Raw genomic sequence first — 288,358 nt, 5'->3', positions numbered from 1 at the left:
TTATTATACTTCTTTTTATTTTTATTCTTCCACACAAAAGTTTGGCGCGCTACTCCTCCTGGACCGTTTGTCACACACCCCTGAATGAGGTGTCAAAACGTGCGGCCTATTCGGGAATCGTGTGCTATGACTTTTATAAGCGATCGGGGGTGCGGTGGTCGCCCCAGGGGCGAAAAAGTCGACGAAAAATCCCATAGACTTAACATTGCGTCAAACTTTGACGAGTCATAGCTCAGAGCGAGGATTTCGTAGAAATGTGAAATTTACCACATTTGAAGAGGCTGGCAGGCTCTGTAAGAACATACCTCACAATGGGGTAAAAGTTGCAACCCTGGGGGGCAGGAGCGGCCCAAAGTTTCCCATTGACTTAACATGGTGTAGGACGGCCCATGTAAAGCATGCGTTTTTCCTACTATGGTAAATTGCATAGGGATTTTGTAATGAACATAGCTCTGGTGTCACAGTGTCATAGAGACAAGGGGGCGGGCTCATTTTACTCAGACGACCAATCAGTCTCTCAGGATCATTGTGAAGCTATCAAGCCACGCCCCTAGCAACCATTGTCGAGCAGCTTAGCAACCAAAATTCACAGACTCATAGCTCAGAGCAAGGATTTCGCAGAAACGTGTAATTTGGCACATTTAAAGAGACTGGCAGGCTCTGTAAGAACATACCACACAATGGGGTAAAAGTTGCACCCCTGGGGGGCAGGAGGGGCCCAAAGTTGCCCCAATGAAGTACTATGGTGTAGGACAGCCCATGAAATGGGCTGTCCTACACCATAGTAAGCGATATTCTATTGAACATAACTCTGGATCACATTTGAAGAGGGTGGTAGGCTCTGTAACAACATACCACACAATGGGGTAAAAGTTGCACCCCTGGGGGGCAGGACCGGCCCAAAGTTGCCCCATTCACGTACTATGGTGTAGGACAGCCCATGAAATGGGCTGTCCTACACCATAGAAACCGCATTTGTATTGAACATAACTCTGGATCACAGTGTCATAGAGACAAGGGGGCGGGCTCATTTTACTCAGATGACCAATCAGTCTCTCAGGATCACTGTGAAGCTATCAAGCCACGCCCTAGCAACCATTTAGAGCACCTTAGCAACAAAATCCATAGACTTCCATTGAAAGACATCAAATGGATATCTCTGGATAGAAGTGTCATAGAAACATGAGGGTTGGCTCGTTTGACTCGGGGCAGAAAACAGCCAATCCCCAATCACCTCAACACATCCTAGCCCCTCCCTAGCAACCATTGTCGAGCACCTTAGCAACCAAAATCCAAAGAGGGATATCTTCCATTCTGAATGTCACAGAGACGTGGGAGTTGGTTTATATCATTCATACTGACAAGCAGCCTTTGGAGTTTCATGATTGGCAGCTGTCAAGCCACTCCCTAGCAACAAAAGAGAGTACCCTAGCAACCATTTTACAAGACCTATATCTCTGCATCAAAACATCGTATAGAGATGGGGGTTGGTTTATACATTCACACTGACTTTGGAGCTTCATGATTGGCAAATGCCAAGACACTCCCTAGCAACCAAACAGATTACCCTAGCAACCGTTTTGCATGGCGTATATCTCTGCATCAGAACATCGTATAGAGATGGGGGTTGGCTCTTTTGACTCATGCTAGCAAACAGGACTTGCTACATGCTACACATGCTAGCAGTGAATAGCTACATGCTAATATTGATTAGCTAAGTGCTAAATCATGCCAATAAAATGCTACAAACACCATAGTAACCATCTGTGACAACTTCCAACCACCTAGTAACACCATAGCAACTACCCAGAATACCATAGCAACTGCCTAGCAACCACCCAGAACACCCTAGCAACCGCCTAGCAACCACCTAGCAACCGCCTAGCAACCGCCTAGCAACCATCCAGAACACCCTAGCAACCGCCTAGCAACCACCCAGAACACCCTAGCAACCGCCTAGCAACCACCCAGAACACCCTAGCAACCACCTAGCAACCGCCTAGCAACCACCCAGAACACCCTAGCAACCGCCTAGCAACCACCTAGCAACCACCCAGAACACCCTAGCAACCGCCTAGCAACCACCCAGAACACCCTAGCAACCGCCTAACAACCACCCAGAACACCCTAGCAACCGCCTAGCAACCACCTAGCAACCGCCTAGCAACCACCCAGAACACCCTAGCAACCACCTAGCAACCACCCAAAACACCCTAGCAACCGCCTAGCAACCACCCAGAACACCCTAGCAACCGGGTCGTGTTTTTTGCCACTGCAAGCACCATTCACATTTTCTTCTGGAAATGTACGTTCTAGTTAATGGTGCTTGCCTATAGGCAAAGCAACATTAGTGTTATTGCTCATACTTATTATTATTTTACTTCTTTTTATTCCGCCGCTTTTTTGACGCGCTACTCCTCCCGCAGCTTTTGTCACAGACCCCTGAATGAGGTGTCAAAACGTGCGGCCTATTCGGGAATGGTGTGCTATGACTTTTATAAGCGATCGGGGGTGCGGTGGTCGCCCCAGGGGCGAAAAAGTCGACGAAAAAACGCATAGACTTAACATTACGTCAAACTTTGACGAGTCATAGCTCAGAGTTGGGATTTCGTAGAAATGTGAAATTTACCACATTTGGAGAGGCTGGCAGGCTCTGTAAGAACATACCTCACAATGGGGTAAAAGTTGCACCCCTGGGGGGCAGGAGCGGCCCAAACTTTTCCTATTGACTTAACATGGTGTAGGACGTCCCATGAAATGGAGAGAGAGAGAGAGAGTAAGCGATTTTGTATTGAACATAACTCTGGATCACAGTGTCATAGAGACAAGGGGGCGGGCTCATTTTACTCAGACGACCAATCAGTCTCTCCGGATCATTGTGAAGCTATCAGGCCACGCACCTAGCAACCATTTAGAGCACCTTAGCAACAAGTTCCATAGACTTCCATTGAAAGAGATCAAATGGATATCTCTGGATAGAAGAGTCATAGAAACATCAGGGTGGTCTCGTTTGACTCGGGGCAGCAAACAGCCAATCATGAATCACATCAACACTTCCTAGCCCCTCCCTAGCAACCATTGTCGAGCACCTTAGCAACCAAAATTCACAGACTCATAGCTCAGAGCAAGGATGTCGCAGAAACGTGTAATTTGGCACATTTAAAGAGACTGGCAGGCTCTGTAAGAACATACCACACAATGGGGTAAAAGTTGCACCCCTGGGGGGCAGGAGGGGCCCAAAGTTGCCCCAATGAAGTACTATGGTGTAGGACAGCCCATGAAATGGGCTGTCCTACACCATAGTAAGCGATATTCTACTGAACATAACTCTGGATCACATTTGAAGAGGCTGGTAGGCTCTGTAACAACATACCACACAATGGGGTAAAAGTTGCACCCCTGGGGGGCAGGACCGGCCCAAAGTTGCCCCATTCACGTACTATGGTGTAGGACAGCCCATGAAATGGGCTGTCCTACACCATAGAAACCGCATTTGTATTGAACATAACTCTGGATCACAGTGTCATAGAGACAAGGGGGCGGGCTCATTTTACTCAGACGACCAATCAGTCTCTCAGGATCATTGTGAAGCTTTCAAGACACGCCCTAGCAACCATTTAAAGCTCCTTAACAACAAGCTACATAGACTTCCATTGAAAGACATCAAAGGGATATCTCAGGATATAAGTGTCATAGAAACATGAGGGTGGGCTCGTTTGACTCGGGGCAGCAAACAGCCAATCCTCAATCACCTCAACACATCCTAGCCCCTCCCTAGCAACCATTGTCGAGCACCTTAGCAACCAAAATCCAAAGAGGGATATCTTCCATTCTGAATGTCACAGAGACGTGGGAGTTGGTGTATATCATTCATACTGACAAGCAGCCTTTGGAGTTGATTGGCAGCTGCAGAGCCACTCCCTAGCAACAAAACAGAGTACCCTAGCAACCATTTTGCAAGACCTATATCTCTGCATCAAAACATCGTATAGAGATGGGGGTTGGTTTATACATTCACACTGACTTTGGAGCTTCATGATTGGCAGCTGCCAAGCCACTCCTTAGCAACCAAACAGATTACCCTAGCAACCATTTTGCAAGGTGTATATCTCTGCATCAGAACATCGTATAGAGATGGGGGTTGGCTCTTTTGACTCATGCTAGCAAACAGGACTTGCTACATGCTACACATGCTAGCAGTGAATAGCTACATGCTAATTTTGATTAGCTAAGTGCTAAATCATGCCAAGAAAATGCTACAAACTCCATAGTAACCATCTGTGACAACTACCAACCACCTAGTAACACCATAGCAACTACCCAGAATACCCTAGCAACCGCCTAGCAACCACCCAGAATACCCTAGCAACCGGCTAGCAACCACCTAGCAACCACCTAGCAACCACCCAGAACAACCTAGCAACCGCCTAGCAACCACCCAGAACACCCTAGCAACTGCCTAGCAACCACCTAGCAACCACCTAGCAACCACCCAGAACACCCTAGCAACCGCCTAGCAACCGCCTAGCAACCACCCAGAACACCCTAGCAACCACCTAGCAACCACCCAGAACACCCTAGCAACCGCCTAGCAACCACCCAGAACACCCTAGCAACCACCTAGCAACCACCCAGAACACCCTAGCAACCACCTAGCAACCACCCAGAACACCCTAGCAACCGCCTAGCAACCACCCAGAACACCCTAGCAACCGCCTAGCAACCAGCCAGAACACCCTAGCAACCGCCTAGCAACCACCCAGAACACCCTAGCAACCACCTAGCAACCACCCAGAACACCCTAGCAACCACCTTGCAACCGCCTAGCAACCACTTAGGACACCCTAGCAACCGCCTAGCAACCACCCAATACACCCTAGCATCTTCATAGCAAACTCCAAGAACACCCTAGCAACCGGGTCGTGTTTTTTGCCACTGCAAGCACCATTCACATTTTCTTCTGGAAATGTACATTCTAGTTAATGGTGCTTGCTTTAGCAAGGCATCATTATTGTTATCCGTCATACTTATTATTCTTCCTACTTCTTATTCCGCCGTTTTTTTGACGCGCTACTTCTCCCGCAGTTTTTGTCACAGACCCATGAATGAGGTGTCAAATCGTGCGGCCTATTCGGGAATGGTGTGCTATGACTTTTACAAGCGATCGGGGGTGCGGTGTTCGCCCCAGGGGCGAAAAAGTCGCCGAAAAATCCCATAGACTTAACATTACGTCAAACTTTGACGCCTCATAGCTCAGAGCGAGGATTTCGTAGAAATGTGAAATTTACCACATTTGGAGAGACTGGCAGGCTCTTTAAGAATATACCTCACAATGGGGAAAAAGTTGCACCCCTGGGGGGCAGGAGCGCCCGAAAGTTTCCCATTGACTTAACATGGTGTAGGACGGCCCATGAAATGGAGAGAGAGAGAGAGTAAGCGATTTTGTATTGACCATAACTCTGGATCACAGTGTCATAGAGACAAGGGGGCGGGCTCATTTTACTCAGACGACCAATCAGTCTCTCAGGGTCATTGTGAAGCTATCAGGCCACGCCCCTAGCAACCATTTAGAGCACCTTAGCAACAAGTTCCATAGACTTCCATTGAAAGAGATCAAATGGATATCTCTGGATAGAAGAGTCATAGAAACATGAGGGTGGTCTCGTTTGACTCGGGGCAGCAAACAGCCAATCATGAATCACATCAACACTTCCTAGCCCCTCCCTAGCAACCATTGTCGAGCACCTTAGCAACCAAAATTCACAGACTCGTAGCTCAGAGCAAGGATGTCGCAGAAACGTGTAATTTGGCACATTTAAAGAGACTGGCAGGCTCTGTAAGAACATACCACACAATGGGGTAAAAGTTGCACCCCTGGGGGGCAGGAGGGGCCCAAAGTTGCCCCAATGAAGTACTATGGTGTAGGACAGCCCATGAAATGGGCTGTCCTACACCATAGTAAGCGATATTCTATTGAACATAACTCTGGATCACATTTGAAGAGGCTGGTAGGCTCTGTAACAACATACCACACAATGGGGTAAAAGTTGCACCCCTGGGGGGCAGGAGGGGCCCAAAGTTGCCCCAATGAAGTACTATGGTGTAGGACAGCCCATGAAATGGGCTGTCCTACACCATAGTAAGTGATATTCTATTGAACATAATTCTGGATCACAATTGAAGAGGCTGGTAGGCTCTGTAACAACATACCACACAATGGGGTAAAATTTGCACCCCTGGGGGGCAGGACCGGCCCAAAGTTGCCCCATTCACGTACTATGGTGTAGGACAGCCCATGAAATGGGCTGTCCTACACCATAGAAACCGCATTTGTATTGAACATAACTCTGGATCACAGTGTCATAGAGACATGGGGGCGGGCTCATTTTACTCAGACGACCAATCAGTCTCTCAGGATCACTGTGAAGCTATCAAGCCATGCCCTAGCAACCATTTAGAGCACCTTAGCAACAAAATCCATAGACTTCCATTGAAAGACATCAAATGGATATCTCTGGATAGTAGTGTCATAGAAACATGAGGGTTGGCTCGTTTGACTCGGGGCAGAAAACAGCCAATCCCAAATCACCTCAACACATCCTAGCCCCTCCCTAGCAACCATTGTCGAGCACCTTAGCAACCAAAATCCAAAGAGGGATATCTTCCATTCTGAATGTCACAGAGACGTGGGAGTTGGTTTATATCATTCATACTGACAAGCAGCCTTTGGAGTTTCATGATTGGCGCTGCCAAGCCACTCCCTAGCAACAAAAGAGAGTACCCTAGCAACCATTTTGCAAGACCTATATCTCTGCATCAAAACATTGTATAGAGATGGGGGTTGGTTTATACATTCACACTGACTTTGGAGCTTCATGATTGGCAGCTGCCAAGCCACTCCCTAGCAACCAAACAGATTACCCTAGCAACCGTTTTGCAAGGCGTATATCTCTGCATCAGAACATCGTATAGAGATGGGGGTTGGCTCTTTTGACTCATGCTAGCAAACAGGACTTGCTACATGCTACACATGCTAGCAGTGAATAGCTACATGCTAATTTTGATTAGCTAAGTGCTAAATCATGCCAAGAAAATGCTACAAACACCATAGTAACCATCTGTGACAACTACCAACCACCTAGTAACAACATAGCAACTACCCAGAATACCCTAGCAACTGCGTAGCAACGGCCTAGCAACCACAAAAATACCCTGGCAACTGCCTAGCAACGCCCTAGTAACCACCCAGAACACCCTAGCAACTGCCTAGCAACCGCCTAGCGACCACCCAGAACACCCTAGCAACCGCCTAGCAACCACCCAGAACACCCTAGCAACCGCCTAGCAACCACCCAGAACACCCTAGCAACCACCTAGCAACTGCTTAGCAACCATCCAGAACACCCTAGCAACCGCCTAGAAACCACCTAGAACACCCTAGCAACCGCCTAGCAACCACCCAATACACCCTAGCAACCACCCAGAACACCTTAGCATCTTCATAGCAAACTCCAAGAACACCCTAGCAACCGGGTCGTGTTTTTTGCCACTGCAAGCACCATTCACATTTTCTTCTGGAAATGTACGTTCTAGTTAATGGTGCTTGCCATAGGCAAAGCAACATTAGTGTTATTGCTCATACTTATTAATGGTGCTTGCCATAGGCAAAGCAACATTAGTGTTATTGCTCATACTTATTATTAATGGTGCTTGCCTATAGGCAAAGCAACATTAGTGTTATCTTGCATACTTATTATTTTTATTCTTCCACACAAAGTTTGGCGCGTAACTCGCCCCGCACCGTTTGTCACAGACCCCTGGGTGAGGTGTCAAATCGACCGGCTCATTGAGGAGAGGTGTGCTATATCTTTTCTAAGCGATCGGGTGTACGATGTTCGCACAGCGGACGAAAAAGCGGCCAAAAAAGTCCCATTGACTTAACATTGCGGAATTTTCAGAAATTCAAATCCCAACTGTCATTTTTCACACACACAGACACAAAGGGCCTGACACCCCTGCATGTCTCCCCCTCTCTCTCCCTCAGAGGATTTATATTATCCAGCAGCCAATAAGTAATGGCCTAAAATCTTCATAGCCACACCATAGCAACCAGTTACAGCACCCTAGCAACCATAGGCTATAGGCACGAGGCCGCAGGCCTCGTGCACTCATTATAATGCACTCGTTTAATAGAGATTTTAAATACTCTATAAAAACTCACTCATAGGCACGAGGCCTGCGGCCTCGTGCCTTACCTTAGCCCTAACCCCATAGTAACCATCTGTGGTGCCCTAGCAACCACCCAGAACACCCTACCAACTGCTTAGCAACCGCCTAGCAACTACCCAGAAAACCCTAGCAACCACCTAGCAACCGCCTAGCAACCACCCAGAACACCCTAGCAACCACCTAGCAACCAATGTGTATGTGGCGCAGTTACAGCACCCTAGCAACCATAGGCTATAGGCACGAGGCCGCAGGCCTCGTGCACTCATTATAATGCACTCGTTTAATAGAGATTTTAAATACTCTATAAAAACTCACTCATAGGAGAGTCCGGGCCCCCGAGGGTGTGTGTGTGTGTGTGTGTCAGACACTAGCGCAGCGTGACGTCATATATGATCTCTATTAAACGAGTGCATTATAATGAGTCATATATGACGTCATATATGACTCATTATAATGCACTCGTTTAATAGAGATTTTAAATACTCTGCGGCCGAGTGCCTAACCTTAGCCCTAACCCCATAGTAACCATCTGTGAAAACTACCAACCACCTAGTAACACCATAGCAACCACCAAAAATACCTTAGCAACCGCCTGAACACCCTAGCAACCGCCTAGAAATGTCCTAGCAATCACCCAAATACCCTAACAACCACCTACCCTAATAGCCACTCCATAGCAACCAGTTACAGCACCGGCCTCGTGCACTCATTATAATGCACTCGTTTAATAGAGATTTTAAATACTCTGCGGCAGAGTGCCTAACCTTAGCCCTAACCCCATAGTAACATCTGTGAAAACTACCAACCACCTAGTAACACCATAGCAACCACCAAAAATACCTTAGCAACCGCCCTGAACACCCTAGCAACCGCCTAGAAATGTACTAGCAATCACCCAAATACCCTAACAACCACCCAGAAAACCTTAACAATTGCCTAGAAACCACCCGGAACACCCTAGCAACCACCCAAAATACCTTAGAACTCCCTAGTAACCACCCAAAATACCTTAGAACTCCCTAGCAACACCATAGCAACCACCCAAAACACCTTAGAACACCCTAGCAACCACCCATAACACCCTAACAACCACCCAAAATACCTCATAACTCCCTAGCAACACCATAGCAACCACTCAAAATACCTTGGAACTCCCTAGCAACACCCTAGCAACCACTCAAAATACCTTAGAACTCCCTAGCAACACCATAGCAACCACCCAAAACACCTTAGAACACCCTAGGAACCACACATAACACCCTAGCAACCACCCAAAATACCTTAGAACTCCCTAGCAACACCATAGCAACCACCCAAAATACCTAAGAACTCCCTAGCAACACCATAGCAACCATCCATAACACCCTAGCAACCACCCAGAACACCATAGTAACCACCCAGAACACCCTAGCAACCGCCTAGCAACACCCTAGCAACCACCCAGAACACCCTAGCAACCACCTGAACAACATGAATAAGCCATATCTCAGCAGCAGAACATCGTACAGACATGGTTGTTTGCTCGTATGCAATCATGTACCACACTCTAGCAACCGGGTCGTGTTTTTTGCCACTGCAAGCACCATTCACATTTTCTTCTGGAAATGTACGTTCTAGTTCTTTTTATTCTTCCACACAAAAGTTTGGCGCGCTACTCCTCCTGGACCGTTTGTCACACACCCCTGAATGAGGTGTCAAAACGTGCGGCCTATTCGGGAATCGTGTGCTATGACTTTTATAAGCGATCGGGGGTGCGGTGGTCGCCCCAGGGGCGAAAAAGTCGACGAAAAATCCCATAGACTTAACATTGCGTCAAACTTTGACGAGTCATAGGTCAGAGCGAGGATTTCGTAGAAATGTGAAATTTACCACATTTGAAGAGGTTGGCAGGCTCTGTAAGAACATACCTCACAATTGGGTAAAAGTTGCACCCCTGGGGGGCAGGACCGGCCCAAAGTTTCCCATTGACTTACTATGGTGAAGGACGGCCCATGTAATGCATGCGTTTTTAATGCATGCGTTTTTCCTACTATGGTAAATTGCATAGGGATTTTGTATTGAACATAGCTCTGGATCACAGTGTCATAGAGACAAGGGGGCGGGCTCATTTTACTCAGAAGACCAATCAGCATCTCAGGATCACTGTGAAGCTATCAAGCCACGCCCTAGCAACCATTGTCGAGCAGCTTAGCAACCAAAATTCACAGACTCATAGCTCAGACCAAGGATGTCGCAGAAACGTGTAATTTGGCACATTTAAAGAGACTGGCAGGCTCTGTAAGAACATACCACACAATGGGGTAAAAGTTGCACCCCTGGGGGGCAGGAGGGGCCCAAAGTTGCCCCAATGAAGTACTATGGTGTAGGACAGCCCATGAAATGGGCTGTCCTACACCATAGTAAGCGATATTCTATTGAACATAACTCTGGATCACATTTGAAGAGGCTGATAGGCTCTGTAAGAACATACCACACAATGGGGTAAAAGTTGCACCCCCCCGGGGGGCAGGAGGGGCCCAAAGTTGCCCCAATGAAGTACTATGGTGTAGGACAGCCCATTCATGGGCTGTCCTACACCATAGAAACCGCATTTGTATTGAACATAACTCTGGATCACAGTGTCATAGAGACAAGGGGGCGGCCTCATTTTACTCAGACGACCAATCAGTCTCTCAGGATCGTTGTGAAGCTTTCAAGCCACGCCCTAGCAACCATTTAGAGCTCCTTAGCAACAAGCTCCATAGACTTCCATTGAAAGACATCAAAGGGATATCTCAGGATATAAGTGTCATAGAAACATGAGGGTGGGCTTGTTTGACTCGGGGCAGCAAACAGCCAATCCCCAATCACCTCAACACATTCTAGCCCCTCCCTAGCAACCATTGTTGAGCACCTTAGCAACCAAAATCCAAAGAGGGATATCTTAAATTCTGAATGTCACAGAGACGTGGGAGTTGGTTTATATCATTCATACTGACAAGCAGCCTTTTGGAGTTTCATGATTGGCGCTGCCAAGCCACTTCCTAGCAACAAAACAGAGTACCCTAGCAACCATTTTGCAAGACCTATATTTCTGCATCAAAACATCGTATAGAGATGGGGGTTGGTTTATACATTCACAGTGACTTTGGAGCTTCATGATTGGCAGCTGCCAAGCCACTCCCTAGCAACCAAACAGATTACCCTAGCAACCGTTTTGCAAGGCGTATATCTCTGCATCAGAACATCGTATAGAGATGGGGGTTGGCTCTTTTGACTCATGCTAGCAAACAGGACTTGCTACATGCTACACATGCTAGCAGTGAATAGCTACATGCTAATATTGATTAGCTAAGTGCTAAATCATGCCAAAAAAATGCTACAAACACCATAGTAACCATCTGTGACAACTGCCAACCACCTAGCAACTCCCTAGCAACCACCCAGAACACCCTGGCAACCGCATAGCAACCACCCAGAATACCCTAGCAACCACCTAGCAACGCCCTAGCAACCACCCAGAACACCCTACCAACTGCCTAGCAACCACCCAGAACACCCTAGCAACCACCTAGCAACCACCCAGAACACCCTAGCAACCACCCGAACAACATGAATAAGCCATATCTCAGCAGCAGAACATCGTACAGACATGGTTGTTGGCTCGTATGCAATCATGTACCGCACCCTAGCAACCGAGTGTCGAGTTTTGCCACTGCAAGCACCATTCACATTTTCTTCTGGAAATGTACGTTCTAGTATTGTAATTACTATTCACCTAGACAAAACTTTGGCACGCTACTCCTCCCGCACCGTTTGTCACAGACCCATGAGTGAGGCGTCAAATCAACCGGCTCATTGAGGAGAGGTGTGCTATGACGTTTCTAAGCAATCGGGTGTACGATGTTCGTCCGTCGGGCGAAAAATCAGCTGGAAAATGTCCCATAGACTTAACATTGGCACAAATATTGTGAGATCATATCTTTGGATCAGAAGGTCATAGAAACTTGGGGTTGGGCTCTATTAACCCGGCCTATTAAGCAGCCAATAAGTAGTGACATAATAACTTCATAGCCGCGCCCTAGCAACCACTTAGGGCACCCTAGCAACCATAAAACAACATTTACAAGCCATATTTCAGCTCCAGAAAATAGTAGAAACATGGAGTTCGGCTTCTTTGACTCAGACTGTCAACTAGTCTTTAAATATCATCCCATAAACTGTATAAACACACCATAGCAACCATATAGAGTACCCTAGTAACCATACAAACACATGAATAAGTCATATCTCATCACCAGAACATCGTACAGGCACAATCATGTGCAACCGGGTCGTGTTTTTTGCCACGGCAAGCACCATTCACATTTTCTTCTGGAAATGTACATTCTAGTTAATGGTGCTTGCCTATAGGCAAAGCAACATTAGTGTTATTGCTCATACTTATTAATGGTGCTTGCCTATAGGCAAAGCAACATTAGTGTTATTGCTCATACTTATTATTATTATTCTTCTTCTTCCACTTTTTTTTCGTCTCGCTACTCCTCCCGCAGTTTTTGTCACAGACCCATGAATGAGGTGTCAAAACGTGCGGCCTATTTGGGAATGGTGTGCTATGACTTTTATAAGCGATCGGGCGTACGATGTTCGCCCGCCGGGCGAAATAGCAGCGAAAAAAAACGCATAGACTTACATTGCGAAAAGCACGTAACGCCCCATAGCTCAGAGCGAGGATTTCGTAGAAATGTGAAATTTACGACATTTGTAGAGGCTGGCAGGCTCTTTAAGAATATACCTCACAAAGGGGTAAAAGTTGCACCCCTGGGGGGCAGGAGCGGCCCAAAGTTTTCCCATTCATTGTCTATGGCATAGGACGGCCCATGAAATGGGCCGTCCTACACCATAGTAAGCGATTTTGTATTGAACATAACTCTGGATCACAGTGTCATAGAGACAAGGGGGCGGGCTCATTTTACTCAGACGACCAATCAGTCTCTCAGGATCATTGTGAAGCTATCAGGCCACGCCCCTAGCAACCATTTAGAGCACCTTAGCAACAAGTTCCATAGACTTCCATTGAAAGAGATCAAATGGATATCTCTGGATAGAAGTGTCATAGAAACATGAGGGTGGGCTCGTTTGACTCGGGGCAGCAAACAGCCAATCGTGAATCACATCAACACTTCCTAGCCCCTCCCTAGCAACCATTGTCGAGCACCTTAGCCACCAAAATTCACAGACTCATAGCTCAGAGCAAGGATGTCGCAGAAACGTGTAATTTGGCACATTTAAAGAGACTGGCAGGCTCTGTAAGAACATACCACACAATGGGGTAAAAGATGCACCCCTGGGGGGCAGGAGGGGCCCAAAGTTGCCCCAATGAAGTACTATGGTGTAGGACAGCCCATGAAATGGGCTGTCCTACACCATAGTAAGCGATATTCTATTGAACATAACTCTGGATCACATTTGAAGAGGCTGGTAGGCTCTGTAACAACATACCACACAATGGGGTAAAAGTTGCACCCCTGGGGGGCAGGAGGGGCTCAAAGTTGCCCCAATGAAGTACTATGGTGTAGGACAGCCCATGAAATGGGCTGTCCTACACCATAGTAAGCGACATTCTACTGAACATAACTCTGGATCACATTTGAAGAGGCTGGTTGGCTCTGTAACAACATACCACACAATGGGGTAAAAGTTGCACCCCTGGGGGGCAGGACCGGCCCAAAGTTGCCCCATTCACGTACTATGGTGTAGGACAGCCCATGAAATGGGCTGTCCTACACCATAGAAACCGCATTTGTATTGAACATAACTCTGGATCACAGTGTCATAGAGACAAGGGGGCGGGCTCATTTTACTCAGACGACCAATCAGTCTCTCAGGATCATTGTGAAGCTTTCAAGACACGCCCTAGCAACCATTTAAAGCTCCTTAACAACAAGCTCCATAGACTTCCATTGAAAGACATCAAAGGGATATCTCAGGATATAAGTGTCATAGAAACATGAGGGTGGGCTCGTTTGACTCGGGGCAGCAAACAACCAATCCCCAATCACCTCAACACATCCTAGCCCCTCCCTAGCAACCATTATCGATCACCTTAGCAACCAAAATCCAAAGAGGGATATCTTCCGTTCTGAATGTCACAGAGACGTGGGAGTTGGTGTATATCATTCATACTGACAAGCAGTCTTTGGAGTTTCATGATTGGCAGCTGCAGAGCCACTCCCTAGCAACAAAACAGAGTACCCTAGCAACCATTTTGCAAGACCTATATCTCTGCATCAAAACATCGTATAGAGATGGGGGTTGGTTTATACATTCACACTGACTTTGGAGCTTCATGATTGGCAGCTGCCAAGCCACTCCCTAGCAACCAAACAGATTACCCTAGCAACCATTTTGCAAGGTGTATGTCTCTGCATCAGAACATCATATAGAGATGGGGGTTGGCTCTTTTGACTCATGCTAGCAAACAGGACTTGCTACATGCTACACATGCTAGCAGTGAATAGCTACATGCTAATTTTGATTAGCTAAGTGCTAAATCATGCCAAGAAAATGCTACAAACTCCATAGTAACCATCTGTGACAACTACCAACCACCTAGTAACACCATAGCAACTACCCAGAATACCCTAGCAACCGCCTAGCAACCACCCAGAACACCCTAGCAACCGCCTAGCAACCACCTAGCAACCGCCTAGCAACCACCCAGAACACCCTAGCAACCGCCTAGCAACCACCCAGAACACCCTAGCAACCGCCTAGCAACCACATAGCAACCACCCAGAACACCCTAGCAACCGCCTAGCAACCACCCAGAACACCCTAGCAACCGCCTAACAACCACCCAGAACACCCTAGCAACCACCTAGCAATCGCCTAGCAACCACCCAGAACACCCTAGCAACCACCTAGCAACCACCCAGAACACCCTAGCAACCGCCTAGCGACCACCTAGAACACCCTAGCAACAACCTAGCAACCAGCCAGAACACCCTAGCAACCACCTAGCAACCGCCTAGCAACCACCCAGAACACCCTAGCAACCACCTAGCAACCGCCTAGCAACCACCCAGAACACTCTAGCAACCACCTAGCAACCGCCTAGCAACCACCTAGAACACCCTAGCAACCGTCTAGCAACCACCCAATACACCCTAGCATCTTCATAGCAAACTCCAAGAACACCCTAGCAACCGGGTCGTGTTTTTTGCCACTGCAAGCACCATTCACATTTTCTTCTGGAAATGTACGTTCTAGTTCTTCTTCTTCTTCTTCCACTTTTTTTTCGTCTCGCTACTCCTCCCGCAGTTTTTGTCACAGACCCATGAATGAGGTGTCAAAACGTGCGGCCTATTTGGGAATGGTGTGCTATGACTTTTATAAGCGATCCGGCGTACGATGTTCGCCCGACGGGCGAAATAGCAGCGAAAAAAAACGCATTGACTTACATTGAAAAAAACGTAAAACGCCTCATAGCTCAGAGCGAGGATTTCGTAGAAATGTGAAATTTACGACATTTGTAGAGGCTGGCAGGCTCTTTAAGAATATACCTCACAAAGGGGTAAAAGTTGCACCCCTGGGGGGCAGGAGCGGCCCAAAGTTTTCCCATTCATTGTCTATGGCATAGGACGGCCCATGAAATGGGCCGTCCTACACCATAGTAAGCGATTTTGTATTGAACATAACTCTGGATCACAGTGTCATAGAGACAAGGGGGCGGGCTCATTTTACTCAGACGACCAATCAGTCTCTCAGGATCATTGTGAAGCTATCAGGCCACGCCCCTAGCAACCATTTAGAGCACCTTAGCAACAAGTTCCATAGACTTCCATTGAAAGAGATCAAATGGATATCTCTGGATAGAAGAGTCATAGAAACATGAGGGTGGGCTCGTTTGACTCGGGGCAGCAAACAGCCAATCGTGAATCACATCAACACTTCCTAGCCCCTCCCTAGCAACCATTGTCGAGCACCTTAGCAACCAAAATTCACAGACTCATAGCTCAGAGCAAGGATGTCGCAGAAACGTGTAATTTGGCACATTTAAAGAGACTGGCAGGCTCTGTAAGAACATACCACACAATGGGGTAAAAGTTGCACCCCTGGGGGGCAGGAGGGGCCCAAAGTTGCCCCAATGAAGTACTATGGTGTAGGACAGCCCATGAAATGGGCTGTCCTACACCATAGTAAGCGATATTCTATTGAACATAACTCTGGATCACATTTGAAGAGGCTGGTAGGCTCTGCAACAACATACCACACAATGGGGTAAAAGTTGCACCCCTGGGGGGCAGGAGGGGCCCAAAGTTGCCCCATTCACGTACTATGGTGTAGGACAGCCCATGAAATGGGCTGTCCTACACCATAGAAACCGCATTTGTATTGAACATAACTCTGGATCACAGTGTCATAGAGACAAGGGGGCGGGCTCATTTTACTCAGACGACCAATCAGTCTCGCAGGATCATTGTGAAGCTTTCAAGCCACGCCCTAGCAACCATTTAGAGCTCCTTAGCAACAAGCTCCATAGACTTCCATTGAAAGACATCAAAGGGATATCTCAGGATAGAAGTGTCATAGAAACATGAGGGTGGGCTCGTTTGACTCGGGGCAGCAAACAGCCAATCCCCAATCACCTCAACACATCCTAGCCCCTCCCTAGCAACCATTGTCGAGTACCTTAGCAACCAAAATCCAAAGAGGGATATCTTCCATTCTGAATGTCATGGAGACGTAGGAGTTGGTTTATATCATTCACACTGACAAACAGCCTTTGGAGTTTCATGATTGGCAGCTGCCAAGCCACTCCCTAACAACAAAACAGAGTACCCTAGCAACCATTTTGCAAGACCTATATCTCTGCATCAAAACATTGTATAGAGATGGGGGTTGGTTTATACATTCACACTGACTTTGGAGCTTCATGATTGGCAGCTGCCAAGCCACTCCCTAGCAACCAAACAGATTACCCTAGCAACCGTTTTGCAAGACCAATATCTCTGCATCAAAACATCGTACAGAGATGGGGGTTGGCTCTTTTGACTCATGCTAGCAAACAGGACTTGCTACATGCTACACATGCTAGCAGTGAATAGCTACATGCTAATTTTGATTAGCTAAGTGCTAAATCATGCCAATAAAATGCTACAAACACCATAGTAACCATCTGTGACAACTACCAACCACCTAGTAACACCATAGCAACTACCCAGAATACCCTAGCAACTGCCTAGCAACGCCCTAGCAACCACACAAATATCATAGCAACTGCCTAGCAACGCCCTAGCAACCACCCAGAATACCCTAGCAACCACCCAGAACACCCTAGCAACCGCCTAGCAACCACCCAGAACACCCTAGCAACCACCTAGCAACCGCCTGGCAACCACCCAGAACACCCTAGCAACCGCCTAGCAACCACCCAGAACACCCTAGCAACCGCCTAGCAACCGCCTAGCAACCACCCAAAACACCCTAGCAACTGCCTAGCAACCACCCAGAACTCCCTAGCAACCACCCAGAACACCCTAGCAACCACCCGAACAACATGAATAAGCCATATCTCAGCAGCAGAACATCGTACAGACATGGTTGTTGGCTCGTATGCAATCATGTACCACACTCTAGCAACCGAGTGTCGAGTTTTGCCACTGCAAGCACCATTCACATTTTCTTCTGGAAATGTACGTTCTAGTTAATGGTGCTTGCCTATAGGCAAAGCAACATTAGTGTTATTGCTCATACTTATTATTATTCTTCTTCTTCTTCTTCCACTTTTTTTTCGTCTCGCTACTCCTCCCGCAGTTTTTGTCACAGACCCATGAATGAGGTGTCAAAACGTGCGGCCTATTTGGGAATGGTGTGCTATGACTTTTATAAGCGATCGGGCGTACGATGTTCGCCCGCCGGGCGAAATAGCGGCGAAAAAAAACGCATAGACTTACATTGAAAAAAACGTAAAACGCCTCATAGCTCAGAGCGAGGATTTCGTAGAAATGTGAAATTTACGACATTTGAAGAGGCTGGCAGGCTCTTTAAGAATATACCTCACAATGGGGTAAAAGTTGCACCCCTGGGGGGCAGGAGCGGCCCAAAGTTTTCCCATTCATTGTCTATGGGATAGGACGGCCCATGAAATGGGCCGTCCTACACCATAGTAAGCGATTTTGTATTGAACACAACTCTGGATCACAGTGTCATAGAGACAAGGGGGCGGGCTCATTTTACTCAGACGACCAATCAGTCTCTCCGGATCATTGTGAAGCTATCAGGCCACGCCCCTAGCAACCATTTAGAGCACCTTAGCAACAAGTTCCATAGACTTCCATTGAAAGAGATCAAATGGATATCTCTGGATAGAAGAGTCATAGAAACATGAGTGTGGTCTCGTTTGACTCGGGGCAGCAAACAGCCAATCATGAATCACATCAACACTTCCTAGCCCCTCCCTAGCAACCATTGTTGAGCACCTTAGCAACCAAAATTCACAGACTCGTAGCTCAGAGCAAGGATGTCGCAGAAACGTGTAATTTGGCACATTTAAAGAGACTGGCAGGCTCTGTAAGAACATACCACACAATGGGGTAAAAGTTGCACCCCTGGGGGGCAGGAGGGGCCCAAAGTTGCCCCAATGAAGTACTATGGTGTAGGACAGCCCATTTCATGGGCTGTCCTACACCATAGTAAGCGATATTCTATTGAACATAACTCTGGATCACATTTGAAGAGGCTGGTAGGCTCTGTAACAACATACCACATAATGGGGTAAAAGTTGCACCCCTGGGGGGCAGGACCGGCCCAAAGTTGCCCCATTCACGTACTATGGTGTAGGACAGCCCATGAAATGGGCTGTCCTACACCATAGAAACCGCATTTGTATTGAACATAACTCTGGATCACAGTGTCATAGAGACAAGGGGGCGGGTTCATTTTACTCAGACGACCAATTAGTCTCTCAGGATAATTGTGAAGCTTTCAAGCCACGCCCTAGCAACCATTTAGAGCTCCTTAGCAACAAGCTCCATAGACTTCCATTGAAAGACATCAAAGGGATATCTCAGGATATAAGTGTCATAGAAACATGAGGGTGGGCTCGTTTGACTCGGGGCAGCAAACAGCCAATCCCCAATCACCTCAACACATCCTAGCCCCTCCCTAGCAACCATTGTCGAGCACCTTAGCAACCAAAATCCAAAGAGGGATATCTTCCATTCTGAATGTCACAGAGACGTGGGAGTTGGTTTATATCATTCATACTGACTAGCAGCCTTTGGAGTTTCATGATTGGCAGCTGCCAAGCCACTCCCTAGCAACAAAAGAGAGTACCCTAGCAACCATTTTGCAAGACCTATATCTCTGCATCAAAACATCGTATAGAGATGGGGGTTGGTTTATACATTCACACTGACTTTGGAGCTTCATGATTGGCAAATGCCAAGACACTCCTTAGCAACCAAACAGATTACCCTAGCAACCGTTTTGCAAGGCGTATATCTCTGCATCAGAACATCGTATAGAGATGGGGGTTGGCTCTTTTGACTCATGCTAGCAAACAGGACTTGCTACATGCTACACATGCTAGCAGTGAATAGCTACATGCTAATATTGATTAGCTAAGTGCTAAATCATGCCAATAAAATGCTACAAACACCATAGTAACCATCTGTGACAACTACCAACCACCTAGTAACACCATAGCAACTACCCAGAATACCCTAGCAACTGCCTAGCAACCACCCAGAACACCCTAGCAACCACCCAGAACACCCTAGCAACCGCCTAGCAACCACCTAGCAACCGCCTAGCAACCACCCAGAACACCCTAGCAACCGCCTAGCAACCACCTAGCAACCGCCTAGCAACCGCCCAGAACACCCTAGCAACCGCCTAGCAACCACCCAGAACACCCTAGCAACCGCCTAGCAACCACCTAGCAACCACCCAGAACACCCTAGCAACCGCCTAGCAACCACCCAGAACACCCTAGCAACCGCCTAGCAACCACCTAGCAACCACCCAGAACACCCTAGCAACCGTCTAGCAACCACCCAGAACACCCTAGCAACCGCCTAGCAACCACCTAGCAACCACCCAGAACACCCTAGCAACCGCCTAGCAACCACCCAGAACACCCTAGCAACCGCCTAGCAACCACCCAGAACTCCCTAGCAACCGCCTAGCAACCACCCATAACACCCTAGCAACCACCCATAACACCCTAGCAACCGCCTAGCAACACCCTAGCAACCACATAGCAACCAACCAGAACATCCTAGCAACTGCCTAGCAACCACCCAGAACACCCTAGCAACCACCCAGAACACCCTAGCAACCACCCGAACAACATGAATAAGCCATATCTCAGCAGCAGAACATCGTACAGACATGGTTGTTGGCTCGTATGCAATCATGTACCACACTCTAGCAACCGAGTGTCGAGTTTTGCCACTGCAAGCACCATTCACATTTTCTTCTGGAAATGTACGTTCTAGTTATTATTCTTCTTCTTCTTCTTCTTCCACTTTTTTTTCGTCTCGCTACTCCTCCCGCAGTTTTTGTCACAGACCCATGAATGAGGTGTCAAAACGTGCGGCCTATTTGGGAATGGTGTGCTATGACCTTTATAAGCGATCGGGCGTACGATGTTCGCCCCACGGGCGAAATAGCGGCGAAAAAAAACGCATAGACTTACATTGAAAAAAACGTAAAACGCCTCATAGCTCAGAGCGAGGATTTCGTAGAAATGTGAAATTTACGACATTTGAAGAGGCTGGCAGGCTCTTTAAGAATATACCTCACAATGGGGTAAAAGTTGCACCCCTGGGGGGCAGGAGCGCCCCAAAGTTTTCCCATTCATTGTCTATGGCATAGGACGGCCCATGAAATGGGCCGTCCTACACCATAGTAAGCGATTTTGTATTGAACATAACTCTGGATCACAGTGTCATAGAGACAAGGGGGCGGGCTCATTTTACTCAGACGACCAATCAGTCTCTCAGGATCATTGTGAAGCTATCAGACCACGCCCCTAGCAACCATTTAGAGCACCTTAGCAACAAGTTCCATAGACTTCCATTGAAAGAGATCAAAGGGATATATCTGGATAGAAGAGTCATAGAAACATGAGGGTGGTCTCGTTTGACTCGGGGCAGCAAACAGCCAATCATGAATCACATCAACACTTCCTAGCCCCTCCCTAGCAACCATTGTCGAGCACCTTAGCAACCAAAATTCACAGACTCATAGCTCAGAGCAAGGATGTCGCAGAAACGTGTAATTTGGCACATTTAAAGAGACTGGCAGGCTCTGAAAGAACATACCACACAATGGGGTAAAAGTTGCACCCCTGGGGGGCAGGAGGGGCCCAAAGTTGCCCCAATGAAGTACTATGGTGTAGGACAGCCCATGAAATGGGCTGTCCTACACCATAGTAAGCGATATTCTATTGAACATAACTCTGGATCACATTTGAAGAGGCTGGTAGGCTCTGTAACAACATACCACACAATGGGGTAAAAGTTGCACCCCTGGGGGGCAGGAGGGGCCCAAAATTGCCCCAATGAAGTACTATGGTGTAGGACAGCCCATGAAATGGGCTGTCCTACACCATAGAAACCGCATTTGTATTGAACATAACTCTGGATCACAGTGTCATAGAGACAAGGGAGCGGGCTCATTTTACTCAGACGACCAATCAGTCTCTCAGGATCATTGTGAAGCTTTCAAGCCACGCCCTAGCAACCATTTAGAGCTCATTAGCAACAAGCTCCATAGACTTCCATTGAAAGACATCAAAGGGATATCTCAGGATATAAGTGTCATAGAAACATGAGGGTGGGCTCGTTTGACTCGGGGCAGCAAACAGCCAATCCCCAATCACCTCAACACATTCTAGCCACTCCCTAGCAACCATTGTCGAGCACCTTAGCAACCAAAATCCAAAGAGGGATATCTTAAATTCTGAATGTCACAGAGACGTGGGAGTTGGTTTATATCATTCATACTGACAAGCAGCCTTTGGAGTTTCATGATTGGCGCTGCCAAGCCACTCCCTAGCAACAAAAGAGAGTACCCTAGCAACCATTTTGCAAGACCTATATCTCTGCATCAAAACATCGTATAGTGATGGGGGTTGGTTTATACATTCACACTGACTTTGGAGCTTCATGATTGGCAGCTGCCAAGCCACTCCCTAGCAACCAAACAGATTACCCTAGCAACCGTTTTGCAAGGCGTATATCTCTGCATCAGAACATCGTATAGAGATGGGGGTTGGCTCTTTTGACTCATGCTAGCAAACAGGACTTGCTACATGCTACACATGCTAGCAGTGAATAGCTACATGCTAATATTGATTAGCTAAGTGCTAAATCATGCCAAAAAAATGCTACAAACACCATAGTAACCATCTGTGACAACTGCCAACCACCTAGCAACTCCCTAGCAACCACCCAGAACACCCTGGCAACCGCATAGCAACCACCCAGAATACCCTAGCAACCACCTAGCAACGCCCTAGCAACCACCCAGAACACCCTACCAACTGCCTAGCAACCACCCAGAACACCCTAGCAACCACCTAGCAACCACCCAGAACACCCTAGCAACCACCCGAACAACATGAATAAGCCATATCTCAGCAGCAGAACATCGTACAGACATGGTTGTTGGCTCGTATGCAATCATGTACCGCACCCTAGCAACCGAGTGTCGAGTTTTGCCACTGCAAGCACCATTCACATTTTCTTCTGGAAATGTACGTTCTAGTATTGTAATTACTATTCACCTAGACAAAACTTTGGCACGCTACTCCTCCCGCACCGTTTGTCACAGACCCATGAGTGAGGCGTCAAATCAACCGGCTCATTGAGGAGAGGTGTGCTATGACGTTTCTAAGCAATCGGGTGTACGATGTTCGTCCGTCGGGCGAAAAATCAGCTGGAAAATGTCCCATAGACTTAACATTGGCACAAATATTGTGAGATCATATCTTTGGATCAGAAGGTCATAGAAACTTGGGGTTGGGCTCTATTAACCCGGCCTATTAAGCAGCCAATAAGTAGTGACATAATAACTTCATAGCCGCGCCCTAGCAACCACTTAGGGCACCCTAGCAACCATAAAACAACATTTACAAGCCATATTTCAGCTCCAGAAAATAGTAGAAACATGGAGTTCGGCTTCTTTGACTCAGACTGTCAACTAGTCTTTAAATATCATCCCATAAACTGTATAAACACACCATAGCAACCATATAGAGTACCCTAGTAACCATACAAACACATGAATAAGTCATATCTCATCACCAGAACATCGTACAGGCACAATCATGTGCAACCGGGTCGTGTTTTTTGCCACGGCAAGCACCATTCACATTTTCTTCTGGAAATGTACATTCTAGTTAATGGTGCTTGCCTATAGGCAAAGCAACATTAGTGTTATTGCTCATACTTATTAATGGTGCTTGCCTATAGGCAAAGCAACATTAGTGTTATTGCTCATACTTATTATTATTATTCTTCTTCTTCCACTTTTTTTTCGTCTCGCTACTCCTCCCGCAGTTTTTGTCACAGACCCATGAATGAGGTGTCAAAACGTGCGGCCTATTTGGGAATGGTGTGCTATGACTTTTATAAGCGATCGGGCGTACGATGTTCGCCCGCCGGGCGAAATAGCAGCGAAAAAAAACGCATAGACTTACATTGCGAAAAGCACGTAACGCCCCATAGCTCAGAGCGAGGATTTCGTAGAAATGTGAAATTTACGACATTTGTAGAGGCTGGCAGGCTCTTTAAGAATATACCTCACAAAGGGGTAAAAGTTGCACCCCTGGGGGGCAGGAGCGGCCCAAAGTTTTCCCATTCATTGTCTATGGCATAGGACGGCCCATGAAATGGGCCGTCCTACACCATAGTAAGCGATTTTGTATTGAACATAACTCTGGATCACAGTGTCATAGAGACAAGGGGGCGGGCTCATTTTACTCAGACGACCAATCAGTCTCTCAGGATCATTGTGAAGCTATCAGGCCACGCCCCTAGCAACCATTTAGAGCACCTTAGCAACAAGTTCCATAGACTTCCATTGAAAGAGATCAAATGGATATCTCTGGATAGAAGTGTCATAGAAACATGAGGGTGGGCTCGTTTGACTCGGGGCAGCAAACAGCCAATCGTGAATCACATCAACACTTCCTAGCCCCTCCCTAGCAACCATTGTCGAGCACCTTAGCCACCAAAATTCACAGACTCATAGCTCAGAGCAAGGATGTCGCAGAAACGTGTAATTTGGCACATTTAAAGAGACTGGCAGGCTCTGTAAGAACATACCACACAATGGGGTAAAAGATGCACCCCTGGGGGGCAGGAGGGGCCCAAAGTTGCCCCAATGAAGTACTATGGTGTAGGACAGCCCATGAAATGGGCTGTCCTACACCATAGTAAGCGATATTCTATTGAACATAACTCTGGATCACATTTGAAGAGGCTGGTAGGCTCTGTAACAACATACCACACAATGGGGTAAAAGTTGCACCCCTGGGGGGCAGGAGGGGCTCAAAGTTGCCCCAATGAAGTACTATGGTGTAGGACAGCCCATGAAATGGGCTGTCCTACACCATAGTAAGCGACATTCTACTGAACATAACTCTGGATCACATTTGAAGAGGCTGGTTGGCTCTGTAACAACATACCACACAATGGGGTAAAAGTTGCACCCCTGGGGGGCAGGACCGGCCCAAAGTTGCCCCATTCACGTACTATGGTGTAGGACAGCCCATGAAATGGGCTGTCCTACACCATAGAAACCGCATTTGTATTGAACATAACTCTGGATCACAGTGTCATAGAGACAAGGGGGCGGGCTCATTTTACTCAGACGACCAATCAGTCTCTCAGGATCATTGTGAAGCTTTCAAGACACGCCCTAGCAACCATTTAAAGCTCCTTAACAACAAGCTCCATAGACTTCCATTGAAAGACATCAAAGGGATATCTCAGGATATAAGTGTCATAGAAACATGAGGGTGGGCTCGTTTGACTCGGGGCAGCAAACAACCAATCCCCAATCACCTCAACACATCCTAGCCCCTCCCTAGCAACCATTATCGATCACCTTAGCAACCAAAATCCAAAGAGGGATATCTTCCGTTCTGAATGTCACAGAGACGTGGGAGTTGGTGTATATCATTCATACTGACAAGCAGTCTTTGGAGTTTCATGATTGGCAGCTGCAGAGCCACTCCCTAGCAACAAAACAGAGTACCCTAGCAACCATTTTGCAAGACCTATATCTCTGCATCAAAACATCGTATAGAGATGGGGGTTGGTTTATACATTCACACTGACTTTGGAGCTTCATGATTGGCAGCTGCCAAGCCACTCCCTAGCAACCAAACAGATTACCCTAGCAACCATTTTGCAAGGTGTATGTCTCTGCATCAGAACATCATATAGAGATGGGGGTTGGCTCTTTTGACTCATGCTAGCAAACAGGACTTGCTACATGCTACACATGCTAGCAGTGAATAGCTACATGCTAATTTTGATTAGCTAAGTGCTAAATCATGCCAAGAAAATGCTACAAACTCCATAGTAACCATCTGTGACAACTACCAACCACCTAGTAACACCATAGCAACTACCCAGAATACCCTAGCAACCGCCTAGCAACCACCCAGAACACCCTAGCAACCGCCTAGCAACCACCTAGCAACCGCCTAGCAACCACCCAGAACACCCTAGCAACCGCCTAGCAACCACCCAGAACACCCTAGCAACCGCCTAGCAACCACATAGCAACCACCCAGAACACCCTAGCAACCGCCTAGCAACCACCCAGAACACCCTAGCAACCGCCTAACAACCACCCAGAACACCCTAGCAACCACCTAGCAATCGCCTAGCAACCACCCAGAACACCCTAGCAACCACCTAGCAACCACCCAGAACACCCTAGCAACCGCCTAGCGACCACCTAGAACACCCTAGCAACAACCTAGCAACCAGCCAGAACACCCTAGCAACCACCTAGCAACCGCCTAGCAACCACCCAGAACACCCTAGCAACCACCTAGCAACCGCCTAGCAACCACCCAGAACACTCTAGCAACCACCTAGCAACCGCCTAGCAACCACCTAGAACACCCTAGCAACCGTCTAGCAACCACCCAATACACCCTAGCATCTTCATAGCAAACTCCAAGAACACCCTAGCAACCGGGTCGTGTTTTTTGCCACTGCAAGCACCATTCACATTTTCTTCTGGAAATGTACGTTCTAGTTCTTCTTCTTCTTCTTCCACTTTTTTTTCGTCTCGCTACTCCTCCCGCAGTTTTTGTCACAGACCCATGAATGAGGTGTCAAAACGTGCGGCCTATTTGGGAATGGTGTGCTATGACTTTTATAAGCGATCCGGCGTACGATGTTCGCCCGACGGGCGAAATAGCAGCGAAAAAAAACGCATTGACTTACATTGAAAAAAACGTAAAACGCCTCATAGCTCAGAGCGAGGATTTCGTAGAAATGTGAAATTTACGACATTTGTAGAGGCTGGCAGGCTCTTTAAGAATATACCTCACAAAGGGGTAAAAGTTGCACCCCTGGGGGGCAGGAGCGGCCCAAAGTTTTCCCATTCATTGTCTATGGCATAGGACGGCCCATGAAATGGGCCGTCCTACACCATAGTAAGCGATTTTGTATTGAACATAACTCTGGATCACAGTGTCATAGAGACAAGGGGGCGGGCTCATTTTACTCAGACGACCAATCAGTCTCTCAGGATCATTGTGAAGCTATCAGGCCACGCCCCTAGCAACCATTTAGAGCACCTTAGCAACAAGTTCCATAGACTTCCATTGAAAGAGATCAAATGGATATCTCTGGATAGAAGAGTCATAGAAACATGAGGGTGGGCTCGTTTGACTCGGGGCAGCAAACAGCCAATCGTGAATCACATCAACACTTCCTAGCCCCTCCCTAGCAACCATTGTCGAGCACCTTAGCAACCAAAATTCACAGACTCATAGCTCAGAGCAAGGATGTCGCAGAAACGTGTAATTTGGCACATTTAAAGAGACTGGCAGGCTCTGTAAGAACATACCACACAATGGGGTAAAAGTTGCACCCCTGGGGGGCAGGAGGGGCCCAAAGTTGCCCCAATGAAGTACTATGGTGTAGGACAGCCCATGAAATGGGCTGTCCTACACCATAGTAAGCGATATTCTATTGAACATAACTCTGGATCACATTTGAAGAGGCTGGTAGGCTCTGCAACAACATACCACACAATGGGGTAAAAGTTGCACCCCTGGGGGGCAGGAGGGGCCCAAAGTTGCCCCATTCACGTACTATGGTGTAGGACAGCCCATGAAATGGGCTGTCCTACACCATAGAAACCGCATTTGTATTGAACATAACTCTGGATCACAGTGTCATAGAGACAAGGGGGCGGGCTCATTTTACTCAGACGACCAATCAGTCTCGCAGGATCATTGTGAAGCTTTCAAGCCACGCCCTAGCAACCATTTAGAGCTCCTTAGCAACAAGCTCCATAGACTTCCATTGAAAGACATCAAAGGGATATCTCAGGATAGAAGTGTCATAGAAACATGAGGGTGGGCTCGTTTGACTCGGGGCAGCAAACAGCCAATCCCCAATCACCTCAACACATCCTAGCCCCTCCCTAGCAACCATTGTCGAGTACCTTAGCAACCAAAATCCAAAGAGGGATATCTTCCATTCTGAATGTCATGGAGACGTAGGAGTTGGTTTATATCATTCACACTGACAAACAGCCTTTGGAGTTTCATGATTGGCAGCTGCCAAGCCACTCCCTAACAACAAAACAGAGTACCCTAGCAACCATTTTGCAAGACCTATATCTCTGCATCAAAACATTGTATAGAGATGGGGGTTGGTTTATACATTCACACTGACTTTGGAGCTTCATGATTGGCAGCTGCCAAGCCACTCCCTAGCAACCAAACAGATTACCCTAGCAACCGTTTTGCAAGACCAATATCTCTGCATCAAAACATCGTACAGAGATGGGGGTTGGCTCTTTTGACTCATGCTAGCAAACAGGACTTGCTACATGCTACACATGCTAGCAGTGAATAGCTACATGCTAATTTTGATTAGCTAAGTGCTAAATCATGCCAATAAAATGCTACAAACACCATAGTAACCATCTGTGACAACTACCAACCACCTAGTAACACCATAGCAACTACCCAGAATACCCTAGCAACTGCCTAGCAACGCCCTAGCAACCACACAAATATCATAGCAACTGCCTAGCAACGCCCTAGCAACCACCCAGAATACCCTAGCAACCACCCAGAACACCCTAGCAACCGCCTAGCAACCACCCAGAACACCCTAGCAACCACCTAGCAACCGCCTGGCAACCACCCAGAACACCCTAGCAACCGCCTAGCAACCACCCAGAACACCCTAGCAACCGCCTAGCAACCGCCTAGCAACCACCCAAAACACCCTAGCAACTGCCTAGCAACCACCCAGAACTCCCTAGCAACCACCCAGAACACCCTAGCAACCACCCGAACAACATGAATAAGCCATATCTCAGCAGCAGAACATCGTACAGACATGGTTGTTGGCTCGTATGCAATCATGTACCACACTCTAGCAACCGAGTGTCGAGTTTTGCCACTGCAAGCACCATTCACATTTTCTTCTGGAAATGTACGTTCTAGTTATTATTCTTCTTCTTCTTCTTCTTCCACTTTTTTTTCGTCTCGCTACTCCTCCCGCAGTTTTTGTCACAGACCCATGAATGAGGTGTCAAAACGTGCGGCCTATTTGGGAATGGTGTGCTATGACCTTTATAAGCGATCGGGCGTACGATGTTCGCCCCACGGGCGAAATAGCGGCGAAAAAAAACGCATAGACTTACATTGAAAAAAACGTAAAACGCCTCATAGCTCAGAGCGAGGATTTCGTAGAAATGTGAAATTTACGACATTTGAAGAGGCTGGCAGGCTCTTTAAGAATATACCTCACAATGGGGTAAAAGTTGCACCCCTGGGGGGCAGGAGCGCCCCAAAGTTTTCCCATTCATTGTCTATGGCATAGGACGGCCCATGAAATGGGCCGTCCTACACCATAGTAAGCGATTTTGTATTGAACATAACTCTGGATCACAGTGTCATAGAGACAAGGGGGCGGGCTCATTTTACTCAGACGACCAATCAGTCTCTCAGGATCATTGTGAAGCTATCAGACCACGCCCCTAGCAACCATTTAGAGCACCTTAGCAACAAGTTCCATAGACTTCCATTGAAAGAGATCAAAGGGATATATCTGGATAGAAGAGTCATAGAAACATGAGGGTGGTCTCGTTTGACTCGGGGCAGCAAACAGCCAATCATGAATCACATCAACACTTCCTAGCCCCTCCCTAGCAACCATTGTCGAGCACCTTAGCAACCAAAATTCACAGACTCATAGCTCAGAGCAAGGATGTCGCAGAAACGTGTAATTTGGCACATTTAAAGAGACTGGCAGGCTCTGAAAGAACATACCACACAATGGGGTAAAAGTTGCACCCCTGGGGGGCAGGAGGGGCCCAAAGTTGCCCCAATGAAGTACTATGGTGTAGGACAGCCCATGAAATGGGCTGTCCTACACCATAGTAAGCGATATTCTATTGAACATAACTCTGGATCACATTTGAAGAGGCTGGTAGGCTCTGTAACAACATACCACACAATGGGGTAAAAGTTGCACCCCTGGGGGGCAGGAGGGGCCCAAAATTGCCCCAATGAAGTACTATGGTGTAGGACAGCCCATGAAATGGGCTGTCCTACACCATAGAAACCGCATTTGTATTGAACATAACTCTGGATCACAGTGTCATAGAGACAAGGGAGCGGGCTCATTTTACTCAGACGACCAATCAGTCTCTCAGGATCATTGTGAAGCTTTCAAGCCACGCCCTAGCAACCATTTAGAGCTCATTAGCAACAAGCTCCATAGACTTCCATTGAAAGACATCAAAGGGATATCTCAGGATATAAGTGTCATAGAAACATGAGGGTGGGCTCGTTTGACTCGGGGCAGCAAACAGCCAATCCCCAATCACCTCAACACATTCTAGCCACTCCCTAGCAACCATTGTCGAGCACCTTAGCAACCAAAATCCAAAGAGGGATATCTTAAATTCTGAATGTCACAGAGACGTGGGAGTTGGTTTATATCATTCATACTGACAAGCAGCCTTTGGAGTTTCATGATTGGCGCTGCCAAGCCACTCCCTAGCAACAAAAGAGAGTACCCTAGCAACCATTTTGCAAGACCTATATCTCTGCATCAAAACATCGTATAGTGATGGGGGTTGGTTTATACATTCACACTGACTTTGGAGCTTCATGATTGGCAGCTGCCAAGCCACTCCCTAGCAACCAAACAGATTACCCTAGCAACCGTTTTGCAAGGCGTATATCTCTGCATCAGAACATCGTATAGAGATGGGGTTTGGCTCTTTTGACTCATGCTAGCAAACAGGACTTGCTACATGCTACACATGCTAGCAGTGAATAGCTACATGCTAATTTTGATTAGCTAAGTGCTAAATCATGCCAAGAAGATGCTACAAACACCATAGTAAACATCTGTGACAACTACCAACCACCTAGTAACACCATAGCAACTACCCAGAATACCCTAGCAACTGCCTAGCAACGCCCTAGCAACCACAAAAATACCCTAGCAACTGCCTAGCAACACCCTAGTAACCACCCAGAACACCCTAGCAACCACCCAGAACACCCTAGCAACGACCCAAAACACCCTAGAAACCACCTAGCAACCACCCAGAACACCCTAGCAACCGCCTAGCAACCACCCAGAACACCCTAGCAACCGCCTAGCAACCACCCAGATCACCCTAGCAACCGCCTAGCAACCACCCAGAACACCCTAGCAACCGCCTAGCAACCACCCAGAACACCCTAGCAACCGCCTAGCAACCACCCAATACACCCTAGCAACCGCCTAGCAACCACTCAGAACACCCTAGCAACCGCCTAGCAACCACCTAGCAACCACCCAGAACACCCTAGCAACCACCCAGAACACCCTAGCAACCACCCAGAACACCTTAGCATCTTCATAGCAAACTCCAAGAACACCCTAGCAACCGGGTCGTGTTTTTTGCCACTGCAAGCACCATTCACATTTTCTTCTGGAAATGTACGTTCTAGTTCTTATTTTTATTCTTCCACACAAAAGTTTGGCGCGCTACTCCTCCTGGACCGTTTGTCACACACCCCTGAATGAGGTGTCAAAACGTGCGGCCTATTCGGGAATCGTGTGCTATTACTTTTATAAGCGATCGGGGGTGCGGTGGTCGCCCCAGGGGCGAAAAAGTCGACGAAAAATCCCATAGACTTAACATTGCGTCAAACTTTGACGAGTCATAGCTCAGAGCGAGGATTTCGTAGAAATGTGAAATTTACCACATTTGAAGAGGCTGGCAGGCTCTGTAAGAACATACCTCACAATGGGGTAAAAGTTGCACCCCTGGGGGGCAGGAGCGGCCCAAAGTTTCCCATTGACTTAACATGGTGTAGGACGGCCCATGTAAAGCATGCGTTTTTCCTACTATGGTAAATTGCATAGGGATTTTGTATTGAACATAGCTCTGGATCACAGTGTCATAGAGACAAGGGGGCGGGCTCATTTTACTCAGAAGACCAATCAGCATCTCAGGATCATTGTGAAGCTATCAAGCCACGCCCCTAGCAACCATTGTCGAGCAGCTTAGCAACCAAAATTCACAGACTCATAGCTCAGAGCAAGGATTTCGCAGAAACGTGTAATTTGGCACATTTAAAGAGACTGGCAGGCTCTGTAAGAACATACCACACAATGGGGTAAAAGTTGCACACCTGGGGGGCAGGAGGGGCCCAAAGTTGCCCCAATGAAGTACTATGGTGTAGGACAGCCCATGAAATGGGCTGTCCTACACCATAGTAAGCGATATTCTATTGAACATAACTCTGGATCACATTTGAAGAGGCTGGTAGGCTCTGTAACAACATACCACACAATGGGGTAAAAGTTGCACCCCTGGGGGGCAGGACCGGCCCAAAGTTGCCCCATTCACGTACTATGGTGTAGGACAGCCCATGAAATGGGCTGTCCTACACCATAGAAACCGCATTTGTATTGAACATAACTCTGGATCACAGTGTCATAGAGACAAGGGGGCGGGCTCATTTTACTCAGACGACCAATCAGTCTCTCAGGATCACTGTGAAGCTATCAAGCCACGCCCTAGCAACCATTTAGAGCACCTTAGCAACAAAATCCATAGACTTCCATTGAAAGACATCAAATGGATATCTCTGGATAGAAGTGTCATAGAAACATGAGGGTTGGCTCGTTTGACTCGGGGCAGAAAACAGCCAATCCCGAATCACCTCAACACTTCCTAGCCCCTCCCTAGCAACCATTGTCGAGTACCTTAGCAACCAAAATCCAGACAGGGATATCTTCCATTCTGAATGTCACAGAGGCATGGGAGTTGGTTTATATCATTCATACTGACAAGCAGCCTTTGGAGTTTCATGATTGGCAGCTGCCAAGCCACTCCCTAGCAACAAAAGAGAGTACCCTAGCAACCATTTTGCAAGACCTATATCTCTGCATCAAAACATCGTATAGAGATGGGGGTTGGATTATACATTCACACTGACTTTGGAGCTTCATGATTGGCAGCTGCCAAGCCACTCCCTAGCAACCAAACAGATTACCCTAGCAACCGTTTTGCAAGGCGTATATCTCTGCATCAGAACATCGTATAGAGATGGGGGTTGGCTCTTTTGACTCATGCTAGCAAACAGGACTTGCTACATGCTACACATGCTAGCAGTGAATAGCTACATGCTAATATTGACTAGCTAAGTGCTAAATCATGCCAATAAAATGCTACAAACACCATAGTAACCATCTGTGACAACTTCCAACCACCTAGTAACACCATAGCAACTACCCAGAATACCATAGCAACTGCCTAGCAACCACCCAGAACACCCTAGCAACCGCCTAGCAACCACCTAGCAACCGCCTAGCAACCATCCAGAACACCCTAGCAACCGCCTAGCAACCACCTAGCAACCGCCTAGCAACCACCCAGAACACCCTAGCAACCGCCTAGCAACCACCTAGCAACCACCCAGAACACCCTAGCAACCGCCTAGCAACCACCCAGAACACCCTAGCAACCGCCTAACAACCACCCAGAACACCCTAGCAACCACCTAGCAACCACCTAGCAACCGCCTTGCAACCACCCAAAACACCCTAGCAACCGCCTAGCAACCACCCAGAACACCCTAGCAACCGGGTCGTGTTTTTTGCCACTGCAAGCACCATTCACATTTTCTTCTGGAAATGTACGTTCTAGTTATTAATGGTGCTTGCCTATGGCAAAGCAACATTAGTGTTATTGCTCATACTTATTATTTTACTTCTTTTTATTCCGCCGCTTTTTTGACGCGCTACTCCTCCCGCAGTTTTTGTCACAGACCCATGAATGAGGTGTCAAAACGTGCGGCCTATTCGGGAATGGTGTGCTATGACTTTTATAAGCGATCGGGGGTGCGGTGTTCGCCCCAGGGGCGAAAAAGTCGACGAAAAATCCCATAGACTTAACATTACGTCAAACTTTGACGAGTCATAGCTCAGGGCGAGGATTTCGTAGAAATGTGAAATTTACCACATTTGGAGAGGCTGGCAGGCTCTGTAAGAACATACCTCACAATGGGGTAAAAGTTGCACCCCTGGGGGGCAGGAGCGGCCCAAACTTTTCGTATTGACTTAACATGGTGTAGGACGGCCCATGAAATGGAGAGAGAGAGAGAAAGCGATTTTGTATTGAACATAACTCTGGTTCACTGTGTCATAGAGACAAGGGGACGGGCTCATTTTACTCAGACGACCAATCAGTCTCTCAGGATCATTGTGAAGCTATCAGGCCACGCCCCTAGCAACCATTTAGAGCACCTTAGCAACAAGTTCCATAGACTTCCATTGAAAGAGATCAAAGGGATATCTTTGGATAGAAGAGTCATAGAAACATGAGGGTGGTCTCGTTTGACTCGGGTCAGCAAACAGCCAATCATGAATCACATCAACACTTCCTATCCCCTCCCTAGCAACCATTGTCGAGCAGCTTAGCAACCAAAATTCACAGACTCATAGCTCAGAGCAAGGATGTCGCAGAAACGTGTAATTTGGCACATTTAAAGAGACTGGCAGGCTCTGTAAGAACATACCACACAATGGGGTAAAAGTTGCACCCCTGGGGGGCAGGAGGGGCCCAAAGTTGCCCCAATGAAGTACTATGGTGTAGGACAGCCCTCATGGGCTGTCCTACACCATAGTAAGCGATATTCTATTGAACATAACTCTGGATCACATTTGGAGAGGCTGGTAGGCTCTGTAACAACATACCACACAATGGGGTAAAAGTTGCACCCCTGGGGGGCAGGACCGGCCCAAAGTTGCCCCATTCACGTTCTATGGTGTAGGACAGCCCATGAAATGGGCTGTCCTACACCATAGAAACCGCATTTGTATTGAACATAACTCTGGATCACAGTGTCATAGAGACAAGGGGGCGGGCTCATTTTACTCAGACGACCAATCAGTCTCTCAGGATCATTGTGAAGCTATCAGGCCACGCCCCTAGCAACCATTTAGAGCTCCTTAGCAACAAACTCCATAGACTTCCATTGAAAGACATCAAATGGATATCTCTAGATAGAAGTGTCATAGAAACACGAGGGTTGGCTCGTTTGACTCGGGGCAGCAAACAGCCAATCCCGAATCACCTCAACACTTCCTAGCCCCTCCCTAGCAACCATTGTCGAGTACCTTAGCAACCAAAATCCAGACAGGGATATCATCCATTCTGAATGTCACAGAGGCATGGGAGTTGGTTTATATCATTCATACTGACAAGCAGCCTTTGGAGTTTCATGATTGGCAGCTGCCAAGCCACTCCCTAGCAACAAAACAGAGTACCCTAGCAACCATTTTGCAAGACCTATATCTCTGCATCAAAACATCGTATAGAGATGGGGGTTGGTTTATACATTCACACTGACTTTGGAGCTTCATGATTGGAAAATGCCAAGACACTCCCTAGCAACCAAACAGATTACCCTAGCAACCGTTTTGCAAGGCGTATATCTCTGCATCAGAACATCGTATAGAGATGGGGGTTGGCTCTTTTGACTCATGCTAGCAAACAGGACTTGCTACATGCTACACATGCTAGCAGTGAATAGATACATGCTAATTTTGATTAGCTAAGTGCTAAATCATGCCAAGAAAATGCTACAAACTCCATAGTAACCATCTGTGACAACTACCAACCACCTAGTAACACCATAGCAACTACCCAGAATACCCTAGCAACTGCCTAGCAACGCACTAGCAACCACCCAGAACACCCTAGCAACTTCCTAGCAACACCCTAACAACCACCCAGAATACCCTAGCAACCGACTAGCAACCACCCAGAACACCCTAGCAACCGTGTAGCAACCGCCTAGCAACCACCCAGAACACCCTAGCAACTGCCTAGTAACCACCCAGAACACCCTAGCAACCACCTAGCAACCACCCAGAACTCCCTAGCAACCACCCATAACACCCTAGCAACTGCCTAGCAACCACCCAGAACACCCTAGCAACCGCCTAGCAACCACCCAGAACACCCTAGCAACTGCCTAGCAACCACCCAGAACTCCCTAGCAACCGCCTAGCAACCACCCATAACACCCTAGCAACCACCCATAACACCCTAGCAACCGCTTAGCAACCACCCAGAACACCCTAGCAACCGCCTAGCAACCACCCAGAACACCCTAGCAACCGCCTAGCAACCGCCTAGCAACCACCCAGAACACCCAAGCAACCGCCTAGCAACCACCCAGAACTCCCTAGCAACCGCCTAGCAACCACCCATAACACCCTAGCAACCACCCAGAACACCCTAGCAACCGCCTAGCAACCGCCTAGCAACACCCTAGCAACCGCCTAGCAACACCCTAGCAACCACCCAGAACACCCTAGCAACCACCCAGAACACCTTAGCATCTTCATAGCAAACTCCAAGAACACCCTAGCAACCGGGTCGTGTTTTTTGCCACTGCAAGCACCATTCACATTTTCTTCTGGAAATGTACGTTCTAGTTATTATTCTTCTTCTTCCACTTTTTTTTCGTCTCGCTACTCCTCCCGCAGTTTTTGTCACAGACCCATGAATGAGGTGTCAAAACGTGCGGCCTATTTGGGAATGGTGTGCTATGACTTTTATAAGCGATCGGGCGTACGATGTTCGCCCGCCGGGCGAAATAGCAGCGAAAAAAAACGCATAGACTTACATTGCGAAAAGCACGTAACGCCCCATAGCTCAGAGCGAGGATTTCGTAGAAATGTGAAATTTACGACATTTGTAGAGGCTGGCAGGCTCTTTAAGAATATACCTCACAAAGGGGTAAAAGTTGCACCCCTGGGGGGCAGGAGCGGCCCAAAGTTTTCCCATTCATTGTCTATGGCATAGGACGGCCCATGAAATGGGCCGTCCTACACCATAGTAAGCGATTTTGTATTGAACATAACTCTGGATCACAGTGTCATAGAGACAAGGGGGCGGGCTCATTTTACTCAGACGACCAATCAGTCTCTCAGGATCATTGTGAAGCTATCAGGCCACGCCCCTAGCAACCATTTAGAGCACCTTAGCAACAAGTTCCATAGACTTCCATTGAAAGAGATCAAATGGATATCTCTGGATAGAAGTGTCATAGAAACATGAGGGTGGGCTCGTTTGACTCGGGGCAGCAAACAGCCAATCGTGAATCACATCAACACTTCCTAGCCCCTCCCTAGCAACCATTGTCGAGCACCTTAGCCACCAAAATTCACAGACTCATAGCTCAGAGCAAGGATGTCGCAGAAACGTGTAATTTGGCACATTTAAAGAGACTGGCAGGCTCTGTAAGAACATACCACACAATGGGGTAAAAGATGCACCCCTGGGGGGCAGGAGGGGCCCAAAGTTGCCCCAATGAAGTACTATGGTGTAGGACAGCCCATGAAATGGGCTGTCCTACACCATAGTAAGCGATATTCTATTGAACATAACTCTGGATCACATTTGAAGAGGCTGGTAGGCTCTGTAACAACATACCACACAATGGGGTAAAAGTTGCACCCCTGGGGGGCAGGAGGGGCTCAAAGTTGCCCCAATGAAGTACTATGGTGTAGGACAGCCCATGAAATGGGCTGTCCTACACCATAGTAAGCGACATTCTACTGAACATAACTCTGGATCACATTTGAAGAGGCTGGTTGGCTCTGTAACAACATACCACACAATGGGGTAAAAGTTGCACCCCTGGGGGGCAGGACCGGCCCAAAGTTGCCCCATTCACGTACTATGGTGTAGGACAGCCCATGAAATGGGCTGTCCTACACCATAGAAACCGCATTTGTATTGAACATAACTCTGGATCACAGTGTCATAGAGACAAGGGGGCGGGCTCATTTTACTCAGACGACCAATCAGTCTCTCAGGATCATTGTGAAGCTTTCAAGACACGCCCTAGCAACCATTTAAAGCTCCTTAACAACAAGCTCCATAGACTTCCATTGAAAGACATCAAAGGGATATCTCAGGATATAAGTGTCATAGAAACATGAGGGTGGGCTCGTTTGACTCGGGGCAGCAAACAACCAATCCCCAATCACCTCAACACATCCTAGCCCCTCCCTAGCAACCATTATCGATCACCTTAGCAACCAAAATCCAAAGAGGGATATCTTCCGTTCTGAATGTCACAGAGACGTGGGAGTTGGTGTATATCATTCATACTGACAAGCAGTCTTTGGAGTTTCATGATTGGCAGCTGCAGAGCCACTCCCTAGCAACAAAACAGAGTACCCTAGCAACCATTTTGCAAGACCTATATCTCTGCATCAAAACATCGTATAGAGATGGGGGTTGGTTTATACATTCACACTGACTTTGGAGCTTCATGATTGGCAGCTGCCAAGCCACTCCCTAGCAACCAAACAGATTACCCTAGCAACCATTTTGCAAGGTGTATGTCTCTGCATCAGAACATCATATAGAGATGGGGGTTGGCTCTTTTGACTCATGCTAGCAAACAGGACTTGCTACATGCTACACATGCTAGCAGTGAATAGCTACATGCTAATTTTGATTAGCTAAGTGCTAAATCATGCCAAGAAAATGCTACAAACTCCATAGTAACCATCTGTGACAACTACCAACCACCTAGTAACACCATAGCAACTACCCAGAATACCCTAGCAACCGCCTAGCAACCACCCAGAACACCCTAGCAACCGCCTAGCAACCACCTAGCAACCGCCTAGCAACCACCCAGAACACCCTAGCAACCGCCTAGCAACCACCCAGAACACCCTAGCAACCGCCTAGCAACCACATAGCAACCACCCAGAACACCCTAGCAACCGCCTAGCAACCACCCAGAACACCCTAGCAACCGCCTAACAACCACCCAGAACACCCTAGCAACCACCTAGCAATCGCCTAGCAACCACCCAGAACACCCTAGCAACCACCTAGCAACCACCCAGAACACCCTAGCAACCGCCTAGCGACCACCTAGAACACCCTAGCAACAACCTAGCAACCAGCCAGAACACCCTAGCAACCACCTAGCAACCGCCTAGCAACCACCCAGAACACCCTAGCAACCACCTAGCAACCGCCTAGCAACCACCCAGAACACTCTAGCAACCACCTAGCAACCGCCTAGCAACCACCTAGAACACCCTAGCAACCGTCTAGCAACCACCCAATACACCCTAGCATCTTCATAGCAAACTCCAAGAACACCCTAGCAACCGGGTCGTGTTTTTTGCCACTGCAAGCACCATTCACATTTTCTTCTGGAAATGTACGTTCTAGTTCTTCTTCTTCTTCTTCCACTTTTTTTTCGTCTCGCTACTCCTCCCGCAGTTTTTGTCACAGACCCATGAATGAGGTGTCAAAACGTGCGGCCTATTTGGGAATGGTGTGCTATGACTTTTATAAGCGATCCGGCGTACGATGTTCGCCCGACGGGCGAAATAGCAGCGAAAAAAAACGCATTGACTTACATTGAAAAAAACGTAAAACGCCTCATAGCTCAGAGCGAGGATTTCGTAGAAATGTGAAATTTACGACATTTGTAGAGGCTGGCAGGCTCTTTAAGAATATACCTCACAAAGGGGTAAAAGTTGCACCCCTGGGGGGCAGGAGCGGCCCAAAGTTTTCCCATTCATTGTCTATGGCATAGGACGGCCCATGAAATGGGCCGTCCTACACCATAGTAAGCGATTTTGTATTGAACATAACTCTGGATCACAGTGTCATAGAGACAAGGGGGCGGGCTCATTTTACTCAGACGACCAATCAGTCTCTCAGGATCATTGTGAAGCTATCAGGCCACGCCCCTAGCAACCATTTAGAGCACCTTAGCAACAAGTTCCATAGACTTCCATTGAAAGAGATCAAATGGATATCTCTGGATAGAAGAGTCATAGAAACATGAGGGTGGGCTCGTTTGACTCGGGGCAGCAAACAGCCAATCGTGAATCACATCAACACTTCCTAGCCCCTCCCTAGCAACCATTGTCGAGCACCTTAGCAACCAAAATTCACAGACTCATAGCTCAGAGCAAGGATGTCGCAGAAACGTGTAATTTGGCACATTTAAAGAGACTGGCAGGCTCTGTAAGAACATACCACACAATGGGGTAAAAGTTGCACCCCTGGGGGGCAGGAGGGGCCCAAAGTTGCCCCAATGAAGTACTATGGTGTAGGACAGCCCATGAAATGGGCTGTCCTACACCATAGTAAGCGATATTCTATTGAACATAACTCTGGATCACATTTGAAGAGGCTGGTAGGCTCTGCAACAACATACCACACAATGGGGTAAAAGTTGCACCCCTGGGGGGCAGGAGGGGCCCAAAGTTGCCCCATTCACGTACTATGGTGTAGGACAGCCCATGAAATGGGCTGTCCTACACCATAGAAACCGCATTTGTATTGAACATAACTCTGGATCACAGTGTCATAGAGACAAGGGGGCGGGCTCATTTTACTCAGACGACCAATCAGTCTCGCAGGATCATTGTGAAGCTTTCAAGCCACGCCCTAGCAACCATTTAGAGCTCCTTAGCAACAAGCTCCATAGACTTCCATTGAAAGACATCAAAGGGATATCTCAGGATAGAAGTGTCATAGAAACATGAGGGTGGGCTCGTTTGACTCGGGGCAGCAAACAGCCAATCCCCAATCACCTCAACACATCCTAGCCCCTCCCTAGCAACCATTGTCGAGTACCTTAGCAACCAAAATCCAAAGAGGGATATCTTCCATTCTGAATGTCATGGAGACGTAGGAGTTGGTTTATATCATTCACACTGACAAACAGCCTTTGGAGTTTCATGATTGGCAGCTGCCAAGCCACTCCCTAACAACAAAACAGAGTACCCTAGCAACCATTTTGCAAGACCTATATCTCTGCATCAAAACATTGTATAGAGATGGGGGTTGGTTTATACATTCACACTGACTTTGGAGCTTCATGATTGGCAGCTGCCAAGCCACTCCCTAGCAACCAAACAGATTACCCTAGCAACCGTTTTGCAAGACCAATATCTCTGCATCAAAACATCGTACAGAGATGGGGGTTGGCTCTTTTGACTCATGCTAGCAAACAGGACTTGCTACATGCTACACATGCTAGCAGTGAATAGCTACATGCTAATTTTGATTAGCTAAGTGCTAAATCATGCCAATAAAATGCTACAAACACCATAGTAACCATCTGTGACAACTACCAACCACCTAGTAACACCATAGCAACTACCCAGAATACCCTAGCAACTGCCTAGCAACGCCCTAGCAACCACACAAATATCATAGCAACTGCCTAGCAACGCCCTAGCAACCACCCAGAATACCCTAGCAACCACCCAGAACACCCTAGCAACCGCCTAGCAACCACCCAGAACACCCTAGCAACCACCTAGCAACCGCCTGGCAACCACCCAGAACACCCTAGCAACCGCCTAGCAACCACCCAGAACACCCTAGCAACCGCCTAGCAACCGCCTAGCAACCACCCAAAACACCCTAGCAACTGCCTAGCAACCACCCAGAACTCCCTAGCAACCACCCAGAACACCCTAGCAACCACCCGAACAACATGAATAAGCCATATCTCAGCAGCAGAACATCGTACAGACATGGTTGTTGGCTCGTATGCAATCATGTACCACACTCTAGCAACCGAGTGTCGAGTTTTGCCACTGCAAGCACCATTCACATTTTCTTCTGGAAATGTACGTTCTAGTTATTATTCTTCTTCTTCTTCTTCTTCCACTTTTTTTTCGTCTCGCTACTCCTCCCGCAGTTTTTGTCACAGACCCATGAATGAGGTGTCAAAACGTGCGGCCTATTTGGGAATGGTGTGCTATGACCTTTATAAGCGATCGGGCGTACGATGTTCGCCCCACGGGCGAAATAGCGGCGAAAAAAAACGCATAGACTTACATTGAAAAAAACGTAAAACGCCTCATAGCTCAGAGCGAGGATTTCGTAGAAATGTGAAATTTACGACATTTGAAGAGGCTGGCAGGCTCTTTAAGAATATACCTCACAATGGGGTAAAAGTTGCACCCCTGGGGGGCAGGAGCGCCCCAAAGTTTTCCCATTCATTGTCTATGGCATAGGACGGCCCATGAAATGGGCCGTCCTACACCATAGTAAGCGATTTTGTATTGAACATAACTCTGGATCACAGTGTCATAGAGACAAGGGGGCGGGCTCATTTTACTCAGACGACCAATCAGTCTCTCAGGATCATTGTGAAGCTATCAGACCACGCCCCTAGCAACCATTTAGAGCACCTTAGCAACAAGTTCCATAGACTTCCATTGAAAGAGATCAAAGGGATATATCTGGATAGAAGAGTCATAGAAACATGAGGGTGGTCTCGTTTGACTCGGGGCAGCAAACAGCCAATCATGAATCACATCAACACTTCCTAGCCCCTCCCTAGCAACCATTGTCGAGCACCTTAGCAACCAAAATTCACAGACTCATAGCTCAGAGCAAGGATGTCGCAGAAACGTGTAATTTGGCACATTTAAAGAGACTGGCAGGCTCTGAAAGAACATACCACACAATGGGGTAAAAGTTGCACCCCTGGGGGGCAGGAGGGGCCCAAAGTTGCCCCAATGAAGTACTATGGTGTAGGACAGCCCATGAAATGGGCTGTCCTACACCATAGTAAGCGATATTCTATTGAACATAACTCTGGATCACATTTGAAGAGGCTGGTAGGCTCTGTAACAACATACCACACAATGGGGTAAAAGTTGCACCCCTGGGGGGCAGGAGGGGCCCAAAATTGCCCCAATGAAGTACTATGGTGTAGGACAGCCCATGAAATGGGCTGTCCTACACCATAGAAACCGCATTTGTATTGAACATAACTCTGGATCACAGTGTCATAGAGACAAGGGAGCGGGCTCATTTTACTCAGACGACCAATCAGTCTCTCAGGATCATTGTGAAGCTTTCAAGCCACGCCCTAGCAACCATTTAGAGCTCATTAGCAACAAGCTCCATAGACTTCCATTGAAAGACATCAAAGGGATATCTCAGGATATAAGTGTCATAGAAACATGAGGGTGGGCTCGTTTGACTCGGGGCAGCAAACAGCCAATCCCCAATCACCTCAACACATTCTAGCCACTCCCTAGCAACCATTGTCGAGCACCTTAGCAACCAAAATCCAAAGAGGGATATCTTAAATTCTGAATGTCACAGAGACGTGGGAGTTGGTTTATATCATTCATACTGACAAGCAGCCTTTGGAGTTTCATGATTGGCGCTGCCAAGCCACTCCCTAGCAACAAAAGAGAGTACCCTAGCAACCATTTTGCAAGACCTATATCTCTGCATCAAAACATCGTATAGTGATGGGGGTTGGTTTATACATTCACACTGACTTTGGAGCTTCATGATTGGCAGCTGCCAAGCCACTCCCTAGCAACCAAACAGATTACCCTAGCAACCGTTTTGCAAGGCGTATATCTCTGCATCAGAACATCGTATAGAGATGGGGTTTGGCTCTTTTGACTCATGCTAGCAAACAGGACTTGCTACATGCTACACATGCTAGCAGTGAATAGCTACATGCTAATTTTGATTAGCTAAGTGCTAAATCATGCCAAGAAGATGCTACAAACACCATAGTAAACATCTGTGACAACTACCAACCACCTAGTAACACCATAGCAACTACCCAGAATACCCTAGCAACTGCCTAGCAACGCCCTAGCAACCACAAAAATACCCTAGCAACTGCCTAGCAACACCCTAGTAACCACCCAGAACACCCTAGCAACCACCCAGAACACCCTAGCAACGACCCAAAACACCCTAGAAACCACCTAGCAACCACCCAGAACACCCTAGCAACCGCCTAGCAACCACCCAGAACACCCTAGCAACCGCCTAGCAACCACCCAGATCACCCTAGCAACCGCCTAGCAACCACCCAGAACACCCTAGCAACCGCCTAGCAACCACCCAGAACACCCTAGCAACCGCCTAGCAACCACCCAATACACCCTAGCAACCGCCTAGCAACCACTCAGAACACCCTAGCAACCGCCTAGCAACCACCTAGCAACCACCCAGAACACCCTAGCAACCACCCAGAACACCCTAGCAACCACCCAGAACACCTTAGCATCTTCATAGCAAACTCCAAGAACACCCTAGCAACCGGGTCGTGTTTTTTGCCACTGCAAGCACCATTCACATTTTCTTCTGGAAATGTACGTTCTAGTTCTTATTTTTATTCTTCCACACAAAAGTTTGGCGCGCTACTCCTCCTGGACCGTTTGTCACACACCCCTGAATGAGGTGTCAAAACGTGCGGCCTATTCGGGAATCGTGTGCTATTACTTTTATAAGCGATCGGGGGTGCGGTGGTCGCCCCAGGGGCGAAAAAGTCGACGAAAAATCCCATAGACTTAACATTGCGTCAAACTTTGACGAGTCATAGCTCAGAGCGAGGATTTCGTAGAAATGTGAAATTTACCACATTTGAAGAGGCTGGCAGGCTCTGTAAGAACATACCTCACAATGGGGTAAAAGTTGCACCCCTGGGGGGCAGGAGCGGCCCAAAGTTTCCCATTGACTTAACATGGTGTAGGACGGCCCATGTAAAGCATGCGTTTTTCCTACTATGGTAAATTGCATAGGGATTTTGTATTGAACATAGCTCTGGATCACAGTGTCATAGAGACAAGGGGGCGGGCTCATTTTACTCAGAAGACCAATCAGCATCTCAGGATCATTGTGAAGCTATCAAGCCACGCCCCTAGCAACCATTGTCGAGCAGCTTAGCAACCAAAATTCACAGACTCATAGCTCAGAGCAAGGATTTCGCAGAAACGTGTAATTTGGCACATTTAAAGAGACTGGCAGGCTCTGTAAGAACATACCACACAATGGGGTAAAAGTTGCACACCTGGGGGGCAGGAGGGGCCCAAAGTTGCCCCAATGAAGTACTATGGTGTAGGACAGCCCATGAAATGGGCTGTCCTACACCATAGTAAGCGATATTCTATTGAACATAACTCTGGATCACATTTGAAGAGGCTGGTAGGCTCTGTAACAACATACCACACAATGGGGTAAAAGTTGCACCCCTGGGGGGCAGGACCGGCCCAAAGTTGCCCCATTCACGTACTATGGTGTAGGACAGCCCATGAAATGGGCTGTCCTACACCATAGAAACCGCATTTGTATTGAACATAACTCTGGATCACAGTGTCATAGAGACAAGGGGGCGGGCTCATTTTACTCAGACGACCAATCAGTCTCTCAGGATCACTGTGAAGCTATCAAGCCACGCCCTAGCAACCATTTAGAGCACCTTAGCAACAAAATCCATAGACTTCCATTGAAAGACATCAAATGGATATCTCTGGATAGAAGTGTCATAGAAACATGAGGGTTGGCTCGTTTGACTCGGGGCAGAAAACAGCCAATCCCGAATCACCTCAACACTTCCTAGCCCCTCCCTAGCAACCATTGTCGAGTACCTTAGCAACCAAAATCCAGACAGGGATATCTTCCATTCTGAATGTCACAGAGGCATGGGAGTTGGTTTATATCATTCATACTGACAAGCAGCCTTTGGAGTTTCATGATTGGCAGCTGCCAAGCCACTCCCTAGCAACAAAAGAGAGTACCCTAGCAACCATTTTGCAAGACCTATATCTCTGCATCAAAACATCGTATAGAGATGGGGGTTGGATTATACATTCACACTGACTTTGGAGCTTCATGATTGGCAGCTGCCAAGCCACTCCCTAGCAACCAAACAGATTACCCTAGCAACCGTTTTGCAAGGCGTATATCTCTGCATCAGAACATCGTATAGAGATGGGGGTTGGCTCTTTTGACTCATGCTAGCAAACAGGACTTGCTACATGCTACACATGCTAGCAGTGAATAGCTACATGCTAATATTGACTAGCTAAGTGCTAAATCATGCCAATAAAATGCTACAAACACCATAGTAACCATCTGTGACAACTTCCAACCACCTAGTAACACCATAGCAACTACCCAGAATACCATAGCAACTGCCTAGCAACCACCCAGAACACCCTAGCAACCGCCTAGCAACCACCTAGCAACCGCCTAGCAACCATCCAGAACACCCTAGCAACCGCCTAGCAACCACCTAGCAACCGCCTAGCAACCACCCAGAACACCCTAGCAACCGCCTAGCAACCACCTAGCAACCACCCAGAACACCCTAGCAACCGCCTAGCAACCACCCAGAACACCCTAGCAACCGCCTAACAACCACCCAGAACACCCTAGCAACCACCTAGCAACCACCTAGCAACCGCCTTGCAACCACCCAAAACACCCTAGCAACCGCCTAGCAACCACCCAGAACACCCTAGCAACCGGGTCGTGTTTTTTGCCACTGCAAGCACCATTCACATTTTCTTCTGGAAATGTACGTTCTAGTTAATGGTGCTTGCCTATGGCAAAGCAACATTAGTGTTATTGCTCATACTTATTATTTTACTTCTTTTTATTCCGCCGCTTTTTTGACGCGCTACTCCTCCCGCAGTTTTTGTCACAGACCCATGAATGAGGTGTCAAAACGTGCGGCCTATTCGGGAATGGTGTGCTATGACTTTTATAAGCGATCGGGGGTGCGGTGTTCGCCCCAGGGGCGAAAAAGTCGACGAAAAATCCCATAGACTTAACATTACGTCAAACTTTGACGAGTCATAGCTCAGGGCGAGGATTTCGTAGAAATGTGAAATTTACCACATTTGGAGAGGCTGGCAGGCTCTGTAAGAACATACCTCACAATGGGGTAAAAGTTGCACCCCTGGGGGGCAGGAGCGGCCCAAACTTTTCGTATTGACTTAACATGGTGTAGGACGGCCCATGAAATGGAGAGAGAGAGAGAAAGCGATTTTGTATTGAACATAACTCTGGTTCACTGTGTCATAGAGACAAGGGGACGGGCTCATTTTACTCAGACGACCAATCAGTCTCTCAGGATCATTGTGAAGCTATCAGGCCACGCCCCTAGCAACCATTTAGAGCACCTTAGCAACAAGTTCCATAGACTTCCATTGAAAGAGATCAAAGGGATATCTTTGGATAGAAGAGTCATAGAAACATGAGGGTGGTCTCGTTTGACTCGGGTCAGCAAACAGCCAATCATGAATCACATCAACACTTCCTATCCCCTCCCTAGCAACCATTGTCGAGCAGCTTAGCAACCAAAATTCACAGACTCATAGCTCAGAGCAAGGATGTCGCAGAAACGTGTAATTTGGCACATTTAAAGAGACTGGCAGGCTCTGTAAGAACATACCACACAATGGGGTAAAAGTTGCACCCCTGGGGGGCAGGAGGGGCCCAAAGTTGCCCCAATGAAGTACTATGGTGTAGGACAGCCCTCATGGGCTGTCCTACACCATAGTAAGCGATATTCTATTGAACATAACTCTGGATCACATTTGGAGAGGCTGGTAGGCTCTGTAACAACATACCACACAATGGGGTAAAAGTTGCACCCCTGGGGGGCAGGACCGGCCCAAAGTTGCCCCATTCACGTTCTATGGTGTAGGACAGCCCATGAAATGGGCTGTCCTACACCATAGAAACCGCATTTGTATTGAACATAACTCTGGATCACAGTGTCATAGAGACAAGGGGGCGGGCTCATTTTACTCAGACGACCAATCAGTCTCTCAGGATCATTGTGAAGCTATCAGGCCACGCCCCTAGCAACCATTTAGAGCTCCTTAGCAACAAACTCCATAGACTTCCATTGAAAGACATCAAATGGATATCTCTAGATAGAAGTGTCATAGAAACACGAGGGTTGGCTCGTTTGACTCGGGGCAGCAAACAGCCAATCCCGAATCACCTCAACACTTCCTAGCCCCTCCCTAGCAACCATTGTCGAGTACCTTAGCAACCAAAATCCAGACAGGGATATCATCCATTCTGAATGTCACAGAGGCATGGGAGTTGGTTTATATCATTCATACTGACAAGCAGCCTTTGGAGTTTCATGATTGGCAGCTGCCAAGCCACTCCCTAGCAACAAAACAGAGTACCCTAGCAACCATTTTGCAAGACCTATATCTCTGCATCAAAACATCGTATAGAGATGGGGGTTGGTTTATACATTCACACTGACTTTGGAGCTTCATGATTGGAAAATGCCAAGACACTCCCTAGCAACCAAACAGATTACCCTAGCAACCGTTTTGCAAGGCGTATATCTCTGCATCAGAACATCGTATAGAGATGGGGGTTGGCTCTTTTGACTCATGCTAGCAAACAGGACTTGCTACATGCTACACATGCTAGCAGTGAATAGATACATGCTAATTTTGATTAGCTAAGTGCTAAATCATGCCAAGAAAATGCTACAAACTCCATAGTAACCATCTGTGACAACTACCAACCACCTAGTAACACCATAGCAACTACCCAGAATACCCTAGCAACTGCCTAGCAACGCACTAGCAACCACCCAGAACACCCTAGCAACTTCCTAGCAACACCCTAACAACCACCCAGAATACCCTAGCAACCGACTAGCAACCACCCAGAACACCCTAGCAACCGTGTAGCAACCGCCTAGCAACCACCCAGAACACCCTAGCAACTGCCTAGTAACCACCCAGAACACCCTAGCAACCACCTAGCAACCACCCAGAACTCCCTAGCAACCACCCATAACACCCTAGCAACTGCCTAGCAACCACCCAGAACACCCTAGCAACCGCCTAGCAACCACCCAGAACACCCTAGCAACTGCCTAGCAACCACCCAGAACTCCCTAGCAACCGCCTAGCAACCACCCATAACACCCTAGCAACCACCCATAACACCCTAGCAACCGCTTAGCAACCACCCAGAACACCCTAGCAACCGCCTAGCAACCACCCAGAACACCCTAGCAACCGCCTAGCAACCGCCTAGCAACCACCCAGAACACCCAAGCAACCGCCTAGCAACCACCCAGAACTCCCTAGCAACCGCCTAGCAACCACCCATAACACCCTAGCAACCACCCAGAACACCCTAGCAACCGCCTAGCAACCGCCTAGCAACACCCTAGCAACCGCCTAGCAACACCCTAGCAACCACCCAGAACACCCTAGCAACCACCCAGAACACCTTAGCATCTTCATAGCAAACTCCAAGAACACCCTAGCAACCGGGTCGTGTTTTTTGCCACTGCAAGCACCATTCACATTTTCTTCTGGAAATGTACGTTCTAGTTACTGGTGCTTGCTTTAGCAAGGCAACAGTATTGTTATTGCTCATACTTATTATTCTTCTTCTTCTTTTTATTCTGGACAAAGTTTGGCGCGAAACTCGCCCCGCACCGTTTGTCACAGACCCCTGAGTGAGGTGTCAAAACGACCGGCTCATTGAGGAGAGGTGTGCTATATCTTTTCTAAGCGATCGGGTGTACGATGTTCGCACAGCGGACGAAAAAGCGGCCAAAAAAGTCCCATTGACTTAACATTGCGGAATTTTCAGAAATTCAAATCCCAACTGTCATTTTTCACACACACAGACACAAAGGGCCTGACACCCCTGCATGTCTCCCCCTCTCTCTCCCTCAGAGGATTTATATTATCCAGCAGCCAATAAGTAATGGCCTAAAATCTTCATAGCCACACCATAGCAACCAGTTACAGCACCCTAGCAACCATAGGCTATAGGCACGAGGCCGCAGGCCTCGTGCACTCATTATAATGCACTCGTTTAATAGAGATTTTAAATACTCTATAAAAACTCACTCATAGGCACGAGGCCGCAGGCCTCGTGCACTCATTATAATGCACTCGTTTAATAGAGATTTTAAACACCCATAACACCCTAGCAACCACCCAAAATACCTCAGAACTCCCTAGCAACACCATAGCAACCACCCAAAATACCTTAGAACTCCCTAGCAACACCCTAGCAACCACCCAAAATACCTTAGAACTCCATAGCAACACCATAGCAACCACCCAACACCTTAGAACACTCTATGAACCACACATAACACCCTAACAACCACCCAAAATACCTCAGAACTCCCTAGCAACACCATAGCAACCACCCAAAATACCTTAGAACTCCGTAGCAACACCATAGCAACCACCCAAAATACCTAAGAACTCCCTAGCAACACCATAGCAACCATCCATAACACCCTAGCAACCACCCAGTACACCATAGTAACCACCCAGAATACCCTAGCAACCACCTAGCAACGCCCTAGCAACCACCCAGAACACCCTAGCAACTGCCTAGCAACCACCCAGAACACCCTAGCAACCACCTAGCAACCACCCAGAACACCCTAGCAACCAACCGAACAACATGAATAAGCCATATCTCAGCAGCAGAACATCGTACAGACATGGTTGTTGGCTCGTATGCAATCATGTACCACACTCTAGCAACCGAGTGTCGAGTTTTGCCACTGCAAGCACCATTCACATTTTCTTCTGGAAATGTACGTTCTAGTTATTTTTATTCTTCCACACAAAGTTTGGCGCGTAACTCGCCCCGCACCGTTTGTCACAGACCCCTGGGTGAGGTGTCAAATCGACCGGCTCATTGAGGAGAGGTGTGCTATATCTTTTCTAAGCGATCGGGTGTACGATGTTCGCACAGCGGACGAAAAAGCGGCCAAAAAAGTCCCATTGACTTAACATTGCGGAATTTTCAGAAATTCAAATCCCAACTGTCATTTTTCACACACACAGACACAAAGGGCCTGACACCCCTGCATGTCTCCCCCTCTCTCTCCCTCAGAGGATTTATATTATCCAGCAGCCAATAAGTAATGGCCTAAAATCTTCATAGCCACACCATAGCAACCAGTTACAGCACCCTAGCAACCATAGGCTATAGGCACGAGGCCGCAGGCCTCGTGCACTCATTATAATGCACTCGTTTAATAACACAACCACTCAAAATACCTTAGAACTCCCTAGCAACACCCTAGGACTCATTATAATGCACTTGTTTAATAGAGATTTTAAATACTCTATGAAAACTCACTCATAGGCACGAGGCCGCAGGCCTCGTGCCTAACCTTAGCCCTAATCCCATAGTAACCATCTGTGACAACTACCAACCACCTAGTAACACCATAGCAACCACCAAAAATACCTTAGCAACCGCCCTGAACACCCTAGCAACCGCATAGAAATGTCCTAGCAATCACCCAAATACCCTAACAACCACCCAGAAAACCTTAGCAATTGCCTGAAACCACCCGGAACACCCTAGCAACCACCCAAAATACCATATAACTCCCTAGCAACACCCTAGCAACCACCCAAAATACCTTAGAACTCCCTAGCAACACCATAGCAACCACCCAAAACACCTTAGAACACCCTAGCAACCACCCAAAATACCTCAGAACTCCCTAGCAACCACCCAGAACACCCTAGCAACTGCCTAGAAACCACCCAGAACACTCTAGCAACTGCACAGCAACCACCCAAAATACCTAAGAACTCCCTAGCAACACCATAGCAACCACCCATAACACCCTAGCAACCACCCAAATACCCTAGCAACCACCCAGAAAACCATAGCAACCACCCAGAACACCCTAGCAACCGCCTAGCAACCACCCAGAACACCCTAGCAACCACCTGAACAACATGAATAAGCCATATCTCAGCAGCAGAACATCGTACAGACATGGTTGTTGGCTCGTATGCAATCATGTACCACACTCTAGCAACCGAGTGGTGAGTTTTGCCACTGCAAGCACCATTCACATTTTCTTCTGGAAATGTACGTTCTAGTTTAAATTAATTTAATATTTTGTGATTTCAGACAGTCTTTAGAAATTTAGAATTTTGTAAATGTCAAAATTATATCTTTAAATACTTTTAATTGATATCTTAAATTTGACAATCTTTGTAAACTATTTAACTATAGCGCTATAGTAGGCGCCTACTTAGAAAAAACTGCTCATATTTTTATTTACAGAATCAATAACCCTCCTAATAAAATGAGGTGTGATGCTAAATTGACACATATCTCTAAACTTCCGTAACTTTGATGAGTTTCCAAGCGGCAGCAAAATAAAAGTCCCTCTTCAGGCAATTTGGGCAATAATTTGACAAGAACACTTATCGGACAATTAAGAGATATAGGCAGATATATCGGTAGACCACTGAATTATATACATATGTTAATAATTCACTAACATATTACAGTGTGCATCATGGGATTATTGTCATCTGATACTTCTACCGTGGTAACGTTACCCCTACAGTACTTTTTAGTCAGTGTCTGAAACCAGTGAGCTAGTTTGAGGCCAATACACTCACCCACTATTCTCCTTTCTTTGAGACATCCACAGGGATCTGGCACATTCTCCAAGTTGGATTTGTTTCTCTTGTTGAGGTTGGACAGAATGTCGGTTAAAATGTCTAACGACACCAATCCAAATCTCAGGTTTCTCTGTTCCTTTGTGGGCGAGGAAAACATAGTACTAGTTGGCGCCATTTGTTCGTAAATATAATCTTTTTTTAAGACACGCAATAAAAAACACCGATTTCCACCAGGTGGCGCGCTTTAACTCAGAAAGCCAGATTTGTCATAATTGATATATTAATATACCAAAATATAATTATTTAAACCTATAATTTTGAGACTTTATTACAGGCACACGAATATAAATATCTTTGAAATAGAAGTTACTTCTATACTCTTTGGTAGCGTTGAGAAAAGTATCATGATCCACGTGACAACGCCATCAACCTGTTGTTTAAAGTGGCCTGGACAACGTTTTCTTCTTATTAAATATACAGGCCCAAATACAATATGCAAGAATCCAATAGATGTATCAAGACTACATTCACTAAAGTAGCCTAATTAATACGTATTATGACTACGTGGTTTACAAAAAAAGGATCGAGATGAATCAAAAAAATATTTAAATACATTTAATTATTTAAATGAAGTTATTGTAAAATACAGTGACTAAATAAAAAAAAATGCTAAAAACAATAATAGTAATTAAAAAAAGAGGCTTAAAAAACTAGTTGATGTGTGATCTAGTTGTTCCAAAATATGTAAACTGAACTGGCATCAAATTCTCACACAACATCATGCTATCAAACCTGGCTGTCGAGAAAATTATTCTTTGAATTAAATTAATGTTTGTTTTTTCTGACCATTACTTTAAGCATTTAGATAAAAAAAAAAGAAGAAAAAGCACAAGCAAACATCTAACGTTATTTATGCAATTATATGCCTCTGAGTTGCATTAAACAAGTGAAGCTTGAAAGAACAACGTCCCATCAGTCCTCACTTCATACTTCATCCACAGACGCCTTGTTTTTGGTGCGGGACGGGGCATTTTTACTGTCTGATAACGGTTTCTTGTTGTCCCCTAATCAGGACCCGAAATAGATAAATATTTAGTCTGCTCTTTAAAACAAAGAAAATAAGCAATATGGGGAGAATAATGTATGCAAAAACAGTGAGAAACTCTGTATATTCATGCACTGTGCACAAAATAAAAAAAAATCAATTCTGATTTGAGGCTTCTGACATAAACCGAGATATATAAAATATGAAAACGCTCTCCCTCCTTTAGAGGACTTAGTAGCCTACTACCAGAAGGCCAGAGTTTTGTGATCTTATGCTACGTTTACACGTGGCTGGTTATTTTCATAAACTTCTTAACTAAAATTTTCGTAAAATTCTCTAGCACTTAACACTATAAATCTTTGTAAAACTGGCGTGAAGACAAGGAGAATCACTGATGCCACCTCTAGGCCTACTACCTTTGCTGAAGCTTTTGAGGAGCTCTTTAATTATCCTGAATTTGCTTCACCAGAACTGAACCCGGATGAACTACTTGATAAATTTGATTCTATCTGCAGTACTATTTTAGATGATATAGCGCCACTGAGAATAAAACACCAAAAATCCCAACGCATTCTCATCCCAAGGCGTCATATACTGACGCTTTTGACATATCGTCTACATCCAACGCACATGGCACCCTTTAGCGTCAATATGAGACGCAGATAGATATGGGCCAGAAGGCGCCTCCTAGCGGTCTAACCCTAACCCCAGACCTAAACCCAACCATAACCGAACAAAGCTCTGTGCGTGCCATATTGACGCTAAAGGGTGCCATGTGCATTGGATGTAGACGAAATGCCCTGGGTTAATAATACTACTCGAACCCTGAGACAGATATGCAGAAGGCCCGAGAGGAAATGGAAAAAAGACAAAATACAGATCTCTTATGAGATGCTTAAAGACTCTCTTTTTAAATATCAAAAAGAGTTGAAAGTGGCCAAAGCAAATTATTTCTCTACCCTTATAGATAAGAACCATAATAACCCAAGAGTTCTTTTTAATATTATCAATACTGTTACAAATCCAGTTGTGTCCATCTACCCGAATGAGTCAGTAGCTATGTGTGAACGGATCTGTAAGTTTTTCACAGACAAGATAGCTGGAATTAGAAATAATACACAATTGACCACTGGTAACCCTGCAGGTCAGTTAAATTACACCGGCAGACTCAGTAAATTTACACCAATCACTATGACTTTTTTAAATGACACGGTGAAGCAGCTAAAACCTACAGGATCACCACTAAACACTATCCCAGCACGACTATTGAAAAAAGTGTTCAATGTAGTGAGTACGACACTCCTACACTTTGTAAATAAATGCCTTGAGCTGGGAGTTGTCCCTGAGCGTTTAAAACATGCGTCAGTGCAACCCATACTAAAGAGGCCAAATTTAGACTCATCTAATCTATCAAATTTTAGACCTATTTCACATCTCCCATTTTTAATAACATTTTTAGATAAAGTAGTTCTATGTCAACTTGAAACTTTTTTGAACGAAAACAAAATTTTTGATACAGTATATTTCAATCTGGTTTTAAAAAATTTCACTCGACAGAAACGGCGCTTGTTAAAGTGCTCAATGACATTTTTCTGGCTACTGATTCTGGAGATTCGGTAGTATTGATACTCTTGGATTTAAGTGCTGCATTTGACACGGTTGACCACAATGTCCTACTATATCGCTTAGAACACATAGTGGGCATTAGAGGCCCAGTCTTACATTGGTTCCAGTCTTATCTTACAAAAAGGAGTTTTTCAGTTAACATTAGTAACTACCGATATACATCAGTAAAGTTAACATGTGGAATTCCTCAAGGCTCCACATTGGCTCCGATGTTGTTTTCTCTATACATGCTTCCTTTGAGTACATCCATTCAGTACATCCATTTTCACAAAATATGACCTGAGTTATCATTGCTATGCAGACGACACACAAATATATTTTCCTCTTAATCATGGAAAGAATCTAGAAGAGATGGCTGATTGCCTTGAGGATGTGAAAGAATGGATGTCGTTTGAAGTTTGAATGAGGAAAAGACTGAGGTTATAGTGTTTACACCTTCCAGTCTATATGATACAACAAATATGAATCTTGGTACCTTGACACCATATGTGAAGCCATATGTCAAAAACCTGGGAGTGGTACTGGACAGTGCCCTGAAGCTGGATAGACAGGTCAATCAAGTGGTAAAATCAAGCTTCTACCAGCTACGAACCCTGGTAAAACTAAAGTCTATACTCTCAGTCTTTAACTTCGAAAAAGTTATACATGCTTTTATCTCTACAAGGCTGGACTATTGTAATTCGCTCTATGTGGGGATCAGTGAATCATCCATTAACCGCCTTCAATTAGTCCAGAATGCCGCTGCAAGAGTACTGACAGGAACTCGGAAACGAGATCATATAACTCCTGTCCTTAAGGCACTACACTGGCTGCCAGTGCACCATAGAATCACTTTCAAAGTGTTATTATTAGTTTTTAAGTCATTAAATGGGATGGCTCCATCATACCTCACGGACCTATTGACTGTTCACCAACCATCAAGAGCTCTTAGGTCTGCGAACCTAGGCCTTCTGGTGGTTCCGAGAACAAAACTTAAGACCAGAGGAGACAGGGCTTTTTCTAGTGCCGCTCCTAGACTCTGGAACAGCCTCCTCCTGAAATCAGAGCTGCACCAACCCTGTGCATCTTTAAAGTGAGGTTAAAGACATTTTTATTTGATCTGTCGTATGTAAATTGAAATGTTGAAACAATTGTCCTGTTGTTGTTTTATTTTTTATTTTATTCTTTGTACAGTAATTTGGTCAACGGAAGTTGTTTTTATTTGTGCTTTATAAATAAATTGAAATTGAAATAAACGGACATTTCACCCTCTCCGTTTTCAGAAAAGTGTTCGTTTACACGAACCCGTGTATATGCCGTCAAGAGCATGCCAAACCTATTGGTGGCAGTGTAACGAGAAGCTCAAGCCCACGTTAGCCAATCAGAATCCCGAAAATATAGGTCGCACTTTTGACGCAGTGCAAGTTCTGTCGCATACTGTGACGTCGACTGCCTAAAACTCAGTTTTTCTCAGTTTACATGCAAACGTGCAAACGGAGTTTACCAAAATCTCCACTCTGGCCGGAGTTTTAAAAAAGAATCGTTTTCAGAGGAGAATTCTCCGTTTGCGTGTAAACGAGGGGCACAACCGAAGGGAAATGTCTCAGTTTTTCAAAATAACCATGAACGTGTAAACGGGGCCTTATTGTCACGATATATAAATCCTTTGACTCTTTCTTGTCTCATGTTCTGTTGTTGAATGTGTGTGTGTACTGAACGTGTGGGCGTGCCGGCTCATTAGCACTCATCAGCAATCAAGCTCATCACTCCCGTCACCAGCTGCTGCTCATCTCATCACCCATATATGCTCACCACTTTCTCATCTCCTTTGTCAGATCGTTGTTTGTGGTGTCCTGGTAGTGTTCCAGTCTACGTCTCGAGTCATGTGCCTTCCTTGTTCCTTGTTCCTTTTTCCTGTAGATTTATTCTGGATTATTCTCTTCACTGGATTCATCTCACCGCACTGCTCCACTTCCACTCACCGGGTTCATCTGGCCAATGGGGTCCCTGCGCCGCTAGCCTGTCTGTTCTGGACTTTGACCTCCCTTATAACATATATATACCATAAAGAGCTTTTTACTTGCATCTTGCTTCCTCTTCTCATTCGTTACACTTATAGAGCGTGATTGATTGTAGGGTGATAGAAGATCGGTTAAATACAGGATCAAATCCATTTAGGGCCTTAAAGCTCACCAATACTTTAATTAATATACAGAATTTAATAGGTAACCAGTGTAGAGATGAAGAAATTGGTGTTATATGATCATATTTTCTTGACCTGGTAAGAACTCTAGCAGCTGCAGTGATGATCCAGGACAACCAGCTAGTAATGCATTACAGTAATCCAGACTAGAGGTTATGAATGCAAGAATTAACTTTCCTGCATCAGAAACAGAGAGCATGTTCCGTAGCTTAGCAATGTTTCTAAGGTAGAGGAAGGTTGTTTTTGTAACACATGAAGAGCATAATCTGCCTTAAAATGATTGCATCACAAGTGTACAAAGCAGCCAGAGCCGGAAGGATGAGGAAGCCTGGTGGAGCCGACAGGTCGACGGACCGAGGTGGAGTGACGGGATCAGCGGCTAGATGTGGAACCAGGGGATCAACTTGCCTTGGCGACGCTGAAAACCTGAAGACATGAGGCAAGTTCACACAACATAGTGGCGTAAGAGGAGAAGTCGAGGGGCTGAAGGGAACCAGCGGAGGCGGGGCTGATGGACTGATTTTGGAAGAGTAGCTGGGAGAGGGATGTGTGCATAAGACTGACATGACACCTTCATAATCAGGACATGACACATGTCATAAATATGAAGGAGGTTTTATGCATGTTTTGTTTATGACAACTGTCACTAAGTGTAATTCGCTCAATTATGAAATTTTTAATGCAAATATGACATTGTTTGAAATGTCTTTATGACAACTTGACATAAAACAATACATCATAACCTGTCAGTGTCTTTGTCATGACAACTTGACATTACCAGGACAACACAACCTGTCATAAATATGTCATAAACATGACATAGCAGATTAATTATCAAACTTAAGAAACCACTTAGCTTTATGGGTTAACCTTTCATTAAATTGTCATGTGGTTGGTTTTGACATTGACTGTCATGAGGCCATTATAACTGTGTCATGAATATTTTTCTTGACCTCAACTACAGTGGTACAAATTGAGTTTGTCATTAAAATGTTATAATAGCCTCATGACAGCCAATGTCAAAACCATGACTTTGGAAAACCAAAAGTTTTCATGACAAAGACACTGACAGGTTATGATGTATTGTTTTATGTCAAGGTGTCATAAATACATCTCAAACAATGTCATATTTGCATTAAAAATGTCATAATTGAGCGAATGACACGTAATGCAGTTTACTAATGTTAACAAATGGAACTTGATTGTAAAGGGTTCCAGATACTAGAACAAATGAGGGAACTGGTGAGGTCATTAATAAGACACAGGTGAACAGGTGAATGTAATGTCTAAATAAACAGACTCGAGATGGAAAGTGTCACACACACACACACACACACACACACACACACACACACACACACACACACACACACACACACACACACACACACACACACACACGCATGCATACACACACACTTTTGTGCTGCCACAACACTGTTTAACTGTGAAAATAGTGTGTGTCTTGTAAAATACACTTGAGTTTCCTGCTGAGCAATTTTTTTTGGCAATTGTTAGTGCTCCTCCTCTGTTGATTTTTGAAACGGGACATTTGATGCCCTTATTTAGTGTAAACTCTACCGAGTAGTCCAGCCTATATGCTGTAATACTTCCTTATTATTCAATTCAGTTATGTACATAATGGTATTTTGGGGGCAGCAGTGGCTCAGTGGTTCATGTAGATTGTCTACAAACCGGAAGGTTGGTGGTTCAATCCCCGGTTCCACTTGACCAAGTGTCGAGGTGTCCATGAGCAAGACACCTAACCCCAGCTGCTCCCGACGAGCTGGATGGCGCATTGTATGGCTGACACTGCCGTCGGTGTATGAATGAGTGAATGTGAGGCAACTTGTAAAGCGCTTTGGTGGCCATTGGGTCTGTAAAAGCGCTATATAAATGCAGTCAATTTACCATATCACGTGTCATGTCCTGATTATGAAGGTGTCATGTCAGTCTTATGCACACCCCTTCAAGTAAAGTGTTGCCAAAGTGGCCATTGTTAGTTCATGTCACGTAATGCAGTTTACTAATGTTAACAAATGGAACCTGATTGTAAAGGGTTCCAGATACTAGAACAAATGAGGGAACTGGTGAGATCATTAATAGGACACAGGTGAACAGGTGAATGTAATGTCTAAATAAACAGACTGGAGATGGAAAGTATTACACACACACACACACGCGCACGCACGCACGCACGCACGCACGCACGCACGCACGCACACACACACACACATATACACTTTTGTGCTGCCACAACACTGTTTAACTGTGAAAATAGTGTGTGTCTTGTAAAATACACTTGAGTTTCCTGCTGAGCAATTTTTTTTGGTAATTGTTAGTGCTCCTCCTCTATTGATTTTTGAAATGGGACATTTGATCCCCTTATTTAGTGTAAACTCTACCGAGTAGTCCAGCCTATATGCTGTAATACTTCCTTATTATTCAATTCAGTTATGTACATAATGGTATTATATCAGATAGGCTACATAGATGTCAGTAGTGAAAGAAGAGTAGGCTATAGGTGTTGTCAGAAACAGCTGTGAACAACATAAGGCAAGGTATGCAAGGGTTTTTCAGATATTAGTTGACTTAATTTGCTTCAAAAATATAACTTTTTATAGGATTTTCAGATGTATTGCTATGTATTCTATATAATGTGTAATGATTTCTACATGTATTTTTCTCCACAGCTCCACTCCAACTGAATCTGCTTTCATTACAATGGAGTATCTGAAGTATCTGATGCTGATATTTCTCATCAGTAAGTTTTTATTGATATTTAAAACACGTCTGAAAGATTTTAGTTATTATTTATATTTCTTTGTAGAAATGAATGCAAATCATTTATTAATTCCTACAATGGAAATACAACAACAGGTTTTTAGAAAGGGCAACAAAGAAAACAACCATTATATATATATATAGCCTATATGTGTGTGTGTGTGTGTGTGTGTGTGTGTGTGTGTGTGTGTGTGTGTGTGTGTGTGTGCGTGTGCGTGTTTGTGTTTTTGTGTTTTTCTTTTTTCTTTATTCTTACACATGATAGCCTAAAGTTTCTAAACTTCTAAACAGATACACAAGAAATTATTTTTAGAAGTTTTAAATAAAACAATGATTATTACGTTTTACAAGCTGTTATTTCCGTCTTTCTACTTCAACATTTCATGTTTAATTCAGTGTGTTACTTGCCATTTCTTTATAATTGTTTGTGCAAATAAGGAACTCCCGCACACTATCGGTAGGCCTTGCAAATTAAAATAAAAAAACTTTTTATTAGTATAACGTTTCGGTCTCAAGACCTTCATCGGGTACAAATATTCAAACTCATCCCATTTCAATCAAACACATGACCAATCAACAACGCTCCATCTGTAACCTCTTAAACTCATTTAGAATACATAATTAACAACTCGTCATCATAAACAGTTACAAACTATAATTGAAAATAATAATATCAAAGTTCGGAGAGAAAAAAACAATTATAACATATCACATTAAATAGTGCTTCATCATTCCCCTATTATTGCACTGAGCACAATTCCCACAACGATAATTGCCATTCTGTATAGGACTAAGCAAACTTTGAGATGGACGAGGACTAACACTCTGAAAACGAGCATGTACCAGGCAATCTTTTAAATTCCTAGCGCGTTTATATATAATCAAAGGAGGATGCTGAAAAATTTCGCTCAACTCCGGATCAGAAGACAACAAATGCCAATGTTTTTTAGTTGTTAAAAAAGAAGACAAAAAAGTGAGAAAGTATTCTTTTACTTGTATTATGACTCATTCACCTAAGTCTTACACGATACAATCTATTTTTAAAAAACATTGGTATTTGTTGTCTTCTGATCCGGAGTTTTTCAGGAGTTTCAGAGTTTTACATTTTTAAGCATCCTCCTTTGATTGTATAAACGCGCTAGGAATTTAAAAGATTGCCTGGTACATGCTTGTTTTCAGAGTGTTAGTCCTCGTCCATCTCAAAGTTTGCTTAGTCCTATACAGAATGGCAATTATCGTTGTGGGAATTGTGCTCAGTGCAATAATACATTAAAAACAATTCTGTCATCCAAGAACAGGTAAAAAATATACAATCAAACATGTGTGTTTCATGTTGTTGATCCGTTGTCCTTGTAGTTTAGGTTATGGGGGGGAAAACGTCACGTCAATTGAAACAAAGAATTAGTGAACATAAGAGTTCTATCAGAAGAAAAGATGTAAATTATCCAGTTGCGGCACATTTTCTAACTTCGAATCATGATGTTTCCTCTTTACGCTTTTGTGGGATTGAAAAAGTGAGTGTGCCACCTATACTAGAGGAACGACATTGAGTTGCTGTTGCTCCTACAGAGACGTGAACTTTTTTGGATTTTCACCCTTCAGACTTTATTCCCTAGGCCTATGGGTATGAATGATGAAGCACTATAATTATTATTAGTATTATTATTTTTCTTTTTTCTCCGAACTTTGATATTATTATTTTCAATTATAGTTTGTAACTGTTTATGATGACGTGTTGTTAATTATGTATTCTCAATGAGTTTACAGGGTTACAGATGGAGCGTTGTTGATTGGTCATGTGTTTATTTTAAATGGGATGAGTTTGAATATTTGTATATGCCTGATGAAGGTAGTGAGACCGAAACGCTACTAACAAGTTTTTTTTATTTTAATTTGCAAACTACCGATAGCGTGCGGGAGTTCCTTATTTGCAGATTTGTCGACCTACCTAATTGGTCTTCTTTTCCTACGCACCTATCACAGGTGACGATGGTGTTTGTTAATTTTATAATTGTTTGCGAAATTGACAATTGTTAAGAAACTGCTCAGAGACAAGAAGGTGAGATCCAAATGTAGCTTTATTATATGGGGCAATCCAGACACGTAATCCAAAGAACAGGCAAGAGGTCAAAGCACAGGTAGGCAGTCCAAACAAAGAAACAAAGAAACAAAACAGGCAGGGGTCAGAGAGTAATTCACGGAACAGGCAAGAAATCCAAAAAACCAAGAGACATGAAAGCCTATAGGTCATCTGGTTGTAGGCTACAGTTCATGGGTTGTCTTCAATTGGTATCACTTTATTTTAAGGGTCCATAATAATGCGGTAGTTAGGCATTAACACGCCAGTAGTAAATAATTAACTGAACATAAAGTAAAGGAATATTAGACATTATTTATGCAGTATCAACGCACTAAAAATGGCCTTTACTGTATTACTGGTAACTTATTCTGGTGAATAAACTTGAACCCTACTCACTAATTAAACATAATGATTCATATTATGCAGTTTCCTTAATAGAAATAACACACAGAACTAAACTCACAGAAATAAAACATTTTGTAAGTCACTTACTACAAAAAAATGTTTAAGTTGGGGTAACACTTTATGTCGATAGTCCACTTTAGACATGACAGCCTAAAGTTTCTAAATGTCTAACTTTGCCCAGCAGTTCTTGGCAGTATAAGCAGATGGAGGTGATAAAACTGTGGTCACACTCATAGAGCCGGTTCCTCCAGCCGACATTAAGTCAGGCTTCTACAGCCCCTACTTTGTTGGCCTATTACTGTGTATTTAAATCACACCCTGCGTGTCCATACTACCCATCCATATGTACCATTCGTTCAAAGATGATGCAACGAACTCATCCAAGTTGTTATATTCCTTTTTCATTCTTGTTTATTTTGTACTTCAAAGCAAGAACAACCTTTTAACTTTATATAACAACAAAATATGGAACGGCGTTCAAAAAACTGTATCGCTCTGTCATCCACAACACGGATATGACGTCTTAATCCCCTCATCAGTTAGCAAGGACATAACAAAATCATAAATAATTATAGTATAAACATTCTTAATCTTTGGAAAAAAAAATACAAGTACAATGAGTAATAATCTAACAACACTTCAATATTATCAAATTTGCACAATGTATATTATGGCTCTAACAATGTGAGATTAAAATAAGTGTGTCCCAAAGAATAGTATGTTGAAAAGAGTTTGCCAGAAGTCCCCGGATGTCCTATATCCGGTGGATTTTCGAAGTGTGGATCCATGCCCAAGCGTGCTAGCCTGGCAAGCCAGACTTACATCAAGATGTTTAGTCTGGCAACTCTCCATGGACGCGGCTTAATCCGAGGGGCGGGATAAACGGTTGTCTCTCAAAATCCCTCTGCACGCAATAGGATAGCGCTACAACCAATCAGAGCAACGAAGAAGGTGAGAAGGTTCCGTATCCAGTCGGCAAAACTCCGAACACTTCTTCCTTTTTTTTAAATGACTTAAGTGCCGTTCTTTGCTCTTTTCTTAAAGAAAAACTTAACTCCAAGTCTTCCAGAGTCGCGGCCAAAGCCGATTCGAAAGACCGCTGTTCTCCACTCGCAGCCGCCATTCTTTGTTTTCAAGTGGCAGCCGTCGCAACTCTGTCGTCATATGTTAAGCCCGCCCCCGCCTACTCTATACACGACGTGATTGGCCTGACCCAATTTAGGTTTTTGCTGCTAGGTCTATGGAGAGTTGCTAGACTGCCCTGGCTGCAAAATACATCTAGATTTCTAGGCTACAAGCGTGCCACACGAGTCCTGAAAAGTGAAGCAGGAAAGGAAAGGCTGTGGGTTACAACCAATTCTAGATCTGTGTGTCTTGAATCAGGCCCTTCTCAAGCTTCTGTTCAAGATGCTAACTCAGAGATGCTGAGTTCTCCCTCGACACAGATCGTTACGCTTTGCGTTCGAGGGACGGATATATCAGTACATGGTCCTCCCCTTCGGGCTGTCCCTGTCGCCCTGTGTTTTTACGAAGGTCACGGAGGCCGCCCTTGCCCCTCTAAGGGAGGTGGGTTTTCGCATCCTCAACTATCTTGACAACTGGCTCATTCTGGCCCACTCGCAAGATCAGTTGTGTGAACACAGGGACCTGGTGCTCAGGCACCTCAGCCACCTGGTGCTTCGGGTCAACTGGGAAAAGAGCAAACTCTCCCCCATGCAGAGTATCTCTTTTCTCGGTATGGACTCAACAGCACGTCTCACAAACGAGCGTGCCCAGTCCGTGCTGGACAGCGGTTCCACAGAAACTGTTTCAGAGGCTCCGGGGGCATGGCATCCACAGCCGCGTTCACACATTTACATTTACATTTAGTCATTTAGCAGACGCCTTTATCCAAAGCGACTTAAAACTTATAGGACTACAGCAAGCGAGTTATCGTGAAGAGGCAAAAATAATAAGTTCTGGCATTGCTCAGAGTAGCATAAGCCAAAACAAGGGAGGATTAAAGAGAAGGGTTTTAAAAATATATATGTATTTTTTTTTTTTATGTCAAGTGCTCACGGAAGAGATGAGTTTTCAGTTGTCTTTTGAATGAAGCACACCCCTTGGACTGTTTCATGTGAGACGCTGGTTACACAGCCGAGTCCCGAGATGGGCATGGCAGATGATGGCACCGTGACATATTCCAGGTCATGATCACACTGGTTTGTCGCTGAGCTTTCAGCCCATGGTCAGACCTTGCTTTTCTAAAATGACAAACCATCTTTGGAAAAAAATATTTGAAGTGCAATTTAATTGTTTAGTCTGTCTCACATTCAATTCAAATTTATTTGTATAGCGCTTTTCACAATACATATTGTTTCAAAGCAGCTTTACAGAAAATGCATTTCAGAAATGTACATAGAAAAATACAGTTAGTTAATCATGTATTAATTTAGGCCATAACATATCGCCGGCGTTGGGTCGTCTCTTCACAGGCGTTGGGTCGTCTCTTCACAGGCGTTGGGGCACCTGAAGTCTCCATGAGAGGCTGGATACATAACTGGAGCTGACGAACTCTATTTGAGTTATCTCGGGACACCATTACAACAAAAAAGGCATGATGGGAAATAATTAGCGTAGCTGCTGTTTATAATATGAATGCATTTGATCTGATTTAACTGTATAAAAGGTATGAGATGCATTATGTGAATGCTTGGCTAAAGAGATGCGTCTTTAATCTAGTTTTAAACTGGGAGAGCGAGTCTGAGCCTCGCACAGTATCAGGAAGGCTATTCCAGAGATTAGGAGCTAGATGTGAAAACGCCCTCCCTCCTTTAGTGGACTTAGATATCCTAGGCACGACCAGAAGCCTCGAATTTAGCGATCTTAAAGAGCGCGATGGATTGTAGGGCGATAGAAGATCCCTTAAATACACAGGAGCTAGACCATTTAGGGCTTTATAGGTCAGTAGCAACACTTTTGTAATTGATACAGAACTTAATAGGTAACCAGTGTAGAGATGATAAAATTGGTGTTATATGATCATATTTTCATGACCTAGTAAGAACTCTAGCAGCTGCATTTTGGACTAACTGTAGCTTGTTTACTGAGGATGCAGGACAAGAGAGGGCGGGGTTTATGACCTATACTGCATCCAGCCACCTGGGGGGCGATCGAAACACTTTGGCTTCACTTTTCAGGACTCGTGTACCACACTTGGGCATGGATCCACACTTCGAAAATCCACCGAAATTAGTATTACTTCTGGCATACTCTTTTCAACATACTATGCTTTGGGACACATATTTTTTAATCTCACATATACTGTTTAGGATGGATAGTATGGACATTGAGATGCAGGGTGGTTTTTAAATACACAGTAATAGGCAAATAAGACACACTTTGGAAAAATCACTGAACTAATCAACAAGAAAAACTACAAAGGACTACAAAACATGGCACAGAACAGGAAATCACAAAGTTTTTTTTTTTTTTTTTGGATCATGTTTTTTATTTTTTTTATTGTTATTATGCTTCAACAACACAAACAAACAAAGAAAATCACAAAAGTCCACACAAGTTAGGGGGGAGCAATCGTACTCGGGTTGGGAACAGGCAATCGAACCAAGCGTGAAAGAGCCCTAAGGCTGGGATCATGACCTGGTGGTGGAGCCTTGCATTAAATTTAGCTGAATCCCTTTACTAGTGAACAATTTAGCCGCAGCTGGATTCATAGGATATGATTATCAGCGTATTCATGCCCAGTCAATTGGAGTATCTATAGATTGGAGTACCACCAGTAGGCTATCTAAAATACTGAAATGAGCAGAGATTCTGCAACAGCTAGATTGTAAACCACAAAGTTATTAACCTTGAACATACTCACAGTGTGTTTGACTTTTATTTAACTACTTCTGTCCTTTTACATTTTAGATGACACGAGAAAAGCTATACAAGGTAACAATGTGTTTAAAGTATAAAAAATATAAAAGATTTTGTGAATTATTTACAGTTCTCATTATTCCCTTCAGCACAACACTGTGGGGTTTCCTCACTGAACACTCGTATTGTGGGAGGTGAGGATGCGCCTGCGGGGAACTGGCCTTGGCAGGTCAGTCTACACTCTTATGGCTATTTCTCCTGTGGAGGGTCCCTCATCAGCCACGAATGGGTGCTCACTGCGGCTCACTGTTTTTACTTCTCGTAAGAACACAACATAGATGTATAAATCAAATAATGTGTGATTTAATGTGAAAGTGCATTTGTTAGAGATAATTGTTTTCCACATTCAGATCCCCAGACAGTAACTGGACTGTTTACCTGGGTAGACAAAGCCAAAACATTTCAGTCTCTAACCCAAACGAGGTGAGTCGAGGAGTCCAATCCATCATTACACATCCAGACTATGACCCTTCACAGTCGACCAATGACATCGCCTTGCTGAGATTGAGTGAGCCAGTGAACTTTACCAGCTACATCAGCCCAATATGCCTGGCTGCTAATGACAGTGTCTTTCACAACGGCACCACCTGCTGGTCCACTGGATGGGGAGAAACCGGATTTGTAGGTAATGATAATAATTTTGACACATTGGACTACATGTAATCTGGATTATGTAACCAACCTAAAGCTTAGGATTTCTCTTACCCGAGTAAAAAAAAAAGTACTAGATAATTGGAAGAACAACGATGAACCAAACGATTCAACAATGTCAGAACAAACCCCCTTGCCAAACTCCAGATTTTAGGAGTTTGCGTCTCCAGACGCAATACTGGCAAAATAAAACAAAACACAGGTTTACATAAATATTACAGTATCACTTGTTAAATCAATTCAATCAAGTTAAATATCCTTTACGTTTTATTAATCCATTAACATTTTCCTTTACCATGTTATTGTTCCCTTCAAACTCTTCTGTGTTGATTTAAAAATGTTTTGCTCTTTTCCTTAATCATCTTAATGATTCTAAAGTAAATATAAATAGTCTGGAATTACTTTCAACATTTCTATATTGGAATTAATTCACATCATAAGAAATTGGTTAATTCTTTATTTGACAGTGTCCTTGTTACACATATTAGTTAGTAATAACTGAAAATGATGCAAAACTACATGCAACTGTCACGTATAGATGACAAGGAAGAGCCCCGAAAAGAGGAAATGATCACAAATCAAGCACAGCGTCAGTTCAGACAGGCCACGCCACTCACAAACTACCCCGCCAGGCGGCAGCACTTTGCGGACAAAGCTGAATCGCAACTACACTCCACCTGCAGGTTACCCACTTACACTTGGCCACCCCACCATCGAGGGTAGTGAGAGCGGAGAAAGCGCCAGAGCGGTTTTGGGCAGAAAAGGTGCCTTCCACGATTTTGTAACCTTCTCATGCACTTTTGGGAAGAGAGGCACTGGGGTTCAGTGATGTGTGAAGATATTGTCCAGCTTAAAGTTTCTGGACACGGTGGAGGATTCCACTCGAGCCCGACGCTCTCAGCGGCCCAGGAAAGTATGGCCTTCAGCTCTGGTTTAGGCCCCATCCACACTACTGCGTTTTCGTTTAGAAACGGAGACCTTTTGCTACGTTTGCACCTCCCGTCCAGACTACAACGGAAAAAACGAAGACCTAAAACGGAGAAGTTTAAAAACGCTCCGACCCCGTTTTGCGTTTTGAATCTCCGGAGGGCGTTTTAGTGAAGACGGTCAAAACGGAGGACTTTACAAACGATGCTCGTGCAGAGGCTCACGCTCGGCTCTATGATTGGGTGTCATCAGTCATGGCGTATCCTTCCCTGATTCACATGACCCGTCCCCGGGAAGAAAACATACAAAAACAGCCTGGACTACGTAACGTTAGTGACTGCAACATGGATAACGAATTACAAGAGTTACTGATGTTGATGTCTTTGCTAGCAGCTGTTGTGCAAGTAAATTCTGCAATTTACAACGCTACAACTGCCTACATGCGCCTGTTTACACCGGCACGCGCATGCCCAGTGTTGGTGAATGGTCACGTGATCCGCGTTTTCAGTCGTTTTAATGTGGACGGAGATCAGTTCTAATACGCAGCTAAAACGCTGGTGTGGACGGAGATCGTATTCGATTTAATTCTCCGTTTCTATACTAAAACGCAGTAGTGTGGATGAGGCCTTAGACTCGAACAACGCTACTCTCCTCGAAGGGGGATGCGCAGCCGAATCTTCATCCCCAGAGAACTATAGCCCACTCTCCAATGGGAATAGCAGAGAGGACTCCACCCTTTTTCGAGGTACTCATGTCTCGACTGCAGCATCGCGATGGTCATCTTTCCGCTGTGGGTGCATGACTCATCTACAAACGCCACCTCAGTGTGCTTCCGGCCCAGACACGTGAGGCAGTGATCGCGACTGTCTGACGGAGACAGGAAACAACCGCCTCCAGAAACACACGTGTTGAATTACATCTTTAGAAAGACGTAACGTCACACCCATGTTTACTCTTTCGGTTTGGGAAACAAGCTCTTTAGTTTTGAGGCGCACAGGGGAACAATCGCTGCACAACATCCAAGACCGTTGTGAAGCCTGCTGCGCTCAGGAATGATCTTTCATAAGCTGCAGTGACTGCAGAGGAAGGCTCTCTTTATCTGCGATCTTCGCTGATGCACCGTCACACCAACACTGCTGCTGAGCTGCTTCCAGGTTTGTAGACACTCATGGTTGCAGAGCAGAATCTGGTATGAAACGCTCAGCGCCGAAGCAAAAGCTGAACTGAGCGAGCGCACCGCGCTTCCTTATATACCCACTTCAGGGGTGGAAATCGCGATGCAAATCTCGCTCGCCAATGGGGCATGTTGGTGGTATCCTACATAAATCGCCAGGGCGGCCTCAGGTCCCTGACTCTGTACAGGCTAACCAGACGCCTCCTGATATGGGCTCGCAGCAACCTGCTCTCGCTGAAAGCAGCGCACGTGCCAGGGCTCCTGAACGTAGAACCAGACAGACTGTCCAGGAACCACGTTCTGATAGGGGAATGGTCCTTGCACCCACAGACAGTACGGCTGCTGTGGAAGAAATTCGGCAGAGATAGACCTGTTCGCATCTCAGGACAACGCTCACTGTCCAGAATTTTTCTTTTCCCCCTGTCTCCCTCCTGACGCAGGTGGTAGAACGGATCAGGGAAGAAGGATGTTCAGTGCTGCTTGTAGCGCCACTCTGGACGAGCCAGCCTTGGTTCCCAGTTGTGATGCAGTTAGCAAACACCGCCCCGTGGCCAGTGCCTCTGAGGAGGGATCTCCTTTCTCAAGCCAACGGCTCGATCTGGCATCCTCACCCAGAGCTGTGGTCCCTTCATGTGTGGGCCATCAACGGGTACCCGCTGACCTCCCACAGGGAGTGTTAAACACGATCACGCAGGCCAGAGCTCCATCTACGCGACGTCTCTACGCCTCTGGTCGGTGTTTTCTGGCTGGTGCACAGCTCATGGTGTGTCACCTCCGGATTGCGGAGTGACAGAGGTTCTCACCTTCCTGCAGGAGCTGCTGGATAAGGGGAGGTCCCCTTCCACGCTCAAAGTCTATGTGGCGGCCATAGCAGTGTTCTCTGCGACAGCGCTAGGCCAGTCTATAGGAAGGAACGATTTAGTCATTCGGTTCCTTAGAGGAGCTGAGAGACTGAATCCTCCCAGACCTCCCACAGTCCCCATATGGGACCTTTCTACGGTACTGGAAGCCATGAAAGGTCATCCTTTTGAGCCTTTGCAGGAGATTGATCTTAAGCACCTGTCGTTCAAGACGGTGTTTCTTCTGGCTCTCGTTTCAGTGAAGTGCATAGGGGACTTACACGCACTCTCAGTGAGTGCAACGTGCATGGAATTTGGGCCTAATGACTTTAGGGTTATACTCAAACCTAAGCACGGTTATGTTCCTAAATCCCTAAATACACCGTTTAGGGCACAGGTCATTTCCCTGTCTGCCCTACCGGTCACTGGAGGAAATGAGGATGAAAGCTTCCTCTGCCCAGTCAGGGCATTAAGAGCTTATGTGTCTCGCTCGTCTGCCTTCAGACAGACGGAACAGCTCTTTGTTTCTTTCAGCGGGCGTTCTAAGGGACTAGCCACTTCGAAACAGAGCCTATCCAGGTGGATTGTCGACGCAATAGCGCTAGCTTACACAGCCAAGGGCGTGCAGTGCCCATTGGGTGTCAGAAGCATGGCTTCATCGTGGGCCTGGTCAAGTGGGATTGCCTTGCAAGATATCTGTATGGCGGCAGGCTGGGCTTCCCCGTCTACATTTATAAGGTTTTACAACCTGGAGGTTCCCGCACTACAAGCCAGGTTACTGTCGGTCTAGTACGGCCAAATCATTAAACTGACACTGTCAGTCTTGTGTTATATGGCTATTGTGAATAGCAGGGCTGCTCTAAGCTGCCATATAAGGAAGATAGTGGCTAAAACCCTCTTCTTCCGGTATTCCCTGTGAATCCCATGGTGTGCACTGTATGAACCCCGGGCGGTCGCCCTTTGGGTCTATGTTGTCAGATCCCAGCACGCACAGCGTTTTACATTAGGTTCCCCTAGCGTAGTTCTACGCAGTACGAGAGTATCTCTCGTAAGAGAACGTACTCGGTCACTAACGTAACCTCGGTTCTCTCTAGAGAGAGGAACAAGTACTGCGTATCCTGCCGTGCATGCACGCGCTCTGGTTGCTTCACTGTAAAAAATCAGAGATATGAGCCCGCGAGCGGCATTTTACAGACCTAGGCCACACCCGTTTCGGCTGGACGTGACGCAGAGGGCGCGAACCGCTCTCATTGGGTATGACGTCACTCTAGGTCTCGCTCGATAGGCTCAAGCAGTTGCCTGCAGTCCAGCCAATAGGCGCGCGAGCTGTCTCACCCATGCCTGTATGCTGTGGCAACGCGTTTTACATTAATACAAAATTAAGGATAATTTTCTTGGCTTTAGTATTCTCGTGGAAAAGGATTTTCCCCTAGCGTAGTTCTACGCAGTACTCGTTCCTCTCTATAGAGAGAACCGAGGTTACGTTAGTAACCGAGTACGTTTTGTGTACTCCGCTGTGTAACGTTATGTTCCATGATAATGAAAGGGAGAGAGAGAGAGTTTATGGATAAGACTTAATACGCACTTCTTATACTGTGTTTATTCTTACAGTGATTTTCTGCAGTAAAACTAATGCTTCATCTTTTGTGTGATGTACAATAAACTTAATTTAACTCATCAGTATATTTTTCTCATCATTCAGACGGGGTCTACTACAGCAGGCTATTTATAGTGGAGCAGATGGCATATAAGTTATAAACGTAATTAAAATAAACATAGGCTACCTGTTCTATCTCTATTCAGCATATATTCTCTAGCTCTGTGGGCATTATTGTCCGACTCGAACACCGTTACTGTGAGTTTCTGTTTTGATAATATTATCATCTTTCTGTGAGATGAGTATGGGATGAAAATAGTATATAAATGATTAACTCATGCATTAATCTGTTTGCCTCTATAAAGTAGGCTATGCTTTAATAATAAGGCCTATATTGTGTACTAAGATCACTTCAATATCATTCAAATCCATTAAGCGTCTTAAATGGGGAAGAACGCTTGATTACACTGCCGTTGTCGGTTTTAGCAGAATACTGCCATCTAGTGGTAGCAGGTTTTCTCAGACAGCTGTGTGTAGATCGTGCCAGGCGAAACCGGCGAAATGAAAGTCTCAAAATCCAAATGAATCAAACAGGATCGACTCAGAAACGAGTCAATGAATGCACGCGTGTCACCTCATCCACAAATGCACATTATACTTGTTGCATGCACACATTCTGACCTACATTAATACAAAATTGAGGTTTTGTATTAACAACTATGTCTCTATTTGTACAAAATGCTGCACATTCTTGTGATTCTGGATTTTGCACACACAAGTTGTATTGTATTGGTTTAAATGTAGCAACGCACAATTGTTAATTTTTTTAAATAGAAGGGTAGTTGTGCACACATTAATAATTAGCACCAGGACTATTCATGTGTAGTTGTTTGTGTGTGTGTTGTGAAATGCTTAAAAACAGCGAAAAGAAAGTCTCAAAATCCAAATGAATCAAATGAGATCGACTCAGAAAAGACGTCAATGAATGCACGCGTGTCATCTGATCCACACATGCACATCTTCTTTTTTGCATGCGCAGATTATGATACACTAATACAAAAGAAAACATTTGTATTCACAAAAATGTCTGCATTTGTACAAATTGCTACACTGTGGAGTGCAGTAAGTGAGGAGACAAGAGACGGAGATGCGTCGAGTCAACTTTACTATCCACTTCAATATATACTATCACCAGTACAGCGAGTGATATCAAAACCAAAACACAACGTCAAAACCGGAACTCGTCATCATTTTAACCTCCCCTTCCTTAAAGGTACAGTCCCTGGTGAATGTCTCTTTCAGACTTCCTTGTGGGTCACTACACAGGCCCCCCCAGAATTCACCCATAATAACAGGGCCAGGCCGAACATGTACCCCAAATAGAACATGTGACACTACGCATTAGTGCAAAACAGAACAGTCCAGCACATAACAGTCCCTCCAACAAAGTCAACGTACAGGGGGGCGGTCTGGGCGGCCATACCGGCTGCGCCTAACAGCAGAGGGGCCAAGGGCAAGGGGCGGGGCAGGGGCAGGGGGCGAGGTTGCCGCAGGGGGCGAGGTTGCCGCAGGTGGGCGCCCTCGCCGCGGGGGAAGGGCCAGCTGAAGCGGTTCGCCAATATCCACATGAGCAGGCTTGAGACGGTCAATAGCTACCCGCTCAGGCCTGCCCCCCATATCCACAACAAAGTTCTTAGACCCCCCCACCAGGACACGGAAGGGCCCATCGTATGGGGGCTGCAGCGGTGTCCGGTGGCCATCGTGGCGGATGAAAACATACTTGGCCGATGGTAAATCCTTGGGCACGTAGGACCGGGGAAGGCCATGGTGAGACGTTGGAATAGGAACAAAGGCGTCCGCAATGTCCGGAGACGCAGCCCGATGTGAGGCAACTGACCACGGGGCCGTGGCATCTGGAAGAAACTCCCCCGGGACACGCAGAGGCTGGCCATACACCAGCTCGGCCGATGAGGCCTGAAGATCTTCCTTGGGGGCGGAGCGAAGGCCAAGCATAACCCATGGGAGGCGGTCAGCCCAGTCGCTGCCCGTAAGGCTGGCCCTGAGTGCGGCCTTCATGTCACGATGAAACCACTCGCACAATCCGTTGCTCTGTGGGTTATAGGCTGTGGTACGATGAACCTTCACCCCAAGGACCTCGGCGAACGCAGACCAAAGCTCCGATGTGAACTGTGGACCCCGGTCCGAAGAGAGGTCGGACGGTGTGCCGAAACGGGCCACCCAAGCCATAATGAACGCCCGGGCCACTTCCGCTGATGTAGTGGAGGACAGGGGAACTACTTCTGGCCACCTGGTGGTCCTGTCCACCATGGTGAGGAGGTAGGTGTAACCACGGGAGGGGGGAAGTGGGCCCACCAGGTCCACATTCACATGATCAAAACGTCTCTCTGGCACTTTGAAGGGTGCCAAAGGAGCCTTGGTATGACAAGTCACCTTTGCGCGCTGGCACGCCACACAGGCCGCAGCCCAGGCCATGACGTCCCTCCGCAGGCCCGGCCAGACGAACTTGGCCCCCACCAGCTTGGTAGAGGCCTTCACCCCCGGGTGGGAAAGACCATGGATGGCATCAAAAACTTTATGCCTCCAGGCAGCAGGTACCATGGGGCGAGGTTGCCCAGTGGAGACGTCGCAGAGGAGTGTAGCGTTGGCCGTGTCAAACAAACATCACATCTTCCATGAGCAGCGCCGTGGGGGCCGTCCTGTAGGCTTGCACCTCAGAGTCCGCCATTTGATCCACAGCCATAGCCGCATAGTCGAGGCCCAAGTGGACGGAACCAGCGACCGCCCGGGAGAGGCAGTCGGCGACGAATTTGTCCTTGCCAGCCACGTGCTGAATGTCAGTGGTAAACTCGGAGATGGCCGAGAGCTGATGCTGCTGTCGACCAGACCATGGCTCCGTAGACTTGGCCATAGCAAACGTCAGCGGCTTGTGGTCAATGAAAGCCGTGAACCGCCGACCCTCCAACAGGAAACGGAAATGACGTGTGGCGAGGAAAAGACCCAGGAGCTCCCTGTCGAAGGCGCTGTACTTCCTCTCATTGTCCCGGAGCTTCCTGCTGAAAAAGGCCAGCGGCTGCCAGGCTCCGCTCACCCACTGCTCACACACAGCCCCCACGGCGTAATCAGAGGCGTCCGTAGTAAGAGCAACTGGGGCGGTCGGAGACGGGTGCGCCAGCAGAGCAGAGTTGGCCAGCGCAGTTTTGGCAGCATCAAACGCATCAGTCATCTCTGGGGACCAATCCAACACGTCCGCCGGTCTCCTACCCCGCAAGGCGTAATACAATAGACGCATGAGCTGGGCCGCACGGGGGAGGAAACGGTTGTAGAAGTTCACCATGCCCAGGAACTCCTGCAGAGACTTCACAGTGCGTGGGCGTGGAAAACTGGCGACGGCCTCCACCTTGGCAGGGAGGGGAACTGCCCCCTGTGGGGTGACGTGGTGGCCGAGGAAAGTGATGGATGACCAGCCAAACTCGCACTTGGCATGGGTTGATGATGAGGCTATGCTCACTGAGCCGGCCGAACAGCTGCCGGAGATGCGGTGGTCGTCTACGGACGCGCTGGCCACGAGAATGTCGTCCAAGTAAACAAACATGAACGGCATATCTCGCAGCACCGAGTCCATGAGACGCTGAAACATCTGCGCTGCCCCCTTGAGGCCGAAAGGCATCCGTAGGAATTCGAAAAGGCCAAAGGGTCTGATGACTGCTGTTTTGGGGACATCCTGCGGGTGGACAGGCACCTTGTGGTAACCGCGCACCAGGTCCACCTTTGAGAAAATGGTGGCGCCGGCTAGGTGGGCGGAGAAGTCCTGGATGTGCGGCACTGGGTACCGGTCGGGTGTGGTGGCGTCGTTCAGGCGACGGAAATCTCCACAGGGACGCCATCCGCCATCAGCCTTGGTCACCATGTGCAGGGGTGAAGCCCACGGGCTGTTGGAGCGGCGCACGATGCCGAGGTGCTCCATGGTGGCGAACTCCTCCCTGGCGATAGCGAGCTTGGCAGAGTCGAGGCGCCGGGCTCGTGCGTAGACTGGGGGGCCCACCGTGGTGATGTAGTGCTCCACGCCATGCTTAGCCACCGCCGATGAAAACGTGGGCGTGGTGATGTCAGGGAACTCAGCAAGTAGGCGTTGATACAGGTCCCCGTTGGCCAGCGTGTTTGACAGACAAAGCGCCCCTGTCCCTCCCAGTGTGCAGGGGTACGAAGCAAAAGAGAGGGCGTCGATCAGGCGGCAGTTTGTAACATCCACCAACAGCCTATAAGCGCAGAGAAAATCCGCCCCCAGGAGCGACGTAGACACAGCAGCCATGACGAAGTCCCAGCCGAAACGCCGCCCGCCGAAACACACTTCCACATGCCTCGTGCCATAGGTACGAATGGGCGTGCCGTTAGCGGCGTCCATTGGGGGGCCGTGCCCGCCAGCCATGGTGTCAGTGATGAACAACAGCTTGCAGTCACGGCCAGCGCCCATAGCTGCTAATGAGCGCCGGCCCTGGCTTTTCCCTGGGCTCCAAAACTGCAAGGCTGACGACACTGCTTGGCTTTGGCCCCAAACCTGGAATGGTAATAACACCACCCGTCCTCACGCTGTCGGCGGGCCGTCACAGCAGCTGCAGTGTCTGGGTCGTCCTCCGAGGGTGGAACAGACGTGCGCTGGGTGGGCAGCAGTGCATGGACAAACTGCTGTCGGTTGGTGAGGAAAATCCTGTCTGCCTCCACAGCCAGTGCTCGGTAGTCTCTGGAGGAAGGGAGGGGGGAACTAGCCAGTGCGGTGCGCACGGGTGCTGGAAGCTGCCGCAGGAATATGTGGGCGAAAAGGAATGAGGGATCCGCCGCACCCAGCACCGCCAGCATCCTCTCCATTAACTCGGACGGCTTGCTGTCGCCCAGGCCGCTCAGGGACAGCAGGCGGTCTGCCTTCTCCAGTTCTGACAGTTCAAAGAGGCTCAATAGGAACGTTTTAAGCGCGTCGTACTTGCCGTCAGCTGGAGGAGCCTCTAACAGCGCCTTAGCCCTGGCCGTTGTCGAGGCATCTAAGGCCGCTACCACGTGGAAATACTTTGTAACGTCCTGTGTTATTCCTCTCAGCTGGAATTGTGCCTCGATGTGCTGAAACCACGGCCGTGGATTGTGCTGCCAAAAGTCCGGTAACTTGATGGTGGCTGCGTAGATAGCGCAGACATTAACCGCGGCCGCAGCGTTTTCACCACCGTCGTTGTGAGACATAATTCAGCCGTGTTCAACTCGCGTCGGGGGTCACCAAATGTGGAGTGCAGTAAGTGAGGAGACAAAAGACGGAGATGCGTCGAGTCAACTTTACTATCCACTTCAATATAAACTATCACCAGTACTGCGAGTGATATCAAAACCAAAACACAACGTCAAAACCGGAACTCGTCATCATTTTAACCTCCCCTTCCTTAAAGGTACAGTCCCTGGTGAATGTCTCTTTCAGACTTCCTTGTGGGTCACTACAACACATTCATTAAATTTTTAATTTTGCACACGCAAGTTGAAAGCCATGGATAAAACATATTTGCAACATGTATCAAGTTCATTGATAATTGTGCTTGCATGAGTTAATCCTACTATTTTCATAGATAAGATTGTCCTGGCTCTGAGGGCGCTGGTTAGGCTCCGCCCCCTGTGCGTGGAACCGCATCTCATTAACTTTTAAATGAGACGCACTAAAACGGAGCGTTTTTCTCAGCCCCCCAAAAATGACAATTTAAACATGCTGTAAAAAAAAAATCTGTGGGGTATTTTGAGCTAAACCTTCACATACACACTCTGGGGACATCAGAGACTTATTTTACATCTTATGAAAAGGGGCATAATAGGTGCCCTTTAAGATTTATCTCAGATTTGTTCATCAGTTTCCTATACCATTACTATTCCCTTTTCCATTGCATTGCTGACTCATCAGCTTATAAACACAAAAGTTCACATGAATATGACTAATTTTGACTAATTTCATAGACTGAAGTAACTCCAATTGACAAACTGTAGTCACACATTGTATGCATTTCATATGCAAGAGACAACGGTCACATTTTGTTAACAGAAATATAAAGTCAGCCCTTCCTGAATGACATTTGTGACATTATTTTTCATGGAAGTTGTTTTCTGTTATCCATGGAATTAAAAGTTCTTAAATATATTTTAATGGCAAGATAATTAAATTAACATTTATTTTAATCGTATTATTATTATTTTTAAATCTGTACTGCAAGTGTATCATACAGTGATCCATATTTTCACCAGAATGTCTTAAAAGCCTGTTTCTTGATATGACAATTAGGTGATGGAACTCTGCAGGAGGTGAAGGTAAATGTGGTGGGGAATAAGGAGTGTGACTGCAGGTTTCAAGACGTTACATTTTGGGACATAACAATCACTCCGACAATGATCTGTGCTGGAGGAGAGACGGGCAGAGGAACATGTTATGTACGTTACAACAGTTCCCACAGCATTGTTGAATTCATGATTGTGATTTATTGTGAAACTTTTCAAGGGGTTTTCTTTAACATGCACAGCTATGAAGCAGATCCAGCATGACCATATTGTACTTTAATATCACTTAATATTGTCCCTGAAATCAGTGCTTCGCACACCTGTCCTGAGGTGCAGTTGTGTCTCGATGTCGCTGCCCACAAGGCTATGGCTCTGACAGGAGTACTCTAGTCAGAATACTAAGGGGTGATTCTCTTATATGATATAAATACATATGATATATACATTTGCGTATCATTTAAAGAGACATGCACCGAAACGGGTCGTTGTGAACAGAGCTGTTTTTGAGGAGGTAAAAATGGTGTTGTTTTACACAACCATTGAGGAATATTAACAACAGTATGTTACAAACTTTACATGAAGACCCTAAAGAATCATACCAACTTTTGGAAAATGGGCATCCGATGGGTGGTCTCATATTTGTCTCCTCTGAAGGTTCAGAAGAGATCTCAACAGCATCACACACTGTGCTCAGATGTTTCTCCTTAGCTAGAGACTCTGGAGCTCTCATATTTTAGTCTCATATATAAATGCACATTTCTTGATATTAAGCCTAAAATGTGTTTAATGTCACTATTAGTAAGGATAGTATGACCTCTGTATAATATCAGTTTTTAAATGCAAGATATTTAAAGTGTCCCTAAAGTATACTTGCAATAGTTCCACTTTAGCACAATCAAATCTACTTAAGTAGTTGGACTTCTATTAAAATCTAGCCACTATTTATAAATAACTTAAGTACAAAATGAGTTGTTCCAATTTAGTATACCAAAAGTACAATTGCAGTGTATTTATATTAAGTACATAATGTAAATATATCTATAGTATGTATACTTAGCATAAAATAAATGTATTTCAAATACATTTTTAATATATTTATTTTTCACTTAAAAGGCACTAAATGAAGTAAAAAAAAAAGTAAAAAAAAAACATTCATAAATTCAGAGCCTATATTAATAGTGAAATGGTGTAGAATTACTCTTAGTTGCTGACATACAATAGACCTGTACAGTTTATGCGGATAGGGAACTTCATTTGTTTTTGGAAACAGAAATGTACCCGATGCTTTTATCAAAACTGACTAACAGAAGTTACTACAGGAACAATAACCCTGAGCTTGCTTTCTTTCCTGAAAGACACTTTGAATGTCTTATGACTCAATCCTTTAACAATTTTATTATTAATATATATTATATGGTAGAATTGCAAAATCTGAGCACAGAATGTGATGTGGTTGAGATCTCTTCTAAAACTTTAAAGGAGACACGTGTGAGAAGCAGGAGTCTCAAGCTAAAGTCTCCATTTCATGTTAAAGTAACCTCATTTCTGTCTGAGGAACAGTTGAGATATTAAAGAGATCTCTCTTTTTTTTCTCCTCCGGGAAGCTTTCTTCAGACAACATATATGTTTAATATAGCTCATGTGGTATCTTTCAAATTAATATGTTATACGAATTCAAGTTCCTCTCATTTTTTTAGGGAGATTCTGGTGGTCCATTACAGTGTAAGCAGGATTCTGTATGGATCTTAGCTGGTATCACTAATTTTGGGATTCCTTGCGGCACTGGAATTACACCCGACGGTTATGCTAGAGTATCCGTATTCCAAAACTGGATCTTGGAAAATATTAATGGACCAGACATTGGATTTGTGACTTTTAAATCTGATGGTGAAGATAAGGACAGCAGCTTTCTGTGCAATGGAGAAGAGATGGGTAAGTGTGAAAACAGGGAACAAAACGGGTTCTATAGGTAAAGCCGTGGACACACTTTATGACTGTAAGGCTGATTATGAATGTAATTTGATACTTTCAAGATTTCAGAGTCAGTTGTGTTCAGTCGGTGTTCACAGTCGTGTTTAAAATCTGCTCCAGTCATTGGAAACTGTTATGTCCGACTGGGAATCAAACCCGGGTCTCCTGCATAGCAGGTGTTTTGACTCAGAATGCAGAGACAGAGGCAATAACTCTGTTCAAGGGCTTTACTTGAAAAGTGGGGCAAAAGTATCCAGCAAGGAACAGGCAAAAACAAAAGTAACAATCCAGGCAAAGGTCAAAGTCCACAATATCAGTCAGAATCAGTGAATAATCCAGAAGCAGGAGGCAAACTCGTATTCCAAGAAACAGGCAGGTACAGGTCAGTAACAAGCACCAATAACAGGAAAAAATACTCTGAGAATAACTCACGGACAGGTTTAGTCAACAGGACTGCACCAACGTCAACTCAAGACTGAGAAAAAAAACTCAAGACGACAGGGGTATTAAATAGGCACCTTAACAAGGTTCAGGTGAAACTAACAAATCAATAATGAGAACATGTGACAGGCATGAAACAAAAAAGGAACACTGAGGACCTCACAACCATAGACATCCATATAAGGCTAGATGTCTTACGGCGGAGTTTCGAACGGCATCACCGGCGGCCATCTTGTCACAGGGAAGCTTTCTGGCGAGCTCTGGTATCTGAAGTAAGGTGAGTGATCAGCACAAACACAAATCCTCTTATCTCGCTGAAATCTTGACGGATTTACAAACGGTTTGGTTTCTTACAAACGTTATTAACATGGCTATAATTCAATATGTATCAGTGTCATAACTACATCTCTGACGTTTATAACAAACCAAACCGTTTGAAAATCCGGTTATTTAAATAGTACATGCACCATTAAAACACAATGTCACAAGTGAGTGAGCCCCCTGTGGCAAGATGGCCGCCGTTTGCGGACGTCAACCTCCATTGGCCAGCAGCGCGGACGAGACATCTAGCCTTAATTATATGATAACTATGCTCACAACAGTCACATAATTCATGACAGGAAACATTCTGTAAGTGTGTTCAGTTCAGTCTTAGAATGTTTCAACTAGTCGTTAAGTGTGTCCCCGGCTTTAGTGGAAGTATAGCTAGCATGAAATAAAATCAACAATATTTTTTACAGCATTTATTAAACTCGGGAAGTGTTTATTTTACATATATGTTTGTAATATTAAAAGTTGTGTGGATTAAAGTGAAAGTTTACCCAAAATTGTGTAGTAAGCAGTAACAGATCGAAATTTCAGCCACTTCATGTCATTTTTAAGTGTATGTTTATATATATATATATATATATAGTTTCAGGCCTGTTCTACCCAATTGGAAATGGAGACATAAAGAATCCCTCTCAAGATGATGGAAGCTCTCCAATAGTATTCTTGGACAAACCCTTTGTATACTTTGGACGTGTTTATCGACAGACCTATGTAAGCACATTCTCTTTATAAATTGTGTGTACAGTATGTATGTGTGTATGTACATTGCATTCAGAAGGTATTCAAAATTCCATAACACACAATGACAAAGCAAAAAACAGATTTGCGATGATAAATGTATTAAAAAGAACGCTGAAATACTACACTGACATAAGTATTCAGAGCATTACCTCAGTTGAAGCACCTCTGACAGCCGTTACAGCCTCAAGTCATTTTTGGGTGTAACGCAACAAGCTTTGCTCACCTGGATTTGAGGATTTTCTGCAATTATTTTCTGCAGATTGATGTGTTTACATTTTTTAAAGCATTCATTTATTCCTCAAAAGGCATTGACATTTTCAATATTAGACAATTAAAATCATAATTTTGAAATAATCTTTTGAATTGATTGTTTAATTGTCTCAATAACAATAATCATAAAAACAATAAAACTTTTTTCAGCTTTTACAGAAATGACATAATAAATTGTACATGTAAGAATTCTCATTCTTACATGGTCTTTTCGTATCATTTATATTTATTTATAATGTTATATCTTTTTTGTAATTATTAATTTATTTAATTATTTTAAAAACTTTAGTTTTAAACTGCATTTTATACATTTTATAAAATTGCAAACTTCATATTAAATGAATCCGAAATAAAACAGATCATACAGGATCCATTTGTTGAAAGAAATCTACTCGGTTACTAACGAAACCTCAGTTTCCTGAGATAGGGCACGAGTATTGCATAGCTATACGCAGTGGGGAAACTCCCTTTCCTCGATTTACTGAAGCTTATGTGTAAAATGCATTTGCACATTGAGCATCTGACTGCTCATAGGCTGTGCTGCCGAAACTGCACATCCAATGGCGTGGGCGTGGCCTTAGCCTATAATAGCGCCGCAAATTCACCATTATAGCAGGTTTAACGACTGAAGCGACAACTGTCCAGGTTATCATGGTGCGGTCGGTTACGCAATACTAGTTCCCTATCTCAGATAGTAACCGAATAGTTCCCTTTCGAACGGTCACTTCGAATTGCATAGCTATACGCAGTGGGGACGCCCTGTAAAACGCTGCACCATAGATAACTGATATATATATATATATATATATATATATATATATATATATATATATATATATATATAAATAACAGACCAGGCACCGTCAGGTCTAGAATAATATATATGTGTCAGTAATACTACTGACGTAATATACCCAATAACCTCGACACCGTCGGTATATAGTATGGGGATTTATAACCAGCCAGAGCGGGTTATATAAATATATGAATGTGATTGTGCACAGTAGTATTAGACAAGACCAGACACCGTCAGGCCTTAGTTATACCGAAAACACCTTCGCCTGAAGAGAAGGCACTTCCATATAAAACTTCATAAATGTGGAAGGGGAGGACCAGCCGGCCGCATCACAAATATCTTGAATGGGAAAACCCGACGACCAAGCCCATGATGAAGCCATGCCTCTGGTCGAATGGGCCTTAATACCTATGGGGCAGACCTGACCCACTGAGGGGTATAAGCCATAGAAATGGCATCCACTATCCATCTAGACAGTCTTTGCTTAGTAACCTGATCACCTTTGAATCGGCCACCAAAACAGACAAAAAGCTGTTCTGAGTGTCTGAAAGATGCAGAACGCTCCAGATAGATTCTCAGTGCTCTGACAGGGCAGAGAAGATTGACCTCCCCATCCTCGGCAGAAGGGGGAAGGGCCAATAATGTAATAACCTGAGCTCTGAACGGCGTTGAGAGCACTTTGGGTACATAACCATGCCTGGGCTTGAGTGTGACTTTGGAGTCACCTATTCCAAACTCAGATTTATAATCAACGCAGATCCCCCACTCGCTTGTTGATAGATGCCAATGCCAACAGGAGAGCAGTCTTTAGCGAGAGAGGTTTAAGGTCAACCGATTGGAGCGGTTCAAAGGGCGGACCCTTTAGAGCCCCCATGGCCGTGGATAGTTCCCAGGGAGGCACCGAAGGAGGTCAGAAACCGAACCACCAGTTCATTTCTTCCTAGTGACTGGCCAGCTACCAGAGCGTGATGCGCTGCAATGGCTGCCACATACACTTTGAGCGTGGACAGGGAACGGCCCGCGTCCAACAGCTCCTGTAGGAAGGAGAGCACCACAGGTACCTCACATGACTCTGGGTCACAACGACTTTTCAAGCACCAGCTGGAAAAATCTGACCATTTTAAAGCATACAGGCGCCGAGTAGACGGGGCCCTAGCCTCAGAGATAGTGCTTAAGACCTTCTCAGGAAGGTCCCTGGGTACCCATTTAGGGGCCATACATGGAGGGCTCATAAGTCGGGTCGGGGATGCCATATTGTCCCGTTCACCTGAGAGAGAAGGTTTCTCCGCATTGGAACAGGCCACGTGACTGTGTCTGATAGCTGAACCAGCTTCGGATGCCACGGTCTGGATTTCCAGAAAGGGGCACCAGAAGGACTGGGCATCCACTCTCCCTGACCCGTTTGATGACTTGTGGAATCATCGAAACCGGGGGAAAAGCATAAAGAGGGCTGTTGGGCAAGGGATGGGCTAATGCTTCCCTGCTTTTCGAGAAGAACACCGTGCAATGAGTGTTGTTTCATGAGGCAAAAAGGTCGACTTCGGCCTCTCCGAACACACTCCATATCAGACTGACCGTCTGTGGGTCCAGGGACCACTCGCCAAGCAGAGTGTTGCCCCGTGAGAGCATATCCGCACCCATATTCAGAGTACTGCTGATGCTGCTGCCATGAGACCGAGAAGTTTCTGAAATTTCCTGAGGGGTGCGTGCACGCGAGCCGCGCTGTCATCGTCACCGAGTCTGTGCCCAGAAAGACAACGCTCTGACTGGGGATCAGTTTGCTCTTGGTTGATTGATATTGATTGTGAGACCCAGGCATTGTAAATGGCCAAAAATCAAATGCCTGTGCGCTAGAAGCTCGGTTCTCGACTGTGCTAGCACCAGCCAATCGTCGAGATAATTTAGAACGCGCACTCCCTGATAGCCAATGACAGACCGAACGGCGGAACGATGTATTGATAAGCCTTAATCTCAAGAATGGCCTGTGACGAGGGTCTATCTGAATATGAAAGTGTGCATCTTTCAGATCCATTGTGACAAAGCAATCCCCAGGGCGAACTTGCGCGAGGATATGTTTGATAGTTAAAGGAACACTCCGACTTTTTGGGACTTTAGCCTATTCACCTTATCCCCCACAGTTAGATAAGTCCATACATACCTTTTTCATCTCTGTGCGTGCTATAAGTCTGTTTGACGCACCCACCGCTAGCCTAGCTTAGCACAAAGACTAGATGTAAATGGTTGCAGCTAGCATACTAATCCAAATAAGTGACAAAATAAAACAAACATTTTCCTATTTACATGTTGTGATTTGTATAGTCACAGAGTGTAAAAAAAAAAAGTCACATGAGACACAGACATATTTTAACCGTATAAATACTGGGAACTATATTCTCTGAAGGCGAAGCACTGCTACTTGGGCGGAGTGATAACCGCAGCACCTGAGACGCGCCGTTGTTTCTTCTGACAACAAAACCAACGTGACTATACGTGACCTCTAGCTCCGCTCAAGTGTTACTGGGACGACAGAGCGCGTTCGAGGCAACAATACTAACATTACAGGGGATACATGGAGCCCGTAAACAACTGCAATAGTAGTTACCACCCTATTCATATAATAGTGTCACTAACGTTACATTAGATCTAAGTTAGCTAATGGCACTGTTACAGTAACGTTAGGCTAAACATTTAAAAATATAACGGAACACTTACCGCAGCCGCTCCACTTTGTCCTGTAAGTTATGTGATATCGATGGGATGGCCGTATCCTTCAGCACACGTTTCATGGTCCTTGTGGCAAATTCCATTTTTTGAAAATAGTCGTCCTCAGTGAAATGTACCGAGCAAACATAATGTCCCTTGATAATCTCATTAGGTGTGTTTTGATCAATATCCAGAGCAAGTAGCCATTTCTTCATCCGGTCAGCGTTTTTAGTTGGAATTCTATGAAACATCATGGTATTACCTGGTCTCCCCTGTTTATTGTCACAGCTCTTTACAATACAGCGAAAATCCACGATTGTAAACTACGCTTTTACTATTTATAAATTGCTGACTCTGTAACCCAAACTCTGAACGAACTCTCTGCTCCTCACCGGCGCGTCTCAGGTGCTGCGGTTATCAATCCGCCCAAGTAGCAGTGCTTCGCCTTCAGAGAATTTGCCTTCTGTGTCTCATGTGACTTTGTTTTCGTACACTCTGTGACTATACAAATCACAACATGTAAATAGGAAAATGTTTGCGTTATTTTGTCACTTATTTGGATTAGTATGCTAGCTGCAACCATTTACATCCAGTCTTTGTGCTAAGCTAGGCTAGCAGTGGGTGCGTCAAACAGACTTATAGCACGCACGGAGATGAAAAAGGTATGTATGGACTTATCTAACTCTGGGGGATAAGGTGAATAGGCTAAAGTCCCAAAAAGTCGGAGTGTTCCTTTAACATTTTGAAGGGCCGTCTCATGAGAGCCTTGTTCAAATGTCTTAAATCTAGAATGGGTCTGAGACCGCCGTCTTTTTTCGGAATTAGAAAATAGCGGCTGTAGAAACTCGAGTGCTTTAGCGCCGGGGGGATTATCTCTATCGCCCCTTTTGCTAATAAATTCAGCACTTCGACTCGAAACACATGACCCGCACTGCTTCTCACCGAAGTCTCGACTACCACCTGAAACTTCAGGGGTCTGCAAGCGAATTGGAGCGATTTTCCTTGCTTTATAGTGTTTATGACCCAACTCGACACATCGGGGATGGCTTGCCAGGCCAGCACCCGTGTGGCTAGGGTTCGACACACTGATTGGGATGGGTCACCTAACATATGGGGACCTAATACCCTTAAATTGTGATTTGTGCACATACTGAGTTTTGGACTGACTGTACCAGCTTCCGCCTGGGGGGAAGTCAGTGTTACAACAGGGAAGGGGCCACCTGGTGCAGGGGGACCGTAAACCCGTGAGTTGTGATTGTGAAACATACTCTTTTTGTGCTTTATTTGGGTCACTGTGAAAACGGCGTTTGTTTGTAGAGACGCGCTCACTGTTGCGGACCTGTTTACAATAATAAAATCCCCAGCCGCCTGAACTGAACAGGGAGCTGTGGGAAGTTTTGAGGTCTTTTTGAGGGTGGTCCGGCTAGCGTGAGACACGAGCCCTCTCTCTTTACCTTTGCCGCTAGGATGACTTCGGCGGCACCGCATCGAGCACGGCGCTGGGATGCGGGGCCTGGCGCCGGGGCGTTGGGAAGCGGTTCGCAGAACGCGGCTGGCGTCAGCCACAGGGCGGGGCTGAGAGACCTGCTTCGTCGGCTTGGCTTTCTGCGTCGAAGACGGTGCTGGCTTGGGTCTGCTGGACGCTGAGCTCTAGCGCTTTGGCAAGAAGTGTCGCATGGCCTGGTACGCCTTCTGTGCTTCAGTGTACCTTTCTGAGAAACCCGTCAGAGGTGGCGCTCGAGCACGACCAAGCTTGCCTTGGTAGCATGCAAGGCTAAGTCCGTGGCGCTTCGGAGATCGTGGAAGGCCTCAGGGTCCGGGCCAGCTTCGTCCATGGATTGGACGAGTTTGGCCTGGTAGACCTACAGCACGGACATCGGGTGCAGGGCCGACGCAGCCTGACCGGCGGGGGAATACGCGTGTCCGGCGAGGGCTGAAGTGGTTCGGCAGGGTTTGTTCGGATGAACAGCTCTAGCTCGCCAACTAACCTGTGTTTGGGCACAGATGAGCGGCCACTGCCTTTTCAAGGGGCGGCAACAACTCATAGCCCTTTTCCCGCCGCGCCGTCCACGGAGGAGAGCGTTGTGGAAACCGATGAACCCACACGTGCTGAGTAAGGTGCGCGCCACGCCTTGGTCAGCTCCTCAGCTCCCCGGCTTGTGTCGAGGGGCCAGTTGGCGCCCCGGGAGAAACCAGCCATCCAGCCGGCTTTGAGGGGGCTCCTCGGGCGAGGACCACTCGACCTCAAGGTCCACGACGGCCTTGGTTAGGATCCGAAGCATTTCGGCATCGTAGTTGGTCGTGGTCGCTGACACGCTGCTCTCTGCCTGGGAAGCCATGATGGGGTCGAGAGAGCCCGGCCATTCGATCGAAAGGCTGCCGTCGTGTTCACCGGATCCGCCGAAGGAGATGAGGCCCGCCACGTGGGTGGGGGGGGAGGGGGACACTGATTTCCCGCGAACAGGACCGGTGATGGTGATTGCTCTGGCGACAATGAAGCACGTGGGGATGTGGCCGGCGTGCGTTCACTGATGTCCATGCTTTCCGGGTGCCTTTGGCTGAGGCGCTTCTTTTTTCTCGGCTGAAGTAGTGCCGGAAAAAGAAGCGCAGGTGACGCGGCGCCGCCGTCTCGGGAGAGAGCTAGCCGAGTCCGCAGCACGGAGATGGGTATGCCCTCGCAGGCCACACATCCGCCGGTCGAGAGTGCATTCTCTGAGTGGTGAGGTCACAGGCATGATATGCAGCTCGCGTGTTCGTAGGCCTCGTGCAGCTTGCCTCTGCACGTGGCACAGGATGAGCGAGGCATTTGGAACAATGCCTCGCACAATGTTAAGACCGTTAGATATTAAAAAGGATATCGTGTCGTCGCCGGATAGCCACAGGTGAGACGGCGTCAGGAGAAAACGGCTGAAAGGCGTAATCTGCTGAAGATGCTGCTTGCTCAGGCTGAAAGGGCTTGTCCGACGGCGAAGTTCAGTAAACACAGTCAGAGACGTGGAGTTGTCGCTGAAGGAGTTATATCTGCTATAATGGCGAATTTGTGGGGCTATTATAGGCTAAGGCCAAGCCCCGTCCACGCCATTGGATCCGGCAGCACAGCCTATGAGCAGTCAGACGCTCAATGTGCTAGCTGTGCAGCTGCAAATGCGTTTTACATAAGCTTCAGTAAATCGAGGAAAGGGAGTTTCCCCACTGCGTATAGCTACGCAATACGAAGTGACCGTTCGAAAGGAAACAACTTTAGCTTTTTGTTACATTATAACAAATATACATTATAAATGCTAAACAAGTGTAGCGATTAGCTGCATATAAAAGACTATACATATAATATATTTCAACAACATTATATGACTAAAATCCACATTATTGCGATCAGAAGTTAATACAACACTCGATGGTGGTTTAAAGTGAGTTTTGAGTGAAAGTGTAATATTAATCTTTTAAATTGTGTTATGTAGCTTGATGCTAATTTTAGCTCTAATGCATCAGCATCAGGAACTATTCTATTCCATAAACTAATTTGTTAAACAAATTCACACACGGTCCCAAGAATATGTTTTTTTGTTTTGTTTTGTTTTGTTTTTCTAGAAAGACTTTTACATTTTTAACCCAACATTTGGGTTTTTCCATATTTTACCCAAAATTGGGTTGAAACAACCCAGCATTTTTTAGGCGGATTATTGTATAGTGGGATGAAAGTTGTGTTTATCTCTTTTATCCCAAATCTCTTTTATAATATTATTTTATCTCTGTTTCAGGTTAATAACAACGGGCATTTGACATTCAATAAGCCTCTTTCAGAGCCGGTATCCAATTATTCACTGTCGCAAGCCAACAGAGACATCATTGCTCCACTGTGGACAAATATGGACAACACTGTCACTGGAAACATCTCCTATCGTCAGGTCACCAGAGGCGGACTCTTACTAGCAGCCTCAAACAACATAAACCAGTATTTTCCCAGTCTGAACTTCACTGCCTCATGGCTGCTCATTGCCACTTGGGATAAAGTACCATATTTTAACAATTCACGATCGGTAAGCCAGCCTATATGTTAATGGTAAAAGTATTTTTGTGTTCCAAGCACTATTCAAATTATTTGGGGTATATCGATTTAATTCCAATATATTATACGTTGGATGTCGCAGTTCTGATACTTTGATCATGATTCCTTGTGTTTTCTTTCTGGATTCATGGTTCTTTGGGTTTTATTGATTTTTTTTTAAAACTCCTCTCGCCATTGTTTTTTGATTTTCACCAACGTTACACGTTTACCATTGCTTGGCAAAATTTCTCAGGCAAAATCAGAAACAGAAAGCTGATTGGTTTGAAAATTGCTTCTGTGTGAGCAGTGAACTCAATAAACAATGAACATTTTTGCCAACAAATTTCACTGAAACGTTGCTTCAATATTTGGGTAAAAGCAATAGGAAAGATTATGTATATCAAAGCACAAAATAAAAAAAAAAGATTAAAAAAATGTTTTAAGGCACTGCAGAATTAATCGAGAATAAAAACGGCATGACTCTCTGTCTATTAGCCATAAGGATAATTTTCTTTTTCTGTAACAGAGTTCATCTTTTCAAGTTGTTTTGGTCTCTGGTGGCTCTCTGTCTTTTGTCATGATGAACTACGGGAATATCTCCTCTACGGATCAACAGTTTCAGGTTAGAAAGAATTAGATCTCTAAACTCTGGCACTAAGATAATATTGGAGAACTTTGCGCCATAAAGCTTTTTTGATGATGATTATGATGATAGATTTTTCTACTCAGGCTGGCTATGGCACAATAGACTCAAAAAATTATTCCTCAATCCCTGTGCCTGATGAAAATAAGCTGTCCAACTCCAGCAATGTCAATGTCCTGGGACGCTGGGCATTCCGTGTTGATGGTGGACCTGAAGAGGGTAATCCTCTGACTCTGTGCAATGACTTTTTTTGAAAGTCAAATCAGATCAATTAAAACTTACAAAAGAAGTAGAAAATCTTCATAACAAGTGTAATAAGTATGAATTTAAAGCTGCTCTAAGCTGTTGGAAAACCATGCATAAAATGTCCCTGATACATTTAGTAAAATTTTAATTTAGGGATTTTTGCAGTTGGCATTTGTTAAAACACTCAACCATTATAAACACTAAATCATTTACAATGTAATATTAGGATGTTCGTTTTTCAAATGGCAGGAATTTTTTACCCGTATGGAGATGAGGATACAAAGAACCCTGCTGAGTATTTTGGAAGTTCTCCACTGATCACTCTAGAGCAGCCATTTGTCTACTTTGGACTTGTTTATAATCAACTATACGTAAGCAGCATTGTCACATTCACAACATTGTACACTATCTTAGTTTTATTGAAACAACACGAGTAGCTTTATATTACACATTAAGAATGTTACTTGAAAGTCCAGATGACTGAGCTTTTGGTCTCATAACAGGTGAATAACAAGGGGCACTTGACTTTTGAAGAACCGTTTTACCAGTGGTATCAGTATGATTTTCCTGCATACTCGACTAGAGACATCATCGCTCCGCTGTGGACAGACATTGACATTACACGCAAAGGAAACATCTCTTACCGACAAGTAACTGATGGTCATCTCTTGAATCGGGCCTCTAGAGACATAAACCAATATTACCCCAACTTGAACTTCTCTGCCTCGTGGGTTTTCATTGCAACGTGGGATAAAGTACCGTACTATGGATACAGGCGGACAGTAAGTCTCTTTTTAGCTAGATTGAAATAATATGAGAGCAGTTTCTTGCACAAAAATGTGTGATAAGGAAACAGAATCCCATGTTCTCTGTATTTATGTAGTAATTCTCTTTATTTTCAGGAGTCGACCTTTCAAGTGGTTTTGGTGTCTGGCAAAAACATGTCATTCACACTCATGAATTATGATGATATCACCTCCACCTATGCTGCAGAGGTAAAGCAGTGTGGAAAATGTGCTAATAGTTTATGATCTTTAGCTGTGTGAAATGTTTTGGATTTAATGGATTTATTTTCTGTGTTTTCTTCATTAACAGTCTGGATACGACACAATTTGCTCTACCAATTTCTTCTCAATTCCTGTTCCTGACATCACAAACCTGCCGTACACAAGCAATGTCAACGTCACGGGTAGATGGGTATTTCGTGTCAACAATTCATCAGAAAAAAATGGTAAAGATATGTCTTAATGAAATGTGCCATTCATCTCAGTTTCAGATGTCTAATTTTATAATTGGTGTCTCAAAACATGCATTTGTATGTTTCTTTAAAATCCTCAAGAGACAGGTCAGCAGGGTGAAACCAAAGGCGTTCTCAGAAATGCAGTATGACACTAGGCAAGACTTCGCAATGAGTGGGCTTATGGGCAGAGTTTACAGGGGTAATGGGAAACCGGTGTCAGTAATCAGAAAAGGGAGGAAGTGCCCTCTGGGGAAAATCAAGGGCACTCTAGCTGGTAGATGTAACATTTACATTGACAATTTGGTTTATATAGTAAAATAAGTGATACCTTTGTTTTTGGTGAAAACATTATGCAACCATATCTATAGCAGAATGTACATTCAAACTGGCACGTGTGCCCTCAGATTTTTGAATGCAACTTCCTAAACAACAAATTATATTTTTACCTTTAATAATTGTAATGATTATTGTTGGTGAAATATATCAGTGCTGAAAACTTTCCCCCATATATTAAGATTTGCTGTTTTGAATCTTTTTAATTGACATGATTTGTGCAGAAGTCTTTGTTGGTGGGTTTTTTTCATCCAAAATTTAAAAAGATTAACTTAGGCCCTCTAATGTCCGGCTACGATTAACTTATTAATCACTTAGGCCCGGTTTCACAGACAGGGTTTAGATTAAGCCAGGATTAGGCCTTAGTTCAATTAGGAATTTTAAGCAGCTTTTAAAAATATGCCTTGGAAAAAAACATTACTGGTGTGAATATTGAGACAAAACAATGGCACTAGTATATTTTAAGATATGTCAGAGCAAGTTTCTTTCAGTTAAAACAGCTCAAATATACATTTTAGTCTGGGGCTATATTTAAGCCATGCCAATGTACTTAGCAATAACTTACAAAGTTTTATCATTTACTTAAGTTTTATTATTTATTGAAATATTTATAATATATATATATATATATATATATATATATATATATATATATATATATGTGTGTGTGTGTGTGTGTGTGTGTGTATAAAGTCATCTTATGTGAAACATGCCTTTTTATTGGCTCGTAGAGAGTAGTAAAACGATTAATCCCAATTAATCACATCCAAAATAAAAGTGTGTGCTTGCATAACATATGTGTGTGTGCTGTATATAATTATTTTGTATATAAAAATACACACACATGCATGTTTATTTGTAAGAAATATTTATATGTATTTACGGTATATATATGTATACATAACTGATATTATATATAAATAATTTATATATAAATAACAAAATTTTCTTAAATGTATACCTATACATATGTGTATTTATATATGCAAAATAATTATACACAGTACACACATATTATGTAAACACAAACTTTTATTTTGGATGCGATTGATCGCGATTAATCGTTTCACAGCCCTGCTTAAATACAGCAACAGTGCCTCAGATAATCCTCCCAGTGCTCAGGTGTGTGGGAGAACCACATTTACCAGCAGCAACAGCAGGATAGTGGGAGGTCAGAACGCTTCAGCTGGACGCTGGCCGTGGCAGGCTAGTCTTCTTCAGGACGACAGACACTTCTGTGGAGGTTCTCTCATCAATAAAGAGTGGGTGCTGACCGCTGCCCACTGTGTTGATAGGTAAACTCATTCAACTAAATACTTCAGCTCGTTGCTTTGAGTATTTACATTTTGATTGAGGAATTTATTTAACCTTATTAAAGGGATACTTCACCTCCTTAAAGATGTGTATTTAAAATGGGTCATTTATGTTGTAGAAATGTGAAATGAATTTTGAATTTGGAGCCTACTAGACTGAGAAAAGCCATAAAATGTATTTGTGGCTCATGTGGATGAAAGACAACAACTCCCAGAATTCACTTGCGTCGCTGCCCTACGAGGCCACTCCCAAGCCACGCCTACCGGTAACAGAGCGCAGTTAAACCAGGGGGCAGTGTTCCGAAAGACATTGAAGCCGACCTGGGCGCCGCCATTGGCTAGCGGACCCCCACCTGCTGTTAGCATTCCATTGACTCCCATTCATTTTGGCGTCACTTTGACAGCGAATAACTTTACATCTGAGGCGTTTAAAGACACCGTTTGTCCATTATTTATTTCTAAAAAAAACACAAAAATGTATAAAAGGCTCCATTACCTTGTATCTTACGTTATGGCCCCGTAGAAGCCGTTTTTGTAAAAATAGGCTAATGATTGCGTCTTAACCGCGCGACTCTGTCGCACAAGTCGAGAAATTATCGTATGGACAGGCATAGAAGCTCGCAAGCAATCGGGAGGACGTGGAGGCATAAAGTCAAGGGAGAAGCCCATAGAGAGTGATAAAGTTGCTCCTGCTGCTAGCTCATGTACAGCTAATGCTCACGCTCTCCGTCTCTGCGAGATTTGGAATGGAATGATTCAGATTTCTCTCGGCACAGCTACTAGAAGACCTACAGGTTGCTCACGTCACATCTACGTCGTCAAGCTCAGTTTGAGCCTGCGCAGTTCGCCTTGTGATCAGGAAGTGAGTGCTTCTAATTGACTTCACTGCTCTCCGTTGAAACCTATGGGGTCGCTGTGTCCAGTTTATATACTGTCTATGAGTTAAACAACAAGGCTATGCTACTAGTGAGTCTCCGTGACGAGTCTGCATGGGATTTCGAGAGATCGCCAAAAATGTCCGGGATTCGGCTGTAGCGTTCTACAGTCGCCATTCATCATGTTTACTGGACGAGCAGGACGAGACTGACGGCCGCGGGAGAACGACGCGAGGCCGGTGGCGTGATTACTGATGAGCGGCACCTGTGAGACGCACCGGTCTCGTATCTCTCACGGAGGAGCGGGAATTTTCTTAGCAGTGTTAAAATGCACATTAACCCATCACTTGTTTAGCGTTCATGTAAACACTACATTCAGATTCACCAATTGGAATGAATTCAGTTAGATTGAAAAAAAAAGGTGTGCATGTAAACAATGAATGGCGACTGCAGAAAGCAAAAGCTGAATCCCGGACATTTTGGACGATCTCGGCGGCCGGACATGTCCGGGAAAAAGAGGATGGTAACACCTACTACTCAGCTTTCTCCACAGAATAAGAGCCTGTTAGCTTAGCTTCCAAATAAAAGATGGCTGACACGGTTTGTACATTCTGTGAGTGAGATCGCACCCTCTATGGGCGGGTTGAAAAAATGCGGATCTAGCGCCTTCTACTGGCTGTAGTTTTTAGCCTCTGGCCAAAAAAGCCTCTGATGATGCAAAATGACGATTTTTGCGTCATCGGAGGATTTTTTACAGACAAAAAATACATAAATCTCTCATCTCAGGGGGACATGAGGGAAGGAAGCGCAGTAATTTGAAAACACTACAGGTTTTCTACTGATAAAAAGCTTAATGCTAAATCCTGAAGTATCCCTTTAAAGCCTAATGTATCATATTTGATATGCACATTTCTATGGCCAACATGATCAAAACTTTGCTGAAAAATGCCTTTTTGTTTTTATTTTAGTATGCATCTTCAATAAATAAAGGCCTTTTATTATAACTGTAAAAATGTCCCCTTTTAGCTTGTGGTTTACGTGTCTTTTTGCTGTGAAATCTTAACTGTTTTTAGACAGTATAAATGTAAGAATAAAGAACGAGGTATTGTTAGTAGTATTTCAAGATGAACATTTACTGGACTGAAGCTACTTAGATTTACTTGATTATCCATATTTCATTTTTTTTTATCTTGTTCAAATGTAAGTATCAAAAATTATCCATCAGCTATTTGTTCATCTCTCAATCATTATATTGCATATTATAATACATTTTAGAACAACAGAGTTCTGATCATAAAACTAAGCATTTAAATGTTATCTTAGTAAGACATATTATTGGCAGATATAGAGTGACAACTGATATTTATATGCATTTTATGCAAGTAGTCTGTTCAAAGAGAGAGATTTTTTTTCTCAAACGGTAAAAAACAATTTGACATAAAAAGTTTTTTCTGACTTATATGTCAGGCTTTACAGGTTTAAAACTCTTGACTACTTTGTTTTTTTTCTTTATATTTCAGTTATTACATCTATTCTTTAACTGTGGTTTTGGGGCGGCAGACCCAGGAAGGCTTTAACCCGAACGAAGTGTTCAGAGGTGTGATGGCAGTTGTCAAACATCCCCGTTACAACTATCTTACGAAAGACAATGATATCGCTCTGCTCAAACTGAGCTCTCCCGTCACCTTCACTGACTACATCAGACCCGTGTGTCTAGCGGCCGATCACAGTGTGTTTAACAACGGCACACACAGCTGGATCACTGGATGGGGAAACATTGGTGAAGGGGGTGAGAATTCATTTCTATTTCACTTCATTAAACATTAAACTCAACATGAAATGCTTTTCACAATCCCATTCAAAACAGGTTAATTTGTGCCTATGTAGAGTATATAACTTCTCATGTCTTTCCTACAGTGTCCCTCCCGTCCCCTGATGTTCTTCAGGAAGTGAAGGTTCCAGTAATTGGTAATAGACAGTGCAACTGTCTCTATGGAGTTGGAAATATAACAGAAAACATGATCTGTGCTGGTCTACTGGAGGGAGGCAAGGACTCATGTCAGGTACACAAACCCTGTTCAGCTTGTGTTTACAAGGTAAACCGTAACGCTGTGTCCTAAATCGAATACTTCCCTACTATAGCATGCAAAAAACAGTTCTCTAACAAATTGTACATAGTATTAAAAAAATAGTAAGTGTAAAGTACGAGACCGGCGAGATTCTGAAGTGCGCATAAGATTGTAACAGTGTCCAAAAAAAAAAAAAAAAAAAAACTAAGGAGGCAAACTACATGATACATTTAAAGGAGTCATGAACTGAGAATTCAAATTGTCCTTGATATTTTGACAGTTAAGAGTTTGTTATACTATAAAAAAAACCCTGTAAGTTTCAAAACTCAAAAATTCCTTGTAATTCCAAAAACTGCTTGTATTGAAACTGTTGTGGCAAAAACAATAATTAAACAAACCGCATAAGAGACATCAAGATTCAAATTGTATTTCAAAAGAAATGTATTCTCCTCCATGAGGCCTGTTCACAAAAATACCACAGCAGCTACCCTGTGATAGGAACAGACCTAAATCACACAGAAAAAGACGGCTTATACTCCTTGCTTCAGGTCTCTTCTCCTGTAATTTTCCACTTACTCCAGTATGACCAGATCAAGCTGGTTTAGACAATGGCCATACCCCCCTGGGCTTTACTGTCTTCACACCCGTGAGGTCAAAGCTTTATATATGGCTAAAAAACCCCTCTGTCTTTCCTGAATACAAATTACCCGCACTAAAGAGTTAAAAGCCTCTTTCAGACCATTTTGTTTTACTGTGTGTGTCTTTGTTTATGTCAGGTGCACACATACATTCCAGGAGAGAAACACATGGTTAAATCAAAAGAAAACCCACACAATGTCTAAGGGTGTATTCACACCAGGAAAGTACGATAGTTCACTTGCTTTGGTCCGGACCAAATCATTTTTTTTCTTTTTTTGTTTGGTACGGTTCGCTTTCTCACTGCTCTTTTTGCAAGTGAACCAAAATGTGTAAACAAAACCACACGTGTGCTAAGGTCGTCCATTCATTGGACAAGGATTCTCAAGTAGGGAAATCATGAAGTGCAAAAAAAAAAAAGGCTCGGAGATATAAATAAAAATAAAATATATGAACTCGCTCATATTCATGCAAATGCTTTTAAAACATTTATGCGCGATTAGACTAAAGAGAAAGCTCTGTATGTGAATGTCCTGATGCGCACACACTCATTAATTCATTCCATTCCAATGATGCATACAAGACGCGCAGAAAGACGCGCAACAGTATCGTGTGGCCAGACAGCGCGCAGGAATGGAATTCTCTTTCGCACTTGAACGAACAATATTGGGTCGATATTGGGTCGGTTCATGTTCACATCGTAAACGAACCGTACCAGAGTTTGCTTGGAACCGTACCGAGACCACCTCTTCAGCTGGGTCTCGGTGCGATTGTTTGGTCCGCACCCGAGTTCGATTGCTGTATTCACACCTGCCCAAAAGGTCCGCACCAAGGGGGAAAACGAACTAGAGTTCGATTCAATCGAACCAAACAAGGCAGGTGTGAATACACCCTAAGAAAGTAAATAAGAAAAGAAAAAACATATGTAAAATAAATGTAACGAATGCAGTTTTAGGAATGCTCTCTGGTTCCATCCCAACTTGCCAGTTACCACTCTTTAGGTCCAAGGTACTGAAAATCAAGGCTCCATGCAATGATTCCAGCATCTCCTGAATTTGTGGCATGGGATAGCCATCTAAGTGTGTCTTTGCGTTAAGCCCACGGTAATCCACACATAGTCGTGAACCTCCATCTTTTTTGGGTACAACAACCCCTGGGGAAGCCCATTGAGACACAGAGGGTTGAATTATGTTTTGATCTAGTAGTTCTTAAATCTCTTTGTTAATGAACTGCTGCTTGTCTAGTGACAGTCTGTTGGCTCTCTTACTGACCGGTACCTCATCAGTGGTAATTATACGATGACTTACAATCTTTGAATGTCCAATTTCATCGGTGCACACTTACGGCCAATCCTAAGCTATACTGTGCATTCTTGAAATGCTTGAAATGCAAATTCCAGATGAAATTAAGAAATCCATGGCAAGAATAATCTGGACAGTCAAATCAGTATCTTTCATCACGTACAATGTCAGCTTGAGTTGTTTACCATGCAGATCACATTCACACTCAGGCATTCCGATGGCAGTCTGCATCGGTCCATTTACCAGCATGAAAGTTTGACCTTTACTGGACTTCCACTGTTCTCGATGATCCAACTGCTTCCAGCATGACTCTTGAATTAACGATAGCGTACTTCCTGTATGAAAAAGTCTGTTATGAAGCAATATAGGTAAGGTAATATTTTTGAGCTGTGGTTGAAATGGTTGGTGGACACACTGCACTACACGGATGTTAGCAAGTGATGGTTTGGGACATGAATCCCTATTAGGCTGGACTTTCTTCTTGTGAGACTCTGGGCCCTATCTTGCACCCAGCGCAATTGACTTTGAACACCGACGCATGTATCATTCCTATTTTGCACCCGCGCACAGCGGACTTTTCCCTCCACAGACGCACGTCGGTAAATTAGGAAATGAACTTGCGCTCGCGGGGGCGGTTCAGCGCAAAGAGGAGGCGTGTTCCGGCGCAAAACTTCCATGGTGTTATTTTCCAGTTTTAGAAAACAATTCCGCCACTGACCAGGAAAAAAACAGTCTAAAGACAGTGGCGCGTTGCGCGTTAGTGATATGGTATTTTAAGGGCGCGTGCTTGGCCATAATGTTAACGCGCATCCACTTTGATTCTCTAATATAAACAGATGCAGCAGTTTTCATTTTTGCAAATCATACATTATTACAAGGAAAAATATTAACACACGAGGGAAATCATTGTTGTGTCCGTGAAGATGTGAAAAAGATCTATCTAGATTTAAAAAATAAAAAATAAAATCTAGATTAGGCTACACATTTTCCCAAATTATATGCCTGTTTAACCGAAGCTAATTTGGGTGGGTTTCTCCCATCATCCCCTTTTGCGGCCCTGACGAGAACGTCGGTTTCCTCGGCTGTGAACTGCTCCTGGCGTGCGCTGGCAAATCCGCCGTTATAATAGCAATCCGCCATGGAACAAGCACGCCTGCTCTTAAAGGGAATGTGAGAGGACGCTCTGATTGGTTTATTTCACGTTACGCTCAAACCACTCCTATGAATAATGAAGCTACTTCAGACCAACCCCTTTTAGATTTGCGTCGGGCGCAAGAGTCGTTTATCCCGCCGGGAAAATAGCAACAGCGCCGGGATCCGCCCACAAAGTTACTTGCGCTTTGCGCTTTGACACTTGCGTTTCAGATCGTTAAAATGTGTTAGCGTTACTCCAGTACCTTTTCAATTTGGGTACCAATTCTCACCAACTCTGCAACATTTTGTACTGAACATCGTAACAAGCTAGCCAATCGTGGGTTACAATTTCTCAAGATAGCTTGCAAGATTTCTCGCTCAGGCATATCCTGTTTCCATCTCAGAGAGAGGGCTCTGTAATGAAAGTCTTGTAGACTTTCTTGTACTCCCTGTTTCCTTTCTATCAGGCGTCTAGCTGTTTCTTCTTCATAATCTTCACTCAAGAAGGAACATAAGAAAACATATTTAAACTGCTGCCATGAGTGAACGTTTCTTTTTTATCAGCAAGCCACCAGTCCTTTGCAGTGTCCTTCAAGACAGAGGTTAGAGAATAAGCTACCATTTCATAATCAGAAAGAATGGCTAGCTATTCTTCACATTGTTCTATAAATGCAACTGGATCGTCACTGCTACCAAAACTTGGAAACTCTACTTTTATTGGAAGTTGGGATTGAATATGTTGTATGATGCTATTTTCAATGGTTGAAAGATGAGTATGGCTTTTTTGCACCTGATTTTGGACTTTATGAATTGGTGGAGGGACGTATGGACTTGGAGATGGCTGTAGGAGGAATAAGGGATTTGAACTTGTTGTCAAGTTGTATATCTCATCTCTTTAAACAGTCCACCATTGACTTCCCCAAATCTCTAAAGTGAAGTTTAAGTCTTTGTTGAATCCTTTCACACTCTCTTTCGGTGTGTTAAGTCAGCTTTTTTTTTCCACTTTCCTACATTTACTTTCCATTTCAGACTGGGAAAAACTGTCACTCACTTCAACGCAGCCTTCCAATCGTGTCTCGAGTGTTGCAACTTGTTCAAGCCAAACACCAGAAGCTTACATCCACCTGGGCTTTAAAATCCATATTTAGTTCGCAACATGCAGTGTTAAAGTCCCCGATAAAGAGTCCTTCTAAAAGACATGCAAATAAACTGTATCAAACTCTTAGCATCAAACCCAACATAGTCAAAAAAAGGCAGGTGCAAGTGGAGTCCGAAGATTTCCAGTTAAAGATTTATTTATTTTTTTGCAATGATCATACCCAGCAATAATCGCCAATTTAAAATAACTTAAATAACTTAAAATATTTTTTTCCTGTGATTCAAAGCTGAATTTTCAGCATCATTACTCCAGTCGTAAGTGTCACATGATCCTCCAGCAATCATTCTAATATGCTGATTTGCTGTTCAAAAAACTTGACTTCTTATTATCAATGTTGCAGTTGTGCTGCTTCATATTTTTGTGGAAACATGATTTAAAAAAAAAAGTCCAGAATTCCTTGATGAATAGAAAGTTCAAAAGAACAACATTTATTTGAAATAGAAATCATCTGTAACATTATAAATGTCTTTGTCACTTTTGATCAATTTAATGCATCCTTGCTGAATGAAAGTATTAATTTCTTTAAATAAATCTCACTGCTCCCAAACTCGTGACCAGTGAATGTCTCTTTCTACAATGATTGCATTGATTTGTATTTTCAGGGGGATTCAGGAGGTCCGATGGTGAGCAGGAATAGCTCTGTATGGGTCCAGTCCGGTGTCGTTAGCTTTGGGATTGGCTGTGCTCGACCTGAATATCCCGGTGTTTACACCAGAGTATCCCGCTATCAGGAATGGATCACATCCTTCATGTGCAGCGATCCTCCAGGTTTTGTGCAGTTTACCTCTGCTGGAAACGATTCTGACAACAGTTACACCTGTCCTGGTCTTTCTCCTCTTCCTACTTCTCGTCCTACTTCTCCTACTTCTCCTACTTCTCGTCCTACTTCTCCTCCTACTTATCCTACTTCTCCAACTACTTCTCGTCCTACTTCTCCTCCTACTTATCCTACTTCTCCAACTACTTCTCCTCCTACTTCTCCTACTTCTCCAACTACTTCTCCTACTTCTCGTCCTACTTCTCGTCCTACTTCTCGTCCTACTTCTCCTCCTACTTCTCCTACTTCTCCTCCTACTTCTCCTCCTACTTCTCCTACTTCTCCTCCTACTTCTCCTACTTCTCCTCCTACTTCTCCTACTTCTCCTCCTACTTCTCCTCCTACTTCTCCTCCTACTTCTCCATCTTCTGCAACATCTCTTACACAACACTCTTTGCTTCCATTTTATCTATTGCTTATAGCAATACCTGTCTTATTTTATATCTAAAGATACACCACTAAAGATAAACTCAAAAGTTTGGGGCCAGTAAGTTTTTATTTTATTTTATTTTTATTTTTTTATTATTATTCTTTTAAATTAAGGTTGTTGTTTTTTTCTGGCAAGAATGCATCCAATGCTTTTCAATTGTCTTCAATGCTTTTCTATTCATAAAAAATGGCTGCTGAAAATTCAGCTTCCCATCACAAGATTAAATTACATTTTTAAAAATATTACAATACAAAGCAGTTATTTTAAATTGTACTAATATTTCACAATAATACTGTCTTATTGAATTTTTGGATCAAATAAATGCAGCCTTGTTGAGCAGAAGAGACTTTTTTCAAAACATGTTAAAATCATATCGACCCCAAACTTTTGAATTGTAGTGTATGTACAAAAATAGACAACAAAACAATGCTAACATAAGTGGGGTTTGTACTCAATGACAGTCAATTACACTAAACTGAAGAGTTTTCAATATTTTGTTGTATTCATAATTAATCTTACACAATGTTAATTATTCCCTGACTTTTAAATTGTTCTAAATAATAATTAATTTCTTCCATATCCTGTATCCCATCAACTTATATATACTGGGTTATGATAATTTGTTATCTTTTACTGCTAAATATATATGCATTTTATATGCGGATGCATATTATATTTCACAAATCACAAAAATATATTTGTTTTTCTGGGTTTTGATGTAGTAATATAATTTGTCACAATCAGTTTTGTATTCTGTTGATGTTGTTCCACATATGATGTCACATATCAATGTAATTTCAGTAGATTAAGTGTTTTTATCTAGTTTTAAGAAAGTGCTGTTGTTCTGTTAGACTGACTTCTGGATGGGCTGATATACTTTTGTTGCATTGTGGCAGAAAATTATCTTTATTATCTTTCTCTTTAGTCTGTATCCTTTCATTGGGTGAAAATATTAATTACAATTTGTAATACACTTTTTAGAAAATCATTTAATTGTGGTTATGGTGGTATACTGCCTATAACGGGCTTATTTTATTAAAGTGAATGTATCTTTATACAATAATTGCAAAAAATAAATGAATAAATAAATGGGAAGTCTTTAGAAAATGCAAGGAAAGATTCCTGGGTTTCTTTACTGTGGGACAATCATTCATTTTCTTCCTCAACACAATGCATGTCGTCTGGGTTTTGAGTGAAGTTGCTGACTTGCACTGCCTTCCCTTCTCATTTCAAATAGTTCCCCTCACACTTCATGGGGTTTTCCAGGATGTTGATGTCCCAGTAATTGTTAAATGTCTATTGAAAAGTGGATCCTAAACACCCCATGATGACAAACAAATAGTTGCTCTGACTTACGGCGGGTAGTGCGGTGGACGTAGGGCTTTCACCATTCCTGGGGCAAAGTCTAGGCAGGATGCCATGGCGAGATCGACAGAGCCTGCAAATCCCTGATTCTTTTTAAAGAAGTGATAGCCAAACATCTTAAAAGTCAGGAGTTTATCAGATGCTGACTCAAGAGGCTCAACCAGACCCTCCAGGACTATAGTCCCATGAAGGGCTGGCCGGGTATCGTTCAAATATTTTCGATACCGATACATTGACTTCGATACCGGTTCCTTAACGACACTTTTTTCAATACCAATTTTATGAAATCCGGTTTAACAAGATTACCTAAAAAAACGGGTTTTATTTTTTCAGTTTGTTAGTCTCATTTTTTGAGTCTGTAAAAAAGCACCAGTGCTAAAGATTTCTATATGTATCCTAATCATTTAATATCTAAGCTCAAGTGCATTTGTTCGATTTTTCTCATAATTACTTGCAAATGTATTTATTTCTTTTAAAAACAAGGGAATAAAATAATTTGAATTAATTTAATATTTTTTTTTTTTTAGAAATTTAGAATTTTGTAAATGTCAAAATTATATCGTTAAATACTTTTAATTGATATCTTAAATTTGACAATCTTTGTAAACTATTTAACTATAGCCTACTTAGAAAAACCTGCTCATATTTTAATTTACAGAATCAATAACCCTCATAATAAAATAGGGATGTGGTGCTAAATTGACACATATCTCTAAAATGTGTAACTTTGATGAGTTTCCAAGCGGCAGCAAAATAAAAGTCCCTCTTCCGGCAATATGGGCAATAAATTGACAAGAACACTTATCGGACAATTAAGAGATATCTAGATATAACGGTAGACCGGTAGACGGTATAAATATGTTAATAATTCACTAACATTACAGTGTGCATCATGGTAGTATTGTCTGATAACGTTACTTCTACCGTGGTACCCCTACAGTACTTTTTAGTCAGTGTCTGAAACCAGTGTGCAAGTTTGAGGCCAATACACTCACCCACTATTCTCCTTTCTTTGAGACATCCACAGAGATCTGGCACATTCTCCAAGTTGGATTTGTTTCTCTTGTTGAGGTTGGACAGAATGTCGGTTAAAATGTCTAACGACACCAATCCAAATCTCAGGTTTCTCTGTTCCTTTGTGGGCGATGCAAATCGTAGTAGTTGGCGCCATTTGTTCGTAAAGATAATCTTTTTTTTAGACACACAATAAAACGCATCGATTTCCACCAGGTGGCGCGCTTTAACTCAGAAAGCCAGATTTGTCATAATTGATATATTCATATACCAAAATATAATTATTTAAACCTATCATTTTTAGACTTTATTACAGGCACACGAATATAAATATGAGAAAGGGATTTCATTAAAATCATTGTTTGTTTGTTATGTTTTCGAAATTCCTTAATCCATAACCATAACCACCCTACTGTATATTCATGCCGTGTGTGCATGTCAAAAAATCTATTCCGATTTGAGGCTTATTACATAAACGCGCATATCACCCCGAAATATATAAAATATGAAAACACTCTCCCTCCTTTAGTGGACTTAAATATTGGTACTACCAGAAGGCCTTAATTTTTTTATCTTAAAGAGCGTGATGGATTGTAGGGTGACATACTAAACTGTTTAGGGCAGGGATAGGCAACTCCGGTCCTGGAGGACCACTGTCCTGCAGAGTTTAGCTTCAGCCCTGATAACAACTCACCTGCACCTGTATCTATCTAGTAATCCTGAAAACATTGATTGCCTTGTTCAGGTGTGTTTTGGAGCTAAACTGGACAGTGGCCCTCCATGACCGAAGTTGCATATCCCTGGTTTAGGGCCTTGTAGGTCAGTAGCAATACTTTATAATTTATACAGAACTTAAAAATGTAACCAGTGCAGAGATTATAAAAATGGTTTTATATGATCATATTTTCTTGACCTGGTAAGAACTCTAGCTGCTGCATTTTGGACTAATTGTAGCTTTTTTTTATTGAGGATGCAGGACAACCAGCAAGTGATGAATTACAGTAATCTAATCTAGAGGTCATGAATGCATGAGCTAACTTTTCTGCATCTGAAACAACAATGTTTCTGAGGTGGAAGCAGGCTGTTTTTGTAACACATTGTAACGGGTTGAAGACAGCAGGAGAAGACGAGGATGTAAACGCAGGGTTATTTAATAAAGTAACGCATAAAACAGAGAACAGAGAACACAGAACTCGAAGAACAAAGGAACAAAACCAGGGGGAATCGCAGAGACAGAGGCAACCATTACACGTACAATCCTCATTGGACTCTCAAATTATATATTGACTTGGCCCTGCAACTGAGCGGCTTGACTTTTACTGTGGGTTTGGCGGACGAGGAGCTCCGCAACCCCAGAGTTCGCGCCAAGTCTGAGCATCTTCACGTCACGTCTGCCGATCCAGAGACTGGTCATGTCACGTCAGCCGATCCAGAGATTGTACAGTCTCTACAGTACAGCAGAGGTGTCAAAAGTATTCACATTCATTACTCAAGTAGAAGTATAGATACTAGGGTTTAAAATGACTTCTGTAGAAGTTGAAGTATCAACTCAAGCTTTTTACTCAAGTAAAAGTGTAAAAGTACATGGTTTCAAAACTACTTAAAGTATAAAAGTAAAAGTAATGCAAGGCAAAAAATGCCATTAAGGACATAAGCTTAGACCGCGCCAAAGGGGCCTATAGTGCACCCCACCTCATCAAAAAAAATAATAATAATAATAATTCTAAGGCCATAATGACTATAATGTTATATATATTAAAATGTAAATGTTGAAAAACTTGTGAGGCACTAGGCTATAGCTGTATAACAGGTATACCTGTTTCAGCCACATATAAAGATTTCGGATATTGCCATCTTTGTGGGGATATTTTGACACTATAATGGTTGCGCGCACACACACACTCTCTCTCTCCCACACACACACACGCACGCACTCTCTCTCTCTCTCTCTCTCTCTCTCTCTCTCTCTCTCTCTCTCTCTCTCTCTCTCTCTCTCTCTCTCACACACACACACACACTCTCTCTCTTCTCTCTCTTCTGTCTCACACACACACTCTCTCTCCTCTCTCTCTCTCTCACACACACACACACACACTCTCTAAAAACGGCTGTCCCCAAAGCAATATTTGACGCGATTTGCCCCGTATTCTTGAGCATAAAACTGTTGATTTCTCCCTCGCTTACCGCATCTACAGTAGGTTTCCTTCGGAGGAGTTTTGCCGCTTCGCACAAACCAAATGTAACTAAAGCACTTTTGCATTTTATATGTAAATGTGTGGGTACACTATTTACAGTGCGTGACTGGTCCACATAAAGTTATGACTGTCCTTTTCATGACTTCCTGTATGTTTTCATACCTTTTTTTGCCTTTCAAATTGTGGTCAAGTACTCAGCATAAATGAAAGCATTTATAAATGAAAGCATAAATGAAAGCAAAAGTCGAGTGGACAAGCTGAAGTCCATACATTTGTGACCAACTTAGAGCACTAATAAGGCAAGAATGGATTACAATCAGTCAGGGTTTGGCCCAGAAGCTGATATAGCATGAGAGAGCGAACTGCAGAGATATGAAGAAGAAGAAGAAGAGTCAACACTGAAAATATTGACTCTTTTGCATATTGAATGTTATTGCCAATAAAAGCCTTTAAATATCATATAAATATCTTTATTATTGTTTTTCAGTGTACCATAAACATGTGAAAAATGTATCTACAAATACTGAAACAGTAAACTTTGCGAATCAACATTTGTTTAGTCTGTTTAGTCACTAATGTTTTCCTCTCAGACCTGGACCTGAGCCTGAGCCTTTTCATCAGACCTCTTGCCAGATCTATCTAAAGTTAGTGTGACGTGTTAGCCGTGTTGTTGTTTTTTGTTTTGTTTTTTTTTTGACATTTTTTAATTAAAAAAATTAAGATTCTCATTGTTTACGTATCCTGAAACTATGGTAAATGGCTGGAACCACTGCTGTATTTTATATGTAAATGTATGGGTAAAAAATTTTACAGTGCGTGACTGGTCCACATAAAGTTATGACTATCCTTTTCATGACTTCCTGTATGTTTTCATACCTTTTTTGCCTTTCAAATTGTGGTTAAGTACTCAGGATAGTACACACTCTCTGATATGTTGTGATGATTAATATAACAGTGAAGATAATTATCACTATTACTGTTGTGAGATTGGCTTTTGTCCATGTTAAGCTACCGTAGTTTGGGGATGCTAACCATCATGACAATTACAATCCATGGAAAGATATACAAGATAAGAAATTTAGGTAACACTTTATAATAACTGCACACTATTAATCATTAGTTAAGCATTAGTAAACAGTTATTTCGTCATTTATAAAGCATTAATAGACAATAATAAGCAGTTTATAAATACAGTTAAAAATGCTTTATTCTTGATTTAAAAGCATATCTATAATGTGTTTAATAATCATATTTTCATATGTTATTAATTATCAATTTATCATTTCTAAATTAAGTACTGCATTATTTACAAACCAGTTATTTAAGAGTTGTCAGTGGTTCATAATATTACTTATAAATGATTAATAAACTATTTAAATGTACATTCATACATCTTATTATTCAGGCGTATATTAATAGTTACTTAGTGTGTTAATAAATGCTTTATTAACATGAATTTCTACTGTAATTCATGGTTAATTCAGGTAGTTATAAAGCATTTAGTAGTGGTCAGTTAACTATTGTTGTGAGCTCATCTAAAGTGAGGACTAGTTATGCCTTGTAAAGCATTTACAAAGGAGATTTAAAGGCTGTTAATATTTCTATGTTCTGTATTACTGTGTTGTGTTTGTTTATTTTTTCTGTTTAGAAGACAAATGAGCCTTTAAATCTCCTTTGTAAATGCTTTACAAGCCATGAATAGTCCTCACTTTAGATTAGCTCACAAAATAGTTAACTCACCACTACTAAATGCTTTATAACTACATGAATTTACTACATTTACTTACACTTTCTAAGTGATCTTATGAATCACTGACAACTCCTAAATAACTGGTTTGTAAATAATGCTATACTTCATTTAGAAATTAGAAATAGATATGCTTATAAATCAAGAATAAAGCATTTGTAGCTGTATTTATAAACTGCTTATTAATGTCTATGAATGCATTAAATGATGAATTAACTGTTTACTAATGCTTAACTAATGATTAATAGCGTGCAGTTATTATAAAGTGTTACCGAAATTTACATTTATAATAGCCAATTTTGCTTAAATTAAGGATTGCAAAAATAAATACACCCTTAATTAAATTCAACAAACATGTAATATCCTAGTAGGCCTATGTCCTCCATAATACTGCTCTGACCCTTGGCAGTGAGTGTACAAGTTCATGACAAATTGTCACATAAAAATTCAGTTTGACTACGGTCTAGAGGGATGCAATTCGAAACCTCACCATTAGATGCCGCTAAAAATCACATACTGTGCACCTTTAAAGGAACACGGTGACTTTTTGGGACTTTAGCTTATTCACTGTATCCCCCAGAGTTAGATAAGTCCATACTCTTTTCATCTCAGTGTGAGCCGTAACTCTGTCTGACGCACCCACGCTAGCCTAGCTTAGCACAAACACTGGAGGTAAACGGCTCCAGCTAGCATACTGCTCCCAATAAGTGACAAAATAACGCCAATATTTTCCTATTTACATGTTGTGATTTGTATAGTCACAGCGTGTACAAATAACAAGGTCACATGAGACACAGACATCTTCTAACCATACACACTGGGAACTATTTCCTAAGAAGGTGAAGCACTGCTACTTCTGGGGAGTGATTTGCTCGCAGCGCCTGAGACGCCCTGTGGTGAGGAGCAGAGAGTTCGCTCAGAGTGTTGCGCAAATCACTCCGCAGAAGTAGCAGTGCTTCGCCTTCTGAGAATATAGTTCCCAGTGTGTATACGGTTAGAAGATGTCTGTCTCATGTGACCTTGTTATTTGTACACGCTGTGACTATTCAAATCACAACATATAAATGTTCTGCAGATTGCAGAAAAATGCAGATTTTCACAAAACTTTCATGGCCCCAACAATATTGTATAGTATGAATATCTGAATATATCTGCAATATATCGAAAGAAAGAACAGAGCCTCTGCTTAAAAAAATAATATATATTCTATATATATATATATATATATATATATATATATAGCCTATATATATATATATATATATATATATATATATATATATATATATATATATATATATATTCTAGAGGGTAAGTTTCATAAAAAAGCATTTTGAACAAAAAGCTTTTTGTCAGTCTTCTTCCTGATCGGATTCAGAGCGATGGATTATCAACAGATGGAGTAGATCGAGTCCATCAACACCCCCAAAGCTTCAGTCCAATAAAGGCTACCTCGTCCTGGGTTGACATTTCATTAGGTAACGTTAGGCATTACAGGCATTTTACAAGTGCATAAGCAATGCTTTTATTGCTTGTATATGCTTTTTTGCCTGTTTTAATGGATTCTGTACACTTTAAGAAGGTGTGTAATAGCGCCCCCTATGTATAAGTAATGTATAACAGTGAAAGCATGGATTGAGAAAAACTGTCAATGGCAGGGAAGTGTTGTTTCATAAATGAAGGACAATTCTCAAGGGGGTAATCCATCAGCCAGAAACTGAAGCTTCCCCCGGGCGCCACCATTGTAGCAGACCATCACCTACTGTTAGCATCACCTACTGATTAAAGACTCCATTTGTCCATTTTTTTTTCTAAAGAAACACGACAATGTATAAAAGGCTCCATTACTTTGTATCTTACGTTATGGCCCCGTAGAAGCAGTTTTTGTAAAAATAGGCTAACGAATGCGCCATAACCACGCAACGTGGAGGCATAAAGTTCGATAAAGTCAAGGGAGAAGCCCATAGAGAGTGATAAAGTTGTTCCTGCTGCTAGCTCATAAACAGCTAATACTCACGCTCTCCGTCTCTGCGAGATTCGGAAGGGAATGATTCAGATTTCTCTCGGCACATCTACTAGAAGACTGACAGCTGTCAGACAGGTTGCTCACGTCACTTCAACGTCGTCATGCTCAGTTTGAGTCTGCGCAGTACGCCCGGCCATCAGGAAGTGAGTGCTTCTAATTGACTTCACTTTTCTCCGTTGAAACATGGGGTCGCTATGTCCAGTTTATATACCGTCTATGACAATTCTGTCAATGTCGGAGAAAGAGTTCTATTTGTGGGGAATATAAAGATCCTTTCACACCAAAAGTGAAATGAGTAAATTTCAGCCTGTAAAAAGTGCAAATTCACGCCTGTACAGTAGAGGGCGCAGCTCAAACAAATACAATGGGTAGAAATGTATTATTATTAATATTATTGAACTCTAATGCTAAAACTATGTAACACAGTTACTTTATAAATTAATACAAGTTAAAATCATTACTATTTGTCACCCTTTACGACGTCTGTCTGTGGGTTTTGCAAATGTTTAGCCAATGAGAAGAGCTTGTGATCAAATCTCATAACTCCATTTCCTCCTCAATCCAGTAGGCTAGTATGTTCCTAATAACTCCGCCCCATCTTTATCATGAAAGAAGTGCCACTAGCAGTTTGGAGCGTACGTCTCTGCTTATTTACGATGCAGCATCATGCAAGGGTAAATACAGAACTGGTTCTTTGAATAAGAACAGCGTTTTCTTTACTTAACAAACAGATTATATGTGATGGGTAATGTTTTATGTGTAGTAGGCTATATAGTGTTGCATATACATATACTAATGTTAAAATAGTGCCCGCTTAGAGGCGGAGGGATTTAGAGTGGGTGGTTGTTATGGGTTTGGTTTTGTTGTAGGCTGTTGCCGGGCTGTAGCTAAATAAAAGTGAGTAAAAGATTTTCTGGTTGTCATCCGTCCTCTCACCTCAATGCACGATATAAAAGGTTATAGATAGAAAACATTACAATGTATTTGAGGAGTGGAGAAGAGCGTCTTGCATTTGTTGTTGAGTAAAAGCCAAAATGGCCTGTGCGTAGCGCTTCATTATAATGTGAGAAAGTACTGCGGCAAGTTTTTGTGCCATCTAGTGGTTAACTTTAGAGGAATATAAAAATCAAAGGTGCCTTTTACCCCAAGTAGGCTACCCTTCAAGGAAGCCTAATATGTCTTCTATGTAAAGAGTGAATTTGTTAACGTTCAGAGAGAGGTGTACTCATTTGTGCCGACTACAGAATGCACAATGTGGTTTTTGTAATACTTAAAATCTTGAAGTCTTATTTTCAGAGATATGTAAAAAAAAATTATCTTTAGATTTATTATCTAACCATGTTAAGCTTGCTTGTGAGACAGATAAAGAGTTTTTCTTTTTCTTTTTTTACATCTAATGAAGGAAACAGTGCCTTCTGGTGGAGGGGAGATATAATTATTTCCCCCTCCAATCTGTTGTTCACTGTTTACTTGGGAGAGCAAGAGAGATGGTGTACTCTTACAAACGTTTATTTTAATAATACAATAGGAGTAAAAGGCCTCACTTTATTTGAAGGTGGCATACTGTAGTAATAACTGTAAATTATGCATGATTACAAGTAACTAACCCTAAACCAAACCCTAACCATAACTATATAGTAATTACATGTAGCCTAGTTAATTAATAGGCCTATTACTTAGTACTTATTTGAGTAAGTACAATATAACTACGTCACCTTAAAATAAAGTTTTAACCGAGAAAAATAATTAGTGGCAACACTTCACAATAAGGTCTAATTTATTAACATTAGTAAATGCATTAGCTTATATCAATTAACCATGAGCAATATATTTTTAAAGCATTTATTAATCTTTCTTAATGTTAGTTCAATTATAATTGTTCATTGTTTGTTTATATTAGTTCACAGTACATTAACTAATGTTAAATTCAAGTTCTTATTTAAAATTTTTATTAGTAAACATTGAAATTAACTCTGACTGAGAAAAATAATTTGCTACTTTATTTTAACTAATGTAATTAACTAATGTTAACAAATGAAACCTTATTGTAACATTTTAGAAGTAAATTTTTAACTTTTGTTTGTAATATTTAGTCTAATCATGTATTACATTACACTATTCCTTATTATTCAGAGGACAGGTACACAGAGTGCATAGCAACATTTTTGCATATTCATATTCATAAAGAGTATATTCAAATTCTCAAATTAGTGATGTAAATGATGTCATTCCATATAAGATGTCAGTAGTGGATAGAGGACAGAAGTTGTCAGAAACAGCTGTCAACATACGTCAAGGTATGCAAGGGGTTTTCAGATATTATTTGACATATTTTGGTATAAAAATAAAATTTTTAAGACTTGCATAGATTTATTGCTAAATATTCTATAATGATTCATGATTGTATATTTCTATGTTTATTTTCTCCTCAGATCCACTTCTTTTTTAGAGCCAACTGCTTTCATTACAATGGAGTATCTGAAGTATCTGATGCTGATATTTCTCATCAGTAAGTGTTTCTGTGTGTTTGTCAATATTTATTACAAATAAGCTTTAAACATATTTTTCGAAAAGAATGCAAATAATTTAGTATTCCCTACAATGGCAATACAATGTCAGGTGTTTGAAAAAGGGCAACTAACAATCATAATATATATATATATATATATATATATATATATATATATATATATATATATATATATATATATATATATATATATATATATATATATTTAATCAAATTATCTCAAATGATTTATTCTAAACAGCCTAAAGTTTCTAAACTTCTAAATAGACACACTGGAAGAAATAATTTTTTAGAAGTTTTAAATAAAACAATGATTATTATGTTTTACAAGAGAATACTATTTCAGTCTTTCTACTTCAACATGTCATGTTTAATTCAGTGTGTTACTTGCATTTCTTTATAATTGTTAGTGAAATTAACTAGAATTTTTTTTTCAGTGCTATAATAGGTCATCTGGTTGTATTGGTTGTCTTCAAAGCATTATTGGTGTTGATACTGACAGTATGTGTTTCTAGTTGTCTAGTTGTAACAATTTAAAAAAGCGCTATATCAATAATATTACCAGTAATGAGGGCCTTCAGACAATTATAAATAGTTGTAATGCACAGCATTGAAGTGTATGGTGAGCATTTGTTCCATCCATTGAAAGAATGACATTCAATTCTTAGGAAACAGAGGCAAATCATTAATATTAATGTTTATAATACAGGGCTCAGGTACACTGGTTAAATAACTGGGTTTTACATACAAAATAAATAAGTGGGTTTCACATACAGCAACTTTTGAAGCTAAAAAATAACAGCACCAATATTTCTTGTATAAATACATTTCAACGAAAAAAGTGAAGTGAATAATTTCTTTCATTCTTGATATATCATCTGTCATTCTCAAGTACAACTAGAAGGAAACCGTGTGAATCTTTTCTGTGATCACAGAGCGGCTAAAACCAATATCCATTTTTGTTAACACTTTATTTTAAGGGTCCATAATCATGCGGTGGTTAAGTATTAACATGCCAGTAATTATTAATTGAACATATAGTAAAATAATATTAGCCATTATTTATTAGTTATGAACACTAGAAATTGCCTTTAGTAGTACTGTGTAACTTAGTCAAATTACTGGCTTATTCTGGTCAATAAACTTATAAGTGCATCACTTAATAAGTGCCATATACAAATCAGTAAATCAAGCGTAGCGCTAGTTCTGGCAGGTCACGTTAGTCAAGCTCGCATCAGCTGACTCTCAGCTGATCCACATCTACATATAGGAATACGTGCTTATCACACATATATAAGCTCCTTCAGTATTATCAGCAGCGATCACGTCTCTCAGGAGCGCATTACCCTCCTCCCTCCCCAGCTCCACCTCTCGCCAGTCAGGATTTGGCATTCTGATTCCTCTTGAATCAGAATAAATTCTCGAATTATGTTGTACTTTAATGCTTGCTTGCTTAATGATGCTTAGTGAATTAAATATATTTGCATACATTCATGTTGGTTCTTCACTTTTCATATTGTCTATTAAACAAATTTTAGCTATTTATATTACTCAAAACTGTAAAACCAACACTAAAACATGATGATAATGATTATATTTGTCAGGTTAATTAATAGATGGTAAAGATGTTATGTTAACATATGTTAATCACTTCAACATTTTTTTTAAGTTATACTTGTCAACTACCATTAAAGTATTAGACTGTCTGCACTTTAATTTGATGCTCCAACAACAGACTAGAAGTACCTTTGCAAGTATATGTCTTAAACCTATCCATAACCATCCATAACCTAACAGTCTAATACTCTACTATTTTAGGAGTTAGTTGACATTTAGTGTTAAAGTTAGGCAAGGCAAGTTTATTTGTGCCCAATCCTGCTCCTGGCGATCGACTGTCCTGCACAGTTCATCTCCAACCCTAATCAAACACACCTGAAGCAACCAATTAAGGTCTTCAGAGCACGTCAGGATCACTTGAAAATTTAAAGGCAGGTGTGTTTGATTAGGGCTGGAGATGAACTGTGCAGGACAGTCGATCGCCAGGAGCAGGATTGGGCACCCTAGCGACATTTCATACACTATGGAAATTCAAAGTGCTTCACAGAAAGGAATTAAAATACCGTATATATCGGGTATATACGGTATTTTAATTCCTTTCTGTGAAGCACTTTGAATTTCCATATAAGACGACAAGGATGTAGCACTGTCTGATCATTTCTGTATTTTCTTTGACATATTGATCTCTCCTGCCATTGAAGCTAGATCTGTGTCTGTCAAGAAGAGATGCTTAAATGAGAACATTAGTGTGCTATTTATGAAGGCCATATATTTAACACCAAGCATATCTGCGGACTCTGTTGATTCTCTCCTTGAGTCCTTTAACTCAAAAGTACAGAGTGTAATAGATGATATTGCTCCTGTGAAAGTCAGGAAGAAGAGTGGCAGACAAAAAGCACCTTGGAGAAACTCAACAGCAGTGCAAAATATGAAAAGACAATGCAGAAAAACAGAGCGCATGTGGCGGAAGACAAAACTTGTAGTCCTACAAACCTTTAATCTATAAAGACAGCCTCCATGCTTTCAATGTGGAACTAGGCAAAGCTAGACAGACTTTCTTCTCAAATATTATAAACAGAAACAGAAACAACACACACACTGCTACTGTAGAGAGTCCAACAAACCTCCCAAGCCAGATTCATAGTGAAATGCTCTCAGACAGCAAATGCAGTGAGTTTGCTTCCTTCTTCTCTGAGAAAATCAATAATATCAGAAAGGCGATCAGCATATCCTCGTGTGGCACTGAGGTAAGACAGATCAGACCACACTTCTCTATGGGACTTTTCCAAAGTCCCTTAAAACGGCAGTTGTCAAGCCCCTCCTGAAAAAGAGCAATCTGGATAGCAACATATTGAGCAATTACAGACCAATCTCAAATCTTCCTTTCTTTTTTGCCTGACACAGGCAAAACATCAATTCTGGTTTACTCGACCTCAGTGCTGCATTTGACACTGTCGATCATAACATACTTCTTGACCAAATTACTTACCACAGCTATGCAGATGACACACAGATCTACTTAGCCCTATCGCCCACTGATTACAGCCCCATTGACTCCTTGTGCCAATGCATTGATGAAGTGAACAGTGGGATGTGCCAAAAATTTCTTCAGTTAAACAAAGACAAAACTGAAGTCAACATCCCATCTTACTCACTTCATACTCTTCATGACACAGTTATAATTGCCTCATGACAACCAATGTCAAAACCAACCACAATACAGTTTAATGTAATGTTAACCCATAAAGCTAAGTGGGTTTTTAAGTTTGATCATTAATCATTTTCAGACATATTCATGACAGGTTATGATGTATTGGTTTATGTCAAGTTGTCATAACAAAGACATCTCAAACAATGTCATATTTGATTTATAAATGTCATAATTGAGCGAATGACACTTAATGACAGTTGTCATAAACATGTATAAAACCTCCTTCATATTCATGACATGTGTTATGTCATGATTATGAAGGTGTCATGATGTCAGTCTTATGCACACCCCTTCAAGTAAAGTTAGTCTTTTTATTGTTTTATTATGCTTCTCAAAAATCTCAAAAGTCCACACAAGTAAGGCTGGGATTATGACCTAGTGGTGGAGTCTTGCATTCAATTTTGCTGAATACATTTACTAGTTTACAACTTAGCTGGATTCATAGGATGTGATTATCAGCTTATTCATGCCCAGTCAATTGGAGTATCTATCGATTGGAGTATCACCAGTATCTAAAATACTGAAATGAGCAGAGATTCTGCAACAGATTGTGAACCACAATGTGATTAATCTTGAACATACTCACACTGTGTTTGACTTTTATTTAACTACTTCTGTCCTTTTACATTTTAGATGACACAAGACAATCTATACAAGGTAACAATGTGTTTAAAGTATAAAAAATATCAAAAATTTGGTGAATTATTTACAGTTCCTACTATTCCCTTCAGCACAACACTGTGGGGTTTCCTCATTGAACACTCGTATTGTGGGAGGTGAGGATGCACCTGCGGGGAACTGGCCTTGGCAGGTCAGTCTACACTCTTATGGCTATTTCACCTGTGGAGGGTCCCTCATCAGCCACGAATGGGTGCTCACTGCGGCTCACTGCGTTTACTTCTCGTAAGAAAACAAAATAGATGTATAAATCAAATGATGTGTGATTTAATGTGAAAGTGCATTTGTTAGAGAGAATTGTTTTTCACATTCAGACCCCCAGCCAGTTACTGGACTGTTTACCTGGGCAGACAAAGCCAAAACATTTCAGTCTCTAACCCAAACTTGGTGAGTCGAGGAGTCCAATCCATCATTACACATCCAGGCTATGACCCTTCACAGTCGTCCAATGACATCGCCTTGCTGAGATTGAGTGAGCCAGTGAACTTTACCAGCTACATCAGCCCAATCTGCCTGGCTGCTCATGACAGTGTCTTTCACAACGGCACCACCTGCTGGTCCACTGGATGGGGAAGAACCGGCTTTGTAGGTAATGATCATCATTTTGACACATTGGACTACATGTAATCTGGATTATGTAACCAGATGAAAAATAACAAAGTACTTGTTATTGTACAACATTTTATTGTAAACCTTACTAGTAGTTATAAATTGGTAAAGTGAGATACTTTTGCCAATTTAGTTTCCTTAAACTTTGAATTAGGACCCACATACTGAAACCTGACATTATAGCGTGGGTTAGGATAATGGAAAGCTTAGGATTTTTCTTACCTGAGTCAATTTTTTTTTAATTTTTTTACTGTACTAGATAATTGGAAGAACAACGATGAACCAAACAATTCAACAATGTCAGAACAAACCCCCTGGCCAAACTCCAGATTTTATTCAGGCAATACTGGCAAAATAAAACACAACACAGGCTTACATAAATATTACAGTATCCACTTATTAAATCAATTAAATCTAATTAAAATATCCATTACGTTTTATTAATCCATTAACATTTTCCTTTACCATGTTATTGTTCCCTTTCAAACTCTTCTGTGTTGATTTAAAAATGTTTTGCTCTTTTCCTTAAAGTAAATATAAATTATCTGGAATTACTTTCAATATTTCTATATTGGAATTAATTAACATCATAAGAAATTGATAAATACTTTATTTGACAGTGTCCTGTCAATATATATTAGTTACTATAGTAATAACTAAAAATTATGCATACAACTACATGTAACTGTCACATATAGTAGATGACAAGGAAGTGCCTGAAAAGAGGAAATTACCACAACTGGCTTTAATAATATAACTTGGGAACTTACAAAATAAATGTAGGAGTTTTAAAAAAATTTACCACTCAAAGTAAAGACGACACCGAACAGAGAATGGCATGTACACTGGCGGTATATATAAGGAACAAAACAAAGGGAGTAATTAACTAGACATACCTGAACAGAATACTAAATCAATGTGGAACCATAGTAATACACCAGGAAGGAAATGGAAGAGAACAGATCTAATTAATTTACTAGAAAACTAACAATGAAACTCAGGCATGAACAGAACAGAAAACAAACTGAACATGTGACAGTCCTCGCACCGTAATAAGTCCAACAACGGAGGGAAGGTGTGCGCCCGAAGGCTGACGAAGGGCTGGTGTCGGGTGTGACTCGGTCTACTTCTGTGCTGCCGAGAACTGCTGGGCGAAGTTATCGACAGCGCCGCCGAAGAGGTCGCTGTCACAAACTTTGACAGACTCCCTCATCTCAGCCTGGGTCAGCTGTAGATAACGATCCTGGGCCACAAGTGTGGACATCATCTGCCCAAGGGACCGCGCTGTGACTTTCGTCACCCGTAGGACAAGGTCCGTCACTGTGCGCAGTTCCTGCAACAACCCTGGGTCAGAACCACCCTCGTGCAGCTGTTTGAGTGCCTTGGCCTGGTAGACTTGCAGGAGGGCCATGGCGTGCAGGGCGGAGGCCTGTCCAGCGGCACTGTAGGCCTGGGCTTAAAGGAACACTCCGACTTTTTGGGACTTAAGCCTATTCACCTTATCCCCCAGAGTTAGATAAGTCCATACATACCTTTTTCATCTCCGTGCGTGCTATAAGTCTGTTTGACGCACCCACCGCTAGCCTAGCTTAGCACAAAGACTGGATGTAAATGGTTGCAGCTAGCATACTGATCCAAATAAGTGACAAAATAACGCAAACATTTTCCTATTTACATGTTGTGATTTGTATAGTCACAGAGTGTACAAAAAACAAAGTCACATGAGACACAGACATATTTTAACCGTATATATACTGGGAACTATATTCTCTGAAGGCTAAGCACTGCTACTTGGGCGGAGTGATAACCGCAGCACCTGAGACGCGCCATTGTTTCTTCTGTCAACAAAACCAACGTGACGAACTATCTATTAGCGGACGTGAATGGTGATCATGGCTGATTTTGAGGAAATTTCAGATGATTTTTACTTGGTCAATATCCAGAGCAAGTAGCCATTTCTTCATCCGGTCAGCGTTTTTAGTTGGAATTCTATGAAACATCATGGTATTACCTGGTCTCCCCTGTTTATTGTCACAGCTCTTTACAATACAGCGAAAACCCATGATTGTAAACTACGCTTTTACTATTTATAAATTGCTGACTATGTTACCCAAACTCTGAACGAACTCTCTGCTCCTCACCACGGCGCGTCTCAGGTGCTGCGGTTATCAATCCGCCCAAGTAGCAGTGCTTCGCCTTCAGAGAATATAGTTCCCAGTATTTATACGGTTAAAATATGTCTGTGTCTCATGTGACTTTGTTTTTTGTACACTCTGTGACTATACAAATCACAACATGTAAATAGGAAAATGTTTGCGTTATTTTGTCACTTACTTGGATCAGTATGCTAGCTGCAACCATTTACATCCAGTCTTTGTGCTAAGCTAGGCTAGCGGTGGGTGCGTCAAACAGATTTATAGCACGCACGGAGATGAAAAAGGTATGTATGGACTTATCTAACTCTGGGGGATAAGGTGAATAGGCTAAAGTCCCAAAAAGTCGGAGTGTTCCTTTAACTTACAGGCCTTGGATTGGAGACACGGACTACCATGCCAGGCGGCAGCACTTTGCGGACAAAGCTGCATCGCAACTGCACCCTCCACCTGGAGGTTACCCACTTATCCTTTGGCCACCCCAAATGTGGGGATGTGAAGATATCATCCAGCTTAAAGATTCGGGATACGATGGAGGGTTCCACTCGTGCCTGACGCTCTCAGCGGCCCAGGAAAGCATGGCCTTCAGGTTCAGACTCGAACAACGCTACTCTCTTCGAAGGGGGATGCTCAGCCGAATCTTCATCCCCAGAGGACTATAGCCCACTCTCCGATGCAGTGATGGACATCTGGTCCTCCGCCAGAGCCCCGTATTAAACTCTGGGTCTCCTCTGAGAAGGACCAGCAATCTCAACCGGAAGCTCCACAGCTTGTGATGCGCTAGAGGAAAGGGGGGGCCCCCACTGTGATCCTCAGGTCACCCAGTGTATTAGCCAAAGTAGCCATCTGCTGGGCAGAAGGACTAAATCTGGAAATAGCAGAGAGTGACTTGTAGACACTCATGATTACAGAGCAGAATCTGGAATGAAACGCTTAGCGCCAAAGCAAAAGCTGAACTGAGCGAGCGCACCGCGCTTCCTTATATACCCACTTCAGGGGTGGAAATCGCAATGCAAATCTCGCTCGCTCGATGTCCATTGGCTTGCTTTGTTTACACACAAAGATGGTAATTCTGCAGGAACTCCTCCACATATTTCTCCAGAGGTCGACTGCTCTGATGGAGGAAGAAGAGGAGATGATCCTCAGACCGTCTTCTTGACTCAGCCAGATCCATGTTTCCTCTTCTTGTCTTTGGGTTCGGTGTTCTGTAGATGACAAGGAAGTGCCTAACAAGAGGAAATTATCACAACTGGCTTTAATAATATAACTTGGGGACTTACAAAATAAAGTAAGGAGTATTAGTAAAGTTTACCACACAAAGTAAAGATGACACCGAACAAAGAATGGCATGAACTAAGGGTATATATAAGAAGCAATATATAACAATGAAACTCAAGAATGAACAGAACAGAAAACAAACTCCACATGACAGCAACTAACCCTAAACAAAACCTAATCCTAATCCTAACCCTATAGTAGCACATTTAGTTATATCACTCAGTACTTAAATTACACTGTAACAAGGACACCTTAAAATAACCAAAACATTTATGTAACATTTACAAATATGAAGTCAACTTTTACTTTTTATTTTATTACCTTAACCTTAAGATTTATCTCAGATTTGTTCATCATTTTCCTATACCATTGCTTTTCCCTTTTCCATTGCATTGCTGACTCATCAGTTTAGAAACACAAAAGTTCAGAATTTTCACATGAATATGACTAATTTTGACTAATTTCATAGACTGAAGTAACTCCAATTGACAAACTGCAGTCACACATTGTATGCATTTCATATGCAAGAGACAACGGTCACATTTTGTTAACAGAAATATAAAGCCAGCTCTTCCTGAATGACATTTGTGACATTTTGAGATTATTTTTCATGGAAGTCGCTTTCTGTTATCCATGGAATTAAAAGTTATTAAATATATTTTAATGGCAAGATAAATAAATTAACATTTATTTTAATCGTATTATTACTATTTTTAAATCTGTACTGTAAGTGTATCATACAGTGATCCATATTTTCATCAGAATGCCTTTAAAGCCAGATTTCTTGATATGACAATTAGGTGATCAGCCCAATTCTGGAACTCTGCAGGAGGTGAAGGTAAATGTGATGGGGAATAAGGAGTGTGACTGCAGGTTTCAAAACCTCCCATTTTGGGACATAATCACTCCGACAATTATCTGTGCTGGAGGAGAGACGGGCAGAGGAACATGTTATGTAAGTTACAACAGTTCCCACAACATTTTTGAATTCTTGATTGTGATTTATTGTGAGACTTTCCAAGGGGTTTTCTTTAACATGCACGGCTATGAAGAAGATCCAGCATGACCATATTGTACCTTAAAGGGATAGTTCACTTTAAAATGAAAATTCTGTCATCATATTCTCACCCTCAAGTTGTTTCAAACCTGTATGAATTTCTTTCTTCTGCTGAACACAAAGGAAGATATTTTGAAAAATGTCAGTAACAAAACAGTTACCAGGTCCCATTGACTTCCATAGTATTTTTTTTTTTGTCCTACTATGGAAGTCAATGGGACCTGGTAACTGTTTGGTTACTGACATTTTTCAAAATATCTTCCTTTGTGTTCAGCAGAAGAAAGAAATTCATACAGGTTTGAAACAACTTGAGGGTGAGAATATGATGACAGAATTTTCATTTTAAAGTGAACTATCCCTTTAATACCACTTAATCAGAGGTGGAAAGTCCAGGTTCAGAAAGTAAAAGTCCTCCTCAGTATTTTGTTCCAATCACCTGGATTTGCTAATTAGCACAGTTTTTCAGCCAGGAGATAGAACTAATTAGTGAAATCAGCTGACTGAGTTCATGGGTGGAATAAACATATGGCATGACTTTTACTTTCTGACCCCCTGGACTTTCCACCTCTGCACTTAATATTGTCCCTGAAATCAGTGCTTCGCACACTTGTCCTGTGTCGACACCCCCCATGGAAGAGAGAGGTAGGGTGAGACATGCACCGAAACGGGTCGCAGCTGTTTTTGAGGACGTAAAAAGGGTGTTGTTTTACACAACCATTGAGGAATTTCAACCAAAGTATGTTACAAACTTTACATGAAGACCCTAAAGAATCATACCAACTTGTGGAAAATGGGCATTCGATGACCCCTTTAAACTGAAGACTCTGGTGCTTAAGTACACTTTAAATATCTACTGTTGTGTTTAAGTTTTGAAATGCAGAATTCACTCAGCATAAACTTCAAATGTATTTAGGTGACATTAAAATTGCAATTAATCTACACTGTAAAAGCGTTGAACATAGATAAATATTATACTGATAACAAACTTTTAGTGAACGTAAAACACATTGCAATGGCATTCCAAGTAAACTTAAAGTGTGCTAATGGCATCATTATTGTGTGCTTCAAATACAATAAAGTAATCTTTATAAATATGACACTGCTTAAGAATTTGCCTTTCACTGACACCCACCAGTATAACAGTAACTTACTTTTCCGGAGAACATTAGAGAGACAATGAAAAACAGATGTATGTACATTGAATGTTGGAAAAAGTAGGGACTGGATTCGAACCCAAGTGCACATGATTTACTAGTTGTGCCACCATGCATATATGCATCATGCAATATCTTCCTTTACTGTTACTTTACTGTATTACTATAAGCAAAAAAAAATTCCATTAATGACAGCACAAATTATATGGATTTAAAGACTGTGAATCGCCAAGAAAAGTCTCTTTTTGCAGTAAGTAATGCGTGAAAATAAACGTGAAACTGAGTTAAACTTGAAGCTGTTGGAGAGATAAAGCAGACACAACATTAAATATAATCTACAGAATGTTTTGCTTCCCTTTTACCTGACATGATCTGTTATTAACGCTGTAGGAAACATTTGTATAAACTGGCACAACGTTATAGTTTTATTCTTATTGTGCACGCACTAAAAACACAGACAGTTACGTTCGTTGTTGGGAGAATGTGAACGTGCAGATCTGCTTGCGTGCGAATGGAATAAAACCATATGTAACATTTCTCTGCCGATTGGCTCAGCGTACTTCTGCACAACGCTGGTTACTGATGTAATAGTGGTTCTATGAATAGTGGAAGACCGCCAGAGATGGTCGAACATAGTGGAAGGAGTCGCGTCTCTCGAGCCATATCGAGAATCTCGCATTGATTAGTCAAGTCAAGAATATTTGTATAGCGCTTTTCACAATACAGATTGTATCAAAGCAGCTTCACAGTATTAAATTAAAATAATAATAAAACGTCCATGTTTTGTAATGCTAATCAATAGTGTTATTCATTGATTAATTACATTGAATATCCCCAACTGAGCAAGCCAAAGGCAACAGTGGCAAGGAAACGAAAAACTGAAGTGACCTAATGGTGACCTAATGGAGAAAAAAAAACTTGGCAGAACCCAGGCTCAGTCGGGGGCCAGTTCTCCTCTGGCGGTTATGAACTAGAGGCCGGATTTAACTGTAAGATTTAAAAAAATGTATATGAATGCCTGGCTGAAGAGATGCGTCTTTAGTCTAGTTTTGAACTGGGAGAGCGAGTCTGAGCAACGAACAGTATCAGGAAGGCTATTCCAGAATTTTGGAGCTAAATGTGAAAATGCTCTCCCTCCTTAGTCACCTGTGACCCTGACCGATGACGTGTCGGAAGCTATAGCTGCTCCATTCATGTCACGGTCATTCTCTGCAGTCATTCTCTCAGTCCGAGTGACCAGAGACTCTGGCGGTCTTCCACTATTCATAGAACCAAGGTTACATCAGTAACCAGCGTTCTATTTCACTGTTACAGACCGCCAGAGACGGTCGAACATAGTGGAAGTCGAATACAACCAAGTCACGAGGGCCGCTCACCTAGATACTGTCCGCTAACACAGCAGAACTGACCAAAGGAGTAGGGGCCACATTAATCCTGTAGAATCTTATAAACGTGCAAGGTGACGTACATGTAGCCGCTGCACATATTTCAGAAAGGGGCACCCCACGTAGTGCTGCCCAAGAAGTAGCCACTGACCGGGTTGAATGGCATTTAATAGATGCCTGACCAGCCTGACCAGCCGAATCATATGCCTCTACAATGGTATCCACCACCCAATGAGACAACCTTTGCTTCGACAAGGGTGAGCCTCTCTGACAGGCATCAAAACGGACAAACAGCTGATCAGTGGTGCGCCATGAAGCAGTCTTCAACACATACTGTCGCAATGCTCTCACTGGACACACAGATGTCTGGGAAGCCTCTTGATTAAACGCTGCAAGCTGAATGGGTTGGTTCACAAAGCGATCAGACAACACTTTAGGTCGGAAAGCTGGATTCGGCCAGAGTGTAACTTGATTGTACTCAGGCCCCCATCTGAGACACTGTGGACTCACCGAGAGGGCATTAAGCTCACCTACTCTCTTCTGGTTGACGTTATAGCCAAGAGAAAAGCACTCTTCATCGAAAGACTCTTAATATCAGCTTGTTCTCTTAATAAGGCGGTAAACGCAGGCTGGTAAGCACCATCTGAAGATCATACTGGGTATGCATTATCCGTGCCGGTGGATTAAGACGTACTGCTCCCTTAAGGAAAGCCACCACCAATTTCTCAGCACCAATCAATATCCCCCCCAAGGGGTTCCAATGTGCTGACAAGGCTGCCACGAATACCCTTAGAGTCGCTGGGGACCGCCCAGTGTCCAATAAATGTTGTAAGAATTCCAACACTGAACTGATGGAACAAGTGACTGGGTTAACAGACCGATCTGTACACCATGAAACGAAGATCTTCCATTTACTGGCATAAGTGTGACGTGTTGATGGAGCTCTTGCATTCATGACAGTGTTCCTCACATCTGCGGAACACTGTGAGAGCTCCTGCTCAACTCCAGGGGCCATACACATAGACTTAATTTGCCCGGTGAGGGGTGCCAAAGCTCCCCGTTCATTTGTGACAGTAGGTCCTTCCGAGCTGGTAATGGTTGCGGTGGACCGGTCGTAAGGGCCAACAGCAGACTGAACCACGGTCTTGCTGGCCAGCAGGGTACCACTAGAATAAGCCTGTGTCGTCTCACCTGCACACGCCTCAGCACAGGCCAGAGAAGTGGAATTGGAGGGAAAGCATAGAGGAGGAGATCTGGGTCAGGGCATCCTGGCCTAGTAATCCCTGCTCCTCCTGCTCCGCGAACCACAGCGGACAATTTGTTGTCTTCCTGCTGGCAAAGAGGTCGACTGCTGCGGTCCCATAAAGTCCCCAAACTGACTGAACTACCGCCTTGTGCAGACACCAGTCCCCTGGCTTCGGACCCGATCGAGAGAGTGAGTCTGCCACACTGTTGCAATGACCGGGAATGTGTGCCGCTCTGATCGTCAGGAAGTGCTGGTTTGCCCACAACAGCAGCACTCGTGAAAGTCGAAGGCAAGGTAGAGACCTTGTGCCCCCTTGGTGATTGATTAAAAACACCACTGTGGTGTTGTCGGTCCGCACCAGGATGTGCTTCCCGATAACTCCTGTCTGAAGTGTCTTAGGGTGAAAAGCACTGCCCACAGCTCTAGGATGTTGATGTGAGATGTCGTCTGCTGCAAGGTCCAACTCTCCTGCACGCCCTGGTGTTGCCACAGCCCTCCCGATCCGGAGAGAGAGGCATCTGTTTTCACTACTTCTCTGCGTGCTGGGGGTGGTCCCATTGGTACACCCCCTTGTAGAAATTGTTCCCATCTCCAAAGCCTCAGGGAGACAGAGCAACTGGTTGTCACCAAAACAAGGGTATGTCGGTTGTGAACTGCTGGCAACCGCCTGGCTATCAACCAACGCTGAAAGGGGCGAAGGTGTAAAAGGATTCATTTTAGGATTCATTTTAGGATTCATTTTAGGATTCATTTTAAACTCCTTTTATTTGCTTTTAAACACTTGAATGGCCTTGCCCCACCGTACCTCGCCGAGTTACTGCATCCCTATATTCCCAGCCGCTCTCTCAGGTCTGCTGACCAGCTGCTCCTGACAGTGCCTAGAACTAGGCTAAAACTTAGAGGAGAACAAGCTTTTGCTGTTGCCGCTCCAAAACTTTGGAATGTATTGCCACTAGACATCAGACAAGCTTCTTCACTGTCTCATTTTAAATCTCTGCTAAAAACCCATCTTTTTACTTTGGCTTTTAACAGCAGTTAATCGTGTTTGATGTGATTTAAGTGAGTTGTATGGCAGTAAATTATTATTATTATTATTTTTATTTATTTATTTGATTTATGTATTTTTCTGTATTATTATCTTATTTTATTACTTTTATCTTATTGTGCTTGTTGTATTTTATTATTTTTAGCCTATTGTGTTTTTATTGTTGTGTTGTACAGCACTTTGGAAACCTTGTGTTTATTTAAATGGTGCTATATAAATATAGTGGATTGGATTGGATTGGATAAAAGCCCTAAGTGAATGGCTGATGAGGCTGCCGTGAGAAGGCCCGCTAGCCGTAAGAAGTGGAGATAAGGTAGCTTGCGCATAACCTGGAACCTCGCTATGGCTCCTCGTATAGCCTGCCTGCTGCATGCTGTGAAAGTAGCCCTCATTATTCTGGAGTCCAGATGCAATCCCAGAAAGCATATTGACTGGCATGGAGTAAGGCAGCTTTTCTCTAGGTTTACCCTCAGTCCTAAAGCAGTAACATGCTCCAGTAGGCGCTGTGTGTTGTTGGCTACTTGCTGAGGTGATCTGGCACAAAGCAGCCAATCGTCCAGGTAAGGGCGAATCAACATGCCCTCCCGTCGTAGAGGTTCTAGTGCAACTTGCATACACCGTGTGAATACACGGGGAGAGAGGGAGAGGCCAAATGGTAGGACTCGATATTGGTATGTCCTGCCCTGGAATGTAAACCGAAGAAACCTTCTGTGATGAGGTGCAATGGGGATGTGGAAACACATGCCGGGTTCGACTGCTTGTAGGACATATTTGACACGCAGCATGCCGGAAAGGAAAGTGTTTGAGATTCCTGTTTAAGCGTCTGAGGTCGAAGATTGGCCTGAAACTTCCGTCCTTCTTGCGAACTAGGAAGTACTTTGAATGATATGACGATAAGTCGCCACAGGGCGAGCAGGTGGTCTACGAGCACGGGATGGCTCCCTTCTCGAGTCATACCCAGGTCGAGTAGCCTGCTGTACAAGCCTGTAAGACTGTCCCTGCCTGTGTTGGAGTGGATTTGCATGACGAACAGGCATTCGATGTGAGGATGGTCCATAATTCACACTGCGCTCAAAGTGCTGGGACCAAGACTCCACTGCACGAACAAAAATCTGCCTAGGTACAAGTGGTAGTTGACGAAGATTGCTACGGCAAGCCTTTGGAAGTTTAGACTGTGCTACCCAAAACTTCCGCCTAGCCTGTGTAGTGAGCCCAAGAGCCTTTCCGCTAGAGAAAGCGATTGAACCCAAGGCTTGTAAGGAAGCCTCAAGTAACTCTGATGCGGTATTATCTGGTGGGTTAGTACTCAAAGCAGAATGAAGTGCTAACAGAAGATGAGCCATGGAATTTCCCACACGACTCAAGCCTGAGACAGTATTATAAATCCTTACCAACAGATCATCTGTGCGTCTACACTCTGGGTTAGGAGCCTCATCTGGTGACACTATCAGTGAAGAAACGCATGGCTCAACTCGAGGCATGTTACCAAGGCCCTTTTCGTCGGCTTCAGCCATCGCCGCTAGTGTACGAGCCACGCGATCAGGTCTGGATAAAGGAGCTGACCGAAATGCAGAAGAAAAAATATCTGTGAAGTCAGGACAACTTGGCATTAGGAAATCCTCCTGCTGGGAAACTGAGCGACGCAAGAGGTTTGACTGGCCTGGCAGGGGAGGAGGTGGATCCAAATTCTGCTTAGCGAGCGCCATCTTGAGTGTGTCCTGCAGAGAGAAAACCACTGAAGAAGGCGCATCCTGAAGGCCAGAACCGTCGTCGCTATGGGAACGTTGGAACTGGGAATGTGAGGGTCTCGTCTCCTCCATGGGGGTATAATAATCCTGTTCGTCCCTGTCTAAGGAGTCAGAGGCCGCAATAGATAAAGTGTCTGGTTCTCTCTTTGAAAAACTGGATGCCAGCTCACACCTGGGCAAGGGAGGAGCTAAAACACCCACCCCTGTCCCCTCACTCACATTCTGACAAGTAGGGGGTACAGATAATAAGGCTTTAATACTCTGAACTGCGTTCGCAAGCTCAGCTACTTGCTGGGTCAACGTACTCGACTCCGAGAAGGTTCGCATCTTCTTTAAGGGCCTTCCAGTCCCACTGGCCACACGCTTGCTACCCACATGAGACACTGCCCCAGCTGATGTAGCAGAATTCTTAATCTCAGGATCTAATTCAGCCAGTCGACGTTGTCTCATCTCCAAGGCCATCAAACCACATTCAGGACATGGGTCTACAAAAGCCTCTCGGAGGTGATCAATGCCTAGGCAAGTGGGACTGAATATGAGAATCCATGAGATCCATTGGACCTGGGCAGAGGGAGCATGAAGCTGCCATAACTTCAGACCAGTAGATGAAAAAAACCCTGGTCAACCAATGGGGTTATAATAAAAAGGCGTTACAGTTGCCACGATAAGCCTTGTCAATGTATCACTCTGGTATACACATAAAGTAGTCGTTTCAGACAATAAACAATACTACACGCAGTCTGACAGAACCCTGGTTAACCACTGAGTTCACGTGAGTACTCACCTCAACACTGCTAGTACTGTAGCAATCGGTTCCAAACAAACCCTGGACAACCAGTGGGTATATGGTCCGATGCACGTCGATAATCCAATAACAATCCAAATATTTCTCCCGAGACACAGCTGTAGCGGGGAGCAGTTGCTCACCAAAAACGCTGTGCGCGCTCGAGCGAGATCTCTTCGCGAGAATGACAAAGAGAACGACCGTGACATGAACGGAGCGAATATAGCTTCCGACACGTCATCGGTCAGGGTCACAGGTGACAAATCAATGAGAGATTCTCGATATGGCTCATGAGACGCGACTCTTTCCACTATGTTCGACCGTCTCTGGTGGTCTGTAACAGTGAAATAGAACTGCTCCTGATGTAAAACATGATGAAATGAGTCTCGCATTACACTGCAGCTTTTAAATGTGACGCATTAATTGAAATTATTTCAATACATTTTACGTTGTTACTTTTCTGAAATCTACGTTTCTGAATTTATTTGACATTTTTATCTTTTGTGTAATTTTTGAGAACTGGTCAGGATAATTTTAATAATTTGTTTAATAACTTATCATATTTTGACAGCCCAAAAGGCTGCAGTCCACATTTCAAAGTGCAACGGGCCGACTTTTTGGGACTTTAGCTTATTCCCCGTATCCCCCAGAGTTAGATAAGTCTATACATACTCTTTTCATCTCCGTGCCTGCCGTAACTTTGTCTGACGCACCCACCGTTAGCCTAGCCTAGCAATTTTCAGTAATATTTTACTCGGTACATGTTCAGTAATGCTTGCGTTACAACACACTTTTAGTTTTAATTGTAAAAAAAAAAAAAAAAAAAAAAAAGCAAAACCGCGAGACATTAACGAATGAAAAATGCAAGTAGCCTAGGCTAAATTACCTGTTCGTGGTCAGTCAATAGCCGCGTGTGGTGTCCAAGTTTGTAAATGGATTAAATGGCTGCGTCTGATATATTTGTATAGCGATTAATTTTTTACATTAGTGCCGTGAGGTATGATTTTGGCCTCTGTGCTTGCATTGGCCAGTGGAAAAGCAGCTGCGTGAAGATGGCATGAAGAAGACTGTACAATCGCGAAATGGACATATGCGCATTAGGCTACTGGCTACTCTATTTGTTCTGTGTTTTCTAAGCAGTTAGGCTATGTTTAGGTGGTATTTTTCATGTTTTTCATCATGTTTTCATCACGCAATTATGTTTTTGATGCGGTGGTGTTGACTGGTTGAACTAGTTCATGTAACATGTAAGGGTGGCGGCAGCGCTGCCGATAAAGCACCTAAAAGCTGTCACAAAGAACCGGCAAAATCAATGATTATGAATATGTCAAATATAGCAAGGAGACATTTAAATTGTTTATCAATAAAGATAAAGTTGACGATGCTGACTCGCGATCTTCGCAGTAGTGAATGCGCCAGAGAGAAATGCACATTTCATACGGATAGCCTACATAAGCAGAGAGCATTCTGGTTTTTTTTTTTCGTTTTGAATTGTTCTGTTTAAAAGTAGACATTTCAATATAGATATATTTTTCAGGTCTGTGAAGTATGCTATACACTGAGTTTCGGTTAATTTATGAGACAAGCTCCAGTTCACGCGCAGGCACCTCCGTATCATAGGCTATCTATTGTCTGCTATATGTAGGCTACTTCTTATTTATTAAATCAAGGCAATTGGTTGATGAAACATTGATTAAAATTAAGATACAATTAATACAAAACGAAATTTTGTGCCAATTCTTTGATGTCTCTGTGAAATTTGATGTACAGTCCGTAACGGAGACGTCCTTACATTGTTTTTTCCTCAAATGCAAACACGAAAAATAAAATAAATATTTTATGTTCTGTTGAGAGCCAACCCTTCTTCATCCGTTGGGTAGGCTAGTATTACTTTTGATTTGCACAGTGTAATTCATAGAATTACTAAAAAATATTTTAGTTAAATTAAAATAATTTATCCTAAACTAGTTTTGTGGTGTAGGTCTACGTATTTTATAATGTTAACTTCAAATAATACTAATAGTAATTTAAAGATGTGGTAGCAATATTGGATCTGGACGGGAAGGGTAACTGGGAGTTGAAAGGGGTGTGTTGCGATTCTGCAGGTTCGTGGATCTTAGTGTCGCGATTTCGGTTTCATATCGCATATCGTTACAGCCCTAGTCATTTTAGAATGTTAAGTTCTACTTCTGTAGTTATTTTGGTGAAAGTAATTTAGAAGTAATACAGGAGTAATGTAACGCATTACAATTGTGAGACAGTAATATTGTCTCTTCTGAAACTCCCTTTGAAAGGAAGAGACAAATATCAGACTACCAGTGTTACGAACTGCTCCGAGACGAGAGTTAAGATCCAAACGCAGCTTTTATTGGGCAATCCAAAGGCGTAATCCAGTGTACAGGCAAAAAGGTAAAAACACAGGCAAGCAGTCCAAACAAACAAACAAACAAACAAACAAAGTAACAAAACAGGCAGGGACCAGAGGCAAGAGAGTAATCCAGGGAACAGGGCAAGATATCCGAAAACCAAGAAACAAGAAACCAGGGAAAACGCTCAGAAATGCAGTTTAACACTAGACAAGACTTCGCAGTGATTGATGGGGTGAACCAGGCTTATATGGGGTGAACTAAACAAGAAGATGAGATACAGGTGAATGTGATAATGAGTGCTGATGAGTCCAGGCAGAGAATGATGGGAGATGTAGTCTGTGTGAATAATAATAGTCTTGATGTGGAGTGCCCTCAGGTGGCTCTCAAGGGCACTCCAGCTGGTGACCGTTACATAGCCCCCCCTCAAAGGAGCGGCTTCCAGACGCTCTAAATTTGTCCAGGAGGGAGGTGGAGCGGAGGCGGACCCGGGGGCGGGATGGAGGGCCAGGCCCGTGGAGCGGAAGAGGGCCTGGAGACTGCGGCAAGACGGGTGGCCAGGGTGGAGCAGGCGACCAGGGTGAAACAGGCAGAGCAGGCGACCAGGGTGGAGCAGGCAGTGCAGGCGACCAGGGCGGAGCAGGCAGTGCAGGCGACCAGGGCGGAGCAGGCAGTGCAGGCGACCAGGGTGGAGCAGGCAGTGCAGGCGACCAGGGCGGAGCAGGCAGTGCAGGCGACCAGGGCGGAGCAGGCAGTGCAGGCGACCAGGGAGGAGACGACCCTTCAGGCGGCCAGGGCGAAGCAGACGGCCAGGGAGGAGACGACCCTTCAGGCGGCCAGGGTGGAGACGACCCTTCAGGCGGCCAGGGTGGAGACGACCCTTCAGGCGGCCAGGGTGGAGACGACCCTTCAGGCGGCCAGGGCGGAGACGACCCTTCAGGCGGCCAGGGCGGAGACGACCCTTCTGGCGGCCAGGGCGGAGACGACCCTTCTGGTGGCCATGGTGAAGAAGACCCTTCTGGTGGCCACGGTGGAAGCGGCAGTTCAGGAGACCATGGCGGCGCGGCCTCTATGGTCCCATCGTGGGACCTACTGCCCCCCCCAAACATTTTCTTGGGGGCAGCTACGGGGTCATAGGCTGGAGTAGATACCGGCTCAGGAGCAGACACCGGCTCAGGAGCAGACACCGGCTCAGGAGCAGACACCGGCTCAGGAGCAGACACCGGCTCAGGAGCAGACACCGGCTCAGGAGCAGACACCGGCTCAGGAGCAGACACCGGCTCAGGAACTGACACAAGAACAGTAACGGCCACAAGAACAGACACAAACACAGAAACAGGTTCCAGAACAGACGCTGGCTCCGGCTCAGGAACTGCGACAGACACTGGTTCGGAAGCGGCCATCTTGTGCGCAGGCACTGGCTCGGCGGCGGCCATCTTGTGCGCAGACACTGGCTCGGCGGCGGCCATCTTGTGCGCAGACACTGGCTCGGCGGCGGCCATCTTGTGCGCAGACACTGGCTTGGCGGCGGCCATCTTGTCCGAAGACACAGGCGAAAGGGCAGTCTTGGTGGGACGAGACTCTTGAACGGCCTCTGGCTGGGCAGACGTGACGTGAACTTCTGGCTCTGGCTCGGCTGACGTGACGTGAAGCTCAGTCTCTGGATCGGCAGAAGTGAAGTGAAGCTCAGTCTCTGGGTCGGCAGAAGTGACGTGAAGCTCAGTCTCTGGGTCGGCAGAAGTGACGTGAAGCTCAGTCTCTGGGTCGGCAGAAGTGACGTGAAGCTCAGTCTCTGGGTCGGCAGAAGTGACGTGAAGCTCAGTCTCTGGGTCGGCAGAAGTGACGTGAAGCTCAATCTCTGGGTCGGCAGAAGTGACGTGAAGCTCAGTCTCTGGGTCGGCAGAAATGACGTGAAGCTCAGTCTCTGGGTCGGCAGAAGTGACGTAAAGCTCAGTCTCTGGGTCGGCAGAAGTGACGTGAAGCTCAGTCTCTGGGTCGGCAGAAGTGACGTGGAGCGTAGGCTCGGCAGGGCTGACGTGGAGCGTAGGCTCGGCAGGGCTGACGTGGAGCGTAGGCTCGGCAGGGCTGATGTGAAGATATTCAGGAACAGTGGCCATCTTGGGATAATGGCCCTGGAACGGTGGTCGTGGCTGTTCGGGCGGTCCTCTTGGCAGTATGTGCGGACATCAGCGGTGGATCTGTCACGCTGGAAATAAGTCCTGGACACCCATAGACCGATCCGGTGGCAGGCTTTATGGTTGCCGTGACGTGAAGATCAGGCTGAGGGGATATTGCGGGCTCCCGAAGCTCCTCCTCCACCACGCCCACGGTCAACGATGAGCCACTCAACAAAAGGGCCAGGTCAATATAGTGCTCTAAAGTCCAGTGAGGATCATGTAAGGGCATAAATGAACAGAGCGGTTCAGATAGTCCTCCTCTGAAGAAAATCATAAGGCATTCGGTGCTCATTGTGGTGAGATGTGCCAGTTCAATAAATTCTTCAATGTAGTCTTCGATTGACCGATTCTCTTGACGGAGACACACAATCCTCGCTGCTGGATTCATTTTTTTGGTGGTGGCTTACTGGGCTGCTGGATCTATGGTTGGCGAAGTCTTCTGTTACGAACTGCTCCGAGACGAGAGTTAAGATCCAAACGCAGCTTTTATTGGGCAATCCAAAGGCGTAATCCAGTGTACAGGCAAAAAGGTCAAAACACAGACAAGCAGTCCAAACAAACAAACAAACAAACAAAGTAACAAAACAGGCAGGGACCAGAGGCAAGAGAGTAATCCAGGGAACAGGGCAAGATATCCGAAAACCAAGAAACAAGAAACCAGGGAAAACGCTCAGAAATGCAGTTTAACACTAGACAAGACTTCGCAGTGATTGATGGGGTGAACCAGGCTTATATGGGGTGAACTAAACAAGAAGATGAGATACAGGTGAATGTGATAATGAGTGCTGATGAGTCCAGGCAGAGAATGATGGGAGATGTAGTCTGTGTGAATAATAATAGTCTTGATGTGGAGTGCCCTCAGGTGGCTCTCAAGGGCACTCCAGCTGGTGACCGTTACAACCAGAGTCTTTAGTTTAGGAGCAAAATCTGAGCACAGAATGTGATGTGGTTGAGATCTCTTCTAAAACTTTAAAGGAGACCGTTGTGAGAGTTTTAGAGTCTTTGTCTCAGGAGATAGCCTACGTGTGAGAAGCAGGAGACTCAAGCTAAAGTCTCCATTTAATGTTAAAGTAACCTCATTTCTGTAATTTCTGTCAGAACAGTTGATATATTAAAGAGATTTCTTTTTTTTTTTGGGGGGGGGGGGGGGGGCTAGCTTTCATCAGACAACATATATATGTTCAATATAGGGTGTGGTATCTTTCAAATTAATTTTTATATGAATTAAAGTTCCTCTCTTTCATTTTTTAGGGAGATTCTGGTGGTCCATTACAGTGTAAGCAGGATTCTGTATGGATCTTAGCTGGTGTCACTATTTTGGGGATTTCTTGCTTCACTGGAATTACACCCGACGGTTATGCTAGAGTATCCGTATTCCAAAACTGGATCTTGGAAAATATTAATGGATCAGACATTGGATTTGTGACTTTTAAATCTGATGGTGAAGATAAAGACAGCAGCTTTCTGTGCTATGGAGAAGAGATGGGTAAGTGTGAAAACAGGGAACAAAACGGGTTCTATGTAAAGCCGTGGACACACTTAATGACTGTAAGGCCGATTATGAATGTAATTTGATACTTTCGACTGATCATGACCAAACGCACCGAATCAGAGTCAGTCGGTGTTCACAGTCATGTTTAAAATCTGCTCCAGTCATTGGAAACATTTTGCAAGTGTGTAACAACTCGTCCGATATCAAAGACAAAATTAAACATAAAAAAAATAAGGGGGAAATCACATCCAAATATAATTGCCAAACACCAGCTCAAAATTAATATATATCAAAATAATATTTCACAACACCATAAAGCAATAATAAGCTACATTCACCCAAAACCCAGTCCAATGAGTCCTTCAATATTAGTTCAGTCCATACAATGTAAATACAAAATCATAAAATGATAATATGGATGATGTGTGTGTAATGGACGTAATGAACCTGTAATCCAGCAATGATCACTCAGATTGTCAGTGCACAACAGTTCAAAGTTAGTTCATTTGTGACCACAGTCCCATCACAGCAAAAAACTCACTACAAATTGTAGTCCTTCAGGGCAAAGTTGAAAAAGGAAAAATATAATCCACCAAGGTAATCCAACAGAAGAAAATCTGATGCTGGGGTAGTCCGTGCTGAATACAATGATTTCGGGTAGCACATCAAACATAAACAATTGAGGAAACATATATGGCCTACATTGAGCGTTGCAAACACACTGTTCCTCAATTAGTAACCAAAAGAGGCATAAAAGTTGAGCCTCAACTCAAAACCCCTCCAAGAGTGCGCCATCTCCAAGTCCAGTCACCACATGGCTAGCAAGCTAGATCACTCCTTCTCTATATATACGTTGCCCCCTGTGTGACCAGCAAGATAATTGTAACACAGCTATAGTCAGCCAGTAACAGTGAAAAGAAACACAAGTGTGTTCAGTTCAGTCTTATAATGTTTCAGCTAGTCGTTAAGTGTGTCCCCGGCTTTAGTGGAAGTATAGCTATCATTAAATAAAATCAACAATATTTTTTACAGCATTTATTAAACTCAGGAGGTGTTTATTTTACATACGTTTGTAATATTAAAAGTTGTGTGGATTAAAGTGAAAGTTTACCCAAAATTGTGTAGTAAGCAACAGATCGAAATTTCAGCCAGTTCATGTAATTTTAAGTGTATGTGTATACTGTATATATATATAGTTTCAGGCCTTTTCTACCCAATTGGAAATGGAGACATAAAGAATCCCTCTCAAGATGATGGAAGCTCTCCAATAGTATTCTTGGACAAACACTTTGTATATTTTGGACGTGTTTATCGACAGACCTATGTAAGCACATTGTCTTCATAAATTGTGTATGTGTGTATACATTGCATTCAGAAGGTATTCACAATTCACTCCATAACACACAATGACAAGGCAAAAACCACATTTGCAATAACAAATGTATTAAAAATAACACTGTAATACTACACTGACATAAGTATTCAGAGCATTACCTCAGTTGAAGCACCTGACAGCCGTTACAGCCTCAAGTCATTTTTGGGTGTGATGCAACAAGCTTTACTCAACTGGATTTGAAGATTTTCTGCAATTATTTTCTGCAGATTGATGTTTTTTCATTTTTAAAGCATTAAATTATTCCTCAAAAGGCCTTGACATTTTCAATATTTTCATTGTCTCAATAACAATAATCATAAAAACAATATTACTTTTTTCAGCTTTTACACAAATTACATGATGAATTGTACATTACATACATACATGTAATAATTCTCATTCTTACATGGTCTTTTCGGTAACACTTTATATTACGACCCGCAAACAACTGTGTAAGTAAACCGAAATTACGGTGTACGTTATAGTGTACCTCCGTGTAGGTATAAGGGAACAATATGTTAAGTTGTGGGTAATAAAGGGGTACAACCAGATATACAAGCAAATTATGTTCTTGTGCAATGTAGTTAAATTAAACTTATATATGTGTGGCTGTATGTAAGTATGATAACAATTTTATTTATTGGCTTTTCTTACTAAACTACTTAACGTTACTACTTAAAATTAGTTTCTGCTATGATTTTAATTTAGAACGCACTATGTAGTGTTTAGTACTTACCTTATCACATTGTATTGCAATGACACTTAAATGTCAGGGCAAATATACTATGTAATGAAAACGTTTTTTTTGTTTGTTTGTTTTTCTTAATAAGAGTACCTTTCTCTGTAATTACTGTGCAAATAGTGTTGTTTCGTATTATTACATAGTAAGTAGTGTTTGTTACCCGTTTCAACTGTGCATTTACAGGGTAAGTGTAACTCCTGCTGGCTGTAAATTAAAGTGGCGCTTGTTACCTCCTTGTTCTGTGTAGTTACAGGGTAAGTGCAGTAAATATACAATAAAGGATCCCATTTAATTTCTGACTTTTTACAGTATATTTGCCCTGACATTTAAGTGTCATTGCAATACAATGTGATAAGGTAAGTACTAAGTACTACATGGTTCGTTCTAAATTAAAATCATAGCAGAAACAATTTTTTTTGGCTTAACGTTAAGTAGTTTAGTAAGAAAAGCCAATAAATAAAAATGTTATCATACTGTGCTTACATACAGCCATATATATATATATATATATATATATATACTGTATATATATAAAATGCTGGGTTGTTTCAACCCAATTTTGGGTAAAATATGGACAAACCCAAACGTTGGGTTAAAAATGTAATGTAAAAATGTAACCCAACGTCTGGGTTTGTCCATTTTTTTACCCAAAATTGGGTTGAAACAACCCCGCCTGGAATATATTAACAGAATAGGTACCTGTATAGTTTTAAAATAATTATATTATAAACAATTTGCTTGTATATCTGGTTGTACCCCTTTATTACCCACAACTTAACATATTGTTCCCTTATACCTACACGGAGGTACACTATAATTACAGAAACGTACATCGTAATTTCGGTTTACTTACGCAGTTGTTTGCGGGTCGTAATATAAAGTGTTACCGTCTTTTCTTATAAATTATATTTATTTATAATGTTATATATATTTTTTAATTATTAATTTATTTAAAGCTGCACTCCGTAATTCCCTTTCGTTGTCACTTCGAGTTTTGTCGAATAGCGACGAAATGGGGTTCGCTTAGAAGCCTATCCTCTTCGAACAGTAATAAAACGAGCCAATGGCAAGCAAATGCCATGGGTCTGCTGAATTTGCATAGCGTAACTCCGCCCCACCTCGTGGGTATAAAGGAAGTGCTCTTCGGAGCCAAGAGCATTCTTCACTCCACAAGCCATTCTGAGATAATCTCTCTTCATTCTTCGAGACGAGCTACTCTTCAGGTGTTGGTGTGACGGCGAATTCCAGCGAGCTTCATATTGCCTGCCGATCTGCGCAGTGGTCTGCCAGTCGTGAGTCTCTACCTGGGCGCTTCAACACTGCTGTTTGAGTTTTATCCTCTCTAAAAGAGCTGCACGCGGTGCGTCTTTTTATTTCTGGGTGCGATACACAGATTAAATCAGCTGATGGGTTTGGGCAAACGCGCAGACAGCATTAGTGGATGCGTCATGTTCTCATTGCGGGAACATGACCATCACAATGTAACGATCGAGACTTGATGATCGGGAACAAACCCGACGATCTATCCTCGGTCCACACACTCCTCTTCACATTGCAACCCGTGTGGTACCCGGATGAGATAGCTGACCAGTCCCGGCCAGAGGTCGCGGTCGGGCCCAGCATTTCATTCGGCGCTCCGGCAGATGAAACCTTGTCTATCGCCGCATCACAAGGTGGGCGTGAGAACACTGGAGAAGACTCGGCTGTGCTGCCTCCTCCGGGTGTGCCAGCATTGCTCGAGTCTGAACCAGAACTCTGCCAATTCCTTTCTTCCCGGACGTGCATGAAGAGGTCATGAGACTACTCAGCGGCCTCTTTAGCCTTCTCTGCCCTCGATGAGGTCGTGGCCAGTGGGTACTGTGTCCCCACAGCGTCTCCACTGGTGTGGCGACCCTAAGCACCCACCCACCCCAGAGCCTATAGGTATTTTGTCTACTCCGGTGGCAGAGACCTATAGAGCTGCGGGGCTGGCTGCCGCCTCACTGCATGCTATGCCCATCCTTCAGGTCTACCAGGCCAAGGGTGCTCATTGCTAATGCACGAGGGTGGGGCTGGTCCAGGGGTCTTGCAAGAGCTGCGTGCCGCCACTGACCTCGCTCTACGAGCGACGAAGGTGACCACACGCTCCCTGGGTCAGGTGATGTCCACATATGTGGTCCAGAAAAAACTGGCTGAGCCTGGTTGATATGCGCTAGGTTGAGCGAACCCACTTCCTCAACTCCCCATATCCCAGACTGGCCTCCTCGACGGCGCAGTCGAGGACTCTGCCCACAGTTCTCGACCGCCAAGAAGCAGAGGGCCGCCAAGGGCGCCCTCTTGCGACACTCCCCGCCGGCCCTAGCAGCAGCCTTCACCCAGGCCAGGAAGGCGCCCCAGCCCGTACCAGCCCCTCAGCGATGCGGTGCTCCCGTTACAGGCAGCTCAGAGATGGGTTGCAGTTCTACCAGAAAGACTCGGGAGAATAAATACTGTGACAATTAAAATTTATTAAGAGCTAAGCAAGCAATCAAGTTCTTTGGCGTAGGCCCCGTCCGTAGCTTGCAATCCTAGGGGTCGGACTCTGCATATCCTGCCTGAAGACAAAGGCAGGGGCGCAGCCGACCCCCTGCGAAGTAAGGGAAGGGGCCATCTGGTGGTGGTGGGGTGGATGGAGGAGAAAGACATCTTGGTGTTATGTGGAGGATGGAGGGAAGGACCCGTCTTGGTGGTGTTAAGGAAAATGAAGGGAAGGTCCCATCTTGGAAGTGGTGGGGAGGGTGGAGGTGAATGGAGCGACAGCATCTGCGAACTCAGACGTCCCAACCTTTTATACCAAAAGTATTAGGATATGATTGGATAGATGAGAAGGTAATAAGTTACGTCCTGAATGGAGCGACAGCATCTGCAAACTCAGACGTGTGTAAGTACTAGGGGTGTAACGATACACCAATGCCACGGTTCGGTTCATATCACGGTTTTGGAGCCTCGGTTCGGTTCGGTTCGGTTCGCTGTGGGGGAAAGGTTCCTGGCAGGGCACCAGCAAGAATAAATAACACTATTCACTTTTAACTTAATAACAACACCATTAATTTAACTCATTAACTATCTTTTTACTGTGTTATTTATTAGGGCCCAAGCCTTGAAAAGGCGAAGGCCCTATTGTTTTCCTTCGGATTAATATTATTATTAGGGCCCAAGCCTTGAAAAGGCGAAGGCCCTATTGTTTTCCTTCGGATTATTATTTATTATTCTTCTTCTTTATTAGGGCCCAAGCCTTGAAAAGGCGAAGGCCCTATTGTTTTTCTTCGGATTATTATTTATTATTCTTTATTATTATTATTTTACTACCTTTTGGGCACTTTTGGGGGCCTTAACGTGCTCAAAAACTCTTGAAACTTTGCACAAATGTCAGAACCCGCGGCCATTAGGGCCCGACTGAAGCTGGGACCCGGGCGTGGCAGGGGGGCTCGCCAGCGCCCCCTGGAATGGGATTCAAAAACATGTCCATATCTCAAACACGCTTGCATGTAATAATATGAAACTCGGTACACGTATAGATCTCATCGGGCCGAACAACTTTCGTGCTCTAAGTTTTACGCCAGTCCAACAGGAAGTCGGTTATTATGGGCTGTATGGAAACGCATGTTCTGGCATTTGAAACACTTGTCCTAGAGAATTCATCGGATGACCACGAAACTCGGTGTGCATGAAGTCAAGACATGGAGGATGATAAATTGCCAGGGGATTTTTGATATCTCAAACGGTTTGGCCGTGGCGAGGAAACGAATTTATGGCGAATATTGGAAACAGGAAGTGTGTTATAACATCCTCATACATTAACTGATCTTGATGAAACTTCAGCAGTGTGTTCGCTGTAAGAGGCCGATCACATGGATGTGACTATTGTGAGTCAAAGTTATAGCGCCACCAACTGGCAGCAGGAAGTGTGTCACTTTCGAAATGCTTTGAAATCACCCTCTTATTTTTACCCGATTTGCTTCAAACTTCATCTGTATAATGTAAACACACGACAGATGTAGACCTGTGAAAGGATTATTGATATCTTTAATACTGTCGCCATGGCAACGCTTTAAACTTTTATATTCTGTTTGGATGCATTTGAGGCTCTTAACATGCTTCAAATTGCATGAAACTCAACATGCATTTGACATTTATTGTGTAATAGACATGTGCGAAGTTTCAGAAACGGGCGTGGTAAGGGGCTCAGTAGCGCCACCTTTAGTCAAAAATGGGGTATTAGTTTTACCTACAGTAACCAAACTCGGTACGTATATTCTTCTCTTCGATCCGGACAACTTTCTAATTTACAGTCATTAGCTCCGACCAACAAGAAGTCAGATATTTTGGTTTGAATGTGAGTTTTGGTATATTTTAGACTCCGAGTTTTTAGCGGTGGTTTATTTTATTCACACCAAACTTTTTCAACATGATGAAAATACATTAAAGATGCTAAATTGTGAACGGATATTAAATATCTCAAACGGTTTTGCTATGGCGAGGGATTAAAGTAATGTCCAAAAAAGGAAACACTAAAAGCCTCATATCTTCTAAAAAATGTATTATACACCATTTATTTCTATATAAAAGTATACAAATATCAGAACTAAACCCATTTTGTTCTTTTATTTCAATTTAAGAATTATGTATAAGTTAAAAAACAGCCAGAATGCACTTTTTAAGTCAAAAAATAAGTCATACATAGGGCAATACTGCCCTCTTGTGGTCATCGGGTAGGCCCATTGTATATTGTATCTATATAAATAGTGACTGTTAGAATATTTTCCTACCGGTTAATCGATGTGCAATTAAAGCGGGGGCTTTTAAATCGCTAACTTAAAAGCCAAAGTAAGTACTGGACGTCCAGTAGGAATGAACTAAAACACATTCACTCTGTTCTGCTCGTTCCTCGCCGTGAACGCGTTATTGCCCGTGCAGCCGTGAGCATTTAGTTTAATTTTAAACATAGCGCCATTTCGGGGGTGGGATTGCTTGAATTGCGTGTTCAATAGCCTATTATTCTTAATCTTTTCAGTCAGCTTTTCACCCATGATTAATGAAATTGGACTCCTTGTGCTGATGTTTGCTGCGACTCATTCAGCTCACGATTTATTAAGCGGACACGTTCAGGTTTTAATAGGCTAGTGCCCACTATATTTGAATATCTGTATATTGTAATATCTATACCTAGTCACACCCTACTCTTATTAAATGTATGCTTCATAGTTCATTTTTAATTTCTAAATTTGATCAATAAATTAAATTATTTAGAATAATAAGACACTATAGGACTGTTAGCCTACCCTGTGGCTGATCAAATTAAATATTTTACACTGAAAAATAACAATGCATTAAATAATGTTTTAAGATTGTTTTAAATATAAGTTAATTAACGATCGTTGCAAAGAATGAAAGGCTACTTTTAAACATAACACTAAACCTCCTATAGGTGTCGCCAGGCGACCGTCTTAATGAGCGAGTCATTGATTCATTCGTTCAAACGAGTCGTTCGAACGACTGAGTCATTCATGAATGACACAGATCTTTATGGATTGATCATTGAATCTTTGAGTCAAGCGATTCTTTCAAAATGCGGAATCATTCACTAATGAAAAAACACGACCGTCTTAATGAGCGAGTCATTGATTCATTCGTTCGAACGACTGAATCATTCATGAATGACACAGTTCTTTATGGATTGATCATTGAATCTTTGAGTCAAGCGATTCTTTCAAAATGCGGAATCATTCACTAATGAAAAAACACTGTGAGATGCGCGATGGTTCTGCTGTGATCTTTGTTTAACTATTTTCGCTGCTGAAACAGAACAAAAACAGTCAACATTGTTGTGTGTGTGTGTGATTTTGGTTGGGTGACATTTGTATGTTACAGTTTGACAAGAGTTTATAGTTTAACAAAAGCACAATGTTGTGTTTTATTGCAAGTGCACACAAATATAAGGAAACACTTTGCAGTTTGAATGATGTCCTGTATGAACAAAATGACGGAGTATGTTTTTATGTCTCCATTTTTCGATCGATCCTCGTACACACACACACACACACACACACACACACACACACACACACACACACACACACACACACACTGCAATCTTGACATCGCAGCCACACACACAGACAGCCCCTCCTGTGTTTGTCTGTGTGGGGAGGGGGGCAGAAAGACTATTAAAAATAGGTATATTGTGCCATCTAGTGTTTTATACTATGTATAAATGTGTTTTTTCTTTTAAACAAGTGTTTTAAAGTACACTAATTTCAATTAATTCAATGCTGCATTTTTATGTATATTTAAACATTATCAAAGACTACTTTCTGTCAAAGTTAGGATGTTATTTTTTTAGTTTCAAAAGTTATCTGTCTCTGTCGGCCATTCCCCTCCCCTATTCCTGTTTTTCATTGCACGCTTTTAAATGTAAAAAAATCTTTCTGTTTTGATATATTTAAACTTTTTAAAAAATCTAGCAAAAAATGCGCCTTTTTGCACAACCCATTTTTTATTTTTTTATTTTTTCACTGTTCTAATCAGGTCAGGCAAGTCAAATGATCTGTCTTGTCCCTTAAAAAAATTAATATATATATATACCACACTTCATATGAATTTTTGGTCTTGTGTACTTACAATGGCTGCTGATTTCATGTGTCCGTTAAGTCCATGAAACTGTAGGGTGTCTAATTTTCATTTTAGTTTTCAGAACGGTGCTCACGCCCTCGATGCGCACTTTTGCAGAACACACACTGATGCAAGCTCTAAAGCGGAGATACGTTATTGCCCGTTGTGCACAAGAACCCTAAAGGCACCGGGGTGGCGGTTTTTTATATATATATATATATATATAAATAAATATAGCTGCAAGCAGCGATGGAGGGCCCAAGCCGGTGGCACCTCCACCCTGGTGCCTTTAGTGCAACTAAAGGCACCGGGGTGGCGGTGCCACCGGCTTGGGCCCGTAATCGCTGCTTGCAGCTATATTTATTTATATATATATATATATATATTTATTAGGGCCCAAGCCTTGAAAAGGCGAAGGCCCTATTGTTTTCCTTCGGATTATTATTATTATTATTTTTCTTACGACTATTCGGGCACTTTTGGGTCTCTTAACGTGCTCAAAAACTCTTGAAACTTTGCACACTGGTCAGAACCCGCGGCCATTAGAGCCGGACTGAAGCTGGTACCCGGACGTGGCAGGGGGGCTCGACAGCGCCCCCTGGAACGGGGTCCGAAAACTTGGTCCATAAATCAAACACGCTTGCATGTAATAATATGAAAATCGATATACTTATAGATCTCATCGGTTCATATATCCTTCGTGCTTTTACTTTTTACGCCAGCCCAACAGGAAGTCGGCTATTTAGGGTAATTTAAAAACGCATGTTCTGGCATTTGAAATACTCCTCCTAGAGAATTAATCCAAACACCACGAAACTCGGTCAGCATGAAGTCAAGACATTGAGGATGAAAAATTGCCAGGGGATTTTTGATATCTCGAACGGTTTGGCCGTGGCGAGGAAACAAATTTATGGCGAATATTGGAAACAGGAAGTGTGTTATAACATCCTCATACATTAACTGATCTTGATGAAACTTCAGCAGTGTGTTCGCTGTAAGAGGCCGATCACATGGATGTGACTATTGTGAGTCAACGTTATAGCGCCACCAACTGGCAGCAGGAACTGTGTCACTTTCAAAATGCTTTAAAATCACCCTCTTATTTTTACCCGATTTGCTTCAAACTTCATCTGTATAATGTAAACACACGGCAGATGTGGACCTGTGAAAGGATTATTGATATCTTAAATACTGTTGCCATGGCAACGCATTAAACTTTAATATTTTTTCCTGATGTTTTTGAGACTCTTAGCATGCTTGAAATTGGATGAAACTCGACAGACACTTTAAATGTATTGCCTAGTACACTTGTGCAAAGTTTCAGAAACGGGCGTGGTAAGGGGCTCAGTAGCGCCACCTTTAGTCAAAAATGGGGTATTAGTTTTACCTACAGTAACAAAAATCGGTATCTATATTTATCTCCCCGAGCCGGACAACTTTCTAATTTACAGTCATTAGCTCCGACCAACAGGAAGTCAGATATTTTGGTTTGAATGTGATTTGATGGGAATTTTGCCAGTCTCTCTCAGTGTCTGTGTGTGTGAGAGAGGAGGGGGGCTTTATTTTAACCCTTTCTCTGCTGTGTGGGACTTTTCTGGCACTTTTGGGGCCCTTAACGTGCTCGAAAACTCTTGAAACTTTGCACACAGGTCAGAACCTGCGGCCATCAGGGCCGGCCTGAAGCTGGTACCCGGGCGTGGCAGGGGAGCTCAACAGCGCCCCCTTGAACGTGGTCCGAAAACTTGGTCCATATATCAAACACGTTTGCATGTAATAATATGAAACTCGGTACACATATAGATTTAATCGGGCCGAACAACTTTCGTGCTCTAAGTTTTACGCCAGTCCAACAGGAAGTCGGCTATTATGGGTTGTTTAAAAACGAATCCCCCTGGAATTTTATATACTCCTCCTAGAAAATTATTTCGATCGCCACCAAACTCAGTCAACATGAAGTCAAGACATGGAGGATGCTAAATTGCGGACGGATTTTTGATATCTCGAACGATTTGGCCGTGGCGAGGAAACGAATTTATGGCGAGAAAAGAGAAACACGATGTGTTATAACGTCTTCATACATTAACTGATCTTGATGAAACTTCAGTAGCGTGTTTGTTGTAAGAGACCGATCACATGGATGTAACTAATGTGAGTCAAAGTTATAGCGCCACCAACTGGCAACAGGAAGTGTGTTACTTTCAAGATGCTTTTGACTAAAGTGGGGGGGTTATTTTTACCTACAGTCACAAAACTCGGTATGTATTTTGTGCACATCGAGCCGGACAACTTTCTCATTTACAGTCATTAGCTCCGACCAACAGGAAGTCAGATATTTTGGTTTGAATGTGGTTTTGTCTCTCTCTGACAGAGTTCCCCTTTGCCATTCTGTGTGTGTGCGTGTGCGCGTGTGTGTGTGTGTGTGTGTGTGTGTGTGTGTGCGTGCGTGCGTGTGTGTGTGTCTGTGTGGGGAGGGGAAGGAGGGCACACACACAGACAGCCCCCCCTGTCTGTGTGTGTGGGGAAGGGGGCAGAAAGACTATTAAAAATAGGTATATTGTGCCATCTAGTGTTTTATACTATGTATACATGACTTTTTTCTTTTAAACAAGTGTTTTAAAGTACAGTCATTTCAATGAATATATATACCACACTTCATAGGAATTTTAGGTGTTGTGATTTCATGTGTCCGTTAAGTCCATGAGACTGTAGGGTGTCTAATTTTTCATTTTAGGTTTCAGAAGGGTGCTCACGCATACTTTGTGGTTGATATGTGCCCCCGATGCGCACTTTTGCAGAACCCACACTGATGCAAGCTCTAAAGCAGACTTCTTCTCGACAGTCATAGCGGAGTTACGTTATTGCCCGTCGTGCACAGGAACCCTAAAGGCACCGGGGTGGCGGTTTTTATATATATATATATATATATATATATATATATATATATATATATATATAAATAAATATAGCTGCAAGCAGCGATGGAGGGCCCAAGCCGGTGGCACCGCCACCTCGGTGCCTTTAGTGCAACTAAAGGCACCGGGGTGGCTGTGCCACCGGCTTGGGCCCGTAATCGCTGCTTGCAGCTATATTTAGGGCCCAAGCCTTGAAAAGGCGAAGGCCCTATTGTTTTCCTTCGGATTATTCTTCTTTATTATTTATTATTTATTATTATTATTATATTACTACCTTTTGGGCACTTTTGGGGGCCTTAACGTGCTCAAAAACTCTTGAAACTTTGCACAAATGTCAGAACCCGCGGCCATTAGAGCCGGACTGAAGCTGGGACCCGGGCGTGGCAGGGGGGCTCGACAGCGCCCCCTGGAACGCGGTCCGAAAACTTGGTCCATAAATCAAACACGCTTGCGTGTAATAATATGAAACTCGGTACACTTATAGATCTCATCGGTTCATATATCCTTCGTGCTCTGACTTTTTACCCCAGCCCAACAGGAAGTCGGCTATTTGGCGTAGTTTAAAAAACACATGCAATGGAATTTAAAATACTCCTCCTAGACGATTCAACCAATCACCACGAAACTCGGTGTGCATGAAGTCAAGACATGGAGGATGAAAAATTGCGAGGGGATTTTTGATATCTCGAACGGTTTGGCCGTGGCGAGGAAACGAATTTATGGCGAATATTGGAAACAGGAAGTGTGTTATAACATCCTCATACATTAATTGATCTTGATGAAACTTCAGCAGTGTGTTCGTTGTAAGAGGCCGATCACATGGATGTGACTATTGTGAGTCAAAGTTATAGCGCCACCAACTGGCAGCAGGAAGTGTGTCACTTTCAAAATGCTTTGAATTCACCCTCTTATTTTTACCCGATTTGCTTCAAACTTTATGTGTATAATGTAAACACACGGCAGATGTAGACCTGTGAAAGAATTATTGATATCTTAAATACTGTTGCCATGGCAACGCTTTAAACTGTTATATTCTTTTTGGGTGCATTTGAGGCTCTTAACATGCTTCAAATTGCATGAAACTCAACATGCATATCAGATTTATTAGGTACTAGGTATGTGTGAAGTTTCAGAAACGGGCGCGGTGGAGGGGCTCAGTAGCGCCACCTTTAGTCAAAAATGGGGTATTAGTTTTACCTACAGTAACAAAAATCGGTATCTATATTTATCTCCCCGAGCCGGACAACTTTCTAATTTACAGTCATTAGCTCCGACCAACAGGAAGTCAGATATTTTGGTTTGAATGTGATTTGATGGGAATTTTGCCAGTCTCTCTCAGTGTCTGTGTGTGTGAGAGAGGAGGGGGGCTTTATTTTAACCCTTTCTCTGCTGTGTGGGACTTCTCGGGCACTTTTGGGGCCCTTAACGTGCTCGAAAACTCTTGAAACTTTGCACACAGGTCAGAACCTGCGGCCATCAGGGCTGGGCTGAAGCTGGTACCCGGGCGTGGCAGGGGAGCTCAACAGCGCCCCCTTGAACGTGGTCCGAAAAACTTGGTCCATATATCAAACACGTTTGCATGTAATAATATGAAACTCGGTACACATATAGATTTAATCGGGCCGAACAACTTTCGTGCTCTAAGTTTTACGCCAGTCCAACAGGAAGTCGGCTATTATGGGCTGTATGAAAATGCATGCCCCTGGAATTTGATATACTCGTCCAAGAAAAATTATCCTATCGCCACCAAACTCGGTCAGCATGAAGTCAAGACATTGAGGACGCTAAATTGCGGACGGATTTTTGATAGCTCGAACGGTTTGGCCGTGGCGAGGAAACAAAATTATGGCGAGAAAAGAGAAACACGATGTGTTATAACATCTTCATACATTAATTGATCTTGATGAAACTTCAGCAGTGTGTTTGTTGTAAGAGGGCGATCACATGGATGTGACTATTGTGAGTCAAAGTTATAGCGCCACCAACTGGCAGCAGGAAGTGTGTTACTTTCAAGATACTTTTGACTAAAGTGGGGGGGTTATTTTTACCTACAGTCACAAAACTCGGTCTGTATATTGTGCTTATCGATCCGGACAACTTTCTCATTTACAGTCATTAGCTCCGACCAACAGGAAGTCAGATATTTTGGTTTGAATGTGGTTTTGTCTCTCTCTGATTTGTTCCCCCTGCCATTCTCTCTGTGTGTGTGTGTGTGTGTGTGTGTGTGTGTGTGTGTGTGTGTGGGGAGGGAGGGAGGGAGGGCACACACACAGACAGCCCCCCCTTTTCTGTGTGTGTTTGGAGGGGAGCAGAAAGACTCACACTGATACAAGCTCTAAAGCAGACTTCTTCTCGACAGTCAAAGCGGGGTTACGTTATTGCCCGTGGTGCACAGGAACCCGAAAGGCAACGGGGGTGGCGGCTTTTTATATATATATATATATATATATATATATATAAATAAATATAGCTGCAAGCAGCGATGGAGGGCCCAAGCCGGTGGCAGCGCCAGCCCGGTGCCTTTAGTGTAACTAAAGGCACCAGGGTGGCGGTGCCACCGGCTTGGGCCCGTAATCGCTGCTTGCAGCTATATTTATTATTATTTTACTACCTTTTGGGCACTTTTGGGGGCCTTAACGTGCTCAAAAACTCTTGAAACTTTGCACAAATGTCAGAACCTGCGGCCATTAGGGCCGCGCTGAAGCTGGGACCCGGGCGTGGCAGGGGGGCTCGGCAGCGCCCCCTGGAATGGGATTCAAAAACATGTCCGTATATCAAACACGCTTACATGTAATAATATGAAACTCGGTACACATATAGATCTCATCGGGCCGAACAACTTTCGTGCTCTAAGTTTTACGCCAGTCCAACAGGAAGTCGGCTATTATGGGCTGTATGGAAACGCATGTTCTGGCATTTTAAACACTTCTCCCAGAGAATTCATCCGATGACCACGAAACTCGGTGTGCATGAAGTCAAGACATGGAGGATGCTAAATTGCGGACGGATTTTTGATATCTCGAACGGTTTGGCCGTGGCAAGGAAACAAATTTATGATTAAAAAAGGATGCATAAAGTGTGTTATAACTTAGTTATAGTTTTACCTACAGTTACAAAACTCAGCGTGTGTTTTGATCTTATCAAGCCGAACAACTTTCTAATTTACAGTCATTAGCTCCGACCAACAGAAAGTCAGATATTGTGGTTTGAATGTGAATTGTGTCTCTCTCTGTCTGTCTGCCATTCTGTGTGTGTGTGTCTGTCTGTGTGGGGAGGGGAGGGGAGGGGGGATCTGTGTATGTGTGTGTGTGAGGAGGGGGGCTAGTTTAGTTTAACCCTTTCTCTGCTGTGTGCAAAATCTCGGGCACTTTTGGGGCCCTTAACGTGCTCGAAAACTCTTGAAATTTTGCACACAGGTCAGAACCATCAGGGCCGGGCTGAAGCTGGTACCCGGGCGTGGCAGGGGGTCTCGACAGCGCCCCCTGGAATGGGATTCAAACACTTGTCCGTATATCAAACACGCTTGCATGTAATAATATGAAACTCGGTACACATTTAGATCTCATCGGGCCGAACAACTTTCGTGCTCTAAGTTTTACGCCAGCCCAACAGGAAGTCGGCTATTGTGATTGGTATGAAAACGCATGCCCCTGGAATTTGAAACACTCTTTCTAGAAAATTCATCCAATCGCAACCAAACTCGGTCAACATGAAGTCAAGACATTGAGGATACTAAATTGCTGACGGATTTTTGATATCTCGAACAGTTTGGCCGTGGCGAGGAAACGAAATTATGGCGAGAAAAGGGAAACACGATGTGTTATAACGTCTTCATACATTAATTGATCTTGATGAAACTTCAGTAGCGTGTTTGTTGTAAGAGAGCGATCACATGGATGTAACTAATGTGAGTCAAAGTTATAGCGCCACCAACTGGCAGCAGGAAGTGTGTTACTTTTGACAAAAGTGGGGGGGTTAGTTTTACCTACAGTCACAAAACTTGGTATGTATATTGTGCACATCGAGCCGGACAACTTTCTGATTTACAGTCATTAGCTCCGACCAACAGGAAGTCAGATATTTTTGTTTGAATGTGGTTTTGTCTCTCTCTGACAGAGTTCCCCCAGCCATTCTCTCTGTGTGTGTGTGTGTGTGTGTGTGTGTGTGTGTGTGTGTGTGTGTGTGTGTGTGTGTGTGTGTGTGTGTGTGTGTGTGTGTGTGTGTGTGTGTGTGTGTGTGTGTGTCTGTGTGTGTGTGTGTGTGTCTGTGTGGGGAGGGGAGGGAGGGCACACACACAGACAGCCCCCTGTCTGTGTGTGTGTGGGGAGGGGAGCAGAAAGACTATGAACAATTGTGCCATCTAGTGTTTTATACTATGTATAAATGTGTTTTTTATTTTAAACAAGTGTTTTAAAGTACACTAATTTCAATTAATGATATGCTGCATTTTTATGTATATTTAAACATTATCAAAGTTAGGATGTCATTTTTTTAGTTTCAAAAGTTATCTGTCTCTGTCTCCCTTTGGCTGTCATTACCCTCCCCTCACTCCCACAGTCTCACTTATTTCTTTCTGTATCAAATAATATTACCATAAACAAAAAGTTTGAGTTTCTTTTTCAATCAATGTATTATGTGTAACTTAAAAATAAGCAGATTAAACAGATATGTTTGAGGGCAAGACATGAAAACGATGAAATATAATATAGTATTAGTAAAAGAGTGCAGTATAGGGTTGGATGAATCAGATAAATAACATATTTTGTTAAAAAAACATTTGGTTAAATAAAATCGAGTGATACATAGGGCTATATTGCCCTCTCAACAGTCAAAGCGGGGTTACGTTATTGCCCGTCGTGCACAGGAACCCGAAAGGCAACGGGGGTGGCGGCTTTATATATATATATATAAATAAATATAGCTGCAAGCAGCGATGGAGGGCCCAAGCCGGTGGCACCGCCACCCTGGTGCCTTTAGTTACACTAAAGGCACCGGGGTGGCGGTGCCACCGGCTTGGGCCCGTAATCGCTGCTTGCAGCTATATTTTTTCTTACGACTATTCGGGCACTTTTGGGTCTCTTAACGTGCTCAAAAACTCTTGAAACTTTGCACACGGGTCAGAACCCGCGGCCATTAGAGCCGGACTGAAGCTGGTACCCGGGCGTGGCAGGGGGGCTCGACAGCGCCCCCTGGAACGGGGTCCGAAATCTTGGTCCATAAATCAAACACGCTTGCATGAAATAATATGAAACTCGGTACACTTATAGATCTCATCGGTTCATATATCCTTCATGCTCTGACTTTTTACCCCAGCCCAACAGGAAGTCGGCTATTTGGCATAGTTAGAAAAACGCATTCAATGGAATTTAAAATACTCCTCCTAGACGATTCAACCAATCGCCACGAAACTCGGTGTGCATGAAGTCAAGACATTGAGGATGAAAAATTGCGAGGGGATTTTTGATATCTCGAACGGTTTGGCCGTGGCGAGGAAACGAATTTATGGCGAATATTGGAAACAGGAAGTGTGTTATAACATCCTCATACATTAATTTATCTTGATGAAACTTCAGCATTGTGTTCGCTGTAAGAGGCCGATCACATGGATGTGACTATTGTGAGTCAAAGTTATAGCGCCACCAACTGGCAGCAGGAAGTGTGTCACTTTCAAAATGCTTTGAATTCACCCTCTTATTTTTACCCGATTTGCTTCAAACTTCATCTGTATAATGTAAACACACGACAGATGTAGACCTGTGAAAGGATTATTGATATCTTAAATACTGTTGCCATGGCAACGCATCAAACTTTAATATTCTTTTTTTATGTTTTTGAGACTCTTAGCATGCTTCAAATTGCATGAAACTCAACATGCATATCACATTTATTGCCTAGTACACTTGTGCGAAGTTTCAGAAATGGGCGTGGTAAGGGGCTCAGTAGCGCCACCTTTAGTCAAAAATGGGGTATTAGTTTTACCTACAGTAACCAAACTCGGTACGTATATTCTTCTCTTCGATCCGGACAACTTTCTAATTTACAGTCATTAGCTCCGACCAACAGGAAGTCAGATATTTTGGTTTGAATGTGTACTTTTTGGAGCATTTTCCCTCTGCCCCTCTGCGTCTCTGTGTGTGTGAGTGTGTGTGTGTGAGGAGGGGGGCTAGTTTAGTTTAACCCTTTCTCTGCTGTGTGCAAAATCTCTGGCACTTTTGAGGGCCTTAACATGCTCGAAAACTCGTGAAATTTTGCACACAGGTCAGAACCCGAAATATTATATTATTATATATAGAATAATAATATACATGTTAAAAATAGGGGGGGGGGGGGGGGGGGGGAGAATATACACACATACCGGTATATATATGTAACCCAGATAGCATTAATTACCAGTAAAGGGTTAAAGGAAAAAGAGTGTTCTAGACGGAAAAGACATGTATCCAACCACACATCGTGCTGCAGTGACTGACACCTCTGTGAGCCAATAGTAGCAGCATATTGAGGAAGCCGCCCACAGGTCGCGCGGGCGCTGTCTTCAGCAGTGAGCAGATGAGAGCGCATTAGATGAAACAGCAGCACGGAGTATTTCTTCAGAAACTCTGCGTTAAAGAATGAATCTTGTACAGAACTAAGTGCATCTGGAAAGTTGGACTTTGGATACATTAGCCTGAAAAGTCGTCAAAGAGTGAATTGATGATCGGAGGAGAGCAGATGTAAAGGATTTCGGAGTGAATCGACGTGAATGATCTTTCTTTTATGAAACTGATTCTATATCGCTTTGGTGAGTGAAAATTCAGCTATCAATCCGTTTCATATAAAAGACATGCCAAAATCTCCGAAGTGATTAAGCAAGAGCTAGTTGAACAGTACACGTGTAATGCGTGAGCTGAATTGGATAGCACGTGGGCTAAAGCTACCACATGTGAAAGAGAAATGCTAATTGTGTCATGAAGTGAGAGCGATTGATTTATAAGCATTGATGAGTTTAAATAAATGTGAAGTTAGATTGATGTGTTATTTTGAAAATGTATATTTGTTACAAGAATGTTTGAATCTGAGATTAATTATTGTGTTTGCCTTGTATTTTGCAAGGCTGGGTTTTTTTGTTTTGTTCTGTGTTTCTGTCTATGTGATCGCCTGCGAGAGATTCCTGCTTTGTGCCAAACTTAATCTCCTGGAGAGGAATTGTCTGATTAAATGGCATGATTGTGTGCGCACAAATGGCGAGCTAGCTGCCCACGGACCCGTTCCACTTTGAACTATGCTTTTTGACCATCAAATGGTAGGACAATTCTGATCTTTCTTGTTTTTTCGGACACGAAAGACTATTTCCTCGAACTTGTTGATTTTTGCCCTTGAAAAGGAGAGACTTTATTTTTTGGAACTCAAACCGATCGAAAGAGAGTTACATGACTCTCTGAACTGAGCCATTTGATCATTTATTTGACTGAGTCAAATTGTTGGGTTCTGTATTTCCAATTACTGTTTTGTTTTGAAAAGAAAAGTGAATTATTGGAAAAACTTCTATATTTGAATTTATTTTGGGTCAAATTGAATATATACTCACACTTTTTGTACATTGAGTTTTGTACATTTTGAATGTAGTATTGTTTTATTATTGTAATTTACTTTGGCTAAGGTGAAAGAGACAGACAAAGTGTTGAGTTTTGAGAGTCCACTTTATTTACACGTTGAGTGAAAAAATATGAAACTTCATTCAATTGAAACCGTTGAGTTGTTGAATCTTTCAGCCTACAAGAAACAATAGAAGAGTTGATGACAATATTTTTATTTTATTTACTGAATGTCATTGATTAATTGTTCACATGTAATTAATTTGAATTGAAACAAACTACAAATAGAACCAGATAGTCAACTATTACCTGCTTCATCATTTCCTACCTCCAGTAGATGTTCCTCACTTCTGATCGCATTGGCCCATATTGAATATTATTGCTAGGTGTAGCATATCAGTTACGTGGTGCGCTACACGCTACATACATATATATATATATATATATATATATATATATATATATATTTTTTTTTTTTCTTATATGTGCCCTCGATGCGCACTTTTGCAGAACCCACACTGATGCAAGCTCTAAAGCAGACTTCTTCTCGACAGTCAAAGTGGAGTTACGTTATTGCCCGTTGTGCACAGGAACCCTAAAGGCACCGGGGTGGCGTTTTTTTTTATTTTATATATATATATATATAAATAAATATAGCTGCAAGCAGCGATGGAGGGCCCAAGCCGGTGGCACCGTCTTCCTGGTGCCTTTAGTGCAACTAAAGGCACCGGGGTGGCGGTGCCACCGGCTTGGGCCCGTAATCGCTGCTTGCAGCTATATTTATTTATATTTAATCTTTGTTAATCTTAGTTAATATAAATACAGCTGTTCATCCTTTGTTTATTCATGTTACTTCACAGTGCATTAGGCTAACTAATGTTAACAACTTTTGATTTTAATAAGGCTACTAGTAAATGGTGAAATTAACATTAACAAAGATTAATAAATGCTGTAGAAGTGCAGTTTATTAATAGTTAATGTTAACTAAATGTAGTTAACTAGAGTTTAATAAATTGAATTTTATTGTCTCTGCTCGTTCTTTCAGTAACATGCGACCTGTCACAAGCGCAGCAGTCTGTCATCTACATCACTCACCGATCAAATAACTTATAAGGCTTTGGCGGGATAAAAATTCACTTTGGCAGCCGCCAAAAAACGTAATATGTAGCGGACGGTGTTTCTGTGGCGCACCGCCCACAAATTAGTATGTGGGAAACACTGCAGTCTAACTGCCAAGAGTGATCGATCACCAAATATAACGTGACATGCACTTGGAAATCAAAAGTTAGTGTATATTTAGTAAAAATACAGCTTTCATTAGTTGTTACAAGTGTAGGCTAGTAATTACTATTTAATAAAATGTCAGAAAAAATAGTTTTGTGACATAAGGTGAAGTGAGAGCTGGGCGGGGCAGTAGGGGGCGGGGCGCTTTCGGTCCGAAATGAGAGTATCGCGGTTCGAACCGTAGGTGGTGTATCGCGGTTTTTCGGTTCGGTTTGAATATCATTACACCCCTAGTAAGTACCAACCTTTTATACCAAAAGTATTAGGATATGATTGGATAGATGAGAAGGTAATAAGTTACGTAACAATTGAGTCTTTCCGGCAGAACTTGCACTAGAGCTTCATTTCTTTCTAGGAGGTGGTTGCAGGGCCACTCCTTCCCCCGGTGGAGGGCCGGGGGAGAACCTCTTCCAAAGAACTGTCAGTCCCATCTCTGAGCACACAGAGTTCACGGACGACAGTGCGCGCCACCCTCGGGTCCCGCCACTCTCGCCCTCCTCTGTCGCCAGACCCCTGGCAGAGCAGGCCCCCATGGAACGCTGGTCCTTCCCTGGCCTCCTCTGTCAGGACGCGGCTAATGACTGTGCCCCCACATCGGGCTGCTATGCCACCCACGTCCGGGCCGGTCATTCCGCTTCGCTGCACCACCGAGGGTACGTCTGTGGTTTCGCATGACCCTGCTGGCACAGTCCTTGGGAGCCTGGCTAGAGCTTCCCAACCTGTCCCGCTGGGTCACGAGAACCATCAAGCTTGGCTACGCGATTCAGTTCGCGCGGTCTCCTCCCCGCTTCAGGGGAGTCCACTTCACTATGGTCGGTGACAATGCCCCTGTCATGAGAGCGGAGGTCGCCACCCTACTGGCGAAGGGTGCGATCGAGACTGTCCCTCCAGCCGAAATGAGGTCCGGCTTCTACAGCAACCTACTTCATTGTACCCAAGAAAACCGGTGGGTTACAGCCAATCCTGGACTTGCGCCTCTTGAACCATTCCCTTCAAAGGCTTCCGTTCAAGATGATCACGGCCTAACGCATTTTCGAATGTGTGCAGCCACAGGATTGGTTTGCAGCGATCGACCTGAAGAACGCCTACTTCCATGTCTCTATTCTTCCTCGACACAGACCGTTCTTACAGTTTGCTTTCGAGGGGCGGGCATACCAGTACGCGGTTCTCCCATTCGGGCTAGCCCTGTCTCCTCGCGTCTTTACTGAGGTCGTCGAGGCAGCCCTTGTGCCGCTACGGCAACACGGGGTTCACATCCTGAGCTATCTCGACGACTGGCTGATCCTAGCTCACTCTCGAGACCAGGTTTGCGAACACAGGGACCTAGTGCTCCGGCACCTAGCTCGTCTGGGCCTTCAGGTCAACTGGGAGAAGAGCAAACTTTGCCCCGTGCAGAGGATCTCTTTTCTCGGTTTGGAAATCGACTCTGTCGCCATGTGCACGCAGCTTACGAGTAGCACGCCCAGTCACTGCTGACTTGTCTGAGACAATTCAAGGGCAAGAGTGCAGTTCCACTGAAACTTTTTCAGAGGCTCCTGGGGCATATGGCATCCGCAGCCGCAGAAACGGCGCTCTGATTGCTTCATATGAGACCGCTTCAGCTCTGGCTTCGCGATCGAGTCCTGAGGTGGGCATGGCAACAAGGCACGCTCCAAGTACCAGTTACTCCGACCTGCCGTCAGACCTTCACCCCGTGGACAACCCTCAGCTTTCTACGGGCCAGAGTGCCCTTAGATCGAGTTTCCAGGCATGTTGTTGTCTCAACGGATGCCTTCTCCACGGGCTGGGGCGCAATGTGCAATGGACATGCTGCCGCGGGCTCCTGGACAGGACCCCACCGCCTATGGCATGTAAATTGCCTCGAGTTGCTGGCAGTACGTCTCACTCTGCACCGCTTCCATGCGCTGCTCAAGAACCAGCACGTACTAGTCCGATCAGACAATACCGCGACAGTAGCGTACAGCAACCGACAAGGTGGTCTACGCTCCCGTCGTATGTCACAACTCGCCCGCCACCTCCTCCTATGGAGACAGAAGCATCTGAGGTCGCTTCGAGCCATTTATATCCCGGGAGACCTGAACTGTGCAGCCGACGAGCTCTCACGGCTTCAGCCTCTTCCTGGAGAATGGAGACTCCATCCCCAGGCGGTTCAGCTGATTTGGGATCAGTTCGGGGACACACAGGTAAACCCGTTTGCCTCCCACTACTCGTCCCACTGCGCCCAGTTTTACTCCCTGATCGAGGGCACGCTCGGCACGGACGCACTGGCGCACAGCTTGCAGCGGGGCCTCCGCAAGTATGTGTTTCCCCCAGTGAGCCTTGCACAGACCCTGTGCAAGATCAGGTAGGAGGAGCAGGTCATATTGGTTGCGCCACACTGGCCCACCCGGACCTGGTTCTCCGAACTTGTGCTCCTCGCAACAGCACCTCCCTGGCCAATTCCTCTGAGGAAGGACCTCCTTTCTCATGGACGGGGCACCCTCGGCCTGATCTTTGGAATCTCCACGTGTGGCTCCTGGACGGGACGAGGTAGGTTTGAGTACCCTACCACCAGCGGTGGTGGCTACCATCACTTCCGCTAGAGCATCATCCACAAGACATGTCTACGCGTTGAAGTGGAACCTCTTTGTCTCCTGATGCTCTTCTCACCGAGAAGACCCCAGAACATGCCCGATCAGTGTCGTGCTTTCCTTCCTGCAAGATGGGTTGGAGCGAAGGCTGTCTCCCTCCACCCTGAAAGTGTATGTTGCTGCTATCGCCGTACATCAGGTAAGGTAAGTCCATGGCAAAGCACGACCTGGTCATCAGGTTCCTGAGAGGAGCGAGGAGACTAAATCCTCCTCGCTAGCCTCTCGTTCCCTCTTGGGACCTCTCAGTGGTTCTAACTGCCCTGCAGAGTGCTCCCTTTGAGCCTCTGCAATCAGTGGAGCTTCAGTTCCTGTCTATCAAGACAGCGCTGTAGACGAAGCGTGCCTGGAATTCGGGCCGGCCTTTTCTCACGTGATCCTGAGACCCCGGCCTGGATATGTGCCCAAGGTTCCCACCACTCCCTTCCGGGACCAGGTGGTGAACCTGCAAGCGCTGCCCCTGGAGGAGGCAGACCCAGCCTGCTCTGTCCAGTACGCGCCCTCCGTGCTTACGTAGACAGAACGCAATGTTTCAGGACCTCAGACCAGCTCTTTGTCTGTTATTGGTGGGAAGCTGAAGGGAAAGGCTCTCCAAGCAAGGTTGTCTCACTGGATAGTGGACGCCATTGCTTTGGCTTACCAGCAGCAAGGTCGACCGTGCCCACTTGGTGTGAAGGCCCACTCCACCCGGAGTGTGGCCTCCTCTTGGGCTCTAGCGCATGGCGCCTCGCTAACACGCTTACAGACATCTGCAGAGCTGCAGGCTGGGCGACACCCAACACATTCGCCAGATTCTACAATCTCCGAGTGGAGCCAGTGTCCTCCCATGTACTCGCTTCAACCAGCCGGTACTAGGACCCGCTTGAGGTGTCTTCGCTTGCCCGCCATTCCACTCCACGGACTGGAAACATGCGATATTCTCCTCAGGTGAGCCTGATAAGCCCTGAGTTCCTCCAGCGCTGTTGACGTCAACGCCAGAGTTATGCCTCAACAGCTTTCGCGTTGGCTAGGTGCCGGCATGTGCATGGTTCCCCCTCTGGGTGACCCCAATGTGTGCATTTCAACTGTAAGCCTCTCTGAGCATGTGTCTTTCCCTTGGCAAGCCAGTCTGCCTCCCCTGGGGTTGAAATATTCCACCCTGCGGGCTGGACACCCCAGTGTTCTCTGTAGGCACCCCCCTCCGGGTCATATGTGTATTCTTAAGCCCACCCCGGGGTCGCCGAAATTGTTGAAATTGAAACAACAAATCACATGAAATTGTTAACAACATCAGCATTGCGTGACTACATTTAATGCCCTTCCGATATTTATATTTGTTTTCGTATTGGCCGGTTGCAGTCTCTTTTTTTCTGTAGCCACTCCGAAGTCTTTCTACAAAGGGTGAATCTCCAGTTGTCACTGGTGACTGTCGTTTGAACCTTTCTGGATCCACCATCAAATTGATTAGTTTAATTACATCAAGTGCTGTGAGCATCCTAGCGTTCTCTAAAAACTCACATGACAAAATGTTTGATATAAGTTATAAGTTGTTATGCCACGTATAAAACATTTTATTCATTTAAAAATTATATTCTTAATATTTCTATTTTTGTTTTTTATGTTTGAGCTTATATATCTCCATAATAATAATAATAATAATAATAATAATGTATAGCATTTATATAGCGCTTCTCTCTGCACTCAAAGCACTTTACATAGAAGGGGGGGATCTCCTCCACCACCAATGTGCAGTATCCACCTGGATATCCATATTAATAACAGTCTGAGTTCTTCTTTGTCTTGAACTGTAAAATCCTAAGAGTCATCTTACTAAATATATGTTGATTAAGTGTCTATCCAGAATGACTTATAAGCAGAAAACTTTTTATTTTGGGTATGTCATTTATGCCTCACTTTCGGAAATGGGGTACAGTATATGGGATACAATATCCAATATATATTGTATAGCCAAATCTTTTATAATATTATTTTATCTCTGCTTCAGGTTAATAACAACGGGCATTTGACATTCGATGAGCCTCTTTCAGAGCCGGTATCCGATTATTCACTGTCGGAAGTCAACAGAGACATCATTGCTCCACTGTGGACAAACATGGACAACACTGTCACTGGAACCATCTCCTATCGTCAGGTCACCAGAGGCGGACTCTTACTAGCAGCCTCAAACAACATAAACCAGTATTTTCCCAGTCTGAACTTCACTGCCTCATGGCTGCTCATTGCTACTTGGGATAAAGTACCATACTTTAACAACTCACAATCTGTAAGCTAGCCTATATGTTAAAGAAAGTTATTTTTGACTTATTTATTTTTTGTTCTAAGCATTATTCAAGTAATTTGATTGGAAATATTGATTTGCAGGTAAACCAATGTTAGGCCAAGGCCAACATAATTATCCAAACTGCTCCAAACCAACATAACTTTTAACTATAGTTTAAAATTGACAGAGTACATGTGCGGTAACATTTACTGTTGATTTGTGAAATTTCACTGGTGGAACAGTCATTCCAATAGGAATCCATGCACACGATCTTGAGTGAACACAACAGAAAGCTGATTGGTTTGAAAATGACGTGTGTGTGAGCAGTGCATTATACATTGTTACGCTACTGACTAGACAATGAACCTTATCTGTCATTCAGATAATTTGGGTAAAAGAAATAGGAAAGCTGTTTATGAATATTAATAATGGGAAGATACATTGCTTTTAGTTTAAGGCACTGCAGAATTAATCAAGCATAAAGGCAGAATTACTCTCTTTCTATGAGCTAATAGGATAATTTTCTCTTTCTGTAAAAGAGTTCATCTTTTCAAGTTGTTTTGGTCTCTGGTGGCTCTCTGTCTTTTGTCATGATGAACTACGGAAATATCTCCTCTACGGATCAATGGTTTCAGGTTAGAAAGAATTAGAACCGTATCTCTGAACTCTATAGTATATAGTAATAATAATATAGAGAACTTGTAAATATCCTTTGCTGCAAAGCCTTTTTGATGATGATTGATTTTTGTTTACTCAGGCTGGCTATGGCACAATAGACTCAACAAATTATTCCTCAATCCCTGTGGCTGATGAAAATAAGCTGTCCAATGTCAATGTCCCGGGACGCTGGGCATTTCGTGTTGATGGTGGACCTGAAGAGGGTAATCCTTTGACTCTGTTTAATCCGTGCAGTGACTTTATTTACACCAAGTACCACATCTGGGGCCTATACCATGAAGCCAGTTTAGGTGGCTAGCCAGCTATGTTTCAGCTTAGTTTCCGCCAACCCTGGGTTTTAGGTACTATGAAAGTAGCTCGGCTTTAATCGGTGTTCGTTGCCATGGTACCTTACGCTGCACGGCTAACCTGCTCCGGGGCAGGTTAAGTTCTGGATTCGAGATCTCAGACTGAAGTTTGACCAATCAAGAGAGAGAGCAAGAGAAAGTTGCATTAATAAATAAAAATATTCATGCTAAAGTGTTACTTGGTTAAATAAATTCACATACTGAGATCAGTTTAATCCAGCTGTTTGATCTCTAATTTATTTATTTTTTAAATGTGGCGCCTCCTCAGCTCACAGTCCGGCTCCTTTAGTGTGCAGTCTAGCTCTATAGGCTCCTTTGGTAAAGGGCCCTGACTGAGTCTGTTTCCACCTGAAAACAATTCCACCACAAACATGATCATTACAAGTTTTCTGGAGGTTAATCAACTCACAAAAAGTTCCTTGACAAACACATGTAATTTATGTCAAGGGTTTTAAATCCTTACCTTGTTCACATTTCTTCTGAAGCCTGTTGAGGTAGAGGCTTCAGTTTCTGGGACAGGTTGTGAAAAATCCTACAATAAAAGAGATGTGTAAGGGCCAGTCCCTGTTTTATGCCACACATTCAAATGTTTGCCTTAATAAAAAGCCCAGTGCATTCACCTCAGCAACTGTCTCAGAACACAGACAGTGTCTTCATCATTTCCTCCACCCTAATAAATAAAAGTAGGCCAATATAAAGCAGGTTATGTTTCTGGTGTTCTGTCTGCTGCATACTGACCTCTGTGTGGGAGACTGTGTATGTGTGTGCTGGCTTCAACAGGGACACTGCATTTCCCTCGACTGCAGAACATACTGTCAGCCTTATTTCAAACTTAAAATAGTAATGTATCGCACACGTACCCAGTGTTACTTGCTTAGAGGAGCCAGCACCAGGGTCAGATTGTACAGCACCTGTAATCCCATCCATAATCGGCCATCCCTTATTGCTACTCAGAGCCAACTCAGTGTATTCTGGAGGAGTGGCCCTCCACCGGTTTTCTGAATTTCACTCTCTTTTTCGGTTTGCCTCAAACAAGTGTTTGTGATCAAATGTTTACAAAAATAATAAAAGGTTGTGTGTAAATACTTACTACTTTGAATTATATTTTTATATTTTGTCTTTATCTGCTGCCAAGAACGTTTGGAGTTGCATCTAAAAATCAATGAATATTCATCTTTATTAGTATATACATGCACATTTTTTATATATCATAAAAATAAAGGCTATATTTCACACACACACACACACACACACACACACGTTGCACATTCATAGCCTATACATAATTTTACATGGATATAGAACTTATTTGTTTAGCTTGCACATTAACGCAATCAGCAATCGTTCTCCAACAGTCTTCTCTTGCTTTGGCAGCAGAGACCGTATTGTTTCGAGGTTTTAATACATATTTAAATTCATCGTAATTCTGAATGATTATCTCTTGCTCCTCCGCAGAAAAAATATATCGCTCTCGCTCTATCCATATCGATTGCGATTGGTTGTTCGGTGTCAACGTCACTTTAGTATGTGCACGCGCTCGTGGAGTAATCATAGCTTAAGATCAAAGCCTGAGTTGACAGAGAAAGTTGATGAGCTGCGTCATGGTACCAATAAGGCCTGATTGCATCGGTTTGGTTTTGTCAACTCAAAACTAATCCTGTAACTCCGAGTTTGTTCAGCTACCTTCATGGTACAGGCCCCTGATCAAATCATACCAATTACAACTTACAAAAGCTGTAGAAAATCTTAATGATTAGTGTAATGAATTTAAAACCGCTGTAATCTGTTGGAATACCATTCATAAAATGTCCCGGATACATTTTGTACAGTTTCAATTTTGCACTAAAGCAAACTCTAAAGCATTTAAAATGGCAGGGTATTTAATATTAAGATGTTCATTTTTCAATTCCAGGAATTTTTTACCCGTATGGAGATGAGGATACAAAGAACCCTGCAGAGTATTTTGGAAGTTCTCCACTGATCACCCTAGAGCAGCCATTTGTCTACTTTGGCCTTGTTTATAATCAACTATATGTAAGCAGCTTCGTCACACTCACAACATTGTACACTATCTTAGTTTTATTGAAACAACATGAGTAGCTTTATATTACACATTAAGAATGTTACTTGAAAGTCCAGATGTCTGAGCTTTCACTGTTTTGGTCTCATAACAGGTGAATAACAAGGGGCACTTGACTTTTAAAGAACCGTTTTACCAGTGGTATCCGTATGATTTTCCTGCATACTCGACTAGAGACATCATCGCTCCACTGTGGACAGACATTGACATTACACGCAAAGGAAACATCTCTTACCGACAAGTAACAGATGGTCATCTCTTGAATCGGGCCTCTGGAGACATAAACCAATATTACCCCAACTTGAACTTCTCTGCCTCGTGGGTTTTCATTGTAACGTGGGATAAAGTACCGTACTATAGATACAGGCGGACAGTAAGTCTCTTTTTAGCTAGATTGAAATAATATGACAGCAGTTTCTTGCACAGAAATGTGTGATAAGAAAACAGAATCCCATGTTCTCTGTTTTTATGTAGTAATTCCCTTTATCTTCCAGGAGTCGACCTTTCAAGTGGTTTTGGTGTCTGGCAAAAACATGTCATTCATACTCATGCATTATGGTAATATTGCCCCGGCCATGTACCCTGTTAAGGTAAAGTAATTTGAAAAAGACACTGATATCACAATAAATTATTTTTATCACTAAGATAAGTGTAACTGAAATTTTTGTTGTGTTATTTGATTGGCAGTCTGGATATGACACAAGTGATTCAACTGATTTATTTACAATTCCTGTTTCTGACATCACAAACCTGTCATACACAAGCAATGTCAATGTCACAGGTCGATGGGTATTTCAAACTGACACTACATCAGAAAACAATGGTACAGTAATGTTGTAATTACAAATACATATGTATTGCATATCATGTTCGTTTGAAGAACAATTCATTGGTAAATTAATATTGTTGAGAACTGTTGAAACAAAGTTACAAATAAATTAAAATGCTTTTCTGAAAAATAAACATGTTTGCTTTCAGGACTGTTCTATCCATTTAGGAATGGGCAAAAACTTCAACAGTATTATGGATTTGGATTTCCGGTCAATCTCTATTTGCAGAAACCATTTTCTTACCTCGGGTTCACATACAGCGATGTTTATGTGAGGACACTCATTAATGCAAATGTGTTTTAACCATTTGTTTCTTTTATAGCAATTTATCACTTATACTAGCTACTAAGAGTATTTGTCTGTTTATTATCTGTTACTTTAAACTCTTTTAGGTTTACAAAGATGGATTTCTTACTTTCAAACGGCAATTGTTTCCATCAAGTCCCCAAACTCTTCCCGCTTACACAGATGTAGACATTGTTGCTCCACTATGGACAGAGATTACCAGCAGTGACGTTTACTTCCAAGAACTCAGCAGTGTCCGAGTACTACAGCGAGCCACAAATGATATACGTCAATATTTTCCTCAAACTAATTTCACTGCAGACTCAGTTTTTGTTTGTACTTGGGATAATGTGAGATATTATAACACTTCAGCGCAGGTAAGATTTGTTTCATTATTTGTTATCAGTTGTCTCGTGACTGTGATAATTTGATGTTGTTGTTGTTGTTGTTTTTCCAGAATTCCTCTTTTCAAGTACTGCTGATCTCTGGTTCTGGTTTGTCATTTATTATATTTAATTATGACAGTATTCCACAAACTGAGCATATTGCAGTGGTGAGAACGCTTTTCAAAGCCCTCTATTTTTAATTTTAAAATGTAATAACTTTTGCAGTATTCTGGACAGTTCAAATATATTTGTAGAGATACAATAGAATAGTTTTACAGTAATGTGAGATTTTTTTCTTTGTAAAATTAGCTAAAGTTCCTCTTATCCACAGACAATAATGTTTGTAATCATTATTTAGGCTGGATATGACACGATTGATTCAACCAGTTATTATACAATTCCTGTGTCTAACATCACTGACCTGACCCGCTCTACAAATGTCAATGTTACGGGCCGTTGGGCTTTTCGTGTCGACACTTTGCCAGCAAAACTTGGTAATACATTTTTTCTTTCTTCTCCTGAAATGTATTAACCCTCAGACGGTCTTCGTTTCGGAGTCACATCCTGGGCCTTCCCGGTCAGAAGTGACCGAGGACCGTCTGAGGGTTAACTTTTAATTTTTGTACCAAGTCCATAACATGCAATTGTATTATTTTCCCAGGTTTGTTTTATCCAACTGACTATCGGGTCTCTCAGAATCCCTGTCAAAGTACTGCAACCTCACCAGCTGTGCACTTGCAGTATCCTTTCTTCTACTTCGGGCGCAGATACCACAACATATATGTGAGATGTTATGTTAAACACATTACATTTTAAGTACATTGATGTATTACAAGTCATGTTGCTTCAGTTCATCTTTATGTCTTTACTATAGGTCAACAATAATGGATATTTGACATTTGATGAACCATCTTATGAAAGACTCCCCAAGGCTTTCCCTGCCAACTCTACTAGAGACATTATTGCTCCACTCTGGGCAAAGTTTGACTGTAGTGTCAATGGAAGCATCTCCTACCGCTTGGTAACTCGAGGCCGCATTCTGGACCGGGCGAGAAATGATGTCAAACAGTATTTCCCTCTGTTTGGGTTCTCAGTAAAGGCAGTCCTCATTGCTACTTGGGAGAAAGTGCCCTACTTGAACAGCTCCTTGACGGTGTGTAGATTTAATGGTTACGGTAATATTTTTTAAACTAAGTTTAGTTTTAAAAGTATTGCATACATTTAGAATAGTTTTGTTAAATGAGTTTTGTTTATAGACAATTTATAGCTGTGTTTTTCCGTTGAAACCCAATGTTTTTCCTTAACTTTTCCTATAGGAATCCTCCTTCCAAGTCGTTCTAATCATTTGCAGGACTCTTTCCTTTGTCATAATGAACTACGGAAATATCTCCTCAACTGATCAAAGTTTTCAGGTTGGACAGAATAAGAATCCTGTTACAAATCTTTGAGGCTCAGACCTTAAATAAACGTCTTGGTCTACTGGCTGATTAATTATTATTATCATTATTATTATTATTATTTTGTTTTGTTTTGTTGTTTACTCAGGCTGGCTATGACACAATAAACTCAACAAATTATTTTTCAATCCCTGTGCCTGATGAGAATAAACTCTCTAACTCCAGCAATGTCGATGTGCCGGGACGATGGGCATTTCGTGTTGATGGCGGACCTGAGGAGGGTAACGTCACAGTTTAATAGAAAGAATATCACATTGTTTGATAAATAGCCATGAAATATAACATTAAAAAAAATGTAGGCATTATAAAATATCCTCCTTCAAAACTTGAAACACTCATAATAATACCGTTGGAAATATTAGGAATGTTCTACCCATATGGAGATGTAGACGATGAGAGAAACTCACAGTCGTATGATGGAAGTTCTCCTCCAATCCCCTTGCTGCGGCAATTTGTGTACTTTGGTCATGTATATGATAAAATATTTGTAAGACGGATTCATTAATAACATTGATTAACATATATTCCACATAGATGCTGTTACTTGAAAAAAACAGATAACATATTTTGCTCCTGAAGGTGAATAATAACGGACACCTAACCTTCGATAGGCCACTTTACCAGTGGTATCCCTATTATTTTCCTGCATACTCAACTAGAGACATCATCGCTCCACTGTGGACAGACATTAATAATAGTGGGAAAGGAAACATCTCTTACCGACAAGTAACAGATGGGCATCTCTTGGATCGGGCTTCAAGAGACATAAACCAATATTACCCCAACTTGAACTTCTCTGCCTCATGGATTTTTATCGCTACATGGGATAAAGTATCGTACTATGGAAGCAGAGAGACAGTGAGATTTTCTTTTATTTATCGTGCATATTTATTGCATAGTATTTTCCTTGAACTGAAATTTATGGCATATCCAGAATGATGCTTGTATTAATGAGGAACTTCTGGTCTCTAGTCGACCTTCCAGGTGGTTTTGATGTCTGGAAAAAACCTGTCGTTTACACTCATGCATTATGATGATATCACCTCCACCTATGCTGCAGAGGTAAAGCAGTGTGGAAAATGTGGCAATAGTTCATGATCTTAGCTGTGTAATGTTTTTTTAATTTAATGGAGTTTTTCTTTGTGTTTTCTTTATTAACAGTCCGGCTATGACACAAACTACTCTACTAATTTCTTTTCAATTCCTGTTTCTGACATCACAAACCTGCCTTACACAAGCAATGTCAACGTCAGGGGTAGATGGGTATTTCGTGTTGACAATTCATCAGAAAGAAATGGTAAATATTTACCTCAATTTTAGATGTCTAATTGTAATTTTATAATTGTTGATTCAAAACATAAGCATTTGTTTGTTTCTTTAAATAGTGTGTGTAACAGAGTTGCTATATAATAATATTTTATATACCTATATAAGTCTTAGGTATATAAATAGGTATGTAACATCTGCCTCTATTCTGTTTTGCAGGGTTTTGTGACAGAACTAACCCTCAAGGTAAATTCATTTTACATAGACAATTTGATTTCTAGTTAAAATTTAGTAAAATAATTGATACCATGTCTTTGGTGAAATCATTGTGCAAGTGACATACAGTATTTATAGCAGAGTGTACATTCAATCTGGCTTGTACCCCCTCAGATTTCTGAGGCAGCTGAATTTTGAATGCAACTTCTAAAACAACAAAAAATATTTTTTACATTTAATCATTGTAATAATTATTGTAGGTGAAATATATCAATGCTGAAAATTCATCACCTTTTTGTGAGATTCGCTGTTTTGAATCTTGAATTTACATGATTTGTGCAGAAGTTTTTCCATCCAAAATTTTCAATTGATTAACTTATCAATCACTTAATATACATACCAATAACTTATCAAGTTTTATAATTTAGTTGATTTTTATTAATTTATTCAGATATTTAGTATAAACATTTAAAGTGATCTTATGTGAAAGTTGTCACAGTTATAATAAAAGGATCCAAGAGCAGGAGTAGACAGGATACAACAGTCCGTAGAGTCCGTAGGTGCATTTCACCGCCAGAACGCTAGGGGGTGGGGGTGTGACCAATCACAGCCCTTGTGGTCTGCGTCGCCTCGACGCGTAGTTACAATTTTTTGGAGGTGCACGTCGAGCTACGGCGGAGGGTTCGCGTCGACGCAGAAGGGTCTGCGGGGGTACGCCGTCGATATGACGCAGAAGCATAAAAAGGCCTTTAGATAAGTCCATACATACCTTTTTCATCTCTGTGCGTGCTATAAGTCTGTTTGACGCACCCACCGCTAGCCTAGCTTAGCACAAAGACTGGATGTAAATGGTTGCAGCTAGCATACTAATCCAAATAAGTGACAAAATAACGCAAACATTTTCCTATTTACATGTTGTGATTTGTATAGTCACAGAGTGTACAAAAAAACTAAGTCACATGAGACACAGACATATTTTAACCGTATAAATACTGGGAACTATATTATCTGAAGGCGAAGCACTGCTACTTGGGCAGAGTGATAACCTGAGACGCGCCGTGGTGAGGAGCAGAGAGTTCGTTCAGAGTTTGGGTAACAGAGTCAGTCAGCAATTTATAAATAGTAAAAGCGTAGTTTACAATCATGGGTTTTCGCTGTATTGTAAAGAGCTGTGACAATAAACAGGGGAGACCAGGTAATACCATGATGTTTCATAGAATTCCAACTAAAAACGCTGACCGGATGAAGAAATGGCTACTTGCTCTGGATATTGATCCAAACACACCTAAAGAGATTATGGTAACACTTTACAATAAGGTTCATTTATTAAACATTAGTTAATGTATTAACTAACATGAACTAACCATGAGCAATACATTTGTTACAGTATTTATTAATATTTGTTAATGGTAGTTCATATAAATAAAGCTGTTCATTGTTTGTTCATGTTAGTTCACAGTGCATTAACTTAACAAGATTTTAATAAAGTATTAGTAAATGTTGAAATTAACATTAACAAAGATTAATAAATGCTGTTTAAGTGCAGTTCATTATTAATTAATGTTAACTAATGTAGTTAACTAATGTTAACTAATGAACCTTATTGTAAAGTGTTACCGAGATTATCAAGGGACATTATGCCATGATCACCATTCACGTCCGCTAATACTGTAGATAGTTAGTCACGTTGGTTTTGTTGACAGAAGAAACAACGGCGCGTCTCAGGTGCTGCGGTTATCACTCCGCCCAAGTAGCAGTGCTTCGCCTTCAGAGAATATAGTTCCCAGTATTTATACGGTTAAAATATGTCTGTGTCTCATGTGACTTTGTTTTTTGTACACTCTGTGACTATACAAAATCACAACATGTAAATAGGAAAATGTAGGGGTGGGCGATATCTCGATATTTACGATATATCGAGATATTTTTAAACTCGATATGTATTTTGACATATCGTATATATCGATATATTGTTTATATTTAATTCTAATTTCGCCACTTTGCTTGTTTGCTTTCTGTGCTGTACGTGCTAAAGGCGGCAGCCTAAGCAACACACGCCTGCCGCCTTAACTACGTCGTCAAAACAATGTATATGAGCGATAACCGCCGTGTTACTCTGTCCTGTTTAAAGCTTAGATTCTCTGCCCGAGCCCGATATTTCCTGCCGCTATACTCGGGCCGGGCCCGTGATCTAGAGACGTGCGGCGCGGGACTAGATTTGATGGCCGAGTGCGAGCGGTAGGCTAATGCACTCACTCTGTGTGTGCGGGCTGCGGGAGAATAAAACGATTAAATATAAATATCTACGAATAAAACATAAAAACTAATAAATTGTTATTCATCAAGAACAACTAAAACAAAATAGAAACGTTTTACAGGCCAGAGTTTCTATTTGTAGCATCTTTGCAGCGTTGAGCAATGTAGCCAATCACAGACATACGTGTTGATTTATTGAACGCAATGGCCAATCAGAAGCATTTAAGATAGAAACCTCTCACCGCTCAAAACGGACTTTTTGTTCAGTGCTGAATTCTGCATGCTGGCAAATCCTCTGATTATAACAAACAATGTGTAGACATTATGGAAGATTCATTGTGCAGTCATCAATGATAATAATGATGTATGAGATCGCGATGTCAGCTTTTTAGGAACTATTAAGGGAGCGCACTTTGAACGCATTCAGTCATGGCAAACCATGCACGCAGCCTGCTTGCTTTTATGTTAAATTAACAGTGGTTTGTGAATGTTAATGCTTTAATAACAAATGTATTATTTTGTTTATTTAAAAATAATTATCAGGAGCATTTATGCTGATGTGTAGGCCTATATGGTGGCAACACGTAGGCTGTGACTTGAAGGTAGGCTATAGCATGGAGGTAAAAAAAAAAAAAAAACATTTATGACAAAACATTTTCTGCGGGAAACCCTACACTGCCTACCTTGAGTTGAGTTGTTTTATTTTTGAATGAAAAGGCAATATGTATTATTTCTTCCTTTATTTTATAGTTAAATTATTATTTTTGTATACAGGGATTTTTTTTTTTAAATGTTGCAGAAGCTCTTTGTTCCTACATGAACTGCCTACCTCTTTGCACTTCAATAAAAAAAGACTGTGTGGAATTTGGCATATTTGTTTTTGCAGTAGTTTTTGGGGGGTTATTTTTCCTGTAAAGATATCGAGATATAGTCAAATATATCTAGATATATTTTTTGCCCCATATCGCCCAGCCCTAGGAAAATGTTTGCGTTATTTTGTCACTTATTTGGATTAGTATGCTAGCAGCAACCATTTACATCCAGTCTTTGTGCTAAGCTAGGCTAGCGGTGGGTGCGTCAAACAGACTTATAGCACGCACAGAGATGAAAAAGGTATGTATGGACTTATCTAACTCTGGGTGATAAGGTGAAAAGGCTAAAGTCCCAAAAAGTCGGAGTGTTCCTTTAAGTTGGTATCTCAGCCAGGAAAAAAGGACCGCAGAGGTTCTCACGCAGCAGATGCAGGACACAGATAATACTTAGGCGCAAGGCTGTACCGGACAAACAAGACGGTGAGTACTTCCAAAACTATACAGACATGAAGGGAGCAGCAGTCGTAACGCATGACATGTAACAATAATCCGACAAAGAACTGCGTGAACAAACACTAGCCTATATAAAGGGTGAACACTTAGGGCAAAGTGGGAACAGGTGTCATCGCAAAGCAGTGCACTAACTGGTGCAGGTAGACAGAGAGGCCTGCGAAACAGAGAGAGAGAGAGAGAGAGAGAGAGAGAGAGAGAGAGAGAGAGAGAGAGAGAGAGAGAGAGAGAGAGAACAAACTTTTATTACAAATACATTTCACAGTACATTTAAATTACAATGTGCATAAATATTAAGAGCAACCCAACTCACAATAAATGTGCAAAAAAACAAATCACCTTCAGATACAGAGCACACAGCCTCATTGCAACACCAAATACCTTCAAAGGTAATGAGATCATCCATAAGCTTGTAATAAGCAAAATCAATCAATATTCTTGCTTTCACCATGTTTGAAAACATTGCAACTACATTCTGTCCCAAATTTTGTTCGACTTTCTTTTTTCTATTAATAGCCAATTTTGCTTAGCGTAAAACTAAATTCAACAACTGGCATACAAATCTTTTTTTTCAACATATATTTAAAACCCAAAATAAATAACACAGTAGAAAAAGTTTCATTACACCTCTGAAAAATGTTTCCTAAAAGCAGAAATAAAGGCTCTAATCTTGCACACTTTACAAATGCATGAAAGATGGTTTCTCTCTCAGTGCAAAAAGGACATTCAGCATCAACCTCAGGATTTAAAATTGAAATAAAAGCATTGACGGCGACAGCGCCATGAAGGATTCTCCACTGTAAGTCACCTATCTTTTTCGTCAACGGTGGTTTATAAAGTGCTCTCCACTCAGGTTTTCTATCCACATTCAATTTTTAAAAATCACGCCATGGAGTATCAATTTTCTTATTTAACATTCTTTTGTTAAAAATAACAACACAAAACTTATACAAAGTTTTCCCAGAACAAGAAAAATAAATCTACACAGGGATTCAACAGTTTAAAAACACTCCAGAAACCTCTTCTAGTTTCACTGAAAGAAACAGACAAGGAAAAGGGTCTTCAGGATCTGGTTCACAGCGACCATCACAATACTCAGCCAACAAAAGTCTTTCTGTTGTATTAAGAAGCGTATGCCATTCCACCAATAGCTGCGCAACTAGACGGGTTGATCGAATTCTCAGATGTTGAGCCGCTGCTTCTTTATTCATAAAATCAAGTCCTGATACTTCCAGTAATTGTCCCAAAGTGATGATTTTACTGTCAATGAGTGTCTTGTTCAGTCCTGGGTAAAGTCCACTGGCAGACAAATCCAGACGTGCTCCACGGACTAAAGGCTCTTCTAATAGCCAATGAAGTGACTCTGAATCCTATGCTTTTTTTAAAGCAAAAAGACTCCACACCTTAAAGAGGTTCACTTCCTACGTATAAAACACTGGAAGACCAGCAGTGTTCAATTTCGTTGGGTCCAGTAAAAAAGAGTTTTGTCTAGTCCCAGATTTTCAAGATTATGTAAAATCACAAATGCAACAGAACACCATTTAAAATCAACTGAACCAATAAGAAGTTTTTGAATGAATTGCAACCGAAAAGTTGCTACTCTACTTTGAAGATGTATTAAGCCATGTCCACCCTCCTCCTTAGGCAAGAATAACACACTCTGTGGGACCCAATGCAATTTATCCCAGAAGAAATCCCCTGATTTTCCCCAAACTAACCCTTTAGGGAGATCTGGTTTCCCACCTGTCCACTCACCTAATAATAAAGTTTCACTTTTACTCCAGTTTACACTAGCAGAAGATAATCCTTTAAAAGTTTTAAGTAAACCTGACAAAACCTGTATGTCACTTTGCCTACTAATCATAATTATAACATCGTCGGCATAAGCGGACAATATAAGATTTTTTGCACAGTTTGGCAAACATAAACCATAAAGTTTGACCCGTATTTGCTGTAAAAGTGGCTCTATTGCCTAAGAATAGAGCATACCAGACAATGAGCACCCCTGCCTGACACCTCTAAGAGATTTAAAAGGAGCACATAAACCACCGTTCACTTTCAGAATACTCTCAACGCCACTGTAAAGAACTTTAATACAACTTATACAATTTTGGCAAAACCCAAAGGCCTCTAAAACTCTCCACAAATAGCGATGCTCAACACGGTCAAATGCCTTCTGATCCAATGAGATTAACCCACAATCTAGTGTCATGATCCTGGTTCTCTCCTTCTTGGTTTTCTTTCCTTTGTCTCCCTCTGCTGGTCAGTTTGTGTCATACCTTCTCTTTTCCTTACATTCTCGCACACACACCTTTTGCCTCCTCTCATTACCGTCAGCTGGATCTCATGATCGTTCCATCAACACACCTGTTCTCTATCTTCCCCTTATTTCCACACTATATCTAGTTCTCTCTGACTTGTCTGTATTGTCGGATTATTGTTTGTTCCTCATGCAATTCGTGACCTCTATCGTTACTTCTCTGAAGATAGCTCCGTGTCCTGTCTTGTCCTGTCCTGTCGTGAGTGTTTGTTGTCTGGAGAATTATCTTCTGCTGTGTTTGCCACTTCTGTGCTATTCAGTCGTCTCCGTGGAGCATAGGAGAGGGATCCTCATCACTCCCGTGGGTTCTACTTCATCGGATTGAAGTTATCCGGGCCTCCGGCTGAATCCGTCTCGACTACTGGAGAGATCAACGGAGAATCTTCCTATACCTTTTGTCAAGAGACTTTCTGTTAATTCAGCCTAAGAGAGTTAACCAGCTTTCGTCTCCGAACCCTTCTGTTCCTGACATCTAGATTCACCATCCTGGAGACCTCTACAACATCACGAATCAAAGAAACATTGTCAAATATTGACCTACCAGGAACACAGTAGGTCTGGTCAGGATGGATAACACCATCCATCGCTCCTGCTAGCCTGTTAGCCAGGGTTTTCGAGAGCAGTTTCGCTACAGAGTAGCGATACGGGCCTCCAGCACTTTATGTCTGTAAGGTCGCCTTTCTTGGGCAGAAGGGTTACTCTACGGCAGCTCAGAGGCAGCTGGCCTTCAGCCAAGCTTTCATTCATCACCTCCAGAAGGTCCTCTCTCAGTTCTGACCAGAAAGACTTATAAAAATCTACTGGCAGTCCGTCAATGCCCGGTGCCTTTCCAGACTCCATTCCTTGGAGAGCCTTGTACAGTGCGCCCATGCTCAAAGCACCAGAGATCTCAGCATTGACTTCCTCAGACACCTGGGGTAAGTCGTTGAAAAATTCGCTGTCACTCCTGTATTCTGCACCAAGTTCGTTTTTATACAGGTTTTCATAAAACACAACTGCTCTCTTGCGAATGTCCGCAGGGTCTGTCAATAAACCTTCAGACTCAGAGCGCAGAGCGTGGATGACTCTGCTCTGACCGTTCTTTTTCTCCAAGTTGAAAAAGAACCTGGATGGAGCATCCATCTGGTCCACACTCTGGAACCTCGACCTGACCAGAGCCCCCTGTGTTTTAATGCCCAGTAAATCAGCCAACTGTGTCCTTTTCTTTGACAAAGAATCTAAATAACTCTGGCCACCAGTCGACTCAACTAATTCTTGAAGTTTTAAAATGTCAGTCTCCAAGGTGTTCATACACATAGTTGTCTCTCTAGTGACGTTTTGAGTATACTGCAAACAGAATTGCTTTATTTGGGCTTTCCCAAAATCCCACCACTGTCGTAGAGACTTAAAAGATCCCTTTGTGGTTCTGAACTCATCCCAAAACAGTTTAAACATGTTCTTAAAGTACCTATCACTTAACAAAGTACTGTTAAGCTGCCAGTATGCACTTCTTGGCTTAATGGAGTTTAAAAACACAGAACACTGCACCATACTGTGATCAGAAAAACTCAGTGGGGTAATTAAACATTTCCTTACAATGTTACAGTGATGCTTAAAAACATAGAACCGATCCAATCTTGCCAACGAAATCACACTGTCATGAACATGAGTCCAAGTATATTGCTCTTGTGCCCCATTAAACTGTCTCCAAACATCACATAGCCTAGCTCATGCGTTTTGACAAGCTGGATTAAACGATTACGAGAAGGTAAGTGAGGTTCAATATGATTCCTATCCAAGTTCGACAATGTACAGTTAAAGCATACCTGTCAACACTCCCGTTTTCCCCGGGAGTCTCCCGTATTTCACACCCATCTCCCGCCCCCCTCCCGTTTTGTCCTTTCTCCCGTGAAACTCCCGTAATTTGTATTCCCAAACGTCGTTATATGAATAATCACATCAGTATATTATTCCAAGGTTGCCCAGTTGCCAGATCTTGTATGAAACCCATCCTACTCACGCAATCAACACATTAGGGCAAAACGATATTCTGTTTTAACATCGACATCGCAATGTGCGAGTGAGCGATAGTCACATCGCCAGAACATGCGATGTGAAGGGTAGTAGCACAGTAGCACGAGGGGGAGATATTACATGCGCTTCATGAGGCACGCGCGCGGTCTCTCAGTGGACATCAGCGGGCATCAGTGAGCCGCTATCAATATGCGGGAGACTCCCGGAACTTCCGGGAGACTTGGGATGTCTGCGTGATGCGCGTGGTGGGAGCGACGGCGCTGGCGGTAAAGCTCCTGTTTAAATGTGTTTGGCTTTTCTGTTTATGGAAACATGTTCTCTAATCTGTTTAGAAGATTTAATACAAATTAAATATTAAAGTTTTATTTCATTTTGTTTATTTCATATGATTATGATGACGACCAATACCAACACTGTTTTACTTTGGCACTTAGGCTAAGAAAAGTTGACTTAAAAGATTGTGAACCAAAATGCTTATAAGTTGTTTTATAAAAAATATATTTATTTTAAGTTATATTGTTGTAAACCAATCGGGGGGTTGGTGTAAAGCTGCTGTTTTATTTAAAAATGTGTTTTTTTCTTTTGTGTTTACAGAAATGTTCTAATTTTGGTATAAAATATTAAGTGACCTTTTTGTCACTTGTAATGAAGCTTGCATATTAGTGAAATTATTAATAATATCATGGAATGGTAATTATTGACTTTAGCCTGGAGTTATGGCTCTCAATATTGCAATATATATCGTTGGGGGAAAAAATATCGCAATGTAATTTTTTTCCGATATCGTGCAGCCCTACAACACATTCACATTTCAACCCATTTGTGAGCTCAACCTGGCAAACTTCCCACATAAAAAAACCTGGTTTGTGGTTTTATCAACAAACTGCTTTGCATCAGAAAAATAATCAGTTACACAGACCCCTCTCTTGTTCTTAGTAGCTTTTAAAAACAGTTTAATGTCATCCACTTCACAACCTCGACTAGAGAAGTCACTCTGAGAGAGACTGACGCTGGAATCAGAAGACTCACTGTCACTTTCACCATAACAATCTTCCACGTCAGCTTTCTTAGCTCTAACCGTCTGAAACTCGTCAGATGTTTTCCTTTTTGACGGAACTTTGAATTCGCTCTGCTCTGTCTCCATTTATATGCCATCACAAAACAAATCGGCAGTAAAACATTAGGTGCACTATCACTTTTTTGCATATTCGATTTACGAGAACGAATATTCTATGTTTCAGCATCACCCGGTCTATTTTCCTCAACCTATTTTTAGGTTAATTTACCTGTAACGGCACACTCTCGGCCGCGGGCGGATTCTCCACAGCTCTATCACGCACCTGTCACTGCCGCACCCGTCTCCGTCACAGACCGAGCCGCGTTTGACGGACCAGCCTCGACCGGCTCACTAACATTAATGTCATCTGCCGCTGAGCCGTTTTCCTTATTTTTACCAGGACAAGCACGGATTAAATGCCCCACTTCACCACATTTAAAACATTTCATCTTGTCCATAGTAGCATAAATGACACAATCGAACGCAACTTTGAGATGCAGTGAAAGATCTAGATCCTCATCTTTTAGGATCATGTAAACGAATATCCTAAACGAAACCACATGTTTCAAAAGAGGAGATTCACTTCCAATCGGTATCATTTTAATTGGCGAGACCAATTTACCATATCGGGATAAAATTCTCACCAAAGTGTCATCACTTATGAAAGGCGGAACGTTCGACAACAACACTTTTTTAGATGGCATGGAAAGTGGGAGAACATGAGTAAAAAGATTCTCAATTACTATACCAGTCTCAACTAGCTCATTTGCCTTTTCAACAGAGCTAAGAAAGATGACAGTGGCACTGTTCATTCTGGAGGCCGACATGATATGTTCATGCCCAACAACCTTTCCTACAGCCAGGAAACAGTCTTTAACGCTCACCGTGGACGCCACTTTCACTCCATGGCGCCGCGTGAGTTTACTCAAACCTTGCATACGTGGGGCCGTCATGCTGCCCGCAAAAGAAAACTGTAGCACGCGGCCCGAATAAACAGATAAACCACCTCTTTTTAACCCTTTCGCACGTACGATCACACCGGTGTGATCAGTATTGGCTGGTCCCTGGGGCGTACGATCACACCGGTGTGATTAGAACGGTCAGCGCATCACGTGATCAACTGCTAAATTCAAATGTGTTTCCGCGCGTTGGCTGGCGCTGAGCCAGAGATGGACGTGCTCGCGCTTGTCATATATCACAACTATTCAGTGTTTTCAACCACATAATGTTTATTTTAGGTTTCAGGCATTTAAAATCAGATAAGTACTAGCAAACCAATGAATTTGAGTTTGTAAAATACACACAGATGTCTATGGAAGCGGCAATAATAATCCTTTCCATTATAATAAGACGACACGTTTTATTCATATCAGATACACAATGTGTAAGTAGCTTTACATGTTACCCTATTCTTCTCCCAGTTAACCTGCCACTTACTTTCATGTATTTCGAGAGAAGTGGATGAATTGACGTGTTGTAAATCCAACAGACCTGTGGCACAAACTAACATGGCGCCGCCCATCGCGCATACAGCTCAACTAACGCGATCGTTATAAAAGTGTTTAAACAACCAAACACATCCACATGCACATATTTGACAATCGGAATATCTGTGTTTCATGCTATAACTAACATATTTTTGAATATTTTGAATCAAAAAGAGAAAATTACATAAAAGCAGATCATCATTCATTCAGCGCTGTGTTGTGTTTGCGCTTTGTCACGTGACAAGCAATGACGCGTCACCATGGAAACGATAAAGTGACAGGTTCTAAATAACGGTCGCCTTGAAAAACTCACGCTGGGGGGGTCAGTTAGAATATTTTAAACTTACGTGTGAAAGGGTTAACAATAAACCACACAAGAAAGAAAAGTGAGAAAAAGAAAGAAAGATTCACTTACAAGCTCCGATTCACTCGCAAACGCTCCACTCACACGTCACACCGGAAGTGAGAGAGAGAGATCTCAAATACGAGAGGTGTGTGTGTGTGTGTGTGTGTGTGTGTGTGTGTGTGTGTGTGTGTGTGTGTGTGTGTGTGCGCGTGTGCGTGTGCGATCTCCTGATATTATGAGGGAAAGTGTGTTTGCAAAAAGGATAGTGAGAAACAAAGAGAAGATATCACGACTCATAACAAAAGTGCCTTTTGCTTGGCTGCTTGAATATGGCAGCACAGTCTCTGGAATTAAAAATATTGATCAATATTTAAAAGATAACTTTTTGATCATCATCATGAGTAATTACATAAAATGTAGAAACTTAATTAGGATTTAAATATGGGTCCCCTTCAACATATGAGGTGAATGACGCTGTCTGCAGCTTTACTGCTGGAGAAGTTCTTGGATAAAACAACATTGTGTCTTTTGTGTTTGCAGCCTCAGATGTTTCTCCCAGTGCTCAGGTGTGTGGGAGACCCACATTTAGCAGCAGCAGCAGCAGCAGCAGGATAGTAGGAGGTCCGAACGCTTCAGCTGGAAGCTGGCCGTGGCAGGCTAGCATTCTTCTGTATGGCAGTCACTTCTGTGGAGGTTCTCTCATCAACAAAGAGTGGGTGCTGACCGCTGCACACTGTGTTGATAGGTAAACTCATTAAATTAATACTTCTGCCTTCATACTATAGATGCTTTGAGTAGATTATAGGGGTGTAACGGTACACAGAGAAGTCACAGTTCGGTTTGTACCTCGGCTTTGGGGTCATGGTTCCATACGAGTTTGGTACAACAACAAAAAGCAACAAATCCCCAATGCTAGTTTTTTTTTTTACATTTATTTTGAACAGACAGTAATTCAAATTACAGTTTGTTCCAAATATTGGCATTTAACCCCCCCTGAGATAGTTGCTACAGTACAGCCTTTTTTAGTATATTAAAGGGATAGTTCACCCAAAAATGAAAATTAGCCCATGATTTACTCACCTTCAAGTCACCCTAGGTGTATATTACATTTTTCATTCAGACGAACACAATCCGGCCATATGCAGTCTACTTATGCCTAAAGCGCAACTTAAGACATTGAAAGTAATGTAGTGCATCATGGCATAAGGTAAATATCAGCAGTAAGTCGCATTACTCACAGAAGTTTTTGCTGCGTTTTTTTTTCTTTGTCTATATTTTTGTTTCCCCCATATACCTTCCCTCAGTCCAGCTTATCTGCTTGGTGCAGGTAGACCGTCCGCTGGAGATCCACACCCAGGATTTTTTTTTACATCTGGCGGGCCTTACACACTACCCTGATCACTCGCCGTGTTTGTGGAGTGAATGCTGGTGAACAATGACTTTCTGTTCACATCGGCCTGGAAGATGACCACACCAGCCCCGTTCCACAACCAGAGACCAGCATCCACCACTGACAGTGACCGATACCCTTGAGTTGTCTGTGCTCACCTCAGACAGTGGAGACTGGCTAGCCGTGATAGACAAGCCCGTACCGAGGATAAGGACGGAGAGTGTCATTGCCACGGAGCCCGGATCACAAACAGTCTGACCTTGTGTGTTGCAGAAGTATTTGTGCAGATTGAGGGTGAGAAGGAAACCACCGCTCACAGTACCACTGTGGATGAGATGCCCATGGACTCTGGCAATTATTATTATGAGGAACTGAAGGACATTTTTGCGGAGAGCCTCATAGACTGGTTTGGCGAGGTGATTCCCATTTCGCCTGGATCTCCAGCGTCCCCAGTATCTCTTAGCTGTGTCCGACACCACTCACTCATTCACTAATCCCTATATAGTGTATGGCATTTGAGTGCACTATGTCTGCAAAGAGCAAACGAAAGTGAGCGAATGCATTCGGACTCTGACTTATACAGTGTGAGTCAGAGAGCTGGAGCAGAAAAGCTTTGTCACACACAGTGCTAAAACTATGTTTATCTTACATGTTACTTATAAAATAATATTAATAACAATAACAATCATAAATATAGCTGCAAGCAGCAATTATCAGGGCCAAGCACAACAGAAGCAAACAAGGAAACCAGCAGACCAACTGCAAAAATTAGTAAATAAAGACTGTGACACGTCCCCAAAGCAAGGAGAGGTTTCAGCTGCCACAAAACACAACCACAAGAGAGACAGGGCAGCGTTAACAGAAACAGTCTTTTATTAAACAAAAATATATAGGATGGCCAAAAGGGATCCGACTTGGAACTTAGGTTCTACCGTCTGCTTGAACTCTAGGTCTCCTTGAAGGGGGAAGACAGGAAAAACAAAAGGCAAAGTTGGTAAGCAGAGGTTACAAGGCTGTGTCTCTTTCTCTTCAGCCAGTCTCACTCTAGGCCTCCCTGTGCTTCTTTGGACTATTCTTTGCTTGTTTGGCTTACCTCCATTAAACACCGGCAACAATGTGGATCAACGGGATGCTTGTATGGTCTGTGCTCTTTTGGATGTAGGGCTGGGCGATATGGCCAAAAAAAAATATCACGATATTTTTTTTTATATCAGTCGATATCGATAATTATCGATAAATGTCAAATCTTTATTTATTTCAAGTTTAAAGACAGATTTTTGCTCCTAAGTGAAAGCTGTAGAAACCAGAGTGTTGTGTTTTTAAACTACTCTTTATTGTCAGAACATATCATGACAAACACTTGCCAAGCAGGTGAACATTCACAAATCCGAGGTAGAACATTCAAACATTTGTCATTTTTCCTTAACAAAATAAATATCTTTATTTCAGTAGTATTAGCTTGAGTTAGGATGCAGATTTACTTTAATACAATTTATGTTCATTAACAAAAACAGTAACATCTGTTAAAAAAAAGTAACAACATTATTTTTATTTGGTAAAATGTAATATTCTTTAGTTTTATTAAAATTAACCATTGGTCATCCAGCATCATGCATTTAGATCATGATAACCACAGATAAAATGTAAATTTATGGTTTCTATGGTATTTATGAAAACCAGTAGCCTAAATACATTATTAAAAACTGTAATTATATTCCATTAGTCCTTTAATACATTGTCTACATTAATAATATTATACAATTCAATATATATATATATCCCACATTTCATGGTGCAGTTAATATTACTAGGCTAACTTTACAGTAACGTTAAATCCGTGGTGAATGATGGGAATAGGGTATGTCGAACGTCGCATGACGAAACCGGAAACCTGGTCTCATCGCATCCGCTTGTCATAGAAAGTGTTAACAGCCGTATGAACTGACGCCGATATCTATGGAATTTTAAGGTAATCAGCTAACCTACCTATCTCACTTTGTTATTGGCGTTTTATTCTATTTAAATATCTTAACGTTAGTGTGAAGATTTTAATTTTTTTTACTTTTAAATATCGATCTTCACATGCGAGGGACATTGGTTATGATCATCTTTGCTCGCTCCTTTTAAGTTATCTTGAGTAAAACAGTAAAAAAATGCATGAAGCACATACAAAAGACCTAAGCCGGAAGCGATGCGTTCGGTTTTCCGGTTTCGTAATGCGACGTTCGACATATACCCTATTTGTAGACGGAGAAGCTTCTGACTATCGTTGCACACGTGTTTCTCCTGTTTGTCAGCGCTGTTTCATCTGCCTTTAAACTGGTTTAAAGACATTAGACACTGTGTGACTGTGTGACAGAGTGTCATAAAGACACTGAGACATTAGTGTTCTTCACTGAATTCAAGCGCTTCTCACTAGATCTCCTGACCGAGACGCGAGGCCGATCAGAGTAAACGCGTCTCTGCTCTAGTGAACTCGCGCTGCGCTGCCGTTTGGACTTTGAGCCGAGCGGATAAACGATCCGTGTGGCGCGCGGTTCAAATGAGATTCGTTCCGCTTTTGGCGCAAAAACATTATCGAACATTTATCGAACTCTTGATATCGTTTTATCGAGAAAAATTATATCGCGATAATTATCGTTATCGTTTTATCGCCCAGCCCTATTTGGATGGCACTGTTTTTCCTCTTTGCGCCAACGAAAGCGATACTCCAGTACACTGCAGCTGAACTTATGCAGATAAGCTATCACTTGTTTGATCCACCATCGGCGCAGCATTGTCTGGATTGTGCTCCTCATGCCTATCGTCATACTCGTCGGAAGTATATCCACCGCGGATCTCGACAAAACTATCACATCGACGACTCCAAAGCAATACAATCCATCTGGTCTCTGGTCTACTCGTCATCCTCCTAAGAACTCCACACGAAAAGTTGACCACAATGTCATCGCCAGCCTAGCCGGCTCGGCCAACGCCAAAGTCCAGCACGACAACAACATCGTCAGCTTTGGACTGTTCAACATCCGCTTTCTAACAAACAAGGGTCCTCTTCTTCAGGATCTGCTAAGCGATCGTAAGTTTGACTTTATGTGTCTGACTGTGATGTGTCTGAATTATCTCTTATTATTGATAATTCCACAGTTTCTCCTTCCCCTCAGGTTAAGAGTCTGGGTGTGATCCTAGATAGCACACTTTCTTTTCAAGCTCACATTAATAACGTCACTCGCTCTGCATACTTTCACTTACGTAACATCAATCGCCTCAGACCGTCTCTCTCACTCACTAGTACAGCAATTCTCGTTCATACACTGGTCACATCCCGTATTGATTATTGCAATTCACTTCTTGTTTGTCTTCCTTTCAAAACTTTACATAAACTTCAAATGGTTCAGAACTCTGCTGCCCGAATTATCACCCGAACTCCTTTCATTAACCACATTACTCCTGTGCTTCAGCAGCTGCACTGGCTCCCGGTTAAATACCGTATTGATTTTAAGATTTTACTTCTGACCTTTAAGGCTATCCATAATCTTGCACCTTTGTACCTCACCGACCTACTTCATATTACCGCACGGACCCGGACTCTTAGGTCCTCTTCTTCTATATATCTTACTGTACCTTCTACTGTACCTTCTGCCCGTTTGACCACCATGTGGTTTAGAGCCTTCAGTCGCTCAGCCCCTCGTCTCTGGAACTCTCTTCCACCAGATATCCGTAATATTGACTCACTCTCTATTTTTAAATCCTGCCTGAAAACTCATCTCTTTAAGATGGCATATCACACATGATCAATCCGTTCTTAACTTTGTTTTTAGTTATGTACCCTGATTTTATGTTCTGGAATTATTTTAATTATTACAATTTCTTGGATTTATAAATGTATTGTACTAGTATGTGTTGTGAGGTGACCTTGAGTGTCTAGAAAGGCGCCATAAATAAAATGTATTATTATTATTATTATTATTTTTGAATAAAAATCTCTAAAAAAGTGAGACATTGTGGCTTGATTTCCTTTATTAATATTCATTTTGCAGGGCCAAAATAACATTATGCACAGTGAGGAGCCTAGGTTACAAGCTTCACATATTAGAAAAATACAATAATAAAAAAACAAAAAAAAATGTAATGGCTCGTCAAGGTTGTTTCAGATCAACACCTGCAAGTGACCACTAGGTGTCACCGTTGAGACGGGTGTCGGATTGATTCGAAGCCCCGAAACAAAATGGCACATTTGCTTCAACTGTTTCATTGCTTCGCGAAGACTCGATCTGCCCACCACTACACCCAGGACCATCTCTTCTTTGAGTGAAGCACAGATCCCAGATTTATAGTGACCTCCATGGGCCATTATTGGCTACAGCTGTGAGTGATTCCATGTTTGAAGGGTGAACAGGTGGAAGTATTCATGATTGATGATTTTTCCCAGCTGGGACTTACTTACTTTGCTCCTGAAGTCCTTTCTCCAACATTGGCGTGCCACAACATTTGGAGACAATTTTAGGAAAAAACCCATAACTACATTGAGTTGTAATGAGATATAATTGCTTATAATATAATTTTCTCTCCCCTGAAACTTTTTGAGTACCTTCAGGGCATGGTGCCGAACAAACATACTGGGTTATCTATAACGATACGCCTAAATTATAATCTGCCTCAGACACTTGAGGCTCAGACACTTTGTCACAGCCATTTCTTGGCAGGCTCTCCCCTCAGCATGGCAGCGTGGGTATCTCATTCCCCAATAGTGTCTCAGGACGCAGTGCGAGTTCCCTTTCGAAAGGTAGCGTCTCGAGTTACGATTGTAACCCTGGTTCCCTGAGAACAGGGAACGAGACAGAGCGTCTCTTTGCCATGCTTCTGGGCTGTTCTCTAGGCGCCCCTTATATACTTCCTGGTCGCACTAGTAGTGGCGTCATGGCTGTCGCCAACCAATACAATTGCTGTGATTAAACAAGTGATTCAGACATCAGTCACACTGAGGCGTTCCCCAATAGTGTCTCAGGACGTAGTGTCTCGCCAGGGAACCAAGGTTACAGTCGTGACCCGAGGTGCTTTTCTTCATAAATCTACATATTTCTTTAAGACATGGTTAGGTTTAGAGGTATGAGTGGGATTATTGGCTCAAAATATCTGTCCAGTTCTTTACTAAGCTACCTGCTATAGCTCAATAAACTCCCCACTGGAAGGGTTTCAGGACAAATACGGCGGATACAACTCGAGTCACTTTGAGCTTTTATTGCGCACACACATACACAATACTCATCCACAAAATAGGTAGCCTACATGCTATCGCTACGTTAGCCTGTCAGTTGGATATATTAGTGACGTTAGTTAGATAGTTGGGTTAGGTTGTAAACCTGCAATGAAACACAAACACCAGAATTAACTAATAAAATAACCCAATCATGTGACATTAATTCTTTATCTGGAATACTAGCAATGCTAGTTTATAGTCACTCACCGGCAAGGCATACCAGTCCTGAACATCAACTAAATGAAACTGAAACCTAAAGGCGAGGCGCCTGCGCACTGTAACTAATTAAGCATACACAGACAAATAGCCTAGAAAAATAACCTGGTGACCAGTAATAATAATAAACAAACCTTTAACCTAGTAAGAATATAACAAACATCCATCACTTGTAATATATATCTATATACGTATGTAAAACACTAGTTATACCTGCTGGAAAGTTCTACAATATCTCTTTAATGCTATATTGTTACTAAAAGTGTCTGTAAGAGCCACATAAGGACTAGTTCATCTGAAATAATAATTTAATTTAAAATCAGTAAAAGAACATTTATAAGAAATATATTGGTTTAGTAATGTTTAGTAATGCATGATTTAGTAATGTTTAGATTTGATAATATTTCAGTATTTTGAGCTTCCAGTCAGATAGCACTACGTCATAGCGTAAGCGATTGGATGTAGTTAGTTTTAGTTTGAAGTTAGAGACGTTGGAAGCAACACAGTTTTTTGACCGTGCGTACCATTGTCTATGTATAATTTTGTTTTATAATTTTGTTTTGGAAGTAAACATTTTAAAAGAAGACCGTTTGGTTTGCTCGTGTTTCAAATACTGGTTGTATTAGACTGACTTCAAAAAGTGGTACAGAAGAAAAAGAAGAAACTAGGTGCCACTACATTTAGTCAAAAAACTAAGCTAATACGAAGCTGCGCTGGATTACCTGAATAACGAAGAGGACGTGGCTAAATTGTTGCTGGTTTAAGAAACGGATCGGACTTTAGCGCCGAAAACGAGCCTCAGAGAGCCGCGAACAGACCGCAGTTTCTCGGCGGTTTTGGCCTGTCAGCTAAGAGAGAAGTGACGCTGCGCGCTGAAGTGGGGACTTTTTTCTTCAAAAAACGGAGACCGAGGAGAAAAAGTACGGATTGAAAGACGTGATACGGACGCGCGAGGATATTGAGTGAGTTTGGAAGAAAACGAAAGTAACTTCTCCCTGCAAAATGTATGCTGATAGCAAGCTCTGATTCAGTCAATGTGGAGTTAAGGCGATCGTTAAGAAGTTGTTTTGCACTCGGTTTATTAAGAAAAGTAAATTTGAAGGAAGTGCTTGTAACGTTTGCATTCAACTAAAGCATTAACTCTGCTATTTGTAAGATGGCTGATGAAGATGAGCATAGATGTATCGAGGATACAATGGAAAAGGGTAGGTCACATAAGCTGACAGAGAAGGCATTAGAGGAGAGATTAAAGAGGTGCATTGCACTGAGAAGAAGAACATTAGGAACTCTAACAAGCAAAAGAAAAGAGTTAGAAACAATGATGAGTGATGCTCAAAATTTACAAAGTGTGAAAAATATGATGGAAAATGATTTTGCAACGTCACTAAATGAATTTAACCGTCTCAACAACGAAGTTGCAAATCTTTTGACTGAAGATGAAAAAACAACTGATCAAGAGAACTGGTTCGAACCTAAAATGGCAACAATCAGAGGATTTATGAAAACGACAAAAAATTGGATTGCAGCTGAGCATGAACTCATACTTCCAGTGGAAAAGATACTGCAAGAAGAAAACAATGCGGTTGATTATCTGCAAGAAACTGTTAAACCAAATGACAGCGTTTCACAGGTGGGGGTCTGCGATGTCACATATGCCAGCCGACATGGATCACAAGTAAGTCGCACCTCAGCTGTGTCACGAGTATCGTCAACAAGAGCTAAACAAGAAGCGGAACATGCAGCCCTGCTCGAACGTGCTGCTGCGCTAAAGAAAATGCAACAGCTTGAGTTTGAAGCAGCTAGAATCAAAGCCGAAAGGGATGAGTTAGAGCTGGAAACTGCATTAGCTGAGAGTAAAGCAAAAATAAAGGTGCTTAAAGAATATGAAAGATCTGAAGATGGTTTAAGTAGCTACGCGGCAGTGCAAAAGTCACAAGGTGGACACGTGAAGGAAAGAACTAGCATTATGCTTCCTCAGCAAGCTAAAACGAACACTCATGTTCACCCACAAACACAGCACTCCCAAATACAACAGCCATCTCAACCGGTCTCCAATTATGTCACTAATGCTCAACCTAACAAAGGCGATGACATACTAGCGGTTATGCAAAAACAGAATGTAATCACTGAGCTACTTGTAAAACAACAGCAGCTATCTCATCTACCAACAAAGGACATTCCTGTGTTCAAGGGTGATGCGCTACAATACAAATCTTTCATGAGAGCGTTTGAGCACGCAATAGAGCAGAAAACCAGCAATGATCAAGACAAATTGTACTTCTTGGAACAATTTACGGCCGGTGAACCTCAAGAGCTTGTTCGCAGCTGTGCTCATATGACACCTAACAAAGGATACTGCGAGGCGAAGCGACTACTTCATAAGCACTATGGGGATGAATTACGGATTGCCAGCGCGTACATTGACAAAGCTCTCAAATGGCCTCAAGTGAAGTCTGATGATGGGAAAGCATTGAGCGCCTATGCAATGTTTTTGATTGGATGTCGCAATACCATGGAAGACATCGAATTTTTAGAGGAGATGGACAACCCAACCAACTTACGGACAGTGGTGTCTAAGCTACCGTACAAATTGAAGGAACGTTGGCGAGCTGAAGCTTATGACATGAAAGAGCGAAGAGGCAGGAGAGCAAAGTTTGCTGATTTGGTGAGCTACATAGACCGCCAAGCTAGAATAGTGATGGATCCCCTCTTTGGTAATATCTCAGACAGCCGCCCAATCCCAAGTGGAAAGACTGACCAAAAGGAAAAGCATTATGGAAGGAAAGAGGTACGTGGAAGCAGTTTTGCAACCAATGTTTCCACCGAAAGCAAAGGGCCTCTAGAAACGCTTGCTAAGTCAGCAAACTCAAGTAAAACTGTGAGTGCCTTTGATAAGCCATGTTTGTACTGCCAGCAATCTCACACCCTTGCCTCATGCAGCAAAATCAAACACCAACCACATAAAGAGCGTGTGGATTTCTTAAAACTGAAGGGCTTGTGTTTTGGATGTTTAATTCCGGGTCATCTTAGCAAATTTTGCAAAAGAAGAATTGAGTGTAAAGAGTGTGCTTTAAAGCATCCAGACATTTTGCACATAATGAAAAAAGAAGGTTCTGTCTCACCTGAAAAGAAAGATGGTCATCATGGAAGTGAAGTATCGTGTGCTCAAGTGTCTATTCTGCAAGAGTCCTGTAGCCTAACGGGGGCCGGAGAAGCAGGATGTGTGCTGTCAATAGTACCGGTGAAGATCAAGTCAAAAAGGAGTGACAAGTGTGTTGAAACATATGCGTTTCTGGACCCGGGAAGCACAGCAACTTTCTGCACAGAAGACCTGCAAAAGAAACTAAACATTAAAGGGAAACCAACACGAATACTTCTTAGCACCATGGGTCAAGACAAACCTGGAGAACAGAAGCTCATGAACAGTTTCATCATATCAGACCTGGAAGTGTGTGGGCTGGAAGACACCAAGTTCATTGAGTTACCTAAGGTGTTCACTCATAGCAACATACCTGTTCACACCGAGAACATACCTAAACAGTCAGATATCCAGAAGTGGCCTTATCTCAATGAAGTACGCTTGCCAGAGATAGAAGCAGATGTAGGCCTGCTTATTGGAGCTAACTGTTCAAGAGCAATGGAGCCATGGCACGTTGTTAATGCTGAGGATGGAGGCCCTTATGCCGTGAAGACTGCCATTGGCTGGGTTGTGAATGGGCCCTTAAGAAAAGAACTGGATGATGCAATGAATGAAACGCCTACCTTTTCAGTAAACAGAATTTCTGTGATGGAGATTGAAAAGCTGCTGGTCCAACAGTATAACACTGATTTTCCAGAGCGTAACTACGATGATCGAGAGGAGATGTCTCATGAAGACAAACAGTTTTTGCAGTCTGTGCAGAAAACAACAATTTTTGAGAACGGGCATTACAGCATTGGACTGCCACTCAGGAATGAGAAGCTCCAAATGCCTAATAACCGTTGTGTGGCTGAACAGCGCATAGCCTGTTTGCTTAGAAAGTTCAAGAAGAATCCTGAATTCTTTGAAGAGTACAAGGGCTTTATGGAAACCATCATTGACAAGGGCTATGCTGTCCAAGTTCCAGTTCAACAGCTGAACCGTGACGACAACAGACTGTTTTACATACCACATCACGGGGTGTATCACCCAAAGAAAAGAAAGTTGCGGGTGGTCTTCGACTGCACAGCTTCGTTTCAGGATAGGTCTCTGAATAGTGAACTGCTCCAAGGACCCGACTTGAACAATACGTTAGTTGGTGTGCTTTTAAGATTTCGTGAGGAGCCAGTAGCTATAATGGCGGACATCGAGTCGATGTTTTATCAGGTCAAGGTACCGGAGCGTGACGCAGACCTACTCCGTTTTCTTTGGTGGCCCAACGGCAAGTTGAACGAACCTATGGAGGAATTCCGAATGACCGTGCACCTCTTTGGAGCCACTTCTTCACCGAGTGTTGCCTCATATGCACTGAAAAAAACTGCTGAAGATCACAAGGCTGATGTATCTCCAGAAGCTGTACAGACAGTTCTGCGTAACTTCTACGTAGATGACTGTCTGAAGAGTGTAGCTAACGAAGAAGATGCGGTAACCTTGGCTAAAGATCTTCGTACCCTGTGTGCCAGCGGAGGGTTTGCTTTAACAAAGTGGATGAGCAATAGCAGGAAGGTGTTAATGTCAATCCCTGAAGAACATAGAGCTAGCGAAGTGAAAGACCTGGATCTAAGACATGACGCTTTGCCAGTCGAGAGGACCCTTGGTGTACAGTGGGACACAGAAACTGATACTTTCACTTACAGTATGAAGCTGCAAGACAAGCCGATGACCAGAAGAGGCATTTTATCAGTCGTGAATTCCATCTATGACCCCCTTGGCTTTTTGGCTCCGGTCATCTTGCCTGCTAAACTCCTGCTGAAAGATCTTTGTAAAGAACAATACGGATGGGACGAGAACATTGGTGGAAAACACGCTGAAGATTGGAAAAGATGGATCGAAGATGTCAGTCATCTCTCTGCCTTCAATGTGAGCAGGTGTTGGAAGCCTGTAGATTTTGGATGTACTGCAGCAGCACAGTTACATCATTTTTCAGATGCTTCAGAGTCCGCATATGGCACTGTGTCTTATCTACTGCTAGAGAATAGCCAAGGTGAGAAGCATTGTGCATTCCTCATGGGGAAGTCAAGAGTAGCCCCACTCAAACTGGTCACCATTCCCAGGCTCGAGTTGACCGCAGCAGTTGTCGCTGTTAAAGTAGACAAGATGTTACATCAAGAGCTTCAAGTTCCACTGCAACAATCTATTTTCTGGACAGACAGTACTACAGTGCTCAGATATATTGACAGTGAAACTGCTCGTTTCAAAACCTTTGTTGCAAACAGAATCTCGTTGATCCGAGAAGCAACCAAGCCATCGCAATGGAAGTATGTCAGAACAACGGAAAATCCTGCAGATCAAGCCAGCAGGGGACTGAAAGCTAAGAATTTGGTGCAAGGAGGAACCTGGATCAATGGGCCGGATTTCTTGCTGAACAGTGAATGTGATTGGTCGGAACAGCCTGTGCGAAGGAAAGAAAGCCTTCAAAATGATCCGGAAGTCAAGAAGGGAGTTACAGTCAACATGATCAAAGTTGAAGAAAACATGGAACCAATCGACAAATTGATCAACTATTATTCGGACTGGCATAAATTAAAGAGATCAGTGGCCTGGATTTTAAAGGTGAAGGAAAATCTGTGGAAACTGAAAGAGAAAAGAAAGGAAATATCAAGAACGATCAGGCAAGCGGAAAAGAACCCTGAAAAGGAAAGTTCAAAGTTAGAACAACAAATGAAAAAATTCAAAGCAACAGAAAAGAAATCACTTACCATGGATGATCTGGTTGCAGCAGAATCGGAAATAATCCAATTCAGTCAAAGACAACAGTTTGGAGAAGAAATCAAAGTACTGGAGAAAGGTAAACAGCTCAGTCGCAGCAGTCAGCTGTTTAAATTGGATCCGATTCTTCAAGATGGCACGTTAAAGGTTGGTGGAAGACTCCACAAGTCCGCTATGCCAGAAAATGCTAAACATCCAGCAATTCTTTCAAAGCATAGCAGAGTTGCTACACTGATTTTGAGAGACATACACCAAAGAACAGGACACTGTGGACGCAGTTATGTCTTGGCACAACTGAGATGCAGGTATTGGATCCCACAAGCCAATTCTGCAATTCGAAAGATCATCAACAAATGTACAGTGTGCCGCAGGATTAATGGAAAGGTTGGTGAGCAAAAAATGGCAAACTTGCCTGAAGATAGGCTCTTGCCAGGTAAGCCTCCTTTCACAAATACCGGCGTTGATTTCTTCGGGCCGTTTGATGTCAAGCGGGGCCGGGGTACAGTCAAAAGATACGGCGTGATGTTCACTTGCCTCACTCTCAGAGCGGTGCACATCGAAGTTGCAGATAGCCTCGACACAGACTCCTGCATTAATGCAATTCGTCGCTTTATGTGCAGGAGAGGTCAAGTTACCATCATGCGTTCCGACAACGGCACAAATTTTGTGGCCGCTGAAAGAGAGTTGAGAGAAGCCATTCAACTGGTGGATAATGACAAGATTGAAAAGGCCTTGCAACCAAAAGGAATTAAGTGGATATTCAACAGCCCAGCCGCTTCACACCAAGGCGGGGTCTGGGAAAGACAAATTCGGACTGTGCGAAGAATCCTTAACTCTCTTTTGAAAGAGCAAGCAGTGAACGATGATTGTCTTCTGACAATAATGTGCGAGGTCGAAAGCATAATCAACGGTAGGCCGCTTACAACTGTTTCAGATGATGTGAACGACGTAGAACCTCTAACACCCAATCACTTATTGCTGTTGAAATCTCAACCCAAAATGCCTCCAGGGATTTTCAGCAAAGATGACATGTACACAAGAAAGAGATGGAAGCAGGTCCAGTATCTTGTGGATTTATTTTGGACTAGATGGACACGTGAATACCTTCCACTTCTTCAGGAGCGCCAGAAATGGCTAAAGCCAAGAAGAAACTTCATGACAGGAGATGTTGTGCTATTAGTGGACAGTTCTTCCCCACGGAACTCCTGGCTCATGGGAAAAGTAGTTGAAACGTTGCCGGACTCCAATGGAACAGTACGAAGAGTGAAGATAAAGACCAAGACCAACACTCTGGAAAGGCCTGTAAACAAACTGTGCTTGTTGGAAGAGGCGACGTCAGAAGAGTAAAAAAAAAGGGAAACAAGTTGATAGTTTATGGACATTTAAAAATTGTTTGGCTCTCAGTGTTTAAGTTTATAATTGCTTAGTCCTCCTGATTAACCAATTAGGGGCCGGGTAATGTAAGAGCCACATAAGGACTAGTTCATCTGAAATAATAATTTAATTTAAAATCAGTAAAAGAACATTTATAAGAAATATATTGGTTTAGTAATGTTTAGTAATGCATGATTTAGTAATGTTTAGATTTGATAATATTTCAGTATTTTGAGCTTCCAGTCAGATAGCACTACGTCATAGCGTAAGCGATTGGATGTAGTTAGTTTTAGTTTGAAGTTAGAGACGTTGGAAGCAACACAGTTTTTTGACCGTGCGTACCATTGTCTATGTATAATTTTGTTTTATAATTTTGTTTTGGAAGTAAACATTTTAAAAGAAGACCGTTTGGTTTGCTCGTGTTTCAAATACTGGTTGTATTAGACTGACTTCAAAAAGTGGTACAGAAGAAAAAGAAGAAACTAGGTGCCACTACAGTGTCATTCTCCTACACATTTCTATCCATTAAGTTTTATATCATCTTTTTATATCCTCTAAAATGTTATGTTTGGGGGAAGGGAACAATTTATCTATAATTGGTAAAAGGTAATTATACAAATATTTATGATATAAAAGGTTTTTAAATATTTTACGTTTTGTACCTGTAAATGTCAATGTAACTTTAACACCTTGTTTAATTAATACCGTATTAACAATGAGACCAGGCTGCATACTGCATACATTTACATCACATGCTATATCAAAATTTCATCTTACTTTGTGGCCAAATAATTGTCTATTGGCCATATTAATATATTGTGTCTAAAGGCTCAATTGAACTGTTCAATTTATTAAAAAAAAAAATATAGATGTATAATATTTCATGACAGGTTTTACAAGGTCAAAACTCTTATTGACTTCTTTTTCTGTTTATTTCTTTAACTTCTACAGTTATTCCACCATTTATTTCAATGTGGTTTTGGGGCGTCAGCCCCAGAGAGGCTTCAACCCCAATGAAGTGTTTAAAAGAGTGAGGACAATCATCAAACATCACAGTTACAACTATCTTACGAAAGACAATGATATTGCTCTGCTCAAACTGAGCTCTCCCGTCACCTTCACTGACTACATCAGACCCGTGTGTCTAGCAGCCGATCCCAGTGTGTTTAACAACAGCACACACAGCTGGATCACTGGATGGGGAGACATTAGTGAAGGAGGTGAGAATTCATTCCTGTTTCACATCTACATTAAACTCAACATGAAACACCTTTCAGAAACCCATTCAAAACGTGATAGAGTAACAGGATTCTCATGTCTTTTCTACAGTGTCCCCCCCGTCCCCTGATGTTCTAGTAATTGGTAATAGACAGTGCAACTGTCTCTATGGAGTTGGAAATATAACAGAAAACATGATCTGTGCTGGTCTACTGGAGGGAGGCAAGGACTCATGTCAGGTACACAAACCCTGTTCAGCCTTAGGCCCCATCCACACTACTGCGTTTTCGTTTAGAAACGGAGACCTTTTGCTACGTTTGCACCTCCCGTCCAGACTACAATGGCAAAAACGAAGACCTAAAACGGAGAAGTTTAAAAACGCTCCGACCCCGTTTTGCGTTTTGAATCTCCGGAGGGCGTTTTAGTGAAGACGGTCAAAACGGAGGACTTGAAAAACGATGACGCAGAGGCTCACGCTCGGCTCTATGATTGGGTGTCATCAGTCATGGCGTATCCTTCCCTGATTCGTCAGACACCCATCACATGACCCGTCCCCGGGAAGAAAACATACAAAAACAGCCTGGACTACGTAACGTTAGTGACTGCAACATGGATAACGAATTACAAGCGTTACTGACTTTGATGTCTTTGCTAGCAGCTGTTGTGCAAGTAAATTCTGCATTTTACAACGCTACAACTGCCTACATGCGCCTGTTTACACCGGCACGCGCATGCCCAGTGTTGGTGAATGGTCACGTGATCCGCGTTTTCAGTCGTTTTAATGTGGACAGAGATCAATTCTAATACGCAGCTAAAACGCTGGTGTGGACGGAGATCGTATTCGTTTTAATTCTCCGTTTCTAAACTAAAACGCAGTAGTGTGGATGAGGTCTTAGTGTCACAAAACTTGTTTATCAGGTAAAAAATGAGTGCTTCAAATGAAAAATAAATAATTAGGCTTTCTGAAATTGGTTCATGTCCAATCTGTTAGATTGAAGACATTGAAGATTTTTTTTGAGCCACTTTGCTATCAGTAACTGTAATGATTGCCTCTGAAATTATACTATAAATATGATACCTATAAAAATCTAAAACCGCCAGTAGGTGGTGACAAGTTTTAATGAGTGTCATTGAGCCCTTTCAAGGAAAGTCTGTTCACTCAGCGGCCAAATTTAAAACGCTTCCGGGCAGCTATTTCAGACATTCAGACCAAATCCAAATCCGGAATGTAGAAGTCCTCCGCCTGGGAGGATACCAGAGAACACAATCCTGTAAACTTTGGTTCCGACCACATTAGTTCCTAAGCAAAATGGAGGAAAAGTTCATTATTTCTGTTGCGGGTTTCCCGTTATTGTATGACTTGTCCCTGTTTACATACAAAAGAACGACGCATGGAACAAGGTGTCTGAATTATTTTTTTTGTTACTTTCACATTTAAAAGATTTCATTAGGTTAATTTATACCCTACGTGTGGCCAGTCTGCACAAAATAGGATACTGATTTATGTTCAGTTCTTATTTGCTTTGCGGCTCCTTTAAAGCAACACCAAGTAGCTTTTGCTCTCGGGGTCCCCCTACAGTTGGGAAACAGTATTGTCTTCTACTACTGTCGCAAAATCTGTCATGGTTACACCAGGGGATATACATGCATTTGTTGACAAGCCGATACCACCATACTGTGTCTATGGATACCCCCGAACTCTGCAGGAGGAGTTCTCACGTCTTGGGTTCAGACTGCTTGCGTTGCGTGTGAAATGTCTTCATCCCAGGTACAGTGGCATATGTCAGCATGTCATATGAATATAATTTCATGGGTTTTATTTTTTTCAAACGCCAAAAGATCGAGTAGCTCACGTTTACAAGCCAGCGTCATTATAGTAGTATATTGCAGGGCCGGATTAACCATTAGGGCAACTGGGCAATTGCCCAGGGGCCCAGGACATCTAAGGGGCCCTGGGCACTGTCAAATATTATGATTAAAATGTATCCACGATCTGCTTTTGAAGAAATATCGTAGGATCGTGCATTCTATCAGTTTGCAGTTCTGGCGCCTCCGTCTCAACATACTGTACAGCGCGACGTATATTCACATGAAATGCAGAGGAACGGGACACTGTAGTTGATAAAAATTAATTATTTGCATGTGCTTTAAAGCCTTGCCGGTTAAACATGTCATTCGCTGCTGATGTGCTGTTCTAACGGGCGCTTTTCTGAGCGCAATAACGTTACACCCGCCGATGCGCACATGCACTAAAAGCCTGTCTAACAGCGCCTGTTACTGGACTAAGTTATCTTTCGAGTCTTATTGCTCTAATACTGTCAAATACACACAAGGTTTACATAAACAAAGTTGGTTATGTCTAAAGTGAAAGAACAGTAGAAAAAAATAAGAAAAAAATCTCCTTGTCAAATGTGTATATTAGACTCGTCGCGGGCAGATCATAAAGAGACAGTAGCCCTAATAATAAACATGCTGCCGCTTGTCCTTAAAGGGATAGTTACCCAAAAATAAAAATGATGTCATTATTTACTCACTCACTCTAATGTTGTTCCATACATGTATTAATTTTTTTCTTGTACTGAACACAAAAGAAGATATTTTGAGGAGTGTGGCTAACCGGGCGGTGGCTGGTCCCCATTGACCATAGTAGGAAAAAACTATTATGGAAGTCACTGGGGTACATCAACTTGTTTGGTTACCCAAATTCTTCCAAATAACTTTTATTTTCATCAGAAGAGGGAGACTTATTTGGGTTTGAAACGGCTTGAGAGAGTAGGCTAAATGATGACAATTAAAAATTTCTCTGTTAATAAAACAACAAAATACAAAGAGCAAATCCCTCACTCTTGACTGAGAACTTTAATAGTAGCTTTAATAAGAATCAATGTACAATTTATACAAAGTCTATGTTGTGTTTTATTTTCATATTTCATATAATTTAATGACTTTCTTCAATGCTGTTAAATACACATACTGTAGCTGAAAAAATAAATATGTTTATTTCATTTGTATATTAAGTTAAGGGGGGGGGGGGGGGGGGGGGGGGGGGTCCAAGAGGGTCCAAGAGGGTCCAAGAGGGTCCCACAAGTCATTGTGCCCAGGGGCCTCTGAACTCTTAAACCGGCCCTGGCATATTGGCTACTGTTTTACATATGGATATGCTAATTCAATTCAATGTTTGGTAGGTAATAGCCATATCGTCAATATTATAATATCAAGCAACCATAGATTAATCTGCAAATTTGAAAAATCTATTTGCATTATAGCCTGAGGCAAGACACTTTCACCAGAAAAATAAATAAACAAACAAACATGACTATTAGCCTGCAGTCATTAGGATAGTTATCCTAAAAGATGATTTTGTCCGTATAATAATGTAGCTATTACTAGTCCGACAGCATGACGGCCAAGTCAGCATCGGTCGGGCACCCCCTCCCCCCCTCCTCCTTTAGCTCATGCCATCCTTGTCCGGCCTTTGATTATCACTCTCCCTTTTTCTCTTCCTAGTCTCCTCCGACAAAACCTTTGCCTCCTTCGGTTTAGTTGCTGCTTCGGCCGTGACAACAACATACAGACGCTATACCAGCCGGCAAACAAACGCTATTTGGGCTCTCACGTCCAAATTTGAGGAAGTGAGGTATGTGAATGGCAGACCTGTCATTCAACCTATTGTAAGTCGATGTATCATCACAAGGGTCTTGGAAATATATTATGAAGGTTGAAAAACCACTTGGTGTTGCTTTAAATAAAGTTAAAAAAAATCACGCATTCTAAAATCTACGTCAGCGCGTCCCCGAATCAGGGCGGCGAGAGCTAATTTTGCCGCTCTCGCCGGCGGCGGTGTGAACGTACAGTTATCTTCTCAGAGGCCAAAATGGCATGTGTAAGTGAAGTCCGAAGATTTGCAGTTCTTCAAGTTGTTGTTTTTGTGTGTGAAATTAACAGTCCTCATTTATTTTAATGTTTTTGAAAGAAGTCAATTCTGCTCACTCATCAATTTAATGCATCCTTGCTGAATGAAAGTATTAATTTCTTCAAATAAATCTCACTGCTCCCAAACTCTTGACCAGTGAATGTCTCTTTCTACAATGATTGCATTGATTTGTATTTTCAGGGGGATTCAGGAGGTCCGATGGTGAGCAGGAATAGCTCTGTATGGGTCCAGTCCGGTGTCGTTAGCTTTGGGATTGGCTGTGCTCGACCTGAATATCCCGGTGTTTACACCAGAGTATCCCGCTATCAGGAATGGATCACATCCTTTATGTGCAGCGATCCTCCAGGTTTTGTGCAGTTTACCTCTGCTGGAAACGATTCTGACAACAGTTACACCTGTCCTGGTCCTCCTCCTACTTCTCCTCCTACTTCTCCTCCTACTTCTCCTCCTACTTCTCCAACTACTTCTCCAACTACTTCTCCAACTACTTCTCCAACTACTTCTCCAACTACTTCTCCAACTACTTCTCCAACTACTTCAACTACTTCAACTACTTCAACTACTTCAACTACTTCTCCAACTACTTCAACTACTTCTCCAACTACTTCAACTACTTCTCCAACTACTTCTCCTACTTCAACTACTTCTCCTCCTACTTCTCGTCCTACTTCTCCTACTACTTCTCCTACTACTTCTCCTCCTACTTCTACTACTTCTCCTACTACTTCTCCTACTACTTCTCCTACTACTTCTCCTACTACTTCTACTACTACTTCTACTACTACTTCTACTACTTCTCCTACTACTTCCTCAACAACAGTTAACGAAACTAAAATTCCATCTTCTGCAACATCTCTTACACAACACTCTTTGCTTCCATTTTTTCTATTGCTTATAGCAGTACCTGTCTTATTTTATATCTAAAGATACACCACTAAAGATAAACTCAAAAGTTTGGGGCCAGTAAGTTTTTTTTTATATATATATTATTCTTTTAAATTAAGGTTGTTTTTTTCTGGCAAGAATGCATCCAATGCTTTTCAATTGTCTTTGTTTTTCTATTCATCAAAAATGGCTGCTGAAAATTCAGCTTCCCATCACAAGAATACATTACATTTTTAAAAATATTACAATAGAAAGCAGTTATTTTAAATTGTACTAATATTTCACAATAATACTGTCTTGCTGTATTTTTTATCAAATAAATGCAGCCTTGATGCCCAGAAGAGACTTTTTTCAAAAACATGTTAAAATCATATCGACCCCAAACTTTTGAATGGTAGTGTATGTACAAAAATAGACAACAAAACAATGCTAACATAAGTGGGGGTTGTGCTCAATGACAGTTAATTACACTAAACTAAAGAGTTTTGATTTTACAATATTTTGTTGTATTCTTGATTAATCTTACACAATGTTAATTATTCCCTGAGTCAATAGTTCTTAATAATAATGAATTTCTTCTATATCCTGTATCCCATCAACTTATATATACTGGGTTATGATAATTTGTTATCTTTTATTGCTATAAATATAAATACGTGTAAAGAGGGAGACCTCTTTGTTATCTTTTATTGCTATAAATATAAATACGTGTAAAGAGGGAGACCTCTTTGCTATGCAGATGGATGTTGTTTTACAAATCACAAAAATATTTTTGGTTTACTGGGTTTTGATGTGGCAATATAAATTGTCACAATCAGTTTTGCATTCTGTTGATGTTGTTCCACATATGACGTCACATATTAATGTAATTTCAGTAGATTAAGAGTGTTTATCTATTTTTAAGAAAGTGCTGTTGTTCTGTTAGACTGACTTCTGGATGGGCTGATATACTTTTGTTGCATTGTGGCAGAAAATTATCTTTATTATCTTTCTCTTTAGTCTGTATCCTTTCATTGGGTGAAAATATTAAATACAATTTGTAATACACTTTTTAGAAATAATAACTTCATTGTGGTTATGGTGGTATACTGCCTCTAACGGGCATTATTTCTTTTTTTGTAAAGTGAATGTATCTTTATACAATAGCTAATTGCCTAAATAAATAAATAAATTGGAAGTCTTTAGAAAATGCAAGGAAAGATTTCTGGGTTTTTTGGGACAATCATTCATTTTCTTCCTCAACACAATGCACAATGTCGTCTGGGTTTTGAGTGAAGTTGCTGACTTGCACTGCCTTCCCTTCTCATTTCAAATAGTTCCTCTCACACTTCACGGGGTTTTCCAGGATGTTGATGTCCCAGTAAGTGTTAAATGTCTACTGAAAAGTGGAGCCCATATATGTACATGTTCAGCAAACCTGTTTGAAAGCACTCAATATTTTTGCTTTGAAATTACACACTTCAACTTTAAAGCGGTGGTTGAGTATGATTTAACTTTTCTAACTGTAGTTAGTGTGTAATGTTGCTGTTTGATCATAAACAACATATGCAAAGTTACAGCGCTCAAAGTTCAAAGCAAAGGAAGATATTTGCTTTTAAAGAAATTGTTTTTTAAGGACTACAACAAACGGCTGGTAGGAACTACACGACATTCCTCCCGGGTTAGTGACATCACCAACCCTAAAATTTACATAAACTCCACCCCCGGGAACACAGTCCATGTTGAGAAGAGGAAGAGTTGTTTGTGAGTCTGCTCAAGCTGTCTTTTCACATACAATATAACACAAATGCAATATCATGTCACTCTGTATAGGCATCTTACAACAGTTCCCACACAAGCGATTTATAGATTATCATGACAGAATATGCTAATTGAAGATAGTTAACTCCACATCAGCAACATAAATTCATCAACTAACCATTCAGAGACGTCCTGTTGCTTCTACATGTTGTCACTTCTTCTTGAGTCTCCCCATCTTTGTACGACTCCAGTTCAAACATAAAAGGCAGAACAGTTTCTGACATTTTAGTGTGTCTGCGTGAGGTAATCCTAGCTGCTAACACACACACGCACACACACACACACACACACACACACACACACACACACACACACACCCTCTGTGCCGGGAGCAGCAACTCATTTGCATTTAAAGGGACACACATAAAACGACACATTTTTGCTCACCCTCAAAAAGGGACAGTTTTAACAAGCTGTAAAAAATTCTGTTGGATATTTTGAGCTAAAACTTCACACACACACTCTTTTTTGTAAAAGAGCATTATAATCTTGTGTAAATGGGCATTATACCACCCCTTTAAACTATAACTGATGCAGTTAAAACCAATGCTGGGGGTAACGCATTACATTAAGTATTGCAAGTATATCTAAGAAATTCATAAATAATAATAACGCAAGATGCCCTGTTGAAATTTGTAAGATGATTTATTTAAACTGCAACAGTAACGCATAAATTAAAATTGTGACAAATGTGTAGGGGGAGGAGAATTTATACATGCATCAGGTTTCTCTAGAAAGACTTCCGCATGAAACACGAGCATCCTCGCTCATAACTCACCTGGAGACCAGGCTCGCGGGCGGAGGGCGGAGCTACTCCGGATTTCTCGGACCTACATATGTGCATTTTAAGGTGTTTGAAGGCCAAAAAATTGGAATACAATAGAAGCAAATAATGAATAAAAATAAGTTTATTTGTATTATGTACAAACTTTTGTTTCGTCATGTTTTCATAGCCTATACCTCAATAGCGTTTTGGTGTGCTCAAATGTGTGCGCGCTGCAGTTGCTAGGAAACATGCACAGACGCGCGCGGTCATAGATTTCTGTCGCGCAGGTATGTTTATTTTAAAACACACAACCACAAGTAGATTAAGTGTTCATAAACCGCATAACGGCCAAAAAAGGCCAAAGTGCCACAAAGTAACAGACTATGCAAAAATCTGTCTTATCCGAGGGACATTCTTAAACGCTAATGTTTCTTTATATAAATCTGGGCCTGCACGGCGGCAGGAAAAAGACGCGTCGATGTAACCCCTAATTTCCACCAACTGCGGAACGTCTGCGGATACGCTCCGTATCTCCGTTCCGACTCCGGCGATCCGCAGCCCTCCGGAGCAGATACGCAGAGCTTCTATTTTTGCCGGATGCCGGAGAGCTCCGCAGCACTACAGAGCAAAAAAAACAGAACAAACCAAAACAAAATAAAATATCCGTTTAATTTTCAAAATAAAATACACCGTGATTATGGCGGATCATATTTGGCGGAAAATATGATGATCATGGCGGAAAACTGTTCCTGGTTTGGTGGTTCTGTTTATCGAAACTACATATCGCGCGATCACACGTGAATTAGCGAGATCTCGTGGGTCCTCGGCCGCAGCCGTTCTGCAACAAATCCGGACCTGGTGGGTATTGAAGGACAGCGGAGCACGGAGCCGACACGCAGCGGAGCCGATCCGCAGCCGGTGGAAATCCGGGGTGAGTGTGCATGCTGCGTAGGCGCGCCAAGGCACATCTGATTGGCTAATGTAATACTACACACTGAAGATAAATTAAATAATTTTTAATTAAATAATAACAAAAATTATCCCTCTCTTTATCCCACACCCCAAACATGACATAAAAAATGTCGTGGAACAGAAACAACCAGAAATATTTATAAGCTATCATTTTATAGAGCATCACAGTCCCGCCCACAGCCCGAGAGAGCTTTGGTGCCGGAAGTAAATTTCCCGTTCATTTCTCCCATTGACTTTTGGAAAAATCTGTATCTAAAGAGTTTTAGAGCATGTCTGAGGATAACCAGCTACGGCTGAACTCATAAGCATACAACATATCATTTCGAGTGAAAAAAACGAAGAGAAAATCCAAAAAAAAGGCAAAGGTACAAGACTGTGTACATATTTTCATTTCCGAGCGAAGGAACTACTCATCCCATAAACCACCGCGCCTCACTGAAGTCGACTGAAGCCAACCGCGAAAGAGCCTTTTGAGTGAATTTTATATAGTAAATGTGTAGTTAATAGCAGTTCTTTCAGTAATAATCGTGTAAATAAAAATAATAGTGTTTTATATAGGTATTGTGTATTGAATTTTATATTTATCATCGTGTATTTTATATTGTGTGCGTGTGTGAAAGCGGTTAACGATAACGTTAGCAACATGGTGCAGTGCTTTGTACCTGACTGCAAATCACCGCTCAGTCGTCAACACGTGTGTTCAGTCAGTGTGTAGTTTGTGTGTTTATTTCAGAGCCCTTTATGACACAGGACACTCTGCTGACAGGACAGGTTGAGGTCCATGCTCATTTTCATGATGTTATAGTTCATCCTTAATTGTAATAACATTTAATGTATTTACTTAATATCCACAACAAGTGAAAATTAAAAAGTGATGGTCAGCAAACCAGAAAGTGCACAGCGCCACCGGTCTGATGCATGGACCGGTGCATGGTCTCCTCTTGGACCATCATATTCAGTTTATTAACTTGCCATGAATTATTACACAAATGTTCAGTAAATGCATGAAGATGTATGCCTAGGCTAAATATTGTTTTGACAGGGGCATCATAAAATGCTTAATATGACTCATACCATATGAAGGCTACAGTAGCCTAGCTAAAGTGAACGATAAGTAAGGGATAATGTAATGTAAGTTAATGCTAAGCGGAGGGGTCTTGAATCAGCCTGAAGGGAGTTGTATTCGCTATAACATTATCTCGCTTATTACATGGCTACCTACCAAATAAATCAATAATTTGACACAAAATATTAATTTAAAAAAGGAATTTATTAATTTAATAAATAGCTAAAGAAAACAGTTCGTTCCGTCTCTACGGTTAGAATCCTGCTTCCATGGCAACGCTCTGCTTTTTCACGGACCTTCGCAGAAGGTTTACACGACTTCCACCAATCAGATGCATCACTGTGGGATTGTGGGATTGTTCAGGATTGTGGGTAATGAAATACTTATCCAAGACATCGCGAATAAAAGGCATTTATCTCAAAACAAGGTTAGTGCCCCATGAACTTTTGGCGTTTATACAATCGCTTAGTACAGCCGTAGCTGGTTTTAAGTCTACCATGTATGGTTACGTTTTTATGGCTTATACCAGAGCCCGTCTACGGAGAGCCTGTTCACTCCCTATTAAGTCCTATTGTACCAAATTTTGGTTGTAGTTCCACCAGAGTTCCACTGGGGGCGATCACCCCCGAGTGCAAAATGAATGGGAGTCTATGGGGCTAGACGGCTAAATTTGTCCCTTTCAGCCGATTGCCGTTGAGAAATCTCAGATTTGATTGTAGGTTTGGCAAGTTCAACATGGGTTATAGGTCGAAAATTGAATGAACGAGTACTTATGTCCTTTCGATTTCTTACAGGTTGAGTTGTTGTTGCCCATAACACGCTAGCATTCTGCTAATGAATGCTGATTGGTCAGTGAAGGACTGATTACGACCAGAGATACCGCTTGATGGCATCATGGCATCCGAAGCGGGAACAGAATGTATTCTAGCAGAAACTCTTCTAGCACGTGTGTTTACCTGTGTCAGCTGTGTTGTCAATGCCTCGAGAGAAAATAAAGTGCAGAGCGCGAAAACACCAAAGTGACTGAAGGATTGCTGTAAAGCAGTATCTCTGGTCGTACGATGTGTATGACGTCATTGACATTTTGAAAGACTTTTTAAAGCAAATAAGTGACTCTAAAAAATCTAACACCCAGCAATGTGTAATTTCTTTGCATCTCCTTTCGAATACAACATTCAAAATACTAGACAAAAAATTATATCTTGAGAAAAGTGGATTTTGAGGGGTATAGCTCCATAGACCACCATTCATTCTGCACTCGTCCTGTGAGCGCCTTCATGTGGAATCAGAGTGGAACTGCAACCAGTCAGAAGCCGGAAGTGTAGCGAGAGTGAACCTTCTCCCCTTATTAGACATTCTCTGCTTATACATAGACAGTATATAAGATGGACACAGCGACCCCATAGACTTCAACGGAGAAAAGTGAAGCCCATTTGAAGCACTCACTTCCTGATCGCCAGGCGAACTGCGCAGGCTCAAACTGAGCTTGAACACGTGAGCAACGTGTCTGACAGCTGTCAGTCTTCTAGTAGCTGTGCGGAGAGAAATCTGAATCATTCCCTTCCGAATCTCGCAGAGACGGAGAGCGTGAGCATTAGCTGTCCATGAGCTAGCAGCAAGATCAACTTTATCACTCTCTGTGGGCTACTCCCTTCACTTTATCGGACTTAATGCCTTCACGTCCCCCCGATTGCCTGCGAGCTTCTCCGCCGGTCTATACGGTAATTTCTCTACAGTGCGACAGAGAGTCGCGTGAGTTATGACGCAATCGTTAGCCTATTTTTACAAAAACGGCTTCTACGGGGCCATAACGTAAGGTACAAGGTAACGGAGCCTTTCATACATTGTCGAGTTTCTTTAGAAATAAATAATGGACAAATGGAGTCTTTGGACGCCTCAGATGTAAAGTTATTCGCTGTCAAAGTGACGCAAAAATGAATGGGAGTCAATGTAATGCTAACAGCAGGTGAAGTTCTGCTACAATGGCGGCGCCCGCGGAGGCTTCAGTTTCCGGCGGATGGATTACCCCCTTGTGCTTATACCCCAACTGTCAATGGAGAAATTGTATTGAATTCTTACTTCCGGCACCGGCTGTGGGCGGGACTGTGATGCTCTTGTCATCACAGTTTGCCAACAGGTGCTGCAGCACCCCTAGTTCCCGCGTCCATGCTGGAGACTTCCTTTTTCCTCGCAGTAGCCTACGCAGTATACACTATTAACATTTGACTATTAACAAACAAGAAATTTATTAACAAATTAGTAAGTAAGCACTCAGTTGAATGTGGTAGTTCACTGTATTAGCTAATCAGTAACTATTTTTCAATGTAATACATTACTTTCCATATAAATTAACCAAGTAAAGCAATTGGTAACTTTTAAGGGAGAAACACAATATTGTAACGCATTACTTTTAAAAGTAACTTCCCCCAACACTGGTTGTAACAGAACCGTAACAGGCGACTATTTTTTAGATTTGAATTAATAATTTGTAGCTTTAATACATTTTCTTTTTTATTTTGATAAATTTTCTTATTATTATTTTTACTTTTATTAGCCCCTAGCATTCCCTTGCAATTATATCTAATGTCAGTTAGTTATTTGAAAAGGTTTAGCCTATAGTTTTTCACTAGAGATAAATGTTGACTAGAAGTCGGAACGAACATGTTAAAGTTAACATAAGAAATTATGAATCATTATACCAGGATAGGCTACAAAATATGAGTATAGCCTGCCTAAATTGTTACGCAAACTGAGCTTGTGTGGGGGGGAATGGCAAGCCAAGCTGCGCAAAAGAGGCGCAACATTGACGTGTTAAGTAACCTCGCATTACGTCACAACCGGTCACAACACAGCGCTTCAAACATGGCAGACAACAGTAGTCAAGGGGACCTCAAACCTGAAGCCCAGTTTGCAAAGAGAATATACCCGGCAAAGGCAGAGCTGACGAGGGAACAGATGCAGTTCATCCGACAAGTGGAGCTGGCGCAGTGGAAGAAGAAAGCAGGCCAGCTCCGGGGCCGAAACGTGGCGACAGGACTCGCCATCGGCGCGGTAGTGCTCGGCATCTGTATCCTTTACAACTCTTACACAAGGTTATGCCAGTAGCAGGCGGATAGTACAGTGCGTTACATCTGTCAGACGAGATAGCTGATTATATTGGTAGCCCATAATGAATGATAGTAATATTAGGTCTTTAGATGACATTATTACATGATCAACCAGTGTGACATAAGTGCTGATGTCATGATGAGCAATGCTTCATTAAATTGGTTACATGATCAGTCAGACACTTGAATATGTTATTAAACGTATCGTTATTATTATTATACCCTTGTGCTCTTTCAGCCAGTCAAAACAGACTGTACGCCTGTACTGTACTGTAACTCTTTTTTTTAAATTAAATTAATATCACTATAAAAAGAAAAGTTGCTGCCTTAATTTTTTAAGTATAATCACCTTGGATGCTAATTCGTTTCAACTTAAATTACAATTAAATTGGCACAATTAAATTGAGTTGAATCCTGTTTAACTTATAAAAAAAGTTATAAGTTGCTTAACTTATTAAAGCAATGTAAAAACATATATTGCCATAACTTAACTTTTTGATTGTTTAGTGTACTTGTTTTCTATTATACTTTCACTTTAATAGTTTGTATTTTGTGTCGACTTCATGATACTAAACATTATTAAGGCGACCTCTAAATCATGCAGCACGTATATCCTTTTAAAATAATAGAAAAGTTATTTTATACTATTTTTTATTCATAGTATTCATTTTGTTAATTAAGCAATTTGTTAATCTTATTCAATCATACAATTTAATATAATCCAAATGCTTTTTTTCTGCATCGTGGCTGATTTGTAGATCGTATATTGTCTGCAGGGCCTATATAAAGTATAAAACTAAAATATGAATTAGTGCTGTCAAATCAATTATTCACATCTAACATAAAAGTTTGGCATAATTGCATAATAGTTGTTTACGTAATATAGGGTGAGTTCAGGTTGATTGGGACACTTTTTGCCATTGGGATGACTGGGGAAAAGTGTTTCAATCAACGTGTATGCTGTACACACTCACACAGATATAGTGTGTGTGTGTGTGTGTCTGTGTGTGTGTACGTGACGTGTGTACATGTAAGTCTTTCGCTCATCAAGGCTGCATTTATTTAATAAAAAATACAGAAAAAACAGTAATACTGTGAAATATCATTACAATTTAAAATAATGGTTTTCCATTTGAATATACTTTCAAATATAATTTATTCTTGTGATGCAAAGCTGAATTTTCCGCATCATTACTCCTTCAGTGTCACATGATCCTTCAGAAATCTTTCTAATATTATGATATATTATCAATGTTGGAAACAGTTGACGTTGCTTAACATTTTTTTTTCTTTTATAACGTGAAACTTTTTCCACGATTCTTTGATGAAGAAAAAAAAAGAACAGCATTTATTTCAAAAATAAATATTTTGTAACAATATACACTATACTGTTCAAAAGTTTGGGCTCAGTAATTAATTATCTTTTTTCTTTTTAGAAATTAATAATTTTATTCAGCAATGGTGTTTTAAATTAATAAAAAGTGATAGTAAATATTTATATTGTTAGAAAATGTTTATATTTTGAATAAATGTTGTTCTTTTTCATTTTTTTAAATCAATGAATCGTTAAAAACAGCCTCACAGGCTAAGGGGGTGAAAGGTAGAACGATTCTAAGGCCCCAGAGATTGATTTTATTAATGGCATGGGTGCGGTAGGGGCCCAACCTCATATTCTTTATTTTATAGGGCCCAAAATTTCTGCCGGCGCCCCTGATCACAGGTTCCAAAAAATATTAAGCAGAACAACTGTTTCTGATCAAATCATCATATTAGAATGATTTCTGAAGGGTCATGTGACACTGAAGACTGGAATAATGATGAAGAAAATGATATGAAGTATATAAAAATAGAAAACCATTCTTTTAAATTGTAATAATATATCACAGTATTACAGTTTTTCTGTGTTTTTGATAAAGTAAATGCTGGCTTGATGAGCAGAAGAGACTTCTTTCAAAAACATACAAAATTATAAATTTTTCCAAACTTTTGACATATACTGTATGTACTGTATACACGCACACACATAATATATATATATAAATATATTTTTTATATATATGTAGGCCTATATACATTCACATATATTATGTAAACAAAAACTTTTAAGTTAGATGTGATTAATCACGATTAATCGATTTGATAGCACTATAATAAGAAATTATGTAATTCCAGTATGAACTCTCCAGATGTCTGTAATATTTCCCTTCACCAGCCGTCCTCAGATGGCTACACCTTCTACTCCGTATCCCAAGAAAAAATCATGGATGAAATAGATGAAGAAGCAAAAGCACGAGCTCCGAAGACCGGCGCGAACTGAGTGAATCTACAGGAACTGTCTCACTGACACGTGAGCGCGGGTGAACGTGCGCGCGCGCCGGCAGAGGGCGCCACATCCAATCAAATCAGTGTATCCTGTTGGACATCAGACTCGAGACTCGACGAGGAATCCTTCGTTTGCAAAGACAGTTGCTCATCATTTCTATTCGTGTTCGTGGAAACTGAATATCATCATATTCCTTATACTACAATAATTCTGCTGGTCATATTGCTTTGAGTGTAAATGCATTCATAATTACAGTGAGATTAATTTAAATAATAGCCACCCTTTTGTTTGTTTGCCCTTTTTTTTTTTTTAAATAAACACAATGTGTCCTAAATTATACTGCAGTGTTTAAAATGAATACTCGACCAACATTCATCTATTTTATAGCTATTTATTGACTTTAAATGTACAAATATGATTTAGAATATAATACATAATCATCATAAGATAGGGAAGGCACAGCATGGCAGTGTTGCATTAAACATTGAAGCGATCGATATAACAGAGCGTAAAGTCACATTTATCTCAATCTAGAACACATTGTCTGTGTTTGTGTCTGTAACTGATCTGCTGATTTCGATGCTCATATAAAGGCATTCATATGATTTTTTCACAGTTTTTCAATGGATGTTCTTGGGTTGTCATATTAAAGATCTTGTCGGTTTGTGTTTGAAACTGAAAAAGTGCAATACATAATAATGACAGAAATCCACCCGAAAATATGAAGCTAAGTTTTTATACATCATAAAATTAGCTATTTCTGAATGTTTATATTCAGAATTCCTCTTTACATCATGCAAGTATCATGAGTGTCTCATAAGTTAGACAAAAAAAATATTTCACCACATATTGTACATAATGTTTAAACACTAAGAATACAGAAAGCATAAATGTTGAAACTTTGGGCTCAATGTGAAAAATCTGAACATACTGTGTTATTACCATGAGGATAATGAATGCACTTTTATTGACTGCTCTTTGTAAACATCAAAAATCAATCATGTATTAATGACTATTGTAAAGTCCCAGATGGGACTGAAACTTATGCCAAAGTGCAGTGTGCATATCATTTACATTTATCTTTAACTTAATGACTGACACTTGCTTTGATTTTTGATGCAATTAATAAGTCAGTCATAGTCAGACTGGTAAAAAACAATTAATATATATATATGTAAAACTTTACATAAACTTCAAGGTAAAGACGTTCTGCATCCCAATAGATGAGAATCTCAAAGCTGGAACAATCGATGCAAAAATATATATTTAGCCTGCCCACCCTCAATCTGTTTTTATTTATTTTTATTCACATTTAAACTATTATCATAAAGCAGACCCTATGAGGTGATAGCAGAAATATCTGGACCGGATCTACTGAGTTCATGGAGACTGCTGGGATTCTGGTGTTTCTACAGCGCGAACACAAGCAGCAGAACAGAAACAGCAGGGCATCTGTTGATTCAGATGTGCGCCCGTTCAGCAGGTTTTAGAAAAGTGCAAAAGAGAGAGTTAGGAATCATCATCCTCAGTGCTGAGCCTTCAGAGAGTCCCGCCAAACCATCGGCTCTTCACAGAAACCAGCGGACTGGTTAGTGCATCTGCACCAGAGACATCCCTCATGTCAGTCACAGATGAATGAGGTAGTCGGATATAGTCCCGCCAATGCACCAGGATTCTTACTGATGGGAAGACAAGAGAGAAACGTTACTCAGATGTGAATGCATGAAAAGAATATACTATCAGTGTTTGTTGGGTTCAGCTTCAAGCATCGTAAGATCATGTGCTACTAATTAATCCTTGGCGTTATATTGAATATCCACAATATATGAGTTTGCTGTTGAAATTGTGCACTGAGTTTGATCGTCCTTGTCTCGCAACTTATTAAAGCGTTAAGACAGACATGTTTCTACATCCAAGCTGTTAAAGTTTGATTCATTTCTGTGAAACCTTTCAAACTGTCTGTTTCTAATTAATTCAATTAATTCACTCCTTGAAGCATTTGTCATGTTTTAGTAAACATGCATGTAGGTAAATATTGCATTGTTATATCAGTGCATATAAATGATAATCATTTAGTGAAAGAAAATAAGAAAAACGTCTTTCTTACAATCTTGACTACTTGGTAAAAAATGAGGTCAGGTTGAAATGATGGCTCCTCTTTAACAAATACACAAACCTAGGATTTATATACATTACTATTCAAAATTGTTTTACACAAATGTCAGCGCTATTTGTAAAGTAAATAAATGTTGCATTATATATTGTAAATACAATTAAAGGTACACTGTGTAGGAATTTCTCGCTTCTAGCGGTGAAATTGTAGGCTATTTTGCATTCAAACGAATAGTGCTCTCTAGCGCCTCGCTTTTTCAAATGCGTTTTGCAACTACGGCAGCCGTAATGTACCAAGAAGCGATGACAACATGTCTTCCACTAGCACTTGAGTTTTCTTTCGGGTGATACGGTTCGTTATTTCAAACAAACTTGGCACACAACGAACAAACAGCATGAATCACAGACTATAAAAAGCTTCTCCTGTGGCTTGGCATAAGTGTGATCCTGCGTTATGAAGCGCAGCCTTTCAAATGTGCCGGGACAGTGACGAGCGCCTCTCTCTGATCTCCTTGTCCATCTCAGCTGGTGTCAGTCATGTGACGCTGGCTCTGAACGAAAACGTGTTGTGGAAACGCGTTGAGCTAGCTAGTGCTTTTTGTCCCTCTCTGCTATTATAGTTTTTCAAAATGGCGGAACAACATGGAAGCCTCTATGGACTTACCCGTCCCATGTAAATAAAGATAATAAATTCTTCACTTATGAGCTTATCATTGGCAGAGGTAATTTTACACCAATGAGGACATATTTATGAATAAAGACATTGATTTTAGCTAATAAAATACTTTAAAAAAAACTACACAGTGTACCTTTAAATTTAAATCAAACTAAAATGTTATATACATTTTTTATAGATTTTATTTAATTTTAAATTGCAAATGACATTTTATGTTTGTCTAAATAGTGAACACTGTGTAAATCAGCACTGCAGGAATGTTTATTCCATTAAAGGATATGGTAATGTGAAACGAGGGAAGCCCTGTGCTGAATGTAATGCATCATCATACCATTCTGGTGAAGTCAGCAGCGAAAGTCACTCCTTTAGTGGGCCGGGAATCGTCCTGGGAACTGCTGCTACTGTTGCCGCTCAGGGAGTTCTTCCTCATGATCCCTGTGGGCCAATCACAGCACAGCAAGACGTTAAACATTTCATTTGCTCATTTACAGTTTTCATTTAATTAAACAATTGCTTATTCCGCCCCACCTAAAACCTCTAATCCCTCTGTACTAAAAGCTAGTGCGCTGTCTATGAAGACACAAAAGATGATCCAAAAGGAACTAAGATGCTTTCTTTTGGATGATTCTGAAGGAAATCCCATCATTTATTCAACAACAAAACGTATAGATGACTTCATAGACTAGGTAACACTTTACAGAAGTTATTAGTTAACTACATTAGTTAACATGAACTAAAAATTAAAAATAGTTCTAAAGCACTTATTAATCATGGAGAGATAATGATTATAAACAATCCATTCAATACCAAAAAATATTGATAAAAACTACTTAACCATCCAGGTAACACTTTACAATAAGGTTACATTTGTTAACAATGAAAAATACTTCTGAAGCATTGATTAATCTTAGTTAACGTTAATTTCAACATCGCCCAATACATTATTAAAATAAAAATAATATTATTTAACAGACCTGAACAGACATAAACTAACAATGAGCAGTATGTTTATAACTAACATGAACAAATATGAATATTAGAAATATAATGCTCGTTGCTAATTAATTTATGGAACGAATGGGATCTTATTGTAAAGTGCTAATTAAAAAGTTTTATATTTCACCCATAATATCTGTGTGATGCTGTCATTGTATGCTTATTAGAGTATTGCAGTGCTGGTGAACTACACTGTAAAAAAAATGACATCCCCAAGTCAGAATTTTTTAGTGACTGGTCACATCTAATTTTATTAATTAGTCTGACATATTAATTCTCATTGAACCAATGTTAACAGGCTATTGCAATAATTAATTCAATTTATTTGACAGAATTTCACTTGGGCCAATTAAAAAATTTAGATGTGAACAGTCACTAGAAAAAAATTTGACTTGGAGAGGTTACATTTTTTTTACAGTGTAGAAACACTGAACTGTTGCGTTTATAATCTGCTGTCTCAGTGAATGCTCAACAGGACTGTGTACAGCAGGTTTTAGAAGAGTCTGAGAACCTGCTAAAGGCAGCATGTCGAGTCTCTGGAGGCTGTTTCTGCGGGACGACGGGAAGTTTCCTCCTTTAGACATGCGGCGCTGGCGGCTGGAGAGCATGACTGCCGGAGACACTATACACGGAGGAGGAATCTTCCCCATCTTACAGTACAGCTCCTCGATCTCTCTCTTCTGCAGCGCCTGTAGAGACTGAACCTCACACAGATGCCTGAGCGAGAGCGAGAGACACAGGAGCATTCATCACAATCATATTCTGCATCATCACAATCATAATCTGCATCATCACAATCATAATCTGCATCATCACAATCATAATCTGCATCATCACAATCATAATCTGCATCATCACAATCATAATCTGCATCATCACAATCATAATCTGCATCATCACAATCATAATCTAAATAATCACAATCATAATCTGCATCAGTCAGGCTTCATCACAATCATAATCTGCATCATCACAATCATAATCTGCATCATCACAATCATAATCTGCATCATCACAATCATAATCTGCATCATCACAATCATAATCTGCATCATCACAATCATAATCTGCATCATCACAATCATAATCTGCATCATCACAATCATAATCTGCATCATCACAATCATAATCTGCATCATCACAATCATAATCGGCATCATCACAATCATAATCTGCATCATCACAATCATAATCGGCATCATCACAATCATAATCTGCATCATCACAATCATAATCTGCATCATCACAATCATAATCTGCATCATCACAATCATAATCTGCATCATCACAATCATAATCTAAATAATCACAATCATAATCTGTATCATCACAATCATAATCTGTATCATCACAATAATAATCTGCATCATCACAATCATAATCTGCATCATCACAATCATAATGTGCATCACTCAGGCATCATCACAATCATAATCTGTATCATCACAATAATAATCTGCATCACTCATGCATCATCACAATCATAATCTGCATCACTCAGGCATCATCACAATCATAATCACGAGTATTTCTCAGTACTGTAATCATGATTATTTTACACGATTAAGAGTGGGTGTTATGACTCTTTTAAAATCCTATAGTATTTTTTTTCATAATAGTGAATTATTTCCTGCGAAGTATACGGTTACACTTTATTTAAAGCCTTTATTAGTAGTAATGCATTATAAAAGTATTTTTAATGCATTAATTATGCCTTGTAATGCACCTCATAGTGCACTGTATGATCTCATGAATAATTGTAAACACAGTTATAATACATTATAATACTTATGTTACACCTTTAGAAAGTTTAAACCATTAAAACACAACAAACAACCAATTTCTGATGCAAGAAATCTGCAAATATTACAATGCATTTAAACTTTGGTTACAACTATTATGAAAAAATATATAATGTATTACAATGTACATTATGAATATACCTTTATAATGCATTATACATAAAAGCTTTAATTAAAATGTTCCCAAGTATACTATATATATATATATATATATATATATATATATATATATATATATATATATATATATATATAGTATACTTGGGAACATTTTAATTCATGTGTATGTGTATGTGTGTATATATATATGTCATGTATACTTTGTTGGAAATAAGGTTGCTTTGCCTTTTAAAGATACCAGTGATACCATTTCACAAGCAGATCTTATACTAACTAATGTAAAAAAAAAAAAAAAAGTCCTCAAACAATTATTGAAAAAAGTAAACATTCAGTAATACAAGAAAAAAAAGAAAAAAAATAGGACAAATACAATAGAAAAATATAAAATAAAATAAAATAAAATAAACAGTGCTTTCTAAAATTCAGCCTACTTTAAACAAATATAAAAAAAACAAATGAAAAAATCAAACACTGCATAGTCTCTACTACATGAATTAAATATTTATTTTAAAGTACCGTAGGCTATTACTGCTAAAGTTATTCAGTCAAGAGCAGTGAGTGTTTTCGTATGTTGTTTGATTAATATGAACAGATCAGACATCAGCAAGTATATTAGACTATATGCACTGAACTCTTTTTAATATCAAGCACGTCCCAACTGCATATATCAGAAGTAACATTATATTATTTGACAGATTTGGACGTTACGTTTGGGCTTTTATGGAGGGGTGAAAGCACACTTCTTTAAAGGAAAGAAACTGTATCCGGCACAATAATCTCGATTATGGCGTTTTAATAATTCTTGGAAGCCAAAATTGAAACAAAAATTCGCTGAATTGCACAATCCTAAGAGAAACACAATAAAACACAGAAGTTTGAGAGTGCCTTACTTCTCCCTCAGCTCATGTAGCTCCGCCCTCATCTCGTCATCCTCGCTCTCTGATTCGTCGCTGCTCAGGTAGGAGGAGCTTCGCGTGTAGCTCATCCACAGGTTGTGGAGAGGAGTGGCATACGGAGGACTGGTCGTGTTTCCATCCCACACTCTCCCCTCAGTGTCCAGAGCCACGGAAAAACCACTGTCCACCGACGTTCCCATCAGACCCGGGCCACAATCCACCCTGTGTCCCTTCTTCCTCCTGTGCTTTCCCATCTCATCACGATCATAATCATCATTCTCCTGCTCTTGCTCATCAATCTGTCCCTCTCGCTCCCCGGTTTGACTTCTCCCCGTCTCGGGCTGGGCGGCAGGACTCAAAGCACGCCGAGCCTCACGGGTTTCCGCTGGATCCAGCGAGCTGATGAGGTTATCCCGCGGGACGACGGGTTCACTGGGGGGAGTTTGACTTTCTGTGTGTCTGGCGGGAGCAGGAATCTCTTTACTGGGGGACACTTGAAAACGGCCCACAGTCACAGTAGACTTCGGCTCTGTAAGAAAGATGGAGAAATAGAAAAGGTGGAAAGAGTTGAAAAATACTGCAAACATACCTGTGAATCCTCTCATGCATGATATATGTCACCTGACCTCATAATCACACTACATTCGAGTGACGTCCAGTTATCACATGTAAATAATGTACTTATTTTGTCTTTTTAAATCCTCTGTTGGTTGGAAAAACTGAATTTTTTTTATTGTTTTACCCAATCGGAATTGTACGAAATTTGGTGACTTTTGTGGCACTTGCTATTATGAACACCACACACACACACACACACACACACACACACACACACACACACACACACACGATTACAAAATGGTCTTAAAAATGGTCAGTTGCCACAGTAAGAAAATAATGGGAAATACAAAAAATCAGAGGTTTTATGGGGAACAATATACAAATTACCCATGATAAAGTAGTCCTTGATGATGTATTAATATAGATTATAGATTTTAAATAGAATTAAGATTTCATTATTTTAATTTTAACAGTTTTTTTTTCATTACATTTTTTACAATAGTGTCTAGTGTCATGAAATCCCCTCAAAATACAAAATATTAAAGAATAAATATTATTGAAACACTTATTGTCTTTGGTTTTGACCGCCGAGGATCACAAGTGTGACGCCTGAAGGTTAGTTTTTGTGTAAAAATGTCCAATAATGAGTCAAAGAAAGAGATTCCAGCTGTGATATTTTGTCACACAGGAAATGAAAGACCCAGTCGAGTGCATTGCATTGTGGGATACAGTATTCTGCAGTTTGGTCCGGCTATATACTGCTCAATTTGTCAAATATAGTAGGCCATCAAACTCTGTATATTTAAATTTGCATACTATGAACAAATTAACCAGAATATCAGCCAAAAACAATTAAATGTTAACGTGTGACTCATTAGTTTGTCATTGACTGCCAAGAGTTAAAATAGGTTATATAAATTTGGATTAAATTGCACAATAGTATTTACTTCATGTGACACAATGCAGCATAATACTATTCGAAATGTCTAGCGTTCATGACAGTATTTACTGTATACTGTACTATTCAGTAAGTACTATGTTTATATTCCACTCCGAACACAGCCAAAATAGCTCTGGTTTCAGGAACACATAAAAGCTGTGGAGGAAAAAACAAAAAACCTTTGGTTGCGCAAGAACTCCGCAGGGATATTTAATAGGTGTCCACAAACCCTCCGTATAACCATGTATTTAGCACTGCAGCATTATATAACCACATTCTGTAAGAAGAAAGCCCTATGTGTACCAGGAAGTGTGTTACGTGGGTTTATGTTTAGGGGTCAGTATCTTACCAGATGGTAAAGAGATTTCCTGGCTCTGTGAAGTTCTGGTACTCTCTCCTGAGACCAGAGGAGACAATGATCTGGGACTGGATGACGACACCTGGGAGAGAAAGACTGTTTCATTCAGGGACACTTCCACATCTGGGTTTCATAACCGAGGATGAACACATTTAAAGGTACATTAGCAATGTTAGCTATTGACATTCAGTGATATAAAACGTGCTCAGAATAACTGCCAACACTATGGAAACAAACAGTCATGACACAGAAAAGCACAACGGTTACTCAATATAAAGAGCAGAGGTCACCAGTTTGCGTACCATGATCCAGATCAGGACCCATCATTAGTTCCACCCAAGACTTGTGTTTATCATATATACACACACACACATATATATGTATAACACTTTATTAGTGCATTATTTTTCTAATAATTCAAAGGCCTGTCGTCATATATTCCTTATATATATATATATATATATATATGATTATATATATTTAATACAATTATAGTTGTATTATGGTAATTAATTGAATACTAATTGAAATTAAGAAATATTTGATTTCTATATAATCTATATAATTCTATAAATATAATTATTATATAGAATTTATTACATTTCATTTTAAATAAATGCAATAAATTATGTTTTTATTCAATAATTTATTTTTGAATATAAGATTTTTTTCTTATTATTTATTATACTTTTACAAGGTGTTGCCAAAATGTAAGATTAAAAAGCTTTTCCTGAAAAGCAATTTGTGTACTTAAAGTTATTATGGGACCACTGATTGACCAGAATGTTGCACGGAAAGGAAAAAAAAAAGTTTTTTTACTGATAAAACTGCAATACAAAAAAAAAAAAATGATATAAAATTTTTATTTTGATGTGCTTGTTTGTAGGGCTGCACAATCTGGCCAAAAAAATGTGTGATTATATATCAATATGGCTATGAAATAATAATGACATTTAGAATTTATATTTATAATACGGTATATAATAATTATAATGTTTATCATTCTTATTAATTAAAATCTTAAGAAAAATATAATTATTATTATTATTATTTATTTTTATACATGTCTTAATTTCCTCGAAAAACCATCATTTCCAAATGATATATATAATTTGAATCACTACCTTCGCTATTAGATAATTGCACTAAGCCATATCGTAATTTCAGTGTTATTTAAACTAATTGTACCGACTGGACCTCTTTAATTGGTGAATGGCTTACTCTGCTATCTGGGCTCGCTCGTGGAGAAGACGACAGTCCAGATGAAGACCCGGGGCTCCTCCGCTGGTCTAGTAAGTGCCTGGGGAAAGCGGGTCTGTATCCGTGAGGATATTCCTTAGAGGATTCCTGTGCATACAGCATTCCCTCTGGAGACGCTGTCTGCTGGGCGGACGTGGAAACGCCACCGGGTGAAGTAGACGTTGGACACGTTTGGGAAGGTGGCGACATCACACTGTCTCGAAACTGAGACTCCATGTTCTGGTAATACTCGGCCATCCCTGGAGATTGAGGATACTGGGGCGCATACATCGTGGGATAACCAGGCTGGAAACCCGGCATGGCCTGAACCAGGTTCGGTGCGGGCATGAAGGAATGTGCCATGCTCATTGCCATAGACAGCACATTAGCCAGGGAAAACAGAGGCTGACTGTGCGGTGGCCACATGGCCTGTGCGTGAGCCGGAGACATCAGGTTGACGTCGGAAACGGGACTTGAGACGTCTGAGGTGAGCGGGCTGGGGGAGCCCGGGGACGAGAGGGAGTATGACGGACTGCTGTGCATACGGGAAAGAGGAGTGTGGCTGGGTTTGGGGGAGCCCGGGTGAGGCGGGTACGGGAAGGGGAAGTGTGTGGGGTTGTTCATGTACGAGGGCATATACTGCTGAACGTGAGGTAGGTTGGAATGAGGCATTCTGGGATCAGAAGGGTAGGCTGAGGCTGATGGAACGTGATGAGGATGAGGAGAACCTGGGAAATGACAAAGATATTAGTCAGATGGGGGTGCAGAGTGAGATTTTATATATTTATCTTTCATTTTTTACAAAGACAGTGTTCAATGACAGCAGTTTGCTCTGTGCAAAACTTGCCAGAACTTGCCTTGTTCATTTTTAAAAAACACTCAGAATTGAATGCCATTCTTCAATGTAATCGTACTGTAAAAATTGTTGTTTCAACTTAAAAAATAAGTGTTCATGCTGCCTTAAAATATTAAGTTTAGTCAACTTGATATTTCAAGTTGACTAAACTTAAAATTTTAAGGTAGCACGAATACTTACTTTTTTAAGTTGAAACTATTTTTTCTACAGAGAGATTTATTTTAGTGTTTTTTGTGTGTTTTATTTTTAATTCATTTAGACTAAAGGGTATAGAGTTTTAATATTTGCCATTTATCATTTATCAAAATGATAAAGGTCACTCCTCTAAAAGCTGCGTGAGATACAGTCTCATTACTGTCGGCAGCAAAAATATGTGGGCGAGTTACAAGACAAAGTACTAGTATTAGGTTAGCAAGCACCAACATCTGAAGAGCTGCTCATATACATTTATACATCTATACATTTAAAGAAACTGTTTCATATATGCTGGAAAGAACTGTAGAGCTAGAAGGCTTTCCAGAAAACAACAAAAGCTACTGTTGCAACTGATCTTATCATACTCAAATTCATTAGCAGTAACCGAACCATGATCGCAATACTCATGGGAATATTGGCAATGATAGATGTGCAAAACAGGTTCCTCTGCTGAAAGTCTTTTGTGCGAGTGAGACGTCACACCTTTAGGCTTGTCCCATCATCTGTCAATGCCAAAGTGAAATGCCTCTGTACAATAACAGCTTTCACACAGTACCATCTCCATAGCAATACACAAAGTGTTGTCTAGCATGGTCTCTGATGGGTCCATTACGTCACCGGACCGGCCCCAGTGAATGATCATGTCTGAAGTTTAACATCGATGAAGCGAGAGAGCCAAAGTCTCTCTGACATTAATGAAAATAAAAACCATCTGTGCATTCGCTTGTAAAGCTCCCATTGTAGAAGAGGCTGAACATAATTGATGTAGACATCGTAACAGTGGCTCTTTAGTTATATCTGGATATTCTTTTTCCAAAAAACGAATACGCAAGATGTATCATCGAGGCATGAAGCCAGAAAGCAGCAGAACAAAATGTTCAGTAGGCGGGACAGAAAAGCACCAACAGTAGTAGAGAGATCAACTCTAGGAGGGGGACATGCAGGCTTTCTGGGTCTTAGTATTTCATTTATGATAAAACTACCCGAGTAGAAGAACTTACAAACACATGTGGAGACTACAAGATGCACTACAAATAACATTATCTGTCACTTTGATGGACTGGGTTGTAAATATTCCACACTCTAAAAATGTTGTACTCGTAGTTGTTTGATTTAAATCTGTGAAATCAGTGAATTTTCTTATGTCTCATTAGAACTACAGAAACACGACCCGATCTGGCAATCTTACATAGTGTGGTTATAGCAGATATAGGACCGCAAAGCGAATCCAGAAGTGCCTTTCACCCTGTTACGACTTGATAAACCACTGATACGCTTTTGGAAATGTTATTTTAAAGTAAAAAATCTTCTTTAGTGTTGCTTTAAAGTAGACCTAACAAGTTAAGGTAAGCCAACCAAATGAGTAATGTGACCTTTTTTTATTTGAAACCTCTAAAAAGAGCAGCTGACTATTCGCTAGCAACAGTGCACATACAGTAGTGGCCAGAATTTACATATTTACCTTTTATTCAAATATTATAAAACATTTGTTAACAATTTTGTAAGCATACTGCATATATGTGCTTGGAGTCAATAGTTTTATTTGTGATAACGCAATGAAACGCCAAATTGTGCGGACATCATTTTTGACCAGGCTGTCATACAAAGATATTATGAACATGCAAAAACAAGAGAGAACCAACGAAATATCAAGAACTGATTATGTTGTAGTCAATATATCGTCCCCTTGGAATTATAAGGTTCTATCTGACATTTTTGTAAAAATTTAGTTATTCACATATTCTTATTCTGTGACCACTTCTTTACATTATGTGATGTTGTTTTTTAAGTTGTGTACATTTTGGAACTTTCTATTTAGAAAATAAAGATAGATAAAAAATATTATTTAGATAAATACCTTAACCAAGTTAAGGGTTTTATTCTTCCCTGATGTTTAAAATATTTAAAAGATATACAATATTTTCCTCATATCTTGATGGTTTAATCGAACTTGTAGGGTCATAAAAAACAAATATCCCCTCCGGACATCACCTTTGGCCACTACTGTACGTCAAAACAGGGAAGAAAAGATTGTCACAAGTCCGTTTCATGCAGACTTTAAATGGTATTTTAGGTTGATTGATACAAATTGCATTGTTGGGGACCCTGAAGACAGCATTCACAGCCCACCTCCAGCTAAAGCAGTTACCCAAGAGTCCCTGTAGCCAGGCAGAATCAAACTGCATCTGTGATGTTCAGTATATGTCATAATGCCGGATGACATTTAAAGAGCGTCCAGCTTTTATTCCCACTCACAGCTAGGCAGGAATAGGAAAGACTAGGAGACGTACATTGGAGAGAAGTGGTCACTTACCTGGGCCATTATGGAAAGACTGTGAACGTAAGAGTGGACGTGTGGATGAGGTAATGTCTCCACCGACTCCCAGAGGCGAGGCTCTCGCCCCGGCGCCCAGACCAAACTCCGCTAAAAAAAACATATGTACACGTGTGAAAAAGGTGCTGATTTGAAAGCGCTACTTCATCAATACTCAATGGTGAAGCTTATGCAAGCTTACCTGGTAGAGAGGAAGAGGAATGAGCTCGTGCCAGACTGTGGAGGTTCGGCTGAAAGGGAAAAACAGTTTGTAATATATTATAAATGTACTTTCGTATATAGTATAGGCTTCATTTGACTTTTTGACATGGGTGTATGAAAAAAACTATTTATGTAAGTTTGAGTGTTTTTGAAAGAAGTCTCTTGTGCACACAGAGGCTGCATTTATTTGATTTAAAAAAATGCAATAAAACCTGTAATATTGTGAAATATTATTACAATTTAAAATTGTTGCTTTCTGATATGTTTTAAAATGTAATTTACTCCTGTGATTCAAAGCTGAATTTTCAATTTCTTCAGTGTCACATGATCCTTCAGAAATCATTGATGATTTGATGAAAAATTTCTGATTATTATAAATGTTAAATTCTTTAAAGGTCTTCTGCTTAATATTTTTGTGAAAACAGTAATATGTTTGTTTTTTTCAGGATTCTTTGATGAACAGAATATATTTGAAATAAATAAATATTTTGTAACATTATAAATGTTTTTTTTTTTATAAAACCATCGATTAAATCATACTGTGCTATTATATATAAACCTATAACAATATAAGCTAAAATTAAATTTAAAATAATCAATCTTTCATTCATGTTTAATCACAATGGAAGTAAATAAAGCATAATCCTGTTGGCCATTTTATAAAATACTTTTTAATCCTGTCATTTATTTCATTATTGCATAATGTTTAAATTGCTTGAGAACTGAAAAGAGTAACAGTATCGACTTCAACCCTGAGGTTATATTTATTAGTGTAATATTCTTTAATGACAGAGTGCTTAAGTTTAATTAAGGTTAAGAGCAGTCACAGTCTAATTGCTTGTCTCAGCTCCTTCACTGCAGTCATACGCAGAAACAGACATTTTACATACGCCTTGCGCAATAATGAACACGACAAGCACTCTCTATGGCACTGCGACAGGACAAAACAGCTCATACACACAAACCTGCAGAAACTCTCTCAGTCTCAGCTGCACAGCTGCACTGGTTATTGGAAAAGAGGCCTGTGGTTTGTGTACGAGGGTTACATTCTGTCATATGCTAAGCCTTTAGCGTCCAGCTTTGAGCCTGTCGAGCGAATGACGCTGGAGACTCTAGAGACGAGCATCTAACGCCTGCGGGGAGGAGGTCTGGGACGCGGCTACTCTTGCGCGGCTGGTTGTAATCAGGAACTGGTCCGGGTCCAGCGGACTCCTCTTGAGCGCTGGTTTCGCAACCCTCAGGGTACCATGCATGATTGTGTGGGTGTGTGTGCCTCCATTAGGCTGTTATAGATCTCTAAATCCAAATAAAACGGCCATTGTTCTGCTTCTCTGTACTAATTAAGACGTATCTTTAGATCAGTTGACTGGCAGGCTGGAGTAAACCGAGACTGCATTTTGTTCTACAGAGTTTGGACACCAAGTGAACATTTTATTGCAAAGAGCAGCTAAAAATACCATGATGTTCATGTTACTGTTTTTTGGATATATGGACAAATATTCATCATATTTTCATAGCAGCATGACTAGTTATAAGCAGCCATATTATACTATGAATATAGTTGTAGCTAAAGGGCATTAGGCGTCACGCAGCACAGCCTCGAGTGCCTTATTGCTTTTATAGCATTTTTACCAGATAACAAATATGTTAAGGACATTTTACTTTTATCTTATAAAGCAAATGATTATTAATAGTATATAAACTTTTGGTTCAGAATTTTGGAATCATTAGGAATTTTAAATTTTGAGCCTGTCTTCTTTAATAAGGATGCACTTATTTGATCAAAAATATATTTGTTCAAAAACATTATTGCTGCCGCTGCAGATCAAATATGGACTTGCTACTGCTAACAGATACACACACGCATGTAACTGAGCATGTAAGATACGCTGCTGCTGTATAAAGAGACATTTATAAATCTGTAGCAGATCTAGGCAGGTGGAGCTGGGGGATATATATAATGTATGATGCAAAAGCCTCTAAGTGCCATCTGAAATTTTCTTCTAGAATGATAATTTTGAGTTTGTATGTTTATGTTCAATTATTTCACTTTAACAGCAATGAAAATTACCTATGAAATGTCATTAAAGTGAAATTACTGAACTTAACCAATCCGAGCTTGATAAAAATGCTAATTTTAGAAGAAAATTTCAGATCTTTTACATCTGAAGTATATATTTATACAGTATATATTAAATTGGAACGTTCTGGTTATGGATGTTGATGTTGATAACTATATAGCAATATTGAGATTCAAAATGTAATATCTTCATTGCCAGTATCCCAATATAACTTTATTGACAATGTTGTTTGTAATGAGATTGGAGAAAAAGATCTGTGATTACGCAGGTTCCATTAAAGGTTCATTTACATTGTAAATAGCAGAGGAAATCGGAGGAAATTTAAATGCACAAGGTGTACACATATCTAAAGCAGTCGCTCATTGTTAAACTGTCCTCTTTTGTGCTGCCCAGAACAGAACAGTACAGGACGCACCTCAAGATTATGAGTTTAATCTGAAACCGATCATTTTCTAACAAAAACACTCACAAACACAGAGAACTCTGTTGAAAGATAGCGGTTGTGTAAACTCCGGAACAGAGCGCACACCCTCACCTACAGCTACAGCTGGAAACATGATTTATCTTCTTCTTTGAAACATTGCATAAAATGATAAGAATGTTAAATGTGTCGCTTGAAATGCAATGTAAGTCGCTTTGGATAAAAGCGTCTGCCAAATGCATAAATGCAAAATAATCTGCTACTAGTGCATAAATAATTATTCAAATAAGTGGCATAGCTTATTGGTAGTTATCACGTTGCAATGGATTATGAAAGTGAGTGGACTGGACGGTTTATTCACGTGCAGGCTCACCTGAGAACCAGTCAGTGAGTTGACGGCGTTAAGATAAGAGGGACGTGCGGCTCCGTAGGGTTCATGTTGACCAGATGACTCCTTCAGCATAGACTCTGCTCGCTTAATGATGTCACCGATGCGGTGAATGAAACCTTCCTTCTCTGAGGGCAGGATGAACTCATTATGCACCTTGAGGGGGTAAGAAAAAAGAAATAAACAAAACAAACTGAGCAAGCTCGACTTAAGAAGCACCATTAATTCTGAACGGCGAGGGGAACCTGGCATCGGCACACGTAGCGCACGTAGACCACGCAGGGATCAAGGGGGCTCTCTGTGCGATTCTAACTATCCCTTGACTACTTAAAATGAAACGTGTTTAAATTGAGCATGTGCGCACTTGTGGACACTCTTTTAATTCAAGGGAGCTTTAATTAAGTTTGTCCACAAGCTGAGCTTTTACACACCACTAATAGCAGTGGGTGTTCACCCTTCGACCAATAACACACCAGGAGCGACTCCAGCGCTGCCAGGACTCTGAGACGAAACAAAGAGCTTCTGTTTCTGAGCTGCATGCAGTCACACAGTCCTGTCATCGAACACACACACTTACAATAGGCATCCGTACATCCACTCCTACACACTCAGCATTACAATCAAAGCCTCAAACTTATGGAAAAAAATATATATAAATAAAATAATATCCTATTTATACTTTGATATGAAAAGCACAGTTTTTTTTGTTGCACAAAGATTTTATTCACTCCTCTTCTTGCCCATTCATCCTATTATTGCCTTTTTCAAAGTCTTGATTTAGTGTTTTGGGCTCTACTAGAATAGGTTTCATTATTATCATGCCTTGAGTGGGAATTATTTAAATTAGAAATATTGTGTTGTGTTTGTTATAAGTATAATAAGTAACTTTGCAACTACATGTGAACTAACTCTCGTATTACAGTATTAGTAGAGTGTTCGGGTTTGGGTTAGTAGAATAAGTTGACATGTACTTGGAAAGTTACTTATAGTCAGTAAGTCTGTTGAGGAGCATCAAAATAAAGTGTTAGCAGATACTAAGCAGACAGTTCACTGATTCTCTAATGACTGCCAGTTGATATGTCGTTGCAAAGTTACTTATAGTTAGTAGTACCTACAGACATAATTGTTCACAATAAGATCAATAACATGCATTTAGAAAATAGATAGGGTAAATTTTGTTTTCATCCTGACATTTTATTTACAAAGTATAAACAGCCCATGACATTTTGTGTAAACACTGGGACATTTTATACGTTTAGGGGGTGAACGTTCATTCGGAAAAAAGAAAAAAAGAAGAAATGCAACCGCTCTCCTGCATCTTATAATGAGGGACAAACAGAACCAGATGTCTGAAACAGTTGGTGATCTGCTCAGCTTAAATATCAAAATATCTCTGAAATGTACAACAATAATAGTAAAATGTTAGTATGTGCATGTGTATCGTGTATTGCGCTCTTCTATGAAACATAATTTAGGCCCACAGAATACACTGTTGTGTGAATAACTGAACATGCAAAATATCAAAGAAAAAACAGCTCTGCTTTTAAACAAACACACAAAAACATTTTATACTAGCTTCAGTCAGTCTTTTTTGATCAACACTTGAATGTAGATGAGTTACAAAAAAAAAACACATTTTGAAGAAAAAGCTGAGAAAATCATGTTATTGTCAAAGACTACGTCTGGATCGGATTCAGAACGATGATTTAAAAAATATAGTAGATTGGCAGTTTTTTATATTTAAGGGAGTGTTTATTAAAGAGATAACTATTATTAGTTAGCATGAACTATAAATAAAAAAAATTCTAAAACATTAATCATTGTTAACATTCATTTCAACATTTATTAAAAAAGTTACAGTAAAAACTGTAATATTGTTAAATGTGTTTACAATTTAAAGTAATTGTTTTCTATGTCAATTTATTTTAAAATGTAATTTATTCTTGGTCAAAGCGGAATTTTGAGTCACATGATCCTTCAGAAATCACTCTAATATTATAATTTGCTGCTCAAGAAACATTTCTTTATATGATCAATGTTGAAAACAGTCGTGTTGCTTTACAAAAGAGTTCAAAAAATCGATTAAGGTGGTCAGAAGAGGGAAAGATGTCACAGCAGCAGTAACTCGCTTTCTGAAATTTAATGGCAAGAAAATATAACACAAAGTATTGTGTTCTAAATGTACGTTAAATAATAAATAAATAAAATATATATAAAGAAAAAATAGATTTACAATGTTAATAGCTACGGAAACTCATCATTACAATATGTAAAAAGAGTCTATTTGCTATTGAATTCGTTTTTTGTTTTTGATGAGCATTAATCTGAATATTGGGGTTACTCTGATACTTTCAGCCTGAGGTTGGCAAATATGATTATTTGAAATGAAATTCAACAAATAAACATGCAGTGGTACTTTTCCTGAGTACGACCCAAACACATCAACATGAGTCCAGCTGTCGGTTCTTATGCAGTGACACGATAAAGGAAAGAAAAGACAATGTGTCAGTGTGAGAATTTAAGATGTTAGGCACTTACCATGACCGCTGCGATGTCCTCAGGGTTGTCGCCATCCAGGTCAAATTTAAAGGTGACCATCTTATCGTTATGAGTCTGAAGCTGACACTCAACCACCCGATCTACTTTATCAGACAGCTGTGGGGAACAACACACACGTCATTGTAAAATACAAGTGCATATTACCAGACATTCATGTTATTGATACAGCCGAGGTGGGTTTCTAGACGCCCCCAAACGTATTTCATATTCTGTCATCAATGAAAAGACATTTTTAACATTTATGCATTTAGATGCGCTTTATACAGTAGAATCGTTTCAAAGCATATTCACAGTAATAAACAGGAAAGTAACAGAATTAATCACGAAAACTTGAGACAAATTCAAACTCTACTGCAAAGCCGCTGTAGCAAGATAATAATGTGTCGATATTCAGTTCACTTCAGTTCAGTGTTGGTTCAATTCAGTTCAATAACAAGATTATTCAAATGATTTATGCATAATAGGATAAATAAAGAGAAAATTCTCTTTGTGCGTGTGCAAGTGTGCATTAGTCATGGTCTGAGCTAATTGTGTTTGACTGTGTGTTTATAGTTTATCTCTCTGGCCCTTTGAACACTAATCAATGCAAGCCCAGAGGGTTCCTCATGAAACTGAGGACATCCCGTACCCCCACAGAGAACCATCACACACGGACAACTGCTAAACATCTGAAATTCACACGCAATATCATTGCAAGATATCACCATTTGCCTTGCTAACATTACTTATTGATCATCGGATGGTTTTACCGAAGTGCAGAAATGGACTGGCCAGTGGTTAGGAGTAATGGTTGACCGATATATCACAGATATTTAGCATTTTTGAATTACCAATACTGGGCACTACTTTTTCTGATAACTGTCGGAATGGGACCTTTATTTTGACAGCGCCAAGACCTGTCAAAATTATATTAATTATATTATAATATTACAATAATAATCATTTCAAATGTATTAAACTTGTATAATATATAATTATATACAATATATCTAATATAATTAATAATTTATGTATTATAAGTTATTATAATACATTAATAATAAAAAGTTATTAGTTATTAGTTTATTCATAATTATTTGACTATTTACTAAATTTAGTGAATTTATTGTCAAATTAATGTAAATATTGCAGCATTTATTGTCTTTCCAAATGAAATAGTCAAAATTATATTACAATTATATTATAATATTATTTAAAAAATATATATATATATATATATATATATTCAAGAATTTATAACAAAATAAGTTATTAGTAATGCTAAGCTTCCTCGTGTTCTTTTTGAAGATTTTTTTTTTCATTGGTAAATATAATGTCAAATAATATAAATATTATAACAGCATTTACTACCTTTATAAATGAAATAGTCAAAATTATATGATAATTATATTCTAATATTATTTTTAATTAATAATTGTTTTAATATATATATTTATAACTTTTTAATATTAAGTTATTATAACAAATGTATTATTTAATTTGGTAAATATAATGTCAAATATCTTTAAAATGAAATATTTAAAGATCATATTTATCTACTTTTTATTGGCCACGCTGCTCTCTAAGATATCGCCATCTGCATCGGCCACCAAAAAGCCCATAATCGCTCCACCATTAGTTAGGAGTATGTACACGTGACCGGATGAAATGAAGATTTCTTCTCACCCCTGTAATTCGCAGGCGGGACCGCGTTCTCCGTCTAAACAGTTTCCCTGCTGTCCGTCGGGTCGCTGACTTGCTCCCCCTCTCTGATTGTCCCTCGTAGCCATCGCTCAAGCCTGAGGTCACATCTGAAGCATAACTGTGACATAATCACAATAATTATATGACAGATTATGGAAAAAACATTATATTTTGCACTCTATGACAGTCCAAACTGCAGGAAAATACCTGTGTATCATTATCAGCTTTCATTACTAGATGTTTGCTAATCGGGTAAAGGGATTTAAGCAAACACTTAACCACAAGTATTTAACGTCTGTGTGTAACTCGCCCACCACCATTTGCTAAAACTAAGTTTGTTATGCTAACATTGCAAAACCAAGTAAACCTATAAAAGTACAAAAGTGAACATCATGTTAAGTAAACGGGTGTTGGGAAGACCTGAAGTTAAACTGGGCCTATAAAAACGGTTCAATAAGCACAAAATGAAGAAAACCACAAAGGAATTTCCCTCTCTCACCATCTCAACACCCTTATTTGTTTAATATTGGGTTTATAAGAGAACATGGTGAATTTCATGAGTGCTGTGTGTTCGCTCTTATTAGGATTTACAAGTCTGAAGTAAACAAACTTTAGCATGTCCTTCTTTTAGCCTTTGACCCCACAGCTTGCATTGTGTGAGTAATGTCCAGCACAGAGGACCCTTGTGAAAAAGAAGTGTGCTCAATTGTATTGAATGTCCAGTTGTCATGTCCTTCAAAACATGTAGTTTTCACCGCACTGTTTCCTGGAAATCCAATATAACGGCTACAGAGAAAGCACTAGACAGATGTAGTATTTGAATTGGCTTTATCTTTGCCGAGTTTGGCCTGTTGGGACGTGGAGTCCATTCTCAGCTTGTTTCTATGAGCTAATTGTGTCTCTCAGGTCTTTTACCAACACAAGCCTCCGTTTAATCCAAACACTGGGCTTCCTACGAGGCCCACAAAACCGTTTATAGCCAGCCTACTGCTTGGCAGACTCTGGCTCTTTTGAAAGCCTGCTGAGAAACGTGAAGTTCTTATGAGTGGAAAACTATGTTGTAATGGCAGGCATTTGCTAGGGACGGCATCCAAGAGCCCTGTGGTGTATAAACAGTATCCTATAGGACGTGGAGCATGTGCACTGTTACGAAAGATGAGCGGAGGGGATGGACTCCATATGAAAACATGGACCCTACTGAGCACAAAGCCATCAGTACATCTGGCACTAAAGTAAAACACAAACCTCGAAGTTCTGTGTGTCTCATGGATGTTTTTAATATGGCACAGATGCTACTTAAGAGCTGAGGGATCAAGAAAGCAGGTTTTTACCTGTCCACAGGTGAGGAGAAAGGGCTAGGAGGTCCTCTCTCTGTTTTAGTCGACACGGCAATACTCTGAGAAGAGATTAAGGGATACATGTACTTAACATCAAAGAAGCATGTTCATTATGACTTCCTGCAATGGTAAATTGAGTTTAAATGGGTCTCCTACGTTTAACTCGTCATTAAGTGAGGCCAATTTTGTCATTATAAACTCACTGAGGGGAAACGGAGAGCTGGGATTGGTGGAGTGGTGATGGGCGTGGCCTCTGTGGGCGTGGCCTGTGGAGAGCAGCTGATGTTTGAAGCCTCGGGACCATCCTGTAAACCAGAGGGGCTGAGATCTCCATCAGTCTCACAGTCAGCTGGAGAAACACAGAGTCAGACAGTCTGTTAACCTTCTGGTAATACCTCACTTGTGATCCTCGGCGCTCAAAACAGACCGAAGACAGTGCGCTTTTTTATGCAATGAAAGTACTATATTTTACTTCAAAATATTTATTCTTTAATAATTTGCATTTTGAGGGGATTTCATGCTAGTAGACAATATTCACCTCTAAATGCACTATTTATTTCTATATAAAATAATACGAATAATATAAAAAAAATATCGAACTCACTGCAGTGCTATTTTAGTATCATTGATATTTTGAATTCATTTAAAAAAAAAATATAAATATGTCTGTATAGAATTTTGTTAATTTTATTTCAGTTTTTACGGAGCCCTGCACATGACATGCGGACAAAAAATATATATATATAGATATATCGTGGCCATGAATTAATAATTCTGCTTGAATTCTGTCTCTAGTTTTAGTAAATAGTGGCCACGTTTTATTAATATGTTCCCTCGTTTTGAATAAATCGTGGGCACGATATAATAATTAGTTCTATTCTTTTACTAAATCAAGCACACAATATAATCATTTGTTCTCTGAAATTGTGGCCACATTGTACTAATTAATTCTCTCATATTTGTTTGGCTAAATCGAGGGAATGAATTATAACGTGCGCATGATTTAATTGAAACAACGTAACAAATGAGTAAAAGGGTCAGTCGGCGCGATAGCCTCGTGGGCAAGTGCGCCGACATGTAGTGCTGTTGTGCTTCGGGCGACCCGAGTTCAAATCCTGGCTCGTGGACCTTTCCCGATCCCGTCCCCCCTCTCTCTCCCACCTTACTTCATGTCTAGCTACTGTCTTATCCTAATAAAAAGGCAAAATACGGCAAAAAAAACTTTTTTTTTAAACGTGCTGATACTTTAGTGAGTTGGGGGAACGGTTAGTTAATTCGTGGCCACGGTATACAGATTTTTTACTGCATGTAATTTCCGGGGTTATTTTAGTCAAACCAAATGAAAATGAGAAATGCTAATTTTAGCTAGTTTTAGTAAAATTGTGTATTTGTCTTTTTCTTTTTTAGTTTTAGTTTAGTTTTTTTATTTGGCCACACTTTAGTTTATGGTCCAATTCTCACAGTATTAACTACGAATTATTGTTTATTAATAGTTAGTAAGGTAGTTGTTAAGTTTAGGTATTGGGTGATTAAGGGATGTAGAATATGGTCATGCAGAATTATGACCATAAATATGAATATGTGCTTTATAAGTACTAATAAACAGTCAATAAATACTCAATAATACACATTCTAATAACTAAGTAACTAGTTAATATGGAGAACTGGACCCCACACTAAAGTGTTACCATTTATTCATTTTATTTTAGTTTTAGTTATTTTCAATACTAAGTTAAACTAAATGAAAAAGAGAAATGAGAAACATAGACATAAAAAAAATGCAAAACAGAAAATGTAATAAAATCTCAATACTAAAATAGCACTGCTGTGTGTTTCTAGATGAAATATAATAAGTTTAAGTATTTTTATATTTTATTTTAGTTGTTTTATTTCAAGCAACAGAAATGATATTTATGGTTTTTGTTTTAGCTAACTATAATAACCATGGCTCACTATTAACACATCAACATAGAGAAGACATACGATACACATGACGCAGGAATATTACAGTTAATAAAAATGCGGTAAATCTAGTGCTTCATATTACAGTTCCCTTCTTCTATAGTTTCCACTCTAAAAGTGTGTCAAACTGCATAAGTTGCTAACTGTACCCGACCCCCTCACCCTCCCCGATAAGCATACACACACTGGCTATTAAAAAGAGTTTATTTGTGGAGTCAGTTGACTGTGCCATGCTGTTCTCAGGTCCCGGAGAGCCGCTGCTCTTAACACGCCGTGAAAGAAACATTGAGGAAAATATAGGGCACTGCACAGTGTAGTTTATGTGAGGCTTACTGGACGTTTTGAACCTGTGCAGGGGAGCAAAAAGACATCGAAAATAGAGGTTTATCATTGTGGGGTTGCCAATAATGAACCAAAAATATATCCATCTGACTGATGTATCGTTCTATTACTACATAAACATGATGAAACACAGATCTAGTGCTTACAGGTTGTTGAGGAGCAGCTTGTGTGGTGGATGTGGAAGTGTTGATCGGCCTCCGGTTCCTCTGGCTCTGGTGGGAAGCTCCCGATAATCCCAGAATCCGATGAGCCACGAACAGGTTCAGGGATTCCAGGAGTGGGCGGGGCCTGCTCAGGAAAGGGGGCGGGGTTTTCAGACATTTGAACGGTGGGTTTGGGCGATGACAGCTCAGGCTCTTCCTCAATGATGTCCTCCTTCTTCTTCTTCTGCTGCTGCTCTGCTAGCCGGCGATGCTTTTCCCGCTGGCGCTTGATGGCCGTCACACGGTCTCGCATGGCCTTGGCCACCAGCTTGTAGTCCACCTCGCATACAAACCCCAGAATCACCTGGGAAAGACAGACTTTATTAGGAAGTACAAAACGTTTTGTCCCAATGTGCATACTAGTATCCACCCTATCTGCCCTAAATAGTATTGACAATTACTAAAGTCACATACTATTTAGGATTGGGAATCAAATTCAACTAAACGTTCCACAGTTGATCAATCACAGTACAATTAAAACAGTTGTTTTGTATTACAAGCTTTCTGAAATGTTGTTTAAATATGCAAATGTGCATTATCTAATTAAATATGCACTCGTTTGCATACATTTCCAGAGCAGAAATCTGAACATTGGATAAAGCCAGGTTCAAAATGATTATTTCCTTTTGTTGACAGATTAACTTGTTGAGGATTTTGGATCTATCTTTTATTTTACAAACATCAACTGAAATAAAATGACATATTAACAAAGCTTTCAGAATAAAGATGGGAATAAAAATGTAAAGTTTGGTGTGTGTGAAGCTGCTGAAGTGGAGATTTCTGACTGAAAACAGACTTTACAGATATGTATTGTAATTTAATTTTACAGACGCAACTATATAAAGTGTAATAAAATAAACACTTAAATATATATTGTTGATGTTTTATTTTCACCAGTCTGAAATAAGACTGAAAAAAAACAATGCTTTTGCCTGTAGCACCAAATGCAAGTCTGAAATACGGTGTCTTGTTATGGACAAATTCTGCATTCTTTACCGATCTAAAGCTAAATTTTGCTTGGCATTGATGAAAATGGCTCCGCAATGGAGATCTCGATAACCTTTCACACAACTGTGGAACAGTGTGTTTCCACTGAAATAATGTTGCTCTGAAGTCTCTATCACCACATCAGCTGGTCAAATTACATGATAACCCTCCGTCGATGTGATTTGACGATAAATTTGTTCTTGATGAAAAGCAGACCTGATGAGTGATAAAAGGAGGATTGTGACCGTCCAGCCTAATAAAGCGTCTGGACAAGAGAAAGGCTCCAGTTTCACAACACGGTCTTGAAGCGGTTCTATCACCGGTCACGTGACCCTCTTCCTCCTTTGGCCCCGCTCTCACATTTCCACGCCGATGATTAAAAAGATCTGCCCTTGAAACTGTTATGCAACACACAGCAGGGTTACAATACACAGGCCTCGTCTTTAAGCTGAAGGGAATGGCGAGGGTCATGTCCCACTATGTCAAGAAAAAGCCTGCCAGTAGATACAGGTGTGTTTGAAACTTTGTGCTCTATGAAGGTCAAGAGTTCAGTGACGTCCCCACATTACTGACACAGGAAGAGTAAAGCAATCCACACTGAATGAGGACAGATTGTTGGAAATTACCAACAACGTGAAGGTCAGTTCTGGAAAGTCAAAACAGTGAATGAAAGACACTGAAGCCAAACCTGTAGAAATGAGAAGTAAATAAGTGGGCTCTCAACCCCTCCCTCAGTTACATGTTGCACACGGAAAAAAGTACAAAAAAATGTATTCATAAATAAATATAAAAATAAATGAATGCAAACATAGACAAATACAAAAATACATGAAACAATAAATGAAAGACCAAAAAAAAATTATTATTATATTTTTATTATATATTATATTTCATGAAGTCATTTTTCACACTCTTTTAGTTATTTTCTTATTATTACATCTATCTATCTATCTATATATATATATCTATCTATCTATCTATCTATCTATCTATCTATCTATCTATCTATCTATCTATCTATCTATCTATCTATCTATCTATCTATCTATCTATCTATCTATCTATTTTTAATTTCTGCAGGTTTGGTCCTTCAAAATATGAATCTTACAAAAGCTGTCAAGAACATTTCTGCTTTATATTTGAGTCCAAAGTAAAATAAAAATTAATTATATTTTTCTTAAAAAATAAAATAAATTCTGTAGTGTATAAACTTGCCACCTGCTCTATTACACATAATGTGTGTTTTTTATTTGTTATTCTAACTTTTCATTTGGTAATTTGAATGCAATATTTACTCATATTTGAAGGCTACATGCTGTTCAATGTATTATTTACTTAATTATAAAATTATCATTTAATTGGTTTAATTGTTTAAATGTATTTATTCATTTAATATAGATTTTTTTATTTTCAAATAGTTACCAAAATAATATAATATAATATTGGTTACACTTTATTTAAAGGTCTCATTGTTACCGTGTAATTATACAGTAATATAAAGTACTGAGTAATATAGTTTTAACAACATGTACGTACTTGCTATTGGGTTTGGTTTAGGGTTAGTTGCATGTAATTATACATAATTAACTGTTATTACTAAACTAAGTACATTTTACATGTTACAATGACATTGTAAAATAAAGTGTTACCAAATGGTCTAATATTTTTTGGTAGTTTGGTATCAAAATTGGTACAGAGAACAGTGACGAATTTCTGACATTGTACACACTACAGAATTTTTGATATTGTGTGACAACACTATTAATGACCATTAAGGTTTTTACATTTTTACATTATTTTCATTCAATGAAGCACATTCCCTCAGTTTCATTACCAATAATCAGAAAAATGATTGCCTTACAGTAATGAGAAATGACATTGAGAATAAGACTATTCTCAAAATTATTAGCAAAAACTCAAAAGTAAAATGTCTGGAAACATTTCGGCTCCTGCTTATGAGAAATGAGTGGAGAAATGTGCTTTATTGTCATGAAAATTGTGTTGCAATAGAAAATGCTTCTTTTTTTTTTATTAAATGTGATCAATAGAGTTTCTCTTTAAAATAAACACCTGTTAAATGACAGGTATGAGTTACTAAGAAACACAAATTTACTTCATAGCTCTGTGAATATCAAAGCTTCAGGACCATTGTTGCAGATCTCTGCAGGAAGCTCAACCCACATATGAACGTACATCTGTGAACACATAGGCTTTGTTGATCCCTGAGGGGAATATCTGGGTTTAGTGTTTAAAGTGACAGTAAACCACTGAGTCATAGTAGCTGAGGAATGTAACCACACCTAGGATCCCTTCATAAAGCATATTAAAAGCTGACAGTGAGACCTCATAGTGGGACATGAGATTATGTGTGCAGCTCACCATCTCCTGAGCCACCTCCTCCGGCACGTCTTTGTAAAGCTCAAACAGGAACTCGATGGCGTTGTTGTCCTTGTACTTTCCGTGGAGCTTCTTGGTGTCGTCCATGCGGAGCCAGAGCTTCAGGCCGGACTTGACCATATCATCTTCCTCAGCCAATTCAACATGGACGCCGTTGTGCTCCTGGAAGAACGTGTGCTCCAGCAGGTCCTGGATGGTGTATCTAGCCAGAGAGATTGATATGAATCACACAAACTCAATGTATAAAACTAAGTTGAAATAAATGTCATTTAACAGCTAAACCTGTTTTGTGAATAATGTTGTATTTGGAAATATAGGTTATGTGCATCTGTTTTCAAGTTGTACAATTATTTAAGCATAATAATGATTCAATTATTCAAATTATTTTGGCATCAAGGTGCAGTGGCACTAGACTTCACGCTTCACAATTAATTTTTTGTGACACATGACTTTAATTTAAAATTGGGTGTAAGAACAGTTTCCACTCAGAAACTGTTAGTAAATTTCCCAAATAATTCTAAAAAATCACAAGTTTTCTTGTAAAACATACTCCAATAATCTGTTTTATTTTATTTTTAATTTATATTTTCCTTTTCATTTAAATTGTATTCACATTCTTGTGTTTTTAAAATTTTTATAAAAAATAAAAAAAAACATTTCTATTTAGGTTTTTATTATTTCAGTTTTAGTTCAACATTAGTTTTTATTTATTTACAGTTAGTAATTTTACTGCTTCAACTTCAAACTTATTTCAGTCAGTTGCCAAAGCAATATTTTTAATTTTCATGTTTTATTTTAGCTTTATTTTTAAAAAAATGTGTGTAATAGTTTTAGTGTAGTAACAACCCTAATGCATGCCTTCTAAATTCCTACAACAAAAAGACGTTTGAGTGATTTTAAACATTGAAACATCACATAATGGTCACATATTTGGCTCAATAGTTTAAAAGGCTAAGCTACATGGTTTGCCAAGTTGTTGGAAAGTGGAGTAGATAAATATTTTAACATTGTGGATATATTATTATTTATACTGTAATTTAAGTGTCAGTTTTGTTTGGTTTTGCACTGTTTCCTGTTCTGTTTGCACTCGTTTCTATGGTGATTCACAGTTTGATTAATTTGCAACCCCAGTTTATGGTTTCCTATCATTGGTCTGTGTTTGTATTTTTATTTTTAAAGTTCAGAGATTGTTATTTTGAGTTTGTTTTCAGTAAAATCACTGTTGACCCTGTGACATTAAGATTTTTCTTTTTTATTAAAAACACAAGCTATGTAGAATGACAGTCTTAAAGACTGTGACTTTGCAGAACAATTCCACATAATGGTAACAACCAGTGAATACATATTGCTTCTGTATCAGATTGGGATCACAGAACATTTTTAAAGTGTGATATCAAATCAATAGTCTGAGCTGCAGTAAAGTACCTCTCATCTTTGTTCGTGCGGATACAGCCTTCAATGATTTCCTTCAACTCTGGAACTTTCACCTTGTTGAAACTGTCTGGCTTTATACCCTGAAAACAGCAGAAATGTCAAAAGTTGGAGAAAAACATCAGTCAAAGAGGCTTAATAAGTTTTAATAATGCCAATCATTAATCTAATGTTCAAATGTTAATGAGATGATTCTTATTATTCTCGTGATAAGATCCCTTTCGGATAATCGAATCACAGCGAGTTACATGAGAGCTACAGGCAAATAGTTTTTTTTAAAAGTTGCTGATTTGTTACTGACAATAGCTAGGCTTCCATCCCCCTATTTTTATGGGAATTTTGGGATATTGCATAAAAAACACTGGATGGAAATGCCAAGATGCACAGAAATGATAAAGATGCATCTAAAAATGTATTATTCAGTTGAGGCACAACAGAAAAACTCATGTGGCTTTGCCACAGTGGATGTGATTGGATAACTGGACTAACCAGTGGACCAATCGCATCGCACAGCATCTCAAATGTTGGTTTGGTCATTCTGAAATGCCCGAGCCAAAGTCTGTCATCAAAATGATTTGGTATAATGACCTCCCAGAAGCGCCGAACACGCGGGGCTTTATTTAGTTTTGTGCGATAGAGAGCCTAAGTCCCTCCCCTTCCGGTGGACCACCACGGGACCTTATTTCGGAAAAATATTGTATGGTAGTCAATGGCGAGAGACAACAAATATTTTGATCTCGTTTGAATTGTGCCCTGAATTACACATATGATGTTTTTTAATTTAAAAGATACATTTTAAAGTCAAGAAAGTCGCAGTTTGATGTTAAACTGTTGAGGTATAAGACTGTGAAAATACGTCATTACAAAGACTACAAACCGAAAAGGCGCACATGTGACGTCATACCTTTTCACTCAGTGAATGAAGCTAACTTTACTGAAGCTAACTTTACTGAAGCTAACTTTACTGAAGCTAACTTTACTGAAACTAACTTTACTGAAGCTAACTTTACTGAAGCTAACTTTACTGAAGCTAACTTTACTGAAGCTAACTTTACTGAAGCTAACTTTACTGAAGCTAACTTTACTGAAGCTAACTTTACTGACGCTAACTTTACTGAAGCTAACTTTACTGAAGCTAACTTTACTGAAGCTAACTTTACTGAAGCTAACTTTACTGAAGCTAACTTTACTGACGCTAACTTTACTGAAGCTAACTTTACTGAAGCTGACTTTACTGAAGCTAACTTTACTGAAGCTAACTTTACTGAAGCTAACTTTACTGACGCTAACTTTACTGAAGCTAACTTTACTGAAGCTAACTTTACTGAAGCTAACTTTACTGAAGCTAACTTTACTGACGCTAACTTTACTGAAGCTAACTTTACTGAAGCTGACTTTACTGAAGCTAACTTTACTGACGCTAACTTTACTGAAGCTAACTTTACTGAAGCTAACTTTACTGAAGCTAACTTTACTGAAGCTAACGTCTGTCAGTTTTTCTATAGTCTTACGTTATAATCGTAACGTTACACCGTGATGCCGGAGTGTGTTGCACCAGACTGCACACACACGAGCAACGGTGACGTATAGTGCGAGACGAGAGATGTAGTTCATTGAGTGATTTTCACATAAAACTAAATGTTACTCTTCTGTTTTATGACAAACTGCGACTTTCTTGACTTTCATAATTATCTTTTAAATTGACAAACATCATATGTGTAATTCAGGGCACAGTTTGGACGGAATAAAAAGATAAGTTGTCTCTCGCCATTGACTACCATACATATTTTTTCCGAAATAAGGTCCCATGAGCCGGAAGCGGAGGGGCGGGACTTAGGCTCTCTATATTCCTTTTTTTTTTACTTTCAGAACTATAAGACACTTTGAAAAATGTGTAAATCATTAATAATAACATATATGTAAATCTCTTTTACCTTAATCTGTTCTTGAACCCAGTGATAAAATTGAATAAAGCCCTGAACTATTAATTTCTTCCAAAATACACTTCACAACATTTTCACATGGCTGGATTAATCATTTTAAGATCTACAACCTGTTATTTGTCACATTTGAGTTACTTCGACTACACAAAAGTCTTCAATAATGTGAAGTTAAACTGTTAAATTTCAAAGATTTACAGCTGAGGGCTGAATTACAGCTGGAGTAGGTCACTTTCCCAGTGGACTCGTGTAATATTTGTGGAGCATGAGCTGCATAAAGCATGGAGTTCACGGGAGTTTTGGACGAGAGCCTGTTGCGTTTACACTTCGGTGCGCTCCTTGGCTTTGTCATTAACACTCAACAACCTTTTCAGAGCAGGCTTTGTTTCGTTCTTTCAAGACACGTTATTTAACACACCTATAAACCAAAACCACTGGCGTCATCCGCGTAAAGTTTAGCTATTAGTTTAAAAACATCATAAACTTGTTTTCTGACATGCAAAATCAAAACATTACTAAAAGCCTGTTGAAGTACAACATGTCTCAATCGACAAAAGGTTGTTGATGTAGGTAAAAATACTTTTAACTACAAACTATTAGGGGTGTATTGGTACATGTATTAATCCCGAACCGTACGGCACATATACGTCACGGTTCGGTGTGTGCAGTCGCACACTCCAATCCAGAAGGGGGCGCACGCGACATTGCAACGCTGTTTGATACCAGTAAAAAGTGCAGAAGAAGAAGAGACCATTGATTGATATGTTTACATATCTCAACCAGTGTTTCAACTGCAAAAAGATATCAATAAAACAGCTTGAGAATAATATCTCATAGCATTGCATTTACCTTTACCTTTACAGCAGAGTAGTTCGCTAGATAAATGAGCTCTGGAGAGAAGCGTTTCATATGCACTATATCAGCCTATTAATTATATTTACTTAACCTGTTAATAATGTCTTGATTGTTTAATGCATGTTTAATTAAAATTGAAAACAACTTATGACACTGTGTAAAATAATTATATTTCAAAAAATGAATTAGTATAAAAAATATACTTTATAAGTACAGGTGAAACTCGAATAATTAGAATATCGTGCAAAAATTAATTTATTTCAGTAACTCACCTTAAAAGGTGAAACTAATATATTATATATACACTCATTACATGCAAAGTGAGATATTTCAAGCTTTTATTTGTTATAATTTTGATAATTATGTCTTACAGCTTATGAAAACCTTTTCACAATATTCTAATTTTGAATTTGGGGTTTTCATAAGCTGTAAACCATCCACTGTCCACTGGTCCACTGGTTAGTCCAGTTATCCAATCACATCCATAAGCCATAATCATCAAAATTATAACAAATAATGGCTTGAAATATCTCACTTTGCATGTAATGAGTCTATATAATATATTAGTTTCACCTTTTAAGTCGAATTACTGAAATAAATGAACTTTTGCATGTTCTTTTTGAGTGTTGATTATTATATCTGAAAATAAATAGCAACTAAATTTAATAATTTGGGCTCTGTTGTTAATTGTAACCTTAAATATTATAGTAATGTGTATTTAAGGGCTCCACATATAGTTTACAACATTAGCTAAGATAGATTTTTTTATCCTTTAATTTTTTTATTTATAATAGAATTTATTTAAACACATACACATTTGTTAGAAAAAAATTTAATTAAAGAATTTTTAATTTTTTTTTCATTTTCTAACTCCTGCTTTACCGAACCGTGACTTCAATACCGATACCTACCGAAGTGTGTGTACCGCTGGCTACACCCCTATAAACTATGAGTGAATCTAACTTTAATAAGTTTCCCTTATTTGAACTGTTATATTAAGAAAGGTTTTTCTATTGAATAAATTGGTTTACATTACATTAATTACAAGTAGACATCTGAGCCATGCCGTAAACATGTTGATGTAATTTAGAGGTAAAGTTTTCCAAATGCAATAAGGGGCAGACAAGTGAATAAACTGTATCAACAAGTTATCTAACCGGAGTCGACCTCTCTGTGTCCACATGTGACCTGTAGGGCCTTTCTCAAACGATAGAGAGTGAGACGAGTCCTGGGCTTGTGCAAACAGGATACAGACAGGGGGTATTCACAACTCTGCCTGAAGCGCTAATCAAACCGAAGCATGCGTCTTCAGCCACTGACACACAGCAAGCTCTTTAGGAAACGAGGACACGCAGGACGAGAAGGGAAGAAGGGAATAAAGAGAGGATGTTTACTGCACTTGTCAGGCTGGGTTTAAGTTCTCAGAGACTGTCTGTGTGAGAGTTTAAACTGGGACGTACTGAATGGACGGACTTATGCTTATGCAAAATAATGCAAGCAGCACATCTGCATGATAATAGGACCTATTTCAACGCAATCTCACAATTAATAACATACACTACCGTTCAAAAGCTTGTGGTTGGTACATTTTTTAATGTTGACCAAAGTTGTATTTATTTGGTCAGAAATACAGTAAAAACAGTAATATTGTGAAATTTTCTATGTGACGATATTTTAAAATAGTCTTCAGTCACATGATCTATCAGAAGCCATTCTAATATGCTGATTTGCTGCTCAAGAAACATTTATTATTATCAATGTTGAAAACAGATGTGCTGCTTAATTTTGTGGAATTTTTTTAGTTTTTTCAGGATTCTTTGATGAACAGAAAGTTCAAAAACAGCATTTATTTAAAATAGAAATATTTTTCAACATTACAAATGTCTTTAATACTTTTATTCAGCAAGGATGCATTGCATTGATCAAAAGTGACAATAATTTCTTTCTTTTAAAAAGAAAATCGTACTCGCCCCAAACTTTTGAACAGTAGTGTATCAATATTTTCTGTGACAAACCCCTAAATTATTAAATTATTGAGTAATAAATAAATGCATTAAGTATATTTATAATACAAGCAGGTTGAAACTCACGCTGGTAACTTTGCGGTAAATCTGGGCAGCGTTCTGGCACTCTGAGTACGGGTATTCTGATGTGGTCATCTCCAAGATGCACATGCCAAATGCGTAGACGTCCACCGCCTCGTCGTACTTCTCCTCATACATTTCTGGAGCCATGAACTCTGGAGTTCCTGTAAAACACAATATGAGGACGCTCAGACGTCACTAACAAAACGGTACCATAGTAATACTGTGTTTATGGGAATACCACAGTTAGCTTGCAGTACCATGTGAATGCCACCATATGTATATATATTATAATCACTCAGAACCCTTGTGAAGAGAAGTGTGCTTAATTGTATTGAATGTGTACTTGTAGTGTACTTCAAATCTTAAAAGTACAGTATATAAAAAAACTGTGTGCAACTAACAAAATATTGATTAATTAAATGATCTTTACGAACCGCCGATCCAAATGCGCTGAACTGTGTAGAATCTCATATGGTCCAGCGCATTTGGATCGGCGGTTCGTAGATCGATTGATAGAGACTGTTTTTCAAAGATGTCTTCTGCCTGTATTCGCGAAGTTGACTGTATGTATAAAATATCTTCTTATTAAACTGTCTGGACACTGTCAAAGTTCTCAATGCTTCGGTTTGCATGTAGGGACCCTCATTATGCTACCGTGTTAGTGTGGGGCTATTTTGAGCCTTGTTAGTGGTATTAACAAGCGATTTTTATTTGTCATTACTCAATGCCCCATATACTAGCGTTATACTAGCGTTATAGGCTAAACTGTTTTTAGAGATAAAACTATTTACATTCGATAATCATGAAAACAAATCTCAGATAACGGTTGACTAGGTAACAATGTGTAATTAGACCAAAGGTTCATTTTGCGCCGGAGTTCTCCTTTAAAGAGAGTACATTTTCTTGACTATGCTTCTTAACACTTTTAAAAAGTGCACGGACAGTCAAGAGGAGAAACATTTTTTTAAAGTTCCTATAGTGGCTAAAGGTGAAAACTTCAAATATAGAATTTAATGTTTAATTTGACACTTGAAACATAGTGAGGTTGAAGATCTCAGAAGATGTAAGATAAATCATTACTGAGAAACTACAGTAGTTTCCAATGACTTACCTATTACACTCTTTGCAAAACTTGCCCTCTTGAGTGTGGCCAGGCCAAGGTCCCCGATCTTCACGCTTCCGGTGGGCCCTGTGATGAAGATATTGTCACACTTCAAGTCCCTGTGAATGATGGGAGGGGTGCGAGTGTGCAGGAAGTGAAGTCCTTTAAGGATCTGACGACTCCACCTCTGTAAGAGCTTTGGTTTCATCTCTTTAAAACGCTTTAGATACCTAGAAAAATTGGCAAGCATAACAATGTTTACCTCAGCAGCAAAAAAAGAGGCATTAATATGATATGAGGTTGTGAGATGAAGGACAAACTCACGTTTTGAGAGTGCCAGAAGTCATGAGCTCGGTGACCAGCAGGATGCACTTGTGACCTTTCACAGTGGACTTCCAGGAGTCATAAAAGCGCACAATGTTTGGGTGCTGAAGACCCTTGAGCATATCAACCTCTTCACTGAAGCGCTGCCGCTCCACTTTGGTCAGTTTGCGAGTCTGTAAAGAGTAGAAAAACAAAAAGAAACAGAACAAATAATGATTCTTAACTGTACAACAAGTGGACACTTCACGGAAAGTTTCAAGAAAAAAACGAGTGACTGAGAACTACTGACTTAAAAGGTCTTAAAGAGGACCTATTACGCCCTTTTACAAAGTCTTAATTTTGTTGCTGGGCTCTACTAGATTAGGTTTTCATGCTTGAATGTTAAAAAATATATATATTTTCCCCATATTCTCCATTGTTGCAGCTCCTCTCTTCACAGTCTGTCAGTAACGCTCTGTTTAGTTCCTGTCTCTATGAAGCCCCTCCTTCTGAAAAGCACACTGCGCTCTGATTGGTCGGCTGGGCCAGTGTGTTGTGATTGGTCGAGCGCTTCGAGCGTGTTTGGGAGTTGTCCCGTCCCTTATCATAACCGCCAGTTTCAACACACTACTAACTAACTCAACCAGGCCCCGCCTCTTTATTCTGCGTATGAATTATTAAAATGAGGAATATTGTGATGTGTTCGTTACCGGAAGAAAACTCAAGACTACAATGGAGGCGTTTCAGGGAGTTCAGAAACACTGACACTGATATAGAGAATAACTTTGTGACTGCAGACCTTTTTCATTCTGAAACAGCAACATTACACACTAAAGAAAGATTTAAAAAACATAATATGTCCTGGGCAAAAAACAAATTTAAGTTTAGGTTTCAAGTGTCGTAAATTCTTCCCTCAATAAGCATGATTCACTGCATATTCTGACAGATAACAACCTGTGATTAGTGTTTAAAAAACTATTAAAACAGATTAGAACCAGCAAGACACTTGCAACCGCTAGAAATGTACATGAAGTAAATATCATATTTACAAATAATCATATTTAATAGTAACATAATCATATTTTCCCCATGTCACATAATTAGATCCCATTCTAAACATAGGTTTTTGAAAAACTGTACTACAAACAAGCAACGACTTGGCAACAAGGCCATTCCTGTCCTCTGGTGGTTATGAAAGGCCTGATTTAGCTGGACTGGGCCTCTCAGCCGTGTGAGGAGGATGGAAAACTCCTCAGAGACACCAGCTCAAGCACCATGAATCCTACATTCAATGAGTTCTGGGAAAAGTAGTGTGTGTTTATGTCTCGAGTGACCAGATATAAAAAAGAGGCAGAGGGAGGACGAGATCTACATTTAACTCTGTATTTAAAGATGCTTCTCATAAAGAGTCCTTAGGAGAAATGACAATAGACACAAATGAGACAATTTGTTGAACGACATATGAGAGTGTCCAAGAAAAATAAATCTACCTTTATTAATCTATCATGTACTGTGTACTGTCAAGTTCTTAAAAATGTGCTCTGGAGAAATATTCTCACAGAAAAGAAACCATTTATACAATTTTCAAGAAAAGATTCAACCGAATGCCTCTAAAAAATGGGTAATAACTGCTTTTAATAATTATTACAAGATAAAAAGCAGGCCTATTTAAATATCCTGCATTTTTTGAATCAGAAATACAATTTTGGGGGAATTTTACCTACAACCAGAACTATCCTCATAAAAAGGTCAAATTATTAGATATTTTAATAGACTCATTGACCTTGGCACAGAGTCATGAGGGCTGAAAGAGGTCTTCTTTATGACATCATTTCCTGCTATATTTTTTCATTTATGTTGGTTGCCCTATATGACTTTGATTTGGCAGCCAATCTATTTCAAATATTTGTAATATTTTAACAAAAGCTTAGGAATGATAATAAAAAATTATGGCAAACTATTTTCTGTTCAATATTCTTTTAATGAGTCTTTTTTTCTTCATGCACTCTAAAAAATGCTGGGTTGTTTCAACCCAAATTTGGGTCAAATATGGACAAACCCAGCCGTTGGGTTAATTTTTTTTAATTAAAAATGTTAACCCAACAGTTAGGTTAGTCCATATTTGACCCAGATAGCATTTTTTTAGAGTGTGATTTTAGGACAGTTGCTTCACCCTGACATATTTAATTTTATGTCCCCAAAAATATCAAAATATTGTGTGATTTAAATATAACAACATGCTCAGAAGTGTATTTAAGTCATTGTATATCTGAAAACTAAAACCATATTTTTTAAAAACATCGCTAGTTGAAATAAAATAAATGTTAACTGAAATAAACAACGTCCATGAAATATTTCAGCTAGTTGCTAAGGAAACATTTCCCTAGTTAATTTAGTCTAAAACTGAAATAAAAATTAATAAAAAAAACTGAGACATATTTTTTTTTTTACTAATAAAAATGACAAAAAACATTACTAAACCTTTATGTACACTCTAAAAAATGCTGGGTTGTTTTAACCCAATGTTGGGTCAAATATGGACAAACCCAAACGTTGGGTTAAAAATGTAATTTAAAAATGTAACCCAACGGCTGGGTTTGTCCAATTTGACCCAACATTGGGTTGAAACAACCCAGCATTTTTTAGAGTGTATAATGTAGTACTGACACTAAAACTCTGAAAACTAGAATTTTTCTCACACAGTCATTTTTATTTTGGGTGACCTATACATACATATTGTTGCAGTTTCGTATTGCGATATATTGTGACACAATATATTGTTACACCCCTATTGATTCGTGCTAAAACATGTACAGTATCTCTCCCAACCCTTTCCCTAAACTTGGCCCAAGGCTTTGTGACACCAAATGATTGACAAGCATTGTTGGTCTTACACACATCGAGTCCCTCAGTTCACTCACTCACACTTTATGTCAGTTCACCTGAAGTACAGTACAACCACTGCAAAAACACAGCCAAACATAGACATGCATTTACACATGATACATACACACGACACTAATCTTATTAGCGACTCCAAACATCAGTTCTGCATTTTCAGTCAACATGGATTGCCTTTCAGACTTGAGTGTGTGTACAATCAACACTGAGCTTCTGTCCCCATAACCTGCCTCATATCTGAGTCCTTCTCATTCACACAGGCACGTTTTTAGCACAGTTAATGTCATTATCTCATCAAATACACTCTGTAGGACTATATCTGTGCTGGGAAAACAAACTGGCGGAGGTGCAGGGGAGTCGCGTAGGTCTTACTCACCAGCACAGCCTATACGAAGAAGTGCACGAACACGTATTTAGGTAACCAGAGCCTTTTTCCAGGAGATGTAAATATCATAAAGATACATTTGACTTTCCATCGCCTTCTAAAAGCAGAGACATTTTTCTTGTAAGTCCGTCTCTCTCTCTCTCGACCCAGAGTAAGCAACACTAAAACAGGAGTTTTCCATAAAAATATTGCATTTGACAAGCTGTAAGTTCAGCCACTGGTACACAAACAAGAAGTTAATATTGAGTACCTTACATTTTAGACACTATTGCCAATTACTAATTGCTCTGTTAGCGAAAAATGTTTCTGAGTGAAGTCAAAGGAAAAATCAACCACAGCACCGCTTGAAGAAGTGCACTTAATTGTATTGAATGCTCACTTGTAGTGTACTTCAAATCTAAAAAGCATATTTTTTAAAACTGTACTTGCACTCTAAAAAATGCTGGGTTGTTTCAACCCAATTTTGGGTAAAATATGGACAAACCCAGCCGTTGGGTTAAAAATGTAATGTAAAAATTTAACCCAACGGCTGGGTTTGTCCATATTTTACCCAAAATTGGGTTGAAACCCAGCATTTTTTAGAGTGTGCAGATAATATTACCTAAATAAATGCTTTCATAACTGTTTTTTAACACACTTAAGTACAATTTTAAAAGGTCCACTTTGTAAATCTCAATATAAAAGGTGTACCTTGAAGAACATTTTAAATAATCATGCTTTAATAATCTTTTGTTGTCCTTTAAAGATGTACACTTATTTTGATGTGTTGACTAACATACTTTATATATAGGCCTACATATATTACATGATATTTTAAATGTGCTAAATTGGAACTTCATTACAAATGTCGTATTACAAATATAATTAAATACATGACATACAAGCTTCATTAGAAATTACATTAAAGTATATTTTAGTTTACCATGCTTTTCATTATTCAGGAGCACTCTTTAACCATATTTCAAAGATAATAAAAATATTTGTGTTATTGCATATAAAGATGTCTTTAAGTCCTACTTAAGCAGTGTGCAACCCGGATAACTAATTACTAACACAGTAGTCCGCATTCAAGAGATGACTTTATTGCAACATTTTTGCTTTAGCTCCTGAATTCATGTTTTGAATGAATTGATTGAGTGAATGATTCAATGACTCATCCATAAAGACAATCACATTACAATGAATGTATTACATTACCATCAAATGTATTCATGGATTATGCTGTAAAAAAGTTGAATAGTTTGAACTGTAAACTCTAACGCTCAAAATAATTAATTGGTTTGAGTAGGACAAACTTAAATTAAACTAATTAGTTCAGTCAAATTAACTTTTATGAGTATTTAGCACTTTCTTTTTCTTTCAAGTTCACAGAACTGATATATTGTAAGTAAACTGAACTGTTTAATTGTTTTGAGGTTTATGAAATTAATTCTTTTAATTTAGACGAACTTAAGTTGAACTGAAATGGCTGGGATGTCTATTTCCCAGCATGCTTTGCCGATGGCACTCGAAAGGGAGAGTAAATGCTAAAATTAAGTGTAATATAATGTTTTTTGTTTGTGCAATATTAATGTTAAGTGGGAGATTTAGTAGTGATTAATGTTTTGTTATGCTAATTTAGAATAATTTCTGTTAATGTTGGTTTTAGGATAGTTACCATCATGGTGACAAGTGGTGCATGAGCTTGATTTGAGAGCAAATAATACCTTTATATTGTTGCACTCATATATACAGCAAGTGCTTCTGAATAACATCCATTGTTAACATGTTAATAAATTAGTATGTTAGCAAACTGTTAAAGCTAGCTAAGTTTATACTAATGAAAGTGTTCACATTGAGATTACATGAAGTTTTAAGTTATATGTATGAATTATTGTACTCAAACATTTTAAGTTAAGAACAATTAAAATGTATAAGTAGTAGTACAAACTAAAAATCTGCCAGTTCTGCATACTTAAACTTTGAAATACATAACTTTAAAAAGTTGAGGCAACTGATTGCATTAAATATTTTGAGTTTTGCCAACTTATTTGGGTTTACAGAGTGTAGTTTAGTAAATTAGAGGTACAATCTCTATAAGGCACAGTCTCTTGTGGCTCGTTGCTTTATTTGAACAGCTTGTTTGTACAACAGTAATGTATTTCATGAACTGGTGATTTACTGAAGGGGCAGGGTTGCACTAAAGGGTTAAAATTAACATCCTGGGACCTGCACAGTTAAAACATGTTAGAACAGCATGATTGATACACGGTGGGCGCAAACGGGGGCAATCCTGGAGGATTATACCAGTCTAGAAACAGCAGCTTGAGTTAAGGACAGCCTAAGGCACAGCGAGGTAGTGATTACAAAATGACACATAACAACCTCTACAGGCTTATCATGATTGAAAGAAGAAACCTAAGGGCTTTTCCGCCATATGGTAGCGCTTTTGTGCTGGACAAAAACGAGAGGAGTATACGCATATGGGACAGCCATTGTGAAAAATGTTTCGCTGTGTGTTTTTTGTTATTGGCACATTGAAAGCATCATTGTTGTGTGGTACTATTTACAGGACAGAACCTGATTTTAGTTGCCACAGATTGACCAAACTGCACGCAACATACCTATGTTGCATGACACTTACTGTAATGTGCAGTTTATATAATAAATATCACTAAATGCAATATTTGAATTAGAATATTAGTTCCGGGGAGGGATTTACGAAACTCTTCTTAAGAAAAAAAGTTAAGAAAAGTTGTAAGTGTAACTTTTGGAAACCTTAGAGGTTTAAGAAGTTAAAACTTAACATTTAAGAAGTTAAAACTTAACATTTAAGAAGTTCTCAAATATTTTTTACGAATAAAATGAACGGCGTTGGTGTTGCTTTTTGCTGCTACTGGCTTGACCAGAGTTCAGCAATCAGCGACATTTATAATGCAAGTTAAAAATAATTATTTTAAATGAGTCTGTCTTAAAATGGACAGTATTTTGCAATATGCCTATTATTTAGTATAATAAATACCTAGGCCTACACTAAACACAACATTTGAATTAGATTAATAACTAAAAAATGAATTTTGAATGAAATGTCAGGTGTTGCATTAATATCTATGTTGGTTATGTTGGTTAATGCTTAATTACAACAATTAATTTGATACAACCCAACTTACTTTTGGGGATTTGAAGCTTGCTCTAACTTAATCAAGTTATCTAAAGAATTTAAATTCTCTTTAAGTTTTGTCATAAGAAAAGATTAATATTGTGATATTTTACTTTTACTTGTTCTTAAGTTGTAGAACAAGAAGAATTTTATTTTTAAGAATGTTTCATGAATCCAGCCCTTGGTTAGCATATGCAAATGCATTTGGTGTTCATGCAAATTGGAAGTGTTTTTATTTTCATATTTTTTTCCATTTCAGTTTTATTATATAAACTGTTACTATCAATTAAAAAAAAAATCTTTAGTTTAGTATCCTGTGTTCTTGTATTTCTGTTTGCTATTGAAAGATATGCTGATGTAAGTTTTTGGATAGCATTTTATTATAAATTGCCTCATTGTGTTATTATATCCCTGAATATCCAGAAGAACAAATGTACAGAAACACATGTGTGTTCAATCAGAGCACACCGCTGGGGGTCGAGAGCAGTGCGGGCCAGCAGTTTCCCAGCGCTGGTTAACTCCAAACTGCCCAGACCAGAATGCACTGCTTCAAGAACACCGGCCTCAGCTGAACTCCTGCCAAACCACATCCATTCATTCCAGAGACCTCTAAGCCATGAAGAATCCAGTGTAACTTTGGAAGGAAAGTTAGAGACCGTATTCTAGGAATTTTCTGTCATTTTTCAAACATCAAATCCCCAAATCTTTCATAAAACCGAAAGTAAGGATGTACTCACACTAGTTGTCTTGTCTCGTGCCGTGATGTGATTGAATCCATGGCTGGGTCCCAATTCGCCTACTTATACTACGACCTAAAAGTATGTACTCTTTTTGTGAAGAAAAAGTATATACTTTTGAGTGTGTAGCAAAAAAAGTAGGCAAGCTTTGAGACATACTACTTCGTCATCTTTAACGGACAGATCTGTCGCGTGCATCCGGTCACCGTAAACTGCCCTGTCAATCATCTTGTCACAGTTAAAATCCTCCATTCAATCGAATTTCATTTCCTACCGTTTCGGAGAGAAATGTAGTAGCACGTTCATCTGCCAGTCGTGGGTCTTTCATGCAGAGACTCTCCTCATGTGTTTGCAATTTGAATATAAGGATGCATTTAAAAGTTAATGGCTAAACGTGTCTTTACGAAAGTTCACAATGCTGCTGCAGATGCAATATAATGTGGACAACATTGAATAAATAAATTTTCGTCAGGTAGTTACTGATAATTAATCACTCAAATCCCTTTATCTAAACCTCTCTACATAACTCGTGCGTCCTCCATGTCTGTAGTTTTTTAAACACTTTTCACTCGTGTTTGTAGTTCTAACCGAATCCTCGCCTAACGCGCGATTGGTTATGGGCAATATTAGCCGTTAGCGTACGGGTCGATCTGCTCTTCGGATTCTGACCGGAAATAGTAAACCATCCGGGTGTCTTTGGAACACTTATTTCAACATACTACGATTTGGGACGTACTAATTCTACTTTTGAATACTATTTAGGACGGATAGTATGCGAATTGGGACGCAGCCCATGACAATAATAGGGATTACTATTACTTTTCTTATTTTTGTCTGGTTTTCCGGTACAAGTATCTCAACTTTCTTAAAGGGATCCTATTATGCTTTTTCACTTGTTCATCTTTAGTTAGTGTGTAATGTTGCTGTTTGAGCATAAACAAAGATCTGCAAGGTTGCAAAGCTCAAAGTCACCTGCAAAGGGAGATATTTGATTAAACAGAATCCACTTTCCAAGAACTACAACGAACGTGTTTTTTCTAGATCGTGTGAAGTCATAATGTTACTCATTTAAGACTGAAATGCATGTTTGAGCTGTTTTAACTGAACGCAACTTTGCTCTGGCATACCTTAAAATATGTCAGTGCCATTGTTTTATCTCAAGATGCACACCAGTAATATTGTTTTTCTAATACATGTTTAGAAATGAAAATTCTGTCATAATTTTCTCACCCTCAAGTTGTTCCAAACCTGAATTAATTTTGTTCTTCTGCTGAACACAAAAGAAGATATTTTGAAGAATATAGGTAACCAAACCCCATTGAATTATTTCTCCATACTATGGAAGTCAATATAGGGCCCCAAAATAAAATGTTAATTTTGCTATTCAAATAAATGTATCTTGATCTTGAAGAAATGTTGAGATATTTTGGAAAACAAGACAAAAATATTGAGCAACAAAATCAGTTTTGCAGTGTACTATTACTACTACTGAATTAATTACGTAACTCACAGCCACAAGTTGCTATTAAACACACCTCCACCAGCTAATGGAATAACCAGATCAGACTTATAACCATCAACACATGCATATTGCATCAGGTTTGTAAATGACACCGAGCACATCTGTAGACAATGAATGTTGAGTCCTTTGACATACATTACAAACCTCGGGTTACGTCATATTCTGCCTGAATTCAGTTACAAGTAAAGTCATTTGAGTATTTAGAAACTTGACTTTTTGTTAAATTACAACTTTGGTCCAAAGAGCACTGAAACATCAACACAAATGTATTAATTCCAGCCAGTAAACAGCACTGGAAGAAGACGACGACGACGCAGGGAGATCATAATGAAAATTAATATAAACGCTCCGGGGGCTCCAAGCTACAATTTATTGAATCACATCCAACACTAAATCTGTATGAAATACACGGCACAAACTTAAATCCTCAGACACCATGCTTCATTTTCCTGACATTTCAAGCTGGAGAGAACATTATGAGTTAGTTGAAAGTTTTTTACGTAAATATTAAAGATGAAATAATGCTTGTTGCGCCTCCTTTTTGTAAAATGTTTCTCACCCTGTCCTCAGGCTGCCATTAGTTCAGGTGTAATACGCTCTGACATGTTGCAGGACATCCGTTACATTAGTGTGGAACATTGTGTATATAATAATAGAACGATTATAATAACTGAACACCGTGTACCCCTTATTAAAATGTGCAAATGTCAGTCAGCACAGAATCAATATAATAGTAATTCTATCCATTTAAAATTGATAGTTTTTACTATTGCGTCAATGACATAATATAATTTAATAATAACAATGTAACAATATCTATCTACAGGGAATTGGCACGCCATCATTTACTAAATTCAACACATACTGCACCGGTTGCATGTTCATTCATCAAATATCTCTGAAAAATCATGAAAAAAATCATCAGATTGCATCTGGGTCTGCTGATGGCATGATGCTTCTGTTGTAGTTTCAGCTCAGAACAACTTGGTCCCACATTGCTCACGCTTTTGGGACTTTTACTCTATCCCACTCTATGAAACTTATACTGTGGTCTGGTCATGGGGGTCTGCAGAAGTGTGTGTGATTAAATCCAGGCTGAAAATGTTCTGGCCAGCTCCACATGTGTGTTAACTAAGCAGTGTTGATGTTAAAAAGCTCCACATGAGTAGAGCGCACCTGTCAGCACCTTCATTAGGATGAACACAAGCCGTGCAGGAATATGCCAATGTCACCGACCACCAGCACTATAAAGACCCTGGAATACTTCAAGTGATATCGAAGAACAAACTGGTGTGACAACATTTTGAACAAAATCAAGCTCCGGCTGGTAAAAACCTTAAAACTATCATTGGTACGTTGCGATTACATAATAGGTGTGTGTGTGTGTGTGTGTGTGTGTGTGTGTGTGTGTGTGTGTGTGTGTGTGTGTGTGTGTGTGTGTGTGGCTCTGTGGCTTCGCCTTCTCCAGTTTATTTCTTCTGTTCAGTCTGCATGAAAACATGAACACACTGGAAACTGACTTTATAGCAGAAAATTAATATGTGACACTAATTAAAAGAGACACTGGGAAGTTTAATGCTGTACGTGTTGCGCTTTACAAATTGATGCAAAATATATTGTATAAAGTGGTAAATAAATGTGACGTGCCGAATCGCAGAGCTTGTGCAAACATCAACGTACCTATGATCAGAATCTGCTGTTTTCTCACCACTGTCATTTTTGCTGTGTGTCTATTTCGTTGTTAAAAGAAAAGCATGTGAAGCATGTATTTGCATATTCATCTAAACGCCACTCTCATCAGTGGACGGTGTCAGGATTTTCGCAGTATTTCAAACACCTTTTTACCCCTAAGCAAAGAACGAAAAAGAACAAGATGCATGTGAGTATATATGGGGATTAACTCTGTCCTGGTGTAACAAAGCACTACGTACATATCACAATGAAGAAATGTTGCTGCAGTGCAGCAGAGAAGCATTCAAGTGGAAAAAAATCAATAAAAGGGATAGAAGAGGAAGCTTTTCCCATTAGGACATTTTAGGAATATAGGAAAAAAATATGATAGGAGTGGAATGTGATCAGGACGTGTTTTCATAATATTCACCCTAATATTTAATTTAAATGTATTTGTATAGCGCTTTTCACAATACATATTGTTTCAAAGCAGCTTTACAGAAAATGCATTTTAGAAATGTACATAGAAAAATACAGTTAGTTAATCATGTATTAATTATAATATATCTATCATAGAGTTTATTTATCCTTCAGCTAGGTTACGTTTCAGTGTATTTATTGACAGAAGAGCTATACACTATTCATCAAGTGGATCTAGGCTGCACAAAATGTTCCTCATCTCTGAGTGTGTGTGTGTGTGTGTGTGTGTGTGTGTGTGTGTGTGTGTGTGTGTGTGTGTGTGTGTGTGTGTGTGTGTGTGTGTGTGTGTGTGTGTGTGTGTGTGTGTGTGTGTGTGTGTGTGTGTGTGTGTGTGTGTGCGTGTGCAGGAACAAAAGAGGCTTTAAATGAAGGTTAGTTTGACAAGACTTATCTACAGAGCACAACAGTGACCACCCACTTTGAAATTGTTTGCAAAATATTACTGGTTTCACTGTATTTGTACTTAGCCTTGAGGAGCATAAGAGCCTTCTTTCAAAAATTTTTTTTTTTTTTAATCTTAATTATTCATAACTTTTAGGTGTCTATTTAGTTTATACTAAAATATTTATATATTGAGCACTATCACCAATATTAAACGTGGCCATAAGAACAACATTTATTCAGTTCCACAACTCATCTCATCACTTATTATGACTGTACCTTGTTCTGGAAACACACTGGCCAATGTTTGGCATTGTGCTCTCATTCAAGAGCTGATAGTGTTACTATTTATAAAAGCCGCGGCAGGGACGCATACTGTGAGAGAAACTGATAGTGACTGTCGGCACAAGGAGAGAGGGGAGGCTGAACAGACTGAGAGGAAGAAGACTTTGGGAAGAGACCAAAATATAGGTTAACACAATATGGATATGTCTTCATGTCACAGTAAATGGCTGCAAGTGATGGTTGTCCAAAGAGACATTTCAGTCTTTCCCAAAAATACAAACTGAGAAGAAGCAGTTTTAAAGTCACATTCCAGTGCACTGTAGTTTATGTTGTCATATATAGACCACTGTTATGGTGTTTTTTGTGTCATGATTAAATGAACACGCCTACTTTTTGGGACTTTAGCTTATTCACCGTATCTCCCAGAGTTAGATAAAGTGAAGGCCATTGCACACTGAGTCCGAAATTTTCATATGCGTTTTTTCGTATTCGTGATTCGGTGGCTCTGAATTGTCAAAGCACCATTCAAACTGCTTGTTACGGATGCGAAAAACGCAGAAAAGCGAACCCGTTTCGATTTTTTTTTATGACGGACTAAAGTTTCGGAGGCAGTGTGCAAGCGTGATTGACATAACGTGAGGTCGTATTTATTTTTTAACGTGCGAAAATTTCGGATGCGAATTTCGGACTCAGTGTGCAATGGTCTTAACTCTGTCTGACACACCCACCGTTAGCCTAGCTTAGCACAAGACTGGAGGTAAACAGCTCCAGCTAGCATACTGCTCCCAATATGTGTACAAATAACAAGGTCACATGAGACACAGCCATCTTCTAACTAGGGCTGTCACTTTACGTTCGAAAATCGATTGCACAATCGATTCGGACCAACCAACACAAGTTTCGAAAACGAAAATAGGGAATCGATTTTAACGGCCTTCTCTCGGAGCGCGTCCAGCTCGTCACGATACGCCCGCCCGGCTCTGACACACATTATGTAACGGCCACCTAGTGTTAAGTAGTGTTCATGACATGAATGTTGATATGCCTTTAAGATGACTTCCTCTATGGCGTACGTTATTGTATTCGTGCTGTTCTTATGCGAGCGCGCACGGACAGTGAGAATGCCCGCGCAAAGAGGAAGATGACCGCTCTACTGCTGACTGCTGATATATTATAATGTGTTTACTTACACTTTGATTTGTAGCGTGTTTGAGAGTGTTTTCTTTTCCCTGTTAACATTCGCTCTTTGACGTATGTGAAGAGTGTGCTTAACTGAGAGGAAACGTGTTAGGCTTGTGGAACTACCAGTTCGTTTGCACTGTCTTTCCTATTCTTCATCTGGGCAGACTTCAAACTCTCTGACAGACGTTACAATAACAGCAAATTATACTTCTGCATAATGTGTCTCTTTTTACAACAAAAATGTGAATTCTGCCAGTATTCAGACTGTCTCATGCATACAGATACAGATTTGGGCTACAATCGCGTACGTAGGCGAAATTTGTTTGACATTTCTAATGGTAAACACGCATGTTGAAGCCTGCAGTGGTGTTTTCACTATATGGCAGTCCACTCTGCTTGTTGTTTTTCGAGAATGTTGCACTCCTGTGTGTCATTGTGCACGAAACTTCACTTCAATAAATCATCAGAAATATTGCTGACTTGTGCGCGTCTCAAGCGCCCTCTTTTAGCTCGTCCTAAAGCCTGTTAGTTGTCCGTGGATTTGCCTATATTTGGCGTTGAAAATGGAAACATCTTTAGACATGGAAAATCGATTTTACAATCGATTCAATGAACACTTATGTCTCAAAAAGCGAACTCTCTGCTCCACATCACTCCGCAGAAGTAGCAGGGCTTCGCCTTCTGAGAATATAGTTCCCAGTATGTATACGGTTAGAAGATGTCTGTCTCATGTGACCTTGTTATTTGAACACGCTGTGACTATTCAAATCACAACATGTAAATAGGAAAATGTTGGCGTTATTTTGTCACTTATTGGGAGCAGTATGCTAGCTGGAGCCGTTTACCTCCAGTCTTTGTGCTAAGCTAGACTAGCGGTGGGTTACAGAGTTACGGCACGCATGGAGATGAGAAGGGTATGTATGGACTTATCTAACTCTGGGGGATACGTGAATAAGATAAAGTCCCAAAAAGTCAGCATGTTCCTTTAAAATTCCTCAATGGTTGTGTAAATCAACACCCTTGGTACATGTCTCTTTAAATGATAATGAGCAAATACTGCTTTTAAACGGAATGTGAGATGACGCTCTGGTTGGTTTATTGCACGCTACGCCCAAACCACACCTACGAGTAATGTAGCTACTTCAGACCAAAACATTTTAGATTAGTGTCCGATATCCGCCCACAAAGTTACTTGCGTTTCGCGTTTGATACTTGCGTTTCAGATTGTTAAAATAGGGCCCTAAATTTCATATCATACACCCCCAGAACACTTGTAATATACGCCACAAGTCGCATGGAGTCATTCTGTGATACTTTAGCGTCTTTTTAAAAAAAAAGCTTGATGCTGGTCGCTATTTACTGCTATTATATGAACGAGCGCGAGCAGGACATTTTTTTTTCAATTCTCCTTTTGTAGTACATACAAGAAAGAAGGGCATACGACATTAGACCAACACCAGGGTGAGTAAATGATGAGTTTTATTTTAGGGTGAACTGTCCCTTTAATATCCCCCAGCATGAAAGAGAAAGAGGACACACTGCTGGGCTCAACGACCCGCTGCAGTGTAACTTTCACATCAGGCTTGTTCTTGTACAGTGCTGTCGTAAGAACGCATTCACTTTAAGTGTAGATGGTTAGTTCTGACATTTCCTTTTTCAAGGCTTGCACGGAGGTCAGGACTGCACATTTAGCCATCTCTTCAGAACAAGCAGCAACTTACATGTTGTTCACAAAAACGTATGATGTACACAACCCTAGGGTTAACAATTTGCATTAAATATTGGTGATTTAAAAAAGGCCAGACCAACAAAAGGTAACAGACGTCATGAAGCATAGATTCATGCTTCTTGGTTCATAGGCTGAATTTTCCCAGCTGGAGATTTTGTATTATTGTCTTTGACCTGTTCTTGTGAATGACCCTCTTATCACTACGGGAAAATCTATCATTAGAGTTTACAGTTATTAATAAAATTGCTGCAATCCCTTAAATGGGGTCAAAGAGTCTTGTTGCAGGTAAGCAGTCTCTTCTCAATCATTTTTATGGAAGATATTTTAATCAAATGGCAATTTGATAGTCATTCACAAGCATTTCAATATATCTCTTTATGTCAAATCTCTTTAACCCTTTACAGTTATAAACAATGTTTGGAAAATCATACACTGAAAAGAAAATGGCACAGATTAATATATTTTCTTGTAAAACATACTCATCATCTTTGTTTTATTAAAGTCAACTTTTTTTCTTTCTTTTTTACATTGCATTCACTTACAGTAAGTGCTGTCTTCAATCAAATGTACAATAAAGATTGAAAGATTTGTTTTCTACTTTTGTTAGCGTGACCTAATTAGTCAGATTAAATACTTATTGTGACTTGTTGAATAAAACCAATTCATCCAGATGTTACCACTTTACTGTGTAGTGGTTATATACAATCTGACTGAGACCACTATAGTGAAAATGCTTTGATTAAGACAAATCTACTAAGACATACTGCCAAAATGTAGAAATGTCGTCCCAATGGGGGAATCAAATAGAATAAGAACAGTTTTCTTGTTCATACTATCTGCCTACACTATTTAGTCTGGAAAAACTGCTGTTTTTTTTTTGCCAGTCTCTTTGGTCTTTTTTCCATTCAGATTTATTGATTTCTGGGTATGGGTGTTTTCATTAGCCAGAATGACTCAATGTTTTCCTCAAGCTGAGAGAAGGACGTAAAAGCACAATGAAGTGATAGTTAGATCGCTGGCAGTGTTGTTCATTCTGAGGAAAACGGTTTGGAAACAGACTAGGCTCTTTCTTTGTTCTCTGTTTGAAGGTTGTGCTCTGATACTCTAACTTTCTCCCTCCCTCGTGGAAAAAATCGTGAAAATATTGAGTTTTCAGTTGACTGGAAACACAAAATGCACTCCTCTCGCTTGTTCGGACCCCCTCAACACCGAGACCAATCGAGTTGGGAACATTTAAGTCCAAATGAGTCATTCTTATGGAAATGTTCGGTAACAAAGATTAGTTGTTTCATCAAAGTACCTCACAGAGCAAATTACAACAGCAGGTTTTGAATGTTCATGTTCTTGGTCGCCTACAGTAAATAAGATGTCTGACTTAACTAAGGCCCCATCCACACTACTGCGTTTTCGTTTAGAAACGGAGACCTTTTGCTACGTTTGCACCTCCCGTCCAGACTACAACGGCAAAAACGGAGACCTAAAACGGAGAAGTTTAAAAACGCTCCGACACCGTTTTGCGTTTTGAATCTCCGGAGGGCGTTTTAGGGAAGACGGTCAAAACGGAGGACTTGACAAACGATGACGCAGAGGCTCACGCTCGGCTCACAATCGGCTCACGATCGGCTCACGATCGGCTCTATGATTGGGTGTCATCAGTCCTGGTGTGTCCTTCCCTGATTCGTCAGACACCCATCACATGAGTCATGACCCGTCCCCGGGAAGAAAACATACCAAAACAGCCTGGACTACGTAACGTTAGTGACTGCAACATGGATAACGAATTACCAGCGTTACTGACTTTGATGTCTTTGCTAGCAGCTGTTGTGCAAGTAAATTCTGCATTTTACAATCCGATAACTGCCTACATGCGCCTGTTTAAACCGGCACACACATGCCCAGTGTTGGTGAATGGTCACGTGATCCGCGTTTTCAGTTGTTTTAATGTGGACAGAGATCAATTCTAATACGCAGCTAAAACGCTGGTGTGGACAGAGATCGTATACGTTTTAATTCTCCGTTTCTAAACTAAAACACAGTAGTGTGGATGAGGCCTAAGATACAAAACGGTTGAACTTTATATATATATAAAGTTATAAAGTTAAATATATATATATATAAAGTTCAACCGTTATTTACTGTAGGCAACCAAGAACATGAACATTCATATCATATATATATTTACCACATGGAAAATACTTTATTTTAGTATACATCAACTAAAAGAATAGTTGATATATATTGAGTAAGTATATAGTATATATAGTAAGTATAAGTATATATAGTAAGTATATAGTAGTATATACTCAAAAATTTACTCATATATGTGATTATTTTTCTCTCTTTGTTTAGAACTTCTGGTCAAATGTTTGATTAAGAATGTAGAAATATAAAATATGAATGAAATATAAAACACTTTTCAAAAACAAATGATTACAGGCCCAACAAAGGAAACAAAATCTAATTTAATTGTTCGCAGACTAGGTTAGGGTTAGGGTTACTAGAATAAGTTGACATGTACTTGCAAAGTTACTTATAGTCAGTATCTGTTGAGGGAGCATCAAAATAAAGTGTTAGCAGATATTAAGCAGACAGTTTACTGATTCTCTAATGACTGCCAGTTGAGATGTAGTTGCAAAGTTACAAATAGTTAGTAGAATGTCTAAAGTGGACTATGAAAATAAAGTGTAACCCAAAACTCCCAACACTGATTCTAACAAAGAATAAAGATAACATACTGTACGATATTTGTCATCATTTTTGGGCTGACGTCAAAGACTCGTATCAGTGACCTCTAGTCTAGAGTCGTGTCCATTCAGCAAATCTTGGATGCATCAATAAGGGTTTACGGTTAGTGTAATAAGGCAAGTGGCTTATGTAGGTCAAATTTTTGTTTGTTTGTTTTGTTTCCTTGTGAAAAAGTGCACTTAGTGTACTTCAAATCGTAAAAGTACATTTTTAAAATACTCGCAGATAACAGAATATTAATGAAATAGAAAGGCCACTTAAAGACAGTACATAACTATTGTTAACACTTTTTAATAATGTCAAATTAAAAGTTTAAAGTACAATTTTAATCATTGTGTTCAAATCATCTTTGTCATGCTTTAAAGAAGTACACTTATTTTTTGACTAACATACTAAAGCATGTAAAGTACTACAGTATAATGTTAATGCATGTAATTCGATATAACATTTAAAGCGTATATATTTTAAATGAACTAAATTGCAACTTCAGCATTACAAATGTGTAATTAGAAATATATTAAAATACATGACATACAAGTTTCATTAGAAATTACATTAAAGTAGTATAGTTTACCAATGTCTGTCAGTATACAGTATTCATCATATTTCAAAGACAATAGCAGTAATTATGAAATTACATATAAAGATTAACTTGAATGGGTCAAAACCGAAACAGCATTTTAATTTTAATTTCAACTAACTGCATTTAATATCAACTTACACTTAATATAAATTTTAACTTTGTTTAATTGTAAATAACATTCAATTGAGTGCCCGAAAACAATACATTCATTTCGCACTTAAGTATATATTTAAAGTTTTTTTTTCCATGAGTTAAAGTGTACTTTTTACAAGTTTTGAAATGGTTAATAATAGGTTGGTTTTCCTGAAAATAAAAAATAATTCACACACCCTTATAACCTTATTTAATACCCTTATACTGTAGGAAATTAAAATCATTACTCATTTGAAACCTGTTGTATATTTTTGTGGATATTCAAACTTTTAAAACAACACAAACATTTTTGGATAAACTATCATTTGAATAATGTTTCAGATCAAATTTATCACAAGTTAGAAAAGTGTTTAATGTCTTTCTTGTTGCATAATTGCACTGCATCATTAGTAAGCAATGCTCTGCTGCACACACGCATGTGTTTCTTCACTAGAAACAGCTGTAATCTCCCTATATCAGTCAGCACAGAACGTATACAGTCATACATGAACAGCTCTACGTGACGGGCGCGGGCGTTTTAACGTCACCGCAGACCTCCGCCTCGTTTTGCACCGAGAGGGAATATGTTTGTCCAGCAGGCAGATGCTGATAAGATACTGCATGGCAGCCATTTTGAAAAGACCCCTTTTCTTGCACTGCTGATATAAAACTCAAGCTGAAAACGTCAGATAAACAGCAGACACTCGTCAGTAAAAATAAAAAGAGTACATACATAGTGCTTGACGTGCATCAACATGTTAAGGGATGTTTGCACCCTGGAATAAAGGGACAGGGCATTTTTGACAGAAAAATCATACTTTGATTTTTACAATGAATCTCATAAAAAAAAATGGTAACACCTTAGTTTAGGGTCCAATTCTCACTATTAACTTGCTTATTAGCATGCATATTACTAGGATATTTGCTGTTTATTAGTACTAATAAAGCACATATTAATGTTTTATTCTGCATGACCATATTCCACATCCCTTAATCACCCAATACCTAAACTTAACAACGGCCTTACTAACTATTAATAAGCAGTAATTAGTTTATTGAGGCAAAAGTGGTCGTTATTAGTTAAAAGTGAGAATTGGACCATAATCTAGTGTGACCAAAAATATTATATATTATTTCGGTAGTTAATTATTTATATCGCATTTGATTTACTGTGTATATAATTTTCTTTAACCTTATTTTCATGTTTTTCTCGAAATATGGATAACTAATTATAGAAAGTTGTTCAAATTCAGTCCAAATACAGAAGTCTCCTCATAGCTTTATGTCACAACTACTTTTAGTTTCAGGTCAGAGTCAATGCATTTCTACTTTACATTACTAACCAGATTCTCCCGGTAAGAGAAAATGCAACTCAGTTTGCTTGTAATTCATAGACATTGCAGTAGATTCACCAATACACAATCAAAGAGGTTAAAAAAGGTTAAAATGTGTGTCAAAACCTGATTAAAGCATATATCAGATCATTGAAATTCGATGCAGTCGGCAGCCGAAGGCGACGATGTTCTGCAAACTCTTTATGAGCATGACTGCATGCATGCTGAGAAATTATTGATTATGAATGGGGTTCAATTACATGCATTCTTCAACCCTAATAAAATGGTTGATCTGCAACTACATTGTCTATTTAAAACATGTTTACTGCAGTAGATTCAAATAGCATTAAAGTAATGATTCAGGTTTAGTACAAGTTAAGCATTTGTGAAAAACAAGTACACTTTAGTATACTTTTAAGAGTATTTATTACGGATATTATATACTTTAAAATAATATATTTAAGTATGAATGTAATGTTTTTGAACACTCAATTGCATGTTATTTATAAATAAATGTAAGTAAATGGTATTAAGTGTATGTACTGTTGAATGTACAAGCATTTATGATAAACTAAAATATACTTTAATGTCATTTCTATTGAAACTTTAAATGTAAATATCAAATAACACACTACAGATAAAATTTAATTCACTTATGCTTTAGTCAACACATCAACATAAGTGTACTTCTTTAAAGCGCGACTAAAGATTTTTAAGTAAAAAATGTATTAGACAATATTACATTATTACTTTTAAGACTTGAAATACACTACAAGTGCACATTCAATTCAATTAAGCCAACTTCTTTTTCATCTCTGTAGTTTCATGTGCTCATTAAACATGCAATATGAAGCAACAGATTAGTAACACATCACAGTGAATGTTCAGTCTAAGAGCAAAGCACAGGAAAATTCCACAGCAGAGTATCTGAATATCAGCTGTAATCTATTCTCTGAACTACAGCACTGCGGTTTTACTGACACACAATGTTTTATTGCATTACCCAGCAAAGCTTTAGACCCACAGGAAGTGAATGGCCAAGGTCCAAGCGCTGGGTAACTGGCTGACTGGCTGACTGGAACTGTACAGAGATCCAGACAGGAGGAAGAGATGTGAAGACACAAACTCTAGGCTGGAAAATGAGTGCAAATATTAGATTTGTCTCTCAGAAAAAGAGAAACAAGAAAACACCATTAAAAAAAAAAATACTTTTTTTCCTTGGAATAAAAGAACAAAATGTTCTTATACTTTAGGCACTAACAGCAATGGCATTCATATCTTGTTCACATGTGCAACACTTAGCACTGAATGCTTTGATGTGAATTGTTCTCTTGGCCATGTTCCCTGTATAGTCTGCCCTATTTGGAAAAGCTCTGAAAGGAACGCGGTTGTCCGGTAACTGTGTGTTCCTAAATCCACAACACTGTCATGATGTTCATATCTGATGTGTTATTGTAATCATCATATTGTGAGTGGGTGCCAATATATGCAAAATGATATTACGTTGCTTCCTGCACGAGAGTGGCGCTAAAAGCACGCTCAGATTTATCCGAAGCGCATTAACGTGAATCTGGCAACGTTTTATTACGTTGGTTGTTGTATTGTGGCAGTTCAGAAATGAAATGTCCACTGAGTGGCTCTGGTTAATGCTCTATCACGGTTGAAAATAACGTAGCACCCACGCTAAACCAATAAATGATAGTGTTAATAAAAGCAAATGTGAGATAAAAAGACATTTACTGAAGTAGACATGCCATGTTAGCTGCTTCTACAAGTCTTTTATCGTGACTCGTGCTTCAAAGGACTCATAGCCAAACGCTCTGTAACGCAAGTACCACGCTGTACCGGGTGAGCGACCGAGCAATATACAATGTCAGAAAAGCCAAACATCTGGAGCTAGTTATGTGAAGCAAACATCAAAATATATTAGTTTACAAATCATGCACTATCATGACTATCAAAGGTGTGCTCTTTGATACCAATCTTTCATTTGAAAGCCACATTTCTAGCATCAGTAAAACCGCATTCTTTCATCTTAAAAATATATCTAAATAACGACATATGCTTTCAATGAAAAATGCGGAACAGTTAGTTCATGCGTTCATGACCTCAAGGCTAGATTATTGTAATGCTCTACTGGGTGGTTGCCCTGCACGCTTAATAAACAAACTACAGCTAGTTCAAAACGCAGCAGCTCGAGTTCTTACCAGAACCAGGAAGTATGACCATATTAGCTCTGTTCTGTCAACACTGCATTGTCTCCCTATTAAACATCGTATACATTTTACAATATTGCTGATTACTTACAAAGCACTAAACGGTTTACATTCGCAGTACTTGAGCGAGCTCTTAACGCATTATTGTCCTTCACGTCTATTGCGATCTCAAAATTCTGGCCAGTTAATAATACCTAGAATATCAAAATCGACTGCTCGCGGTAGATCATTTTCCTATTTAGCACCAAAACTTTGGAACAGTCTTCCTACCATTGTCGGGGAAGCAGACACACTCTGTCAGTTTAAATCTAGACTAAAAACACATCTCTTTAACCTAGCATTCACATATAAATTGTGAATTATATGCTAATGTTAGTCTTTCTGCTTATTCCGAGGTTTACTGTGATCAGCCGGATCCGGGCCGTATCCAGATCAGATGGTGGACCTGCGCCTGGACATGACCACAACACATCCCTGAAGTGTCAGCAGAGGTTGTGTCAAATCGACTCTCCCTTGTGAAGGCCTCATGGACACGACAGCCATCGGCACTGATCCTCAACAAACTCGACTCCATACCGGCGTGACTCCGATCTTCAACCAGATGGAACTGGATAATATTCTGATTGTTCAAATCCAATCTGACTTCTGATCTATAATGCTCCTGAATCATAAACATACACTGTCTGTTCATTCTGCCACCTGATGGAGTTATTCTTTATTTTTTTTTACCTTTGTTGGCATTGGCTTTTGGCTTGCTTAGTTGGGGACATTAAATATAACATAAAATTTAATATTCAACAATAATATTGATCTGCCTGCATTGACACCATTATATGAGAACTGAACTGAGCTGGACGATGACATCACGGTTTTCTATATATATATATATATATATATATATATATATATATGAACTAAATTAATAACTTTTTTACAACAAAATTGAAACATCACTGAACTTACTTTAGCTGGACTGTGACGCTTTTTTTTTCTGGAAACAAACTTTGTTGCATTATTTTCCTGTTATCTCTGTAAAGCTGCTTTGATACAATCTGTTTTGTAAAAAGCGCTATATAAATAAATATATGTGACTTGACATTAACTTTTTTGCTCATCACCCACTGTGGCTGGTAGTTTTCCAAAGGTACATTTTCACTGCCCACAATTTTAACAATGATACCAAGGGGAAAAACTGTCAGATATTTTGATCTCATAATTTGGCAGCAGGTATTTAAGGCTGTCACTTTAAGACCTGACGCAGATCCATTACATACTATTGTGCAAGAAACCACATGAAAACAGGAATTTATTAACCAATAATCTGCCCTTGTAATCATGATTTGTGTGAAAAGGAACAAAAGTTGTTAGTGTTTTATTGCCACTAGTGTTCAATTTGGCTGGAAAGAAACTGCAGTAAATTTTATGTATGCAGATTTTTAAATATGCTGCGAATGCAATATTATTAATTACAGAGAATGCAATATTATTCATGAGTCACAATTGCATGTCTTTACAAAATTGCCGTGGGGCTATCAATGGATATAGCCTGAAGCTCAGTTTGATCCCTTTAGTTGCTATTCAGGTTTTATTATTTTCAATGCTTAAAAAAAAAAAAAAAAACATCAACTGAAACAAATCAAGGCAACATCTAATTTTCGTTAGGTTGAAGTACTAAAATAACTACAAAATAAACTAGTAAATAAAGTAAAACTAAAAACAAAAACTTCAGACCTTTTTTAGAAATAATAATGCAAAAGGCATAAAAGCACAAAAAATGATCAGTCAATAATGACTTAAATTGTTACTCACACAAAATTAGCATGAAATGTGGACTATTTTAAAATGCTTTTATGGTGTATTTGAGGGGTGGGGTGGGGGGTTGTTGTTTTTTACTTAAAGGTACAATGTAAGATTTTTTTTATAAAATATCCAAAAATCACTTGCACAGTGTGATATATTTCCTGCAGTTGTGTGCTTACAATATCCCCAAAGTTCCCAAAGATTTTTAATTTCAGAGAAATTCCAATTTTAAATAATAATGGCTCGTCCTGGAATCCCTGTTCACTTGTCGCCTGTAAATGACGTAATATCCGCCATAGCAACCATGGCGATAGACGTGGACAACTGCGCTACGTCTAGCGGCACGCTCACGCTGTTTTAGTTTCGTTCAAACATTATGGACCATGGCAAGCAGAGTTTGGGACAAAAGGAGAAATAAAACGAGGATTAATATCAGCGTGGCGTTTTCGAGATGCCGAGAGTTAGCGTCCGCGACTAACTTCGACTTGACACTCTTGCACGTACTTTATTAGACAGGTGATCAAAAATGTATATAAAACAAAGCAATGTTATATAGCTCAACATGATGAAATATTAGAATATGATCTGTATGTTATTCTAATGTTGATCTAGCTTACTGTTAGTCTCATACAACCAACAAACTAACACATAGAATAACATTATAACTTTCAACACACTCAAATGCAGTTTAGTGTGATAGTGTAGAGCGAGTGAGACAGCGCTGCGTTACCTCACAAGTTTCATTCGTCAAATAAACTGACCTGTGTGAGTAGTAATTCAGCACTTGCGTGTAGTTCGGTAGAATTAAATCAATGTCCATATTCTAGGGGTGTAACGGTACATGTATTCGTACCGGACCGTTTCGGTACAGCACTTTCGGTACAGTGCACATGTGAACCGAATGCAATCATTCACGTAAATTAGGCTAGTTTTGTGTGCGGAACATAGGTCAATTCCGAGTTTCCACACGAACATATTAAGTGTCGGAAGTCTCCGCGTTGCACTGATTAAATCTGATTAATCGTTTTTGTGATTCAAATACATGTAAAATAGTACCATTACATCTGTCTTCCTGTGTGCGGAACTTTGTTTATGTTGCTGTGACAACGAAACACGTGCACACGCGCCTGTGTTAAGAGCGCTTGTAGCTCCGTGCGCGCTGATGCACTCATCTGTGGACATTTCCGAATGCCTTTCTGTTAAAAGCGGGCTTTCCACACAAACAAACGTACATGTGTCATTAGTATGAGAGAAAAAATAGGATTTTAACTCGGGTCGGGCTCGGACGTAAATATCGCATAAATAAAGATCACCACATACACGGCACGCTCGCTTTAGCCCAGCCTCTCGCTGCGTCATGGCCAATATTGGTTTGAGAGTATTTTATTTAGTGGAGAACTTTGCAGCAGTATTTTATTTCTTATTCTTTTTTTTATTTTATATATTTCCTATTTATTAGCCTATATTTTATTAAAAAAGTGTGTTTAAAAAAGTGTAAACAAATTGTTAAAAAAAAGTTTATAGTAAACAACCAGCAGTTTAATGTTTTGCATTTCTTTCCCTTACTGTACCGAAAATGAACCGAACCGTGACTTTAAAACCGAGGTATGTACCGAACCGTGATTTTTGCGTACCGTTACACCCCTACCATATTCCTTTATATCCGCGGGACTCGCGTGTGATATCTGTCTCTTATTAGCAATCGTGCACTAACTTATCCCACAGTCATGTTAAAAACATCATTGTTTTCACTCATCCATAAACATTATTAGATCCATCGGGATAACGACAAGTTCAATAAATTCCACTGGAATTTTGCGGCATCAAAGTACGCCTTTGTTATTGTAAGAGGTTATCGAGCCCTAGCGGCGAAGAAAAATATACATATTGTATCTTTAAGAGACCCTTTATTTGTGGTTGCATTGAAAAAGAGAAGCGTGAACATTCTTCAAAACATCTCCTTTTGTGCTCAATGGAAGAAAGAAAAGTCATACCGGTTTGAAATGACATTGGATAAAATAAGTTGACTAAATAATAACATAATTTTAATTTTTGAGTGAACTAATCCTTTAAAGATCACTTCTGTGCTTCGCTTCAATCTCAAGCCCAAAGCTCCCTTTTATCCCTTTAGCTTATATTACAGCAATACTAGGAATGTGACCTTCAGGCATTGGGACTGTTTTGAGTGTTTTGAATTATCAGCATGTCCTGATTCACACCTGATACATCAATCCCAGCGCCGGGTTTAATAGAGTCGTAATCCTGGCCTCACTTTCCCCTGAGAAACCCCCATCATCACAGGACGACATGATGCCAGAAAGCAACAGGTGCAATGAATCGTCCTCACGTGCACATTTCACCCAGTGTTTACACTTCTGCACAACCCTGCCAACTCAGCCCTGTCCCGCTCCTATCAGTCCTATCAAAACAACATGTTTTCCAAAAGCCAGCAATGGATCCAAACCATTAAAGGGATAGTTTCCATATGTCGTTCTGAGCTGTAAAACTTTTGTTGATCTTCGAAACACAAGTAAAGCTATTTTTAATAGTCCAGTATTTTTGTCCACTCATTAAAAGTCAATGAATTTTCAAGCTTCAAAAAGCACCTAAAGACATCACAATATCACTCCTGTGCAATTTTACTTCAGTTCAGCTTGATTAAAAATGGCAACAAATTAACAAATGTTGAAATTTCTCTACATTTTAAAAATATATGATCTAAATTATTATCTTAAAAATACTGCATTCAGAAAAATATCAAAACTGGCTTTTATGAAATAATATTTTATATTATTATTTATTTTAAAATATTATATAAAATATTATATATATTTTTTTTTTATATAATATTTTTAATATATATATATATATATATATAATATTTTTTTTATTATTATTAATTCTTCCAAAACCAAATAATCCATACTATGCAATCAACATTAATTGTACATGCAGCTCTGTATTCTATTTGTTTTTAAGGCATTCTAGGAAACATGTGAAACAAAGTTGATATTAAAATAAAGCACAACAGAAATATCCAAAAGAGCGACCCCAAACAGTGATCCTCTGGTGGACTGTGAGAGAACGTGAGTACGTGAGTCTGAGAGAGAACGCGAGTATGTGTGTACGTGAGTCTGAGAGAGAACGCGAGTATGTGTGTACGTGAGTCTGAGAGAGAACGTGAGTATGTGTGTACGTGAGTCTGTGAGAGAACGTGAGTATGTGTGTACGTGAGTCTGTGAGAGAACGCGAGTATGTGTGTACGTGAGTCTGTGAGAGAACGTGAGTATGTGTGTACGTGAGTCTGAGAGAGAACGCGAGTATGTGTGTACGTGAGTCTGAGAGAGAACGTGAGTATGTGTGTACGTGAGTCTGTGAGAGAACGTGAGTATGTGTGTACGTGAGTCTGTGAGAGAACGCGAGTATGTGTGTACGTGAGTCTGTGAGAGAACGCGAGTATGTGTGTACGTGAGTCTGTGAGAGAACGTGAGTATGTGTGTACGTGAGTCTGAGAGAGAACGCGAGTATGTGTGTACGTGAGTCTGAGAGAGAACGCGAGTATGTGTGTACGTGAGTCTGTGAGAGAACGCGAGTATGTGTGTACGTGAGTCTGTGAGAGAACGCGAGTATGTGTGTACGTGAGTCTGTGAGAGAACGTGAGTATGTGTGTACGTGAGTCTGTGAGAGAACGTGAGTATGTGTGTACGTGAGTCTGTGAGAGAACGCGAGTATGTGTGTACGTGAGTCTGTGAGAGAACGTGAGTATGTGTGTACGTGAGTCTGAGAGAGAACGCGAGTATGTGTGTACGTGAGTCTGTGAGAGAACGCGAGTATGTGTGTACGTGAGTCTGAGAGAGAACGCGAGTATGTGTGTACGTGAGTCTGAGAGAGAACGCGAGTATGTGTGTACGTGAGTCTGTGAGAGAACGTGAGTATGTGTGTACGTGAGTCTGTGAGAGAACGTGAGTATGTGTGTACGTGAGTCTGAGAGAGAACGTGAGTATGTGTGTACGTGAGTCTGTGAGAGAACGTGAGTATGTGTGTACGTGAGTCTGTGAGAGAACGTGAGTATGTGTGTACGTGAGTCTGTGAGAGAACGTGAGTATGTGTGTACGTGAGTCTGAGAGAGAACGTCTCTCGTAATGAACGCAGAGACGTGTGGAAGGCATGTATTAACACAGTTAAGTGTGGAAAGAGTGACCGCCTGGCCGCCTGACTCTGACGCGCGGTCGACAGAATGCTGATGAAGGTCAAAGAGAAACAGGAGAAAGTAGACAAACCTGGACAAGTGATTTCACAAATCCCCCTACAGCTTCAGGTACAACATCACAAACATGTTTGAGCTTTACACACCATAGAAACAGAGAAAAGACATTTGTTCAGTGGGACCTGGTTTTACAAACAAAGAGCCTGCCTGAGCCAGGGCTCTGGAAGTATAAATTACATAGATTTTCTCCATCAAGATATTGGTTTTAATGAACCTTTCATCAGGACAGACCTTCCACAAGCTCTGAGGTTGATCAGTGATAGTATTCACTTCTGCACAAGGAGAAATTCAACTTGATTTCCATTTGTTGCGGGGGAAAAAACAAGTTGTTGAAAACTTCTTGAAACACATTTAACTGCCAAATTCCCAGTTAAAAACTACCCAGAAATCAGAAGAAGAAAAAAACACATTTAAAGGGATAGTTCACCCAAAACCTTTAATTCTGTCATTAATATCTCCCGCTCAAGTCGTTCCAAACCCGTTCATCTTCTGAACACAAATGAAGATCTTTTTGATGAAATCTGAGAGCTTTCTGTCCCTCCATTGACAGCTACTGTACGCAACTACCACTTTGATGCTTCAAAAAGAGATTATAAAACTAATCCATATTGCTTTATATGATGACCAGATTGAATTTAAGCTTTTATTCACATATAAATATATTCATCTACTCACACATCTCTTGACGTGCGAGAACCAATGACGTTCATTCTCGCATGTCAAGCAGGTTCGGTTGAGCTTCTGTTTATGTTCGCTGATCAATGTTTAAAAGTGAATAAAAGCCTAAATTAAATCTGTTCATCATATAAAGCGATTGAGTCTCTAAGATTAATAAATACTTTAGAACTGTTCTTGGTTCATGTTGACTAATGTTAACAAATATACTGAAATATACTGTAAAATGTTACTGAGAAAAGTAGCTCTTAATATGTTAATATGTTTTTATACTTATAATAAAGGACTACACGTTTAATTGATTTATTGATGTATCGTACTGTTGATTATGTCATTTCCAATGCTTTATGGGACGAATAGCAAATTTGAAAATAATTAAAAACAATGTTGTTTCCTGAATGTCAATGATGATTTGTTGCGAATCAAATGTTACAGTGTTGCGATTATTCTTGGAGTGGGTTGGTTTGGGTCATGGCTCTTAATTTTATATTTCTGTTTATATTTCTGTTTAGGACAAAAACACTCCAAGCAAGGCTGCTAAAACAGTCCACATGTGCTTCTCCAAGCATCCGTGCAGACGTCAAATGCAGAAGATAGGCTTGTAAGCCACACATCTGGAACATCTGCTCCATTTGCTTTAAATATAGTGTATGGATAGGTAGTGCATCAGGTCTAAAAATCATTAGCCTCACCAACACCAATATATGACTGCAAACTGAAACATGGACTATCCTACATAACCAAAACATTGCCATACGTTTAAAGAAAAAGACTTTACCTGTAACTCGCACCATGCCACTTCCACTGTGGTCTCGGTGTCCAGCCCCTTGTAGACCGTCTTGAACGACCCTCTCCCAATTTCAATGTTGAACTTCAGATACCTTCCATCCGGCGAGGTGGCCACCGCTTTGGTCTCGATGTCCTCTTTCTCGTCCTGTTCCAGTCTGCTCACAAATGGGCGTCGTGGAGCCACATGCTCGACCTTGGACCCCTCATTGTCCGAATCTGAGCTGGCATCCTGAGCCGGGGACAGGGGCGTCTGGCCGGAGCTTCTCCAGTCCTCTGGAGCTGCTGGATTGGCGTTGGGTGTAGAAGACTCTGGGCTGGAGACCAAAGATGGAGAACTTGGAGATGGATGGTCTGTTTTATCATCCTCAGTACTTCTCTCTGATAATATGTTTTCAGAAGACCATGACAGCGCTTTGGAGAGTGTCTCAGTGTATAATTGCGGGTCAATATCCACACTGAGTTTATGAAGCACGTATGAGTTCCTCCTCGCGCTCAAGGAGTGCGTTCTGAGCATTGGCACCCTGGGGAGACAGTCCTCCTCTAGTTCAACAGGTAAACCTGGAAAACCACGTCCAGCGAACTCAACTTCAGCATGAGACATGATGAGGACTGCTCAAACCATCACAAACTGGATGGAAAAAGACAAATAAACAAGCGCGCGCATTAAACGCAAAGCATCAAGAACGTGTGCCTGACGGTTGCGTCTTTTCTTCACTTTTGCAAGGAAATATGACAAATATACCATCAAATTGGGTTATAACAACAACAACAACAACATAAAAGAGATATAGTTCTTTATATGGAATATATACCGTCCACACAACGCGCTAGTAAACTTAGATTTACCTTATTTAGAGCAGTCTGAAATTACTCCAGAACTGAAATAGCACATTACACTCGAGTCGCTCCACACGCGCGCGCGGTTGCTTCGCATTCTGCAGAGGCGCGCGTGCACTACAGCTCTTCAGTGAGCGAGCGGCTGACTCCGCCCCCTTCACCTGAGTGAGTGAGTGAGTCCCCCAGAGCGTTGGGTTTCACTGCAGGCTTGAGTAAGTCACTGCCTACTACTGCCTAGGTCTATCTGTGCCATCAGAACACATTGTCTCGGTTCGCTTGCGATGTCCGATCCGTTCTTTTGAGTGAATTTGATCTTTTGAATGAATCGCTTGAACCGGATCACGTGGTCTGGACCAGGGGGGGTCAATATAGAGGCCAACCAGTTATGATCATCGTCGCGACGGATGTCTATGTTCATAAAGATCTATAAACGACATAAGACTTTCTTAAGCCAACATCAATGTTTGTTTACAAACTCATCTTATAATTTATAAGTGTATTTATTATGTATCATAGAATTGACAATCAAATCAATTGGGAACAGTTACTTCAGTTCAGAGTTTTTTTTTATTAGCCTGTATTAAAGTTGCCCCCTATACACGCTCATATAAAATACATTTGACATCTAAATTGATATTTAGAGATATGAGCTGAAACTGAAAGCCACACACCCCATAGAGTCTGGGTGAACTATTTTAGACTTTTCTCATGCTGGATTTAGGACACGATTATTAAAGAATTATTCTGCCCCAAAATATAATTAATAATAGGCCTGATATTTTTTTAAAGGGCTCAGATTGTCATGTTTTTGTCTGAATTATTTTGGTCATCTAATAAAAGCAACATTCCACATCTGGGGGGAAAACTCTTTTGCATTTCTTGTTAAAATTAGGGCTGTCAAAAGAATAATCGTGATTAATCACATCCAAAATAAAAGTGTGTGTTTCCATAATATATGTGTGTGTACTGTGTATAATTATTTATATATATATAAACACACACAATCGTGTATATATTTAAGAAAAATTGGTTATATTTATATATAAAATATTTATATATAATATAAATTATATAAATGTATATATAGTATATGCAATTATTCCTTAAATATATACATAAATGTGTGTATATTTATAAATAATAATTATACACAGTATACACACATATATTATGTGAACACAAACTTTTATTTTGGATGTGATTAATCACGATTAATCTTTTGACAGCCCTAGTTAAAATATAACATTTTTGTTTCATGTCCCTAATAATGATTTTGATTCAATGTCTACAACAGAATTAAAAAATTAGGCCAAATTAAAACAGAAATGTCACAGAGCTTCATATCTAATAAAATCTATCAAATCCACAACCAACAAAGCACACCAATAGCAATACATTATTTTAATTGTAAAATCATTGTCTCTTATTATGTTGTTTGTCTGTCTCTCACAACCAAGAGCAAAAACCTTCTGCAAACCGTAGTAAACATCTGCTCTGAAAACACTGGATTGTATTTATGAACTCTAGCCCGTCTAAACCAGAAAAGGTCCAGGATCTGAGGGACAGCTCACATTCTCCAGCACAAGTTCAAGCGGTGCCAGAAACTTCTACCAAGCATACAAAGCATCATTCATACCTGAGGCTATCCGTTTACTCACAGCACAGAACATTTGTGCAACTTCCCTCCTGTACTTCTAATAATGTGCGGTATATATATTTTATTCAACTTACACAATGTGTTCAATACATTGTACTGTATATTCCATAACATATGTTGGCTGCAAAATGTATGCCTATTTGATTAACCCAAATTAAAAATGTATTATAAGTACATTAGTACCCTTGCATACGTCTGTTCCATTATGTGTGTTCAACACTAAATTGGCCCTCAGTGATGATTAATAAAGATGCATTGCATTATTTTGTAAAGGGATGTTCAGCAGAGGACGCTGTTTCATGAAACTTTGGCACGCACGAGAGCGCCACCTGTCTCTCTTTCTCTCTTACGGACTGTCACATGTAAAAACAGAAGGTCATTAGATTTAGCAAATATATATATATTATAAATTAATAAATTATATGTAATCTGGATTACATAACCAGATTCCAAAAATTAAATACTGTAATGAAATTATAACACTTTTTAAAATCCTCATAATCAGAATAGTTATGTTACTTTTTCTTTCTTTTTTTTTTACATGATTATTTTTCACAAATGGCAGTAAATTATTCAGAATTCAATGATTCTCCTTAAATCTTATTTTTTATCTTTTAAATTTCCTGTTTCATGGAATTGTACGCACTACGCAGACCGGCCACTAGTCAGGCAACTATATTTGCATGGAAAATTGAAAGGCCACAGCAAAAACAAATAAAATATTTAATATTTTTTTCTCTTTTTTTTTGCTAGTTTTGATTTATTTATTTTCAAATATTTGTCAAATTATGTGATTTAATTAATTATTAGCTTTTCATAAATGTATGAACCCCCTATAGTTCCTTACCAAACCCTAGATGGGAAACCCTGACATAATGTAATGTTTAATGCACTTAATGTTGTCCATAACTAAAATATTTGTATTTTTTATATGGTACAAGATTGTCCTGTTTAAATCAGTGTTATAAAAAAGATAGGTCAAAAGTAATCAAAAGTAGTCAAGATTACATTACCTACAATGTGTAATATATATTACATTACAAGCTACAAATTTTATCATGCAACTCGTATTCTGTAATGGACTACAATTTGTAAGTAATCTAACCAGCATGCTCTTCTCTGATGGCGAGGGCGGGGCAACCTGTGACTCATGGGATCCACCAATAGCAATCCACAACAATCCAATCAATTCTTCTAGTTCGAGAAGCCATTTCCCTTGGATATACTCACAATTGTGAAGAAAAGACAAACAACTTCCATTTCAAGCCACCAATCTCATACTTTTTCCAACAATTATTAAATTAAATGCTATTTTGTTGTGCACTGTATAAAATATTTCTACTTTTAAACATTTCTGTACATATCCAAGAGTAAAACTCTTTACCATGAGCAACAGTAATAATTACAGCACATCAACACCATTAGAAACAGAGCAGATGCCGTTGTGCTGTAAGTCGTGGTTCAATGTTTCCGCCAAACACATGAGATTTGCATATGAAAATCTAATATTTAGGACAAGCGCTCTTCAGTAAAGACAAACACAGCATTTTCAAGGGGTTTTGCAGGAGAGAACTGAAAACGCCTCCATCATTTATTTGTACAGTATTATAAAAGGTGGTAAGATACAGTGACAGTCGGGGGAAAAGGAGTCAATGCAACCAGAGTTCAGCAAAATGTTGTTGATATGAATTCCACCGCAATCAGAAACAAGACATTTACTCAAGAACATTTTATCGTAGCCAGGAAGCATCGCAGGATTCGCTAAAGCCGTGTCTGAGATTAGAAGAGCGTCTTTTGGCTTTGTGGTTCTACACAGAGCAAAGATTCAAGTAGAACAAGAGTCCTTCAGGATCGACAGCAATAACAGGAGTGAAATAAAAACATATGTACACAAAAAATTTATTTAGTCTCAATCTACATTAAGATATTGATATTCCTTAGTTTTGGTCTGACATTTCGCTTTGTATGCATAATGGTGAAGAACAAAATCTTGGTTTCTTAACTCGGCTCCAGTTTTGACAGGTGTAAAACCACCAATTTAGACATGTTCCAACAAGGAAGACCCTTACATGTAGTTTGGGCTCATGTGCCAAATAATGACTTGCTGATTTAGCAGTGGAGTGTAATATACAGTCCAGACAAGACCCTAAGAGGACTGAGACAAAAGATCATGCTGGGCTGACAGAAACCCAACACCCCAACCCAAAGTCTGACTGGAGAAAACCTGATTCAAAAGAACTTGACTCCTTTTCCATCATCCATCGAGATGATTTCTGCTTTCCCATCAGCCTGCAGGGCCTGCAGTGAACGCAGCAGCATCCAATCCTCCAGTCCATGAAACTCTGAAAGATACAACAGATCAGTGCAAACCTCAGCTGCTTCCCAGTGATCCCAGGAAATCACAAGCAGGCAAGTTATTTATAAAAAGATAGAGTTATAAATACTATTTTACTGATGTGCTGCAATGTACATGACACATAATTGTATACCTTCTTTTTCTGTGTCATCCCCATTAGAGAGTTCATAAAGTGTAAACACCGAGTTGACCATGCCATTTTTGGAAACCTACATGTAACAATTGAGGGGGAAAAGAAAGTGCACTTAAACACCTCGACTTAACAGATCACTTGCTGGACAAAATAAGTGAAATGCAATGTTTTCATCAGCAAACAGAGTTGACATGACAATTAATACATAGATAAAATCAAGCTGTCAGATTTCTATCATTTACAGGTGAAACTCGAAAAATTAGAATATCGTGCAAAAGTTAATTTATTTCAGTAATTCAACTTAAAACGTGAAACTAATATATTATATAGACTCATTACATGCAAAGTGAGATATTTCAAGCCTTTATTTATTATAATTTTGATGATTATGGTGTACAGTTTATGAAAACCCCAAATTCAAAATTAGAATATTGTGAAAAGGTTTTCATAAGCTGTAAGCCATAATCATCAAAATTATAACAAATAAAGGCTTGAAATATCTCACTTTGCATGTAATGAGTCTATATCATATATTAGTTTCACCTTTTAAGTTGAATTACTGAAATAAATAAACTTTTGCACGATATTCTAATTTTCAGAGTTTCACCTGAATATGGCACTTTATAGAATATATGCTTTAAAGCAGCAGCTTTACAATATTCCCCTTGAAGAAAACAGTGACAATTTCGAACTACTTATTTTCTACTATAAAGCAGCTTTACAGTGTGTTCATGTTTTTACTCACAATGGTCTGACCTAGGGATGGCGAAAACTAAAAAATGTCTTGACCGACCACCGAGCCTCATTAGCCGGTTAACCGCCGAGGAGCTTGTATGTAATCGGAGGACAAATGCCTCCTTAGTTTCGAAATGGTTTGGGTACAAGGTGATCGCATTGAAAATAAAGGCGTTTGTCTAGCGTTAGAAGCTAATTTTAAACATTGCCGCGGCTCATTTAAGAAAATTAGTGTGAGGTAGTGCTAACAATAATAAAGAAAGATGATGATCATAATCACCTTATCTGTTACCACTGAAATGTAGATGTAATGTATTTCCATATTTAAGCACTGTAGTAACACACAACTTACATCTGTGTCATTCTTTTTGGTGAAATGGTCCCACACACTACTCTTCCTCGCACGCTTCATCCTGTCGTCTGCCCTGGCTCTAACCTCGAGTGTGTTAGCCTGTAGCCTTTACTTTTCACAAACCTTGTGAGCGCGCGAACCCAAACGCTGTGACCTCGCGCCAAATGTTTTTATTAGTTTATTTAAGTACAAACAGGCGAGTTATGAAAAATTGAGTGTGAGGGATTTGTTCACTTTACACAAAAAGATATTGGAATGAGACGGCTAACTGTAGTAGCGTTTAGTCCACTGTCTATACTAGCCTAATTTAGAGATCACTTTTTATTTTTTTTTATCGACAACTTTGATCGGTTAACGTTGATACGGTTAACCATCTGTCAAACGGTCATCGGTTAACATCCCTAGTCTGACTTCGATGCTGAACAGAAGAAATTACCTGGAACATTTCCACGTCAAAGTAGGCGGAGCCTCAAAGCCCCGCCCACATATTACATCATCACGCCGGACAAATGGTAACTTTTCTGCTAAGTTCGCTTTGGCATTCTGTTTCGAAATCTCAAAACTAACTCCAAACGAACTTCATTTTGGCCTGATTTAGTTCGAAATGACACCCGTTTATTCTTTGATTTGACTTGAAGTATATCGGGGCCTTTCCACTACAGAGACCTTAGCGACTGTCCTTACTAAGCAAGAGTGCAATAGTCAAATCATGCATGTCAACTTAAATGTGTACGGCTGCACCAAAGGCACTGTTTTAAGAAAGAACAGCTCAGTGATGGTCTGAACATGGAAACGTACATTCAACTCGCGTTACTTTACACAAGTGACATTGTGTTTGATAATGCACAGGATATTCTTACTCACCCACTGATAAATGAGTTTGCCCCACTCTTCCGGTCTCCTCCACATTATAAGACATCGTGTTTTATTTTTATCCAACCATTCCAGGTTTCCTGCGCCAAAGCAAAGAACACAATAATTGTAAAACTCATTTTACAACCTGGGAAACCGTGTCTTCTTTTAAATGCTTGTTTCTTCCCACCTTTTTTTCTCAATTCTTCAAACACTACTTGTATGGCTTCAACTGAAAGTTTTCCTAAACAACACAAGTTATGGGAAATATACATTGCAAGTAATGGCAGAAAAGAATGGTCTTAAAAGGGATAGTTCACCCAAAAATGAAAATTAGCCCATGATTTACTCACCTGAAGGGTTAGGGTTACCCTCAAGTCATCCTAGGTGTATATGACTTTCTTCTTTCAGACGAACACAATCAGAGTTATATAAAAAAAATGTCCTGGCTCTTCCCAGCTTTATAATGGCAGTGAATGACTGTATGTCTTTGGAAGTCCATCAAAGCGCATCTATCCATGATTAAAGTGCTCCACGAGTTAATAAAGGCCTTCTGAAGTAAAGCGATGCGTCCTAACTAGACGTCTGCCAGAAGCTAGTCGATGAAGTTTTAAATATGGACATTTTTTCAATGCGTTTGTGAAAGAAAAACGTCCATATTCAAAACTCGTGGAGCACTTTAATCATGGATAGATGCGCTTTGATGGACTTCCAAAGACATACAGTCATTCACTGCCATTATAAGGCTGGGAAGAGCCAGGACATTTTTTAATATGGCTCCGATTGTGTTCGTCTGTTAGAAGAAAGTCATGCACACCTAGGATGACTTGAGGGTAACCCTAACCCTTCAGGTGAGTAAATCATGGGCTAATTTTAATTTTTGGGTGAACTATCCCTTTAATCCATCATATAAAGATAACACAAAGACAGGAAAGACGCAGTGGCGTCCATGAAAGGATACTCTCAATCTTCTTGTTGTTGAACATGGGGCTTTCCTGCGCCTCGAGCACGTCCAGCGTGTAGAGTTTGCGGTGCCGGCAGTAAGACAGCACGAGTGAACACCACGCCGCCAACTGCTTCTGTCTCGTGTCAACATTTGGCTGCAATCTGCAAAACATGATAAAACATTAGGGTGCCACTTTATATTAAAGGTTGTGTAGGTAAGAATTGTCTAAAGAACTTTTTTTCAAATAGTCTTAAACTGTCTTTATATTACCAATACATAATTAAAATGTAAGTACTTTGAAAAAGAGAGTGTAAAAATTGAGTGACTCTAGTGTATTTAATCTTCAAAAAACACAGCTCATTAATTCCAACGTTTATTCTGCAAACGATTAGTTGCGATGAATCGTTATGCAGCCCTAGTGTACATACAGGTTTTTACATTATCCTTACATTAAATATATCTGCATGTAATTACACTGTTGTAAACCTACACATTCCACCAAACATTACCCGTACCCCACCTCAAAAGCAGCAACAGTTTTTAAATAATACAACATGAGCACAATAAGTGCCAAATAATTACTAACATTCGACAGACAGTCCCATCTCAATAACAATTCAAGACCCAATTTGCAAGAATGTCACACATATTGATGTAAATGAATTCCATCAAGATCAAGATCATCTTCTACATAATAATGTAACTATTTTATTTTGATTAATTATTAATGAATATGTACGCATACATTTTTGTTGTACCCTCAAAATTACCACATTCAGTATTTTTAAAGGGTTAGTTCACCCAAAAATGAAAATAATGTCATTAATGACTCACCCTCATGTCGTTCTAAGCCCGTAAGACCTCCGTTCATCTTCGGAACACAGTTTAAGATATTTTAGATTTAGTCCGAGAGCTTTCTGTCCGTCCATTGAAACTGTATATACAGTATACTGTCCATGTCCATAAAGGTAAAAAAAAGATCATCAAAGTAGTCCATGTGACATCAGTGGGTTAGTTAGAAGTTTTTGAAGCATCGAAAATACGTTTTGGTCCAAAAATAACACAAAATAAGACAAAATAAGACTTTATTCAGCATTGTATTCTCTCCCGGGTCTGTTGTCAATCCTTCACAGTTACGCTGATGGCGTAAGACGCTGATGACGTGTTATCTGGTGCGCCCGAGCTTCATTTATAGACTGAGGGAAACGCACGCTGTAAAAGTGTCTCATCCGCGACATGCACATTTACGCACCATTAAAAAAATGATATCCACGCAAACAATGTAGAATAGCTTGAATATAGCGTGCGTCTCCCTCAGACTGTAAACGAAGCTCGGGCGCACCAGATAACACGTCATCAGCGTCTTACGTCAGCAGCGTCACTGCGGAGTCCTGAACGCAGATTGACAACAGACCCGGGAGAGAATACAATGCGGAATAAAGTCTTATTTTGTGTTATTTTTGGACCAAAACGTATTTTCGATGCTTCAAAAACTTCTAACTAACCCACTGATGTCACATGGACTACTGTGATGATGTTTTTTTTACCTTTATGGACATGGACAGTATACTGTATATACAGTTTCAATGGACGGACAGAAAGCTCTCGGACTAAATCTAAAATATCTTAAACTGTGTTCCGAAGATGAACGGAGGTCTTACGGGCTTAGAACGACATGAGGGTGAGTCATTAATGACATTATTTTCATTTTTGGGTGAACTAACCCTTTAAGGTTATAAGGTTAGTTCATCCAAAAATTCAAATTATCCCATAATTTACTCCATCGGGTAAGAGTTCCCGTTCCCGGGAGCCGGTGATTACAGCTTATAACATTATAAATATGTATATTTTTCTTTCACAAACTCATGGCTTCACTTTAGAAGGCCTTTTTAACCCCCCAGAGTCGCATGGATTACTTTTATGATGGGTGGATGCGCTTCAAAATCTGTGGTACCATTCACTCCCATTATAAAGCTTGGAAAAGCCAGGATATTTTTTAATATAACTCTGATTGTGTTTGGCTGAAAAGAAGAAAGTCATATACACCTAAGACAGTCTGAGGGTGAGTAAATAATGAAATAATTTTTATTTTTGGGTGAACTAAGTTAACTTGAATCATCTTACAGAGATACTTCAGGGCTGAGTATAAAAAAAAAAAAACGTTTATTTCCATGAATTGAAATGGTGTTAATTTCCATAAGTTGTCACAGTTGACAATTGTATTAATTACAATAACTTCCAGGCCATGGAAATTTTCAAAATGTCCAAATATTTCCAGGTTCTCCACTAAGCATGGCACTCTTTCATCTTTTTATAATGCAGTTTTAACTTATTGCAATTTCTTCTTGTTGCAAATCACAGAAGCATGGCTATTCTGATCGCACTAGCTTCCCTTCACCTTTCTAAGCATTTAATGGCATAAAGCATTTAAATGCTACATGACACATTGCAACTGTAAGTATTGTAATACATAACTATACTTAATTTAATCCGTCGCGAGACTGAACTGTGCGTGAAGTGTCAACTGTGGTGCTTTGATTAAGTTACTTCCGTAGCGGAATGCAAACAGCAGCATTATTCACGGTACAAATGTATTATTTTACAATAAAGCAAAGTATTCAGACAATATTGTAGACACGAAACTAGTTGCTCCATCTGCTGTCACTGACAAATGGATTTACTTACGTAAAAAATGGAGGAAAGTTATACTGCCAGGGCCACTCAAAACTCATCGCAGATTTGTACTAGTTCTGTTGATGTGCGGCTCCGCTTCAATCTGTTTCCGCTCTGGTGGAATTATGGGAAACACCCGCCAAATTAAAAGTCTTTTCGATTTACAAATGAGAATAATATAACAAGAATAGTTTGTTTAGTATTTTTTGACATGTAGAAAATTAATTACGACTCGTATAGATTTTTAAAAAATGTATAGAAAATAACGTAGTATGACAAATTAACAGCATATCATTTTTTTTTTTTTTTTGACAAAACGAATTCGGTTGGAAAATAATTGACTCGCAGGTGTTTTAAAAAACCGAGGAATATATAGTATTTTTTTTTTCTGAAATGCAGCCGTGTAAATAAAGTCAGAGATTATAATCAGAATGTGGTGAAGACATAAAAATAATAATAATAATTTCACATTACAAGAAACATATTACAGTGCCATATGTAACTGTATCCGACATGTATTAAAAACTAATAACAGAGCTATCTGTAAATAAAGGGTCTTACTAAGTTGTTTAGCCTATATTAAAATACTATTCATAAATACCATGATATGTCATGAATCGTTTGATTTATAAAAAGTCTATCTATCTATCTATCTATCTATCTATCTATCTATCTATCTATCTATCTATCTATCTATCTATCTATCTATCTATCTATCTATCTTTTGGCGCTTGTGATAATTAATCATTATTTCTCCAAACATGCGCACCATTGGACTAATAGCCCTGGCGGATTCTGTATATTGCATGTATTCACACACAAATAAACCGGATAAGACGTGAATGAATGCTTTATGAGTGATGATTTCTATTCAAAATAATTAATTTGTAACGTTCGTTATTTTGTAGGCCTACTCATTAATTAGCCTAATACTGCATGCGTATTAATAACAGTCTTTCTCGGTAACTCAAAAATTCAACACATAACGTAACATGTTTGAAACACAGTGTTAACATCAGTTTCGACCAGTTTTTGAATCGTTTTTGCTATCTATCTATCTATCTATCTATCTATCTATCTATCTATCTATCTATCTATCTATCTATCTATCTATCTATCTATCTATCTATCTATCTATCTATCTATCTATCTATCTATCTATCTATCTATCTATCTATCTATCTATCTAACAGAAAAGTGTGTGACGGTCATTCGAGCGCGTGGTGGCGCTGTGGGCGGATCCTCTCATCCGGGACATGAGACGAATGACGTCAAGGCGCCGAAATAAACATGGAAATAAACAGTGCTAAATGGACATGAAAACTAATGCAGTATTATTTTCTGAAATAAAAGCACATTGATGCGTTCTACTATTCCGCCCAGCAGTTTGTAACAGAGGTGGGAAAACAACTGTAAGTTTGCCTCCGCCTCTTCATGTCTGTGCAATATAAATAATTATATTGAATGTGTCGGAATGATGCTCAGTGAACCCTGTCTCTCTGCCCTCAAAGCGCGGAACGAGACAGAAAATGATGTATTGACACAGAACCATAATATTATATAGAATTTAATAGAAATATCATTGAAGTATAAAGTCATTAGTTTGCAGCGTCTGCTTCTCCTCAGGTGTGCAGAGATGCAGGCGGCAGAGGAGGCGCAGTCCTCTCTAGCGGAGCGGGTCGAGTCTATGGGAGTGAGTGAACAGGACAAAACTGCAGGAAAAGAGGAAGAAAAGGATAAAGAAAGAGACGAAGAGACGACTGAACCCGCTAAGGATACTAAAACGGAGGATGACACAAGTATGCGCTTCACATTTGTCTCCCTGGGGGTTTAAAACTGGTGGCTACAACAAGGGAAAAGTTTCGAGAAAAGTAGCAGTGACAAAAAAATAAGATTAAAATAAATTAATTAATATTGCATCTAGAAGTACAGTACTGGAAGCTTGACGTTACTAACGTATGGAAGCTTGTTTCAGCCAATCAGAATCGAGTATTTAGACAGACCATTATATATAACATTTTCAAGGATAATTGTCTTTTTATCTCATAATTGCGAGATAAAAAGTCGCAATTACCTTTTTAAAAATGTTATTGTGTGGCGGAAACAATAATAAAAAAAGGATTGTGAGATAAAGTCACTATTACCCTTTTTAAAAAATACTTTTTATTGTTTTTTAAAGCTTCCATGATAAATAATGAGCAGGAAACTAAATAGTAAAAATTAAATGTTTTCCAAATAATATTGTAGACATTTGAAATAAACACTTTTGCAGGCTTTTAAAGAAACTACATGGCTTTTAAATATTAGAATGGGGGTCTTTTAAATGAGAGCGATCATATTTGGGGGTCCTGTATATCAAAGTACCATGGTATCTCCACAATACTTTTTGTAAGGTGTGTGTATAAGTGTGTCCTGTGAGTAGGGCTGTAAACGATTAATCGCGATTAATCGAATCCAAAATAAAAGTTTGTGTTTACATAGGCTAATATATGTGTGTGTATTGTGTATAATTATTTTGTATATATAAATACACACACATGCATGTATATATTTAAGATTTTTTTTATTTATATATAAAATAGTCCTATTTATATATAATATAAAAATATATATGCAGTATATAAATGCAAATATTTCTCAAATATATACATGCATGTGTGTGTATTTATATACACAAAATAATTATACACAATTCACACACATATATTATGTAAACAAACTTTTATTTTGGATTCGATTAATCACGATTAATCGTTTACAGCCCTAGTTGTTTGTCATAATACATATATGAACACTGTGATCGCTTCTATGTAGAGGGAGACAAAGAAGCCATGGATGTAGAGGAGCAGAAAGAGGGAATAACCATAGATGGAGAAATGAATGGAGGTGGAGAAGGGAAGCTGGTGCAGAATGAGGAGGACTGGGAGATCCCGTACAGTGACGAGGAGATGGAGGACTCGAAGAACTGGATGCCTCCACCCGAGGAGATCAGACGCCTGTATGAGCTCCTGTCGAAAGGAGAAGCGCTCGAGCTGAAGTGGGTCGCCCTTCCACGCCGCCCTCCGACCCCTCCACGCACTCCCTCACCTGAGAGAGACGGAGAAGACTCGCAGGAGGCCAAGCAGGAGGAGGATGAGCTCAAGTGAGTCCCAATGTCTATGTTATTACAAATCAGTGTTATTACAATTTAAAATAGGCTAGGCTAACTGTTTTCTATTTGAATATAGTAAAGTGTAATTTATTACTGTGATCAAAGTTGAATTTTCAGCATCATTACTCCAGTCTTCAGTGTCACATGATCCTTTAGAAATAATCCTAATATGATGATTTGCGGCTCAATAATCAATTTTGAAAACCGTTTTTCAACAGTACAATTTTTTTCAGGAATCTTTGATGAATAGAAAGCTCAAGAGAAGAGCATTTATTTGAAATATAAATATTTTGTTACATTATAAATGTCTTTACTGTCACTTTTGATCAATTGAATGCATCCTTGCTGAATAAAGTTAATAATTTATTTAATTTCAGCTTATGCAAATTCAGCTTTGCATCACAGGAATAAATTACATTTTATAATATATTCATATAGAAAACAGTTATTTTAAATTGTAATAATACTTCACAATATTACTAATTTTTTCTGTATTTTTAATCAAATAAATGCAATCTTGGTGAGACTTCTTTTAAAATATTTAAAAAGTCTTATCCCAAAACTTTTGAATGGCAGTGTATGTATACAGTCGATCAAAGGTTTCAATTTTATATGTTTTTGAAAGAAGTCTCTTCAAGGCTGCATTTATTTGATCAAAAACAATAATATTGTGAAGTATTTCAACATGAATGATAATCAAAAATGTTTCCTAAGCATCAAATCATCATATTAAAGTGATTTCTGAAGGATCATGTGACACTGAAGACTGGAGTAATGATGATTCTGTGCTGCATCAGAATTTAAAAGTTATTTTGAATAGTTATATTTCACAATATTACTGTTTATTTTACTGTATTTTTTATACACCGTAGACAAGGCCATTTTTAAACAAGTCAAATATATGTATGTATTTCTATGTGTTGCAGGGCTCTCACACCAACTGAATTTGATTTTGATGAAGAGCAGACTATGGCAACTCCCAAGAACTCTTTTCTCAATCCCCGCAGGACACCAGGTATGATTAACATATTTTCCCACTATGTATAGATTTGGTAATATTGGCAAACACAAAACAAATGAATAATGCGGACTTGAATTCATCCTTTTCTCTCATTCCCAGGTTCCTCTGCCCGCTCTTCGGTCAGACGCGAGGCCCGGCTGGACAAAGTGCTGTCGGACATGAAGCGCCACAGAAAAATTGAGGAACAGATTCTAAGGACAGGTCGTGACCTTTTTAAAAGCGATAAAGCGCGGCCAGGGCCTGCCGTCGAGCCGCCTTTATCCCCGAACAGTCAGCGAGAGCGGGAAAAAGAGCGAGAAAGAGACAGCAACCCCAGCACTGTCTTCAGTCCCAGACAGAGGAGATACTGAGGAAACCACAGACTGCTTGAACAAAAGCCAGGTTTCTGAACTCAACGTAATTCATCATTTTGCATTGGACTGTGAGATGCTCATATTTTACTGATGTTGTCTTTTTTTATTCAAAGGTTTTTTTTATAATGTGAATAAATGTATTGCCTAGATTCTGGTGTCTTGCTATTTTTTGATTGGTAAAACTTTACAATAAGGTTACATAAGTAATTGTTAGTTAATGCAATATATTTGTTACTAAATTAATGAATGAAGTAATGTTAAAGGGGCTGTATGTAGAATTTATAAAGCCTTGTTGTTAGTGACACCGGTGGCCGTGAAGTGAACTACAGGTGCACACGTAGCGTACAGGACACTGAACGTGATTCAATGGTGAAGTTCATTTTCTTAGAAGTAGAAAGACTTTGGAAATACCTTTGTAGCCGTATA

The 288,358-nt window shown here is 40.9% G+C and overlaps 6 protein-coding genes across 8 annotated transcripts; 4 read left to right on the top strand and 2 right to left on the bottom strand.

Annotated features, from left to right (window-relative positions):
• Nucleotides 1-59,592: 59,592 nt before the first annotated feature.
• On the top strand, nt 59,593-102,791 carry LOC306989206 (transmembrane protease serine 9-like). Its single transcript, XM_079594652.1, has 19 exons — nt 59,593-59,664; nt 59,797-59,867; nt 66,285-66,308; nt 66,383-66,554; nt 66,644-66,918; nt 77,804-77,949; nt 79,494-79,728; nt 81,122-81,249; nt 88,807-89,085; nt 89,620-89,715; nt 89,823-89,955; nt 90,232-90,353; nt 90,486-90,764; nt 90,885-90,977; nt 91,078-91,213; nt 92,658-92,850; nt 95,264-95,532; nt 95,661-95,806; nt 100,645-102,791. The coding sequence occupies exons 2-19, from the start codon at nt 59,828-59,830 to the stop codon at nt 101,305-101,307; spliced, it is 3,429 nt and encodes a 1,142-aa protein (XP_079450778.1). The 5' UTR covers nt 59,593-59,664; nt 59,797-59,827; the 3' UTR covers nt 101,308-102,791.
• Nucleotides 102,792-111,879: 9,088 nt separating this feature from the next.
• On the top strand, nt 111,880-182,909 carry LOC306989618 (uncharacterized protein; the record flags this gene model as incomplete). The annotated part of the gene is made up of 32 exons (XM_079595466.1): nt 111,880-111,933; nt 112,069-112,145; nt 116,068-116,091; nt 116,166-116,337; nt 116,427-116,701; nt 120,953-121,107; nt 134,366-134,600; nt 135,803-135,930; nt 159,735-160,013; nt 160,550-160,645; nt 160,768-160,891; nt 162,948-163,069; nt 163,210-163,488; nt 163,610-163,705; nt 163,803-163,938; nt 164,094-164,215; nt 164,338-164,607; nt 164,688-164,783; nt 164,975-165,110; nt 165,278-165,399; nt 165,491-165,769; nt 165,933-166,028; nt 166,162-166,294; nt 166,436-166,560; nt 166,653-166,931; nt 167,046-167,135; nt 167,235-167,370; nt 167,559-167,585; nt 178,897-179,101; nt 179,910-180,152; nt 182,521-182,819; nt 182,905-182,909. Exons 2-32 carry the CDS (start codon nt 112,106-112,108, stop codon nt 182,907-182,909), a joined length of 4,824 nt encoding a protein of 1,607 aa, XP_079451592.1. The 5' UTR covers nt 111,880-111,933; nt 112,069-112,105.
• A 22,956-nt stretch (nt 182,910-205,865) lies between these two features.
• On the top strand, nt 205,866-209,369 carry coa3a (cytochrome C oxidase assembly factor 3a). Its single transcript, XM_079594684.1, has 2 exons — nt 205,866-206,185; nt 208,448-209,369. Exons 1-2 carry the CDS (start codon nt 205,888-205,890, stop codon nt 208,540-208,542), a joined length of 393 nt encoding a protein of 130 aa, XP_079450810.1. The 5' UTR covers nt 205,866-205,887; the 3' UTR covers nt 208,543-209,369.
• A 719-nt stretch (nt 209,370-210,088) lies between these two features.
• On the bottom strand, nt 210,089-273,919 carry wnk4a (WNK lysine deficient protein kinase 4a). Of its 2 annotated transcripts, XM_079594644.1 has the most exons (21): nt 273,713-273,919; nt 272,856-273,494; nt 243,935-244,107; nt 243,620-243,840; nt 242,512-242,669; nt 237,621-237,709; nt 236,178-236,397; nt 232,755-233,115; nt 230,508-230,653; nt 230,299-230,363; nt 228,950-229,085; nt 227,264-227,380; nt 224,711-224,881; nt 221,816-221,864; nt 221,614-221,724; nt 218,231-218,976; nt 217,001-217,091; nt 215,145-215,679; nt 212,844-213,049; nt 211,668-211,771; nt 210,089-210,227 (listed from the first exon to the last, which is right to left on the bottom strand). In XM_079594644.1, exons 2-21 carry the CDS (start codon nt 273,465-273,467, stop codon nt 210,225-210,227), a joined length of 4,314 nt encoding a protein of 1,437 aa, XP_079450770.1. In that variant the 5' UTR covers nt 273,468-273,494; nt 273,713-273,919; the 3' UTR covers nt 210,089-210,224. The 2 variants fall into 2 exon arrangements, with proteins under 2 accessions (XP_079450770.1, XP_079450771.1); XM_079594645.1 differs by lacking the exons at nt 272,856-273,494; nt 273,713-273,919 and adding an exon at nt 264,123-264,155.
• Nucleotides 273,920-276,912: 2,993 nt separating this feature from the next.
• On the bottom strand, nt 276,913-283,548 carry vps25 (vacuolar protein sorting 25 homolog). Its single transcript, XM_079594681.1, has 6 exons — nt 283,420-283,548; nt 280,750-280,895; nt 279,979-280,032; nt 279,801-279,889; nt 277,850-277,925; nt 276,913-277,702 (listed from the first exon to the last, which is right to left on the bottom strand). The coding sequence occupies exons 1-6, from the start codon at nt 283,464-283,466 to the stop codon at nt 277,590-277,592; spliced, it is 525 nt and encodes a 174-aa protein (XP_079450807.1). The 5' UTR covers nt 283,467-283,548; the 3' UTR covers nt 276,913-277,589.
• Nucleotides 283,549-284,621: 1,073 nt separating this feature from the next.
• pagr1 (PAXIP1 associated glutamate-rich protein 1) lies at nt 284,622-288,081 on the top strand. Of its 2 annotated transcripts, none has more exons than XM_079594677.1 (5): nt 284,622-284,819; nt 285,034-285,206; nt 286,222-286,549; nt 287,485-287,573; nt 287,679-288,081. In XM_079594677.1, the coding sequence occupies exons 2-5, from the start codon at nt 285,044-285,046 to the stop codon at nt 287,927-287,929; spliced, it is 831 nt and encodes a 276-aa protein (XP_079450803.1). In that variant the 5' UTR covers nt 284,622-284,819; nt 285,034-285,043; the 3' UTR covers nt 287,930-288,081. The 2 variants fall into 2 exon arrangements, with proteins under 2 accessions (XP_079450803.1, XP_079450804.1); XM_079594678.1 differs by having other exon boundaries at nt 284,658-284,819; nt 285,017-285,206.
• The last annotated feature ends 277 nt before the right edge of the window (nt 288,082-288,358 follow it).

The sequence above is a fragment of the Phoxinus phoxinus genome (genome assembly GCF_949152265.1).
Source record: "Phoxinus phoxinus genome assembly, chromosome: 21".
Taxonomy (NCBI): Eukaryota; Metazoa; Chordata; class Actinopteri; order Cypriniformes; family Leuciscidae; genus Phoxinus; species Phoxinus phoxinus.
The sequence above is the reverse complement of the archived record's forward strand: the minus strand, read 5'-3'. Positions and strand labels throughout refer to the sequence as shown.

What these genes read in the sequence shown, in the direction of transcription:
- coa3a (XM_079594684.1), top strand. Translation starts at nt 205,888, where the DNA reads ATGGCAAGCCAAGCTGCGCAAAAGAGGCGCAACATTGACGTGTTAAGT. An exon ending in CGCGGTAGTGCTCGGCATCT is followed by an intron (nt 206,186 to 208,447) that starts GTATCCTTTACA and finishes AGCCGTCCTCAG; the next exon opens with ATGGCTACACCTTCTACTCC.
- LOC306989206 (XM_079594652.1), top strand. Translation starts at nt 59,828, where the DNA reads ATGGAGTATCTGAAGTATCTGATGCTGATATTTCTCATCA. An exon ending in GCTCACTGTTTTTACTTCTC is followed by an intron (nt 66,555 to 66,643) that starts GTAAGAACACAA and finishes TTCCACATTCAG; the next exon opens with ATCCCCAGACAGTAACTGGA. An exon ending in ACTATGGATACAGGCGGACA is followed by an intron (nt 90,765 to 90,884) that starts GTAAGTCTCTTT and finishes CTTTATTTTCAG; the next exon opens with GAGTCGACCTTTCAAGTGGT.
- pagr1 (XM_079594677.1), top strand. Translation starts at nt 285,044, where the DNA reads ATGCAGGCGGCAGAGGAGGCGCAGTCCTCTCTAGCGGAGCGGGTCGAG. An exon ending in TAAAACGGAGGATGACACAA is followed by an intron (nt 285,207 to 286,221) that starts GTATGCGCTTCA and finishes GCTTCTATGTAG; the next exon opens with AGGGAGACAAAGAAGCCATG. An exon ending in CAATCCCCGCAGGACACCAG is followed by an intron (nt 287,574 to 287,678) that starts GTATGATTAACA and finishes TCTCATTCCCAG; the next exon opens with GTTCCTCTGCCCGCTCTTCG.
- wnk4a (XM_079594644.1), bottom strand. Translation starts at nt 273,467, where the DNA reads ATGTCTCATGCTGAAGTTGAGTTCGCTGGACGTGGTTTTCCAGGTTTA. An exon ending in TGGCATGGTGCGAGTTACAG is followed by an intron (nt 244,108 to 272,855) that starts GTAAAGTCTTTT and finishes TACTCTTTACAG; the next exon opens with ACTCGCAAACTGACCAAAGT. An exon ending in TTCCTCTTCCTCTCTACCAG is followed by an intron (nt 221,725 to 221,815) that starts GTAAGCTTGCAT and finishes TGTTTTTTTTAG; the next exon opens with CGGAGTTTGGTCTGGGCGCC.
- vps25 (XM_079594681.1), bottom strand. Translation starts at nt 283,466, where the DNA reads ATGAGTTTTGAGTGGCCCTGGCAGTATAACTTTCCTCCATTTTTTAC. An exon ending in AACTTTCCTCCATTTTTTAC is followed by an intron (nt 280,896 to 283,419) that starts GTAAGTAAATCC and finishes CATGTTTTGCAG; the next exon opens with ATTGCAGCCAAATGTTGACA. An exon ending in TGAAGAATTGAGAAAAAAAG is followed by an intron (nt 279,890 to 279,978) that starts GTGGGAAGAAAC and finishes GCTTTGGCGCAG; the next exon opens with GAAACCTGGAATGGTTGGAT.